Below are 288,358 nucleotides of genomic sequence, written 5' to 3' on the forward strand. Positions count from 1 at the left end.
AGGCAAACTAAGCCTGTCTGCCTGCAGATTGACTCCACTATACCACACTGCCTTTCAATTAATTATATTCTGTCCTCTTTTGTTGTATTTGCCTCTTGCCAGCACACCACGCCACCAGTCCCCTGAGGCATGGATTTTTCCCATATATTTCTTTGGGGGAAGGCAATGTACCCCACTGCAGTACTCTTGCCTGGAAAATCCCATGGATGGAGGAGCCTGGTAGGCTGCAATCCATGGGGTCACTAAGAGTCAGACACGACTGAGCAACTTCACTTTCACTTTTCACTTTCATGCATTGGAGAAGGAAATGGCAACCCACTCCAGCGTTGTTGCCTGAAGAATCCCAGGGACGGGGCAGCTTGGTGGGCTGCCATCTGTGGGGTCATCCCTTAAACCCCAACACATGCTAGAGACAGTCTGGGGAAGTTTTAGTGAATGCAGTGGATTTAACTCCAGTCTGATCCTACTAACTTTTGGTGTCTTGTATCAACTTATTTGATGCAAGAATTATCTGTGGACTCAGAAAGTGACTTCTAAGGCAGGATGGTTGGATTTGGTAGATAGCAACTCTCATGAGCTCTTTATCCCTCTAATCACAAGCATAAATAAAAGAGGGGCCTGGGTAAGGCCTTGAAAAGACCAAGTTGACTCATCAGATATATGTCTCTATCTGTCTTTTGAAACAGGCAGGCTTTTTTTTTTTTTTTTTAAGACTTCAATTTAATTGGAATTCCTTCTCCCATTGAGATAACATCTTCAATTGATTTAATCCTTTCTTATACATTCTTTGCATCCTGAGAGGTAGTAATGGTTTTCATTTTACATTCTGGTCTTAAAGCATGATAAACAGCTAGTGTCAGTTTTACTTCCCCCACCACTGGCTGCAGAAGTGCCGGTAGAAGGTCAGGGAGCTGGCCTCCAGTCATATGGAATTCTCTTCACCTTCACTCTCCAACGCTCTGTTCCATTTGTCCTTTGGTTTGATTCACCCTCTTGCTCTCAAAGATTGGCGACTGGATGACTATAGTTAAAATTTTTAAATCCTTTCACATTTTACAGATTGTATATATTATAGGCATTTCTGAATTAGCGAGCATCTCTTAAAATGCAATCCAAAAGACATTTCTACATGCTAGGTCTTTAAGTACAGCTCTGTTTTGTTTATTATAGCTGGAAGAGAAAGTTGGTTCTATACTTTTCCCTCCTAATTGTTATTGAAGACTACAAGTCTAGAAAAAACAGAAAGTTACAGAATTTAAATACAAAAATATCAAACATGGAATTCATAGAAAAAACAAATCATGTCCATAGATACCAATAAGTGACCCATGTAATAATTATCATGTCATGAATGTTTTGGGGGACTAAATCTCTGGATTGTAGATATACTTGGTCATAAAGTGTTAATGCCTGTGAATAGGCTTTTAAATTTGACTTCTATTGTATCTGTTATGGTTACACAACACCGACTACTTCTAAACTTTTCCCTTTTAAGGTTATTTCCAAAGGCAATGTTTCCACTGGGGTAATTGTAGGATGGATGAAAACTGACCTTTTCCAGTTCTCTGGCCACTGCTGAGTTTTCCAAATTTGCTGGCATATTGAGTGCAGCACTTTCATATCATCATCTTTTAGGATTTGAAATATCTCAACTGGAATTCCATCACCTCCACTAGCTTTGGGGTCAGTTTTCATTCCAATCCCTAAGAAAGGCAACGTCAAAGAATGTTCAAACTATCACATGATTGCACTCATCTCACATGCTAACAAAAATATGCTCAAAATTTCTCCAAGTGAGGCTTCAACAGTACATGAACTGAGAACTTCCAGATGTTCAAGCTGGATTTAGAAAAGGCAGAGGAACCAGAGATAAAAATTGCCAACATCTGCTGGATCATTGAAAAAGCAAGAGGGTTCCAAAAAAAAATCTACTTCTGCTTTATTGGCTATGCCAAAGCCTTTCATTATGTGGATCACAACAAACTATGGAAAATTCTTCAAGAGATGGAAATACCAGACCACCTTACTTGCCTCTTGAGAAATCTGTATATAGGTCAAGAAGCAACAGTTAGAACCAGATATGCAACCACAGACTGGTTCCAAGTGAGAAAGGAGAATGTCAAGGCTGTATATTGTCACTCTGCTTATTTATCTTATATGCAGAATACATCATGTGAAATGCCAGGCTGCTGAAGCACAAGCTGGAATCAAGATTTCCAGGAGAAATATCAATAATTTCAGATATGCAAATGACACCACCCCCATAGGAGAAAGTGAAGAGGAACAAAAGAACCTCTTGATGAAAGTGAAAGAATAGAGTGAAAAAGCTGACCTAAAGCTCAACATTCAAAAAACTAAGATCATGACATCCAGTCCCATCACTTCATGGCAAATAGATGGGGAAACAATGGAAACAGTGACAGACTTCATTTTCCTAGGCTCCAAAATCATTGCAGATGGTGACTGTAGCCATGAAATTAAAAGATGCTTGCTCCTTGAAAGAAAAGCTATACCAACCTAGACAGCATATTAAAAAGCAGAGACATTACTTTGCCTACAAAGTTCCATCTAGTCAAAGCTATGGTTTTTCCAGTAGTCATGTATGGTTGTAAGAGTTGGACCATAAACAAAGCTGGGCGCCAAAGAATTGATGCTTTTAAACTGTGGTGTTGGAAAAGACTCTTGAGAGTCCCTTGGACTGCAAGGAGATCAAATCAGTCAATCCTAAAGGAGATAACACTGAATATTCATTGAAAGGACTGATGCTGAAGCTGAAACTCCAATACTTTGGCCACCTGACGTGAAGAACTGACTCATTGGAAAAGACTGATGCTAGAAAAAAACTGAAGTCAGGAGGAGAAGGGCTTGACAGAAATGAGATGGTATAGCATTACCGACTAAATGGGCTTGAGTTTGAGCAAGCTGTGGGAGGTAGTGATGACAGGGAAACCTTGTGTGTTGCAGTCCATAGCGTTGCAAAGAGTCAGACATGACTGAGCAGCTGAACTGAATTGTAGGATATTTCTCACAGCTCAGTTCAGTCGCTCAGTCATGTCCGACTCTTTGCCACCCCATGAATTGCAGCACACCAGGCCTCCCTGTCCATCACCAACTCCCGGAGTTCACTCAAGTCAGTGATGCCATCCAGCCATCTCATTCTGTCGTCCCCTTCTCCTCCTGCCCCCAATCCCTCCCAGCATCAGAGTCTTTTCCAATGAGTCAACTCTTCACATGAGGTGGCCATAGTACTGGAGTTTCAGCTTTAGCATCATTCCTTCCAAAGAACACCCAGGACTGATCTCCTCTAGAATGGACTGGTTGGATCTCCTTGCAGCCCAAGGGACTCTCAAGAGTCTTCTCCAACACCACAGTTCAAAAGCATCAATTCTTCGGCCCTCAGCTTTCTTCACAGTCCGACTTCCACATCCATACAGCAGTCATTATTCTAGGATAAATTTTGATTTCTCTTCATATAAACTATTTCACTACTTCCATGTCTTATGTATCAAATTTTTAAATTAATTTGCCAGCAAAAAGCTAGACATGATACCAAAATGTATTATCATTTTATTAATTTGTTTTTATCAGAAAAGACAGGCAGGCACAGTAATAATATCCTATACTGGTTAAACTGACCTGCCTGAAAACAAACTACTGTAATCCAAATTCTTGCCTATAGTTATTTCTTTAATGAATCAACTTGCTAAATGCAATTTAATATACAACTCTATGTTTTATAGTTCTCTAATTTATAACATTTTAATATCCTCTTATACATAAAATATAAATTAGGTAGGCTAAAAATATACTGTTGATAAGCTAGTGTATATAAATAATTGTTCTGTTTATATGTATATAAAAGAGAACCAGCTTTTGACTCATAACACCCTTAGATACAATTTACAAGTTGTAGAATGTAACTTACTCATTTAGTCTCTCTGACCTCAGTTTAACTTTCTGCAAAAAGGGAATAGTAATAGCCACATCGGAAAAAATTATTATCTTGAGTGGCCAATAAGGTTAGATAACATTCTGAGAGGCAACCCATGACACTAATTAAGAGTGTAGGAACTGGGCCAGGCTACTTCCTTCACATCTTTGTTTCTCAGTTTCTTTATCTGGGTAGGGGGGAGAAGAGTAGTTATGAGGTGAGGTGGTAATATATGGAAAGTACTTAAAATAATGCTGGATTCCAGTAAGTTGACTCAAGAATCAGCATTACTACTACTGCTTCATGTGAAAATACTTAGTATGAAACTATGACTATGCAACACAGAAGTTCTGCTTTCCTCTTAAGTTGTCGTTAACACCTTGCTTTTCCATTTAATTATTATGGGTTTCCCTAGTGGCTCAGATGGTAAAGAATAAGCCTGCAATGCAGGAGACTCAAGTTCGATCCCTGGGTCAGGAAGATCCCCTGGAGAAGGGAATGGCTACCCACTCCTGTATACTTGCCTGGAGAATTCCATGGACAGAGGAGGCTGGTGGGCTACGGTCCACAGGGTCACAAAGAGTCAGACATGACTGAGACTAACACACATTATCACCTCACAGTGGCAGCTATAGAATATCTTTGTAGGAGCTGGGAGAAATGCAGTAGGAAGAAGAGGTGTGGGATTTTTCTTAAAGCAATGTTTGCCCAGTGGTTTCAATAAGATCAAGAAATATTTATTTCCCATAGAAAACTATTGGCAAAGGTTACACAGGGCTAACATCCCTCAGTACTGTGGGTCATGTAGGTATCTCCAAGTAGCAGAAGGAAACAATGTTGTAATAAATTCTCAATTACTCAACCCAGAATTTTCAGCACAACCAAATAAGAACATCTATAGGGTAATGTAATCCAATGCTCAGTGCAAGACAATAAAAAGCCTCTTGATGAAAGTGAAAGTGGAGAGTGAAAAGTTGGCCTAAAGCTCAACATTCAGAAAATGAAGATCATGGCATCCGGTCCCATCACTTCATGGGAAATAGATGGGGAAACAGTGGAAACAGTGTCAGACTTTATTTTTTTGGGCTCCAAAATCATTGCAGATGGTGACTGCAGCCATGAAATTAAAAGACACTTACTCCTTGGAAGAAAACTTATGACCAGCCTAGATAGCATATTCAAAAGCAGAGACATTACTTTGCCGACTAAGGTCCGTCTAGTCAAGGCTATGGCTTTTCCAGTGGTCATGTATGGATGTGAGAGTTGGACTGTGAAGAAGGCTGAGCGCCAAAGAATTGATGCTTTTGAACTGTGGTGTTGGAGAAGACTCTTCAGAGTCCCTTGGACTGTAAGGAGATCCAACCAGTCCATTCTAGATGAGATCAGTCCTGGGTGTTCTTTGGAAGGAATGATGCTAAAGCTGAAACTCCAGTACTATGGCCACCTCATGCGAAGAGTTGACTCATTGGAAAAGACTGATGCTGGGAGGGATTGGGGGCAGGAGGAGAAGGGGACGACAGAGGAGGGGATGGCTGGATGGCATCAGTGACTCAATGGACGTGAGTCTGAGTGAACTCCGGGAGTTGGTGATGGACAGGGAGGCCTGGCATGCTGCAATTCATGGAGTCACAAAGAGTCAGACATGACTGAGCGACTGAACTGAACTGAACTAAACTGAAAATGAATAAATTGGTTGGGGTTTGGTCCATTAAATTTATTCAGATATGTTCATTCTACCCAAGACATTCTATCTAGAAAGTATATAAAAATGGCAATGTCTTTATTATTGATGTTAAGTTTCAAGTTTTTCAATCTATACAAAAATTCTTATCTCAGTCTGAAGCATCCTGTTTTACCTTTATAAGAGGCTATTTAACCCTTTGAATAGAGTCCATATCACATCCAGTAATACTAATACATATACACATTCACACACACACAAACACATACCAAAATTCCATTGCCATTTCCCAGAAAGTGTAAACCTCTTTAGGAAACATTACTTTGTAATTATTTGCCTGTTTCCTCATTCAACAAAATTTTATAGCAAATCATAAAATCATACTAGGCACAAGGGAGGAAAAGCCATAAAGTCTGGCCTTATACTCCAGTGGGGAAAGCGACAAGTAAACAAATGTTAAGGACAAAATGGGATCAGTGAGGTTAGGTTAAAAAAAATTGGTACCTTGAATTTAAATTGGTATAAACTAATGATGTACTTAAATTGTTATAAAGCAACAATGTTTTTATTTACACACACACGTGTGCACACACATGTTTTATCCACTACAAAAACGTATACCAACCCAGTGGCAACCAGGATACCTAGTATTGCTCTTTTAATACCATTTGTTACAAAACAGAAAAAGAAACCCTTTAAGAAATTGCCAGCTCCAGATCTGGAACAGGAAATATACAGGATTATCCTGGCACAAGCAAGAAAGCTATCAAAGATTCTCAGGAATGCATTTAAACACGCTTTTTTGCCAAAGATAGAACAATTGAGCATCAATATATATCATATCTACAGTCCACTGAAAGTCATTCAATATGTTTAAATCCAGGCATTCTTGATAATATTTAAACAAAAACTGATCTTCTATGGTGCATGCTAGGCTATCAATTCATTATTTTAAAAACTGTTAAATAGAGGGAAAAAATAATTAAATTTTTCTTTCCTATGTGAGCTGTGACTAGTAGAAATTTATTTTTATATGTGTTAAGATAATAAATTAGGATGGTATCATCTGCATATCTGAGGTTATTGATATTTCTCCCAGCAATCTTGATTCCAGTTTATAATTCATCCACCCCAGCATTTCATGTGGCATCTGGTCCCATCATTTCACAGCAAATAGATAGGGAAACAATGGAAACAGTGACAGATTTTATTTTCTTGGGCTCCAAAATCACTAGAAATGGTAGCTGCAGCCATGAAATTGAAAGATGCTTGCTCCTTGGAGTAAAAGCTCTGACAAAACTAAATGTATTAAAATGCAGAGGCATTACTTTGCCAACAAAGGTCCATTTAGTCAAAGATCTGGTTTTTCCAGTGGTCATATATGGATGTAAGAGTTGGACCATAAAAAAGATTGAGCACTGAGGAACTGATGCTTTTGAACTGTGGTGCTGAAGAGGGCTCTTGAGTGTCCTTAGACAGCAGGGAGATCCAACCAGTCAATCTGAAAGGAAATCAACCCTGAATACTCATTGGAAGGACTGATACTGAAGCTGAAGCTCCAATACTTTGGCCACCTGATGTGAAGAAGCCAACTCATTGGAAAAGACCCTGATGCTGGCAAAGATTGAGGAGAGGGGGAAACAGGATGAGATTGTTGGATGGAATCATCAACTCAAAGGACATGAGTCTGAGCAAACTCCAGGAGATAGTGAAGGACAGGAAAGCCTGGAGTGTAACAGTCCATGTGGTCACAAAGAGTCAGACACAACTTAGCAACTGAACAACAACAACAAGATAGTAAATTAAGAAGAAATAATCAAGGTTAAGTCGGGGAAGGCGATGGCACCCCACTCCAGTACTCTTGCCTAGAAAATCCCATGGAAGGAGGAGCCTGGTGGGCTGCAGTCCACTGGGTCGCTAAGAGTCGGACACGACTGAGCGACTTCACTTTGACTTTTCAGTTTCATGCATTGGAGAAGGAAATGGCAACCCACTCCAGTGTTCTTGCCTGGAGAATCCCAGGGACGGGGGAGCCTGGTTGGTTGCCATCCACGGGGTCGCACAAAATTGGACATGACTGAAGCGACTTAGCAGCAATCAAGGTTAAGAAGAGAGTATGTAGACAAAACTGTAGCTGCCAAGAGTGGATAATTGTTAAAATTGGGAGGTACTGTGTAAGAATTACAGATTATACTATTCATTTCTTTTGTATGTGTTTAAATTTTGGTAATATGAAGTCAAGAGTAATAACATGTTCTGATTACTGTAGCTTTAAAGTAAATCTTCATGTAATGCAGTGTATGTCTTCCAAATGCATTTTTCTTTTTTCAGGATTGTATTGGCTATTCTTGCTTGGTTCCATACATACTTTAGAATCATCTAAGCTCTTTCTTCAGTGAAGGCAATGGCACCCCACTCCAGTACTCTTACCTGGAAAATCCCATGGACAGAGGAGCCTGGTAGGCTGCAGTCCATGGGGTCACTAAAAGTCAGACACGACTGAGCGACTTCACTTTCACTTTTCATTTTCATGCATTGGAGAAGAAAATGGCAACCCACTCCAGTATTCTTGCCTGGAGAATCCCAGGGATGGGGGAGCCTGGTGGGCTGTCGTCTATGGGGTCACACAGAGTCGGACACAACTGAAGCAACTTAGCAGCAGCAAGCTCTTTCTTAGAGCTTGGGGAAGATCCCCTGGAGGAGGTCATGGCAACCCACTCCAGTATTCTTACCTGGAGAAGCTTATGGACAGAGGAGCCTGATGGGCTGTAGTCCATGGGGTCACACAGAGTCAGACACAAGTGATGTGACTTAGCATATAGCACAAGCTCTTTCTTCAAGACAGGGATTTTTTTTCATTGCATTGAATCTATAGATCAGTTTGGGGAGATCTAACATTTTAGCACTGCTGAGTCTTCCTATTCATGAGCTTCTCTCCATATATTTGGTCTTCTGTGAGTTCTTTCTACAATGTCTTATATTTTGGGGTGCAGAGTCCTTGTACATCTTCTGTTATATTTATGCATACGTATTTTGTCTTTTGGGGGGCTCTAGAATCGCTGCAGATGGAGATTGCAGCCATGAAATTAAAAGACACTTACTCCTCAGAAGGAAAGTTATGACCAACCTAGATAGCATATTGAAAAGCAGAGACATTACTTTGCCAACAAAGGTCCGTCTAGTCAAGGCTAGGTTTTTTCCAGTAGTCATGTATAGATGTGAGAGCTGGACTATGAAGAAAGCTGAGTGCCGAGGAATTGATGCTTTTGAACTGTGGTGTTGAAGAAGACTCTTGAGAGTCCCTTGGACTGCAAGGAGATCCAACCAGTCCATCCCAAAGGAGATCAGTCCTGGGTGTTCACTGAAAGGACTGATGTTGAAGCTGAAACTCCAATACTCTGGTCACCTGATGTGAAGAGCTGACTCATTTGAAAAGACCCTGATGCTGGGAAAGATTGAGGGCAGGAGGAGAAGGGGACAACAGAGGATGAGATGGTTGGATGGCATCACTGACTCAATGGACATGGGTTTGGGTGAGCTCTGGGAGTCGGGGATGGACAGCGAGGCCTGGCGTGCTGTGGTTCATGGGGTTGCAAAGAGTCGGACACGACTGAGCGACTGACCTGAACTGAACTGATTTTGTCTTATTTTTGTTATTTTAAATACTTTGAACTATTTGCTACAAATATGTAAAACTACTACTGATATTTATATACTGGCCCTTGTATCTTGAAACTCTGACTTATCAACTTCACAACTATTGCTAGTAGTTGCTTTGTAAATTCCTTAGGATTTTACATGTAGATCCTCATATATGCACACTTTTACATAGTGTGCAATAAAAATAGTTTTGCTTTTGCTTTTTTAATTTTTATTTATTAACTGCTCTGGCAACTACAATATTAAATACAAAGTGGTAGAAGCAGGCATCCTTGCCTTTCTCCAATTTTAGGAGGAAAATATTTAGTCATGTAGCATTAAGGATAGTGTTAACTATAGATTTTACATAAATGCTGTTAGAAGACTGAAGGGATTCCCTTCTACAACTATTTTCTTAGGCCTTATTTTTTTTTTTTTCCAGGGAAAGAAAGGCAACATCTTTATCCGCTTTTGGTCTCAGGGTTATGTCAGCATCACAAAATGAAGTGAAAGTGTTCCCTCCTCTATTTCCTGAAATTATTACACTTTCTCTTTAACAGTTGCTTTAGCTCTTTTAAAAATAATTAATAAATTTCACAACAGAAATCATCTGAATCTGGAATTTTCTTTGTGGAAAAGACTTTTACTATGAACTTTATTTATTTAATATATTTCTTGCGTGTTTGCTTAATACATTTAGTTCTATTCTGATATTCTATTTCCTTGATATTCTATTTCATTTCCTTCCTTCTGATATTCTATATATATATATATATATTCTATATAGTTTTGGTATATTACATTTTTAGAGATTTTTCTATTTTATCTAAATTATTGATTTTATTGAAATAACATTATTCATATATTTTCTCACTATCTTTTTACTACCTGGAATATATGTAGTGAGCCCTTCTTTCAATCATGACGTACACTTCTCCCTCTTATTTTTAAACAGTTTTCTTAGGAGTCTATTAATCTATTAATTTTATTACTATTTTCAAAGCAGTCACATTGAGCTCTTCTTATTTCTTTATTGTTCATCTGTTTTATATTTCTCTGGTTTCTCCTTTTCTTTGTTATTCCCTTCTACTTACTTTGTATTTGATATTCTCTTCTTTATATAGTTTCTTAAGGTGGCAGCTTAGATAATTTATTTCAATCTTTTTTTATATTTTCTAATACAAAACTATAAATTTTGCTCTGAGCATTGCATCACATAAGTTTTGAGATGTTGCATTATTGCTGAGTTCAAATACTTTCTAAACTCAATTACAATTTCTTCTATAACCCATTGGCCATTTTAGAAATTCTGTTTAATGTCCAAATACATGGAGCATTTCTAAATATGTTACTGCTATTTACTTCTAGTTATTGACTCCATTATCTATAAAAATTCAATCTTTTAAAATAAGTTAAAATTAATTTTTTAGCCCAATATATGGTCTATCTGCAAATATCATGTTTACTTAAAAAATATGTGAAGTCTGTAGTTTCATATTTAGCATTCCACAAGTATCTGTTAGGTCAAGTTGGTTGCTAGTGTTATTCATATCTATACTCTGAATAATTTTTTTGGCCTAGTTTTTCTGTCCATTACTGAGAAGGATTGTCAGTTTGTCTAGTTCTCCTTTTGGTTCTATCAATTTTTGCTCTATGTATTTTAAGTATTTATTATTTGATACATATACATTTCTGATTGCTATATATTTCTGGTAAATTGCTGCCTTTCTCATTCTGAAATGTCTCTCCTTATCTCTGACAATGCTCATTCCTTAAATATCTCCTTAGCTCATATTGACATAGCCACATCACCTTCTTTGGACAATACTTACTCTTCACATGATATATTTTCTCTACATTTATTTTCAATTTCTAATGGCTTTATACTACGCCATGCCTCTTTAAATATAGTTAAATCATGTTTTTATCATCACAAAATCTCTCCATTTTCATTAGATTATTTAGTCCATTTCCACTAATATTGTTATGATACAGTTGAAGAAAATACACCATATTACTAATACTTGATCCTTGTGCAAGTAATAGATAAAAAGACATGGATGAATGAACAAAAAATTGAGCAGAGATTGAACAGATAAATGTCTTAAGGTAAAGTTGTGTGATTAAGCAAAAACAGGAAATTCAGGAGGAACAAAAAGCAAAATATATTAACAAACTTTGCAGAGTAATAGTCTCCAAATATGCCTATGTCCTAATCTCCAAAACCTGTAAATGTGTCTCCTTACTTGGCAAAAGGGACTTTGCAGAATGACTAAGGTTACAGGACTTTGAGCTGGGGAGATAATCCTGCATATTCAGGTGGGCCTATTCTAATCACATGAGTTCTTAAGCAGATAATCTCTCAGCTACAGAATGAGATATACTGATGGAAGAAGAGTCAAAGAGGCAGGATGCTGCTGGATTTAAAGGAGAAGAAAGCGGGCCATGAGTCCAGGAATGTGGGCTGCCTCTAGAATCTAGAAAAGGCAAGGAAAAGGATTCCCCCCTACAGACTCCAAAAAGGAACACCAGTCTGCCAACACTTCAATTTTTGCCCAACAAGATCTCTGGGATCTCTGACCCACAGAACTGTAGGAGAAAAGTTTGTTTTAAGCCATCAAGTTTGTGGTAATTTGTTATAGCAATAATGGAAACTAATACAACTAATTAACTGTACAGTATCTCTAAGTCTAAGCATTTTCTTGGAGATCTGCCATTTCTACTTCCATTATTCCTTCTGTATTTTTCTACAACTTTGTACCCTACCTGTTGGAGGAAGTCATAGATAGTACGTGACTGCCTGTAGACCCTCAAGCTGAACCGAAGCAATCAGAGGCTCCTTATTCCTCCCATCCTTCAAATGTTCATTCTGCCCACTGTTTCCAAAGCAGCAGCTGTTTTCAAGGATGCAGCCTTGAGAGAGCAATTTGTTATTGATATCATCTGGATGACTTATGTGCTGGAACCTTATTAAAGTCACCATATAAATTTTTAAGATTGTGGCAGGCAAGTGCAAAGATCTACTCATCTTGCAGCCACCCAAGTCAAGTTCCGTATGTATGTTCCCTAGTTGGTTAAACCTGTCACCTACGTATCCAGAGTATCCTGCCCCTTTCTTTGGTCTCTCCTGCCCCTCCATGTCTAGAGGCCAGGTGGTGGTGGTGGTTTAGTCACTAAGTCGTGCCCAGCTCTTGTGACCCCATGGACTGTAGCCCACCAGGCTCCTGTATCCATGGTATTTCCCAGGCAAAAATCCTTGGAGTGGGTTAGCATTTCCTCCTCTGTGGGATCCTCCTGACCCAGGGATCTAACCCGATTCTCCTGTATCACGAGCAAATTCTTTACCACCGAGCTACCAGGGAAGTGTACAGGGACCAGATTCAGATTTAATTTGGTGAACTCCCTAGTTTGTGAACCAACACTACCCTCTTTCATATAGATACTCTAGTTCTACAGTTTAAAAATATTGTCCTCTACTTTAATAATATCATCAATAAACATTTTAAAATATCCAAACAAGATGATGGTTTCATTGCTACAGACTAGACAAGCCAGGTGTGATTCCCACAGAGCCACTATAAAGTGACGAGAGAGAGAGTCATCTGATCCAGTGTAATTGGCCACCACGGATCTCATCTGTGCTACTGGGGATAGAACAGGTTTCAGTATCAGTGGATCTGATACTCGTAGAAGCATTATAGCAGCCTTCATATGTAGCCTCCTAACTGTGCTTTACTCACTTGGGTAAAATTATGCTGTTGTTCAGTCATTCATTTGTGTCTGACTTTTTGCGATCCCATGGATACAGGTGAAGCTAATAGTTTTCATTTAGCTCTCACCATTTCTCAAAGGTACATATATGTTTTAACTGACAAAAATATTCCACAAACAGAAATTGCCAGGCCAAAGTCAACTAATAATAATGAACCTATAAAACCATGTAGAACTCATGTTGCTTCTTTTTAAAGATGTAATTTATTGAAGTTGGTTTACAACGTTCTGTCGTGTTGTTTCTTTCATACTATTCTCTCTGTTGAGCAAACCGACACATAATGCCAAATTTCTCACGCTCACCAAGGGCGTTTTCAGGTCAGAGTGACCTACGCAGGAGCCACTGGCTCCCCATCCTCCACTTTCGTGTCTCTGTACTCTGAACAGTCAAGATGGACCACGACGGTACTTCTGAACATGCTGAAGGATGCCATGGTGGCATTCATCCTTCTGACCATCCAGGCCATGTCACGGCTACATGAATTTTTGTATCTTTTGAGCATTGCCCCCAAGTCCCCTCCCATTACTTGAAGTTGATTTCAGAGAATATTGTGCACAAAAGATAGATCATTAGCTTCAGCAGAAGACCCTGCTTCTCCAAAGCAGTGGCATTTCCAAATAACCTGACTTTGATGTTGCTAGTTTAACTCTTCTGCTCTTCCAGCAAGTTATTTTGCTATAAACTGTCCTGCAGCCAAAAAATAAAAAAAATCCTTTTTGTTGTTGTTGCTATTTGTAACACATATCAAGCCCATTTTTGTGATCTGTAAGATGGCCTAGTGACTAATTTTCACTGCTACACTGAACATCCTCTAAATTAACAATTAAACTGCACCCTTTTCCTAAGAGTTTGTCTAATAATAGATAAACTGTAGGCTCATAACGTTACCAATTATTAATCAGTAATACTCCAGCTTCCAGGACACCCTCAGACTCTACTTAGCAGTTTCAGTGCCAGTTTTCAGACTGCTCCCCAAGATGCAAAAACAGCAATTTGACACTAGTCAAAGATTTCTAAAAGTCATGTTAAAGAAGAGAACAAGTTCCCAGCTTTCCCAGGAAAGATGATATTCAGCATTTACTCGTTTTCTAAGATAAGCTTTGGTTTCAGATTAGAGGTCTTATGAGGCTTAGACAATGGATTCTAGAATTTGGTCTGGTACGATTCCTACAGTTTGCAGATTCTAATAAATTGGTCAGGGAAAGCCCCAGAAGCTAACATCAGGGTCACCTAAATGAAAATGGGATTTTTTTTTCTCACAGTCTGCATAGCCCAATTCCAGAAAGAAGAGGGAGGTTCAGACCTTATTAGTGTTTATATTGAATTAAAGAAAAAAGGATAGTAATAAACTAGATGTTACTTACTTGCCTGGATCTTATGCATTGCTATAATGTTCAACTTTTGTGACTTCAGTTGCTTTTTTGATACAATAAACAAAAATATATTATTCCATAAATGATAAAAGCATATAGAAAATCTATTGTACTAATGCAGAAAATTGTCACTCTTACCATTTATATAATGCTTTACTACCTAGGTCCTAATTTGAAAATATAAATAAATAAAAATAATGAGCAGTTCTGTTCAGTTCAGTTATTCAGTCATGTCCAGCTCTTTGAGACCACATGGACCACAGCACACCAGGCCTCCCTGTCCATCACTAACTCCTGGAGTTTACCCAAACTCATGTCCATTGAGATGGTGATGCCATCCAACCATCTCATCCTCTGTCATCCCCTTCTCTTCCTGCCCTCAATCTTTCCCAGCATCAGGGTCTTTTCCAGTGAGTCAGTTCTTAGCATCAGGTGGCCAAAGTATTGGAGTTTCAGCTTCAACATCAGTCCTTCTGATGAACACTTAGGACTGATCTCCTTTAGGATGGACTGGTTGGATCTCCTTGCGGTCCAAGGGACTCTCAAGAGTCTTCTCCAACATCACAGTTGAAAAGCTTCAATTCTTCGGCGCTCAGCTTTCTTTATGGTCCAACTCTCACATCCATACATGACTACTGGAAAAACCATAGCCTTGACTAGATGGACCTTTGTTGGCAAAGTAATGTCTCTGCTTTTTAATATGCTGTCTAGGTTGGACATAACTTTCCTGCCAAGGAGTAAGCATCTTTTAATTTCATGGCTGCAATCACCATCTGCAGTGATTTTGGAGCCCCCAAAAATAGTCTGACACCATTTCCACTGTTTCCCTATCTATTTGCCATAAAGTGATAGGACCAGGTGCCATGATCTTAGTTTTCCGAATGTTGAGCTTTAAGCCAACTTTTTCACTCTTTCACTTTCATCAAGAGCTCTTCTTCACTTTCTGCCATAAGGGTGGTGTCATCTGCATATCTGAGGTTATTGATATTTCTCCTGGCAATCTTGATTCCAGCTTGTGCTTCCAGACCAGAGTTTCTCATGATGTACTCTGCATATAAGTTAAATAAACAGAGTGACAATTTACAGCCTTGACATACTCCTTTCCTGATTTGGAACCAGTTTGTTGTTCCATGTCTAGTTCTGTTATTTCCTGATCTGCATACAGGTTTCTCAAGAGGCAGGTCAGATGGTCTGGTATTCCCATCTCTTTCACAATTTTCCACAGTTTATTGTGATCCACACAGTCAAAGGCTTTGGCATAGTCAACAAAGCAGAAATAGATGTTTTCTGGAACTCTCTTGCTTTTTTGATGATCCAGCGGATACTAGCAATTTGATTTCTGGTTCCTCTGCCTTTTCTAAAACCAGCTTGAACATCTGGATGTTCATGGTTCATGTAGCTGACTGTGGCTTGGATCATGAACTCCTTATTGCCAAATTCAGACTCAAATTGAAGAAAGTGGGAAAACCACTAGACCATTCAGGTATGACCTAAATCAAATCCCTTATGATTATACAGTGGAAGTGAGAAATAGATTTAAGGGACTAGATCTGATAGACAGAGTGCCTGATGAACTATGGATGGAGGTTCGTGAGATTGTACAGGAGACAAGGATCAAGACCATACCCAAGAAAAAGAAACGCAAAAAAGCAAAATGGCTGTCTGAGGAGGCTTTACAAATAGCTGAGAAAAGAAGTGAAAAGCAAAGGAGAAAAGGAAAGATATAAGCATCTAAATGCAGAGTTCCAAAGAATAGCAAGGAGAGATTAGAAAGCCTTCCTCAATGACCAGTGCAAAGAAATAGAGGAAAACAATAAAATGGGAAAGACTAGAGATCTCTTCAAGAAAATCAAAGATACTAAGGGAACATTTCATGCAAAGATGGGCACAATAAAGGACAGAAATGGTATGGACCTAACAGAAACAGAAGATATTAAGAAGAGGTGGCAAGAATACACAGAACTGTACAAAAAAGATCTTCACAACCCAGATAATCACAATGGTGTGATCACCCACCTAGAGCCAGGCATCCTGGAATGTGAAGTCAAGTGGGCCTTAGGAAGCATCACTACAAACAAAGCTAGTGGAAGTGATGGAATGAGCAGCAACATCAGCTATTTGTTACAAAGTGCATTCCTATCCCTTCATAATTGCTAACAAATGCAAATAAAAGGGCAGAGATTTTGATTCACCCACAGGGCAGCTGAAAAAGACCCTGTAGGTTTGTATCTCAAAGCCTTGGTTTGACAGTTCAATGAGCTTTCCTACCTGAGGTTTCCTAATAATAAAAATTCAGGTTTAAAATATATAAATTTCATAGAATGGCCTATACTATTTTGGAGGCATTTATGATTAAGATGCATTATATTTATATTGAATTTATAAAACTCTCTTCAAATGTTATTGTCCTTTTGCAATTGTTTAATCCAATATTGCCCTCTACAATAATAGGTGGCCAATTGCTAGCATAATAACATTTAATCATGTTTTGGGAAACAACTCTATGTTCTCATATAAGACCAACCCTGAATGTAAGATCATCCTTTATATTTCTAACGTGTGTGTGCGTGTACTCAGTCATGTCTGCCTCTTTGTGACCCCATGGACTGTAGCCCACCAGGCTCCTCTGTTCATGGGATTCTCCAGGCAAGAATGCTGGAGTGGGTTGCCATTCCCTTCACCAAGAGATCTTCCCAATCCAGGGATCAAACCAGGGTCTCTTGCACTCCAGGCAGATTCTTTACTGTATACCAAAATCATTTGGGACCAAGTTTTATACATATAGGGGCTTCCCTTGTGGCTCAGCTAGTAAAGAATCTGCCTGCAATGTGGGAGACCTGGGTTCAATCCCTGTGTTGGGAATATCCCCTAGAGAAGGGAAAGGTTACCCACTCCAGTATTCTGGCCTAAAGAATTTCATGCACAGTATAGTCCATGGGTAGCTAAGAGCTGGACACAACTGAGTACCTTTCATTTTATACCTGCTGCTGCTGCTGCTGCTAAGTCGCTTCAGTCGTGTCCGACTCTTCGCGACCCCATGGACAGCAGCCTACCAGGCTCCTCCATCCATGGGATTTTCCAGGCAAGAGTACTGGAGCGGGTTGCCATTGCCTTCTCCATTAGGGATGTAAATGAAATTGTCAAATGTTTACTTATTTCACTTATTAATTTAGATATACTTTCATATTTAAATTGCCTATATGAAATACACTAATGGGACAGTTACTTCATTCATGCATGCAAAATGTCACATACCTTACAGAATAAGTTTATTTAAAGTTTTCACACATGTCTTTAATTAACATCAGTTTATTGGTTAACAGCAGGGCTATGGCATGAGTCCTCTGAACCAGCTCTCTAGTGTACTCTCTCCATTTACTTCTGTCTGGGTCTGTGAGATACAGGCCTATTTCAATCCACATAAAATACTGATGCTTGCTGCTTTATCCAAAGCATCTATTCACACTGAAACTGATTATTTCCCCTGTGAGTGTATATTCTTGATTTTTATGCTAAATTGCTATGTATATCTAACAACATCCAACACTTGCATTTTTAATGTTTCATGAAATTATCACCAAATCTGTGTTAAATTTCTTTGTCCCCTTTTGGGACTACTGACTGAAGGACTTTCAGGCTAACATGTGCCTTCCACAAATAATCGCTTATGTCCAAAGCACAAGAACTAAGGAAACACCACAAAAGATGACAGACTTTGCAAGAACTTGATTATAAAGTCTCTCTCTTTCTCTCCTCCCCCTCTCTTTCCCTTCCTCCCTCTTGCCCTTCCTCCCTGTTTTCATGTGTATAAAACATCTCTTCCTTGTCTATGTGTATAGGGGTAGTAAGATCATCAGTTTTTCTAAACTGATTTACCGTTCTTTAGTATATTCAGCTTTCCTAAGGTCCTTATTGGTAGGGCAAAATGGCAAGCCAGAATTTTTATCAGGGACTAAACTGACTGCAAAATTCAGAGGAATAAAGAAAAAATACTGCATTCAGCTGTGGATTCAGCTTGTTAACAAGTGGAGAGGACTAATGAAAACCACAGATAATCCTCAAACCTCATTTCAGCCATTAGTTTCAATCTTGTCCCCGGCTCCTTCTTTGACCAAAATTGCTGACAAAGAGTAAAGAGGGGCTGACTAGAACTTCTCGTCCTGCACATTTCTGGTAGAGGTGCTAATGACAGCAGTATGACCACAGGCAGCTTACCCAAAGGAGAGAAGAGGCAGAAGAGGCAGGTAATCCTCCAGCTAAATGATAAACCACTGATAACACCAGCTTCATCTCTGCTTCTGTCATCTATCCAGAGGCAGCAACCCTATCTTTCTACTCATAAATACTAAATAATTAGAAAGACTTGGCATAAATGATGGGGTTTGGCTATTTTGTATTCAATTATGATCACTCGCCTTAAAAGGTTTTATTTAATTTGTCTTCTAGCAGAATGTATAGCAAGGTAGGTATCAATTGTTCACTTACATTACCAATTAAGAGTGCAATAGAATGATCTGCTAACCAAAGACATTTTGTTCCTGTTGAAATTGTCTGAGCTAGCATAGATTTAATATCCTACTGAGCTTGCTTTATGCTTAGTTGGAGGATATGCTGCATCCAAGCTGTGTTTATTATATATATATGGTGCCTGCATTATCAGGATTTATAGCAGACATCAAGAGATAAAAATTAAAGACTGTAACATATCCATTCATATTATAGTGCTTCAACAAAATTCAGCATAATTATGAAATTTATTAAGCAACTGAAAAGATACAGATGTACTGATAAAATTTGAGTTTTCTTCAAAATAAACCCAAGTTCCATACAATTCCATTCCTACCCCCTGTTAAAGTATTCTTAACCTGAAACTTAAATTTCCTTTAACAGAGTATTCCAGGCTTCAAAAACCCTAAAATATGCTGAAATGTTTTATTTCAATGACCAACAGCTTGCTGAGAATATGGATAATGCCAGGAGTATGTAAACCCCCAAAACAACATCACTCAGTGAGCTCATGGAAAATCAAAAGTGAAACTGATTAGAAACAGGCAAAGTATAAAAGAAACCAACCAATTTAGTTTCATTACTCAAGCTGAGTGAAATGCAAAACATAAACAATGTAAGGAGATGCATGGCCTTTGTATTTTAGCAATTCTCAGATTTTTAATGATTCTGGGTTTTGTGGTACCTTGGAAGAAATCTTTTAATGTAAGATTCCTCTTGACGAGGATGTCTATAACAATGGTACTGCTTAGAATAGTCCAATTAAAGTTTTCACATTTGGTAAGTTTGCATTATATAAAAGGCACACAATGGAAGATGGATCATTATCACTTTTCTTTCTTGAAACCAAAGTAGCGAATATCCATGGCACCAAAATTGCCCCTCTGACCCCTGAAAAAGCCCAAAACTTCTGAATATCAACCAAGTTAATTAAGTCCACATGGGGAGACAGGAACTCTGGGTACTTCTTACTTCTTAAAAGAAAATACATTGATTATAATCCACATATGTTAGCTTCTTTTATTTTTATGTTTGTCCAACTATTTTTAACTATGTAAGTATTTGTTTTTATTGTCACACCCTCCAGACTGTACATTGCATAAGCTGAAGGACTATGTCTGCTTTTAATTTTTTTCATTATTATATACCCAAATGCCTAGACCTCATGGTTAAAATATGGCAGAAAACTAAACTAGTATTAGCCTTGATTTATCTAAATAGTTGTTTCAGTCCCTCACATCTCCTGGCCAAATCAGCTTAGCAGTTAATTCATAATGATACACTTCATCTCCAACATCGTCATCATTTGCAAAATTCCCTTTAGAATCTAAAACCTCCTTCTCTCTATCATGCAGCCCAGGATTTCTGGAAAGGGAGACCCATGTAGGACAGGTCATATTAAAACGTCCATAATTTTGCATATAAGCCATGCACAAGATTCAGCTTTAAAAGGTGCAGGTTGCTTCTGAAGTAGCTGCCCTCCAAAGCAGTCCCCGGATATCACTTTACCACAGCCACCAGTTCTCTACAAATAACCTCCCCATTACCAAATAAAATGTTAATTGGGGGTAAATCAATTTCACCATCTCATTTCACACATGAGTAATTTAAGTCAGGAAGAAATCTGGAGGGCTTTCTTCACAACACTAAAGACCACCCATGACACCCATGACCCATGAATCTCAGACCACTCACTGTTCAACTCACAGAGGACGTTTCTGAAAAATCTTAATCATGTCTGTCCCTCCTGCCTACAGCGAGCCTCCAACTTAAGAAACTCATAAAATTTCATGGAACCACTGAAGATCCAGCAGTAATACATAAAAAAGAAAAAAAGTATTCTGATCAGTTAGTGAACAGAAAGTTCCACTTAACAGGGGGGTTTAATGGTATATGCTGTGTTCCAGACATTGCTTTAGCACATTGGGTCACAAAATACCTCTTCAGCCGTGACTTCTACTCCTTTCTATCTCCCAGAACCAACTGCCAGGCCAGAAACAGCACTAATTGGTGATAAATAGGATTGTAAGAAAAAACAAAGTTGAAATAGAATGTCTTTGGAAACTGCATCTGCTGCTGCTGCTAAGTCACTTCAGTCATGTCCGACTCTGTGCGACCCCATAGACGGCAGCCCACCAGGCTCCCACGTCCCTGGGATTCTCCAGGCAAGAATACTGGAGTGGGTTGCCATTTCCTTCTCCAATGCAAGAAAGTGAAAAGCGAAAGTGAAGTCACTCAGTCGTGTCCAACTCTTCTCGACCCCACGGACTGCAGCCTACCAGGCTCCTCCGTCCATGGGATTTTCCAGGCAAGAGTACTGGAGTGAGGTGCCATCGCCTTCTCTGGAAACTGCATCTAGTCTCTTCATTTTATGACTAAATTAACGTACTTTTATCAGATAGCTGTGAATAGTACAACAAATATTTAGTAATTATGGTTTCAAAATTGTCTTGCCTGTCATATTAAAAAAAGTTCAAGGCTTACCTACATAAAGATGTTCTCTGAAAAGGAAAAATTAGATGAAATAGATAAAAACCTTTTAAAACTTTATGTTGCTACCCTTTGAAAACCTCATATCTCCTCTTAAAAAGTATTTAATGATACTTAAAGCCAGAGGTTTTTGCTCTAACTTCTACTTTATAGGCTGCCTTTGTGTTAAATAGCATGCTTTAAGAGTGATGTAACAATTGGATTTTGACTCCACTTATGGGGTCAGTCTCAGACTAGAAACTGGTTTTCCTCTGGGGAGGGATGTTCCAACATGCCTCTTACTTTGTACAGACTTCATTGTAATCTACTTCAAGGAGCCACATTGTCTGGCAAAAGTTGAAGGAAATGTCTGTGTCTGACTTCATTATCACCCTACCTCCGGTAGGAGTGTTAAAAAAGTGGACTCCCCAAATTGGGGTTGTAGTTATACTTGAGTCACAGCCCACTGATAAAATATCATCAGTTTGCTTCCTCCTTCATTCTAACCTGGGAGGGTGTCATCTAAGAAGGTTCTGGGGGGCGGGGGGGAATAACATGTATGGAAGGAAAGTTGTCGCATAAAGTAGATTCCAGACCCTGCAGAGAAATACTGAACTGGATATCAAATGACATGGTGTGTGGCAGTGTGGATTAGCACTCTTTGAGGTCCCCCAGATCTCAATCAGTTGGGATAAAGGGTGTCAAGTTAGCACCCGTCAGACCAAAGCAGAGTAAGACAGAGACAGTAGTTTCTTAGGGGTAAAGGAAGAGACTGTGTACAAATTCTCAGGTATAATTTTAATGGCAAAAGAAGAGAGAGGGGAAAAAATATACCATGATATTTACCAGAATAATGATTTAAAATGCAAGCAACACATATTTGCCAGTGTGCACATGTTTCTCACATGTGGAGAAACAGCAATGTATCTGTTCAATAAAACATTCACAATATTAAATTATGGGGCTTCCCTGCTTTTAATTCAAAGAAATTATGTAAATCTGCTAGGGCTGCCATAATAAAAGGCACAGAATGGGTGGCTTAAACTACAGAAATTTATTTCTCGCAGTTCTGGAGGCTAAAAGCCCAAGATCAAGGCTTTGGCAGATTTGGTTCTCCTCAGGCCTCACTCCTTGGTTAGCAGATGGCTGCCTTCCCACTGTAGCCTTACATGGCCTTTTCTCTGTGTGCAAGCCCCTGGGGTCTCTCCATCTTCTCGTAAGAACACCAATTATAGTGCCTTAAAGCCCTACCCTAACTGCTTCATTTTAACTTAGTCACATCTTTAAAGTCTTTATCTTCAAATAGGATTACACATGGAGGTGGTGGATTTGAGATTTCAACACTGAATTCTGGGGGGGATAGGGGTGGGTGGGAAGGAGACACAGTTCAGTGCATAAGAGAAATGTTTAGTACAAAATATAAATTCCAGCTTTAAATTAAGATCCTCTTTTGTAGTTACCCAGGATACTAAATGGATTCATTTTAAACATTCATTCAGGAAATGTTTATTGAGCATCTACTATTCAAAAGGCATGCCATCCAGGTTCTACATTGGATATAAAATGAGTAACAGCAAACAATCCCTTGCTGTACAAATGTTTATAATTTATCTTAACTAGGGGACACCTATCCCAAACATGAGTAGTTCTGTGATCAGTCTAATAAGCCTGTGTCACATTCATCAAAGGCTTTCTCCAGGTCACAAATGCTGCTCAAATGTTAGGAAGAAAGAAGACTAAGTATTTTCCAACTGAGTATTTTGTAGTTTCCTTTATGGAAACTCTTCATGAACTATAAATGTAGTTTAATCTTTTAGGAAACTTCGCCCTATTTCATCATTTTGCCTAGAACTGAACACTCAATCATTCATTTAAGTATTCTTTTTGTTGAACATATATTGCATAAGTACTATGTTCGAGACACTGTACTTTTAAATGGCACCAATGACATAAATAACAAGTAAGTAAAATGCAAATACAGAGCAGTGTCACGGTACTAAAAACTGTACTCATCTGCTAAAAACTGCTAGACCCTACTAAAAACTGCTCTGCCTACTCATCCTTTTCTCCCCACAACCCCTGATGCTTTCCCCAGATCCCTTTCCTATCTCCATAGTTTTATCATTTTCCAAATGCCATATAATTGGAATCATATGGTTTCTAGCATTTATAGACCACTCTCTTTAACTTAGTCATTGTCAGTGTGTTGGTCACTCAATTGCATCCGACTCTTTGCAACCCCATGGACTGTAGCCCACCAGACTCCTCTGTCCATGGGATTCTCCAGGCAAGAATACTGGAGTGGGTTGCCATTTCATGGTCAACAGAAGAGTCCGAAATGCAGTACTTGGATGCAATCTCAAAAACGACAGAATGATCTCTGTTCGTTTCCAAGGTAAACCATTCAATATCACATAATCCAAGTCTATGTCCCAACCGGTAATGCTGAAAAGCTGAAGTTGAACAGTTCTATGAAGACCTACAAGACCTTTTAGAACTAACACCCAAAAAGATGTCCTTTTCATTACTGGGGACTGGAATGCAAAAGTAGGAAGTCAAGAAACACCTGGAGTAACAGGCAAATTTGGCCTTGGAATACGGAATGAAGCAGGGCAAAGACTAATAGAGTTTTGCCAAGAAAATGCACTGGTCATAGCAAACACCCTCTTCCAACAACACAAGAGAAGACTCTACACATGGACATCACCAGATGTTCAACACCAAAATCATATTGATTATATTCAATGCATCAAAAGATGGAGAAGCTCTATACAGTCAACAAAAACAAGACCAGGAGCTGACTGTGGCTCAGATCATGAAATCCTTATTGCCAAATTCAGACTGAAATTGGATAAAACAGGGAAAACCGCTAGACCATTCAGGTATGACCTAAATCAAATCCCTTATGATTATACAGTGGAAGTGAGAAATAGATTTAAGAGCCTAGATCTGATAGATAGAGTGCCTGATGAACTATGGAATGAGGTTCGTGACATTGTACAGGAGACAGGGATCAAGACCATCCCCATGGAAAAGAAATGCAAAAAAGCAAAATGGCTGTCTGGGGAGGCCTTACAAATAGCTGTGAAAAGAAGAGAAGGGAAAGCAAAGGAGAAAAGGAAAGATACAAGCATCTGAATGCAGAGTTTCAAAGAATAGCAAGAAGAGAAAAGAAAGCCTTCTTCAGCAATCAATGCAAAGAAATAGAGGAAAACAACAGAATGGGAAAGACTAGAGATCCCTTCAAGAAAATTAGAGATATCAAGGGAACATTTCATGCAAAGATGGGCTCGATAAAGGACAGAAATGGTATGGACCTAACAGAAGCAGAAGATATTAAGAAGAGGTGGCAAGAATACACCGAAGAACTGTACAAAAAGGATCTTCACGACCTGGATAATAATGATGGGTGATCACTCATCTAGAGCCAGACATCCTGGAACGTGAAGTCAAGTGGGCCTTAGAAAGCATCACTACGAACAAAGCTAGTGGAGGTGATGGAATTCCAGTAGAGCTATTTCAAATCCTGAAAGATGATGCTGTGAAAGTGCTGCACTCAATATGCCAGCAAATTTGGAAAACTCAGCAGTGGCCACAGGACTGGAAAAGGTCAGTTTGCATTCCAATCCCAAAGAAAGGCAATGCAAAAGAATGCTCAAACTACCGCACAATTGCACTCATCTGACACACTAGTAAAGTCATGCTCAAAATTCTCCAAGCCAGGCTTCAGCCATACGTGAACCGTGAACTTCCAGATGTTCGAGCTGGTTTTACAAAAGGCAGAGGAACCAGAGATCAAATTGCCAACATCCACTGGATCATGCAAAAAGCAAGAAGAGTTCCAGAAAAACATCTATTTCTGCTTTATTTACTATGCCAAAGCCTTTGACTGTGTGGATCACAATAAACTGTGGAAAATTCTGAAAGAGATGGGAATACCAGACCACCTGACCTGCCTCTTGAGAAACCTGTATGCAGGTCAGGATGCAACAGTTAGAACTGGACATGAAAAAAAAAAAAAAAAGAACTGGACATGGAACAACAGACTGGTTCCAAATAGGAATAGGAGTATGTCAAGGCTATATATTGTCACCCTGCTTATTTAACTTATATACAGAGTATATCATAAGAAACACTCGTCTGGATGAAGCCCCAGCTGGAATCAAGATTGCTGGGAGAAATATCAATAACCTCACATATGCAGATGACACCATCTTTATGGCAGAAAGCCAAGAAGAACTACAGAGCCTCTTGATGAAAGTAAAAGAAGAGAGTGAAAAAGTTGGCTTAAAGCTCAACATTCAGAAAACGAAGATCATGGCATCTGGTCCCATCACTTCACGGGAAATAGATGGGGAAACAGTGGAAACAGTGGCTGACTTTATTTTTGGGGGGCTCCAAAATGACTGCAGATGGTGATTGCAGCCATGAAATTAAAAGATGCTTACTCCTTAGAAGAAAAGTTATGACCAACCTAGACAGCATATTCAAAAGTAGAGACATTATTTTGCCAACAAACGTCTGTCTAGTCAAGGCTATGGTTTTTCCTGTGGTCATGTATGGATGTGAGAGTTGGACTGTGAAGAAAGCTGAGTGCCGAAGAATTGATGCTTTTGAACTGTGGTTTTGGAGAAGACTCTTGAGAGTCCCTTGGACTGCAAGGAGATCCAACCAGTCCGTTCTAAAGGAGATCAGCCCTGGGATTTCTTTGGAAGGAATGATGCTAAAGCTGAAACTCCAGTACTTTGGCCACCTCATGCAAAGAGTTGACTCACTAGAGAAGACTTTGATGCCGGGTGGGATTGGGGGCAGGAGAAGGGGACGACCGAGGATGAGATGGCTGGATGGCATCACTGACTCAATGGACGTGAGTTTGAGTGAACTCCAGGAGTTGGTGATGGACAGGGAGGCCTGGAGTGCTGCGATTCAGGGGGTCGCAAAGAGTCGGACACGACTGAGCAACTGAACTAACTAACTTAATAGTATGCCTTTAAGTTTCCTCCAGCCGTTCCATAGCTTAATAGATGATTTCATCACTGAATAATATTCCATTGTCTGGATGCACCACAGTGTCTTTATCTACTAAAGATAGTTTGTACTAGCTAACTACTAAAAACCATCTTGGTTGCTTCCAACTTTGGACAATTATTAATAAAGTTGCTATAAACATTTGTGTGCAGGTTTTTGTGAAGATGTAACCATTCAGCTCCCATCAGTGAATACCAAGGAGCCGAAGTGATGAATCATACAACAAAAGTATATTCAATTTTGTAATATATTCAGATTATCTTCTAAAGTGGCTTACCATTTTGTATTTCCACCAACAACATGGGAGTCCTGTGGTTCTACATCCTCACCAGTATCTAGTGTTATCAGTGTTTTGGATTTTGGCCATTCTAATAGGCCTACAAAAGTATCTTATTGCTGTTGTAATTTGTAATTCCCTAAAGACAATGTGTTGAACATCATTTTAATAGGCTTCTTCTCAATGTGCACATCTTCTTTGATGAAGCGTCTTTTCAGATATTTTTCCCTTTTTAAAATCAGGTTGTTCATGTCTTATTGCTGAGTTTTAGTGGTCTTTATATATTTGTAGATAACGGTCTTTATCAGCTGTTTTTTCAAATATTTTCCCCCAGTCTGTGGCTTATTCGTTTGACAGCATCTTTTTCAGCACAGAAATTTTTAATTTTTAATGAAGTCTAGTTTATCAATTATTTCTTTCATGAACTGTGTCTTTGGTGTGTGTGTGTATACGAAAATGAAAGTGCAAGTCACTCAATCGTGTCCAATTCTTTGTGACCCCATGGACTCTACAGTCCATGGAATTCTCCAGGCCAGAATACTGGAGAATCCTTTCCCTTCTTCATGGGATCTTCCCAACCCAGGGATCAAACCCAGGTCTCCCGCATTGCAGGCAGATTCTTTAACAAGGGAAGCCCAAGAATACTGGAGTGGGTAGCCTATTCCATCTCCAGTGGATCTTCTCAACCCAGGAATCAAACTGGTGTTGTATGCGGATTCTTTACCAACTGACCTATGATGGAAGCCCTGATAGCTCATATGAACTTGCACAATGCCCAATGTCGTAAAATTTTTCCCTCTGTTGTCTTCTAGGAGTTTTATAGTTTTGCATTTTACTCTTAGGTCTATAAACCATTTTGAGTTAATTTTCTGAAGGGTGTAAAATCTGTATTTAGATTCTTTTTTGCATGTGTACATATAGTTGTTCCGGAACCATTTGTTGAAAAGACTGTCTTTGCTCCACTGTATTGCCTTCACTCTTGTCAAAGATTAATTGACTATATTATGTGAGTCTATTTCTGGGTTTTCTATTCTGTTCCACTGATTTGTCTGTTTTTTCTTCATTACTACCGTATTCTCTTGATTACTGTAGGTTTATAGCAAGTATTGAAGTTGAGTAGTGTCAGTTTTCTGACTTTGTTCATCTTCAATATTTTTGGCTATTCTGGGTCTTTTGACTCTTAGTATAAACTTTAGAATCAGTTTGTCGATATCCACAAAATAACTTGCTAGGATTTTGATTGGAATTGCATTGAATCTACACATCGAGTTTGAAAGAACTGATTTTTGGACAATATTGAGTCTTTCTGTCCATGAACATGAAATGTCTATTTCTTAGTTCTTTGGTTGCTTTCATCAGAGTTTTATAGTTTCTCTCATATAGATCTTACACATGTTTTCTTAAATTTATTTTAATTCCATTACATCTAATATAAATGGTATTGGGTTTTTAATTTCCAGTGTCACTTGCTTCCCTGGTGGCTCAGATGGTAAAGAATCCGCCTGCAATGCCGGACATCTGGGTTCAAACCCTGGGTTGGGAAGAGAAGGGAATGGCAACCCACTCCAGTATTCTTCCCTGGAGAATTCCATGGACAGAGGAGCTTGGTGGGCTGCAGTCCATGGGGTCACAAAGAGTCTGACGCAACTGAGCGACTAAGCACAGCACAGCACATTGTTGGTATAAACAAACTTCAGAGATTTCCTGGAGTTTCCCCCCAGTCCTCCAGGACTGTCCTCTGGCTTCATATGGCCTCACATGCCTATGTTTTATGAAACAGAGGAGAATTTTTTTTTCTGCTCCAATCTTATCACTACCTGAAACTTTATGCTACACAAAAGACACAGTACAGAGAAAGTGTAAAAACTATTATAAACCTTTCTCAGTTTCTAATATATAAAATTTCTGTATTTTAGCAGGGGTTAGAAAGATTGACACAAGTGTGTTGCTGTCATTCATTCATTTCCAAAATATTGTCTCCCTTGAAAATAAATAAATCAATGTATATGAGATTTCAACACAATCTTTGTGGCATTTGTTAAGTCTCAGAAAGGACTCGCAAATAAAATGATAGCATAACCAACTTCTTTTGTTTTTGGTATAAGCTCTCATTCACTACAAAAATACAAATATTTTTAGAAACAGGAGGATACTAAGGCAAGGACAAGCCAGCTACAAACTGATCACAACATTTTTTTAAAATATCTTTAAAGTGATCAGTGAGACTTCTACTTACAAAAGGATGGAATAGAGATCATTTCCCCTATTTTTCCTGTTGCCTACAACTAAAATCTTTAGATGACATATTGAAGAAGAAGACAACAATGAAAACAGACTGGCATGGGAGGTAAGAATGTTCTAAAAAATAGAACATTAATTAATTACCTGAGTTGTTTTGCCTTATATGCCTCATTCTAGGAGCTAAAAAACTGGAAAGCTGAAAATGTCAACTGGTCCAAGCTAACAAACAAAAAATTTCTAACAAAGCCTGCTCTCTCCAGCAAGACCAGGAATGAGGCAATCTAGTAAGATAGAAAAGTTTGACAAATGTTTTACTCTTGGAAAACACTACTGGAAAAAACTATGACCTCACTCCTAACCACACTGAGTGGGCAATCTAGATTTCTATTCTGCCAGGCTACCATCACCTGCCAGGATGGTATCAGAGAAGATCATGCAGAGAGTCAGTTTTTATCTCCACTGAACAAATACATTGTTGTTGTTCAGTCACTAAGTCATGCCCACCTCTTTGTGATCCCATGGTCTGCAGCATGCCAGGCTTCCCTGTCCTTCACTATCTTCCGGAGTTTGCGCAAACTCATGTCCAGGGAGTTGACGATGCCATCCAACATCTCGTCCTCTGCCGCCCCCTTCTCCTCCATATGAGATCCTTCCAGTGGATACCATTTGGACACCCAGAACCTACAACCACTTCCATTCAGCAGTAAAGAAGTGCTTATTGCCACCCTTCTGAAGTAGAGTCAGAGGAAGTCTAATGAAGAATAAGAACTTTTACCACCAGTTTTAACAAGACCATTTCCCAGCGGTATCAGTGGAGGACTAGTGAGGAGCTAGAAACCTCACTCCTACCCAACAATAATGAGGAGCTCCTTCCCAACATGTGTGTCAGCAGAGGCTGAATGAGGAACATGGACTTCTATTCCCATTTGCCAGTAGTAGGGCAATACCTTCCATTTCCTATGTCATAGTGGTAATTGAAGAAGCCAGCTAAACCAGAAGGTATAAGTCAATTTCACAGTGCTATAACATAATATCCAAAATATCCAGGTTTTAAAAATGTTTAAAAATCAGTTACTAAGCACCAGAAAAAGATTACCTTGAATAAAAAAGATAATCAATAGTTGCAAGTATAGAGATAACAGAAATACTAAAATTATCTAACAAAGAAGTTTAAATCAGCCGTCATATAAATCCTTCAGTAAACAACCACAAACACATGTGAAACAACTGAAAAAAAGAGGAAGTCTCAGCAAAGAAATAGACACTTTCAGCAAAGAATATAAAATATAAATACGAGCCAGATGAAAAAGTTAAAACTAAAAAATACGAAAACTAAAATTAAAAAGTCAGTGGATGGGCTTACGAGAAGCACAGAAGGACAGAGGAAACAATCAGTAAACTTTAAGGTAGAATAGTAGATACTACCCAATCTGAACAATAGAGAGAAAATAGACTGAAAAAAGTTAACTGAGACTCAATGATCTGTGGGATTGTCATAAAAGATCTAACAGTTTTGTCATTAGAATATAAGAAAGAGCATAAAGAGAGCAGGCTGGAAAATATTTAAAGAAAGAATGGCTGAGAGCTTCCCAAATTTTGCAAGAGACATAAACCTACAGATTCACAAAGCTGAGCAAACTCCAAACAGGAGATAACCAAAGCAACACATGTCAAGACGCACTGTGGGTAAACATTTAAGAACTAAAAACAAAAAACTGTCTTGAGAGCATCAAGAGAAAAACAACATTTTACCTAAAGGACAAAACGATTTTAACAGTAGTAGATTTCTCATCGGAAGCTATGGAAGCTGTAAGGAATTGGCATGACATTTATGAAAAAAAAAAAAAAGAATTCTCAATCAATAATTCTATTTGGATTAAAAATTATCTTTTAGATAAAGTCTCAGTCCATAATTCCATTTGGATAAAAATTTATCTTTCAAGATTAAAGAGGAATAAAAACATTCTCAGATAACAGAAAACTATGAGAATTTGTCATCAGTACATTACCTTAAAAGAATGGCTAAAGAAAATTTTCTAAAGAGAAAGGACATGATAAAAGAGGGAATCATGAAACATCAAAAAAAAGAAGAAAGAACAATGGGAAGAGTAAATATAAAGATACATACAATGTCAATGTACTGTGCTTCTCCCGAGGCAAAGTCTAAATTATGCTTGATGATTGAAGTAAAAAATTATAATCATATCTGACATAGTTCTAAATGTATGTATTATATAAAATATATTAGTAATAAAAGAGAATAAAGAGCAAAAAGGGAAACAAGGTTCTACATGGTACTCAAATGGTAAAATGTTGACACAAGTAGACTATGATGAGTGATGTATATACAATATAATACCCAGAACAACCACTAAGAGCTATACAAAGAGATATTCTTAAAATTCTCCAGATCAATCAAAAAGAAATTCTAAAAAATGTTTACGTGACTCACAGAAAGGCAAGGAAAAAAAAAAGAAGTAACAAACTAAAGCCCCCCCCCCCCGCAAAAAAAAGAGTTTGACTTAAGATCTAACATATCAAAAATTAAATACATGTGAACCAAATGACAACCCACTCCAGTATTCTTGCCTGGAGAATCCCATGTACAGAGGATCCTGGTAGGCTACAGTCCATTGGGTCATAAAGAGTCAGACATGACTGACGTGACTTAGCAGCAGCAGCATGATAATTAAAAGACAGAGACTAGCATAATGTGTTATAAAAATTACTCAACTATCTACTGTGTACAAGAGATGCACTTCAACTACAATTTAGTTGAAGTTCAGGCTGAAAGTCTAGGGATGAAAAAAGATATGTCATACAAATATTAATCAAAAGAAAGCAAACGTGGCTATATTAATATCAGATAAAGTATACAAATATATTGCATAATAATGAGTCAATTCACCAAGAAGATATATCAATTCTAAAATATAGGCATCAGATAACAGTAACAAATATGTGAAGCACTTGCGCAGAACTGAAAGGAGAAAATAGACAAATCTATAGTTACACCTAGAAACTTCCTCACTCTTCTCTCAACAATTTATAGACTAACCTTCTGGTACACACACACAGATATACACAAGCAAAGCATGTACACACATACACACACACAGAGAGCCGGGCACAGGCATGCAAAACCTGGTGAAGTATAAAGTCAGGATAGGAGAAATGAGAGAAATCCTCCTTTAACTCTGAGTCTTATGATGAATGCAAGCAATGGCCTCCTACAGCAGAAAGAGCAGTAAGAGAGCTCAAATAGTTTCCTCATCTGATGTGTACATGTGTGGGACCTGCTAAAAAATGCAGGCAATGCAGGAAAACAAAGGATCATCCTCCAGGAACTCAAATCTAAAGCTCTGATAAAAGAAGTGTATTGAACTTGCCTTCAAATCATTTGAAGATTTCACTAAACTAAATCTAACTAAACAACATATGGCTGCAACTCTACTCAACTAAAAATATATACTGACAGTACTTCCATGACAGAAGGGGTAAACCTTCTCTTGGCACAAATATTTATTCAATCTTTACATTTATCTTATACAGATATATAGCATTCAATCAAAAACTGAGCCATGCAAAGAAACAAGAAAATGTGACCCATCATTAAGAAACGAAACAGTGAAAAGAATCAGACTTAGATACAGCCCAGAGGTTGGAATGACCAGAGAGAGACTTTAAATACAATAAATACGTTAAAATATTTATTAATGAAAGGCACAGATGAGCAAACAGAAAATTTTGCATAGTTTTCCACATACAAAAGATCCAAGTGGAAATTCTAGAACTAAAAAGAATATCAATAGAGGCTATCAGAATTATTTTCATTCATTCTTATCAACGGATAAGACACAGAGGAGGAAAAAATAAGTGAACTAAAAGACATGCCCACAGAAATGATTAAACTGCAAAATAAAGAGAAACAAAATTTTTAAAAGATATAGCATCTGAAATGTGTGGAACAATGTCAAATGAGCTGTGTGTGCATAATTGGAATTTCATATAAAGAAGACAGGAAAAATGGGGCAAAAACTTTGTGAAGAGATAATAAAATTGAGAATTTTGCATAACTGATAAACTATCACCCACAGCTCCAAGAAGTACGTGTCTTGTGTTTACCCAAAACAGGATGAATGCTAAAAAAAAAAAATGCACCTATACACATCATAGTCAAAGTGCTGAAAGCTAAATATAATCTCGAAAGCAGCCTGAAGGGGAAAAAAGTCGCACTTTATGCACCGGCGGACAACAATCAGAATGAAGTATGACTGTTCATCAGAAACAATGGAGAACAGGAGAAAATGGAATGACATTTTTAAGTTCAGAAAGAAAAAACTGTCAGCCTTGATTCTATATCCAGTGAAAATATCCTTTATGAAGGAAAAAAAAAAAAGAAATTTTCAGACAGACAGTTTGTAAGAATTCATCCCTAGCTGACCTGCACTACAAGAAATGTTAAAGGAAAAACTCACTCTGCATGAAGAAACAAAGAACACCTAGAAAGTCACATATATAGATAAATATAAAAGATTTTTAAACTTATTCTGGTATATATATACACATATATAATGTAAAATATTTTACATATAAAAATATATAATCTTATAAAAATTATATTAAATATTAATGTGTTTATATGATTATTTATATAATAATTTATATAATATAGTATATTTATATAATTAAATAATATATATTTAATAAATTAAAATTATACATTTTATAGTAAACATATTTTTAAATTCTATGTCTTTATGAGAAACAGGAGAGAGAAAACTTTTAAAAAGTGCATTATCTCCTTAAAGCCAAAATCATAGCAATGCATTATGGGGTTTATAGCCTATGTCAAAATAAAATATAATGATAACAAGAGCACAATGAGCAGACATGGCCAGTATTTGGAAGTATATAAGTTTAAGGTTCTTGCACTGATTATAAATAGATAGAATACTTTTTAATGTAGACTATGAAAAGTTAAAGATGAATATTTTGATCTCCACAATAATCACTAAAAAATAATGCCAAGAGACATAACCTAAAAGTAGAGAATATCTACTACTAACATCTAAATATTAAATATATTCATTTCACCCAAAAACAAGCAGGAAAGGAGAAATAGATTAACAAAATCAGATAAGACAAAAAGAGAGCAAACATCAAGAGAGTAAATCAAAACTCACAGATGTCAATAATTATGTTGAATATAAATGGACTAATTACTAAAATTAAAAGGCAAAGATTATCAGACTGAAAAACAAAAACAAAGCTTAACTACATGCTGTTTACCAGAATATACTTAAAAGATTAAGGCACAGACAGATTGAAAGTGAAAGGATGAAAAAATGTATAGTATACAAACACTAAGCCTAAAAAAGCTAACGTGGTACATTTTTGTCAGCCAAAGGAGACTTTGAGAAGAAAATCACTACCAGATAAAGAAGGAAATTTAATGATAGTAGAAACATCAATTCATCAAGATATCATAACAATCTTAAATATCTGGGAATCCAATAACTAAGCTCCCAAATACGTGAATCAAAAATGAGTAAATAAACAGATCCACTGTTGTAGATATAATACCCCTCTCTTGGCAATCAACAAAACAAGCAGAAAAATTAGAAAGCATATGGAAAATTTGAACAACGATATCCACAACTTGGCCTGATACGGTTTTATAGAACACTATAACCCACAACAGAGAAACACACATTCTTCCCAAGTGCAATGGACCGTTCACTAAAATAGTCCATAGCTGATCCAGTAAGCAAATCTTAGTGAATTGTAAAGGATCAAAATGATAGACATGTTCTGTGATCAGAACAGTATTTGATTAGAACTCAGTAACAATAAGATAGCTAGAAAATCTCCAAATATTTCAAAATTAAACAACAGACTTCTGAATAACCCATGGATCAAAGAAGAAATCTCAAGCAAAATTAGAAACCTACTCAGCCTAATTCATCTTTAGTTTTTCACAGGAATGAGATTATCAGATCATTTCAGAGAGGTTTTAATGAGTGGAACGAAAAGAAAAACTTAGCTGCACCTAAAGAAGAGGAAGATCACTGAACAGAGAATATTGTTACTTAATGGCTGTGGAACTTCTTAGAACCTCTTAGAGAATACATGTTCATTTGAAAATAGGGATAATAACACTTGAATGTCACATCTTTGTGAAGTTGAAATGCAGGGCTTGCAAAAGCACCTACCATGCCAAGGTTCATCCTTCAGATGCTCAACAAATGTGGTTGAATGAAAAAGTAGATTGGAGCAATCAAGCACAATATCCATATATCTGCCTGGAATTCGACCTAGCAAGAGAAAAGAAAGAAATCATATTTTAGTTACATGTGCAGATTTCGAGTCATACCTAACTAGCCCATAAGAGAATTCTTTAAAAATAATTTTTTTAAGATATCTCTTTGGGGGAACTAGGAGTTGAGGAAATAGTGTGTGTGTTCATATTCTTCCACTGTCTCTTAACTAAACCAATGCATTCCAGCTTCTTAAACAAACAGTATTTCCACTTCATTGCTATTTACAGCCATAGCCTAAAGCACAAAGATCAGACTCAGCATCTGATTAAACTAAGTTTTATAAAGAATGACAAAATAATTGGTAAAAACATTTCAGCTCCGGTATATAAAATAGAAAAAGCAAAGTAGCAAACGTTCAAAGCACAATGGTTTTGGGGGAACAACATTGTCTTTTCTCTTTGGCATTTCTCTGGCATTCCTATCTTGGCTAGGTGACAAAAACCTGTCCATCAGCTACAAGTCTGAGCCTATCAGGCTTACAAATCAGAGTTAATAAAAGTCAATCAGTGATGGTTTAACTTGCTTGCTACTGCCTGAAGTAGGATTCAGCCCCAGTGTCTGTCATCTACTTAGAAAACACTTTCTATGGCTGCCCATAAATTTTAAAAATTTACTTATCTATATTTCTATAGATAGGAAAAAGGGATTTCTATAAACATGTACCAAGCCAAAACAGGTATCCATGAACTCCCTACAGGTAAAGGCCCAGATATAAACATAATCCTCCACAGTAACAAATACATAGAAAGATGCAGTTTTCTTGAACCAAACCAAACAAGCAAAAAAACCCCATAGCCTCTTTACTTTAGAGTTTTATCCTGTGCAAACATGTTTTTCAGTATGAAAGGTATATGTCATAATTACCTTTACATATATGTTGGATTGTTACTTTTTCAATAAATTAAATATGTATTGATATAGTAGCTGGCTAAATCCTTATGACAACCCACCAAGATTATATTAGATCTAAAATTCACAAACTAGTAGAGCTGACATTTGCTCCTGTCAGGTCTGAGTCTTTGTCTACATCAACAACAGCAGAATTTTCTGCCTTTACTAAGCTATCTATTCTACGGCCAAAGACATGGATAGCCAGGTAACTCTCAGAGGGACCAAGTAAGAGAGAGCTGGGAGGAAACTTGAATCTAAAAGTGGCTGTTATGACAAATATTAATCAGAGACAAGTTCTCATCTAACCACAAATCCCATAGTTTTTGAGTCAAATTTAAAATTCAGAGGTCATGTCAAACAGAATCAAGCTACAATACAACATGTGCTCATTCATTCATTCAACAATTAGTTGCTGAATGACAGCTGTGTACCATTTATGTCTGTGCTTTTAACAGTATAATGTGAGTCACATATAAAATTTTAAATTTTCTAGTAACCACATTTCTAAAAGCAAAAAGAAAGGAGTAAACTTAATTCTGATAATACATTTTATTTAATTCAATATATCCATGATTTATCACGGATTTATCATGATTTATCATGTCATTTATATGAAACCCATATAAATATTTATTAAAGAGGTCGTTTACATCACAGTTCATACCAGCCACATTTCAGGTGCTCATAGTCACATGTGGCTACGCTACCATATTGAGCAGAGCAGTTCTAAACGCTTATGGGTATAGCAGTGAACAAAAAAAAAAAAAAAAAATACTTGCCTTTGTAGAGATTAATCCTTGTGGGGAGGATAGACAATAAACAAATAAATAGAAAATGTCAGGTTGTTAACATGGCCTAAAAGGCCATATGTGATCTGCCCCAGTCACCTCTCCAAACTCATCATCATCACCATCTCCCACTGCTCCCCTGCACGCACTGGACTGCAGGTCTAGTACCCACCTTCCTGTCTGTGAATAAGCCTGCAGGATATTTCCATTCACCTGGAACATTCTTTCCCAAGACATTTAAAAGATTTAAAGAACAAACTATTAATATATAATATTAAACATCTATTGAGTGCCTGCTTATTATATACATTACATACATTTTCTCAATAAACTGCCAACAAAATACACATTTTATACATAAGGAAACTGTACTTTACACTTATTGAGCATATATAGCTTGTTGTTATTCAGCCACTAAGTCATGTCCAACTCTTTGTGACCCTATGGACTGCAGCACACCATTTATAGGCAAAGTAATGTCTCTGCTTTTTATTTATTTTTATTAATATTATGTCTGTGCTAAATTACTTTAATATCATACCTTTATTTATCCTCACATCATGTTTTTTTAATTTATTTTAATTGGAGGCTAATTACTTTACAATATTGTAGTAGTTTTAGTATGCTGTCTAGGTTGGCCATAGCTTCTCTTTCAAGGAGCAAGCATCTTTTAATTTCATGGCTGCAGTCACCATCTGCAATGATTTTGGAGCCCCAAAAAATAAAGCCTGTCACTGTTTCCCCATCTATTTGCCATGAGGTGATGGGACCAGATGCCATGATCTTTGTTTTTTGAATGTTGAGTTTTATGCCAACTTTTTCACTCTGCTCTTTCACTTTCATCAAGAGGCTCTTTAGTTCCTCTTCGCTTTCTACCATAAGGATGGTGTTATCTCCATATCTGAGGTTACTGATATTTCTCCCTGAAGTCTTGATTCCAGCTTGTGCTTCATCCAATACATCATTCATACTCTGCATGTAAGTTAACTAACCAGGGTGACAATATACATCCTTGACATACTCCTTTCCCAATTTTGGAACCAGTCCGTTGTTCCATGTCCAGTTCTAACTGTTGCTCTTTGATCTGCATACAGATTTCTCAGAAGGCAGGTGAGGTGGTCTGGTATTCCCATCTCTTGAAGAATTTTCCAGTTTGTTGTGATCCACACAGTCAAAGGCTTTGGCGTAGTCAATAAAGCAGCAGAAGTAGATGTTTTTCTGGAATTCTCTTGTTTTTTCAATGATCCAGCGGATGTTGGCAATTTGATCTCTGGTTCCTCTGCTTTTTCTAAATCCAGCTTGAACAAAGGCATGTTCTCAACTCATGTACTATTGAAGCCTGGCTTAAAGAATTTCAAGCATTACTTTGCTAGCATGTGAAATGAGTGTGTGACAGTTTGAACATTCTTTGGCATTGCCTTTCTTTGGGATTGGAATGAAAACTGATCTTTTCCAGTCCTGTGGCCACTGCTGAGTTTTCCTAATTTTCTGGCATATCAAATGCAGCACTATAACAGCATCACCTTTCAGGATTTGAAAAAGCTCAGCTGGAATTCCATCACCTCCACTAGTTGTGTTTGTGTGATGCTTCCTAAGACCCGCTTGACTTCACACTCCAGGATGTCTGGCTCTAGCTGAGTGATCACACCTATGTGGTTATCTGGATCATTGAGATTTGTTTTTGTATAGTTCTTCTGTGCATTCTTACCACTTCCTCTTAATATCTTCTGCTTCTATTCAGCTAATATCATTTCTGTCCTTTATTGTACCCATCTTTGTGTGAAATATTCCCTAATGCTTCCTAAGGCACACTTGGCTTCATACTCTAGGATATTTGGTTCTAGGTGAGTGATCACACCATCATGTTTATCTGAATCATTAAGACCTTTTTTGTATAGTTCTTCTGTGTATTTTTGCCACCTTTTATTAATCTCTTCTGCTTCTGTTAGGTCTTTACCATCTCTTTCCTTTATCATGCCCATCCTTGCATGAAATGTTCCCTTGATATCTCCAATTTTCTAGAAGAGATCTCTAGTCCTTCCTCTGTTTCTTTGCATTGTTTACTAAAGGCCTTCTTATCTCTCCTTACTAGTCTCTGGAACTCTGCATTCAGTTGGATATATCATTCCCTTTCTCCCTTGCCTTTTGCTTCTCTTCTTTCCTCAGCTATTTGTAAACCCTCCTCAGACAACCATTTTTTGTTCTTGTATTTCTTTTTCTTTGGGATGGCTTTGATCACTCCCTCTTGAACAATGTTATGAACCTCCATCCATAACTTTTCAGAAATTCTGTCTACTAGATATAATCCTTTGAATCTATTAATCACCTCCACTATATAATCATAAGGGATTTGATTTAGGTCATACCTGAATGGCCTAGTGGTTTTCCCTACTTTCCTCTATTTAAGCCTCATGATCTGAGCCACGGTCAGCTCCAAGTCTTATTTTCACTGACTGTATAGAGTCTCTCCATCTTTGGCTGCAAAGAACACAACCCATTTAATTTCAGTATTGACATCTAGTGATGTCCACGTGTAAAATCATTTCTTGGGTTGTTGGAAAAATGGTGTTTGCTATGACCAGCATATTCTCTTAACAAAACTGTTAGTCTTTGCTTCATTTTTTACTCCAAGGCCAAACTTGCCTGCTATTTTGGGAATCTCTTGATTTCCTACTTTTTCATTCCAACCCCTTATGAGGAAAATGACATCTTTGAAGGGAAGGTTAATTCTAGAAGGTGTTGTAGGTCTTCATAAAACCAACTTCGGTTTCTTCTGCATCAGTGGTTGAGGCATAGACTTGGATGTGATCCATAATTATTTGTTTAACCAAGCTCTACTCATTTTTTTTTTCATTTTTAAACTTTCATGCTTAATGAATATTGCCTTAGGATTCTTTCTTAGTGGTAGAATTGCTGGGTCAAAAACTAGGGACACTTTCAGGCATTAGGGATAAACTATTAAATTACTTTCCAAAAAAGTTATACAAATTAAAGTTTAGCCAGCATAAGCAACAGCCTATTACTCATCTCTCTCCTATTTTTTAATTTTGTTTTTACTTTTTGTTTGGTTTTTAGTCGTTCAATATGAGAAAGATAGCTTCTCAATGATGTTAATTATTTGTGAGGATAAGTATTTTTCATGTTTGTGAAAATTTTATATCTCCCTATTTCTCCTCCTTGGGTCTACTATTATTTTTTCATTTACATGTTTATCTCTTTTCGCTGCCAATAAGTGCATGCTTGACTAGGGATATTAACTCTCTGCTTATTTTTTTATGATGCAAACGTCTGCTTTCCCCTTTGTCTTTTCATTCTGTTTTACTTCTTTTATTTTTTTTTTTTTCTTTACAACTGCTACATTTGTTGTCATGTCTTAAAAATTCTTCCCCCGAAATTTTGGAAATGCTTCTCCATTCTCCTCTTCTTAACTATCCTGGCTGAGCAGCCTAGGGGGGCCATTGTCTGGGATACTGTCTGCCCCAACATATCACTTCAGAATGGTTTATCTGCAGGTGCTCCCATTTGCCCCTTTCTTCAGCCTTCCCTTCTTAGCTACCCAGCGAGCTCATGGAACCTTTGTGCCAGGGCAGCCTCACGCCCATGTCCCTTTAGGATCTAGTTTTCACCATCTTAGGCTTCCCAGGTGGCTCAGTGGTAAAGAATCTGCCTGTCCCTGCAGGAGACACAGGAGATATGGGTTTGATCCCTGGGTTGGTAAGATCCCTTGGAGCAGGAAATGACAAAACCACTCCAGTATTCTTGCCTGGATAATTCCATGGACAGAGGAGTGGTGGACTGCAGTTCAAGAGGTTGCAAAGAGTTGGACACAACTGAGTGTGAGTTCCCTTCCATCATCTTTCAGCAAAGCATTGCTCTCATACATTCACCATACATTACTGCATTTTTTAGAACTATCTGACCGATTTTTAAGGAAGGGATAGAAATAGAGACAGGTCTTAAGTAGAGGGGAAAGAGCACTAAATTAGAATTCAGGTCCTTGAATGCTAATTCTTGTTCTGTTATTAATGACATACTTCTTACACTTCAGTTGTTTGGACCCATTATTTCTTATAAGACAAAAGTATTGACATAATGACCATCAGATGCATTGTATTCAAAGGCCAACATTTCTCACTGACCACTAAGATATGAGTCTTCCTTTTCATCTGGCTTTGTAAGAAACATATTCTAAAGTACTACTGACAATTATATTACCTGCATAATGAGAGTTCCAGGCATAAATAATTTTGAATGAGGCTCAATGATCTAACCTTCTGTTTCTTCAGGTCATACTGTATGATAATACAGGAAAAATCAGCTTCTCAAAAAATGTTACTCAGTGAAGAGAAATGATCAAGACTTGAAATTTCTTTACATGGTCATCAATTCAAACAGGAAATTACTTCTAATTCAGAAATATCACAAGTAATAGAGAGTTGACTTTTTACCTGAATTAGAAATAACAAATTTTACTGGGCTTGGAATCATCAGTAAAATATTAAGCTTCTCTTTCATATCCTACCCAATGAATAATGAACTGCTTCACTGGTCTTGAACTTGTTTTGGACATGAATTTATTGGACTATTTTCTGAGGGTAGACTTCCAGGCCAGAATTATACATTAGTAACTGAATACAGAAGTTGGCCTTCTTTGTCTAGTGTAGAAACTGCCACCTCTTCTAAAATACAGAACAGATTTTCCAGTTCGTTTTGCAGAAATGGCTTTCATGGGATTTGACAACACAAGAGTCATTCATTAATCTAATTGTCTTCTGCCATGAAATTATGCTTAATGTTAGTAATGTGGAGACAGAAATATTATAAAATATGAACTGCTAAAGTAGCTGGAATACCCTGGCAATTTCCAACCACTTGATGGATTAATGCCCAATTCTGGTAAATTTTAGATACTGATTGATGAAGTCATTTAAAAGCAAATGTAATTAGTTTTAAACTTTATTTACCATTAAATTCCATATATTTAAACACTAAATATAATAATAGGTAAGGATGAGAAATTCTTATCAGAAATGACTATCTTTAAAATAAGCACTCACTGAAATTACTGCAGTATTTCAGAATCCAATTCTAACTCATATGTTCCCCTGTACTGTTGTCTAACTGATATTATCTTGGTAGTATAAATTATAAAAGAAATCATCTACATACATCCACATGCATACATACATTTTCACCCACTTTTTTCCCCTTTTTTTAGAAACCACTATTGTCAGAGAAAATCTACAATCTTATTTTCTCAACATATATTTCCCCGGGAAATATATTTCTTCCTAATTTACTAAATAAGTTTGATAAAGCCCGGTATGTTGGCCTAGAACACATAAAATTTTTGAGCCGTTTAAATGTAATTTATATTAACCTATAAAATTTAAAATTCTATGTGTTTGAGGTGTCAAACATTTCTGACAAAGGTCTCAGACTGAAGAATAATACTTGTGATTTTTTTCCCTGATCTTTAGCTTTTTCAGAAGTGAGCCCACAAAATAACCTGATGTCAGTTACAGTGACACCTAGTCACACAGAGTCGGATACGACTGAAATGACTTAGCAGTATCAGCAGCAGTCTCAAAGAACCAGAAACTTTTGTTTTCATGGTGAAAAAACTGAGGATAAGGTATGTGCAATGTTCATTGCTCCTACAGATTCCCTAAGCAGATAAGTGTTCCATGCATTTCACAGGATGATTCCACCAACAGCACCATCTCTGACCTGTCCCTCCCCTTAACATTCCCTCTGGTCATAAATGAACCACAAGGTCAAAAAGTATTAGCTGAAAAGCTTTCTAGGATTCTTGTCATGTTCTTCCCTTCTCTAAAAGTTATACTTAAAACTTGATTTACTGGAAAAATAACACCTAGTTGTTACATGCTATGCAACTCAGAGTATCTGAAATCACTGTGTCTTTGGTTTATCTTTTAAATCCTGCCATCACCTCATCTTAAAGGAACACTGCAAAATAATACATCTTGGAAAGGTCTTTAAAAGCCAGCAAAGCCTTAACAGAACAAAACACGTCTGGTAGAGAGCTAAATGTTACCAAGAGTGAGCAAACACATGAGGGCAGTACTGAACATTGGTGTAGGGTTCCCCTTGGATGCATTTGGCTATCCTGGAAGGAGCAGGCTCACTCAGCAGAACCCCACCGTTTGTTCTTTTGTTGTCCTTACTGTCTCTTTGCCACCTGAGGAGCAACTAAACATGACAACAAAAACCACAATGTATTCTTAGAGCTCACATCCATTTAGTGCTGAGTTAATTAATTTACATCTGTTTTCTGATGATTTCTCACTATACCTCTATGAAGTCACAGATGAGAAAACTAGAGTTTAGTCTAAAGTTATGCTATTAGCAGGAAAAGGAACCAGAAGTCAAACCAAGATTATTTGGTTCCAGGGTCTCAATTAGGAAACGTGTGCTCAGTCGTGTCTGACTCTGCAGCCCCCTGGACTGTAGCCCACCAGGCTCCTCTGTCCATGGGATTTCCCAGGCAAGAACACTAGAGTGGGTTGCCATGTCCTCCTCCAGAGCATCTTCTCAGTACAAAGACTGAATCCATGTCTCCCACATTGGCAGGCAGGTTCTTTGCCACTGAGCCTCCTGGGAAGCCCATATAAGAGGTAAAAAAAAAAAAAAAAAAAATCAGAACTATTTCTCCTGTCCACAGGTGTTTACAAAGAAATTGGCAAAGATAACCTCTCACTGAGTACCTGTGCATCCTGCAGCTCCCGCATTGCAGCGGATTCTTTGCTACCAAGCCACTGGGGAAGCCCAGATTCCGAGTCTAAGAGTATAAGAAAAGAGTATACCTGTCATCATGCTCTATATTCTCTTCAGTGTCCAGTAAATGGTATTTTATTTTAATGAAGCAAGAAAGATAAAAATATATATATTGTTTTCTTGAAGTGCTTAGTTCATCTTTATGAAAATTTGAGATTGAAGGGATTGAGATTGTAGCCCTATGTTCATTGTAACCATTAGGTTAAAGTGTTGTTTTGAGTCTGAAGTATGTGAGAAATTATCATATATCTCCATTTCAGCTGACTATGAAGAGCTAGCCATGTTTTTCAAAAATATTGTGTGCCAGTCTTCAGCCCTCCATGTTATCTTGACTGTACCTATCTCTTAAGTCAGATATTAAAAGTAAAGATTAAAACAGAAGTAAGAAATAATATTGGGCAGTTCCTACCTTCATTGGACTTTTGTTGACTGTACATTTCTACATTACTTTCAATGTGGAGACTGAGTGCATAGAAGGCAGAGAACAGTGGCCTCAGTCTGATTTTTAAAAAGAAAATTATTTTTAGTCATTTTAGCACAGAAAGTTTGGAGAAGTCGAGATTCTGATATACTAGTACTGGAAAAATAAACTGGTAATTTGGCCTCTTGAGAAACCTATATGCAGGTCAGGAAGCAACAGTTAGAACTGGACTTGGAACAACAGACTGGTTCCAAATAGGAAAAGGAGTACGTCAAGGCTGTATATTGTCACCCTGCTTATTTAACTTCTATGCAGAGTACATTATGAGAAACGCTGGGCTGGAAAAAGCAAAAGCTGGAATCAAGATTGCCAGGAGAAATATCAATAACCTCAGATATGCAGATGACACCACCCTTATGGCAGAAAGTGAAGAGGAACCAAAAAGCCTCTTGATGAAAGTGAAAGTGGAGAGTGAAAAAGTTGGCTTAAACCTCAACATTCAGAAAACGAAGATCATGGCATCTGGTCCCATCACTTCATGGCAAATAGATGGGAAAACAGTGGAAATAGTGTCAGACTTTATTTTTGGGGGCTCCAAAATGACTGCAGATGGTGACTGCAGCCATGAAATTAAAAGGCACTTACTCCTTGGAAGGAAAGTTATGACCAACCTAGATAGCATATTAAAAAGCAGAGATATTACTTTGCCAACAAAGGTCTGTCTAGTCAAGGCTATGGTTTTCCCAGTGGTCATATATGGATGTGAGAGTTGGACTGTGAAGAAAGCTGAGCGCCGAAGAATCGATGCTTTTGAACTGTGGTGTTGGAGAAGACCCTTGAGAGTCCCTTGGACTGCAAGGAGATCCAACCAGTCTATTCTAAAGGAGATTGGTCCTAGGTGTTCATTGGAAGGAATGATGCTGAAGCTGAAACTCCAATACTTTGGCCACCTCATGTGAAGAGCTGACTCATTTGAAAAGACTCTGATGCTGGGAGGGATTGGGGGCAGGAGGAGAAGGGGACGACAGAGGATGAGATGGCTGGATGGCATCACTGATTCAATGGACGTGAGTCTGAGTGAACTCTGGGAGTTGGTGATGGACAGGGAGGCCTGGCGTGCTGCAATTCATGGGGTCACAAAAAGTCGGACACGACTGAGCGACTGAACTGAACTGAACTGCATAAAGTTGATGATGTGAGTACTCTTATTGTTGTTGTTCAGGCGCTCAGCCATGTTCAACTCTTTGTGACCCCATGGACTGCAGCACACCAGGCTTCCCTGTCCTTCAGAGCTTGTTCAAACTTATGTCCATTGAATTGGTGATGCCATCAGACCATCTCATCCTATGAGCCACTGAGTTGGTGACGGCATCCAAGGATCTCATCTTATGACCCATAATCTTGTCTTTTTGGTACAGGTCCTACAGAAAAATCTCATACTTGTGAACAAAAACATGTGTCTAAGAGTCAAATGCATTCATACTGTGAAATATTATGCCACAGTTCAAATGAGTAACAAATCTACATTTATCAACATTGGTAAATAAAATTATGTAGATAAAACAAGCAAGCTGCAAAAGGATGCATAAGAGATAAAATCATCTTCAAAAGGTTTAAAAACTTTTAAAGTAATATATGTGTTGGTTGTAGTAGCAAAAACAGGCAGCAAAAGTAAAGTTTGAAAAATAAAGTATTTACATCTATAAATTCATGATAGTCATCCCTTTGAGGCTAGAGAATGGAAAGGGATACACAGGCATCCTCAACCGCATTCATAAGATTTATTTCTTTAAAACACACATACACACACACACTACATCTGAAGTGCAATGTTAAGATTTGATAAAGTTGTATCGTGGGTCCATGGATTTTTATTATATTATTTTCTATACTTGTCTGCATGTTTGAAATATTTCATTTTAAAATATATATTTTTAAATCACCCAAGCACAAGAACATTTCTCAGAGGAATCACCAAAGCAAGGAAAAATGAAACATCCCTCTCAACTTCCTTCCCCTATAAGAAGCCATGAATTATGGAGCCAAGAATGCCTTGTATTTATGAGAGGGATCTTTCTAAAGGATACCTCACATTTATAAGTGAGTATCCATGTAAAGATCACTGCTTTTTCATTCTGAATTCCAGACAAGGATATCCCACCTTGGATTCAGTACAAGCTCATGATCCCCAAAGTATTAAGGCTAGCTCTGCTTAACATTTTATTTCTTAGCAGAACACTTCAGGAATTCAGAGAGAGGATCACCCAGCTAGATCAGGGCGTTGCCCTGCCCCTGGAGCATAGGGGAGATAAGATAACTGCAGAAATGAATGATGGAATGAACTGAGCCCTCAGTGTGCTATGGTGTTTATCACACTCGTAGGACCACAGCCATCAGAACATGTGTATGCATTTTTCCCTTAAAACATCTTTTGAGTGGTAGTTGTGTGAAACAATGATCTGTTGAATTTAATTCACAGATCAAAGAGGGAGGAAATTAACCAACACAGTAAATTGATTATTTCATGGGTGACATAACCAAGGCAATGATTTATCTTAATAAAGAGCAACTTCCCTCTAGTCCTTAACTGAATTCCAGCCAATGCAATAATACTCGGCTGTTAATGACTTTGATGTTGATGTGGAAAAGTGAATGACTGCATAATCACTGAAATGGGACCTCATCACAGTTGGAAACGTTTAAGCCAAATCATTTTGGACTGTGAAAAGAGCCCTGAGTGGTGGAGATTGGCTGGGTCCCAGCTCTTCAGTCTTAACTAAACAGGGCCTGAAAACTTTATCATGTTGCACTGCTCTGGGCTGGACCATAACTCTGACAGCTCACAGGGACTGGAGTTTAATGTATATGTCTGTGGCCTCACAGAGGAAGAAAGAATTCCAGGGCTTATAGCACCGATAATAAATACATGTCTATCAGCATTCAGCTGAAAGTGTAATTAGTTAAATCCGTCTTTGGGAGAGGGAATAGAAGAAAGGAAACAGAAGTCTGCTTAAAAAAAAAATTGAACCAAAAGCTTATTTTTATACCCCATGTTACTAAATATGGCTTAAGAGCTTGCAAGACAGCATTAGTCATAGATGGCAGCCGCCCCCTCCTCCCCCCTCCACTCCTCATTTCTAAATAATAAAACGAACTAAAATTAGAGCTGCTTTCAGGTTTGGTCACTTGATTATTATTATTTGAGTTACAGCTGAGAAGTCTATAAGGAGAGGAAGCACCCCTGGGAACCTAAGTGACTCCCCGATGCCCACATTTTTTACTTTCATATGAGGAAAAGGAAAACATCTTCCATCTCAGTCCAGTCACCATCAGCCAACCCAATAGATTTCCTCTTGTGCTAATCAGATCCTAGATAACATCAGCTTCCTAGAGTTAAATTATTACATCCATGTATTATAATGCCAGCTTCTAGCAAGCCCTCCAATACATCCTTTTTTTCTTCCCTTGTCTCCACCCACCCACCCTTCTCAGCACCTCCCATTGTCCCCAGATACTCCTAAGCAGAAGTTTCAGGGAATCATTCAAGAGAGCCAAGACCAGCCTCTGCAGCCAAAACTTGGTGACCCAGCTTTACAAGAAACACAGCTGCAGGTAGAACTGGAGAAGTGCCAGGCACTTGCCTGTTTAAATACTATAGAGCCCCCAGGATCAAGAAACTCGGGATGTCCCATTCTGATCATGCAAAAAAAAATCTTTTTTTAAATCTTTGTTTAGAGGCAAGGATTGTTAAACTGCTCATCCAGGCCTGCAGCTGGGGTTGACTCAGAGTGCAGAGCTGGAAAATACCCGGGTGGCAAGATTAGAAACTCATTCGTGTGGTTTGTGTGGCCTTGCCAGGAGCCTCCTCTTTTCCTCTCCTCTCTCTTTTAGTCTGAGCCTTGATCAGTTTATTACTTTAGAGGCACCCTTTTTCTGCTGGGAACTTGGTCTGGCCATGTCCCAGCAGCTTTTCTCCAGGGCATTAATGACCCTTGAAGTTTCTCCCCTGTTCATCCATTTACCTGAGAAATTTTCAATAGTCTGTACCTTTTTCTTTTTCTTTTTTAAATTTTAGCCCCCCCCCCAAACTGTTCTCCCTCATGCACACACAATTCTTTTGTTTCATCCCCTCTCCTCAAGTTCGATCTGAAGCCAAGTGCTTTTAATTTTTAGCTTCATTTTGCAAGCCTGAACTTTCAGGAATATACGTTATGAAAGCAGGGAAAGAAAAGACTTTCTTGTCATCAAAACCATAATAATTATGTGTCAAAGATAATTACTGCTTGGTGTGTAATACATCTAATACCAAATGACAGAAAAAGTAGTCTACCGGCAGACGAGGGTAACTGCCGGCTGGCTGAAATCTGATATAAAATTAACCACCAGGCTCAAGCTCTCTGCCCCCTGGAATTTTACCAGATAAAGGCCAACTCCACCCCAAAAAATGAGTTCATAGCAATGACTATTTGTACTTATTGTTGTCTTTTTAAAAGTGCATATATTTACATATGTAATAAATACTAGCCGATAAAGATATCAGACTACATTCAAGGGCCTGAGACACTATTTGAGGAGTAAAATTATTATTAAAATAGCTAAGGAGCACAAGCAAACTCTGGGCCATAAGAGTAAAAGCCTTCAGAGATATACTAGTAGTTCTGCTCCATAATACTGATTTAGAATCTGAATTTTATCTGGGAAACCAAAGCTTTAAAAGCAAAGCAATTAAGATGTTTAGAAAATGCACACCACCACCACCACTGGAACATAGAGGGGTGAAGAGAAGTCTGGAGATGTTACTCAAATAAAATGTGATCTTGTCTGAGAAATTTCCCTACATTGGAGTGATGCAGAGTAAGAGTTAACTATTAAGATCAGCAAACACAGGAATTCTGCTCAAATGTTCCTTCTGGACAACTCTGTAGCTGAGGATGAGGCCCAGCTTCTTTTGGCACCATGATCCCTCTGCCCCATTTCACCATGAACAAAATCAGCTGTGCTGGGCAGAGCTGGCTTGAGCCCAGCAAAGGCACATGTTAGCTGCCAGTAGGCAGGGCTACACGGTTTATGCATCATTTGGAGTGTATCTGAACCTAACCCACTTCATCAGCAGCAAAAACTGTCTCTGTGATAGCATGAGAGGCCAGAAAGTTAGATTAAGAACTGAGTGCTTGGAAACTCTTCCCTCATTAACTGAGACCAGTCATCAGCTTGCAGACCACCATCAGTCTGCTTACTCATGCTATCAATGGGCTTGGGTCCAGTTCGTAGACAGAGGCACAAGTGTGGAAGTTTTTAAAGAACTTCAGTGACTCTCTGAGGTCCCAAGGTGACTGGTGTCCACCTATCCTTTCTGTCAGAACTAGACCTGAATCCAGCATAACATCATCTCCTGATGTTAAATAAATATAAATAAATGTTGAATAAATATAAATAAATGTTAAACAAATACAAATGAATCCTCAGGGGCCTATCGAGTTCATACTCATCTCCATCAAAAATCCTGCAACTGCTTTATTGGAACAGATCATTTTGATTTAGTGCTAAACTGCTCCTGTACCATTTGGCCGTTCTGCATCAACTACACAGGAATCCCTCATTAACTTGGGGGTTACATTCTTGGAAAGTACTGAGGTTGGCAAAGCTACATTTGGCAAGACCAAGAATCAGGAAATAATTAAAAAGGTATTAAGGACACATACCTAATAACAATGCATAAAACTTCTAGAAGGCATCTGATTTCAAACCTAGAATAATTAGCATTAGACATCTTCTCCAGTTGGTAATCATTAATTTGTTTAGGAAATATTGCTTCATCATCATGACTGGCTGAGGCAGAACCCCTTGCAAATTTTTTGCAACTCAAACTGTACCAGCTCAAAAAACCACTTTTTTTTTTTTTTTTTTTTGACAAAGCAAGAGATTTTATTGGGAAGGGGCAACCAGGCGGAGAGCAGTAGGGTAAGGAAATCCAGGAGGACTGCTCTGCCACGTGGCTTGCACTCTTGGATTTTATGGTGATGGGATTAGTTTCCAGGTTGTCTTTGGTCAATTGTTCTGACTCAGGGTCCTTCCTGGTGGCGCACACACTGCTCAGCCAAGATGGATGCGCGAGAAGGATTCTGAGAGGTGATCAGACACGTGGTCTCTCCTTTTGACATTTCCCAAACTCTTCTGGTTGGTGGTGGCTTATTAGTTCCAAATTCCTTACCAGGACCTCCTGTCAGAAAGTAACTCATGCAAATAATTACTATGGTGCCTGGCCAGGGTGGGCAGTTTCAGTCAGTGTGTGCCCCGCACCGCCCACCCCCCAAAAAACGTGAAAAATTAAGATCATAAGCTAAATGTAAATCCTTAATTCCTTCTACTTTCTTCCCCATTAAGCCTTTCTCCTTGAGATGTTCTACAATCCCTAAATCTACCAGTTTCTTTTTTTTTTTAATTTTTTTTTTAAATTTTAAAATCTTTCATTCTTACATGCGTTCCCAAACATGAACCCCCCTCCCACCTCCCTCCCCATAACATCTCTCTGGGTCATCCCCATGCACCAGCCCCAAGCATGCTGCATCCTGCGTCAGACATAGACTGGCGATTCAATTCTTACATGATAGTGTACATGTTAGAATGTCATTCTCCCAAATTTGGGAGAAAAAACCACTTTTTAAAACTATTTCTTATGGATTAAAATTCAGTGCCCTTTGCACCTAGATCCTTCTTTTTGTTTTTTCTACCTCTGAGAATATTCATTGGAAGGACTGATGCTGAAGCTGAAACTCCAATACTTTGGCCACTTGATGCAAAGAACTGACTCATTTGAAAAGATCCTGATGCTGGGAAAGATTGAAGGCAGGAGGAGAAGGGGACAACAGAAGATGAGATGGTTGGATGGCATCACCAACTCAATGGACTTCAGTTTGAGTACACTCCTGGAGTTGGTGATGGACAGGGAAGCCTGGCGTGCTGCAGTCCATGGGGTTGCAAAGAATCGGACACAACTGGGCAACTGAACTGAACTGAACTGAACTGAACTTCTGAGAAAGTCTGAGATAATTGCCTATCCTTTTACTAATTATTAGCTTGTTTAAGTGTACATATTTCTCCTTGATTTGAGGGGCTAGAAAATGAAGAATTTCCCTCTACCCCATGTTATAGACCCTAGCATACAGAGGTGGTTAGACAGAGATGAACTAATTTGAGATATGCCTAAGGAAACATACTTTTTCTAAAATATATTTGCTATGCAAGAACAAAACTGTGCTGATCTCAACTCAAGAGCTAGTGAAGGATTACAAATTTACTTTCCCTTCTCACCTCTAAGATTTTGATATGGAAACTAAAGCTGTTTTCCAACCCGGCTGCTCACAGGAGAAATTAGGGAGAGTAAAAACTGAACTGCTGAGACATGAAAAGAATGACACAATGTGTTCTCAAGAAATAAGGTAAGCAGTCATATTGTGGCTTCCATGTTAATGTTTCATAATTTTTCACAAAATATTCAAAAGTGTATTTCTACTACAGTTTTCTCAATACAATACTGTCTTGAGCCCACATGGCTTTTCTGAAGACTGTTGTATAAAATGGAATAAAATTTTTTAACACCTGACCTAAAGATATTATTATTTCCAGCTAAAGAAAAAGTAAAATAGCATTTTAAATATATATGTATATATATAAACATATTCTTATTCAGTTCAGTTCAGTCGCTCAGTTGTGTCCGACTCTTTGCAACCCCATGAATCACAGCACGCCAGGCCTTCCTGTCTATCACCAACTCCCGGAGTTCACTCAGACTCACGTCCATCGAGTCAGTGATGCCATCCAGCCATCTCATCCTCTGTCATTCCCTTCTCCTCCTGCCCCCAACCCCTCCCAGCATCAGAGTCTTTTCCAATGAGTCAACTCTTTGCATGAGGTGGCCAAAGTACTGGAGTTTCAGCTTTAGCATCAGTCCTTCCAAAGAACACCCAGGGCTGATCTCCTTTAGAATTGACTGGTTGGATCTCCTTGTAGTCCAAAGGACTCTCAAGAGTCTTCTCCAACACCACAGTTCAAAAGCATCAATTCTTCGGTGCTCAGCTTTCTTCACAGTCCAACTCTCGCATCCATACATAACCATTGGAAAAACCATAGCCTTGGCATGAATATTAAAAATCATTCCCAATAGCAATCTTAATAATCCATAAGATAACAGAATTTGTGGTAAAGTTTAAGATAGAAGGTAATGGCAAATATAGACTCTATAACTCCAAAATACATACAAATAAAGACAAATAGTAAAGCAGTCAAATGCCATTCACAGAATAAGTTTTGACTTTCTTATCATATGGATTATTTAAAATGTTAAATAAAAAATAACCATCAAGATTCTGTATTGTGTTGCAAAAGAAAGCTTCTCTAAGCTACATCTCTGTGAGCCACTGAGGGTACATTTCTTTCTGGTACTCAAAATAATATTTAAAACTTATCTCAACCATACATTTATTTATAATCTAGTTTCCAATGCACCAAGTTATTAGATGTCAGTTCTCAATTTGCCAAGCATAAAGTATTATTTCTACTGGAAAGCCATGGTATACTTTAATGTTCCAGCATACTCCACCTACATTGAATTTTGATCCCGGACAGGCTTTAGTGATTCATCATTCCTGGCATCCACTTCCTTGAGACATCTGATTGGATTGAAATGATGTAAAGAGAAAGGCAAAATATACAAACCTGGGAAATTCACCCAAAAATACAACTGGGTTTTTCTTATCCTCGCTGATACTGAAGAAAAGTTTTGAAATGAAACATATTTATGTTTAGCCACACAAAAAATAAACAACCTTGGAAAATTCTTAAAGAAAAGCTACCAAACAAGGTACAAATAACAAATGGTTAAGACACTTGTTTTTACAAATCCAGCATCACAGCATACAGCAGATAGGCAGAGATTCTCAAGCATCACAGCATACAGCAGATAGGCAGATTCTCAAGACATGCTAGCCATGATATTGCAATAGCAATGGCTCCTAGAATAAAAGTGGGAAAATGACTACAGCTGGTGTGAATTGCTTTGTCCAGTGCAATGAATGCGTGAGAAATATTTCTGGGTGGCCTTGAAGTGTGACCTGGGCCATTCATTGCTTGTGTGACTTATTAATACTTTTCCTCTGTGATATAAACGTTAAAGTATCTGGTTTACCTGCATTTAACTATCTGATGAGTCACGGCAAACCCTAACAGCTTTCTGTATTTATTTTCTAGGAGTAAGGGCTGCAATGATTCCATCTAGTAGCTTTTGTTATTAGTTCTGCTACCCAGCTTGTGAAATATGCAAATTCCCTAAAGGTCAAAAGAAGCTTTACATGTTAACAAAATCCTCTGGATTTTGTGTAAGGAAGCTAGCACAGAGTATCTACTCACACGCTCCCTTCCTCTTTGTTTGGAAGTGCTTTTGTTTAGAGTGATGTTAAATATCATCTAACCAGACAGTGACAGGAGCATTGATCTGCTTAACCTTGCAGTGAACTGAACATGGTTCATCCATTCCCACAACCAAAACCTGGGCCAAATGGGCGAATGGCTCTGACAGGGAAAAGTGGGAGCTTCCCTGATTAATAGCTAAGATGCAGAGTATTTGCAAAAGAAATTAGAAGAATGCATTATCTGGAGACATTTCCTGCCACCAAATCAGCCCCACTTAGGCCGCTGACTGAGAAATCCCAGAAGGCGTTCTCTTCTGAATGTGGCCTGCGTCAATGGCACATTTCTGAATTGTCAGGCTGAAAGCCATCAATAGTCATAAAGAGAAGGATGTGTCTTCATTGGGGGTGTGTTGATGGATCTGATCCAGAACATGAGAGGTGATTCCTGGGTTAGTTGGATGTTGGACATATTTGGGTCTGGTGACGGTGCTTGTGATTTTAAATCAAAACCATTCTCTTGCTTCATTCAGTACATTACATAATGTGAGTAGGGCTGTCTATATGCATAATTATCACCACTCATGAGAAACAGGCCCAAAAGAATTCTCTGACCTTGTGCTGATAAATTGTGCTGAAGGAACAAGAGGCTCAGAACTGCCAGTCTCAGTTACGGAATCTGAAAAATTAAGTTAGACTGAAGGGAAGTCAAGCTTCTGCATGGCACATTTCTCAGTAGACGGATATGCTAATCTACTGAAGTCTGTTCCTCAGGACCTCAGTTCAAGCCCTACCTCTGCTTGCCGGTCAGCACATCATCCCCGGCACTAAACAACATGCTTGTAATTTCCAACCTGACTGGAATTAGCTCCCGAGAAGAGCAGGGAGGGGAGGGGTTGAGGGGGAAGGAAGTTAGAAAGAAATGGTTCAAAAAGTACTCTCTCTAAATCAGAAACATCTGGTAAAGTCATAAATGGTTTTAGGTAGACACAAGCGACAAGGGGGTCCACGCAGAAGTATAAAGGAAACCACCCCTTACTGAAAGTTACCAGGTAACCAAAACAAACGATATCAGCATATATTAGAGCAAACTTTTGAACCTGCTTGGTGGCTGACATTCTAGCATTTTGAATGTGGTTCCTATTACGAAGAACCACGTAATACTAAGGATCTCTGTGTGCCATTCTGAAAGCCTGAAATTCATGTCTTAAGTGCTTTATATTATTTGTTGCCCATTAATCTCATTGAAGACCCTTCTTATTATAATTCCTAAGGGGACTTTTCTAGAAGAAGCAAGAAGAAAAAAGGATGCTCCTCTCCCTCAGTTCTGATAAAACTGACACTCTGACTTACAGGATATTTCTAAAGACATGAAAAATATGGGGTGTGAAAAGGAGCTTCTATCTCTATGGTGTGTGTCAATGCGTACTTTAGAAAGATCCTAACATTGGACATTCTAGAAGGAAATTATAAACTACTCAGCCCTACTTGTCTTCTGTGTGAAGCCCTCCCAAACCTGCCTTGAGAAACCAAATTTAAAAATTTTAATTTTAATGAAAAAAAAAAGGCAGTGTGAGGTCTAAAAAAGTGTGGTCACCAGCAAAGAAATTCTTTAAGCATACTTTTAATAAATTCAGTCTCATCACACACACAAAAATAAAATTTAGAAAGTTTGGCTAACATAGAACCAACCATGTCTTAGGTGTTTTTCCTAAAAGAAGAACACACTCAAAGAATTAACCAGGTACCTCAAAAGCAATAGAAAGTTTAGGGGTAAAAGACAAGACTTTGTCACAATTTACACTACTGAAACAATGTGGAGTTACTAGGGAGCAGAGAATAGGAAGTACAGAAAACGCAAACCAACTTTCTTTTAATCCAACCCTGGAAGTCTGAATAAGGTGAGTATTGCTTTGCTATAAAATATCTGGAGGAAGGGGAGGGGGATAGGAAGGGAGTAATGGTGAAATAAAGAATTTCTTTAAAAGCAAACATCAAATTGCAACCACATCAATCATTCCCTGATTTAAAAAAAATAATTGAGTGCTTTTCTCCACAGTTGGAAATTTCATTACTTCTGTATGCTCTCCTCTTTGTTTATAAGCTGACTAAGAACTCCTGGAAGTTTTGCTTTCATTTGGGAAGAGGGGTCAGATTTTTGATGGCCCCAAATGTACCCCAGGGATTCTGCCCCAAGACTGAAGTTTAACTTTATTTTTCCTTCTCTTCTTGGCTTTTTCTTGTGGGGGAACAATAAATATATCTTTCAAATATACCATTATAAAACAGGCTCCCTGCCATGCTATAGTATCCAAAGAGTCACTCACATTATGGGGTCCTAATGAAATACAGATCTTTTCAACTCACATCTAAAATGTCATTTTGCACCAGACTATTTTATTGCATAGAATGCAGTGGTCAAGCAGGCAAATGAGTTATTACACTAAATTAAAAGACAGGAAAACATGAGAATGCTTTTTGCTTTGCGAAAAATTAGAAATTAATAATTGACTGTTTCCTTTGAAAATGCAAGTTTTCAGAAGGCATAGGGAAAGTCCAGAGATGAGTAAGAACAAAAATGATTAATGAAAATGGTACTAGTTTTTGTAAAAGAATAGATGAAAATTCTGGAATTAATTATCTCTGAAAAAATACAGTAAAGAAAGTACAATTTGGAAATAAAGTTCTTACAGAGTCTAGAGTGGAGGCAGAGAATGAAAAATAAGTAGGATAATAAATGATACAGATGAACACCAACTAAGTGTCTTTCTGGTACTATCAAAATATGTTCAGTAAAATTTGCAAGCTCCTAAAATCTTACTTTAAGATACAGGTGGACTATCAAGAGAACTAAAAGTAATTTTCCTTAACATCAAATGATCTGCTGGTATTACATTTTTGTAAGAGTATTTAAGGTTGATTTTTCCTGTTTAGTTGCTAAGTCATATCCAACTCTTTTCTTGTGACCCTATGGACTGTAGCCTGCCAGGTTCCTCTGTCCATGGGATTTCCTAGGCATGAATACTGGAGTGGGTTACCATTTTCTTCTCCAGGGGATTTTCCTGACCCAGGTATCAAACCCACATCTTCTGCACTGGTAGGCGGATTCTTCACCACTGAGCCACCTGGGAAGCCCATTTAAGGTTGAGGTTGGCATTTAAAGTACTATTCTAGTACCCCATTATAACAATTCATAAATACATTGAGATAAAGCAAATAGACACTTTTCAGTTAATGTAAAAGATATGTATGTCCTAAATCAAATTCTGCTGTCAAGGAAACTCTATGTAATTACATGCACTTTGAGTTGCATCTCACTAGATTATGTCGTTTGATAGCAGAGGTAACTTGAAAAGCAAAACAGTAACATCACCATTAAGGGATTTCTTGTTTACTTTTTCACTTTTGGGAATTTTACTGAAGATGCCGGTGTAGTGGAGGAGGAAAGGCAAATAACTTTAATTCCCTGCAAATAGCTTTAATTCTTCTCAGTGGTCTCACTCTGAACTCATGTCCTCAGTTTTATTCTCTAGAACTTTGCTGTCATTTGCTTCCTGGAGCTATTCTCCTTCCTGTCCTCCTCTGTGCAAAGCATGGAGCTCCTCTTCAGCACAGCTATCGATGTGTTTTTAGCTATGAAGTCAAGTCAAGTCACTCAGTCGTGTCCAACTCTTTGGGACCCCATGGATTGTAACCCACCAGGCTCCTCGGTCCATGGGATTTTCCAGGCATGAATACTGGAGTGGGTTGCCATTTCCTTCTCCAGGGGATCTTCCTGAACCAGGGATCGAACCCAAGTCTCCCACATTACAGGCAAATGCTTTACCGTCTGAGCTACCAGGGAAGCCCATTTTTAGCTATAGCTAAACTGTTGTTAAAGGTTTGCACAAAATGAAGAAGTACAGCATGGAGTAATAAGCCACAGTAGCAGGTTCTATCACTGGGCCTTAAACAACAGACCCTGAGACCTATACACCCATGGACCATCACATTAATCAAGAGAGCCAGCTGGGCAAGCACCAAAGGACATTTTCACAGAAATCAGAAGTGGAGGGCATCATGGGTCCAAGGAGCTCTATTCCTTGAGAATGAGTCAGGCTACCTCATATACTCAGATCCCATTTCGGGAAAGAGGAGAAGGAAGTGAAAGACTGCACATATACCCAAATGAGATTGAAATTACCAGATGAGACTAAATTCAGGCTTCTGCTCCACCACCCATTCCACTGTTTACCTAGCTGAGAGGAGAGGCAAAATGGGTCAGTGAATAAAAAATAAAGAATCTGTATCTCTCTCCCTCTCTCTCTCTCTCTATATATATATATACATATATCCAATTAATATAAATATTTTTTCATATTTTTACCATTAATTATATGTATAATTTTGTCCTCTTACTTCATTGTATTAACAATTTCTTTTTAAAAGCTTTCTTAAAACTGTGAAAATCCTTTGAGGTGAATGCTGCCCCCCCTCCTCCCAATAATGTTGAAGCAAGGCAGGTATTTGTTATTTCTCTTTCCTCTTCCTCTCTCTCTTCCTCTGTCCTTTCCTTTCTCCCTACCTTCTTTCTTTCCTTCCCTTTTTTCTCTGTCTCCCTCTTTATTTTTTTCTCGAGCTAATTGTTTTTCTTTTTACACAAGGCAGCATTTATCATTAAGGCAGCATATTGGTATTTTCCAGTATCTGCGGCACGGCTAGCAAATATTTTAAATTCTTTGCGCATCATGAAGCAGATTTCCCAATTCATTATTTAGCAGGTAAATACATTTTCTGTCTTTTTTAAAGGTATTTTATGAGTTGTTACTTTTAATATACAAGGCATTTCCAAGACAGAAACCAAGGAGTAACTAAGGAGGTTCTTAAAAAGTTAATACGTAAGATTTCTCTATTCTATAACATTAACATACAACCTGTTGACTTCTAAAGGAATAAAGGGATACAATGACCTATTCCTATAAATTCTGATGTCAGAGAACCAATGGGAAAGTCTAAAACGCACAAGTTGATTTTTGCTTGTATTTATAATTTTAAGAGACCACATTCGAACTTAAATACCATCAGAGTAATTCTGCCTGTCTTTGCCTTCTCTCTCCACGTTACTGCTCCTGCACTTTCAGTGCTGCAGAGGCCTCAATGTTTCTTTTGCACTCTGTTTCATTAGGAAAGAGCTCACCTGCTCTTACTGCCTCTGGCACAATAAAACTTTTGTTTGCAAAATATTGGCAGCTCAGCTAGACAAAGCTAGCATTATGTTCCTTAAATATCAATGCTTTTTGAAGGAAATTAGCTTCTGGTTTTGTGGTATTTTTTTTCACAACTAACCTTGTATTTACATCGCACATTTCCCTGAATGACATAAAGTGATTTACAGGTGTTAACTGATTCATGCTAAAAAAGGAGTTGATGGAAGATGCAATAGCTTAGTCCCAATGTTAGAAATAAAGAGACAGGGAGATCATCACTTGCAGGAAAGTGGGAAAATAAAAATCTGCCAATTGAATCACATTTTGGCCTCATTCACTCACTCACCAAGGAGAGGCACAGTGCGGAGAACGTATCAGGAATCAACGATGTCAGCTAAGCCAGCTTTACCAGATCTCGGTTTCCTATCTTTAGAAAACAGAGTGCCTGGTTATCGAGTTTGGAAGTCCATTAAACTCAAAAATGATCACTGCCTTTACTCAGCTTTGCATGGGCATGTACACACACACACATACACACACACACTTGTGTAATTTCATTAAGATGAAATTCTACCCTCAATTTTGTTTTAAAGAAAAAAGCCATTTGGTCACGTTAAGAATGGGTAAAAACACACTGTTCATTGATTCCTGGAGAGAAATATTTCAAGAAGTCAAATACCTAAACTTTGCACAGGCCGCAATTTCTTTCACATTTCTTTCTATTCCACTCCTGCTCCCCCCAGCACAGAAGCATTAGCAATATTTATTTCCTGCTAAGGTACTGATATAATAAACTAAATATTTCACAACTTTGGCAGTGAGTTGTGTTTCCATCGTTGAAATTCTGAACACTTATCATTTTAATATGTCCTCTCATATGCCCATTCTTTATCAGAAAATATGTGAAATTTGAGAATTTCAATGGCAGAATTTATTGTTTTTACTTTTTACTGCTTATGGCCCTTTATTTCGTTCCTATGAGTGTGTATGGTTATACAACCTACCCTATTTCCTCATCTCTTCTAGCCTTTCTCACTTGGTTCTACACAGAGTGAACTGACAACATGATACCCTGCTCTGATGGTCAACTTTGACCACTCTCCTTTCCACTTTGCAACAAAGCATTACCATTGAGAAAATTCTTGAGAGTCCCTTGGACTGCAAGGAGGTCAAGCCAGTCAATCCTAAAGGAAACTAACCCTGAATAATCACTGGGAGGACTGATGCTGAAGATGAAGCTCTAATAATCTGGCCACCTGATGTGAAGAGCCAACTCACTGGAAAATATCCTGACACTGGGAAAGACTGAAGGCAAAAGGAGAAAGGGACAGCAGAGGATGAGATGCTTAGACAGCATCACTGACTCAATGGACATGAATTTGAGCAAACTCCGGGAGATAGTGCAGGACAGAGGAGCCTGGTGAGCTGCAGTCCATGGGGTGGCAAAAAATCAGACAAAACTTAGCTACTGAACAACAGCTACCACTGAGAGATGAAAGATGCAAGTAATGACAGAACATTTTTAAAAGTTTTTCTCTTTATCATAAGACTGAGAAACCTGCTGGACTATTATCCTTCCTGGGGCCATATTAAAAATGATGAAAATGTGTTGCAGTTGGTACAGATGTCAAATTTTTCCAAAGGCACAGAATTAATTCTGTACTTCCCACACACTTGAACAGACTGTTTTTATTAGCATGAACTATTTTGTTGTATGCCCAAGAATGTCTGGGGTATCATTTACAATCAAGGAGAAAACTAATCAGAATGATAGATCACATGGAAGTTGCTTTTAACCACAATATGGTAACTGGGACCTGAAATATTGGAAAAGTTATTTTTTAATTGTTTTGTTTTGGCTTTGGTTTTAATCTTTTCCATCTCAACAGCCTTACATAATACCAAAATGAGATCACAATCTTGGTCAACTTGTGACTTAAGAAGAATACTGAGAGACTCTAAATATAGTGAAAAACAAATGACTGTCACTGATATCCAGGATAAAATATTTCAACCTTGTTTTTTAGAGGATGGGGTTATTTTACATATCCCAAATTAACCTCAACAGGAAAACTGCCTTATTTTGGGTAAATCAGGAAAACAGAATGAAATTTATGAATAGCAAGAATACGTAGTCATTCAAGACAATGGACTTTCTTTTTTGAGGAATTTTTAACATACATTTGAATCAATTAATGGGAAACAGAGGCAGAACAAAGCCTAGATTTGGGGATTCCTCTTTCCCAGGCAGATATATTCTTCCTGTTAGCAGGGTCAATGTGAAGAGAAAAAATAGCGGTGAGAAAATAATTCTTTTTTAAAGGATCATATGCATTATAATTTAATACTAAAAGATGATTTGTCAAGTAGAAGTCCTTTAGTAATTTTTCTTTCAAGAATGATATAACTTTGAAAAATGAAGATTATTAAATACGGGAAGTAACCTAACTCACAATGAATTCATTCTCATCATTATGGATAATGATAATCACTCACAAAACATATCCTTATGTCCTTTGCATATTCACTCATTAACCAAGCTGGCAAATCATCACTTTAACACATGAGTTATCCATGATCATCAGACACATGGCTCTGTAAGTTATCCAGCTATGGATCCATATTTTATCTAAAGAGTAGGACATTGGTTGAAATTTTTATATACTGATAATTTGGGGGGCAAAGCTTAAATCATCATTATAACTTCTAAGTACTTAATTCTAAATGACTCAGACAGAGTTTCTCATAATGTGTATTATGCTTAAAAAATAAAAAGTACTTCTGGTTATTTATAAAGTTCAAAATTCTGAAGTTTGTGAAATACAGTTCTTATAGCAATGATTCATCCTCTAAGAAATAATATAAATAGGGTTGTCTATTATTTTAAAAGTTAACATATTCTACTGGCAGGCATGTCTTCTTAAATAGCCTAAAGTTCTTTCCTATTATGTTAAACAACTATTATCCTCCAAATCTGAACTAGACAAACCAAGATACATTATTGAAAGTCTTGCCATGAGTCATTTGGCAATTATCTGGGAATAATTATCCTTGGAATCCTGACTCACAAATAATTTAGCCATTCAACCCACCTTTTTTATGCAAAAGCTTAGTGTGAAATGGGAACCAAGGAAATAAAATAAACGTCTGTCTCCAATATTCAGAACATCTGCATGAGTAAAAATTATTCAAAAAGATACCATGAATTTTTAAAATGAAATGCAGCATGTAAAAATTAAGCACCTGGTCTTTTCCTTTATATTTCATTAAAAAATTCTAAATAGACTATCACCAGCTGTACATTTTACTACATTTTATATTATGGCAGGCAGTCAAAGCAACACTGCATTCTTTCTCATCTAAATTCCACATAAAATTAATTTTAAAAAGGGGAAAAAGCAGAGACGCCTTTTATCAGATGCAACAAAGAGTTAAGGATGCCACACAAACTGAGAAGAGACCACAAAAATGATTCAAAAACAAATTTGATTCCAAATAGAAAGCTTGAGATAAGTGATTTTTTTTTAATTTCTTGTTAATTCAGACTTCCTAAAACAAATGGGAAGTTGGATAAGAAATTTTATTTCGCTTTGGAGAGAGGATGTACATAATTTATAAGTGAAAACTAAGGAAATGGAGAAAGTCATCTTACTGATTATTTTTTGTATGCAACCTGACGATTCATAAACCAACCAAGAATATATATACAAGTTATAAGTCAGGAAGTGACAAATATCAATCACGTTTCCATATTTTTTAAAAAAACAAAGACTAATTAGGGAAAACATGCCTAAGACAAGCAAAATTTTTCTTAAATGGGCAGATCAAACAATATCATGGAGGTTCCAGTTGGGATTTCTAATCACTTTATATAAACTGATTATTCAGAGGATTTGAAAAGCTTGCTTCCTTGATTTAAAAATATTCATTCTATTGAAAAGTAAGATAAGCAAGCAAGGCCCACACCTTTAACTTCATCTGTAAAATGAAAAGTAGCATTGAAATGGCACCTCAATAAATGTTATTCCCTTCCCCATTCCATCTCCATCTCACGTTAATGGAAAGTCACAGACCAGACAGAATATACACCAGATAGATAAGATCCTTTAGATAAGTGACATCATGTGCCTACTGTTTGGCTTTTGGAAAATGTTGATTGCCTCTAACCACAACATTGTCTGTCATATAAGAAGAAATGAAAATAAGATCTTATTGTATTTTCCTCTTTTGAAAAGCAGTCATTGAATTTTTAAGATAGAAGTGTCATGTTCTTGGATCATAAAGTTAACTTATTGTGTGAAAGCCATTGTTTCAATAAAGTTAACTTATTGTGGTAAAAGCCATTGTTTTAACCACAAAAAAAATTATATAAAATTTCTAATCAAAAGACTTCAACATGATTTCAACTCATGCTCATCTGAAACAAGTCAGACTCTTTCTACTAAACAACTCAACTATTGGTTAAAAGCTTTGAGACTTATGGTAAGTTAAAAGGTGGAGAAAAACTGTTTTTTTTTTTTAGAAATGCTATAGAAACACTAAACATTACTAAAGTGTACCATAAAATTCAAGTATATTGCATATGTTCATTTTAAGACCTATATGAAAGCTGTTCATGAAAATAAATCAAACGTTCTATGATATTTGCTTTTTAAACCAAAACCCAGGGTGGAGAGAGATGGGAAATGAGAGTATAGATTTACTTCTTTGATCCTTAGCTATGGCTGCTCTTATATTTGTAAAGGAAAGTAAAATTATGATTTTAATGTTGTAGAACTGATAACACACTTAAAAGAATATAACTCTACATTGTTTTCTATTGTCTATGAAATCCTAAGAAAACAATTCAACAGAATTATTAGTAGAAAAATTATAATAATAACTGGCAGTATTTTCATGGTTTCTTCTACTTACAAAGTAGAAAAAGGATGAAGCATGCAATGCCTTTATTTAATATCACACTACCTCACCTTAGCATATGGCTTCATAAGTACTGAAAAAATTGCAGATTTTGATTGGAATTTCACTTAAATTAGAATTTTCTCATGTGTTCGATCTTATTAAATTTACTAACATTTACTCTTCACTTCAGTAATTGATCTTTCATTTTCTTTTTGTGTTGTTCTTGTTATGACTCTTTTCCAACTTTTACTATAATAATAATCCTGAAAAAAAAATCCTAATATTTAGCTCTTTAAGAATAAACAGTTTTATGAAAAACAAATCTAACGTTCGTATTTTAATTTACACTGTAACTTCTCATTACCCTCCAAAGAAGGGTAAAAACATTTCCAGGGAAAAAAGCTATTTTAGTGACCTTTTGTCCCTCCCTAAGAGGAAGAAGTCTGACAGGTAGATATATGGAGAGTTTGTTATTGTAAATTCCAGATCTTGTGATTATCTCTGACTCAACTTCTGGGGTTTTATCTGGAATTCCTGTGAAGGGTCAACAAGTATATTACTGCCTGTCTTCACCTTCTTGTGACCCTAATTTTAAAACTACACCTTATAGGATTCAGAAAGTAGATTATAGTGCTGCATTTCGGCAGACAGACTTTGAAATGGGATGCGTTTAAAAGTATATAATTATCTCAAACAACTAGAAACGTACAACTTTTTAATAGATTTATGTATATCTACTTTTGTTTATTTTTAATTGTAGAGTTTAAGGAAAAAAAAAAATCTAGTAACTTTTTGACTCCAGCACTTTTTCAGAGCCAAATGTCCCATTGCACTATTTCTTCCTAGGGCAAAATTTTTTATACTAATTTTTAATTAAATGATTTCCAATACAGATAGATAGATATAGATGTATTTACATAGATATATCTTAATAGATAAACCATGGTATATATTCATATTAAAATTTTGGAAAACAGAAAAATGCAGATAAAGCAATAACTGACAATATAACTTATCTACATATACTAGAAAACTGAAATGAGCAATTTCTGTGTAAATTTCAAGTATAAATGTAAATTCAGTGGTCTCAAGCCTACAATTATTGCTCCAGAGACCTTCAGCACTAGTTAAGAAAAAGAGAACTATTACTATTATGGGATGGTAAAAATTGGTTTACTAAAAAGAACACATAAAATAAGTAACAAATGATGGAAACAGATGTACAAGAAGACAGGAAATTAAAGATGAATATATAGAAAGTTTCCTGCAAAGGAGATACTGCAGTGTAATGCTTAGAGAATACAGCTTTGATGTTGTGTAATGAGTATTAGACCACTTGCTAGACGTGTGATCTTAGGCAGGACATTTAACTTCTCTAAGCCCATTTTTTTCCATCAGTGAAAAAATATAAAACTACGCCTATCTTATAAGTCTGACATGAGGATTACAAATTATACTTTTGGCACAATACCTAGCATATAAGCCTTTGTTGTTATAGAAATATCTACTGTAAATTTAAGATAATTTGGATGGATGAATAAACCCATCCAAATATTTTAGATGATCCAAAACATTATTTCTAAAATGTAAGGTCCCAATTAATCTCACATGCAGTTATGGGATAAAATTAAATTCTTAGTGTTAGAAAAGGAAAAGAATTTCAATAAAGAATTAAGCTATGAATTTAGTTTATTGTCTGAAACAGAATAATACACGGAAATCATGAGCTATGGGTGCAACCGTCTTTTGTGTCATGCTTTATCCCATGACATTGTTAACAACTTACGACTAACAAAAAGTGGAGAACATTTGAATATTAAAAGCACAAAAAATATCCCTAAAAAAAATGATTATGTGAGATGAAGAAATCTAGTTAATTCATATTTTCAACAGCAATTTTTCAGTTTCTTTAAAAATTTCTGACACCATAAACATGTTTCCCTGCAGTCATTTAAGGATAAACAAGACTTAGAAGTAAAAATATATGGGATCATTTCCATTTATTATCACATATAAAATGTGAGTGGGAGCTTTTCCTTTTGATCAAGTTTAAATGGTAAATTTTGTCAATTTATGTCTAAATTCCCAATCATGATTCTTCTTCTTTCTTCACATATACTTTTCCAGTCATTTTGGTTCAAATGGCTGTTAATACCCTTGCAGTCCAAAAAAGGTCAGTCAATATCATCAAACTGGGTTTGTATTTAGAAATAATCACAGAGAGCTCATGGCAATGTGCATATCACACATGTGTACTTATCATCTGGCCACTTCTGCCTGGTGTGAAATTAAATATCATTGACCTATTTTTGTAATGTCTCTTACATTGTGCACCTAAGCTATTTATTATCTAAACATTATAATTTTATATGCTTACTTCATTTTTCAAATATTTATAGCCAAATCTTCTGTAAAGATCTTGATGAAGTAACTTCACCATTTACTAGACAAAATAACAGATAGTAAAAAGACTTTTTAAGATCTCTGATTCTCTGTGTAGCACTGATAATTTAGGGTATTGTCCTAGCAACAGAAAATAGAATCTTTACCATTTATTAATTAAGGTATATTTTCTATGACAGGTAGGGCCCAACTAAGCCCAGACAGAATCTGTGTTTTGCTTTTTCAGTTCCTGTTTGATTCATTAGTTCATTCATGAACCCCAATGTTCCAATAAGACATTGCATATAGGCTCCAAAATATAAAGTAGATCATGATTTACACATTTCTTTTATGTTGACCGAATTTTATTATCAAACATTTGTAAAGAAACACATATTTAACATACATGGCTAGTTTAGATATCTGCTGCCAAAGCAAGCATCATGGCTAGTTTACAGAGTAGTAATAAAACGTATACCTGTGTTTTCATTAATCAATTTATGTCACTGGAGCCTGGTATTTTCTAAAGCTTCTTATTTTTGTTATCTTTACTTGCAGTTTTCCCCATCAGAGATAGCCAATATATTTCATATTAGTCATTTTCTCTTTTCACTATGGATTTTGCCACATATATCTATATACTTCTACAATCTGTTCTTTTGGCCCAAATTTGAACTTAGCATAAATGAAATTATATGGAAGAAACTTCTATGACATGATTTGACACTCAACATTAAGTTTTGAGATATGTTCATGCCTATCATTGTGCATCATTTCATCTTAATGTGACTCCACTGTCGAAATATATCAAATTTCATTTATGTACTGCTGACAAGCGTGTTGAGGGTTATGTTCTAGTCTGAGCCTCTTACTACTATACAAGAGAAATGTTAGCTGATCTACTGCTGGGTCATAGGGCACATTTTGAAACTCACTTTGAAAAGGCAAATTGTTTTCTACAACACATGAATTTATAATTCTCACAGCAGTGTGTTAGATTTCTCATTGTTCCTCGTGTCTGAAAACATGTCATCTTATCATACTTTTAAATTTATATCTGGTAGCTATATCATTGGACCTTTAATATTTCCCCGAGAACTAATGAACTTAAGCATCTTTCCATACATTTATTAAAATTTGTGTTCCTCTTCTAAGAAATAGCTGTTCATAACTTTTCACATTTTTTTCATGGGATTGTTGGTGGTTTCTATTTCCTTTGATTCATGGGAATATATATGCTGTGTGTATATATATATATATGTATGTTAATCCATTTTTATTTTTTTAATCTTTTATAATGAGTTCTTAATTTTAATGTGAACAAAACTATCAACTTTTCAACATTATGCTTTTGAGGGGTTTTTTTTAGTATTAAATAGTATTCTCTACCCCAAGGACATAAAAATATTCTCTATGATTGATGCTAACGGTTTGAAGAGCTGTTTTTCAAAGTCTCTGTCCATTGTTGTGCAGAAGCTTTTAATTTTAATTAGATCTCATTTGTTTATTTTTGCTTTTATTTCCAGAATTCTGGGAGGTGGATCATAGAGGATCCTGCTGTGATTTATTTCTGAGAGTGTTTTGCCTATATTCTCCTCTAGGAGTTTTATAGTTTCTGATCTTACATTTAGATCTTTAATCCATTTTGAGTTAAGCAAGGTGAAAAGACAGCCTTCTGAATGGGAGAAAATAATAGCAAATGAAGCAACTGACAAACAACTAATCTCAAAAATATACAAGCAACTTATGCAGCTCAATTCCAGAAAAATAAACGACCCAATCAAAAAATGGGCCAAAGAACTAAATAGACATTTCTCCAAAGAAGACATACGGATGGCTAACAAACACATGAAAAGATGCTCAACATCACTCATTATTAGAGAAATGCAAATCAAAACCACAATGAGGTACCACTTCACACCAGTCAGAATGGCTGAGATCCAAAAATCTGCAAGCAATAAATGCTGGAGAGGGTGTGGAGAAAAGGGAACCCTCCTACACTGTTGGTGGGAATGCAAACTAGTACAGCCACTATGGAGAACAGGTGGAGATTCCTTAAAAAATTGCAAATAGAACTCCCTTATGACCCAGCAATCCCACTTCTGGGCATACACACCGAGGAAACCAGAATTGAAAGAGACACATGTACCCCAATGTTCATCGCAGCAGTTTATAATAGCCAGGACATGGAAACAACCTAGATGTCCACCAGCAGATGAATGGATAAGAAAGCTGTGGTACATATACACAATGGAGTATTACTCGGCCGTTAAAAAGAATTCATTTGAATCAGTTCTGATGAGATGGATGAAACTGGAGCCAATTATACAGAGTGAAGTAAGCCAGAAAGAAAAACACCAATACAGTATACTAACACATATATATGGAATTTAGGAAGATGGCAATGACGACCCTGTATGCAAGTCAGGAAAAAAGACACAGATGTGTATAACGGACTTTTGGACTCAGAGGGAGAGGGAGAGGGTGGGAAGATTTGGGAGAATGGGAATTCTAACATGTATACTATCATGTAAGAATTGAATCGCCAGTCCATGTCTGACGTAGGGTGCAGCATGCTTGGGGCTGGTGCATGGGGATGACCCAGAGAGATGTTGTGGGGAGGGAGGTGGGGGGGGGGTCATGTTTGGGAACGCATGTAAGAATTAAAGATTTTTTTAAAAAAATAAAAAATAAAAAAAATAAAAATAAAAAAAAAAAAAAAAAACAAAGTCTCTGTCCATCTAGAATTAACTTCTATGGATGCTATGAGCTTCCCTTATTTTAAATGAAGGTCCCTTAATTTAGTGAGCCATTTTTTCCCAATGCCAACTCTTGCCATAATAAATGTTAATATATACAAGAGTTGATTTCTGCGCACTGATTCATCAATCTAGTTTTTTTTCTCTACACAAATGCCAAACTGTCTTACTGCAGGTTCATTTTGTCTTAGTATGTCCTAGAGCTTAGGTTTAAAACACCAGATACATTGCTCAGAGACAGAAGGCAAAATGTTGGTACCCTCTTTATCTCTAGAGGTATTTGTAACTTATAATTTACTTCATCCTCTTTTCAATACACTTTGTTCTGTATTGAATGTGACTGATATATCTTTCTTTGTATCTTTTACTTTGAACCTTTCTTTATTTTCATATTTTACTTGTGTATCTTATTTAGAACATATATATAGCCAGATTTTCTTTGTATTTCCATCTTGAGAATAATTTATTTTATTGACAAATTCAGTCTATTTACATTTGTTGTGATGAAATGTAAATTTTACATAAAATACTTGGAATTATTTCTATCAACTTTTCTCTATGTTTCTTATTACTTTTTCCTCTACTAGTTTCATAACCCAGTCTTTAACTCCTATTCATTTAGTGGTTATCTTAGATATTTATGTTACTTAAAAGGTTCTAAGTTTAACAGTATTATTGACTTGAATAATGAAGTGAAGTCGCTCAGTCGTGTCCTATTCTTTACGACCCCATGGACTGTAGCCTAACAGACTCCTCCATCCATGGGATTTTCCAGGCAAGAATACTGGAGTGAGTTGCCATTTCCTTCTCCAGGAGATCTTCCCAACCCAGGGATTGAACCTGGGTCTCCTGTGTTGTAGGCAGACGCTTTACCATCTGAGCCACCAGGGGAAGTCCTGGTTATAAGTTTAATAGTATCACTGACTTGAATAATATCAGCACATAAATTGGAAGGGGACTGACTAGAATAAAGCAAGCGCACTACTTGAAGAGAAAGTTACATCTGGAAAATCAGAAATACTGGGTTGCTTGGGTTTTTGCACAGAATGCTACAAAAAAAAACTTTTTGGGCAACTCAGTATTTTATCACAGCTTCCCTGATAGCTCAGTTGGTAAAGAATCTGCCTGCAATGCAGGAGACCCTGGTTCGATTCCTAGGTTGGGAAGATCCCCTGGAAAAGAGATAGGCTACCCACTCCAGTATTCTTGGGCTTCCCTTATGGCTCAGCTGGTAAAGAATCTGCCTGCAGTGTGGGAGACCTAGGTTTGATCCCTGGGTTGGGAAGATCCCCTGGAGAAAGGAATGGATACCCACTCCAGTATTCTGGCCTGGAGAATTCCATGGACTATACAGTCCATGGGGTTGCAAAGAGTGGACACAACTGAGCAACTTTCACTTTCAATATTTTATACTTAATTTTTGCTTTTTTGTGGAGCCACATAGGTAATACAGCTTTTCAAGGATGGGAGAGAATTGTTATGGATTCTCACAGGAGACTTTCTCCATTCACCCAAAGCTAAAGTATCCTCATAATGTCCCTCTACAGAGCAGGTTTACATTGACATGACTTATTTTCCATTATTTGCTTTTCCTTGTTGTTAATGTAGCTTACCCACTGAACATCCACCTTTGCAAAAATATCAGATAATATCTCCCAATTTTTATAAACCCATCATTTTGTCTCCCACCTCTGAGAAGTGGGACACAGCAAGCCAATGTTTCTCAAATTACCTGAGATGAAGAACCAGGTTTTTTGGTTTTGTTCTTTAATTTCCAATCCTTCAAAAATCAATCATCTAGTAAAATACATTTAAAATATTGAAGCAATGTCAAATTATATAAGTTTTTAAACACAAAATCTCTTTCAAACATATTCTACACAATGAAATTTTCGAGTTCCTTGTGCCTCACAAGGCCAAAAATGGAAGTTCCACATTTCTTTCTCAATTCTTGAAGGATTAACTTATATGAAGAGAAAGTGGACGTGTTAGTCACCTAATTCATGTCCAACTCTTTGAGACTCCATGGCCTGGAGACTGTCAGCCAGGCTCCTCTGTCCATGGAATTCTCCAGGGAAGAATACTGGAGTCAGTAGCCATTCTTTTCTCCAGGGGATCTTTCTCACCCAGCGAACAAACCTGGGTCTCCTGCATTGCAGGCAGATTCTTTACCATCTAAGCTACCAGGCGATTATTTACATTCTGAAGTTAACCTTAGAAATTACCTCTTTTCTGAAAAATATTGTGCTGCTGACATCCAAACCTAAACTCATTTTTATATTATTTTCATAATAAAATAACTAGTAATTCTACATTTTAGTATTTATAAAGATTAATACTTTATTTATCAATACACATGATAGAGATGAAGCTTTTACCTTCAAGACAATACTTCCAATGTGATTATTATATCAAAGTACTATATATTTACACATACACATAGAATCAGGTTTATAAATTTATTTGTGGTGAAAAAGTATATTAACTACTTAAAGTGAGTCTTTAAAGTGAAGTCGCTCAGTTGTGACCGACTCTTTGTGATCCCATAGACTGTAGCCTACCAGGCTCCTCTATCCATGGGATTTTCCAGGCAATAGTACTGGAGTGGATTGCTATTTCCTTCTCCAGGGGATCTTCCCAACCCAGGGCTTGAACCCAGGTCTCCCGCATTGAAGACAGACGCTTTACCGTCTGAGCCACCAGGGAAGTCCTATTAACTACTTAACTATCCCTAAAATGTCTTAAATTTAAATTATACTATTTTACGTACTATTTGCTATCAATATTGTTTTCTACTTAATAATTAAATGGAAGGGGACAAATGTGACAAACACAAACTAAGATTTGAGTATTCTAACTTAGACACAGTCAATAACTGTTATATACAAAGTATGATCCCAGTACCACATATGAGAACTTACTATATCGGGCATGGTGTTACAAAAAGCAAATCCAGACAAAAAATAATTTCCTCCTGACTTTGTGCTTCACTGAAGAAATTAAAGAGTTATTATGTCATGACTGCTGATAAAAGGGCAAAAATTCAATAGAAAAATAAACCTTTGAAACGTGCTATCTGTCAGCTAATACTGAACCTGTATAATGAAAGGTTAAAGATTTTTAAGGTTATTGCTGATAATGGAGGAAAGTAAAACAAGCTGTATTTACAGCTTTTAAATATAAGATATGAAAATAAATCTGATTTGAAAGAGTGATTTGCGAACCCATTTCCATCTTATGAACCTTCTCAAAAACTTTTAGACATATTTGTGTTTGTTATGCATTTATGTTCTGGTTATTTTGAAATTATATAATTATTTCCCAACACAGGGAAGAAAACAAGAAACATTGAGACCTTATCCAAATGAACTCATCATGGCTAATGTGGGTGGAAGCAGTGTACATTTTTCCTGCTAAATTTTACATTTAACCTAATGTTCTCAAAGTCATTTGTAAAAATGACTGAAAAAAATTACTTGCTAATGTTCTCCTTCCATCATCCCTTCATGTGTCATCAACTACAATTTTTCATTTGACTAGATCAATAAATACATTTCTACCAAAATATGTGTTTGTTTTTATCATATTTCCATACCATTATAACAGAATTTTAATGCATTTTAGTAAATAAATAAATCAGAATGAAAATTCATCAGTACCTAAAAATGCAGATCTTTTTTAATCTACTAAATGATCATGATGTTATGAATATACAATTCTACAATATCTATTGAAATAAAATACATAGATGAACAATAATGCCATAAGCACCTGTACATTCATCCAACAAGACATGGAAAACAGCATTTTCAAGAAAGCTGATACTCTGTAAAAATCTTAGAATAATTAATAAAGATACCTCAGCTCATTTTGCTTAAATATTCTGATAATTGTAGATGTTCCATTCAAAAGCAGATGTTTGTCTATTCATTCAGACAGACTTCTAACAGAATATATCCAGTAAAATAGGCTTAGTATATCTATCAGTATTTTCTCACAAAATTTCATTTAACAATTGAATGTATAAATGCCATGCTATAACTCTCTATATAACTCTCTATATAACTCTCTATATATTTATGAAAGAAGGATTCCTCACTGATATTTTGCATTATGAAATATTCAAGAATTATATGGGCTAAAATAGTAACATTTCAAAGACTAGGTAATAACTAAAAATATTATATTAAGAATTATTAGGTACCATAGTTAAGAACCCCCTACTCAGTTATTTTATGCTAAAATTTTTGTGTGCATATTAATCCAGAATAGAACCTATAGAAAATATCTAATAATAGTTATTGTATTCATTATACACAAATGGATTAAAATTGTTCTGAAGGTTATCTCTGAGATTGAGCTGTACCTAAATTTTAAAAAAGAAACTTTTAGAAAATTGTGAGAGGCATTTAATACTAATAAAAATAGGTAAACTATTAAAGTTGACTTTATCACTTTAAAAAAAATTTGGAATATGCATTTAAATAAAGCAGTTATTTATTGGACGCTTTCTATGTGTTCAGCAATTTAAATTCTATAATTGTTTAAGCACATCTTACTTCACCTCCTCGGCAACCAAAATTGTATCTCCCCACTGGAAAAATATCCTGAGTAACATTCCTCAAAAGAGAATTATAGAATATAATGAAATATTATCTTTTCCAAATGTGAATTAAGTACTTTATATAGCTAACATGACATGAATTTTCTCTGTATAAAGCATTGCAATTTGTATTCATAATTGAAGCTCAATTTCAAGAAAATTTCCTCTCTTTAAAAAAGGAAATAATAATAAACACCTGTTGATGAGAAAAAATTGCCTAAAAATAATTAGGCGTGTTTTCATAGCAATTTTGGCTCAGCTCTAGGTAGTAAAATCTTTTTCATACCACTGAAATCTCTTATTTTCTTACTATCTTCCAGTGTCACCACATATTACAGGGTCCAAGTTGTACATCAGAAAAATTAAACTCAGGACATTTTTGCATTCTGCATCCAAGCATACACTAGCAAAGCAGCGATTTGACCTTTGAGAGAGGACAATTCCTGTGCACATATTTCATGCCTGTCTGCCTTCCATATACTTAGCAAGATGATGATTGCTCCCAGCTATGTTGATATACTTCTATCCACTCGACTGGCTGTGGATAGGAGGCAAAAGATCTATCTGTTAAGAGGTGATCTTCTTTGTATATGTCTCACCTAATCAGAGTAGGATATTGGTAAGCATAAGCAGGTCTGCTACTATATCTAGACCCACTATAACCTGCATTGCTTTCACTTGCCTTATACAAAAAAGGTCACTGCAAATTCCATTGTGAAATGGCCCAAGGAATGAGTTCCTTCGACAAGTTACCTGTGGCAATGGACAACAGGAAACCCCTTCTGAGAAATATATTGCGTGTCTTTATAGATATTTGAACTATAATGTTAGCTTACTTTTGCTCAAGAAAAGGAATATTTTCCACTACATACTAGATTAAACTATATAAAACTGCCAACATGCAAACATTTCAGTCCATAAAAATGCTGATTTCTTATGGTACAACGGAACACCTCCTAAAATGTAATATAGAATTTAGGCAAATTTTTCATCTCTATTTTTCTTTCAGATTTATATTATTGAAAACAGGAATTTCTCTCTGGAGGCCTACATCTCAGCCTGAATTGCCAGAAATGTTCAAAAATGATCAATGTGGCAGAACTTCTACAACATTTTCTGTCCATACTAGTGGTTTCCCAAGGTGCAATGCAAGATTCACTCAGGTAAGGAGAATTTTGTGGTACACCGATAAATATAAGCACTACTAGAAAATTCACAGCTAGCATCTTCAACTAGCATGCTTTAATGAGTAATCCTTCATAAAAGAGTTAAGCTTAAGTCTTAAAAAGTGAGTCATTGAAAAAAATTAAGTAAACAAATGTACATACACAGATGACAAAAATGTTCAACGCATTGGCCTCCACAACTATAACTTTCCATATGTTACCACATATTATAATCCTGATAGTCTCAAATTCCTCCAGAGATGACAGAAGAACTTATATTTGAACGTACCATATAAATTGGTCTCTGTTTTTGTTCATTAAAAATAGACTAATATAAGCAATTTTATATGGTTTGACCTTAATATAGCTCTTCCACCACACAGCATTCAATGACTAAAAAGTATTAAGTAAAAATTAAATTTGATAGAATGGCCTTATTTAACACAACAACTTTGAGTTTTTCCTATATTAATATGAATACAAAATAGATCAATAAGTTTAAGAAAACTTATCTGTAAACAAATGCCAACAAAAACATAAGGATAGAAGTCAACATGTTTAACTCCTTTGTAAATATTACAGTTGCATGGGTTCCTTTTTACAATGCTAATCCCTGATAGCAACACAAAAGTAAACACTTATCCCTCCTAAGAACTCATATCTTTGTTGGTCTACATCCAAACTGGATCCATATCAAGGATAAATTAATTTCTCCATTTTCTCTGAAGATGTGGAATCTAACAAATTAAAGGGAAAAAAAAACCACAAACCCAGAGAGCCTTTATGTCTTTCTCACTAGAAAATATAGAAGCAAACATTCAAAACCCAATAAACAATTTAAGAGGTCTAGATCAAGCATATTTACCCCCCAAATTTTCTTCTCTACACATTGCACACATAATAACATAATGATGTAAAATATTTACTATGATAAATTAACTTCAAAAATTAGCTTTGTAACAAATATCATATGATATCACTTGTATGTGGAGTCTTAAAAAAATGGTACAATTAGACTTATTTACAAATCAAAAAAAGAATCACAGATGTAGAAAACAAACTTATGGTCATCAAAGCAGGGAAGGGAGGGGAGGGATAAATTAGAAGATTGGGACTGACATACACACACTACTACAAGATAGATAACTAATAAGAACCTATTGCTTCCCTCCTAGCTCAGTTGGTAAAGAATCAGCCTGAGATGCAGGAGACCCCGGTCGGATTCCTGGGTGGGGAAGATCCACTGGAGAAGGGATAGGCTACCCACTCCCGTATTCTTGGGCTTCCTTTGTAGCTCAACTGGTAAAGAATCTGCCTGCAATGAGGGAGACCTGGGTTCGATCTCTGAGTTGGGAAGATCCCCTGCAGAAGGAAAGGCTATCCACTCCAGTATTCTGGCCTGGAGAATTCCATGGACTGCAGTCCACGGGGTTGCAAAGAGTTGGACACAACTGAGGAACTTTCACTTTTGCTGTATAGACAAAGAACTCTACTCAATACTCTATAATGACCTATATGGGAAAAGAATCTAAAAAAAGAGTGAATATATGTATATGAAGTGAAAGTTCCTCAGTTGTGTCTTACTCTTTGCAACCCCAGGTTCCTCCGTCCATGGAATTCTCCAGGCCAGAATACTGGAGTGGGTAGCTCTTCCCTTCTCCAGGGGCTCTTCCCAACCCAGGGATCAAACCCAGGTCTCCTGCATTGCAGGCAGATTCCTTACTGTCTTAGCCACCAGGAAGCCCAAAAATACTGGAGTGGGTAGCCTATCTCTTTTCCAGTGTATCTTCCCAACTCAGGAATTGAACCAGGGTCTCCTGCATTGCAGGCAGATTCTTTACCAGATGAGCTACCAGGGAACCCCAGAATATATGTATATGTGTAACTGATTCACTTTGCTGTACAGCAGAAACTAACACAACTTGTAGATTGCTTATATCCAGTAAAAATTAATTTAAAAAATTAGCTTTGCAAATGTCATCACAACCCAACATCCCAGCCTTTCCTAGCATATCTCTCATTAGTTCTCTGAGAAAATAGCAAGATTATGTATTAGTAATCTCTAATAAGCAATTAGAAATCTAAAATTCTCTGGACGTTACTTGTTTGTTACCAGAAATAAGAATGCAGGCCAGAAGGAATGTTGAAGGATTACCAGAGTCAGCAACAAGGTAATAGCTTTCAACACACTTTTCACTATTGTGTTAAATGTATTAACACAATAAACAAAATTGTGTTAAGTGTTGAGCTGTATATTGTCACCCTGCTTATTTAACCTATATGCAGAGTACATCATGCAAAATGCTGGGCTGGATGAAGCACAAGCTGGAATCAAGATTGCCATGAGAAATATCAATAACCTCAGATATGCAGATGACACCACCCTTATGGCAGAAAGCAAAGAACTAAAGAGTCTCTTGATGAAGGTGAAAGAGGAGAGTGAAAATGTTGGCTTTAGACTCAATATTTAGAAAACTAAGATCATGGCATCCAGTCCCAGCACTTCATGGCAAATAGATAGGGAAACAATGGAAACAGTGAGAGACTTTATTTTGGGGGCTCCAAAATCATTACAGATGGTGACTGCAGCCATGAAATTAAAAGAAAATATAATTTTCTTGGAAGAAAAGCTATGACCAATCTAGACAGCAAATTAAAAAGCTGCTGCTGCTACTGCTAAGTCACTTCAGTCATGTCCTACTTTGTGCGACCCCATAGACGGCAGCCCACCAGGCTCCCCTGTCCCTGGGATTCTCCAGGCAAGAACACTGGAGTGGGTTGCCATTTCCTTCTCCAATGCAGGAAAGTGAAAAGTGAAAGTGAAGTTGCTCAGTCGTGCCCAACCCTCAGTGACCCCATGGACTGCAGCCTTCCAGGCTCCTCCATCCATGGGATTTTCCAGGCAAGAGTACTGGAATGGGGTGCTATTGCCTTCTCTGATATTAAAAAGCAGAGACATTATTTTGCCAACAAAGGTCCATCTAGTCAAAGCTATGGTTTTTCCAGTAGTCATGTATGGATGTGAGAGTTGGACTATAAAGAAAGCTGAGTGTCGAAGAATTGATGCTTTTGTACTGTGATGTTGGAGAAGATTCTTGAGAGTCCCTTGGACTGCAAGGAGATCCAACCAGTCCATCCTAAATGAAATCAGTCCTGAATATTCATCGGAAGGACTGATACTAAAGCTGAAATTCCAATACTTTGGCCACCTGATGCAAAGAACTGACTCGCTGGAAAAGGCCCTGATGCTAGGAAAGATGGAGGTGGGAGGAGAAGGGGACAACAGAGGATGAGATGGTTCGATGGCATCACCGACATGATGGACATGAGTTTGAGCAAGCTTGGTGATGGACAGGGAAGCCTGGCGTCCTGCAATCCATGGGGTCGCAGAGTCGGAGACGACTGAGCAACTGAACCAAACTGAACACTATTGTATGGTTTCCCCCTTGCTTATATCATTAATCTATTATACTCTTCTAGCATAGAATTTCTAACTATGATAATAGAGACATAAAGAACATAGGAAAAAAGCACCCTTATTTAGAAATGCATGTAGGCCAACAATATAGTTATTGTTTAGTTGTTAAGTTGATTCTGACTCTTTTGCAACCCTATGGACTGTAGCCTGCCAGACTCCTTTGCCCATGGAATTTCCCAGGAAAGAATACTGGAGTGGATTGTCATTTCCTTCTCCAGGGGATCTTCCCGACCCAGGGATCGAACCCATTTCTCCTGAATTGTCAGGTAAATTCTTTACCACTGAGCCACCAGGGAAGCCCCAAGAATACAGAAACATGCTCTATAAACAGATGTAGATGTTATTGTGAAATACATATACAAAAATAGTATAGTTTAGAAAAGCATTACAAGGTTGAATTAAATTGCAAGCGAAGAATATCTGCATTTTTATGCCTTTGAGAATATTTCATTTCAAATCTAATGCCTGAATTTATTAGTAGGTGCTAGTGCAATAAAATCCAGAAAGCTTAATATAATTAGGTTTGCCAGGTAAAACACAGGATCCCAGTTAAATTTAAATTTCAGGTAAATAACAAATAATTTTTTAGTATAAGTAGGTCTCAAATATTGCACACTGCTGCTGCTACTAAATCATTTCAGTCGTGTCCAACTCTGTGCAACCCCATAGACGGCAGCCCATCAGGCTCCCCCGTCCCTGGGATTTTCCAGGCAAGAACACTAGAGTGGGTTGCCATTTCCTTCTCCAATGCATGAAAGTGAAAAGTGAAAGTGAAGTCACTCAGGGAGTACTTATATGAAAATAGTATTCATATTTTATCTAAACTTTAAATATAGCTGGGGACCTAGTAACTTTTATTTCCTAAAGCTGGCAATCTTAAAAATAATGCACGTGGAAAAGGAAACCAAGTCTTTTCACTGAACAATCTAAGGGATGAAGAAATATTCCTGGATTGGTGGAAGTGTCAGAGAGTGAGAAGTTTTGATTGTTCCCAAAGTTAAAGAAGATCTCCAACGTTTCCTCCAATAGGTCTCCCTTAGCTCTACCACGTCTAGAAGTTATTGGCTCTTTCATCTCTTCCCAGGCATTTTCTTTAGTAACGGTTATAGATTACATTGATTCTTCCTCAGATGTAAAATTCATCAAGTTTGCCCTCATCACTTAGATTTAAAATTATGTACAGGTTTACAGATTTACACGAAGTCAATGAAGACCAACATTAAAAAGTACTACCCCAAAAAAGTACTATAGCCCTACAAAGTAATTAATTATAATGTTAGAAGATAATACACTTTTGCTAATTACTCACAGCTTGGTGCCTGTTTTTTCATGGCAGCCAACAACTGAATGCTTTTAATCTCCATAATAACAATAATGGCATACATCATTAACCCTATTTTATTCTTTTTTTAATTTTTTATAATACCAATAATAAAGATCATTAACCTCTGTTCTGTTTAACATCTAATCACCCATTTTAGTTAAATAAATATCATAGAAAACATTAAATATCACTTTGCTATGCTACACTGGCTCTCAGGAGGGGAATTCTTCCTAAAGCATAATATTAACATCAGTGTACTCCACAAGTGTCAAACCATGAATGGTACAAGGAAATAGATAATAATTTATGGCTTTAATCAAATTAGTTCAAAACTATCTTTTTCAAAGTAGTTTTAAATCTTATTTGTATAATTGCATTGTGCTTATGAAGTTATTTTCTGAAGCTATTTATAGAATAGAGCCGCCCCATTATTGAGATAGTCAGGCAACAGCTCACGAGCATGCCAAGATAGTAAGACCTAACTAGTTTTGAAGGAAATTTCTGAGAATAACTGCTCTCTGAAGAATGGAAATCTGTATAGTATTGCTGGTCTTGGTAATAGTTACTCTAAGTCAAGATTCTTTTTAAGGGAAATATACCCACTTGCCATAGCATTTCTGAGTTTATGACTTAAATAACCATTTCACACAATCAGTGACATCAAGAGAACCAAAATGGTAAACCAGACTCCTATTTAAAATGTTTAGCAAAGCTTTGTCACAAACTTCAAATGAATAGTTTCATTTCTCTATACACGAGACCATATTAGCTTCATTATGAGAATAAGTACTTAACTCGGGCATTCCTACGTGACCCAGTTTACCTGCACTATCAGGCTTGGTTTAGGGGACAGGTGGAAGAAAGCTGGGCCATAATCACAGATAAAACATAATATATACAGTTTTAATAAAATTATCCCAATTATTTCCCCTTTTATAGTATTTAGAGAGAGAGAGCGATCTCTTAGCAGAGGCTTTTAGGGGAAACTAGTACTTAAACCTTGATAAATGGCAGTATTTGTAAAATACTATACCGCTATGCCTCCTCCTGATATCTGGGCACAAGATTATAGGTTAGCATATCTTCTTGAAAAACAAACAAAGATATTATGCCACACTGATTTAACAGGCAAAAAAAACGTGCTATCCTTTCCCAACATACATTTTAGCATCCTGTCTAATTTCCTATCATATGCACACCCTAAACAATTCAGATGGTTTACCCACCCTCCATTGTCTGACTCAGTGCTAGTTAATCCTCTTCCAAACACTGTGTTTGGCTTCTGGATGCCATAGGCACAGTACAGAAAACACAGGGCTCAGAAAACAGAAATTCAAAAATGCTTTGTACAAAAACATGGCCTACGGGAAGAAGCTAGAAGAATTAGGGTTAGTTCTTCCCCCAAAAAAATAAGCTAAAAGAAAACCTAGCAATTACTTGATTTATGCTCTTTTCCCTGAGTACATTTAAACCTTTGCTCTGCTTTCTGAAGGAAAAGGTACATGATTAGAGAAGAGATTGACTTCTCTTTGATTGATTTATTCTTTGACAAATTCCCAGAGCCCATTCTGCCATCAGAATCAGTGTCTTGGTTTCTTCTCCTCCAGATGTAGCAGAGAAGCGGCCTGATGAATAGGCTGCGCACTGGATAGGCCCGTGAGTGTGTCACAGGTTTAGGAATAGCAGGCTGTGGCAGACAAGGACACAGTTCTGCACCCTCGTTTTTGGACTTCGTGTACTGCTTCCTGCTAGTAACTAAATGGTGCTTATTCTTCCTGAACCTGACTTCCCACTGAAAATTATAGTCTGTATTATACTACTTCCATTCTTTCTGTCCTATATTTATTTAGGCATCCCTCTATTTTAAGGACTGGTAGAATGTGGTAGAATGCTTTGGGCAATCTTTGCGAAGGTACTCAATAAATGCAGGTATCTTAACAAGCCATGGACCTGGATCATACAAAACTGAGTGATGATGGTAAAAAGTGCTTTGGAACAGTATGGAGATTCCTTAAAAAACCAAAAATATAGCTATGAGATGACCCTGCAATCCCGCTCTTGGGCATATATCCAGAGAAAAATAGTTCAAAAGGATCCATGCACCCTAGTATTCACTGCGGCACTGTTTTCAATAGCCACGACACAGAAGCAGCCTAAATGTCCATTGATGGAGGAGTGGATAAAGAAGATGTGGTACAAGTATACAATATAATGTTATTCGGCCATTAAAAAGGATGAAATAATGCCACTTGCAGCAATATGGATGGACCTAGAGATAGTCATACTGAACGAAGCAAATCAGACAGAGAAAGAGAAATATTATGACATCCCTTATATGTAAAATCTAAAAAGAAATTATACAAACAAACTCTACAAAACAGAAACAGACTCATAGGCTTAGAGAAATTTACAGTTACTAGGAGGAAGGATGGGAGGAAAGAATAGTCAGGGATTTGGGGATCAACATGTACACACTCCTATATTCAAAATATATAACCAACAAGGTCCTACAGTATAGCACAGGAAACTCTGCTCACAGTTACATGGCAACCTAGATGGGAAGGGAGTTTGGAGCACAATGGATACATGCATATGGATGGCTGAGTGCCTTTGCTGTCTACCTGAAACTATCAGAACATTGTTAATCAGTTATATACTCCAATACAAAATAAAAGTTAAAAAAATAAATTAATGTCCTAAAAACTTTGGAAAAGAAAACACTTTGAATTTTCTGTACAATGATGTCAGAGAAAGTAAAAGCCTTCCTGCATTTTCCTATGCCTGATTTTGGCTAAAAATCTTGGTTCCCTAGCTCCCAGTGCAAAACAATTGATTTAAGACGCAAAATGAGCTATACTGTCATGGAAGATTTGTTGACATTTCACACTGTCTTCCAAATAATTTATAACTAGTACACAGTTCAAGGAAAAAAAATAATGATTAAAATTTAGATTCATCATAAATTAAAAAGTGATTCCTTTGGTTATAGCACATTAGAATATCAGAACACAGTAACTATTTGTATTTTAAAATATGAAGCGTCGGTGCAAAGCAATATCTTTACATAACTCTTGGATTTGATAGCACGGGCTTTGGTCTAAGAAGAAGTACATTGTAAGTAGAAAATATCACTACATGAATGTATATTTATATGATTAAATGTTGAAAACATTTATCACAATAAGTTTTTTGAATGGACAACCATAAATATATTCTTGCTATCTATTCAAAGAAAAGCATTGTTGCTATACTGTTACTATCATGGTGAGTTCTAACAGGATTGATCAGTAACAATAAAAATGAACAATTTTAAGATTTATATTACCCACTCTGCCCCAGCTACTATTTTGACATTTTTTAATTAAAATGTTTTCATCTCAAACAAAATGTTATGTACTGTAGTTAAAAATGTAGATAAAAATTCAACAGGTGATAACAGATGAATTCATCATAAATTTCTGGACCATTCTGAGTCTTCCATCATTAGTCAAGATTCACCCCATTAACCATGCCTTCAGACTTTTTCAGGAATCTGCTCCAATATGACTCTTCATGTTAAAGTACGACCTAAATCCCTCCTTGCTGCTGCTGCTGCTGCTGTCACTTCAGTCGTGTCCGACCCTGTGCGACCCCATAGACGGCAGCCCACCAGGCTCCCCCGTCCCTGGGATTCTCCAAGCAAGAACACTTAGAGAAGATAAATATTTTCCTTAATAAAAACTTTTTTAATTGCACAAATAGACTTCACTCTCCTATTCATTTTGGAAAAACCCATATGAAATTTCTGTTTGATAGGTTTAAAAAATGGTCAAATATTAGCAATTTCATATAGTTCAACCTAATGTTTCCCAACAGGCTCAGTGCTCTTCATAAAGGTTATTCGTAAAACAAATATGCTGAAGTCTAATTTTCCTGCATCTCTTCATTAGATTTAAAATAGAAAGTGCTACTGGTAGGCTATTTTCCAACTGTAGAAATGGTATATTCCATGCTGTAAAATTTTCTGAGACAATTCTTGATATCTACGCTCAACATTTCACTGAACATATTTTTCTGGAACCAGTTATAAAAATCTAAGGAGATCTGCAAAACTAAAAACAATACCACTATTGTAACTTATTTTTGCTTTTGGAAAGAATTATTTACTATGGAATATATAGGTAGTGGGACTTCCCTGGTGGCTCAGCAGTAAAGAATCACCTACAGTGCAGGAGATGCAGGAGATGTGGGTTCGATCCCTGGGAAGGGAAGATCCCCTGGAGAAGGAAATGAAAACTCACGCCAGTGTCTGCCTGGAGAATGCCATGGACAGAGGAGCCTGGCGGACTGCAGTCTATGGTATCAAGAAACAGTCAGACATGATTTAGCAGCTAAACAACAACAATATGGTATTTGCTTTGGAAAATATGCTTTTATGCTAACTGCCATGGGTATGTAATTATTTTTAAATGAATTAATGAATATTTTAACTTCTCAGTTTTAAGATCTAATGGAGTAAATATCAACAAATATAACACAAAAAAGTCAAAGTTCTGTAGAGTTCTCAATAATTTTTAAGAGTGTAAAATGTTTCTGGGACGAAAAAGTTTGAGAACCACTGGGTTAATTAAAAAGATAAATCAGAACAAGAGAAGAGAAACAACAGATAGAAAACATATTATAAACCAGACCATTCATTCAGTGCTAAGGGACCAGCTTCAAATAAGGGAGTATCTAACTGGCAGATAGCTGAGGACCTCATCTCATTTCTCACTTGGGTGGGGTTAGAAGGGGAGTCAGGACTGAGCACAGAGATTTTCACAGGCATATTTCTAAGCCTAATCCCATACAATTATTTTTTACTGTGCACAGGTGCTACAGAGAAACCTCTGGGCAAGAACAATCCTATCCATTAATATGGCAAAGCAACAGGTATTCTCTTGTGTGACTCATTGATTTTAGATATAATTTCAAGGGTCATCAGGTTCTTTTTCCTTATCATAGCAATCTTGAGAGGTTAAGAAAAACAGAGGTGTTTTACTCTCAGTTTACAGGTGGGGAAACAAAGACAGGTTTCAGGGTCTTACCCTAAGGCACATAGACTGTGTTGGAGCACGTTGTGGAATTTAACGCACCTGCTTCTAAGAGCAGTACTTTATCCTCCTAGCTCCCTGTCTTTAAGATCGTTTTTTAACACTAGAAACTTTTTAAAGTGAAATCCTACATGGGAATTGAATAAGAGAGCCCAAGAAAAAGAACTGTTGCAGTGCAGAGAGAGCTGGAGATCTAGATTCCCACCCATTTTGCTTCCCTTCAGCCAGTTCTCTCCCCTTGCTCTCCCCGTTCCTCACCCTCTCTCCCCTTGGGACACCAGTCTCCCATTATTCTGCCTTTTTTAGGCTTCTACTTAAATATGATAACTGTACTTCTTCAAATGCATGTATTCTTGTAAAGCAGATCTTGTTTTTTGTGTGTATGTGTTTAAATGACACAATGGTATGATGCTAGGCATCACACAAATCACGTTCACCTTTCTACTTTTGTCCTTTAATATTGTTCTACTCAGATTTTTATCTCTATGTCTAGCTTACTTTTGTGCGCATATGATTCTATCATATATATAAATATGTCATATTTTACTTGTCTATTCTTCTATTGATGAACCCAACATCCATCAGAGAAAACTGAAGGTATTTTTGACATATCACCTTGGGGTTAAGGGGGACAGTTTCTCTGGGATGGTCACTGAGTTGTTGGGTATACAGACCCAGTCTTACCAAATGCTACCAAACTGCCCTGCAGAATGGACCTCCCACCACAGATCACAATAGCTCCTCTACTTGCCACTTTCAGTACTATTTGCAATAGATAGGATGTGGAAGCAACTTAGATGTTCATCACCAGATGAGTGGATAAGTAAGTTGTGGTACATATACACAATGGAATACTCAGTTCAGTTCAGTCGCTCAGTGTCCAACTCTTTGTGACCCCATGAATCACAGCACGCCAGACCTCCCTGTCCATCACCATCTCCCAGAGTTCACCCAAACTCACGTCCATTGAGTCAGTGATGCCATCCAGCCATCTCATCCTCTGTCGTCCCCTTCTCCTCCTGCCCCCAATCCCTCCCAGCATCAGAGTCTTTTCCAATGAGTCAACTCTTCAAGTGAGGTGCCAAAGTACTGGAGTTTCAGCTTTAGCATCATTCCTTCCAAAAGAACACCCAGGGCTGATCTCCTTCAAAATGGACTGGTTGGATCTCCTTGCAGTCCAAGGGACTCTCGAGTGTCTTCTCCAATACCACAGGTCAAAAGCATCAATTCTTCGGTGCTCAACTTTCTTCACAGTCCAACTCTCACACCCATACATGACCATTGGAAAAACCACAGCCTTGACGAGATGGACCTTTGTTGTCAAAGTAATGTCTCTGCTTTTCAATATGGTATCTAGGTTGGTCATAACTTTCCTTCCAAGGAGTAAGCGTCTTTTAATTTCATGGCTGCAGTCACCATCTGCAGTGATTTTGGAGCCCACAAAAATAAAGTCTGCCACTGTTTCCACTGTTTCCCCATCTATTTGCTGTGAAGTGATGGGACCAGATGCCATGATCTTCGTTTTCTGAATGTTGAGCTTTAAGCCAACTTTTTCACTCTCCTCTTTCACTTTCATCAAGAGGCTTTTTAGTTCCTCCTCACTTCCCACCATAAGGGTGGTGTCATCTGCATATCTGAGGTTATTGATATTTCTCCTGGCAATCTTGATTCCAGCTTGTGCTTCTTCCAGCCCAGAGTTTCTCATGATGTGCTCTGCATAATAAGTTAAATAAGCAGGGTGACAATATACAGCCTTGACGTACTCCTTTTCCTATTTGGAACCAGTTTGTTGTTCTATGTCCAGTTCTAACCGTGGCTGCATATAGGTTTCTCAAGAGGCAGGTCAGGTGGTCTGGTATTCCCATCTCTTTCAGAATTTCCCACAGTTTATTGTGATCCACACAGTCTGCTGCTGCTGCTGCTAAGTCGCATCAGTCGTGTCCGACTCTGTGCGACCCCATAGACAGAAGTCCACCAGGCTCCTCCATCCATGGGATTTCCCAGGCAAGAGTATTGCAGTGGGGTGCCATTGCCTTCTCCGCCACACAGTCTACTCAGCTATAAAAAGGAATACATTTGAGTCAGTGCTAATGAGGTGGATGAACTTAGAGCCTATTATACAGAGTGAAGTAAGTCAGAAAGACAAATATCATATATTACTGCATATATATGGAATCTAGAAAGCTGGTCTCAACAATCCTACATGCAGGGCAGCAAAGGAGACACACATGTAAAGAACAGCCTTTTAGACTCAGTGGGAGAAGCAGAGGGTGCGATGATTTGAGAGAATAGGATTGAAACATATACTTTACCATATGTAAAATAGATGACCAGTGGGAGTTTGAAGTACGATGAAGGGTACCCAAAGCCAGTGCTCTGTGACAACCTGGAGGGATGAGGTGGGGAGGGAGGTGGTAGGAGGGTTCAGGATGGAGGGGACACATGTATGCCTATGGCCGATTCATACTGAAGCATGGCAAAACCATCACAATATTGTAAAGTAATTATTCTCCAATTAAAGTAAATAAACAAATTTTAAAAAACTTGCTGCTTTCCTTTTCTAATATCTCATGTGCTGTTGAGTGTTAGGTGTCATCTCATTATTGTTCTAATTAACATTTTTCTGATAACTATTGATATCAAGCATTTCTTCAAATGTATGTTAATTTTTTGAGTTTTCTTGCCTGTGAAATTGTGTATACCTTTTGTTCATTTTACTACAGATTTTGTCTTTTTCTTTCAGATTTCCTGTTTTCCATTCTAGGCATTAATTCCTTGGGGGTTTTAGTTGTTTCAAACATCTTTGCCTGATATGTGAACTTTGTTTATTGAATCCTTTATTCAGCAGGACTCCTTCATTTTGCTATTGTCACATTTCTCTCTCCCTATTATTTTTCAACTTTCTGCTTCTTATTTTCCAGTTTTATTTGAAAAATTACTTTTGTTGATCCCTAGGTCACAGAGATAGACCCCAACATTTTAGTCTTCGCTTTATGGCTTGACCTTCACATTTAAATCTTTAATTTATTTGGTGTCCACCTATGGGTATAGTATAAGGTAGGAATCCAGCTTTAGTTTTTTGCTTTTAATGAGCTAATTTTTGGAACACCTGCTGTCTGTCCTTTCCTTGTGGTGCCTTATTTATCATACATCATATATTTTAATCCAATCACTGCTTCCATGTTTCATTAGTAAATTTTATTCATTTACTGTTATATTCTGGAGAATGAAATGGCAACCCCACTTTACCATTCTTGCCTGGAAAATTCTATGGACAGAGGAGCCTGGGGAGCTACAGTCAAGGGGGTTGCAAGAGTCAGACATGACTTAGTGACTAAACAACAATTGTTACATTAGAATGTTCTCCCACATTTCAAGGTTTTAATCATTCTATATGTTTTAATTTTTATTTTTCTTTCCTCATTCTATTAGCAAGTACAAAATTTCTTCCAGCCTTAACATCAGACACGCACATACTATTCCTCTGTTCATATCTCATTGCTGGTTTCTGGTTTAGACGCTGAATCGTGTCTGACTCTTGCAACCCCATGGACTGTAGCCCACCAGGCTCCTCTGTCCATGGGATTCCCCAGGCAAGAATACTGGTATGGGTTCCCATTTCCTTCTCCATTATACATCATTGGTATTATGTTTACCTGACTCTAATAATTTTTTAAATGCGTCTATATCTTACCTCCCTCCTTAAAGTGGAAAGTGGAGTCATTCAACTGTGACCCCATGGACTGTAGCCTACCAAGCTCCTCCATCTGTGGGGTTCTCCAGGCAAGAATACTTGAGTGGGTTGCCATTTCCTTCAATTTTCAGTCTCCTCCTTCATCCCCAGTCTAAAATGGTATGTCTAGGTTATTACTTCTGCATTGTTTAGGTATTATCTGTGTGTGTTTCATTTGTCTTGCTTAAAAAAAAAAAAGATAAAACTAGTACTCAGCAAGATATTCACTGACACTCTTACTTTTCACTTATTGCTACCTCCTGTATTTATTTCTCATTATTATTAGGAGTACACACTCTCTAGTACATTCACAAAGATGTCTTTGAGCGATACATTTTCTAATTCCTGTATGCATGAAAATTGTATATCTTTACATTTAAATGAGAGTTTGTATACTTTCTAAAATCCAGTTTTCAAGTTATTTGACTTCAGTATTTTAAAATAAGGGCTTCTTTGCCTTTATATCCCTTTATTCATCTTTTTTTTCCTATTTGTTGCCACTGAAGGCCTAATGAACCCATAGAAACACAGGAGGAAATAAAGAATGGGGAAGGGATGGGGAGGGCTTCCCTGGTGGCTCATGAGAGCACGTGGGGTGAAAGGAATGCAGACTTCAGAGTTACAGAGACATGGATTTGATTTCAGCATGACAGAGCATTACCTGGAGAGAATAAAAAAATCCACAAACCAGGGCAGTGAACAGGGTCTATTAACTCAAGAGAAATAAATCCCCCAGTTTTTCAATATGTTATGATAATCCATGAACTTCCTCACTATATTCATGAGTAGTATTCAAGAATCCACTTGAATTTCAGGAGCTGATGGTCAGATCCAGGTGTTTCACATGACTTATACCTAGGGATTTTGTGGCAAGAAACTGAAAAAGTGTACATACAAAAATTGAGGACGGTTTCTCCGTAAGTTCATTATCTAGTTAATATGAATTTTGATGCTTTGCTGCACAGTACATAAATGTTGATACCAGATTTTCAGACTACCATATTTTTATCATTATAAGATGCTATGCATTTGATTCAATGTGGTCTGATACTATTACACTACTTCCTGATTTTTGTCTTGCATTCACCTCTTACATCTTTGCTTATCCTTTTCCTTTCAGCCTTTCTCAGTCACTTTGATACAGATATGTCTTTTATACATCTAATATATCAGGAAACATGAAATCCATGGATACAGTGATGAACACACTAAACCCACGCCTGCCTTCATTGACCAGAATGTTCCCCAAAAACAGCAGACAGGAAGGCAGGTACCTCACATCTAGAAACTAGCACAGTGCCTGGCACATAAGAAGACAGATATAAATATATATATTGATCAAATGAACTTATTTTAAAAAAACAAAATAATTACTAAGGAATTGAAATGTTTGTCTACACAAAAACCTGCACATGGATATTTATGGCAACTTTATTCATAACTGCCAAAACTTGGAAGCAACCAAGATATCCTTCAGAAGGTAAGTAGGCAAATAAACTGTGGCAGACTCAGACAATAGAATATTATTCAGCATTAAACAGAAATGCCTCTTAATAAATCTGTATGCATGTCAGGAAGCAACAGTTAAAACTGGACACGGAACAACAGACTGGTTTCAAACAGGAAAAGGAGTACGTCAAGGCTGTATATTGTGACTCTACTTATTTAACTTATATGCAGAGTACATCATGAGAAACGCTGGGCTGGAGGAAGCACAAGCTGGCATCAAGATTGATGGGAGAAATATCAATAACCTCAGATATGCAGATGACACCACCCTTATGGCAGAAAGTGAAGAAAAACTAAAGAGCCTCTTGATGAAAGTGAAAGAGGAGAATGAATAAGTTGGCTTAAAGCTCAACATGCAGAAAACTAAGATCATGGCATCCAGTCCCATCACTTCATAGCAAAGAGATGGGGAAACAGTGGAAACAGTGGCTGACCTTATTTTTTTGGGCTCCAAAATCACTGCAGATGCTGACTGCAGCCATGAAAGTAAAAGAAGCTTTCTCCTTGGAAGGAAAGTTATGACCAACCTAGAGAGCATATGAAAAACCAGAGACATTACTTTGCCAACAAAGGTCTGTCTAGTCAAGGCTATGGTTTTTCCAGTAGTCATGTATGGATGTGAGAGTTGGACTGTGAAGAAAGCTGAGCGCCGAAGAATTGATATTTTTGAACTGTGGTGTTGGAGAAGACTCTTTGAGAGTCCCTTGGACTGCAAGGGATCCAATCAGTCCATTCTAAAGGAGATCAGTCCTAGGTGTTCATTGGAAGGACTGATGTTGCAGCTGAAACTCCAGTATTTTGGCCACCTGATGCGAAGAGCTGACTCATTTGAAAAGACCCTGATGCTGGGAAAGATTGAGGGCAGGAGGAGAAGGGGATGACAGAAGATGAGATGGCTGGATGACATCACCGACTTAATGGACATGGGTTTGGGTGGACTCTGGGAGTTGGTGATGGACAAGGAGGCCTGGCGTGCTGCGGTTTATGGGGTCACAAAGAGTTGGACACGACTGAGCGACTGAACTGACTGAACTGAAACAGAAATGAGCTATCAAGCCATGCAAAAACATCAAGGAAACTTAAACGCACATTGTTAAGGGAAAAGTCAATCTGAAAAGCCTACAGAGTGCATAATTCCAACTATGTAACATCCTCGAAATTACAAAACCAAGGAGACAGTAAAAAGATTTGTGATTGCAGGGATGTGGGAGGATAAACAGGCACAGCACAGAGGACTTTCAGGGCAATGTGAATACCCTGTATATGACACTATACTGGTGGATACATCTCATATATACTTCCCCATCAAATTTAGGACACCAAGAGTCAACCACAAGATAAACTACAAACTTTGGAGGATAACGATGCATCACTGTACCACTGTGGTGCTGGATGTTCATGGTAGGTAGGTTATGAACGTGTGTGGACAGGGGTATATAAGCAATGTCTGCACCTTCTCCTCAGTTTTGTTCTGAACCCAAAACTGCTCTAAAAAATGTAAAGTCTTGATTTTAAAAGAGGATTATTTAATCAAAATCCTACTAAACTCTTTGAAGTAGAATTACACAGAGCTAAAGAAACATTTTAAAGAGAGACCTAATCTAGGGACCAGAAATCTCCCCTACGTGACCCTTTAGCTCAAGGATGCCACACAATAAAGCATTCTATAAGAAGGAACAGAATTTTTTCTGTTTTCATTTAGCTATATTTTCTAATTTTGTATAGAGAGTAACATTTACAAAGCAAGTACATACATAAAGTGGAACAAGTGCTATAAATAAAATTTCTATCTCCTATAAGGCCCTATGGTAAATAAAACAAGGTAAGGGCAGGCAATCAAGAAAGGCTCCCCCAAAGTACCATTTAATGGATTGTTTATATAAATATAAATGAATAAATAGAGCTTTATATGAATGAATGAATAAATTAGATCTTTTCATCATTCTTAAAATGAGATTTCCATTTTCAGAGTTACTATGAAAATTAAAGAATAGTTAAATTAAGCTGCTTTAAATCTCATTTCAAATGAGGCAATAAATAATCACATAAAAAACATGTAAAGCTCCTAGTACAATGCCTACTATACAGTAGGCATTGAAAAATTGTTGTTGTTGTTGCTGTTGTAAGTAGATGAGTAAAAATGCAGTTTCTTGTGTAGAATGCCATAATACATATGGGATTACAAGGTTCAACTGAGGATTAAGTTAAATCAGAAAATGTGCATAAAGCATATACTACTATTTGGAATTTCATAGGTATCAGAATTATCATGTTTCACAGATAAAAATACATAAATAATTGTTAGGTTTGTATATAGATGGGCTTCCCAGGGGGCGCTAGTGGTAAAGAACCCTCCTGCCAATGCAAAAGACCATAAGAAATGGAGGTTCAACCCCTGGGTCAGTAAGATGCCCTGAAGGAGGGCATGGCAACCCACTCCAGTATTCTTGCCTGGAGAATCCCACGGACAGAGGAGGCTGGCTGGCTACAGTCCATAGGGTCGCAAAGAGTCGGACGCAACTGAAGTGACTTAGCACAAGCACGACGACGTGCATATAGATAGTCACAGATAGTGGTAGCATAACAAAATTAAATGTGCTGGAGAAATAAGTCAACATGTACTTGGAACTGAAAGGCATCTAAGAAGAAATTGAATGAAGAAAGAAGACCTGTAGTGCTCACAGCAAGGACTCTCCAGGGGACAGGGATGCTGCCACTTGAACAGAGCCTCAGAGCTTCTTACCACCCAAAAATTGAAAACCAAGAGATCTCAAAATTCTGAAATGCAGCCCGACACTTAACAGAAATAAAGTAAAATTCAGTTACCTATCATTTTACTTCTGGAATGGGAGAGATCTTAAGTCCATGAAGAAGGGCAAAACTGCCTACTTTATACAACTGCAAATTTGGAACGGGTCTCCAATCACAGTTCATAGAAGGAGTTCTGGGTATCTTGTATTAGACATTTTACACTAGAAAAATAAGGCAACATATCCATACTTTTTTAGGTTAACCATTAATATCAAGACATAGAGTGTTTTTACACCTCGAAAATCATGACTTTGAAAGCTCACAGTTAAAGGTAAAGTATAAAAGACTCTGAAGAGGAGAGAAATGAAACAATAGTTAAGCTGCTGGCCTGAATGTCTTCTTATTATTTCTTATTAAGGTAAAGAGACTAGAGAAAACATAATGGATAATCTATAACGGAAGCCCCTTGACAGATTCACTGATGGGTGGGGAAAGGGTGAGCCTAGAAAAAAGGAAGAAATGGCCTGTCACAATAGAAGAGGTGGTGAGCATCTCAGCTAAATGTTCCTGTAATCATTTCTTATTGAGAAGTTAAATCAGATGGGTTTCCAGAAGTTAGCAATACCCTCAAATGCACAAACATCACAGAATTACAAATAAAAATATGTGTAGGAGTGTCTATTTTTATTGCAATATCTCTATGGGAGAATGCCAGAGATAAAGTGAAACTGGTTGGATACCATAAGCCTCTTGAAATGATCGCTTAGGGTTTGCTGCACACATACACTGTGGAAATAAAATGCTTCTTGGATTTTATTGGTTCAATCTATCCAGGATCATAAGTATGTAATCAGGTATGTTTCAGGATATTACATTTTAAAATAGCATTCTTATTTTATTTGCCTAATCTCTTACTGCCCTTCAAATCAGTTATTTGTGCACTTGACTTGCGCAATATATAATCCTGTGTTTTCTTGGATTCTATAATCAGTATAACAAAGGAAACAGTTTGGCACCATCAACTATATATTAACTGAATATTTTAAACTACCGTTCTTCTCACTACTATACAGATTATCTCACACAGTCCTGCCCTGGAGGTAGCATATATTCTAAAAGCAGGAGCATATCCAAATTTAAAATAAGTTCTATTAGAATAGACTGTTAAGGCAATTATCAAGATGATTCAGGATAAATTTTACTTTCACCCAAGTCTCAACATCATGCTCAGACATAAAGACATTCTTAACTTAAATCAGGTACAATATCGTCCCAATTTTCTGTTTTATCCAAACACCAGAAACAGGATAAAAAGTGAAACAGAAAAGTGAAAAAAAGTACATGCATACATTTGAGGATGTAAAAAGTATTGCTTGAATGTGATTACAGGATGCAGTTATAGAGAAAATTATCATAAATCTCCAATGCTTGCTTATGTTGCATTTTATGGTATTATTATTTCCATTTTCCCAGTACAAAGTTTCACATGTGGAACAATCATTTGAGGGGTGCCTTTATGCTAGGGCCTGAAACCTGGACATTTGATATAACAAAAAAAAAAAGATAAAATATAGTTTTCATCCTTGACAAATATATTAGTGACAAGTTACATGCAGCTCCTCACAACAGAGGTGTACCCAAAATGGGTGAGCAGCCAAGGATTATATGAAGTCATTAGGTTCTCAGGCTTCTTGGATCTTTCCCCTTTACTGTCTTTTATCCTCAAGGTCACAGTCTAGCTAATAGAGCTCTAGCAATAAGAAATGGGTGAAAAGGCCACCCAACTTTCCATTTAAGGAAGTTTCCTCTCTGTCTCATACAGTAACTGCAGTTTCCATCTCATTGGAGAAAACTTAGAAACATGGCCGTGATTTTCGTTTTCTGATGTTGAGCCTTAAGCCAACTTTTTCACTCTCCTCTTTCACTTTCATCAAGAGGCTCTTTAGTTCTTCTTCACTTTCTGCCATAAGGGTGGTGTCATCTGCATATCTGAGGTTATTGATATTTCTCCTGGCAATCTTGATTCCAGCTTGTGCTTCCTCCAGCCCAGCGTTTCTCATCATGTACTCTGCATATAAGTTAAATAAGCAGGGTGACAATATACAGCCTTGGTGTACTCCTTTCCCAATCTGGAACCAGCCCATTGTTCCATGCCCAGTTCTAACTGTTGTTTCTTGACCTGCAGGAGACAGATAAGGTGGTCCTGTATTCCCATCTCTTTAAGAATGTTTCGCAGTTTGTTGTGATCCACAAAATCAAAGGCTTTACCATGGTCAATGAAGCAGAAATAGTTGTACTTCTGGAATTCTCTTGCTTTCTCTATGATCCAACAGATGTTGTCAATTTGATCTCTGGTTCCTTGCCTTTTCTAAATTCAGCTTGAATATCTGCAACTTTTCAGCTCATGTACTGTTGAAGCCTAATTTGGAGAGTTTTGATCATTACTTTGCTAGCATGTGAAATGAGTGCAGTTTTTCAGTAGTTTAAACATTCTTTGGAGAACATGAGAGTACATCATGAGAAACGCTGGACTGGAAGAAACACAAGCTGGAATCAAGATTGCCGGGAGAAAAATCAATAACCTCAGATACGCAGATGACACCACCCTTATGGCAGAAAGTGAAGAGGAACTAAAAAGCCTCTTGATGAAAGTGAAAGAGGAGAGTGAAAAAGTTGGCTTAAAGCTCAACATTCAGAAAATGAAGACCATGGCATCTGGTCCCATCACTTCACAGCAAATAGATGGGGAAACAGTGGAAACAGTGTCAGACTTTATTTTTTTGGATTGCAAAATCACTGCAGATGGTGACTGCAGCCATGAAATTAAAAGACGCTTACTCTTTGGAAGGAAAGTTATGACCAACCTAGATAGCATATTAAAAAGCAGAGATATTACTTTGCCAGCTAAGGTCCGTCTAGTCAAGGCTATGGTTTTTCCTGTGGTCATGTATGGATGTGAGAGTTGGACTGTGAAGAAAGCTGAGCGCCAAAGAATTGATGCTTTTGAACTGCGGTGTTGGAGAAGACTCTTGAGAGTCCCTTGGACTGCAAGGAGGTCCAACCAGTCAATTCTGAAGGAGATCAACCCTGGGATTTCTTTGGAAGGAATGACGCTGAAGCTGAAACTCCAGTACTTTGGCCACCTCATACGAAGAGTTGACTCATTGGAAAAGACTTTGATGCTGGGAGGGATTGTGGGCAGGAGGAGAAGGGGACGACAGAACATGAGATGGCTGGATGGCATCACGGACTTGATGGACGTGAGTCTGAGTGAACTCCGGGAGTTGGTGATGGACAGGGAGGCGTGGCATGCTGCGATTCATGGGGTCGCAAAGAGTCAGACATGACTGAGCAACTGAACTGAACTGAACTGAAACATTCTTTGACTAGTGGAGGTGATGGAATTCCAGCTAGGCTGTTTCAAATCCTAAAAGATGATGCTGTTAAAGTGCTGCACTCAATATGCCAGCAAATTTGGAAAACTCATCAGTGGCCACAAGATTGGAAAATGTCAGTTTTCATTCCAACCCCAAAGAAAGAAAACATACTAAAATATGGTAATTGTTCATTAAATAAGATTTATTGCTAATAGACTGTGAATGGTTGTGCTTGTCTTTGCATGGAATGACAATCCCATTTACTAGGGATTTTGACCAACCCAAAGTCCTGGTATAATCTGATTTGTTTCTTAGAAAGAAAATATTGCCTGGTGTGGTGAGATTGAAATTGTTATCAGGAAGGTTAAGAGGACATTTCAATTGAGATGACATTCTGAAGTAAAGTCAAGGAGACTGGCTATATTTTAGATTCTTAATGATATTTCTGAGTTGCTTATTAGAATACTAGTAATTTCAACTACTACCAAGGTATGACGTATACATCACAGAAATTTTAAAAACATTCATCTTTTCCTTTAAAATTTTTACCAATTTATTAAGCAAAATGGTCTGTTTTATTATTTCTTTGACTTGAAATTTTTTTAAGAATGAACATTTTCCATAAAAATATTAGCACTGTATTTCCTAAGTATTTATCTGTTTATATCCTTTATATATCCTATATATTAAAAACAATGGCCTTCCTATAGTTTTTATGACCTCTGTATATATAAATGTTTTTAACCATTTGCATACCCTATTTGTTTCCAAGATTTAAGGCTACACTGGGGTAGGGTCAAAGGAGCACCTCTGCTGATATAATTGACAAACCAAAAAAGAGGCAGAAGAGTGGAGACATTTTGAGAGGGATGGTTTTTTTTTAAAAAGTCATACAAACCCTCCTTCCAAGAGCCAATGACATTTTTAGCAAATTCTACCAAGTCCCAAAATATTTTGAAGAGCATTTTCCTTTGGAGAGAATATGAACAATCACTGAGTCCTGCCTTGAAGTCAATGAGGAGTAAAATCAGAATTTGTTTAAGGGGTAAACCAACCATAGGTTACCCTTATTAAGGTTATTCTCATGCATTTCATAAAATTGATGTCATTATGAATTGAAATATTTTTCCATTATGATGACTTCTCAGAGGTTGTTTCTGGCATGCAGAAAGGCAGTTTTATATAATTTTAATGAATTCTGAGAAATCCTGAGTTTTCCAGTTGATTGTCTTGAGTGATAATGATGATTTTAGTGAATATAATTCTTGATTATATTAAGTCAATAAGAGGAATGTTGTTTAGATATATAAGGATCAAGGAAAAAATAGTACTTATTAAGAAATTCATAAATTATTATACCAGACATATAATTCCCTTATTCTCCTTGAAATATTAATGTCTTATGTCAACTTAGAGCTTAAATGAGGCTTTGGAGAGCCCTAAGTATTACTCTGGTCACATATCTTCATAACATTTACCCCTAAATTTTATTAAATCTAGCAAGTATATGAAATATATTCAGGTTATGTAAATTGAAAAAAACTCCCTGCAAACAAAAGTCCAGTACCAGATAACTTCAGTGGGGAATTCTATCAAACACACAAAGGAGAACATATACTGATCCTTCTCAAAGCATTCCAAATATTGAGAGAGCACTCTCAAGTTCATTCTATGAAGTCACCATTACCCTGCTACCAAAACCAGACAAAGACATTGCCAAAAAAGAGAATTACGGTCCAACATATTTGATAAATATAGAGGTTAAAAATCCTCAACAAAATATTAGTAACCAAATTCAGCAACACACAAACAAAGACATACACCTTGATGAAATAGGATACACCCCAGGATAATAAGGACGTTTCAATGAACATACACAAATCAATCAATGTGATACACCACATCAACAAAAGAAAAGATAAAAACCATGTGATCACCTCAATAGATGCATAAAAAGCATTTGGTAGAAATTCAACATCCATTCATGATAAACTTTAATACCAAAATAGGCATAGAGGAACATATCTCAGAATAATAAAAGGTGTTTATAACAAACCCATGTCAAAGTAACACTCAATGGTGAAAAGCTGAAAGCCTTTCTGCTAAAATCTGGAATAAGACAAGGATGCCCACCACTTTTGCCACCTTAATTCAACATGTATTGGAAGTCCTATCCACAGTAATCATACAAGAAAAAGAAATAAAAGGTATCCAAATTGGAAAGAAAGAGGTCAAACTGTCATTATATGCAGATGACATGATATTGTATATAGAAAACTCCATTAAGACTCCACACAAAAACTACTAGAACTGATAAATGAATTTAGCAAGGTATCAAGGTATGAGAAAACATACAGAAACTTGTTGTATTTTTTACACTAGTAGTGAAATATCAGAAAGGGAAAGTGAAAAAACAACCTTAACAAAATAACATCAAAAATGAAATACTTAGGAATAAAGTTGATCAAGGAAATGAAAGACTTACATACTGAGAACTATAAAACATTGGTAAAAGAAATTGAAGATAATTTTGAAGAATTGGAAAGATATCCCATGCGCTTGAATTGGAAGAATTAATACTGTTAAAATGGTCATACTACCCAAAGCAATCTACAGATTTAATGCAATCCCTATTAAATTACTCATAACAATTTTCACAAAACTAGAACAAATAATTCTAAAATTTATATGGAACCAGAAAAAATCCAGAATTGCCATAGTAATCCTGAGGATAAAGAACAAAGCAGGAAGCAAAACTTTTCAGGCTTCAGACAATATTACAAATCTACAGTAATCAAGACAACATAATATTGGCACAGAAACAGACATATGGGTCAACAGAACAGAATACAGAGCCCAGAAATAAATCCACACACCTACGCTCAATTAAACTTTGACAAAACAGGCAAGACTACAGTGGGGAAAAAGTTTTCAGAAAATGGTGTTGGGAAAGCTGGACAACTGCATGTAAATCAGTGAAGTTAGAACACATCCTCATAACATACACAAAAGTAAACTTAAAATAGCTTAAAGACAAATGTAAGACACGACACCATAAAACTCCTAGAAGAGAACATAGGCAAAACATTCTCTGACATTCATAGCAATGTTTTCTTAGGTCAATCTCCAAGGCAATATAAATAAAAGCAAAAATAAATAAATAGTATCTAACCAAACGTCTATGCTTTGCATATCAAATGAAACCATAAACAAAATGAAAAGAGAACCTATGCACTGGATGCAACCCAAAGGGCTTAATTGCCAATATATATCAAGAGCTCACACAACTCAGTAACAAACAAAAATCAAAAAATGGGCAGATTGGGTCAAAAGTACAATGAGGTATTAGCCCACACCAGTCAGAATTGCTATCTTCAAAAATACAAATGTACACATAATAAAGCTGGAGAGGATGGAGAGAAAAAGGAACTATTCTGCTCTGTTAGTGGCAATGTAAATTGGCGCAGTTGCTACAGAAGACAATTTGGAAGTTCCTTAAAAAACTGAAAATAGAGTTCTCATATGCTTCAGCAAGCCCACTCCTAGGAATATATCTGGAGAAAACAATAATTTGAAAATATATTAAAAAAATAAATTTAAAAAATAATAAAAAAAAGAAAGAAAATATACATGCACCCTAGTGTTCACTGCAGCACTATTTTTCAATAGCCAAGACACAGAAGCAACCTAAATATCCACTGACAGACGAATGGATAAAAAAGATGTGATAGATACATACAATGGAATATTATTCATTCATAAAAAAGAATGAAATAATGCCATTAGCAGCAAAATGGATGGAATTAGGGTTTATCATACTAAGTGAAGTAAGTCAGGGAAATACAAATATCATATGATATCACTTATATGAAGAATCGAAAAAATGATGATACAAATGACTTTATTTACAAAACAGAAATAGACTCACAGACATAGAAAGTTGTGGTTACCAAAGAGGAAATGGAGGAGGGATAAATTAAGAATTTCAGATTAGCAGATGCAAGTTACTATACATAAAATAGATAAACAACAAGGACCTACTATATAGCACAGGAAACTGTATTCAATATTTTGTAATAAACTGTAATAGAAAAGAACATGAACAAGAATATACCTATATATGGATATATAACTGAATCACTTTGCTGTACACCTGAAACTAACACATTGTAAATCAACAATAGTTCAATTTTTTTTTTTAAGAGTAAAATATAGTCAGATTGGGCTTCCCTGGTGGCTCAGAGGTTAAAGCGTCTGCCTCCAATGCGGGAGACCCGGGTTCGATCCTTGGGTCGGGAAGATCCCCTGGAGAAGGAACTGGCAACCCACTCCAGTATTCTTGCCTGGAGAATCCCATGGACGGAGAAGCCTAGTAGGTTACAGTCCACGGGGTCACAAAGAGTCGGACACAACTGAGCAACTTCACCTATAGCCAGATTAAAAAACCTGTTTGGTGAGATCAAGGTAAGATACCAAAAGCAGGAATTAAAGGAATAACTACTTTTCCCTACTAACAATATTTCTGGTACAAAATGTATAAGGGTTTCCCCCCCTCCTTATATTAAACAATTCTGACACTAACTGAATAGAGTTAGCACAGACTCCAAAAGTTAAGGGCTCAGATCACAAGATTTCCTGCACTTCATATTTCAAACACAAATCCCAGGTTATCACATGTACTTCTGACTGAAGCTGGTATTCTCCTGAGCTCTTCCTTGGGTTTGATAATTTGCTAGAATGGCTCATAGAACTCAGGAAAGCATTTGACTTATTTACTGTTACTCTTTTATTACAAAGAATATAATTTCGGAACAGCCAAATGGAAGAGAGGCATAAGGACAAGGTATGTGGAAGGGGATGGAGTTGCCATGCCTTCTCTGGGCACAGCATCTTCTGGCATCTCAATGTGTTCACAAACCCAGAATCTCTCTGAACCTCTTCAGTAAGGGTGTTTATGGCCTCTTCACTATATAGACATAATTAACAGAAAAACTCAATGCTAGTTATTAACCCAACCTCCAGCCCTTCTGCCTTCTCTGGAGGAGGGGGTGAAAGTTTCAGCCCTCTAACCATATGGTTGGCTCCCCATTACAACTAGCATCATCCTCAGGAGTATTCCAAAAGTCACATCATTAACATAAACACAGGTGTGGTTGAAAGGGGCTTGATATAAATAACAGAAGAGGCTCCTTTCAGTTTTAGGCTTCAAAGGCTGTTTCAGGAGCCAGGGACAAAAACTAAATGAAACGAGAGATGCTCCTATTGCTCTTATCACTTAGGAAATTACAAAGATTTTAGAAGCTCGGGCTGAGAGCCTGCGGAAAGACTAAAATATATATTTTTTATCATATTACAATATTACAGTAATGAAACACAAAGATAAGTTGAGCCTTAAGCAATAAGCATTGTTCTGACTCAACTGAATTTTCACCTTCAGAAACATAGGGAAATAAAAATTGAAAAATAGCAAAATTTAGCAGAAACATGATTTGGCCAAAAAGAACAAGAATATGTAGAGTCTGACACATTGTGATTAAAAATGCTTAAATTATTTGAAAGAACAGTCTGTATTCATTTTTTTTGTTGTTGGTTAAAATGACTTTTTTGGGTGTTAGTCCTAAAAGGTCTTGTAGGTCTTCATAGAACCGTTCAGCTTCTTCAGCGTTACTGGTTGGGGCATAGACTTGGATTACTGTGATATTGAATGGTTTGCCTTGGAGACGAACAGAGATCATTCTGTCGTTTTTGAGATCCAAGTACTGCATTTCAGACCCTTTGGTTGACCATGATGGCTACTCCATTTCTTCTGAGGGATTCCTGCCCACAGTAGTAGATATAATGGTCATCTGAGTTAAATTCACCCATTCCAGTCCATTTTAGTTCGCTGATTCCTAGAATGTCAACGTTCACTCTTGCCATCTCTTATTTCACCACTTCCAATTTGCCTTGATTCATGGACCTGACATTCCAGGTTCCTATGCTATATTGCTCTTTACAGCATTGGACCTTGCTTCTATCACCAGTCACATCCACAGCTGGGTATTGTTTTTGCTTTGGCTCCATCCCTTCATTCTTTCTAGAGTTATTTCTCCACTAATCTCCAGTAGCATATTGGGCACCTACTGACCTGGGGAGTTCCTCTTTCAGTATCCTATCATTTTGCCTCTTCATACTGTTCATAGGGTTCTCAAGGCAAGAATACTGAAGTGGCTTGCCATCCCTTCTCCAGTGGACCACATTCTGTCAGACCTCTCCATCACCATGACCTGCCAGTCTTGGGTGGCCCCATGGGCATGGCTTAGTTTCATTGAGTTAGACAAGGCTGTGGTCCTAGTGTGATTAGATTGACTAGTTTTCTGTGATTATGGTTTCAGTGTATCTGCCCTCTGATGCCCTCTTGCAACATCTACATTCTTACTTGGGTTTCTCTTACCTTGGACGTAGGGTATCTCTTCACAGCTGCTCCAGCAAAGTGCAGCCACTGCTCCTTACCTTGGACGAGGGGTATCCCCTCACCGCTGCCCCTCCTGACCTTGAACATGGAATGGCTCCCCTAGGCCCTCCTGTGCCCGCGCAGCCACCGCTCCTTGGACATGGGGTTGCTCCATGGACATGGGGTTGCTCCTCCCTGCCACCACCCCTGGCCTCAGGCGTGGGGTAGCTCCTCTCAGCTGCTCCTGCGCTGTCGCAGCCTGGCACTCTCGGCCAGCACCCCTGACCTCGGATGCGAGGTAGCTCCTCTCGGCTGTGGCCCCTGACCTCAGATGTAGGGTAGCTCTTCTCGGCCGTTCCTGCCCCGTCACAGCCTGGCATTCTCAGCCACTGCCCCTGACCTCGGATGTGGGGTACCTCCTCTTGGTCACCGCCCATCAGGCATGGGGTTCCTCCTGGCTTCTGCCCCTGACCTCAGGCGTGGGGTAGCTCCTCTGGGCCACGCTATGTGCACCGGTCACAGCAGCCCAGCGACTGCAAAAGTAGGAAGTCAAGAAACACCTGGAGTAACAGGCACATTTGGCCTTGGAATACGGAATGAAGCAGAGCAAAGACTAATAGAGTTTTGCCAAGAAAATGCACTGGTCATAGCAAGCATCCTCTTCCAACAACACAAGAGAAGACTCTACACATGGACATCACCAGATGGTCAACACTGAAATCAGACTGATTACATTCTTTGCAGTCAAAGATGGAGAAGCTCTATACAGTCAACAAAAACAAAACCAGGAGCTGACTGTGGCTCAGATCATGAACTCCTTATTACCAAATTCAGACTTAAATTGAAGAAAGTAAGGAAAACCATTAGGCTATTCAGGTATGACCTAAATCAAATCCCTTGTGATTATACAGTAGAAATGAGAAATAGATTTAAGGGACTAGATATGTTAGATAGAGTGCCTGATGAACTGTGGACGGAGGTTCGTGACATTGTACAGGAGACAGGGATTAAGACCATCTCCATGGAAAAGAAATACAAAAAAGCAAAATGGCTGTCAGGGGAGGCCTTACAAATAGCTGTTAAAAGAAGAGAAGTGAAAAGTAAAGGAGAAAAGGAAAGATGTAAGCATCTGAATGCAGAGTTCCAGAGAATACCAAGGAGAGATAAGAAAGCCTTCCTCAGTGATCAATGCAAAGAAATAGAAGAAAACAATAGAATGGGAAAGACTAGAGATCTCTTCAAGAAAATTAGAGATACCAAGGGAACATTTCATGCAAAGATGGGCTCGATAAAGGACAGAAATGGTATGGACCTAACAGAAGCAGAAGATATTAAGAAGAGGTGGCAAGAATATACAGAAGAACTGTACAAAAAAGATCTTCAAGACCAAGATTATCAAGATGGACAACGACTGAGCAACTGAACTGAACTAAAAATAACTTTTCTTAAATAAGGAAAAAAGAAAACTAAGGACTATGTGCAATTCTAAGCATATGTTTACATATTAAAAGAGATTATCTCTAGAAATTCACAGGTAATGGGCTTTGTTTCCATTTTGTTCATTTAAATTTTTCAAATTTTTGACAATAAATATCTAAAACCTTCTAGATGAGAAAAAAAATTAGATTGAAAGTGTTAAAAATCAAAATTCAACAGAGTAAATCTGTTAGGGGAAACACACTGACTGAAACTGCCCACCCTGGCCAGGCACCATAGTAACCATTTGTGTGAGTTATTTTACAACAAGAAGTCCTGGTAAGGAATACGGTACTCACAAGCCACCACCAACCAGAAAAATCTGGGAAAGGTTAAAGGAGACTTCATGTGTCCTACTACCTCCCAGAATCCTTCTCGCTGGCATCCTTCTTGGCTGAGCAATGCACGTGCCACTAGACAGGACCCTTCATCAGGTTAATTGGCCAAAGATAACCCAGAAACTAACTCTATCACCGTCAAGTCCGAGACTGTGAGCCATATGAAAAAGCAGTCCTCCTGGGTCTCCTAACCCTCACTCTCCACCTGGGCACCCCTTCACAATAACATCCCTTGCTTTGTCAGCACGTGTGCCGCCTCCAACAATTTGCTTCTGAGTGTTAGACAAGAGCCCCCTTTGGGGCCCTGGAAGGGGTTCCCCTTCCTGAAACAAATTTGAAGATCTTATTGGTTTTATTGGGCAGGCAATCTGAATTCGGCTGTATCTAGCCACTACAAGGGCTCTCTGAGGGTTGTACAAAATGGAAGGTCTTATAGGAAGAAGGCTGGGGAAGGGAGCTCTTAGCAAAACAAGACATGTTTAAGGAGGGAACAGAATGCAAGAGTTTTGTTACACAGATTGCCGCTTCTTCCTCTGGGGGATTGAGAGGACCAATGGGACAGATTACCTTTTTCATACTTCACCAGAAAACTGCAGACTGTTCAACTGAGATTACATTTATGGGAGAGGTTAAAACTGCAATTAGGTTAGGTGTTAAATCTAGGTTTGTTATCATGAGCTTTTAGCACAAGTGATGCTATTTCCCTTTTAACAAAGGAAAACCAACCATAATGTCCCATTTCAGTTTCTTATTATGAGTCTAAATTATAGAAAGAATTTTGGATAGACTCAAAGGTAAGTTAGGCCATATACGTCAAAATTTCTTTTCAGAAATGGCCCATGCATTTTGATGAAACATTAACATAATTAAAATTGCATATATATTTTAAAATGAGTCAAAAATCTTGAGATAATTGGGATTCCTCATGAGAGAATCTTCATATCCTTTATTGGCTTGGCTCAGACAAATTCTTCACCAGGGTTGCTTTTCTGGACAAGAAAAAATGGAGTTAAATGAGGAGAATAAAAGAAATCATGTGTGTGTGTGTGTGTGTGTGGTGTTCATGGTGTGGGGCATCTGTTGCTTCATTTCAAATTTGTTTATCTAAATCAAATTCCCTTTTGGGGTTTTCTTTAAATATTTATCTGATATTCTATCTCTGAGTTTTTACTTTTGTATACAGTTTAAATATTCAGAAAACTAAGATCATGGCATCTGATCCCATCACTTCATGGCAAATAGATGGAGAAACAATGGAAACAGTGAGAGACTTTATTTTGGGGGGCTCCAAAACCATTGCAGATGGTGACTGCAGCCATGAAAGTAAAAGGCACTTGCTCTTTGGAAGAAAAGCTAAGACCAAACTAGAGACCATATTAAAAAGCAGAGACATAACTTTGCCAACAAAGGTCTATCTAGTCAAGGCTATGGTTTTTCCAGTAGTCATATATGGATGTGAGAGTTGGACTATAAAGAAAGCTGAGTTCTGAAGAACTGATGCTCTTGAACTGTGGTGTTAGAGAAGACTCTTGAGAATCCCTTGAACAGCAAGAAGATCCAACCAGTCCATCCTAAAGGAAATCAGTCCTGAATATTCACTGGAAGGACTTATGTTGAAGCTGAAACTCCAATACTTTGGCCAACTCACGTGAAGAACTGACTCATCTGAAAAGACTCTGATGCTGGAAAAGATTGAAGGCAGGAGGAGAAGGGGATAACAGAGGATGAGATGGTTGGATGGCATCACTGACTCAAGGGCCATGTGCTTGATTAGGCTCTGGAAGTTGGTGATGGACAGGGAGGCCTGGTGTGCTGCAGTCTGTGGGGTTACAAAGAGTTGGACACTACTGAGCAACTGAACTGAATTGAACTTCATTTCCTAGCAGGAAAGTAGTACATGACTTTAAAGTAAACATAAAACTTTACTTATTGATATTCAGTTATCTAAGTATCTTTTAAAAATAACTTTTCCTTCTTTATCCAGCATTTCATGAACCTGAGATACAACTTCTGGGACATTCTCCTTATAATCTCTCTTTTTTAAAAAATATAGAACTTAAAATCATATGGGTTGATCAAACAAAAGAGGAATAATCAAAAGATTAATTCCATAGCTAATTTGTTTCTCTGTCCTCTTATTTTGGTTACATCCTGGATTCAAACATAGAAAGTCAATGCCTTCTGGCATCTATTTTAGAATATTGGTTTGTTTGTGCTGGGGATATTTGTATGTGCAATAGTGGTGTAAGTTATATTCATATACAGTTGCTTCATTTAACTGAAAGGGACTGAGCACTGAACTCAAGTCTTGAGGAAAGCAAGACTATAGTGTAATTTGAAAATAAACATTAGCCTTACAGGTGTTAAGTTAATTAAACAAGGAAGCTATTAGAGTGAGGTGGTTCTAAAACCTTAGCAGTCTACTTAAGCAAACCTAAACCTAAACCTAAATGCCTCAAGGTTAAGATATCAAAACCTAAGGACAACCAATCACAAACAGCCAACTCAGCCTTTTCAAATAAGGCAAATGCTTAAGTACAGCCAATCAAATAATTTCCATGTTTTGCTTCCACCTTTTCCACCCATGCTGCTGCTGCTAAGTCACTTCAGTCGTGTCCAACTCTGTGCGACCCCATAGACGGCAGCCCACCAGGCTCCCCCATCTCTGGGATTCTCCAGGCAAGAACACTGGAGTGGGTTGCCATTTCCTTCTCCAATTTTCCACCCATGGCATACTCCTAACCACTTCAGTTTGATGCTGGCCCTTGGAATTAATTTTGCTTATATAAATTCTTAGTATTTTTGAATATGCTTCAATTTATCATTTAACACAGGTGAAAGTCCAACTTCCAACTTTCATATTAGCTATAACCTGAATTAATATAGTATTTTTTGAAAGAATGAACACAATCAAATCTTTATTTTTATAACTGTATAAATGTTATTCAAATGTGTCCAATAGTTTAAAAAAAAACTATAAATAAGCAACTATATCTGTGCATTGATATGGAGAAAGATACCCCAGGTGTTTCATTGGGCTAATTAAAGGTCACTCACAGTAATACATTTTTAGTATAAAGTATAGCATGATATTAAGCCATTTTAGCTTTTGTATATCAATCCAAATTTAGTATGTGTTGCTGAAACAAGTTCAATATGGCACTTTTTTAAAAAGTAAACTTTGAAATACTTTAAAACAATGCTACATTATTTGAGTGACTCAGTGGTTAAAGCTCCCTTTCTCTAGAGTATATTTTGCATATTTCTTCTTTCTCCACATAAACATTCAATTATGGAAAACTTTGAATAACAAGATTGCTGGGGAGTCAGTTTTTGCCCCTTCGTCTCTGATAAGCACTGCATATCAGAAGTTGAGAGCTGGCATTTCTGAACCACAGATATGAAATGGCTGTATTGACAATTATTCAGTCTTTTGAGAGACAAAGACTTAGTGTCTTATCCTTAATGGGCAAAATTACTGTCCATATCTAGCTAATGGGAATTCATTTGTCCCAAATCCAAAAAGGTCTGTGAACTCACTCAGGACATAAAAACACATTATAATAGTTTTAAGGCAGTGGAATTCAGAGTTAGGATAAAGTAACGCTTCAAGTTTTTTCTACATCTTAGAATGCACACATCCTGGTTTAAGATTCAGACCTCTGGACACAATTATGGTTGACCAGTAGGCTTTTTAGCTGACAAATGACTAGTTGACTTGGAAATCAGTTCTTAAAACCTCCAGAGAGTAACACAGTCATATCCCTGAGCTTCCAGCTCCTGGATTTTTCACATAGTTTTTACAAAAAAACACCTCAGGTTTATCAAAGCTTTGTGTAATGAAATCTTTCAGAGCAGCCTGAGAAATATAACTTCCCCACCTGGATTCAGTTGTGGGTTAGAGCACATTTAATTTCAAGTCAATACATTCCCTGCACATCAACACTTAAGGGATTAAAGACAATTCTAGTTTTGTTGCCCTAAATGTATTGTTATTGTTATCAATTCATGCAGCCTTGAAATAAGTTTTCAATAAATCTAAGTTTAACTATTATTTTCTTGCCTATAAATAAAATATAATCATCTTAAAAATCAATGAAGGGAAAACCATCATATCTATTAACCTGGCTCAGAATCCCTCCAGGCCCTTGCTATGAAACACAGTGCCGTGGATCTTTCATTTTATTGAGCTATATCTCTTTGTATGGCAACCAGCAGGCAAAACAAAAAAAAAATCATATCTAAAAATCAAAGACTACATTTTTTTGTTCTGGAAACCACTGAGGAAGGAGCTGAATATTCTTTTTTGCCTGGAGTTAATTTTTTTCCACTTTAATTTGCAATCAGATGCAATAAAAGAAAAAATAAAATAAGGACATTGCCTCAAGTGCCTAGTGGCTTTATTACATCTCTACTGCCAGTCTCCACTTTTTATCACTTCCAAATCCTTTGTTTTTAAAGTCACCTGCACAACCCTGCAATGTTATAAACACCTTTAGTTGTCTTCACCAACTGTCATTTCATACCATCTGCTGTTACAGTCTCAAAAGCAGTAATGCATGGGGGTCAAGGCCACTTTCTCTCAGGAAACTAAAAAACAACAGAGCCAAGTCATTTAGTGGCTTTTTTTTTTCCCCCTGTCAGCTTTACTACACCCTGGAGTGGACATTTTCTTTGCCTTTCAGTTGTGAACGTTCCTCAAAAGACGTGAACTTCACAATAAGGTAACCATACAAAAACAAGGTTTTATAGACAACCTATTATCAACTAGCAGAAGGGGGTGATTAGTCATCTGCTCCACTTGAAATAGATCCAAAAACTTCAAGCCAGCACTGCAAAAAGAAATGCATTTATCTCAGAATTCTAGAACTGGATGTGAGAGGCATCTGAAGCAACCTTTTGAAAAGCTGTAAGTAATCTCAAAAGCTGAGCAGCAAGGCGTCAACCAGCTCCCCGACTACCCAAGATACAGTGCTCTCTCCTCCCCCATAGCACCTCAGTAGATAATCCACTCTTTTGGCCTATCTTTGGACTAAAGTCAGAAAGGATCACCTTTTGTTTCTGCTTTTGGTGGCTATTAAATATGATCTATTCAATTAAACTAATTCAACCACTTTGTTCAGTTAGGTTCTCTAAAGTCATAACTGTTTCTTAAAATGAGAGGAGTATTTATCAGCATGTTTTTCTCTCTTTAAGTCATTACAGATTCACATAAGACTTTTCAACTTTAAGAGACCTAGTTTACCCTCAAGACAGTTCACATGCAATTCCAAGCTTCCCCCACATAAATAAAATATAATTGCCTTAAAAATCAATATGAGAAAATAATCAGAACCATTAACCTATCTCAAAATCCCTTTAGCCACTTGGATGAACCACTCACTGCTGAGTCTTTTGTTTTACTGAGCTGTATAATTCTTTGTATGGCAAACAGCAAGGGAAAAAAATTCAAAGACTTGGGTGTTGTGTTCTGGAGGTCAGAGAGAAGTGGGAATGTGAAAATAGATTTTGACCTTTTTTTGATAATATTACAAAAATAGATTTTGGAGACCCAGGAAACAATGGTTTTGCGCTACTGGAAAGACATTAGCTTGTTCTGGATTCTGTCTCTGACAGTGCTTCATCATGAGCAATTTATAGACCTGGGCATCAGCTTTGAAAATTGTCAGACACATTTCTTTAAGGAAAAAAAAAGAAGGAAGAGAAAGAAAAGATTGATTTTAAAAGTGGAACTGTATGTCAAACGCAATGAAAAGACAAGATTGATTTAGGCTCAGACCTGTAATAGGAGAGCTGAAATGTAAATACTCATATAAACTTGGTCACTATCACTGCTTAATGGTTACCTGTTCTCTCCTTTCCCACTAAAATTTCTCTGTAACTTTCAATAATGAGGAAGAAATCAGAAACTGCACCTGGACTTTAAATACTTATCATGCCTGCAGAATCTCATAATATATTATATCTCGTTGATAGACTCTCAGAAAAAATCCTTCCTTATAGTCCACTGTCCCTTTGAAAAACATATTCCTCTTCAATTAATCCAATGATAATTTTCCAGCAGTGTATCCAACAAGCTATGTACATGTTAACAACATAAACAAAGGCATTATTCTAAAAACCACATGATAACAACTCTGCTAAAGAAGAGACAGGTGTAACTTAGTCATCAGTCATTATAAATCTTGAGTAAAAAGCCAGGTTTTAGTAGGATTTCAGAAAAATAACCTTGTATTTTTAATATTTGAGCAAAACAGAATTTAAATTATCAGTTTGCTCAATATCCCTAAAGTCCAACATAATAGTTAAACATTTAGAGAAAGAAAACTATATCTGACTTTCACAGGAATAATGAAATAAGAACAGAATATAAAATATAAATGCTATTTTCATAACTAAAAGCATAAAAATCAACTTTGTTTTAAAGTTCTAAATTGTATTCTATGCCAGAAAACTAAAAGTATTAAACGAAAGAGAGTAGAAAACACAGTATTCTCTACCAGCACCTAGCACATGACGAATTACTCAGCTCATTTGATTTACTGAGATGGTTGACTTTATTCCTTTGCTGTTGTTTGCTCACAAGGTCGTGTTTGACCTTGCGACCCCATGGACTGCAGCATACCAGGATTCCCTGTCGTGCACTATCTCCCGAAGTTTGCTCAAATTCATGTCCATTGAGTCAATGGTGCTGCCTAACCATTTCATCCTCTGCTGTCCTCTTCTCCTTTTGCCTTCAATCTTTCCCAAGATCAGGATCTTTTCCAATGAATCGGCTCTTTGCATCAGGTAGCCAAAGTATTGGAGCTTCAGCTTCAGCATCAGTCCTTCTGATGAATATTCAGGGTTGATTTTCTTTAGGATTGACTGGTTTGATCTCCTTACTGTCCAAGGGACTTTCAAGAGCCTTCTCTAGCACCACAATTTGAAAGCATCAATTCTATGGCACACAGCCTTTTTATGGTCTAACTCACATCCATTCATGACTCCTGGGAAAACCACAACTTTGATTATATAGACTTTTGTCAACAAAGTGATGTGTTTACTTTTTAAAATGCTGTCTAGGTTTATGATAACTTTCCTTCCAAAAAGCAAGCATCCTCTAACTTCATGGCTGCAGTCACCATCCACAGTGACTTAGGAGCCCAAGAAAAGAAAATCTGTCATCACTCCTACTTTTTTTATTATAGTCCCATCCCAAATAAAGATAATATATAATATACCTTCTATTAATATGTCAATGTTAAAAAAAAGTTTATTGCAAAAAAGGGTCACAAAAAGTCAGACACGACTTAGCAACTGAACAACAGTCTATAATTTTTAACTTCAAGCTATAATTGTGTTACCTCTTTCAGTGTTTCTCTTTTTGTGTAACTAATCTTCACTTTATATAATAAATTCTCACAATTTTTAATCAATTCAGTTCAGTTCAGTTGCTCAGTCGTGTCCGACTCCTTGTGACCCCATGAACCACAGCACGCCAAGCCTCCCTGTCCAACACCAACTCCCAGAGTTTACCCAATCTCATGTCCATTGAGACGGTGATGCCATCCAACCATTTCATCCTCTGTTGTCCCCTTCACCTCCTGCCGTCAATATTTCCCAGCATCAGGGTCTTTTCAAATGAGTCACTTCTTTGCATTAGGTGGCCAAAGTATTGGAGTTTCAGCTTCAACATCAGTCCTTCCAATGAACACCCAGGACTGATCTCCTTTAGGACGGACAGGTTGGATCTCCTTGCCATTCAAGGGACTCTCAAGAGTCTTCTCCAACACCACAGTTCAAAAGCATCCATTCTTCCATGCTCATCTTTCTTTACAGTCCAACTCTCACATCCATAGCCTTGACTAGATGGACCTTTCTTGGCAAAGTAATGTCTCTGCTTTTTAATATGCTATCTAGGTTGGTCATAAATTTCCTTCCAAGGAGTAAGCGTCTTTTAATTTCATGGCTGCAGTCACCATCTGCAGTGATTTTGGAGCCCAAAAAAATAAAGTCTGCCACTGTTTCCCCATCTATTTGGCATGAAGTGACCAGACGAGATGCCATGATCTTAGTTTTCTGAATGTTGAGCTTCAAGCCAGCTTTTTCACTCTCCACTTTGACTTTCATCAAGAGGCTCTGTAGTTCTTCTTGGCTTTCTGCCATAAAGGTGGTGTCATCTGCATATGTGAGGTTATTGATATTTCTCCCAGCAATCTTGATTCCAGCTGGGGCTTCATCCAGACGAGTGTTTCTCATGATATACTCTGCATATAAGTTAAATAAGCAGGGTGACAATATATAGCCTTGTCATACTCCTGTTCCTATTTGGAACCAGTCGGTTGTTCCATGTCCAGTTCTAACTATTGCTTCCTGACCTGCATACAGGTTTCTCAACAGGCAGGTCAAGTGGTCTGGTATTCCCATCTCTTTCAGAATTTTCCATAGTTTATTGTGATCCACACAGTCAATGGTTTTGGCATAGTCAATAAAGCAGAAATAGATGTTTTTCTGCAACTCTCTCGCTTTTTTGATGATCCAGCAGATGCTGGCAATTTGATCTCTGGTTCCTCGGCCTTTTCTAAATCCAGCCTGAACATCTGGAAGTTCACGGTTCACGTATTGCTGAAGCCTGGGTTGGAGAATTTTGAGCATTGCTTTACTAGCGTGTGAGATGAGTGCAATTGTGCAGTAGTTCAAGCATTCTTTGGCATTGCCTTTCTTTGGGGGTGGAATGAAAACTGACCTTTTCCAGTCCTGTGGCCACTGCTGAGTGTTCCAAATTTGTTGGCATATTTTGTGCAGCATTTTCATAGCATCATCTTTCAGGATTTGAAATAGCTCTACTGGAATTCTATCATTTCCACTAGCTTTGTTCATAGTGATGCTTCCTAAGGCCCACTTGACTTCACATTCCAGGATGTCTGGCTCTAGGTGAGTGATCACACCATTGTAATTATCTGGGTTGTGAAGATCCTTTCTGTACAGTTCTTCTGTATATTCTTGCCACCTCTTCTTAATATCTTCTGCTTCTGTTAGGTCCATACCATTTCTGTCCTTTATCGAGCCCATCTTTGCATGAAATGTTCCCTTGGTATCTCTAATTTTCTTGAAGAGATCTCTAGTCTTTCCCATTCTATTGTTTTCCTCTATTTCTTTGCACTGATCACTGAAGGTGGCTTTCTTATCTCTCCTTGCTATTCTTTGGAACTCTGCATTCAAATGAGTATATCTTTCGTTTTTTCCTTTGCTTTTCACTTCTTTTCTCAGCAATTTGTATGGCCTCCTCAGACAGCCATTTTGCCTTTTTTTTTTTTTTTTACTCACCTACTAAGGCTTAATTATTCCAGATTTCTTATCACTCTTTCTTCCCCTCTTTATCTTCTATTGTCTTCAGATAAATGATTGGAATCATTTGGCAAAAGGTTGCAATCCTTCCTCGAAGAGTTTCTTCAAATCATGCCTGAGTGGTATATTCTCAAATGCTTTAACTTTGTCTTGCCCTGCCAGATAAATTATCTTGGATAGGCTTCTTGGATAAGAAAATAATCTCTGGTTAGCAGTTCTTTTTTCTGTTTTCTTTAAAACAAAACAAAACAAAAATTGTGTTTTCTTTATAAAGAATGATAAGAGTGTTAATACTAGAATGATTCTCATTCTTTATCCTTTATACTTTATCCTTAAAAATTCACCATCCTGGTGAATTATTTGTAAATGTATAAATACTTATTTGTAAATTCATTTGTTTTCCTTAATTTTCTTTGGGACTGAATGAGCCTTTTCAACCTAAACATTCAAGTCCTTTTCAACTCAAGAAAATTTTCTTCAATTATCTGTTGAATTTTTTTGAATTAGTCATATTTGTATTGTAATTATGCTGCCTCATCTACAACCCCAAATCGTTCTGAGTTACAGCAAACCTGTGCCTAGGTCTGTAGTTTGGCTGTAGTCCGGCTGTAGTCCAGCTGGTCTTAACTAGACTCAGCTGGGGTGGGTAGTCCAGACCCTAACCTTGGGTAGGGTTCAGATTAACTCCACAGGTCTTTGCCCAGGACAGTATCATAAGAAACCATAGCTCTAGCGCATGCACTTCTCTTGGTGGAGAAAAGCAGACATTTCAGAGAGCTGGCAGAAATTTGGCTGACTTCTGCAGGTCTCAGCTCAGAAATTGGTACATTATCCATAGGGCCAAGATCAGAGTCAGTGGAGCAGGAAATATATTCTGCCATGAAGAGGTGAAGTAAGGAGTATTTTTGAACTACAGTGTAATCTTCCACCTATTGCTTTTTCATATATTCTATTCTCTGTTTCTAGGAGTCCTGCTTTTCACATGTTAGATTTCCTGAACATTGCCTGATCCCAACAGACATGTTTCTTTGTGGTTTTGCTGATTTGTAAGTTATTTCTCTCCCTGGATCACCTCAAACACTAATTCTATTCTCAGCAAACATTATGTTCTTTTTCAGTTCAACTATGAAATTTTTTTCATTTGGAAATCAGTTATAGACTGAATGTTTATGTTCCCCCAGATTCACATGCTAAAGCCAAAATTCCAATGTGATGTTACTAGCAAGAGAGGCCTTTGAGAGGTACTTAGGTTTAAATGAAGTTTATAGGGTGGAGGCCCCAGGATGGGATTAGCGCCCCTATCAGAAGAAACACCAGAGGTTTCTCTCTTTGGTACATGCTGTAGCATGTGAGGTACAGCAAGAGAAGAAAGCTGTCTGCAAGACAGGAAGAGGGCCCTGACCCAAAACTGAATCTGCCGACAGCTTGATCTTAGATTTCCTAGATTCCAGAACCATGAGAATAACAGTTTTCTGTTTAGGTCACCCAGTCTGTGGTATTTCATTTTAGGATCCAAGCTGATTTAGCGAGTTCTAAAAAAATCCCTTTATACTCTAAAGGTATCTCTTTGAAAGTCACTACCTTTCTGCTTGATTTCTCTTCCGTCTTTTCATGAGTTCTAATTTGACAGAACTCTTTCCATCCTAGTTGTGCTTCTTTCCTCAGTCTCCCCAAATCAGTTGGGCTCTTTCTTCCTCTCTACAGGATTGTTTTTTTCTCAGTGTTACTACAGGTCAGGCTGTTTGTCTCTCTCAGGGAGTGGCAGTCGGACTCGTGGTAGAAGGCTCAGAAGTTTCTGTTTTTATGACCTAGCAGCAGAGCAGTATAAATTGGGGGATTTTTTATTTCAGCTGATACTTGGCAGAGTCCCCACCTCTCCCAAGTCCCTTTGGCAGTCATCATTCAGTTGCAAGACCCGGAGGTGCTTTGGCACACTGCTGTTATCCTTCAGCGCTCCCAAGTTAGCAGATCTAGCAGCCCCTCCTGACCAAGTGCAGTGAGTCAATAGGTGTGCATCTTTCTGAGGAACCTTGAAACAGAGGCTCCTACCCTAGATCCTGAACAAAGGCAAGTCTTCACTCCCTACGCTGGTCCCTAAGTGTTTGCTCAATAATACCCCAAATCCTACTAACCAATCTGGTAGCCACTGACAACACGTGCCTATTAAGCACTTGAAATATGGCTGGACTGAGTTAAGTGTCAAACATAAGCAAGTTTTGAAAGGTTAGTACAAAAAATGGTAAAATATCTTATTAATATTTTTATATCAGTTACATGCTGAAACAATAACATTTCAGATCAGAGTTAAATTGTTAAAACTAATTTCTCTTTCTCCTTTTTACTTCTTTTTAATGTGGCTACTAGAAAATTTTAAATTACATGTATGACTTGTAACACGACTCACTTTATTTTTCAACGATAGTGCTGCCATGGAGAGAGGGCTTCCCAGGTAGCTCAGTATTAAAGAACCCACCAGCCAGTGCTGGAGATGCCAGAAATGCGGGTTCAATCCCTGAGTCAGGCAGATCCTCTGGAGTAGGAAATGGCAACCCACTCCAGTATTCTTGCCTAGAAAGCTGCATAGACAGAGGAGCCTGGCAGGCTACAGTCTATGGGGCTGCAAAGAGGATGACATGAATGAGCACACACACCATGGAGATGAAGGCTCTGTCTGCTCAGTCTCTTGTAAGAGCTTTAGAGCATAGATACTTTAATTTTCACACTCAGTAACTCAGAGTCACATGTGAATTTTGACATTACCCAACCTACTAACTTAGGTACCACCAACATAATGGAATAAGGAGGCAGTGATGTCAGACCAGTTTCTTCCCAATGGCTTCATCTTAAAAATAAGACTAAATCTCATTTTTGTCCATGAGCATTATTCTTAAAATTATTTAGGATATCTATTTTCTCAAATGGACATTTCATCTTCAGAAACAAAATAATGCCTAGAAAACTAATGTAAATTGAGAAATTTGGCTTTCAAAATATTTCTAATTAAGAGAAATGAATGAAAGATTTTCAACATTCAGACACATTTGAAGTGTTAATAAAGATTTCCTTAAATATTCAGAATGTCCAATCTTCATTTGCACAGACTTATGAAGGCATTTATTAGTAATGTATTTAAGATTTTTATAATGAAATCTATGTCCAGTGTTGGCTACAAATGTACTCCAAATACTTGGAATGTTTGACTAGTTCATGCTAGACCAGATAATTCCTAAATTTGAGAAGACTGAACAAGGTGCATCACATCATTATGGCCTTAAATCATCAATAAAGAAAAAGAAAACAACCAGAGCCAGTTGGCTTTAATTTTGTTTTCAAAATTGAGTTTTCCAAATTCATAGTAGCTCACAAATAAGAAAAGTAGAGGTTTGCACTAAGTATTCACTAAGTTTTGAGCAGTGAGTGTTTACACAGCTCAATCATCTATAAGCTTTTACTCACTGCATATCACCAGAAATCCATGACCACACGCACAGATTAACAATACCGACTATTTAAGGAGAAGACTCTACGCATGGATATCACCAGATGGTCAGCACCGAAATCAGATTGATTATATTCTCTGCAGCAAAAGATGGAGAAGCTCTATACAGTCAACAAAAACAAGACCAGGAGATGACTGTGGCTCAGACCATGAACTCCTTATTACCAAATTCAGACTAAAATTGAAGAAGGTAGGGAAAACCGCTAGACCATTCAGGTATGACCTAAATCAAATCCCTTATGATTATACAGTGGAAGTAAGAAATAGATTTAAGGGCCTAGATCTGAATAGTGCCTGATGAATTATGGAATGAGGTTCGTGAAATTGTACAGGAGACAGTGATTAAGACCATCCCCATGGAAAAGAAATGCCAAAAAGTAAATGGCTGTCTGGGGAAGCCTTACAAATAGCTGTGAAAAGAAGAGAAGTGAAGGCAAAGGAGAAAAGGAAAGATATAAGCATCTGAATGCAGAGTTCCAAAGAATAGCAAGGAGAGATAAGAAAGCCTTCTTCAGTGAACAATGCAAAGAAATAGAGGAAAACAACAGAATGGGAAAGACTAGAGATCTCTTCAAGAAAATTAGAGATACCAAGGGAACATTTCATGCAAAGATGGGCTCGATAAAGGACAGAAATGGTATGGACCTAACAGAAGCAGACGATATTAAGAAGAGCTGGCAAGAATATACAGAAGAACTGTACAGAAAGGATCTTCACAACCCAGATAATTACGATAGTGTGATCACTCATCTAGAGCCAGACATCTGGAATGTGAAGTCAAGTGGGCCTTAGGAAGCATCACTACGAACAAAGCTAGTGGAAATGATAGAATTCCAGTAGAGCTATTTCAAATCCTGAAAGATGATGCTGTGAAAGTGCTGCACTCAATATGCCAGCAAATGTGGAAAACTCAGCAGTGGCCACAGGACTGGAAAAAGTCAGTTTTCATTCCAATCCCAAAGAAAGGCAATGCCAAAGAATGCTCAAACTACCGAGCAATTGCACTCATCTCACACGCTAGTAAAGTAATGCTCAAAATTCTCCAAGCCAGGCTTCAGCAATACGTGAACCATGAACTTCCAGATGTTCAAGCTGGTTTTAGAAAAGGCAGAGGAACCAGAGATCAAATTGCCAGCATCTGCCGGATCATCGAAAAAGCAAGAGAGTTCCAGAAAAACGTCTATTTCTGCTTTGTTGACTATGCCAAAGCCTTTGACTGTGTGGATCACAATAAACTGTGGAAAATTCTGAAAGAGATGGGAATACAGACCACCTAACCTGCCTCTTGAGAAATCAGTATGCAGGTCAGGAAGCAACAGTTAGAACTGGACATGGAACAACAGACTGGTTCCAAATAGGAAAAGGAGTACGTCAAGGCTATATATTGTCACCCTGCTTATATAACTTATATGCAGAGTACATCATGAGAAATGCTGGGCTGGAAGAAACACAAGCTGGAATCAAGATTGCTGGGAGAAATATCAATAACCTCAGATATGCAGATGACACCACCCTTATGGCAGAAAGTGAAGAGGAACTAAAAGCCTCTTGATGAAAATGAAAGAGGAGAGTGAAAATGTTGGCTTAAAACTCAACATTCAGAAAACGAAGATCATGGCATCTGGTCCCTTCACTCCATGGGAAATAGATGGAGAAACAGTGGAAACAGTGTCAGACTTTATTTTGGGGGGCTCCAAAATCACTGCAGATGGTGATTGCAGCCATGAAATTAAAAGACGCTTACTCCTTGGAAGAAAAGTTATGACCAACCTAGATAGTATATTCAAAAGCAGAGACATTACTTTGCCAACTAAGGTCCGTCTAGTCAAGGCTATGGTTTTTCCAGTAGTCATGTATGGATGTGAGAGTTGGACTGTGAAGAAGGCTGAGCGCTGAAGAATTGATGCTTTTGAACTGTGGTGTTAGAGAAGACTCTTGAGAGTCCCTTGGACTGCAAGGAGATCCAACCAGTCCATTCTGAAGGAGATCAACCCTGGGATTTCTTTGGAAGGAATGATGCTAAAGCTGAAACTCCAATGCTTTGGCCACTTCATGTGAAGAGTTGACTCATTGGAAAAAACTTTGATGGAGGGAGGGATTGGTGGCAGGAGAAGAAGGGGACGACAGAGGATGAGATGGCTGGATGGCATCACTGACTCAATGGATGTGAGTCTGAGTGAACTCCAGGAGTTGGTGATGGACAGGGAGGTGTGGCGTGCTGCAATTCATGGGGTCGCAAAGAGTTGGACAAGACTGAGCGACTGAACTGAACTGAACTGAAGGAGAGGATCTTGGTCATCATATACCCCTATCTCAGCCTTTTTTTGCCAACAGTCAAACACTTGATGATATTTTCCAGCTATGGAGATATCTTTCCTTCTCATTCTGCAAAGTTCTTTCTCAGGTTTACTTCTCCTGAAAAGGACATTACTTCCTAAAACTTGATCCTTCTAACTTTCTCTCAAAAGTTTGCCATCCTTCTATCCCCGAAACCTACATTTTTTGTCTATATAAACATGTTGGGTAATGTCAAATTTTAAATGTGATTCTGAGTCACTGAATGTGAAAATTAAAATATCTTTGATTAATGTGACGCATTTTATAGATGAGAGCTGCAATTTTAGGCAGCTACATGTATTATTTTATATTACTGACAAGACTTTTCTTAGTCATGAACTAAAATTTTAAGTATTTCCTATTTAACAAAAATGTTTAATAAGAACTGTGAGAAAAATAAAAATTGTAAGCTACAGTCAACTCCACAAAGACTTACATGGGCAAATTTAAAATAATAACTTTGAACAAATCCTCACTTCTAAACAAATCGGTAAACACTCTTTTTACTCAGATGTTTAGCAGACTACAAAATCCTAAACTGTAAGTTTACCAGAGATTTGCTATTATTTCTAATCCATTTATTATTTGTTTTAGAAATTAATGAGAATTCACTTTAACTTACAACTCAGTAATAAAGACATAACTACTTTGCTCATAAGCTAATGAGGTTGTGATATCCAGGAGCATCTATTTGTCTTTGATCCCCAATTTCTATACTGACATATTAACTAGCCCTTCAGTAATTAAATCCAAGTTCTGGTATTGCTGACATATTATATTCCTATAGGGGGAAATGTGATGACGCTTTCAGCATTCGTCTCCTACAACTATGTGTGTGTGTGTGTGTGTGTGTGTGTTTAGTCCTTTAGTTATGTCCGACTCTTTGCAACCCTATGTAGTTTGCCAGGCTACTCTGTCCATGGGATTCTCCAGGCAAGAATACTGGACAGGATTGTCATGCTCTCCTCCAGGGGATCTTCCCGACCCAGGGATCAAACCCCCGTCTCTTATGTCTCTTGCATTGCCAGGCAGCTTCTTTACCACTAGTGCCACCTGGGAAGCCGCTCCTATGACTAGACATTCTATTTTACCGCATGCTCCAATTCTGGGTTCAAATCCCAGCTCTGCAATTTACCTCAGCGGTGTCACACTGGTCAAGTTACGTAATACCTCTCTGAGCTTCAGTTTTCTCATCTTCATAGCAGAGATAATCCCTGTTTAAATTGCTGTGAGGTTTAAATGAGTGTGCAAATCATGAAGAATCCCACCTGGCAACAAAATATATATACAACTGAAGTTAGCTGATGCAATGGCCTGTTATAGAGATCACTGGGTCTCAATGCTGGATGCACATTCAAAGCAGCAAGGGAAGTGTTTAAAAACAGAGATGCCTGGTCCCCTACCTAGACCAATGAAATTAGAGTTTTGGGTGTGAGGCCCAAGATTTTGTATTTGGTAGGACTCTAAAGCCAGAACATTCTTTAAAATAGTAAGAGTAAGAATAGTTATTTTCTGAGTGCTTATTATGTGTCAAGCTCTTCCTTAATCACTTAACTGACACACAGGAAGAGGGGTGATACACATAACCTAGTCGTGTCCGACTCTTTGCAACCCCATGAATCACAGCACGCCACGCCTCCCTGTCCATCACCAACTCCCGGAGTTCACTCAGACTCGCGTCCATCGAGTCAGTGATGCCATCCAGCCATCTCATCCTCTGTCGTCCCTTCTCCTCCTGCCCCCAATCCCTCCCACCATCAGAGTCTTTCCCAGTGAGTCAACTCTTCACATGAAGTGGCCAAAGCATTGGAGTTTCAGCTTTAGCATCATTCCTTCCAAAGAAATCCCAGGGTTGATCTCCTTCAGAATGGACTGGTTGGATCTCCTTGCAGTCCAAGGGACTCTCAAGAGTCTTCTCTAACACCACAGTTCAAAAGCATCAATTCTTTGGCGCTCAGTCTTCTTCACAGTCCAACTCTCACATCCATACATGACTACTGGAAAAACCATAGCTTTGACTAGACGGACCTTAGTCGGCAAAGTAATGTCTCTGCTTTTGAATATGCTATCTAGGTTGGTCATAACTTCTCTTCCAAGGAGTAAGTGCCTTTTAATTTCATGGCTGCAGTCACCATCTGCAGTGATTTTGGAGCCCCAAAAAATAAAGTCTGACACTGTTTCCACTGTTTCCCCATCTGTTTCCCATGAAGTGATGGGACCAGATGCCATGATCTTAGTTTTCTGAATGTTGAGCTTTAAGCCAACTTTTTCACTCTCCTCTTTCACTTTCATCAAGAGGCTTTTTAGTTCCTCTTCACTTTCTGCCATAAGGGTGGTGTCATCTACATATCTGAGGTTATTGATATTTCTCCCAGCAATCTTGATTCCAGCTTGTGTTTCTTCCAGCCCAGCGTTTCTCATGATGTACTCTACATAGAAGTTAAATAAGCAGGGTGACAATATACAGCCTTGACGTACTCCTTTTCCTATTTGGAACCAGTCTGTTGTTCCATGTCCAGTTCTAACCGTTGCTTCCTGGCCTTCATACAGATTTCTCAACAGGCAGGTCAGGTGGTCTGGTATTCCCACCTCTAAGTAGTCATAAATATGACCTTCTTCAGTGAATGGGCCCCATCAAGATTAAGCTGGTGATGTGCTCTTTTATAAGGAGTTCTGAGGACTTTGTTCCTTTAAAGCCAGGAGCCAGGAGCTCCAAAAGAAGAAAGTAAAACCCACAACCCACATGTGATATGTGGGCCTGGGAGTCCAGCCTCCTATGTGGAGCTTTCCTAGCTCTTATAGTTTGTGGATGAAAAGCTTAAATGTGGGCATGGAAAAGAGAGGAAGAGACTGTTCACCAAATGAAGAACTAGACTCCTCCTTGATTTTCTTTCCCAAACTGCCCACACAAGCCCCTTTTCCACGTTGGATGGATTTATAAACATAAATTATATACATTATATATTAATGGTACTATAAAGTAAAAAAGCCCAATGGTTTTATACTTTTATGAAATATAAAAGCCCAATCGTTACCCTGGCTATTAAGTCCTGCACAGACATTAGTGTGGATAGTTTAGGAAGAAATACTAATTTTAAAAGTAACTTATAAACACAACTAAAAATTAATTTCTTATAAAAATTAATATAAACTATGACATAGTAGAAAATATATTCTAATATTTATGATACATTATAAATGAAAAAAGCAAGATATAAAACAATATGAACATTATGATTATCCTGTTTCTACAAAAAATATTTTCTATTAACACTGTATACAGATGTAGTCATGTATATTCAAACCAAAATATTATCAGCCAGGTATACACATTACAACTATACCATTAATATCATTTTTAATACGAATTCAATAATAACACAAATTCTTTAAATCAAATATGATATTGAAATGATCTTTCCATGACATAGAAAGATTGAAATCAAGGCTATCATAATTTTTTCCAAACACTACAGGACCTAAATGTCCATGGTATCTTGAAAGCTTCTTTATTTGCATAAAAGCTTGCTGTGTCACATTTCTATATTTTATTGAACTTCTATTTAAAATATATATAATCCAGATGTTCCTTGATTTCAGAAAGCAGTTTTTTCTAAACCTGAACTTATTTCCATTACAAGAGATTCTTCTTTTTAATTAAAAAAAAAAAGAACAATGTTCTTTAAAAGCACGAATTCTCTGTGAATCTATGATTTTATTAAAAGGATTTATTTAACTCATCAGATGTTCCTTTAATATAAATTATATTAGGTGCCCACATTATTTGCTTCTAAAATATAACGACTAGGTTTATGTCCAATAATTTAGGAGAAGGTCATTTCCCAATGCCCAAAGAGTAGCAGCTGACCTGTACTGTTTCTAGTGGCCAAGGAAAAGGAATGCCATTCCAGGCAATGCCTCCTCCATCTCCCCTCAGAGCTCAAGAATTGTAATTTCTTATGAGAAGTTTTAAATATCAACTTTACCTGTGGATCCAGTTTCTAAATATCTCTTTCCTAATGAATACATGTACTTTTAACACGTTTAAACTTTTTAAGGAAATGTTATTATAAAATGGTGAATTAAAATAAATAGCATTTTTTCTTAATACTTGCAATGCATTTTAGAAAGCTCACTCCAGTAGACTTGATGTTACTAACAAGGACAACAGGGAGATAACTCAGAAGTCTATTGAAACAGCTAGTGCCAGACATGATAAAAACCTTAAATCCAGCAAGATTTGAGAAACTAGGGGGAGGAGCAGGGGATAGAGACCGTGACAAACACCCAACAGCCACTTCCTTACCTGCCTTCCTTCTTGGCAGAGCCCACCTCTAATTACAGAGGCTTAGAAGGCCAGATGGGCAAACAGCAGCAGTGCTGTGACCCAACCCTGACCAAGGGACCTGAGGGAGCGCTGATGATGGGTGGGTGGGGGGGTGTGTGTGTGTGGGTGGGTGTGAGGGTGTGTGTGTGTGTGTGTATGGAGAACAGGGAGGGATTCTTAAGGGAAGATTTTTCCACCCTGAGAAAGATATGGAGAATTTCAAGAAATAACTGTATCCCTTGGCCTCTGGATACGGTTATGTGAAGGGTGATGTTTATTGCTATCTGCAACCCAGCAAAGAAGACCAAGGACACTGCAGAAAAGCCGTGCTAGAGCTCAGAGCGCTCCAGACTATCTAGACTGCTAAACGAGAGCTGGAAATGGCTTCACTCCAGTATTTCACACACTCTCTGTTGTGTGAAATTCCAAAGTCCTTGATGTTTAAATAACACTTAGTCAGATTGCTGTTATTATAAACACAGAAGAGTATACAGATTAAACATGATATTCAGTAGGTGGGGTCTACAGTACTCAATCAATGACATTATAGATGATGAGGAAAAGAAAGAAGTTGTAGATTGGCTCCCAGGAAACCTAGGTTGAAGGGCTCAGGGTGACATGATCTGTGAAATTCAAAAATGGAAATACAGGGAAAGTAAAGATGGCAGAAGAGTGGGGAACAATAAATGAAATTTGGGACATGTTGGGACATGTTATTATTTGTGTTTATCTGGGACATTCAGATAAACAGTAGGTGGTGGGTTGCAGTGCCAGAGCTCAAACATTAAACAAATGGAAGATATAGAGTAGATAAGATTTGGTATTTGGTGGTCTCTAGGCTATTTAATCAACATCCACTGGATCATCAAAAGAGCAAGAGATTTCCAGAAAAACATCTACTTCTGCTTTATTGACTGTGCCCAAACTTTTGACTGTGTGGACCACAACAAACTCTGGAAAATTCTGAAAGAGATGGGAATACCAGACCACCTGACCTGCCTCTTGAGAAATCTGTATGCAGTTCAGGAATCAACAGTTATAACTGGACATGGAAGAACAGACTGGTTCCAAATAGGAAAAGGAGTACATCAAGGCTGTATATTGTCACCCTGCTTATTTAACTTCTATGCAGAGTACATCACGAAAAACTCTGGGCTGGAAGAAGCACAAGCTGGAATCAAGATTGCTGGGAGAAATATCAATAACCTCAGATAATGCAGATTGACACCACCCTTATGGCAGAAAGTGAAGAAGAACTAAAAAGCCTCTTGAGGAAAGTGAAAGAAGAGAGTGAAAAAGTTGGCTTAAAACTCAACATTCAGAAAACTAAGATAATGGCATCTGGTCCTATGGCAAATAGATGGGGAAACAGTGGGAACAGTGACAGACTTTATTTTGGGGGGCTTCAAAATCACTGTAGATGGTGACTGAAACCATGAAATTAAAAGACGTTTACTCCTTGGAAGACAAGCTATGACCAAACTAGATAGCATGTTAAAAAGCAGAGACATTACTTTGCCAACAAAGGTCTATCTAGTCAAGCTATGGTTTTTCCAGTAGTCATGTATGGATGTGAGAGATGGGCTATAAAGCAAGCTGAGCACCAAAGAATTAATGCTTTTGAACTGTGGTGTTGGAGAAGACTCTTGAGAGTCCCTTGAACAGCAAGGAGATCCAACGAGTCCATCCTAAAGGAGATCAGTCCTGGGTGTTCATTGCAAGGACTGATGTTGAAGCTGAAACTCCAATACTTTGGCCACCTGATGCTAAGAACTGACTCACTGGAAAAGACCCTGATGCTGGGAAATATTGAAGGCAGGAGGAGAAGGGGACGACAGAGGATGAGACGGTTGGATGGCATCACTGACTCAATGGACATGAGTTTGAGTAAACTTCACGAGCTGGCAATGCACAGGGAGGCCTGGCATGCTGCAGTCCATGGGGTCGCAAAGAGTCGGGCATGATTGAGTGACTGAACTGAACTGAACTGAACTGAGGCTATTTATCTAAATTTCTAGCATGGATTTCTCTTAATCCTGCCTCATATATCTAAATGTCTAAAGTAAGTCACTTTCTAGAAATTTCATAGCTATCTTAAACTCAAATGACCCATCTAAACACTAAATTTCCCCCCATCCCCTGCTCTCTTTCCATTCCTGTACATAATATATAAGAATATGAGAGGAATGCATATTCTCCAAAAAGGCCAGTGGGTCAAGGAAAGCAGTCTTTTAAAAGCAGACAGAGGAAGAAGTTCTCATGAAGAAACCAAGCAAAAACAAGAAGGACTGAAATCAACTCAGAAAAGTTTAGTAAAAGCAAAACAATAGAGTTTGTAGGGGAAATAGTCAATATCATAAAATGCCACCAACATAGTGAGTCAATGAAATACAGGCTTATAATGTCCTAAAAGGGTCAGCCACTTGTCCAAAACAGAGACATTCAGTCATCAACAGCCATTTAGATAAATTTCCAAGTGTCCTGTAAATGTGTTATCATATTTTCATAATTTAAAAAATAAAAATTAAAAAAGCCATTTAGACAAGGATTATTCATAGAAAACTACTTTGTAATATTAACACCACAAATATACTGTATAATTGCACATTTAGTGTTTTAGATGCTTTAACTGAAAAGGTTTGAGGTGATTTTCAAGTGAAAGTGTGAAATCAGAACTCAGAATCTCATTTCCAAAATATCCAAAAAACTTGCGAATTATAGCTTAAAGTTGGGTGGGATCAGCAGCAGCAACTAAAATTTAGAGGGGTTATAAAAATCACCAAATATATGAAAAAGAAAGGGCAGAACAAAAACAAAAATATTCCAGTGAGTTTGGTGCCACTCCTAACCCACATGCGCATCCTGGAGGTAACGCCAGAAAAACAAAGTGAGTCAACACAACTTCACTAACAGCCCCAAATTGTAGAAGAATATATATAGCAAAAGAACAAGAGGCAACTCAGAAAAGTCTCAGAATTGGAGACCCCTCCTAAGACTCTAAGATCACAACAGAAGTAATTACCAGGGTCTTTGTATATTTGGTCTCTATTTTCTACTTTCTAGGCAGGAATCAGAGCAGTACAACAAGACAGGAAAGTGACTGCAAAGAGCCAAAGCTATTTATCCTTAGTGGTTAGATAAGATTTGCTGCTGCTGCTGCCCAGCTCCAGTACTCTTGCCTGGAAAATCCCATGGGCGGAGGAGCCTGGTAGGCTGCAGACCATGGGGTTGCGAAGAGTCGGACATGACTGAGCGACTTCACTTTCACTTTTCACTTTCATGCATTGGAGAAGGAAATGGCAACCCACTCCAGTGTCCTTGCCTGGAGAATCCCAGGGACGGGGGAGCCTGGTGGGCTTCCATCTATGGGGTCGCACAGAGTTGGACACGACTGAAGTGACTTAGCAGCAGCTAAACTCAAAAGAGGAGATAAATAAGACCAGATCCTGTGAGAGGAGAGGAAGGTATGGAACCAGGTACAAGGTTGAGCAGAAATCTCGCCAACTATGAAGTTAAACATAGGACCCAAACTTGTAGGTATTCATGTATTTTCATAATGTTAGCAATCCAGGTAAACAGAGATAGCTATAATTCAGGATTAAATATAGGCTCAGAGCTCAATGCCTCATCAAAGGAACAATCTCAAACCCTATCAAATCTTATCTCCCATTCCTCACCCTGATAGAAAGAGATACACCTCCACTAAGTGGAGCAAATCCTGCTGCAGGTCATTTAACAGGAGAGGCCCAGCCTAGTTTCAGTTTGGACATACTCTAACCTGCAATCTGACCTTCAGCCTCAGCCTAGTTCTGATTCTGTGTGCATGAGTGCATGCTCTTTCTAATTCAGCATTAATTCTCTCATTTGTAAAATAAGAATCATTGGGGAGACATTAATTCCACCAACTTCTTCCATGAAATTGCTTAAGGATTAAATAAAATACTTTACATAAATATGTGAACTCTGCAAAGTCTACAGCATTGGTACAAAAATCTGTTGTCATTATTTTGTATTTGACAAATATGTTTACATCTTTTTTCTAGGCTATGTCCTATAAAGCCAAGTTCAGTGCTAAACTGCCCTCCCACACTGATTTCCCTTCACCTGCTGAAGGTCTGTCAAACTATTTTGAATGCACCCGTAGAATGGACATTCAAAGTGCATTGCTGTTTTCACTGATATCTTTTGGCTTTAGAAAGCTTCGTCTTGGGTAAGATTGTATTTTAAAATGGGTTTCTTAATGAAGTTTAACTGGACATTGTGGGCATTATCAGATTTTAACAAAAGTTAACTGCTGACTTTGCAATTGTTTCATTTCCTGTTAAATATATGGAATTTATAATTTGTCCAACTTACCTAGAAACAATATTGCCCTCAGTCATTGCGTAATTGGGTAGATATTTATTGTAACATCTCATACTCTCCCTGTAAACACCTGATATTAGTAGCTATTCATAACTGCAGCTTGGCATGTTCATGAAATTAAACACAGTAATTAATTTAGTTTCAGGCATAAAACAAGGAAATATGCAGGGCTACTAAGCAACATGCACATGCGAAAACTCAGAATTATTGCAATAACAAAAAATGTGTAGCCCGCAGTAATAAAGTGATTTTTAAATTAGTTTGTCAAAGAAATACATTTAATTTATCATTAATAGCCTTAAAGATACAATTTTTAATATTTTCCCCCTACATTATCAGGCTACTTTCCAAATATAGTGACTACAATTATTCTGTTCGTAAGATCCCAAACTAAACTACTACACATGAGATACATTATTTCTTATGTTTGAAAACCCCTTTATTCCACCAAGGTAAAACATCTGACAAGATAATATCACTCAAAACAACTTGTTATTGAGAGTAGATATCATGGGAGAAAAATCATGTATATAATCAAAGCTAAGGTGTTAGGAGTGAAAGGGGAAAAGCTTCTCTATTCTCAAAATGTCACCTAGTTTAGGCATCTGACCTGGTATTTTGGTTAATCCATCAACAACAAGACAATGTAATATGCTTCAAAATATAATACTATCTGGCATGCATAGAAAATGAAGCATTTTAGTCACCCTGCATGCAGTCATTGTATACACCACATCTGGATTTCCAATTTTCAGATGATGAGAATGTAATGAAAAAAATTATAACACTATAACCCCCACTTCCCTGGTGGCCTCCCTGGTGGCTCAGTGGTAAAGAATTTGCCTGTAACGCAAGAGACCTGGGTTCAATCTATGGGTCGGGAAGATCCCTCCAGGGAGGAAATAGAAACTTATTCTGGTGTTCTTGCCTGGAGAATCCCGTGGACAGGGGTACCTGGCAGGCTGTAGTTCATGGGGTTGAAAAGAATCAGATACAACTGAGCGCATATACACATATAACCCACACTGAAAGTGAAGCGAAAGTCGCTTAGTCGTGTCCGATTCTTTGCAATCCCATAGGCTGTAGCCCACCAGGTTCCTCTGTCCATGGAATTCTCCAAACAGGAATACTGGAGTGGGTAGCCGTTCCCTTCTCCAAGGAATCTTCCCAACCCAGGGATCGAACCCAGTTCTCCCACACTGCATGCGGATTTCTTACCCACACTGGATAGAAGATATTTTTTCACAATTCCAAACTTTACATAGAATCTTGCCATATCATATGATCATGAATTATACTGAAGCTACAGAAGAATCCCAGCTAAAGTATGCATATTGGTAAAAGGTTGGACAGCAGAGCACTGATATATTTCAAAACGAAAATGTGATTAAAATTATACATTAAGAAACAATTCCCCCATTGAAAAAAATGAACAAATTAAAGGCAAATAACTAACAAGATTTATTTATCAGCTATTGAAATGTTATTTGTTAGTAAAGCATTGATTTATGCCTCGCAAGCTTTGTACACTTAGTATAAACATTTTGTAATAAAAAGACAAAGAAAGAAGAGTGTAAAGGAAAAAAGGAAAGAAAAAAGATAGTGAGGGAGGGAGGAACAGAAGGAAAAAATCAGGCAAACCAGGGGTGAAGTACAGGGACCACATTTTGTAACATAATTTTTTTCTCATACCTTCAAAAAATCATTTTCCATCATGTTAAATAAGAGAGAAAAAAAATCTCACCACAACCTACAAGTTTTAATTCAGGAACATCAAAAGGGCTAGTCATTTTAAATGCCATATTCAGTAAAGGGGAGGAAACAGAGAATCTTGCTAAATACAGTTATTGAAAGGGAAATAAGAAAAAGCCACGTGAGGATTAAGGTGGCTATACCTTTAGAAATCTCCCACTGGTGGTTATCACTTTACTGTCTCTGTCTTTCTCAACTCCCCCACCTCATAGAAGGTTAACATTTTCCCCTTTATTTTGCCAAACCTGACCAATCGTTTTGTTTGTTCATTTAAAACTCAGGTATCCGTGAGGGCTGGTGACACTGTTTCCATGCTAAAGAACTGAAGAGTTACACTGCCCCACTGTCACTGGGAACAGTGGCTGAGAGCCAGTCTAAGTCACTAAGAGGACGTTGCTACTCAGCCTTCTGTCTTCACAGCTGTGTTTAGCTTTCTTATCTCATTTCTGCTGAACTGAAGCTGCCACATGGGCAGAACAGTCTTTCTTATATTTTCCTTTGACCCTATCAATAATGAAGGTTTTTCAGAACCCATAGCTCAAAAATTGTTTACCACCACCATTTCTAAACACACACACACAAACAAGCTTTTAAAATGAACAAAGAAACAAACAGATGCCAATGACACACAGTAGTTTTTCTAGCTCTGTAAAATTATCCTAAAGCTCGAAACCTTGAAATTTTCAGTTTGTTTCTAATGACAGCCAAAAGCCTATCTCTCTCTCTCTCTCTTTTTTTTCCTGAGTATGTTGTTGTGGCTATTGTTATTGTTTGCTTGGTTTAGTTTGATTTTTACCATTAAGCACTCTTCATTGAGAATTTAAAGCAAAATTCACCAATATTATTTCTTTTCTACTATTGTATTCTGCTCTATTAACCCGACTGGGTTATTTGGTTATGCCATAAGGATATTTTCTGTTTAAATCAAGTATGAAAATACCTGGAAATGTGGTAACGGACACATTACTAAACCAAAGCAGATTGGGATCTGCCAGTAGGAAGCCAGCCTGCTGAGCTGATGTTCCATTTGCAGAGCGCTACCAACAGATTTTACTCTCTGAAGTTTCCCAAGTTTCCAAAAGGAAGAGAACCAGAACTCCCACTATAACTGAAACTTCCAAATGTCTTCCTCACTTCATGTTTTATCAGTTTCACTCCCAGATTCGGAGATTCAACTGCCAATACTACATCCAACCACCTCAACAATAATCTAAAGATGACTACTGAAAATTTAAACTAGCTTTATCTTACAAAACTGTTCAAAAATCACCAAGAAAATCATTCTTGCTCTGGATTTACAGACAGACAGATAATGGTTTTCAATTAACAAATTTATAAGAGAAAGGAGACTAGATACTAATTCATAAGATACAGGAGCCACTGAAATGCTGAATTAGCCAAAATCATCTATTTCTTTTGCCTCACAAATTAAACTTGTCATTTAACTTATTTCTGTCTCCATCCCCCATATTATAAAGTGGTTGGGAAAGCTAGTGTTCTTCACCATGCTACTGGAGGCTATAAAAATCATTAGATAATAAGCATAATATCTTTACAAAATGTAACAGTAAATTAGTCAAGCTAAGTAACTTTCTATTTGTATTCATTTCTAAAGATAGGTTTTGACGAATTCTAATTGAAGATATCTCTTCCTCTAGTCTTTTCCTATAGTACCTAATATGCATTTTGTTGTTATGATCTTGCTAAGAGTTCCGAGTACATTTATCTCTTTAGATTCTCAATTACAAATCAGATTTACTGCATATTTTTATTTTGTCATATTCTATGTTTTGGCCATAGCTGTGAACTAGGTTGGGGAAAAAAAGGAAATTGAGAGAAGGAAAATAATGGGGATAAGTTTCATAGGATATTAAAGGATGAGTTTATTTCCTTACAGGGAATGTGTGTAAATAAATTGAAATGATCCATTTCACAGAATTAAAAGTAAAACTTGATTTACTGAAAAAGAATGAGAATATAGACAACACAGGGTATTATATAACATGTCTGTTGCTTGAGTATCTTATTACCTATATATTGTATTCATAAGATTGCATATATCATGGGATCATCAGAAGCAGTTCCTAAGTGAGGAAGTATCTTCTTTCTCTCATTTAAAAGGAGGGCATAAGCTGCAGGCACCCTGTAACATTGTCAGAATATTCTGTGTGGCCATTTCTTAGGCTCTCCCTTTCTAACTGACTAGAGCCAATGTTTGTAATGGAACAGAGCTATCTACCAAGTTCTTAACTAGAAAAGACACAACAACCTTTTCTGATGGGAAACCCTGATTCCAGTTTGTACACAGTCTTCCTTCTGTATATTGTCTGTTTGAATGGTGGTGTCTCCCCTTAACTGCAAGGAAACAAATAAGGTTCCTGCACAGGTTTAATTTGGCATCGAGCTCCCACTTGGTCCCCTGTGCTTGTTTATTGCCCATCTGCAGCTGTTACTTTCTTTGCTCTGCCTGCTGCTTCCTCCACAACCTGCTGGCTTTCACTGCTCTTGATTTTCCCCTTCAGTGTGTGTGCCCCATTTTCACTGATGAACATATCCTTACTCTGCTGAGTAACTAGAAAAAAATATTTTCTTCTTATATTTTTGAATAAGATGTTCCAAAAAGAGTCCCTGAGATTTCCTTTCAATCATTGCTTTTTAACGAGTAAAAGAAAAACCAAATAAAATGCCAATATGCCTCATGTTGCAAACTTGATGAGATTTTCTTAAGCAAAACAAAGGATGCCCTTTTAAAATTTTTATTTATATTTATTTATTTTTGGCTATGCTGGGTCTTCGTTGCTGCACACAGGCTGTCTTTACTTGCATAGAGTGGAGGCTACTCATTGTTGCAGTGTGCGGGCTTCTCATTGCAGTGGCTTCTCTTGTCACAGATTTCTAGTCCCACTGGCTCAGTAGTTGTGGTGTATGGGCTCTAGAATGCATGGGCTTCAGTAGTTTCAGCTCACACTTAACTTTTTCTCCTTTAGTTGTTCTTTTTTTGCTATGGCTCAGGACTCAACAAAATACTAAATGATAACTCATAATGGTCTCTCTGGAAAAGCAGCAATGAGTGTAGCAAACTGCACTCAGATTGTTCACATTTTACAAACTGAGGAGATTAAGAACAACGTCTTTAAAACACTTCATCAGGTCTCAGCATGGGGTAGCAGGCAAAGTCAAGTGGTACCACTCTTTCTTAATATTGAAATTCTCAAATGATCATGTGTTATTTTTCCACTCCAACAAAGGTTCTTCCCATCTTCTTTAAACTCCAATTTGATTATTCTTGAGTTTATTTCTGAAATCTCACGTCCTTATGTATTCGTGAATTCATTTATTCATTCCACAGTTACTTGATAGATATGTACTAGGTTCCTGGGGCCAGACTCAGAACTTCCAAGGAAAAAGGAGGATGGGGGGGCACTGAATCTAGACTTGGAAGACTAGAGTTCACTGAGAAGCAGATACCAGGCTGCCTGCCCGTCCTCACACCACTCTGTAGATCAGCCTGGCATGCATAATGAGATCAAATACAGGTTTATTAGCTTGGTATATCTAACCATGTACAGACACAGATTCCATCAATGACACAACAGGTAAGCATATACCCAGAGTACCTGGGTTCAAATCTCAGTTTTGCAGCTGTTAGCCATATGACCTCCATGACTCTCCATGACTCTCTTTGTCCATAAAATGAGATAATAACAGTAACTAGTAACTTCATAGTTGATATTGTTATTACTATAACACAGTTGTTATAGCAACCTCATAGTTGTTATCGTTTAGTCACTCAGTCATATCTGACTCTTAGTGACTCCACAGACTGTATCCCGCCAGACTCCTCAGTCCATGGGGATTTTCCAGGCAAGAATACTGGAGTGGGTTGCCATTTCCTCCTCCAGGGGACCTTCCCAACCCAGAGATCAAACCCACATCTCCTGCATTGTCGATGGATCCTTTACCGCTGAGCCACCAGGGAAGCCCTGATTGGGAAAGTAGCTGAGTCACAGTCACAGCGCAACATGAGAAGGGATCCCTGGACCCTGCTGAACACTCAGCTCCACAGCTAAACCAGAGTCACCTTCCTGTCTCTGAACTGTGATCCAGTCACCAAGCATCTGAGCACGCTCTCTGTCCCATACTGCTCAGGGCCCAGGCTATTGTTGATTTCCCTGAGCCATAACCAAGTGGCAAGATTCCTGTCTTTCTTATTTCATTTCCAGGTATATCTTAACATTAAGCCACCATAATGTATGGAAATTTATTGCAACTTAAATAGACTCCTCTAAATAATAAGGAGTTGCTGTGTATAGAGAAAATTCAAAAGAAAACTTTCAATCGTTCCTGGACATTGGAATCACCTGGACTGATTTTTTTTTAATGTATGGCCTGAGCCCTACCATCCAGATGCTAACTTAAAAGTCGAACCCAGGTCTCCTGCATTGCAGGCAGATTCTTTACCAGCTGAGCCACAGGGGAAGCCTCACATGTAGGGGAAAGCCAATAAAAATTGACTGAAAACAGGAAACTGACCCAAGCATCTTCACATCAAAGTCCAGCATTTTTTGTTTCATTTTGTTTTAATCACCTATACCACACTGCTTCCCAGCACTGAAATCTTAATTTTTCAGAAAACATATCCAATGACATACCATCAAATCTTCTGTAATATCCCTAACCATAGCACTAATAATGATTAATAATGATAGCCTCCATTTTTGAATACTCAATGTATGCCAGGCATTATAATAAGGGCTGCAGATATATTACAGCATAGCATCAGAGGTGCTGCTTTACCAGGGAGGAGACTGGTGTAGAGAGCTGAAAAAGCTTTCTCCAGCTTATCCAGCTAATATGTGGCAGAACCAGGCCATTGATTACAAAGTTTATGTGCTCAACCCTTATGCAATCCTCCTTCTCTACCTGGCCGTTATTTTGTTTTACTTGCTTTAAGGCTAATTATCAACATGCATGTCTCCTCTGCACTCTCAAAATCACTGGGTTTAGGAACCATCTCAGATTACAACCAACCATCACCACTACATAAACATCCATGGTACTTCAACCATTTGATAAATATCTGGAAAAATTGTAAATGTGAGTCTGCCAAGGATTAGACCAGAATCTTTGAGAACCAGATGCTTAGATTCAATCTAATTTCCTTTGATATTGATTTACCTTAATGTTCATGGTGACTCATCAATTCATCTAGAACAAAACACTTCAGGAAAATTTTTTGCTGGTCAAATTTTCTTTCACCCTGTCTACCATTGATGGTCAAATGAGGTAAGTTATGGGAATTCACCTAGGCAAATATGAAAGAGCTGACAAATGTGTGTAGCCCACTCAACATATCACATTCCAACAAGAGTCAAATACCTTGTTTGACCATAAAGAAGGCTAAGTACTAAAGAACTGTTGCTTTTGAACTGTGGTGCTCAAGAAGACTCCTGGGTGTCCCTTGGACAGCAAGATCAAATCAGTCAATCCTAAAGGAAATCAACCCTGAATATTCACTGGAAGGACTGATGCTGAAGCTGAAGCTCCAATACTTTGGCCACCAGATAAAAAGAGCTGACTCATTAGAAAAGACCCTGATGTTGGGAAAGATTGAGGGCAGTAGCAGAAGGGGATGGCAGAGGATGAGATGGTTGGATGGCATCACCAACTCAATGGAAATGAGTCTGAGCAAACTCCAGGAGATAGTAAAGTACAGGGAAGCCTGGTGTGCTACAGATCATGGGGTCACAAAGAGTCAGACACAACTTAGTGACTGAACAACAGCAACATCTGTTCCAAGACCCTCTTCTCCACGAAATGTAGGTACTCTCTTTCTTAATACTGTATATGTTTTCTGAATCTGTGAGGTCCCCTGACCACCTAATGCCTAATATAATCAGGGTAAATTTATATGAAAGGTGAATGAATCCAGAAATCTTAGTTTTCCAGACTACCACGCAGTGCATCATATTCTCATCCCTCAGGTCCACACTTCTGCCATGCTTCTGATAAAGTCACACCTGTTTCTGCATTCTTTGTTCTTCAGGTTTTCATCGCCATGTGACTCACTGACATTTTACCCATCTTATTTACGTTATTTTGACCTGGATCCCTTGATGATTTTCACCACTCCCAAACCTGTCTGCCTTACAGGTGGTTCTCATTGCAACCCATTTAAGAACATCAACAGGGGTTTAGCAACAGGGACTCTGTTCTCCTAAACAGCTTGTGACAGTCCATGCATAGATTTTTATCTCTTTACATAAAACCCCATCAGTGTTGCAAGCTCAGACACAGAACTTTAAAACCATATGTTTCTGATATTTGAGGTTTTTCCCCCTTAGGCTTTGTGAGTGGCAGGGTGATGTGACATCTTTCTTGTTCTTTCACTGACAAAGGGTTCATTCACACAAACTAAAGTCATTTGACAATGACTCTTCATGATGTCTTATCTTCAAGTATTGTTACCAATTCTGTCAAATTTGTTAAGGTTGAAATGCATGCTCACATAAGAGGAATACTCAGTGAATCACTTCTAGCCCAGAATGTTCCATTTTTATATATGTCCATTTTTTTAACTTTCAACTTTTTATTTTGGATTGGGGTATAGCCATTAACAATGTTGTGGTAGTTTCAGATGAACAGTGAAGGAACTCAGCCATACATACACATGTATCCATTCTCCCCCAGACTCCCTTCCCATCCAGGTTGGTACATGATAAATAATAAATTTCAGCTTCCACTGTTAGAAAGCATTTAAAATGTCTCCTCTCTGCACTGTTTTCACAGATGACAAAAATAAGAATGAATCCAAGGTTTTTTTTTAATCCAAGTCTGATTTTCTGGACTGCCTCACTCTAAATACTTTGTATGATGTTTACCATGATCATATCAGCTTCCATCATTAGCTTCTCTTGTAACTAATTATCTAAACCGTACTGTGCGCATGCTAAGTGCCAGGACCTCTCTGTTAAGCAGGTTCCACATAGAATCGCAAGGAGATGGATACTATTACTGAACTCATTTTACAGGAGAAGAAATTGAACCTACAGAGGTTAGTAAATTTTTCAGGGCACCCATCTAGTGACTGTGGAGCTGAGATCTGAACGAAGATGTGTCTGCCTCCAAGCCCAAGCTTTTAATCACATGAACTACTTACAAAGATGATGACTCAGTCTATCAGACGAGCATTCTGTCCCAGTCAGGATGCAGAGGTTTTTCTGAACCTCTGAAAGCTGCTTTTCTTTTGTGCACACTCCATGCAATAGCCACACCAACTACACTGGCCAGTGCCATGTCTGACCTTTCACTCCTCAGACCTTCCAGTGAAATTAGAAAGAATGTGAGATCAGGGATGTCCTCCTCTATGAAAACTGCGGCAAAAGGGACTTTCCAGAACCTGTTCTGTAGCCATCAGTTCAGTCTCTCTGCTGCCTTCCTTCAAATTATTGTAGCCAGTATCCTGTGGGCTATGCAGTAAAAACTGCCCAGGTTTTAGTACTCTTGAAAATAAATTTCCATGTCAATTTTTACCCCCTCCTTCCCCTACCCAACATAAAAATCCTGCCCAATTCCTAATTCTCTTGGCCAGAGGAACAGGGAATCGCATAACAATTTGCAATATATCTTTCCAAGTACCCTTTCAGGGGTCTCTGACATCATGTGGAGTGCCTATGTAAGAGCAAAGTCAAGTCTCTGGAACTGTTCTCTGCTTCACAGTGACAGGTAATTTAAGATTTTAAAAAACTTTTACCCTAGATAATACTTGAAAATCCAGCCTCATATAAAGTGTCGCTTTCTCCCCTTTAAATCTGTTCCAGGGTCTCTATTCCTTGTTTCCCAGCCCACATATGCTATCATATATAACGTCTGTGGAAACATATTGATTTAAAGACCGAGTCAGCAATGGAATTGGGCTCTTTGCAAGTTACCTTGGTTTAACTACTGAAAACCTATGTAATTGCCTCAGAGACTTGAGGCACTGGAACGTTAATTCACTTGTGCTCTCACGTGGAAGAACGTAACTGCCCACTCTCGGCTCCTGCCCCTCCTAAGTACCTTCAGGAAGCAATGACAGACCAAGCAAACTGCCTGTTTGTGGGCATGAGGGGCAACTCCGGTTAAATCTTAGCCACGGAATAACATTCTGGACATTACCGATCTGTAGGCCTGGTGCTTTGCCACAGCTGTCTTGGGAATCATACGTCCTAAGACAGTCATGAATTTTAAAAAGTACCCATTGACTTCTGACCTGTTGATTTTGAGAAGGTGAGTAAGCAAACAGTAGAGATGGTGACTCAAAGTTAAGCATATTTCAGAGAAAACCTGGGGGAGAGGTCAGAGCGCTGGAACTAGAAAGCAGAGCAATGGCTGGCTTCTCCAGAAGGAACTTTCAGTTTTCCAGTGGGACAAACAGACTTCCCAAATCTCCCATGAAACCACGTGAATTACATGCTTGATAGTTGTGTGCACATTTCCTTGAATTTTAAGGGCACTTTTCCATCAAAGTCCAAAGCATTTTCTTGTTTCAAGATACACTGAGGCACTAAAAGAATTATGTGTAAAATATCAGTAGAAATAATTTACTGGACTCTCCCCTTTCTCAATCAATTACACTTTGTATATACATGTGTAAATGTGTGCATAAGATGTTAACATTGTTCAAGGCCATGTGGTAATGAGCTTTTTAATGTTTTCATAGGTATGCATGTATGTTTCCTGTCTAGACAGTTAAGTGAGTTATCTCTGTCAGTTCATCAGCAAGAAACAATATAGAACATAATTTCCTTTTCCTATTATTTGCATTGAAAACTAAAAGTCATTGTATAGAAAGAAAAAAGAAATACCAGTCACTCCTGAACTTTTCACATTAAACTCCACTTTTTCTTTTCACAATTAAAACCCCATGAATTTATGAGAGTCCTCCAGAGAGACAGAACCAACAGGATGTACATATATAGAAAGGAGAATTGGCTTTACTATAACAAATTGGCTCAAGTGATTATGGAGGCTGAGAAGATCCAGGATCTGCATTGGAAAATTGAATAGCCAGAGTAACCAGTGGTATTATTTCAGTCTGAGTTCAAAGGCCTGAAAACCAGGAGTGGTGATAGTTTAAGAGTTGATGTTCCAGCTTGAGTCTGAAGTAAGGAAAAGACCAAAGTCCCATATCAGGCAGTGAGGCAGGAGGAGTTCTCTCTTACTTAAGGGAGGGTCAGACTTCTTGTTCAAGTCAGGCCTTCAGCTGATTAGATGAGGCCCATCCACATAGGGAGAGAATTCTGCTTTATTTAGTCTACACATTCAAAAATTAATCTCATCCAAAAACAACCTTATACATCCAGAATAATAATTGAAAATCTGGGCACCCCATGGCCCCATCAAGCTGACACTTAAAATTAACTGTCACATCTCATTCTATAACTTTTCAAGTTCTCTATTTGGATCAGACCTGATTTTATTCTATTTGAAATCTTTCAGAGGTTTACTAAGATAGTGGATGACATTTGCTAAGTTTAACATTTATGAAATATTTAGGATGTAAAAGTGCTTTGAGAGTTAATATACCATGAGGGAGGCAAAATACATTATATCAAGCCATTAATTTATCTTTCTCTATACTGTGTGTGATGGAATTTCAGTTGAGCTATTTCAAATCCTAAAATATGATGCTGTGAATGTGCTGCACTCAGTATGCCAGAAAATTTGGAAACCTCAGCAGTGGCCACAGGACTGGAAAAGGTATGTTTTCATTTCAATCACAAAGAAAGGCAATGCCAAAGAATGCTCAAACTACTGCCCAATTGCACTCATCTCACACACTAGCAAAGTAATGCCCCAAATTCTCCAAGCCAGGCTTCAACAGTATGTGAACCATTTTCAAGCCGGATTTAGAAAAGGCTAGAAATCAAATTGCCAACATCTGCTGGATCATTGAAAAAGCAACAGATTTCCAGACAAACATCTACTTTTGCTTTATTGATTATGCCAAAGCCTTGACTGTGTGGATTACAACAGATTGTAGAAAATTCTTAAAGATGGAAACACCAGACCACCTGACCTGCCTCGTGAGAATTCTGTATGCAGGTCAAGAAGGAACAGTTAGAACTGGATATGGAACAACAGACTGGTTCCAAATCGGGAAAGGAATATATCAAGGCTGTATATTGTCACCCTGCTTAGTTGACTTATATGCAGAGTACATCATGTGCAATGCAGGCTGGATGAAGCACAAGCTAGAATCAAGATTGCCAAGAGACATATCAATACCCTCAGATATGCAGATGACACCACCCTTCTATAAGGCAGAATGTGAAGAAGAACTAAAGAGCCTCTTGATGAAAGTGAAAGAGGAGAGTGAAAAAGGTGGTTTAACCTCAGCATTCATAAAACCAAAATCATGGCATCTGGTCCCATCACTTCGTGACAAATAGATGGGGAAACAATGGAAACAGTGAAAAACTTTATTTTGAGGGGCTCCAAAATCACTGCAGATGGTGACTGCAGCCAGGAAATTAAAAGATGCTTGCTCCTTGGAAGAAAAGTTATGACCAACCTAGACAGCATATTAAAAAGCAGAGACACTACTTTGCCAACAAGGGTCCGTCTAGTCAAAGCTATGGTTTTTCCAGTAGTCATGTATGGATGCAAGAGTTGGACTATAAAGAAAGCTGAGTGCTGAAGAATTGATGCTTTTGAACTGTGGTGTTGGAGAAGACTCTTGAGAGTCCCTTGGACAGCAAGAAGATCCAACTAGTCCATCAAAAAGGAAGTCAGTCCTGAATATTCATTGGATTGACTGATGTTGAAGCTGAAACTCCAATACTGTGGCCACTTGATGTGAAGAACTGACTCACTGGAAAAGACCCTGATGCTGGGCAAGATTGAAGGCAGGAGGAGAAGAAGATGAGATGGTTGGATGGCATCACTGACTCTACAGACATGAGTCTGAGTAAGCTCTGGGAGTTGGTGATGGACAGGGAAGCCTGGTGTGCTGCAGTCCTTGGGGTTACAAACAGTTGGAAACAACTGATCGACTGAACTGAACTGAACTGATAGTGTGTGTGTGTGTGTGTGTGTGTGTTAGTCACTCAGTCATGTCTGACTCTTTGTGACCCCATGGGCTGTAGACTGCCAGGCTCCTCTGTCCATGAAATTCTCTAGGCAAGAATACTGGAGTGGGTTGTCATTCCCTTCTCCCAGGGATCTTCCCAACCCAGGGATCAAACCCAGGTCTCCTGCATTGCAGGCAGATTCTTTATTGTCTGAGCCACCAGGGAAGCTTCTCTACAGTAGATACATATTAAACAAAATAGGAATGATCTTCCTGCTGAATATATCTTAATTAATGTTAACAAAGGAAGATTTCAATAAATTATGATATGTTATTCTGTGTAGTGTGGTCAGGTCAATAGGTCTGAGATTTTCTGCATCAGGAAGGTGGTTCCTTCCAACTTACCCACAAACACTTTGACCTCAGAAGTTTGCTGGTGGAAAACAAAGCTATACAGTCTCTAAACCTATCATGAAAGTCAAAGTGTTAGTTAGTTGCTCAGTCGTGTCCAACTCTTTGAGACCCCATGGACTGTAGCTTACCAAGTTCCTCTGTCCGTGCAATTCTCCTGGCAAGAATACTGGAGTGGTTGCCTTTCCCTTCTCCAGTGGATTTTCCCGACCCAGGGATTGAACCCCCATATCCTGTGTTTCCTGCATTGCAGGCAGATTCTTTACCTGCTAAGCCACCAGGGAAGCCCAAAACTATCATGGACCTTCTTAAACGAAATTCCAAAATAGCAAAATGAATATTCACAAGTTCCCTCACTTAGCAAGCAGACAAGCAAATGTTTCAGAGTTCCAGTTTTCCATAAATACAGAAATCTTGTAATTATCTCAAGAACCATAAGTTATTTATTTAGTTTCATGCCTTTATGAAGGAAGACTCACTGTTGATCATATTATGATGAGAGGGTGGGGTGATAAAGGTAGGCGGGGAGGAGAAAAGCATGCTTCTATTCTTAATGAATCTTGCCTTATGTTTCTTCAATTTTTTTTATCAGCAATTTTATGCTCTGCAGGTAGTAAACAAAAATGGTGACAGCCAAACATGCATTTTGCATCATAACAAACCCATTGGATCTGCAAACAGTTGTATAAGGTGTTCCTTTTCCATCGGGAAAAACAATAGCATTTATTAGCAGTATTTCACTCCACTCCCATGATTTGTGTATTCTTTACTCTCAAAGTGTCAGCTGTCAGATGAAACGATGGAGACTGACAGTTCAGAGTTTCAAAAGTTCAGCTCCTTTCAAATGCGCTAAATGAACAAGAACTGCCTAATTTGGGCTGAAGAAAAAGCAACAAAAATCCCCTGTAAGTATGCAAGGTTTTATTCTACTTTTGCATGCTTAGTATGCACAGAGAATGTTAAATACTTTTCAGCTGGATACACTGTTAATTCTATGAGTGAGAAAGATTTCATTAGGTGAGCTTCAGGCAAGAGTGAACTACAAATGGAATTCCCTTTTATTTTCTGAAATTCACAGTATATGACCCATGTCCAATGATAAATGGTCTATAAACTCTCTTGCTGTATTTAATTGCATAAACTTCCATTATATTCTACTATTAACATGGGAACACTTTGACATAAGATGTCAGAAGGGGGAGAAAATCGAGTGAAAGAAAAAAATAAAACTTTCACTCTTAACAAAACCAACATAGTCTTAGTATCCCTCAGAACCACATTCAACATGTAAGTTCCAAGCACACAATTTTAAATATTTTTTCAACCAATTAGTTACTTTTAATTTTGGTAGCACAAAAATCTATTAATTACTATTTAATTATCTGGAGCTCTTGCCTGCCTAATTAGTGCTTTCCGTATTGCATCTTCAACTAAACCGGGGACCCTATCAACTCATTTATCTGATACGTATTTGGTGCACTGGTGAGTTAATTAATGAAAAAAAAAAAACTCATTTAAATGGTTCATTCAAAAAAAAAAAAAAAGCTTATTAAACACTTTGAACATTAAATAAGCCAGCCGATTTTATTGGGTTTTCATTGCCCTAAAAAGCATTATATAAATGTAAAATCCCATGTGACATTTCTGGGTAAATATACATAGCAGAAGGAATCAGAAGCAGCAGTCATCAGCTGAGTAACAGTCTTTCAAGTACACCGCCTGAGGCAGCCAGCTTTAGAAATCTTTTACACAAAAATGGGGACAATGATTAAACATAAGGTTTTATTTGAAATTTTCTGGTATTGGGAACACTGAGCATGATTGTAAATGAAATTATGTTGTTATATTCCAGGTAATGTACTGTAAAATGGTTTATACTATAACTATGCTTAGAATACTGAAGAAAACAAAGACAGGGTAATTTCTCCATCCCTCCAACCTCATCTCCACTTGGCTGTTCCTTGCCACAGTCTGTGAGCTTGTCCTCTAGCATTCTAGCTCATACAATACCCCCAGAGGGCCTTCCTCTGGCACCCCAGTCTAGTTTAGAGGCCTCCCTGATGTTCTCAAAGTACCTGGGCATAAAACTTTGTCTTGCACTTATGTGAGGAAGCAGTGGAATACAGTGGTACAGAACGTGGTGTTGGCCTGAAAAAGATCTAGAGTCAGCCACCAACGAGGTTGTTAGGATCCAAATGAAACAATGGTAAAGCATCTGGTGCAGTGCCTGATATTATAAATGTATCATAATAATTAGATAGGTTTTTTTTTTATTATACTGTACTATACTTGTTTCTCCAGGTATTTCTCTTATTAGATCCTGAGCTCACTGTGTAAAGAGATACATGGTCCATCCTTGTATCTCCAAAGCCTGACACAGTGTCTGACAGACGGTAAGTAAGCACTGTAAAAAGTGTAAATCACTCACTCAGTTGTGTCTGATTCTTTGCTACCCCATAGACTATAGCCCACCAGACTCCTCTGTCTATGGAATTCTCCAGGCAAGAATACTGGGATAGGTAGCCATTCCCTTCTCCAAGGTATCTTCCCAACCCAGGAATTGAACCCGGGTCTTCTGCATTGCAGGCAGATTCTTTACCATCTAAGCAACCAGGGAAGCCTCAAGCATTGTATATGCTTGTGTGATAGATGAACGGAGCAACAAATCTGCAGTAAAGGAATATAAGGGGTCTCAGAGTAAAATAAGCAAACAGAAGTCAAATTGCCCCTCCTTCTTACAGAGGACGGTAAGAATTCTAACGCACAAATCCATACTTGCTAACTGTTTATAACATAGTTCATGGTTTTAAAAAGTCTTATCTGCCTACCTATTATTAACACCTACATAGTTTTCTCTGACTCTTCAATAAATTGTCAAATAGACACAGGTATCTGATTCCTCTTCTGCCTGTTTATTCTGTGAGTCTCAACAGTTAAAAATTGTCCAAGGAAATCAAGAGTTGTCATAACATGAAAATTATTAGCACTGAACTGACCATTTTTAAAATTAGTTGTGAGTTCATCTCCCATTGCATTTAGTATATCACCTATTTTAATCAATAGAATCAATATCTTGATCAGGTATAATCCTGCTGCAAAAATGATGTCTACAACTTCCTATGCAAATAGAATAAAAATTTTAAAGTTAAACTGAAAATCTTTACAAAATGCAGGATTTCATAAAGTCTATTAAAGTGATATTGGAGACAGTTCACATCACAGGCAAAGATGTAGATCTATCAAGATCAAACAAATGAAAAAAAATAAAATAAAGTAGATGTGATTAAAAAGTAAACAGCTTGAAAACCAAATGATTTAGGAAAATCCATTTGAAAATTAATAAAGCCATAGAATATTTTTGTAAAATTGATTCTTTTCATAAGAAAAGATTACTCAAAAATCTAAGATTTGGTTACTTCTTCATTTGTTGGAAGGATTACAAAATAGTTTCTATAAAACCTAACTTTTGTTCTTAAAATATCTTCATTACTTTTAATTTTACATATCTAGATAAACTCCCAACTAAGCCTTTCCTTTTCCATCATGGTCTATAAAATGTTCATCTCAATGTTAAGTAAATTCACAATAAGTTGTCTTTCCTGGTACCATCTAGATGCTGGTTTGAGAGACAGAATTGTTCTTTGATGTTGCAACCACCAGTACTCTTGCTTCTGCATCCCACCATCTTCTGATAACTTCCAGGGGAGCCTATGATGCGAATGTGGGGCATTCTCCAATTCAAGTTCATGGACAATGCACTTTTTAAAGGGAAAAGCAAGTAGAGCTCTGCAGAGAGATCCTAATGAGGCAACTCGTAATAAAAGTCCTCTTTCAGGGGGTAGTCCCCATTTTGGGGAACCTCTTCCTTCCAGAGAAATACAGTGATAGAAAGACCCTAACTCAACAGCACTAGGAAATGGGTATTTAACCCTCAGGGGCCTTCTAACCAAATCACATTCAGTGCCAGACACTGCAATGCTCCAAATCATCAGTGATGACCATGTGTTACTGGATATACCATGTACAATATCCCAGAATGGTTTTAATTCTCTCTCACCTTGCTTTGTTTTGCTTTTTCTTTCCTGGTACAACCATTGGTTGAGTAAGAAAAAGAGAGAATCTATAATACTTATCTAATTTCTGATGTTGAAATCATTAAAAGGAGAATACATAATACTAAACTATTTGTACTTTTTATATAATACTTCTAGAAAAATTTATAGTTCAATATTCTTTGAAACTATTCTATGCTCTGTGAATACCATTTTGCTCCAGGATATTTATGTGTTATTATTGATGATTACATATTATATATCCTGTGTTCTTCAAATATGACAAAGTAAGTATTTTTGTTTCCATTTTAGTGATATCTTTGAAGAGAAATTCAAATATATTCAAAGATAATTTTTTTTCTTGATCTCTCGCTCAAGCCAATTCAACTTTAATTCAGGTAAATTCCTGACAAATGTCAGAGTTCTATTTACCGATTATCACTTCTTCCCTTTGGGATCATAAGGTTTTAAGGGGAAAAAATCTAAAAGATTTATTGCTAATAAGATTCTACAAATGTTATCTTTGTTCAGAGAAAACGTAATATATGATCCTGGCTCTGTACAACATCTTTAATGTTCCTTTTTTGAATATGTATAACTCATTTAGGGAACAACGATAGACAGTAACTCATCATTCTTGCTACCTGCCTTAGAATATCTGTACTTTATCTGTTTGAAAATAATATAAACTTGTGACTTAATTGATGTCATAAGTTCGATTCATCACCACATTCATTGAAATAAAGAGGCTCTGAATAATGAACAAAATGCTTATTGTTTACCAGAAGAAAGGTCGTAACGTTATATTTACATCTATGTCATGTCTTATTATTAAATCTGTATAAACCATCTCCCTTCATTATTTCTGAATGGGAGACTGATGATAAGTGCTATTTTCAAGATTTTTTTTTATCCTTTTTATTTGTCTAGCTAATTCGTGTGCTGACACATTTCAAGGCTGAGTCTATATTTTGCTTGTTAAGTTATTAGGGATTTGTTGCTCCTGAAAACCAAGACTGAGTTCCTAAATTTAACACTGATGGGTCAACAGTTTCAGGGGAGAGAGGTCAGATGCCCAGTGGAGGAAGAAGAAATTTGTCTGAGTGATCCTGGTTTGCTTTGTATTAATTGACACTGGACTTGGAATTGGGAATGATTTGGTGTTTATGTTAAACAGCAGGGAGGCTTATGGCTTTTTACTTTTACTCCTGATACAACCAAAGGAATGGGTGAGTAATGAGAGGAGCAAAGATAATCATAATGATACTAGGCAATGAATCGTGTGTGCCTGGGTGATAGGGCAAATTTGATCAGACTGTGATGGTCAGCAAGCTAACACAAACTATAGACATGCAGATTAGTCGAATCTTTATTATACCTGCAAATAGCTAGTGGCTTGTTTTCCTTCTCTCACTTTATAATTTTGATGATTTTGACTCTAAGCCCTACCTTACATTCAAGGAAATTTCAATTAAATATATCAAATTATGAACAGGGAAAAGAAAATGTATCCAGTAACACTGAACAGTCACACAATTAAAGGACCAATTTTAACATTGGTTTTCTATTCCTAGAACACTCTAGAAATTGATTCCTTACCCAGTACAAGTCCATCCCATTTTCACCCCTTCTCTGTCCCTCCCCACCCATTTCAGTGAACTTAGCCCAAAATTTCTCATTTGCTGGGCTCTGTCCCTTGTTTAAATTAAAGAAAATACAGGATCAGTCCTCCTTTTGCTTGCTGTAAAGTCTCTTCAGAATCTAATTCAATGAGATTGCATTTGTTAAAAATGAATGCAGATTGTTCAATGGGGCAGATTTAAGAAATGCTGAAAAGAGTTCAGGGGCTCACAGGGTGGGGGATAGCTCTGTGGTGGGGTGGGGGTGAAGTTTTACACATCACCCCATGTTTGTTAAGGTCTAAAAGCACTGAAAAGGATTTGTTCTGTTTGTGTGAAGGGCCTCCGTGCTCTGCCTCTCTAAGATGTTATGCCAAGCTTTTCAGTAGTTTTACTTTCTCTTGATCTTGGGCCTGACATGACCAAAACCTAGAGCTCAAACTCTCCGGGACTGACCCGTATTGTCACTCCAATCTGTCATCTAAGAGTCTGCTACCCAAACAATTGGTTTCCTGCAATTAATATGTTGTTTATTTTAAAACATGAATTTGAAAATAGTTTCTGCGTATCTTATTATTTCAAAGAAGCATTTTGTTTACTAAATGTTTTTACTTATCAAATTAACTGTTACTAAAAGATCTGAGATCTCCCAGGAGAATGAAGATCTTTAATCACAAAATATAAACCAAACAAGGGCTTCCCAAGTGACTCAATGGTAAAGACCCGTCTTCCAATGCAGGAGATGCAGGAGGCATAGGTCTGATCCCTGGGCCAGAAAGATCCTCTGGAGAAGGGCATGGCAACCCACTCCAGTATTCTTGCTTAGAAAGTCCCATGAACAGAGGAGCCTGGCAGGCTACAGTCTGTGGGACACAAAGAGTTGGACACAACATCGCGAATAAGCACACACACAGATGAACCAAACAATCAATTATTAGAGTCACTGATAATATTGACAGCCCTAGAAAGAGTTCCAAATCATATGTTGCATAATCCAGTTATAAGTTGCCAGTCAGAAACCTGGCTTCTATTCCCTGACCCCACCACTGCTCTGTGTCCTATGATTGGAAATTCCATACAACTACATTCATTTCACTATTTACTATGATGTGTAGACCAAAGGGCTTAGACATATTTCATCAACCTAGGAAGAATACATCACTGAGAAAATATGTAGATACATGTATGTGTGTGCATGTGTATTTATATTAAACAGACTAGACATGATGGGCTATAATCAAAAATTAGTTTTCTCCTTTTCTACTACTATTTTAAGAAATTCTCTGTTAGATCTTTCTGCTTTCTTGGAAAATATCTCCGGCAGTCCCCTTGTGGCTTTTGTGGTCACTTTTAGGTATCCGAACAGTATTATTTTCAGGTGTGAAAATATCCAATCCAATTTAACTCAAAACTTGAACCATTTCAAAGCTTTCTCCTCTCCCTAGCCCATGCGAGACTTGCAACTTGAATACAAGAAGTGGGAAAATGAGGGTAGGAAGCAGTCTAAGGAGGGGAATAAGTGGAAAGGACAAAGATTTTCTTGATCGGTGCTTATATAATGTGGTCCTTTCTCTATACACCATTTCATGGACTGCTTTTGGGACTCTGGATATCCCCAGGCAGGGACGTAAGTACTGCCCCATCACTGTACAGGCAATACATGCTTGGGCTAACTGCTTCTGATTTTGCCTCAGGTTTTAATTTGATTCTAATTCCTATGACTCCTGCCCCTATGTCTTAGTCATTCGGGCTGCTGAAACAAAGTATCTTAGAATGCATGGCTTATAAATGACAGAACTTTATTTTTCACAGTCCTGGCAGCTAAGAAGTCCAAGACCAGGGTACCAGCACGGTTGGGTGAGGACCCTCTTCTGGATTGCAGACTTCTCATTTTAACCTTTCACAACGCAAGCAGCAAGGGAGTTCTCCTGACCTCTCTTATAAGGTGCTAATCTCATTCATGAGGGCTCTACTCTCAGGACCAATCAGCTCCCAAAGGCCCTCCTAATACTCTACATCAGGGATTATAATAGGATTTCAACATATGAACTTTGGAGGATGGGGAATACAAACATTCAGACCATAACACACTACACAGCAACACTCGTGTACAGGGGACTTTCTCAATGGCTCTAGCCATCAACAGAGACCCTGAGGAAAACTCAGTCTCAGTGCCCCTCAAACTCTCCAAGTAAAACCAGTCCTAACACAGATCTCTCTCCAAGATCTTTTCCAACTCAATGTCAGTTCTGGACCTGAAGTTTCAGAAGCTGGGGAATGATACAACAGATATCTCCAATGTCTGTGTATCATTGTTTTGAAGCTATTTCACATGGCTAGGGGAAACTGGGAACAACACAAACTTTTTAAACTACAAAATGACAACTGATTAAAAAAATAGGCAACAAATCTCAATAGACAGTTTTTCAAAGAAGATATACAAATGACTCATAAGCACATGAAAAAATATTCAACGTCACTAGCTATCTTGGAAATATATATCAAAACTGAAATGAGATATGACTTCATACTTACTAGGATGTTTATCATCAATAGAGCAGTTAATAACAAGTGTTGGCAAGAATATGGAAGAACTGGAATTCTCATATACTGCTAGTGGGAGTGTAAAATGGTTCAGCTATTTTGGAAAACAGTCTAAAAAGGTTAAATATAGAGTTATTAATACCATACTAATCAGTAATTCTGCTTTGAGGTATACAACCAAGAGAAAATAAAAATATATGTGCATGCAAAAATTTGTATTCAAATATTTATAGCAGCACTATTCATAATAACCGAAAGTAAAACCAACACAGAAGTCCATCAATTAATGAATAGATAAATAAAATAATATATCTATACACTGGAATATTATTAGACAATAAAAACAGGTACTGATATATGCTACAATGTGGATAAAACTTGAAAACATTATGCTAAGTGAAAGAAGGTAGTCAAAAATTACAACTTGTATGATTCCATTTGTATGATACATCCAAAATAGGCAAATCTATAGCGGCAGAAAGTAGATTAGTGGTTGCCTAGGGACTGAGCAGTAGGGAGTAGGTAATGGCTAAGGGGTGAGGAGTTTCTTTTGTGGATAAGGAAAATGTTTTAATATTGATTCTTGTAATGGTTTCTCAAATATTTGACTATATTAAAAGCCACTGGATTGTACACTTTACTCTGATGAATTATATTTATGTGAATTATATCTCAATCATAGAGCTATGTTAATAAACATATCCTCAGTCTCCCAGGAGTCTGTAGAATTCTGTTCTATAGACTAGAAAAGTTAGTCCTGGATGGTTGAGCCTTAAACCTTTCCTTAGAATGTGAAACATTTATCACTGATATCCTCAGCTTTCAGATTACAACCAAGACACTAAGATAGAAAGAAAATCTCATTTAACAATGTGTTAAATTAATAAAAATCTAAAACAATACTCAGCATTTCACTTTTCTTCATGCTCCAATTTCAGAATAATGATTAAACTTCCAAACTTTGCAGAATGGTACATGTATTTTATAGGCTGCAGTATCCTCTTAAGTGATTCAGTTTCCATAATTCTGTTGGTTATGTATTTCAACTGAATAATTAAATGCTAGTCTTACAATAAACTCAAGGCTTCCCTGGTGGCTCTGACAGTCAAGTATCTGCCTGTAGTGCAGGAGCCCCGGGTCTGGAAGTTCCCCTGGAGAAGGGATAGGCTACCCACTCCAGTATTCTTGGGCTTCCCTGATGGCTCAGATGGTAAAAGAATCTGCCTGCAATGCGGGAGACCTAGGTTCAGTCCCTGGGTTGGGAAGATCCCCTGGAGGAGGACATGGCAAGCCACTCCAGTACTCTTGCCTGGAGAAGTCCATGTTCAGAGGAGCCTGGCAGGCTATAACCCATGGGGTCGCAAAGAGTCGGACAAGACTGAGTGAACTAGGCACACAGCACAGCACGTAAGATAAGTGCCGTTAAATTATCATTTCACAAGTAAGGAAACTGAAGTTCCTAACAGTTAAAAATGTATGAAAAATAAAGCAGCTGATGCATGACTAAGCCAGGACTCAAATCTATAGTCCTTGTCCCTCATGCAAAGCCTCTGAGACTCTTTTTGGGGGGGCTGTCCAGTGATAAGAGAAATATTAACACAATTTATAAGTAAAATGCCTAATTGCTACTTCTAAAGAGTGAGACTGGAAACCCACAATAGTACGCAACATAAGTTTGAAAAAAAACTTGGCCTCTCGCCATAAGCAATTTATTTTTATATTTTAGAAGTTGGGAAATCAACGGTCATCGCACAGGCTCTATGTCTGTGTTCTCCCTTAGACACTGATGTCTCTTAAATTTTATTTTGAAAATGTATTCTTACAAAAACAGTGGAGAACGTGGCAGAGATTACCATTAGAATATAAGCCAAGACTGCAGATTCTGAGAAAGTGAATGAAACGATGTGAGAAATGTCAGTGGCCAGTGAAAAGTCACATCAACCCCAGAGTGTCTTGCCAACTCAGTACTACCTTCCATAAAGACAAATTCATATGCAAGGCAAAATCAATGCAGTTTTGAAAAATTTTTAAATGTTCCTTTATAAATATAACTATGGATGAGAAAGAAAAATCAGAATTGTTTTTTGACAAATCTCTTACCCGTCTGCCTATTCCTCATTTGTATGGTGCAGTGTTCTGGCTGCGGCTCCACGTCTGCTCCAGTTATAGGAATCTGTGTCTACTGCAAATCTTGTTCCTGCCTTCTCTTTGTATCCTCCTGGATTTCACTAGAGAAAACACAGCGAAATCATAATATCAAGGTATGCTTACACTCTACAGCTACAGAGTAAATGGAATTCATTTACATCGATTAAATTGGTCATCATTCATAAATATGAATTGACAATCCAGGACCAGTAGCCATTTGAGGAAAGACAATGACAAGAAAGGGAAGGATGAAAATAAACAACAAAACATGTGACCTTTGTACAAACTGGGAAATAAATTTTTTTTTTAATTCTAATTACTTTCTTCAAAGACACTAAATAAGTGAATATATCAATAAAACCAGGACAGGCCACAATGCACGTGCTGCATGCTAAGTCACTTCAGTCATGTCCAACTCTTTGCAACCCTACGGACTATAACCTGCCAGGCTCCTCTGTCCATGGAATTCTTCAGGCAAGAATACTGGAATGAGTTGCCATTTCCTCCTCCAGGGGATTTCCTGACCCAGGGATTGAACTCGTGTCCCTTGTGTCTCCTGCACTGGCAGATGGGTTCATTACCACTAGCGCCACCTGGGAAGCCCAAGAAAAGCAATTAAATTGTTCTCGACCGTAAAACTATATCAGAAATATGAATGACAAAACTAACTTTGTTCTATAAACTAAAGGAGAAAAAAATGATGCAATAACCAAACGGGTGATCAGGAATACAGAGTTGAGAGAATTTTCTAGAACTAAGAGGAAAACCAAAAAAAGTAAATATTAAAAGATACGACTTTCTGGCATCCACCTAGCAGGAAACTGAGAGGCAGAGAAGAGCAAAAGGGTAAAGGAAGTAGCTTTTTAGAAAGAGAGAAAATTCTATGAACCCAAGAGACTTAAAAAAAAAAAATTAGCATGAAAGTATGACAGTTCAAATTCTCTTTGAATACTGTAAAATAATGGAGCAATTCTTCTAATGGTCTGAGAAGAAATGAACCCATAATTTTATTCTCAAGTATAAAAGCAAAACAAACCAAAATATAACTGTAACTCTGGCAATGACTAGGAAAACTTACTGCCCAAGCCACTCCCATAAAAACTATAGACTGAGAAGGATATCCCAGGAAAATGAAAGAGAATGCAAACTGATGACGCAAGACAGAAAGAAACAGAAGCAACTGAGGATGAATGAGAGGAAGTGAAGAAAATTCCAAAGTGTTGTAAGAGATTCTGCTACCCATTCTTGAATTATGCTAAGAACATTTTCCTTCACAGGAGTTTGATGACTGGACACTCACTGCATTTCTTCTTCTATGCGTCTATTTATATCATTTGCTTTTACAATGAGTAATATTCGCATAATAATAATATTATAAAGGCTGTTTTATTCATCCTAAAATTTTAGTCTCAACTTATAAACAAAGCATGAAGTCATAGTAACTGTTAACCGTAAAATAGAAAGGGCTTCCCTGGTAGCTCAGATGGTAAAGAATCTGCCAGCAATGCAGGAGACCCAGGTGTGATCCCTGGGTCAGAAAGATCCCCTGAGAAAGGAATGGCAACTCATTCCAGTATTCTTGCCTGGAGAATTCCATGAACAGAGGCTAAGGCCTGTAGGGTCACAGAGAGTCGCACACAATTGAGCAACTAACACTTTCACTTTCATTTCATACAATAAAAGATAAACATTATAAACCTTACAAAGGTAAAAGTAACAATATAGCCAAAAATATCTACAAAATCTCATCTCCTTAGACAATGCTTGAAGTTAGTAAGTCACAAAATAAAGCTATAAATATAATATTACAGCACAAATTACCAGAAAGCAAGCATAGAGGTAAAATGTACTGATGAGTCATCAGGCATTTTTAAAGTTGATAAAGATAGAAAGAAATTGACAAAATACTTAACATTTATAATGGTAACTATCCAAATAACCAAAAATGGAACCAGTTCAAAGTTTTTGTTTTTGTTTTTTAACTTGCAATATGAAAAGAGATCTATCCTTTCCATTTTAAACCTAACTGGGTTGGATTTCAGTCAACAGTCTAGATACTATTTTAGCTTTTTTATAAAATTTAATATATTTTAGTGCATAAAAAGCATAACAGAAAAACACAATAAAATTAATAGTGACCTTTTTCTCAATGGGAGAAATTCTGGATAATTTTTCATATTACTTTTTCATATTTTACTAGTTTCCAAATGTCCTACATATTCTTCAGAAAGCAATCACTAATTTTAATTTTTAAGTCTTTGATAAAGTCATCTAACATGGTTTTAAAAATTCAAAATCAGTAATATTTTATATGTTTATATATGCACAAAGATTTATAGATTTATGTATCTTTTACTTGCACTTTGAAGGTCATGACAGCAAGAAATTGGGATAAATCATACAAGTTTCCCCAAGAATGTATCTGTTTACATATTTCTCAACTCTGCAGCAAGAAGAAGTGTCTCTGTCCACCATAAAGGTAATAGCACATGAATGTTCATTTGCTCAATCATATCCAGCTCTTTCCAACCCCATGGACTGCAGCTTGCCAGCCTCCTCTGTTCATCAAATTTTCCAGACAAGAATACTGGAGTAGGTTGCCATTTCCTCCTCCAGGAGATCTTCCTGACACAAGGATAAAACCTGCAGCTCCTGCAGCTCCTGCATTAGCAGGCAGATTCTTTACCACTAATAGCCAATAATAGCCCTGTTCACTCAGGTGTTTCATTAAATATCTCCTCTTAGTGGTCCCTACTTGACCTCCTGATGAGGTGAAAGAGGAGAGTGGAAAAGCTGGCTTAAAACTCAACACTCAAAAAACTAAGATCATGGCATCTGGTCCCATCACTTCAAGGCAAATAGATGGGGGAACAATACAAAGAGTGATAGAATTATTTTCTTGGGCTCCAAAATCACTGCAGATGGTGACTGCAGCCATGAAATTGAAAAACACTTGCTCCTTGGAAGAAAAGCTACAACAAACCTAGACAGTGTATTAAAAAGCAGAGACATTACTTTGCCAACAAAAGTCCATCTAGTCAAAGCTTTGGTTTTTCCAGTAGTCGTGTATGGATGTGAGAGTTGGACCATAAAGAACGCTGAGCGTCAAATTGACACCTTTGAACTATGGTGTTGGAGAAGACTCTTGAGAGTCCCTTGCACAGCAAAGAGATCAAACTAGTCAATCCTAAAGGAAATCAGTCCTGAATATTCATTAGAAGGACTGATGCTGAAGCTGCAACTCCGATACTTTGGCCACCTGATGCAAAGAGCTGATTCATTGGAAAAGACCCTGATGCTGGGAAAGATTAGAGGCAGGAGGAGAAGGGGATGACAGAGGACAAGATGGTTGGATGGCATCACCGACTCAATGGACATGAATTTGAGCAAGCTCTGGGAGATGGTGAAGGACAGGGAAGCCTGGTGTGCTGCAGCCCATGGGGTCACAGAGTCGGACATGACTGAGCAACTGAACAACAACAACCACTCTAGTGTTTCATTAAGTATCTGTCCTTATTAGTCCAAGTTCTTGTCCTCTACTTTATATACTTGGGAATCCAATTTCCCAGCTCACTCAGGAGTAACAGGATTCTAAGTAACCAATTTCTATTAGCCTAGCAACACTGGTCTAGATTATCCAAAGCAACAGTACTTCCAAAAATAGAACTGTCAAAGTTTCTGAAAGCAGAACCAAATACCTTTCATTGAGTAGGTCTATAAATATGCTCAAAGGGATAATAACAGTTGATATTTGTTGAGCACCCTGTGTACCTAATTGGATACATTCAATCATTCTCACCATTTCTTTTACTCCATCCTTAAGATTCCCTTTCTATCTATTACCTCTCCCCATTTTGTCAGTACTACCTCCTTGACAACATGTTAAAATTTAATTATCTCATTTATTTTACTTTAGTCCTCAATGCAATCAGTATCTCCTTGCTGGGTTCCAGAGAAGTTGTAGGGGTTGGGCAGGTGGATTAAGACTTAAGAAGATCCTTCAGCGCAGGTGCATACATGTGGTGCATGCTCATCATGCAAGTTTCTAACTCCAACTATTTCATCTTGATTCTTCCACTACAGAGAGAAGTAGTTTCAAATCTTGCCCTAAGAGTCTACATAGTCCCTCCACCTGGAGCTCAGAGTGGCCTACACTGTGGCTCTGGAAAAACAACCAGTGCATTTCCTGCCCTTGATATCAGAATGAACGTTTTGAAAGTATCAGTGCTGTCCATCTGTAAAGACATTCTTGTTACTGTTGTTGTCATGTCCAATAGACTATGATGGGAGAATCTGGTTCATTATTAAAAGCAAAAAAAAAAAAATCACATGTGTAACAACAGACAGATCTGACAGTTAAAAGCAATGCGTAGTAGCCATTTCTTTAGGGGGAATGACAGTAACTTCAGAAAACTTATACTGACCTACCTAATCAGGTTTTTCTGCCCTTAAATTCTGTGGAAAGACATTAAATATCATTAATTCTTTAAAGAAATACCTTGTGGGATTTATGAATGCTCATGAATATTTCATAAAGTGATTAAAATTGTTAATCCTGCTCCCAATTAAAGTAATTCTTAGACCACATATGTAAATAACAGGTAATTATAATGTTTTATTATGTGTCATTTATATAACTTCAGCCATTAAAATTGCATTCTGACATGATACATTTCTAAGGGATCTACGTCATTTTTTAAAAGCAACAATTCATTTTTTACTTTATTTAAGCCTCCATTAATTTTGAGGGGAAATTTTGAGGAAATGGAAGAGAAGAAAAATAAGTTCTAAAAGTATAAACAGTAGCCCCTCTATGAAGTCTTGTTGCCAAAATCCTAGGTTTTTCTCCTCCATTGGTCTGTTCAGGTGGGATTCAGTATATCAACTCTAATTGAGAAAACTATCATCTGAGGAATCAGACACAAAGGTAATTGTACTGTTTCCTTTTTTTATTTCATTCCTCTTTCTTCATTTTTTTCTTTATTTCAGCTTTCCATTACGTTTGGTTTCTACAGGGGAAGAAAAAGGAACTTAAATCTGGAGACAGTTTGGAGTGATGGAAAGTTCAGCGAGTCAAAAAGAGCTAATTCTAAAGAATCATGACTTCCTAGCTATATGGTCTTGGGCAAATCATTTTACCTCTTGGAATTTTAGTTCTTTTACCTGTAATATTTTGAATTTTGGTTCTTTTACCTGTAATATTTTGAAGATAATACCTTTCCTAATTACTTGGTAAAATTTTTTTGAGAGTTAGTTAAAACTCATTAAAGGCGTTTTATAAAATGTTCTGCTGTTAACCCCAACCAACCAAGTAAATACATAATTTGAGCAAGTTACTTCACCATTTTCATTTTTCTAGACCTCAGTCTCCTGATCTCAGAAAAAGGAATTGAAAACTCATTTATAACAAATTCATTTTCCTAGTGCTTGCTTCCAAGTTACTGACTTTTTCTTCAACTTTCAATTTATGGGTTGTTTTTCGCAAGTTCAGATGGAGTAGGATTTGGAGAGATAAAGGGGATGAGATGCTCCAAAGGAGGTATAAGGATCCTGGTGAATTCTGTAGTCCTTGGGTCTCATGACATCTGGCAGAGATTTGCATGGTTGGGCATCTCCCCAAACACATTCTGAGTTCATGCTCTTGATGCACATCAGGCTTACGTCCTGAATATCCATCACTTCCAAAGCAATGCTCTTGTCAGCGGCTCGACTTAGTCTGGAGTGGATTGTTTCCACCATAAGCAGCCAAGTGAAGTTCTGTTTTGCCTTTGCCTGTTGTGCTCTATGAGAACTAATTCCAGTCTTCGACATGGGGAGGCATATTTATGACATTTGGCTTCTTCATTCCAACAGATTTTTCCTTTCTGTGTTTATGAGAGGTAGCATTAAATATTAGCGCTCCGTCCTACTGGGTTCCCTTTGTTTAAAAGCATCTGTGTCTTTTGCACTTACTTTGGCCATTATTACAAGGAGTTAGAAGTACAGAGGCACAGCTCCAGAGTTGCTTGACTGCTTTTATGTCCTTTTATAAAAGGTTTCCAAATCAAGAGGATCATGTATGTGTTATTTCTGGGTCCATTAAATGCCTGAGTAATTAACATTAGCCATTTTGCCACTAACAAAGCATGGAAACCACGATGTTTTTGTGATGTATAGTCATTTCATTGTCAGCCTTACAGTGGCACAAGCCGATCTAATCACCTCAATGACAATACAATGAGACAGGCGCCAAGATTATATGGCCTGGCAACCAAATGACTCTTAACATTGTTTGGAAATGTACAGGCTCCATCTAACCAATAGTGTGTTATTTTAAAGTTTTTGAAGTTGTGCAGAGAAACTCTTAAAACACAGATTATAGTGGTAAGGGTCTGAAAAAGTGCCTAACCTGTACCCAGCGTTAACATAAACACAAAAGAAAGCTACATTTCAAACAGATTCATAACATAATCAGAAATCAGGATCTGACAGTGCATATTCTCCATTTGCCAATGCATTCCTTTCTAAAAAGCTGCAATTAATTACGAACTAGTTTTGATGCCGTTTTTGCTTTCCTTAAATATGGAGTGAATTCACCCCATAAACTAATGAACCAAAGTGGAGCCAAATAGAGACCAGCTGGCTGGATGGCTCAGTAATTTTATCCACATGATTGACTTTAGGATCCTTTCACTGAAGGAACTAGTCTTTATTCTTGCAATCAGCACCAATGACAATTTGGGAGGGGTGGAGAATTATTAAAATCTGAAGAAACAAGAGGTACGGTTTGTTTGATGTGGAAAAACACATTCTACTACACACTTCCCTGGTATTATAGGTGCCGAATTTTGAGTCTCTCAGGCTTCCAAAGAAACACACTGATTGGTTGCCACAGAGACATAATAAGCAACCAATGCCTAAATAATCATTTCAGATACTCCATTAACAGCATCTAACGGTGTGGCTTTTAACCATACAAATTGTTTTTTGACAGCTTGTTACCTTTTCAAATAGTTTCCTTTGGGCATTATACCACACTCAGATCTAATTTTAACTTTTGCTTAGTTTATAATTTATGAGTTTCTTTGGAGATGCATAATGTGTTTGAGGAGAAAGGATACATTCAAATAAAAGTTAAAAACAAAATCAATTGCTGTTTTAATCCATGAAACCTCTCCTCACCAGGAGATAACTATAATAGGATGAAACGAAAAGAGGAGAAAGAAGGACCTAGGTGATCTAGAATTCCCATGCTGCTGCTGCTGCTGCTGCTAAGTCATTTCAGTCGTGTCCAACTCTGTGCGACCCCAGAGATGGCAGCCCACCAGGCTCCCCCGTCCCTGGGATTCTCCAGGCAAGAACACTGGAGTGGGGTGCCATTTCCTTCTCCAATGCATGAAAGTGAAAAGTGAAAGTGAAGTTGCTCAGTTGTGTCCAACTCTGTGCGACCCCATAGACGGCAGCCCACCAGGCTCCCTCATCCTCGGGATTTTCCAGGCAAGAGTACTGGAGTGGGTTGCCATTGCCTTCTCCGAGAATTCCCATAGAACCTATTTTTAAAAAAAGCAAGTTTAATGCATTTGAACAGGATCATAGCTCTACATACTGCTGATGCATACAAAAGTGTGTCTTAAGAGCCATGAAATTCCACAACACAAAAATTAAAAGTTATAAAATGGCTTAATGGAGCTGTCAGTGAAGAGCTAAAATATATAACACTCCTTTAGCACAGAAAATCCCCAGGTTTACAATTTCCAGACACTGGAATGCATCCACTCAAGGAGGAGGAAGAATATCGTTCCAAACTCTGGTCAAAAACGGATTCCACCTAAAAATCATAGGTCACAAGTTGTTGGAGCTAAAGAGAAGTTTAGAAATCATCTGGTCAGGCTCAAAATGAAGCCTGGTGCCTTCATTCTTAAGACTTTTCCCTCTCCTTTCCCCAAAATCCAAACTATCAGAAAGTCCAGCCCAGTACCATGGGAACCATATTCCTCCCACTGCTGCACCCTTCAGCTTCTAAGCACCAACCCCTCTCACCTGGATTCTGCCAAAAACCCTGAGCTGAGGGTCAACAAACTGCAACTCACATTCTACTTGCCACTTCTTTCTGTATGTCCTACAACCTAAGAATAGTTTTCACATCTTTAAATAATTATAAAAAATAAAAAGACTGATAACATCTCATGACATGAAGTTATATAAAATTCATAATCTGGTGTCCATCAATAAAGTTTTAGTGGAACACTGTCATGCTCTTTCTTTTATGTAGAGCCCATGACTGCTTTATGGCACCCCACTCTAATACTCTTGCCTGACAAATCCCATGGACAAGGACCCTGGTAGGCTGCAGTCCATGGGGTCGCTAGGAGTCAGACATGACTGAGCGACTTCACTTTCACTTTTCACTTTCATGCATTGGAGAAGGAAATGGCAACCCACTCCAGTGTTCTTGCCTGGAGAATCCCAGGGATGGGGGAGCCTGGCGGGCTGCCATCTATGGGGTCACGCAGAGTCGGACACGACTGAAGAGACTTAGCAGCAGCATGACTGCTTTGACGTCACAATGGCAGTTATACAACGCTTTCACAGAGACTATGTGGCCCACAAAGTCTAAAATATTTATACTATCTGGCCAGTTTTTACTATCGAGCCCTTCATAGAAAATGTCTGCTGACCTCTGTGTACTCGGTTCCCTATACCTATGCTTTCTCTGCCACAGTCAGTTCTTCACACAGCAACCAGTGATCCTTTTAAAGCAAATCACGTCTTGTCACTTCCTGCTTAAAACTCTCCAATGCTGAGCTGTACAATAGTGCAGCCACTAGCCACATGCATCTATTAATCACCAGTGTCTAGGGTAACTGAAGAATGAATTTTTAATTTAAGTTCAATTATTCTAAATTTTAAAACTGGTGCTTGATTCAATTATTGGAAAGCATTTAAGTATGTTTGGAACAACTTGGATATGTGAATCTGCCATTTCAATTGTAAATTTTGTGAAATCTCAATGCAGATCAATTATCTGCAATGAAAATTTGGCATCCAAACTGAGATGCACTATAAATGTAACATACACACTGAATTTCAAAGACTTAATCCAAAAAGAGAGTGTAAAATATTTCTTTAATAATTTTAAGTGGCTAGATGTTTAAATGATAGTCTTTTTAATATATTCTGCTAAATAATACATTATTGAATCTAATTTATCTTTTTCTTTTTACTCAATGTGGTTACTAGACAATTTAAAATTACATGCGTCTTGCATTATATTTCTATTGGACAGACTTCAATGGGTTTATATGATAAGAATAAATTCAAACACCTTACAGTATCAACAAGGCCTTCCTTGGCCCCCGTGCATCTCTTTAATCCCATCTCTCTGCCACTCTCTCTTCACTCTTTACCAGTCCCTCAAAGACACTAACCTCACTTTGGCCTTCAAGTCTTTCTTTGCACCAACTCTGACTTCTCTCTGAACCCTGCTTCCCTATATCATAACTCATCCTCATCATTCAAACACAGCATACATGCCAGTCTCCATGGAGAGACCCCCCCTCAATCCACCCTCAGTCACGTTCTAACACTCCACTCAGTTTCGTTCTCTTCACAGCCACTATCAGTAGCTGGAATCTTCTTTTGCATCAATTTATGAGTTTTTTGACTGCCTCCATTCCTTGCATGCTTCCTATTTCAGCACCCCAAGAGAAGGAATCTTGTCAGTTTGGCTCATTGCTATAATCCCCAGCACTTAAAACCATGCCTGATGCTCAGCAGGTATTTCAATGACCAACCCTTCATTTTATAGATGATAAACTAAGATGCAGAGCCCCATAGAGACCTAATGAGAGCTCAGAGTGGAAAGTAGATCTCCTCCCTGCAGCTCAGTGTTTTACAAGGAGTGGCATAGCTTTGCATCTCTCCCGTCAGAACAAAAAGACCTTCTGCTTAGTTCTGTGACATTTTGCTGGGATGCCAACTTCAGAAGCAAAAGGTCAGCTAAACCAACTATTTCATTTACCCATGGGCACCTAAAAACTTCTCCATTGCTGTATCTCCACGTGAGTACCTTGTCAGATTGTTAGCAGCTTTTAAGTTTGCTTCTCTGATGATCTTTTTCCTCTGGGCGTGGAAATAATCACCAAAATTAAAGAAAGAAATCAAGGGCATTTAGCCTCTCTCTCACACCAAAGTAATAGTCACAAAGCAGAAAGAACTAGGTCATAAGGATGGAAAAGAGACCAATTAAATAGTTGGAAGTAGCAGTGTGACCACCACCAGTGAAGACGAGCAGAAAAATAAACACAAGGGGTCAGGGTGCTCTTCCCCTTTTATCTTTTACATTTTCTTCTTTCATTAATTAACATTCAAACTATACTCATATTCTGACAAATTAAGCAACAGCCCAAAGGGTGATATTTGAAGGCAACTTGGAAAAAAATTATACACTCTACCTCAGTTAAAGCCTAAAATGTCACTCTTTGTAACATCTTCTGTTTTAGATGCTTTAATCCTCATTTAATCTTCATTTTCATCATGTATCTCTGGGAAAGACATTGATACTTTAGGTGAAAAGTGTTTGGAAAAGGGAACTGGATATGGTATCTGCCAGGTAGTTTCAATTACAAGCAGACATACTATGTATTGTATTCAAGGGTGATAAATGTCCCAATAAAAATCTTTTATTTAAATTCTCATTTACTACCAGTTAAAGAAGTTGTGGCTTTCCCTCTTATTCCTTCATTTTTTCACTCACCACTGAGGAGTGAGTTTTCTTTGACCTTCATATGCATCTATCAGGTGTCTTCTAAGATGAATGAACCTTTGAATTGTACTATTGGGTGTGTTCAGCAACATGAGACGGGGCTTAGAGTTGTGGATGAACACAGGAAGATAGGGCTGTCTGTGAGCAAACCACTGTGGCTAAAGTGAAGGCTTTATCATATGTCAAAGAGGGTACACTTAATGGATGTGGTGAGTGGACTTTAAATGTCAGGTTGAGGTGTGGGAAACTTTATTCTGTCAGTAACATGAAACTACCAGAAATTTTACTATGTGAATAAAATATTATCATTCATTGCATAAAATGACATGCTTAGGAGAATATTAGTGATGAACATTTATTTTAGCACTATGTGCTAGACAATGTTTCAAGCATTTTACATGCTTATGCGTCATTTAACCCTTATAATGAACCTATAAAGTAAGTAGGACCTGTATTATTCCTATTTTACAAATGAGGAAAATAAGATACAGATAGTTTAAATAATTTGCCCATCATCACACAACAAGTATGTGGCAGAAAGTGTTAGACACTTGGTTGTATCTGACTCTTTGCAACCCCACCAGGCTCCTTTGTCCATGGAATTCTCCAAGCAAGAATACTGGAGTGGGTAGCCATTCCCTTCTCCAGGGGATGGATCTTCTTGACCCAAGGATAGAACCTGGGTCTCCTGCATGGCTGGCAGATTCTTTACCTCTGAGTCACTAGGGAAGCCCTGTAGGTGACAGACACAGGACTCAAATCCAGGCACTCTGCCTCTGGGACTCTTCACAAGGATGGCTGAGCAGTTTGGCAGAATGGCCTAAAGACTCTATCACAGGCAGAGCCGCTACTTGTTATCTGCCTGCATGCATGTTCAGTTGTGTCTGACACTTTTTGACCTCATGGACTGTAGCTTTCCTGCCCGCCAGGCTTCTCTGTCCATGGAATTTTCCAGGCAAGAATACTGGAGTGGTTGCCATTTCCTTCTCTGGGAGAGCTTCTTGACCTAGGGATCAAGCCTGTGTCTCTTGCATCTCCTGCATTGGCAGGCAGATTCTTTACAACCTGGGAAGCCCTGTAGCTTATATGAAGCCTTAATAAAGTCAGGAAAGATACTACTTCTAGATAAGCTCAGTAATAGTGTTGGTAAGTAGATGGTGCATTGTCTTTGTATGAGTTTTAAAAGGTGACCCTTCCTGTGGGCAAGCACAAGCCCATTTCCTAGTCTGTGGCTTGGTTTATGGAGCAAAATGGCTAGATTCAGTGCTCATTTGTCTCTATCATACAGACCTTTGAACATTTTGCTTTCAACTGAATAGCTAAAATATATTAAACCTTCATATCCCCAAACCATCAGTAAAGTTAACTCTCTACCACAGAGCCTTGTTTGACATGTGGACTTTTATGAATATTTGAGTGTGCATGCTTGAGCATGTCCACGTGAAGCTAAAATAAAAAATGGGTAAAGTTCCACATTTGGGTTGATGCAGGAACAAGATCAAAGGACAGCCACAAAGCCTTGGAGTTGAGAACATGAATCCCTGAAGAAACTTCTGAGGAATTCACAGAAAATCTTCTGCAAAGATGAAGATCATTAAAGGTCATCAGAAATTTTACCAGGATTCAAACTAATCTTTCTCAATCACATTACTAAAGATTTTGATTAGGGAGAGAGGAGTGATCTGGAAGACTTCCACAGAGTGACTTTAGATTGTGCTAGAATTTGCCTGCTAATATAGATGTATTTTGGTTCCTCCTGTCCATCTCTTGGTACCTCTGTCTACCAGGGCCTCCCTGGTGGCTCAGATGGTAAAGAATCTATCTGCAATGCAGGAGACCTGGGTTTGATCCCTGGGTTGGGAAGATCCCCTGGAGGAGGGCATGGCAACCCATTCTAGTATTTTTGCCTGAAGGATCCCATGGACAGAGGAGCCTGGAGGGCTACTCTGGAGGGCAACCTCTACTCCATGAGGTTGCAAAGAACTGTCACGACTGAGTGACAAAGCACAGCACATACATATAGACTACATAGAGAAATACATGTGATTTTCTAAAAAGTTTACCATGCTTTGGGGCCTATATTACCACTGCTTTTCTGCCTGTACCAGATTGCAGGCTTGTTCCCACTTGTGAGCGCAATCTAGCTTGCCTTTTGTCCCGATACTAGTGAAAATGCATGAAATTGACTACCTCCAAAGACCAAGGTTCAAGATCAAGTCAGCTACAGTGCCTATTACTTAGTTATTCCTCCACCTTCTCCACTTGACCAATCATCTTCTAGATCCATCGCCCAGTACTTCAGTACTCAGGTTCTCAAGACCTGTTCCTGTACCTCTGGAATCTCCTGCCAGATTCTCTGTACATGTAACCCCACCAGCCTTTATGACACAGCAGTAAATACTACTGGGTACTCCTCTTGCTCTTTCATACCTACTTCGAATTTCACTCATAAATCTGGTTGGGAAAATGATGATTTCATATAAATATACGTTGTGAAAGGATCAACATATTCAAGCTAATTAGCATCCATTACTTCACAGTTACCTTTTTCCCCCTTTTTATCCATCCCCCACCCCCCGCCACTCCTCTTGAAGTCTCTTCAGAAATCGAAGTTCAAGTTGGTTGTATTAGTGAAAGTCCAGACAAGAAAGCCACAATATTTTAAAGAACAGGTTCTTAACCTTGGAAGGTTCATGAATGGACTTCACGGATTCTATAAACTCTCTGAGAAAGGATATTATATACAAATGGAGGTCATGTATTTACATTTTTCCAAGAAATGTACCATAGTTGTTGTTTAGTCGCTAAGTCATGTCCAGCTCTCTGAGACTCCAAGGACTATAGCCCACCATGAACAGGATTCCTTGTCCTTGGGATTTCCTAGGCAAGAAAATTAGTGTGGGTTGACATTTCCTTCTCCAGGAGATCTTCTCAACTCAAGGGTCAAACTCATGTCTCCTGCACTGGCAGGCAGATTCTTTACTGCTAAGCCACTGGGAAGCTACAAGAAAGGTACCACAGATTTCATTAAAATTTCTAAGAAGTCAGTGAGCCATAAAATATCAAAGGAAGTTGTCTTATCCTTAATCATATTCCCTCTAGATAGCCAGTGCCCCAGCTGTATTTCTTTGCCTATTTAGAAAAGCTAAAATACTTGGCAAGTATTAATATATATATTTTTTTCTTTTTCTTAATTTGTAGTTTGCAATGTTTAAAAAAAATACTTTAAAATACTGACATATGCCAAGTCACCACTGTTGATGGTCTTGACACACTTTCCTAAATATAACTTTGAAAAACTTGAAAATTATTTCATTTTCTGTAAATCTACTTTTAAAAGTCTGATATTATTTATTTATAAAGCCACCATAAGAAAATTATTTAGATATATTTAGATGCACATAATGAACTAATGACTTGAAAATTCAGAAAATTTTAAATGACCATGCTTTTCTGCAACCTTACAGTTTTACATTAGATTCCTTTCATAAGCTTACAGTGAGATATCGTTATCATACAAGAACAGCAAGACAGGACTATCATCCTAACCTGGGCTAATCCTGGCAGCTTTTTACACTGCGCATTTAATATAATGAATCCAGATGATAACATGCTGCTTTTTTCCCACAAATCTTCCTTACCATGATGTCAGAATAATGCTGCAGTTCCTTCAAAAATAATTCATTCTGGTATAGATAATGTCAATGTATTAAGCACACATAGAGGCACTATTTATTTTATTAAATTGGAAAGACTATTGGTCATGCAAAACCAGTCAAATCTCAACTTTATCTGACTTTACCTTCCCACTGGGGTTACCCAAATCAGTCAATGAGAACAAGTATAAGTTTTTGACAGCAAAACTATTTTTCAACCAATACTGCAAGATTGACTCTTTTTCCACTAACATTGACTGGGTTAGGATATTAAATGACAAATCTTATAAAAAGTGTTTCTTTCTCTTTCCTTCTCTCTCCCTCCCTCATTATGTTTACACAGCTCACAACAAAAAGAGAGCTTGCTGGTCTTGTAAATGAGTTGCTTTTAATCTCCAATTAGCCACCTGTAAGTTTACAAAACGGAGTAAAATTGCTTAAAATTAAAGTACATTTTTTGATACTTCATTTAGTCCCTACCATTTGGTATAAGTGAAACGACCAAACACAGTTCCAAAAGCTATTAAGAAATTGAACATGCGGTTCCACCGATCTTATGAGCATGTAGCTAAGGGAAAACTCACATAAATCTCAAAGACATATTCATCAGCTTTGAAAGCCTCTTGCTAAGAATGTGCTGTTTATTGGAGGGGTGAAGATGAACTCTAGCACCCTTTCTTTTGGCTAAACCATAATCCACTCCGATCACACCTGAGAGAAATGAATCAACAAAGTCAGATCTGGAATCTAACACTTCACGTGTCTTTTCTATTGTTGCTGTAAGAAATAATCAAGAACAATGCATAAAGCAACACAGATTTATTATCTTACAGTTCTGTAGGTCAGAAGTTTAAAATGGGTCCAACAGGGCTAAAATTTGTGTCAACAGGACTCTGTTCCTCTTGTGGCTCTAAGAGAGAATTCATTTCCTTTAAAAGAGAGTCTGTTTCCTTGCCTTTTCCAGCTTCTAGAGGCTGCTCACATTTCTTGGCTTATGACCCTTCCCTCTATATCATCAAAGCCAGCAACAGTGGGTCAAGTTCCCACATTACATCACTCTGACCTCCTCTTCTTCCTCCTTCTTCCACTTTTAAGAATTGCTTTGATTACATTGGACCTACATGGATAATCTAGGATACTCTTCCTCTTTTAAGACCAGCTGATTAATAATTTTACTTTTGTTTGCAACCTGAATGTGCCTTCACAATGTAAGGTAACTCATTCACAGTTTGCAGAAATTAGGACACGGACATCACTAGCATCCGTTACTCTGCCTACTATAGCTCTCAAGGTTTAGACATGTATTCTGATGTTCCTATTTGCTCCTCAAAAGGAGATATAAATTTTTGATTTAAATCTCCTAAAAGAATTACATGCTATTTCACCTCAGAACCAATGCTCTGTACAAGGTGACCATAATTATTTCATTTTCAATCTGATTTTTAATTTCAGAGTGTTTTTGAAACAAAACTGTTTTGTGGAGCTTTGTGGAGCAAGAAGAGAAAGTGATCATTTAGAAGCAAAGTAGGGTATGCTTTCACAAAACCTAAAGCAGACTTGAAGAACATTTCCAAATGTACAAGGCCCCAAAGAGAAAGTTAATTTTTCGTAACTTTCCTTTGAAAGTGTGAAAGTATCAGTTGTTCAGAAAGTGTTCAATTTTTTGTGATCCTATGGACTATAGCCCACCAGGCTTCTCTGTTCATGGGATTCTCCAGGCAAGAATAATGAAGTGGGTTGCCATTTCTGAACAAATCCATTGCTGCTGTGAGTACAAGGGAAGTTATGATTATTGTGGGTTGTATCATATGAAAATGGCATAATATACATGGCAAGCACCTCCAGAAACAGATTGGAAATGTGTTTAGCATATACTTTCTTTCAAATATATATATGACCTTTATGAATAAAATTTCAAGTATAGTCACTATATATGGAAGTTTTCGTCTTAGCGGTAATCACTCAAAAATTAGATTTTTGCTCAAATAAGTAGGCTAAGTAAAATATGGCTGATTTCCCACTAAAACTTCTACCAGAGAAGAGGCTATACAAGCAACAAGTTCTATTCAGTAAAGGCCGATTGAAGAACATAATTTTGCCAATAAACTCTTTTCCCATTATACAATAATCACAGATGCACTCTGTTGGAAAAAAATTTGGCTTCTCAATGAAGTACAATAATACCTAAGCATGTAGTAAATCTTCTAAAATCACATACTTAAAGGAAAAAAAATGTTTCATTAAACATTAATATCAACACTCCAGCATCAACCACAACAATTTGCTACACTAAAAACAAGAAAATCAAATGCTGAAAGTGAAAAATATAGTTCTGAATCTTTGGCCACATTATCCATCTGCTTTGTTTCCATTAAAGAGGCAGGACTCCCTAACACTTACTAATTTCTACATTTTTCACAAACTTCAAATCATCTCAATGCTCTACTTTTATTTCTGTGGTAATAGGATATAATTTTTAAAACTTTTTCTAACCATTAAGTCTAAGAGCCACTTTCCAGATTCATTCACTGCCTAATAACTCTATAGTTAGTATAGGATGACTCCCTTCTTAATAGACCTAATTAAATATACATACTCAGGGATGCATGAACACACACGCAAATACACACACACACACACATATATGTACACAGTAACTCCCTTTAAGTCTATTCTTGTAGATAAAGAAAAGGACACATAATTTAGAATGTACCAAGACCAGAATTAGAAAAGGACAGATTTATGGTGGTGATCATTTTGTAATGCATAGAAACATCAAATCACTCAATTATACTTCAGAAACAAATAAACAAACCCAGAGAAAAAGATGAAATTTGTGGTTACCAGAGGTGGGGATAGGGGAGATGAAATTGGATGCAGACAGTCAAAAGGTATAAACTCCCACTTATAAGCACTAGGGATGTAACAGATGACATGATAAATATAATTAACACTGATGTATGTTATATGTGAAAACTGTTAAGAAAGTAAATCCCAAGAGTTCCAATCATGGGGAAGAAATGTTTTTCTTTTTCTTTTACTTTGAATCTATGTAAGATAGATGTTCACTAAACTTATTGTGACCACCATTTCATAACACATGTAAATCAAAATCACTATGCTGTACACTTTAAACTTATACAGTGTTGTATATCAATTATATCTGAATGAAACTGGAAGGGGAAATAAATAAAGTAAGAATAAAGTAAGAAAATAAAATGTTCAACAATACCTGAATTGTTACCTGAACTCCACCTCAGAGTTCTAAGTAACAGACAACATTGAGGTTCCTTTTTCATCTTTATTTTCTGACAAATACTTATCTCTCCAGAGAGCTCTGTAAGCTTCTATCAATATATATTTCTGGTAATGGTTTGACTTTATACATGTGTGATATTTCCAGAAAAAGTGAAATTTTATTTATTTTGTTGGAATATTAATTCATAGAAAACCAAAAATGCTACTACTGTAACTGTAGCCCAGAAGATTCTTCATGTGCAAAACAACTCAATAAAACAAGATCAACTCAAAGTTGGATGGATTGTGCACTTGTTAATTTTGTCATTCCCACAATCTATAGGCTTGTTTACTTCACTGAGATATTAGCTTAATAACCATGTCCTCAATAGGGACTTAGAACATATCCAAAGGGTGTGAGTTAAGAAAGTGCTGATTGCTCACTTGTGGCTGAAATTTGTATACAGATTAGAAAGCGCCTGGTCATCCAGACAACACAAAGGAAAGGCTGTCCTTGAAAAGTTCAAGTAACCTTACATTCATTTAATTCAGTGTTCTTCTTACAGTGAGTAATTCACTGTATTATATTATATTATATCAAACTATTATAAGTTTGATCAGAATTTATTAGGCAGCATCATTTCTTTTCCCAGGTTGTCCTCCAAATATGAAAATATTATTTGCAGTCATAGAACATAAATTAGTAAGTTATTTTACTGGTGGCTAAGATGAATTTTCTCTTAGACGAACACACTATGGACCCTTGGTAAATATTTTTTAAAATACTAGTAAATATTTTCAAAAATGCTAGTAATGGTATTTGTGCATGTTACCCTAGAACAACATGAGGCCAGTTGGATTGCACGGGAACTCATATCAAAAAATTTTTTAAGTTTAGAGAAAGAAAACTCTATAATGCAAAGGGACACAATTTTGTTGAGCCAAAGGAGAACATTATCTTTGGGTCACTTTGCTCGGGAATAGAGACAAGAATGGCTCCAACAGAGTAAAAGTTCCTTTCCTGACTCAGGGCCCTGCAGTGAGGTCATTTGTGAATGACCTGGAAAGACAGGAGCAGACTAGTGACAACACTTCTCACACACACACATACCGCAGAATGCCCAAAGTGGTGCTGTGATCGCCACACAAACCAAGTGTGACCAGATAGACACAAGCCTTGGAAACAAAGTACAGTCCATCCAAAGAAATGCTCTGATTCAAATGGCCTCACGGAAAGCACAAAATACAGTTCAACTTTAAATCAATGTTACATTATACACAACTTTTAGTTCAATCTCTACCCTTCCACCTTACCCAAGAACCTGATTTTAAATGACAATTTCAGCTTGGATTTTAATACTCCTTCCAGTGAACTCTTTCATAATGGAACTTAAATGATCAAAAGCAAACAGACCCACAGTCATTAGCCCACGTCCTTCTGGTGGCATTTTGGGCTGCAGGTATGTTTCTTTTTCAGAAATCAATGGAATAGACTCACAACATTCTGATTTTCTCTTTGTCTTAAAACAAACAAACAAAAAAAGCCTAATGTACATTTCTCACACATAAATTCAATGCTAATCTTAGACTATATAAATACTAGAAAACTACCCACATATCAACTAAACCAAATTCTTCACATCAAGAAAAGTGGTGGGGAAAAAAGTCTTAGAGCTGCCTTTAGTACTTTCTTGACTAATTTAATTGATAAGAAGTAATCCTAGAAATAACTAGCTAGAGAGTAAAAAAGTTTTATTGTAAAGGAAATACACTATTATTTTAAAAAATATATAGAAACTACAATCTTTAAGGTTTTTCCCAGAAATTGATTTTATCCTAAATATCTACACAATTGGTCTCTCCTTCTATTTTGTTAAAACTTATTCATTCTTTTGTAGTCCACAGGAAATTCTTATTTTTTTCTTTTCACACACTGACCCAAATATAATTCTTGACCTTCCCATCATTTCAAAAATGAAAAAAAAAATTCATATGCAAAACTATTTAATTGCAACTAAGAGAAGAATATGGAAAAAAACCCAACTTATATTCATAATAAAAAAGATATTATAAATCTAAAGCAAATTAATAATACCAAAATGTTTATCCTTTAGAACCAATGTGCTTTGTTACATTAAGAGCATGTCAAAATATGTGGTATGATTTTAAAGAAACTAAAATATCCTGATACATGGTGCACACATTTCTAAAACATATTTCTCAAGAGAATTCATGAATACTAAGGTTTTCTTTTCCTTACAGTACATTCTGACCCAAGTTTTTTCATAAAAGGCATCCTCCAAACTTTCAGATTGAAAAGCAAGACATTTGCTCTGTTTCAGTTCTCCTTTAACCACAGAAAATATAAAGCAGTGACTAAACAGTTACAGTGTCTATTCCCTCAAAAGAAAAAATGGGAGAAGAACTATGCTTTAGAGTAAAGCAAAAAAGAAAATCATAAGTAACTTTCAGAGATTTTCTGTGACCCTGGCCTCCATTTTACAAAGCGGCATCTTAACATTTCCTGGTGAATTTTCTCCTTTTACCTTCATAGGACATCGAAGTTCTAGGAACACAGCCTGAAACAGCATCACTATCCCTAGTCATAGACTTTCTTCAAAAGAGTGCTGAAAGCTCAGATTCTAACCTGACTCAGTGGTTCTCCAAACCTGCCTGCACCTCAGTACTATCTGGGAAGCTTTCGAAAAACGTAGATGCCCTGGACACACATCCTAGCAATCCTCACTCAATGTAACTACAGGGAGGCTGGGAAATCTGAATTTTTTCTAACACTTCCCAAATGCTTCTGATCAACCAGGTTTGGAAATCACCCATGGACAGAAGAATGTGGTGAGCTACAGTCCATAGGGTCACAAAGAGTCAGACACAACTGAAGTAACTTAACACTGGACAATACTAGTCAAGTGTCACTCTACTTACTGACAAACTAGCCACGTTCAGCTTGATACTAACAGACTATATCCTCATCTTCAGCCTCTCTTTAATAAGTATCAGTTGAAAAGATCCTAATATGCACTACCCATTTATAGTCATGACTTTATCAAAAAATGTTGTTAAAAAAAGAAGGGAAATTAGATGTTTTATGATATTCTCCAGATTTCAAGATAGTGTCTACCTTTCTCTTCCAAAGAGAATTTTGAACTGTAAAATTATCTTCGGCTACTTTATAAAAATTAGCAGTATGGATCTGATCTTAGTGACTCTCCACCATCAATCCTATAGGTCCTCAAAGATTTTGTTTGGGATCTGGAGCTTAACCCAAACTTGTTCTATTGCCTTGTCCAAAGATTTTGAAAATAAACATTTTGCATATCATTACCTAACATTTGGCCTAATGAATTCGAATGTGCCAATCTTGAGTCAAATCCAAAATTTTTAAGTAAACAAAGTGCTACTTAATTATCCAACAGTTAGGTATGTCCAGGCATCCAGCTGGTGTGGTAGAAAGGACTTGGTTTCTGGAATTAAGCTGATTAAGGAATGAATCTTGGCTTTCCTGCTCAGTATCTCCCATGTAACTCTAAGTAGGATTCAAAGATTTTTAAACTACAATTCTATCTGCAGAGTGGGAATGACGAGAGCAGCTTTATAGTGTTATTTTGAAGATTAAATGGGATAACATACAGAAACTGCTGTGTACTTAACAAGAGCTCAACAATTATGAAGACTCAGACTTTGGTATCAGGGAAACTTGAGCTTTCATTCCAGCTCTATCTCTTGCAGCATTAGGAAATTCCATAAATATTCTAAGTCTCAATTTCATCACCTATAACATGGACATAATAGTAGTACCTACTTGACTACAGCCATGAAATTAAAAGACACTTGCTTCTTGGAAGAAAAGCTATGACAAACCTAGACTGCGTATTAAAAAGAAACATCTCTTTGCCAACAAAGGTACGTATAGTCAAAACTATGGTTTTTCCAGTAGTCATGTACAGACACAAAAGTTGGACCATAAAGAAAGCTAAGCACCAAAGAACTGATGCTTTCGAATTGTGGTGCTAGAGGAGACTATTGAGAGTCCCATGGACTCCAAGGAGATCCAACCAGTCCATCCTAAAGGAAATCAGTCCTGAATATTCATTAGAAGGGCTGATGCTGAAGCTGAAGCTCCAATACTTTGGCCACCTGATGCAAAGAGCTGACTCACTGGAAAAGACTCTGATGCTGGGAAAGATTGAGGGCAGGAGGAGGAGAAGGAGGTGACAGAGAATGAAATGGTTAGATAGCATCATCAACTCAGTGGACATGAATTTGAGCAAACTCCGGGAGATAGAGGAGGATAGAGGAGCGTGGCATGCTGCAGTCCCTGTGGTCACAAAGAGTTGGACACAACTTTGCAACTGAACAACTTCTTCGAATTATTGCAATGAACAGTACATGTAGAGTATTTCATGTATTCTTCCATGTTGCTAGCACTTAGTAAGCATCATTAACTGACAGTTTTTTAATTCTATTTTCCTCCTCAACTTGCATTCTAAAGATTCAGGAAGAAATTTGGATTTGCAGAGATAGAGAGGATCTCAATTCTCCTTTCACAGATGAGGACATTGAGGCTAGAGAGACTAGGTGGCTTGCCTAAAGTCACGCAGCTAATCTGTGACAGGGCTGGATCTAGTCCCACATTATCCTTAGCAGATATAGCATGGTACATACTATATTGACCTCCCTTAACAGAGACAAATACTATTTGTAATGAACCTACATCACTCAGAAAACCACTAGTTAGTTTCCCTCGTGGCTAGAGAGTAAGTCTTGATAGTCAATTAAAATAAATGCAACCAGATCGCTGTCTGTTATAAAATATTATTATTCAAATGTAACAACATAACTCTCTGGATCTTCATTACTGAGTAAAAGCCAAAGAATGACTAAATTTTGTTAAGAATCCAAAAGAGGCATTTTTATACTTTTTTCCCTAAATGTACAAGAACACGGACTCTCTGGAGTGGTCTGCTCATTTTGGAGATGTTGGCTGCATATAAACAGAAAATAATAAACTCTCTTTGTCTACCAACAACTGGAAAACAAATCCCCAAGGAGCATAGTGAGCACTCTCAGTATGATCGATGACAGATGTACAGTCGGGAGCCACTTTCTATGCTCCGAGCAGAGGAAAGGTCCACAGAGATGTGAGCCAAAAAAAGCTGTGCATAAAACTTAAAAAAAGGGCAATGCATATCCTGTAGTCCCTTTAGACTTTTTCTTTCACTGACAGAGGATTGCAACCTAAGTGGTTTCTGGCCACAGCAGAAAGCAACAAAAGGCTGCATGGCTGATTTTTCTTAAATGAAAAAAAAAAAAAAAAAACCAGAAGGGTTTATGCTCTTTAAATTGCACGGTCCAGATGGTGTTTTCCATCCTTCATGCTCCTTTGGTTGCGGCTGTGTCTTGCCTATGTCTTTTGTGGCAGGACACACTCACCAGTCAGCAATTTCACCACTGCTTGGGTCCAAATGAGCTATGGAGAAAGAAATTAGGGTGAGTGGAGAGGCCACAGCTGGGAGAGATCAGCCACACTCAACAGGCCTCTCCCACATACATAAACAGAACAGACCCGGGAAGGAGGGCAGAGAAACAAAATATTGAGGTTTAGAGGGTAGTGCTTGAGGCCTGCAAAGTCGGTGTAACCACAAGACATGCACGTGTAGGTTCTAACCGAATTGCTGAAAATCCCTGAGCGTCTGTGAAAAGGTGGCTATTAAATGTCTTAGCTGAAACACTCAAGTGCTTTTTGATACCACAAAATATTTTTTCATGCACTTAAGCTGTTTCTTAATACCTAACTGAAAGGAGAGACTCATTTAGTAAGTTTATTCTCATGTAGGAAAGTGTCTCTAATAATGAACTGTGTTTGCTGGATTTTGAGTTCCTGGCATAGTTTTAAATCTCTATCTTCACTGCAGGTCTCAGCTGAAAATTTCTAGGATTTGAAATTCATGTGGACCACAATCCTACCCTATTTATTAGAAGAAACATTAAAGAATGTAACATGTCTTCCACAGCATACTGTATTAGCACCTAAAATGTAAGAGGAAACTAATGCCTTTAGCAATGGATTATGGCTTTTCAAGTACCACTTTCCTTGCATAATACTGCAATAAAAAAAGAAAACATCCAAATGAGATATCAGTATTTTTTCTACAGAGTGAAGAAAATATTTCTAACTCCATATTTGTGGTTTATGTTAAGCCACCTGCTATTGAAACACTAAGATTTCTTTTTTCTTTTGCACAAAAGCAAAGGGTCACCCTTCCATTTCTCTTTCTCTACGTCAAGGAGAATGCATGCCAACTCAGTCTCCTCCTACATGAACACAATCCTGTGAACAAGAAACCCTTCACCACAGTTTTATCAGCCCAGGATGTTTTTATGATGTGCAGTCTAATTGGGTCCTCTCCAGGAAAGAACACTAAATTTAAATTGTGGCCTCCATCAACAGCAAAAGCAAAGCAAAGTCAGCACTGGGCAGCATTTCCAGTGACTGTTTTAGAACAGGTAGTTCTTGAAAACACTGGGCAGTTTCTAAAACTCAATTAATTATGGGGCTTACTTTTTAACCTTTATCTTCAAAGCTATTAGAATGATTTTTTTAAAGTCCACTCATGTGCTTCTATTAATAGTTGGAATATGCTGATTTTCTGGAAGACAAAATGTTTTGAAAAATAAGGTTGCTCCTAACTGGTAAACAGCAAACCTATGTCTAGGGATTTATTCCAAATTAGAGATACAAAGATTTCTGCAACTTTTGACTGTAATGGTAACACATAAGAAACAGAGTCAGTGTTTAAAAGGAGGAAAAAAGAATCATGTCAATTATGGGATAAAATGGTTTCAAGAATGTTTACTAATATTGGAAAATATTGTGAGAGAGAGTTTAGTTTTTCAAATGATACAAGCTATAAACTTGATCATAATGTTTTAAGTATATATTTATATATGTGTGTGTTTATATGTACATGCTGATTTATATCTATATATACAAGTAGAATCTAAGAGTGAAAGAAAAAATATTATTTTTGTTCTCTACTTTAATATTGCCTGTTATTCGGAAATTTTCTACAATGAACACAGATTGATGTTAAAATTAGAAAAAAATAAATATAAAAAAGTATGTTAAAAATTTTAAAATTGGATATCCTGAAGAATTTAAAAAGCATGCATCTTGGAACTAAAAAAAAGAAAAAAGAAAAATCCCATCTGGCCTAGTTTTTTTTTATTAAAAGTTAATGTGTTTTTCAGATGAAGCCCAGAGACCTTAATTGATTTATCTAAGCAAATGGTTTGAAGATTCCACCTATTCTTTTAACCGAAAAAGAAAATACAATTCACTTATCATAAGAAACCTGAACATCCTACTTCAAAGGCCTCTACTCACACACCACAGCTTTCAAGCTTCTTCTGGTAACCAAGGACAAGTTCTAAGAATTGAGATAAATACTAAAACCCATAAAGTGATACCATTAGAGTCAGGTGTGTCCCAGGGATTTCCACGTCACATACAACGGAATGATCAGTTCAGCAGTGGTTCGCAGGAGCCTCATTGGGCAGAAAAAGGACACAGAGTATGCATGGCTGCTTATACCAAAGCAGTGCCATTTTCATTTGCTTACTATAGTGGGCTTCAGTTTAGATCCCTCCAGAAGAAAACTAGGATCTGGATGCAAGTATTTTATTTGAGAGATGAACCAGGAAGTACTGTGAGGGAGGAGAAAAAATGGGAGAAGAAGGAACACTTTCAAAGGTGTGCCCGTGTGGACGATATCTCTGTAAACAAATGGGGATCCACTTGGATGGGAACCCTCTGAGAGACTGTGGAATACAGCCTAAAGGGTGGACTATTTATCCACCAACTCTTGTACCATATTGATTGAGGGTCTGTCCTGGAATGTTAACTCACTAGTGTGTGCATGTGTGCACGCTCACTTGGTCTTGTCTGACTCTTTTGGATCCCATGGACTGTGACCCACCAGGCTCTTTGTCCATGGAATTTTCCAGGCAAGAATACTGGAGTGGGTTGCCATTTTCTTCTCCATAACTTACTGGTACTGGATCCCTAAGCAACTAAGCACTTCTGCAGACTGCCCTGGGTAGAGATGTTCAGGGAGCCTTCAAGGCATGGTGAGAACATAGGCTTAAAAGCAAGTTAGACCTGAGGGTAAGCCACGCCTCTGTCACCTACAAAACTTTGGGCCAGCTATTAGGTCAACCTGGCACTCAAGTTTTTCACAAACACTATAAAAATCTTAAAATATAATATCAAGTAATTTTCCATTGTGCCAGTTCACTAGTCAGGGCTTCTAAAAGCAGAAGTCTACTTGCCATTTGAATAAAGCACAAAATGTGAATTTTAAGCTCTGCTCTTTTACTTGCCATTTTGGTATTCCCACCCTGAACACCCACGTATCTTTGATGATCATTAACTTTTATGATGGGTTCCTATACCATTCAGGAATATTTTAGATCAACAATTTCTATGCTATAATAAAGTAAAAAATTCTAACTTTAATTTTATATCAGTAATAATAAATAGAACACTATTGAGTACTTAATACACACTAACCAGTATATATAGCAGACTTCACATGTATTATCTCAGTAAAGTTCAATAACTATACTTGTTAGGGACTATTACTAAGCCTATTTTACTGATGAGAAAAATTGAAACCTGGAGAAAGTAACTTGCCCATGATTGTGTAAATAAAATACAATACGACCTGTGCCCCAATCTAGATCTGAATGACTCCAGAACGAGCACTCAACAATTGCACCTTACTCCCTTCCACTTGTAGAAGGAAATGGCAACCCACTCCAATATCCTTGCCTGAAAAATCCCATGGACAGAGGAGCCTGGCTGACTACAGTCCTTGGGGTCGCAAAGAGTCAAACAATGACTTAGTGACTGAGCATGCCCTTCTCCTTTTATAGGCAATTGGACAGATTACATGATCTGCCAACTCTTTAATCACCAATAAGCTATGGCAGCACTCTAATAATCAACTTTGGTTTAGTAGAAATGATCAACAGCTTGCCATAACAGATCACTACTACACACCATTTCAAACTTACCACTTCCAGTCTCCTATAGTGGATCTTTGGAGCCAAAAAGATCAGGGTTTAAAATCTGGTCAAGCACTTCATATCTGTATGATGTTGGACAAATGCTTTACTTCCATGTGACTTAGTTCCCACCAATGTCCAACATGAAGAGCTGGCAGAATATAAAAAAGGGCCTTAATGAAGATGTATTTCAAGTGTCTGATATATAGTATGTGCTCACAAAATCATAGCTAGAAACTAGTCCTCAGTTGTCAGCAAAGCATTAAGTCCATGTCCATTAGCTAATTACAATGCTTTGTACTGCAGGCTGGTGTGGTAGGTGACCTATTGCTCAAAGTATATGAAAGTGGAACTATTATATTAAACTCCTCCATTGTTGTGAGTAGTTATAGCTAAAATGTTGTGCCAGATTTTTCACACTCAGTAAAATTGGTCCTACATCCTTGAACGAGTATCCATTTACAGATTTATGTGGAATATAGATACAGATGGAGAGAGAACCATTCTTCATATATAATGATATGCATATATGTTTGTGTATTTATATGTATGAATAAAATAATTAGCTCACTTCTGCTTTATATAGATTTTTTAAGAAAACATGCAATTTTACTACTCCTACAACTGAATAAACTTATCTTGGCGATTAATGATACGATGATAGTAGCACAGAGTTAAGAGAGAGAAAAGGGATAGAGGAAATAACATTATGAAATGAAACCTATTCTGAAAATCCTGTGATTGCCCATCATTGAAGTCATTTTGGAAAAATAGCCTGTGGGTAAAACTATAAACACCATATGTTTTTGAGTATTGAAATGTTGTCTAAGAAAATTACTGAAAAAAAAAAAACCTTCAATCCCAAGATTATTTTGAATTGGAAGATTTGGATATTTTAATAACCCCTTTCCTTTAACTAATCTTGCTGGTTCTGCACATAGTTATTTATACTAACTAAAATGAAGGATACAAAGAATTTATGTCTTTATTGAACTTTATAAATTTCATACTTATTGGGAAAGAAGGAGCGTATGGGGGGGAAAGCTATATTTTTTTGGCGTTTCTGTTATTAACTCACTCTGACCTTTCTGTGTCTGAGATTTCTCTTACAAACCCAGGTAAAATGGTGCTATTTGCCCTCTAAGTTCAATTTTTAAATAGTTATAAATTAAACTAGATATTGTAAAACAAAAACTATGATATATCCAAAGGTAGATCATATTTTTCATTTTTAGTTCCTCGGTGATTCTTAAAAAGATATGTAAAGAGCATCACAGATGAATGAAAGCTTCAGCATCATTGTGTGGCATTAGCACTGAGACACAGTGGAACCCTTAACAACATGGTGTCAAGGCTGTAGAAGGGAGTTGGCTATCACGATCCATACCAGAGTTTGATTAGAAGGATATAGTATTTGTAATAAAGCATGTTCTAATACTACATCAGAGGGAACAACCAGAAGAAATAATATAGAATCCAAAATGCATTTTCACACAGTGTTAGCATGTACATCACTCAGCCGTCACATGGTTTGGGGGTTGTATAAATTTTCATGCATCAGTTTGAGTTAAGTTTGTCAGTTATGGTGCTTTCAGCCATTGAACAACACTTATCAAACTATGTCATAATGAGGATATAAAAATGCGTAACAAAAAGTGGTTTACCACTAGTTAATACAGACTTACATGAACAATCATTTCCTGAGAATGACTATTAATCAGACAAATAGAACTCCCACAGATGGAACTGCTCTGTGATTTGGGCAAGTCCTTCAACCACTCTGATCCTTAGAAACTTCACACAGAGGGCATGGATTGGTTGCCAGCGCTCTTCTCACACGAATGCTTTTGAATTATTACTTAGTGCGTTTGCTTTCATAAATTAAATTCATTTTAAGAGTAGAATTATACTGAACTAGAAAGTTTTAAAATGATGCAACATCTTTTGGAAATTTCTTTTCCTAATTATTTGCATTCTTCCCCCATATTTGCCCACTTGCCTATTTATACAACCAGGCAATAATAAATCCTTTTTTCTCTTACCAGTTAATTTAGGAATGACATCTATTTTCACACTTTCCACTCCTTTAGAAAATAAACTCTGTGAGACAAAATCTATACTAATTTTTTTCACTGTATTTAGCAAAGTGCCTTACTCATAAGACACATTCATTAAATATTTTTTTAATAAATTAATGTTGCCTGATGGTATCAATTTAGTGTGCGCTCTGGTGTCTGCCGCTCCCAGCCATTACCACAGTTCCTAAGGTTGTGGATATGACATAATCTGAAATTCAGATTGGAGAAGTTCTCCACTCTTGTCTTTATTCCATTGCTCTAAGCCGTTTCAGAAATTATCTGCTCTTGCTTTCTTCCCTCTTGGCTTTGAGAATGGTTCACCCTCCTTGTTTTGTTCCATTTGGCTTTGGCAGCTATTCCCAGACTGTTTACCTTGTGTACTGACCTTGGAAACCCCTAAGATTTGCCTCTGCTAATTGTCTCCGCCTGCTTTGGCTCCAAATCCAAATCATTGCCCAAGAGCAGGCCTCTGAGACACCACCTGCCCCATCACATGGAAAGGAGATCATATTTGATTTCTTTGGACAACATCCATCTTATCAGGTTCATCCAAAACTCAGATTTGCTTGTAACGGATATTTGAAACCCAGTCTGCGATAAGGTTTAAAACTTTCTAGCCGTGAAGGTGAAGAGGACATTCATTTAGTTCCTATAACAAGTGCCTACATTGAAATAAAGCAGTAGAGGAACAGATGCACTTCTTGACAGGACATATGAAGCATGTGGAAAATAATGAAGAATTAAGAAAGATAAGATGTAACTAAATTATAGGATGTAGGGATTAAAAAAACTTTAGAATTTTAAATAAATAGTCACAAAAATCTTTATACAACATAAAATTTCCTTTATGTAATATTCTGATACATGATCATTTAGACTGTGCTTTACTATTTCTAGGAAAAAAGAGCTAAGTAAGCCAATATCTTAGGATTTTTATATTGAATGGAAATTTTAATTTCCACAATTTCTCCCAGTACAATCTTTTGAAACTACAAAAAAAAAATTCTTTACCATACAACTCTTTAAAATATTGTAAAATGAGTATGTCAGACCTCTCACTACCACCAAAACCTTTGTGTGTGTGCGTCCAATGTAATCGTAAGAACTTTCTATTAATACTTATTAGTACTGAGGCAAGTACTTTACATATATTATCTCATCATCATTTATGATGTTATTATTAATTTCACTGTGGGCTCACGTTTAACTTTCAGAGTATGATTTTTACCATATACTAATAATTTGGCCTTTAAGCTTGAATTTTAAAATGAAGATGAGGATATATACTTCATATAGTTGTTGTGAGGCTTAAGTGGATTCACATTTGTTGTAAGGATTAAGTCAGCTAAAGCACGAAAAGCACAGGATCTTCAACAAACTGTGATTGTCATTAGCCATCAGAATTAACTGCTTTCAAGCCAGGTATCCTCAATCTACTACTTCTGTAACCGATTTTAAAATTTTCATATAATTATAATAAATAATATATATCCAGCATAAAAATTGAGGCAAAAAGTAGAACTAAGAGACAGTGCATATTAGAAAGACAAAGACAGTATTTGCTGCATATTTGTTCAATTTTTAATTTGCACAGTATCTTAATTGCTTCTTTAGGTTAAGACATCCAACTGGCAATCTGGGTTTTTATTATTATTAAGATACATAAGCATCTTACCCAGAGAAGGCAATGGCACCCCACTCCAGTACTCTTGCCTGGAAAATCCCATGGGCGGAGGAGCCTGGTAGGCTGCAGTCCATGGGGTCTCGAAGAGTCGGACACGGCTGAACGACTTCCCTTTCACTTTTCACTTCCATGAATTGGAGTAGGAAATGGCAACCCACTCCAGTGTTCTTGCCTGGAGAACTCCAGGGACGGGGGAGCCTGTTGGGCTGCCGTCTATGGGGTCGCATAGAGTCGGACATGACTGAAGCGACTTAGCAGCAGCAAGCATCTTACCATGTTATTGGAAACTCTCTTTGTAAGTTTCATTTTAATGATGCATGGTATTTCATTAAGTGACTGTATCATGATTAGAGTACTTTTCTCTTTTGAATATTTACTTTTATAAATGACTGTATAACAAACATGTTTATTAATAAATATCAGTTTTCAATTTTTATTAGTACAGAGCTCAGTTTTTAAAAAAGAGATAATCTTGAGATGTATACTTCTAGTTGATATTATTAACCAAAATGCAAGACTACATACTTGCATATCTTACTTTGCATTGTGTGTGTGTGACTATTAAACTTGATTGTGTTGGTCTTATCCCATAGTGATTTGATGGGTCCAATGTTTTCATATATATCTCTCAATTCTGTATCTTCTATGAACACAATGTATCTAAGTCTTCATTCCAATTATTTAAATAAACTTTGAGGAAGAAGAATCTATGATAGACATTTTAAATTTTATTTATTTATTTAATTGCAGGATAATTACAATATTGTGATGGCTTGTCACTGGAAATACAATCTCCAGGCTGACATTGGTCCATTAATCAAAACTCTGAAAACATTGTTGAAATAGCTGAAAATTCTCTAACTATACCATCATTTAGTCCTCATGTCTCTGTATCATCAAGATGGCAAAATTCCTCCTGAAATATGTTATCACAAGGTAGATTCATTTTTTAGATGGATGTAAGCAACTATATGGAATTTGAAACTATATAAGGAAATTTTAGATGAAAATCATTTTAAAATAGCTATTTGTAGATAATACGAACTAATTGATCTGTCTCATTTCTACTGCCTAGATATTTATTCACACAATATTTAGAGAACACTTGTTAGGGACTTTGTCCTGTGTCTCATGTACATTTCTCAACAGAAAAAAAAAGTAGTAATAACTTTGCCTGAAAAAGTAGATTTATTGTTGTAAAAATAAAAGTGTAGAAAATTATTATTTGATCATTTGTTTTTGAACTATGAAAGCATGAGTGGTTGCATGGATGGATAGAGGAGTGGATAGAGAGGTGAATGAAAGATAATGTCCAAAATATTTACAGTATCATTAAGGTTTTTTTGATCAACAGTATTTTGGCCCGCATTCATTGAGTTTTACTTGCAAGTTGCCTGGCAAGTCTTATCAAAGTACATTTGTGCTAAAAGAGTCAGCACTCATCAGTTAGTCCTGAGTACTATCTAATGGCAGCATTGTCTTTTTCCAATGTTTAATAACATAAATGTTTCCAAGAATAGACTGTACTCCCTACAAATATAATTCTTGACATATTAAATAAAAATAATTTCAAGTCAAATTAGATTTTTAGATACCAGCTTATCACTAAAATATTGTTTATTCCCTTTCAAATCACTACCCCAAAAAAATGAATTTCAAAAGAATTACTCTTTTTCTTTGACAGATAAAATAAACCTGACAAAATTAAAGAGGACTTTCCACCCTACCCAGGAAGCCAGTTGTTCTGTTCCCATCATAACTTAAAGGGCAAGTTGATAATGCACAGACCGCTTGATGTCCTACAAATGAAAGAAGAGGATGTCCTCAAATTCCTTGCAGTAAGAACCCACTCGGAGAAGGTAATGGCACCCCACCGCAATACTCTTGCCTGGAAAATCCCATGGACTGCGGAGCCTGGTAGGCTGCAGTCCATGGGGTCTCTAAGAGTCGGACATGGCTGAGCGATTTCACTTTCAGTTTTTACTTTCCTGCATTGGAGAAGGAAATGGCAACCCACTCCAGTGTTTTTGCCTGGAGAACTCCAGGGACGGGGGAGCTTGGTTGGCTTCCATCTATGGGGTCGTACAGAGTCGGACATGACTGAAGCGACTTAGCAGCAGCAACAGGAACCCACTCAGATGGCACCAACCTTCATATCCAATAGCAACACTCATTTACAAAGGGAAAAATGATAGCGTTACCTCATTACTCTGAAGAGAAGCTGGAAGAAACTTCTGAAGGAGGTTCCTGCCATTGTCGCCTTTGAAAACTGCTGAGGTCAGCGCCACATCCTCCAGGAATGCTGACCCATAAGCTGGGCTGAAGTTTGCCACTGCCACTGGAACCACTCCTGTGGTGGGCATTCCAGGCCTAGAACCTTCCCTAACTGGATCCACGCAGCCTTCTGAGAGCCCGACTTCCAGTGGGTACTGATCCCTGGATGACCACCAGCCTCACAGATGCGCCTTGCATTAACCTGCGCAACCTCCGCACTGCGTGAACACTGCCACCACGCCGCAGTTCCACAGGTCTGATATGCCGGCTACAGGGTCGGGAAGTTCTGCGCATGTGCAACACGCGTGGGAGGCGGCTATACCTGTTCCCTATTGTTAGAGAGAGCCTGTAAAAGATGGAGAGAAGGAGCTGCTGAGAAGGGGGCTGTGAAAAATAAACAGCTTATTTAAAAGGGAAAAAAGGAAGGAAGAAAAGGAAGGAGGGGGGAAGGATGGAAGAGAAATGGGGAGGAAGGAAGGAAAAAGAAATTAAAGGGCATCTTCCTTACTTTTCCAGTGTTTGGAAACAGCCTTCTTATACAGCATGTTACAAGAACTATGCAGTTTTTCAGATTCCTATATCTAATTTTTATTTGTCCTCATTTTAATTTTGCTTTAACTTGTTATCTAAATGTTAAGGTCCCATAAATTGCCTCCAACAGTGTGTATCATGGAAAGTGTACTAAAGGGGGAAAAATTGGGGTCTTTGAGTAGTTAGAGGTACCACCTCATTTTTTAAAGAATATTGAAATGAAAAAGTAGTTGAAATCCACTAGACAACCACTTGAGGCTTTATGACTGCTGCTGCTGCTGCTGCTGCTGCTAAGTCGCTTCAATCGTGTCCGACTCTGTGCGACCCCATAGACGGAAGCCCACCAGGCTCCCCCCTCCCTGGAGTTCTCCAGGCAAGAACACTGGAGTGGGTTGCCATTTCCTTCTCCAATAAATGAAAGTGAAAAGTGAAAGGGAAGTCGCTCAGCCGTGTCCGACTCTTAGCGACCCTGTGGACTGCAGTCCACCAGGCTCCTCCACCAAGAGTACTGGAGTGGGGGTGCCATTGCCTTCTCCATATGGATGACTAGGAGACTGTACAGTTACGCAAAGCCAAGGCAGATTCTTCAGCTGTCATTTTCTTCAACAGTAACCATGTCCCTTGTTATCCATGACAGATTAAATGAGCATTTACCTATGAAGAAGAAGCTATACGAAAAACAGAAGAGAAGTTACAGTAAGAAAGTATATTCAGTACCTATCATGTGCCAGCATGTACATAATATGATTCAATGAAAGCAATATTTAAAATTCTAATCAAAGAAAATCCCCCTTAAATCAGAACTATGACAGCATCTAAAGTGAAAAATGCAAATTATTTTTGACTCTCCTTTTCTTCTTTGTAATCCTTCTCTAATTGCTTTTCTTTGCCTCTTCCTTTTGTTTAACAAATGTTTATTCTGCATTTATTTGTCCCTGGTATTTTTGCTGTGACCATGTGCTAATCTCTGGTAAGGGAAACTAGTGAAAATGAAATATTAGTAATTTAGAAAAGACTGTATTATTCAATAGATTGACAAAATTCATTAGCCATGCTGAAGGAAACCTCAGTGGGAACAAAGAATAGGAAATAGGTTTCTTAACAAAATTTTGATAGATACAGACACATCTGAATAGATAGATCTTACTGTAACTAATGGCACCCCACTCCAATACTCTTGCCTGGAAAATCCCATGGATGGAGGGGCCAGGTTGGCTGCAGTCCATGGGGTCGCTAGGAGGCGGACACAACTGAGCGACTTCACTTTCACTTTTCACTTTCATGCATTGGAAAAGGAAATGGCAACCCACTCCAGTGTTCTTGCCTGGAGAATCCCAGGGACGGGGGAGCCTGGTGGGCTGCTGTCTATGGGGTCGTGTGGAGTCAGTCACTACTGAAGCGACTTAGCAGCAGCAGCAACTGTAACTAAATTTAGAGGTACGTCAATTAAACTTAGGAAGAATAGCACTAAAATGACAACTGATGTTTTCATTTAACAGCATTCTTAAAATTTTTGTCTAATTTCAAAAAGATATAAAGCAGTAATAAGAGATTTACTGTTAGAAAATATAAGACAAAATTTTGATGATTTACAATTGATATGGTTATATACCTAGAGTCTTACAGTAAAAGAAACTCAACACAAAAGCTTAGAATTCATAAAATAACTCAGTAAAATGACCAAGTATAAGTTTTTTTTAGCTGTTCGTTTTGGAAACTTTTATACCTACAAAAAAAAGTTACCAGAATAATACAATAAATATCTCCATTTTTTAAATCAAATCCATCAATTTTAAAATTTTGGCCCAAATTTTTCTCTTTCATTTTGTCCTTACATCTATATATTGTATATTTTTTTCTGTTTTTTTGTTAAGGCATTTAGAAGAAAGTTATAGACATTGTAATACTTGATTCCTAAAACTTCAGCATGTATATAAAAATATATTTAAAAGTCTGTATCTTCTCATATGCAGGCAATGAGTTACTTTCCCTAATTCATATGTACATAATACACAAAGTCCAATCAGAAGTATATTGTGATTTTAAAAAAAACTTAGCAATATTTCTAATGTTGATAAAAAATAAAGATCAGGTAAAAATCAAAAATAGAGTTTTGGAAAGAAATAAGGAAAGAAGACTAATCTTACATTTAGGTTTCCTAGTGAACAAGAAACTGTAACTATTGACACTATAATAAAACATGAACCCCATTTTAACATCACAGCTTGTTTGACCTTGAACAAATGGTTAACTTCTCAGAGTCTGAGATTCCTCATCTGTAAAATAAGCTTGAAAACATCTGTCTTGCAGAGTTTTGTAAGGATTCCCAAGTAATCCACTTGGAAAATATAATGCAATACCCAGACAGTGAAGAAAAAATCAACATATATTTTAGCAGAATTGTTTAGCTCTTTGGAAATTATAATCTATAATCAATTTGGATCTAAAATAAATTTCAGCTCTATAAAAAAGATTAAATGTTATGAAAAATATTTGTATTACAAAAATTTTAAGTTAAAAATAAGAAAAGAAATGTGAACCTTAAAATATATATATAAATTAAAATTTATTAAATCTCTCAAGAAGAGGCTTGTTTATTTTTAAAGTGATATAATAAATTATAAAATTTATGAATAGAAAACATTCTAGAAGAACAATGATATAAAAAGCATATATTAACTTTATGATGAAAAATAAAATAACTACATTTTACTGAGGACAAGAATGTGCTTTAAAAGAAGCATTAAAAAACAAAATTAAATTACATTAAAATAAAATTAAAAAAAAAAAAAAAAACACCAAACACCTTCAGGAGCAAGAAGCAACATACTCAAGATTAACAAGAAATCAGAAAAGGCTTAAAAGGGAAAATACAAAGAATATCTAAGGTGATTCAAAGAATGAATAAGAGATGAATAGGTGCAAGGAGGAAGCCACTGCACAGAAGGGATTAAAAATGAAAGCCAGCATGGACCAGTGTGATAGATATATTTGCTACATTAAGAGTTTTTTACTTCCCCCCACCCCGCCCCACAGGCAGAAAAGAGCAATATTTTCATTATTGGGGGTATGAATGAGTGATTTGCTTGAAATTAAGGATATTAACCTGGTGAGAAGTATGATAAGTGTGAACAGCTGTGGACAGCACGGACTGGTAGGGACTATGCAGAGACCATTAGGAGACTATTTCACAGGTAATAAATGGTGAAGCCTGCTTTGTGAAAGAGTGAATCCAGCTACAAAATTATGTCAACTACTCTGCCACACGCTTGAAGATAAATTATACAAGTCCCTCTAGTTCTTTATGGGCTTCCCTGGTGGCTCAGTGGTAAAGAATCTGCCTGCCAAGGCTGGAGATGCAGATTCAATCCTTGGGTCAGGGAGATCCCCTGAAGAAGGAAAAATGGCAAACCACTCCAGCCTGGGAAATCCCATGGACAGAGGGGCCTAGTAGGCTACAGTCTATGGGGTCACAAAAGAATCAGACACAACTTAACAACTAAACAACAGTAAATTTTTTTTATAGTTTCTCTACCTTAACATTATTGAATATTTTCTTTTTATACTTGACTGAAGGTTGGCTTAAAGCTCAACATTCAGAAAACGAAGATCATGGCATCCAGTCCCATCACGTCATGGGAAATAGATAGGGAAACAGTGGAAACAGTGTCAGACTTTATTTTTGGGGGCTCCAAAATCACTACAGATGGTGACTGCAGCCATGAAATTAAAAGGACGCTTACTCCTTGGAAGAAAAGTTATGACCAACCTAGATAGCATATTCAAAAGCAGAGATATTACTTTGCCAACTAAGGTCCATCTAGTCAAGGCTATGGTTTTTCCAGTAGTCATGTATGGATGTGAGAGTTGGACTGTGAAGAAAGCTGAGTGCCGAAGAACTGATGCTTTTGAACTGTGGTGTTGGAGAAGACTCTTGAGAGTCCCTTGGACTGCAAGGAGATCCAACCAGTCCATTCTGAAGGAGATCAGCCCTGGGATTTCCTTGGAAGGAATGATGCTAAAGCTGAAACTCCAGTACTTTGGCCACCTGATGCGAAGAGTTGACTCATTGGAAAAGACTCTGATGCTGGGAGGGATTAGGGGCAGGAGGAGAAGGGGACGACCCAGGATGAGATGGCTGGATGGCATCATTGACTCGATGGACGTGAGTCTGAGTGAACTCCGGGAGTTGCTGATGGACAGGGATGTGCTGCAATTCATGGGGTCACAAAGAGTCAGACACGACTGAGAGACTGAACTGAACTGAACTGAGGAAGTCTAAGACAGAAACCAGCACATCTTTTGTTTCCTCTTTTCAATACTTGGTCAGAGGGATGTAAAAAGGGAAAGCAAAGAAGAAATTTAAGATAAGAAAGAGAAAACGTAGTGGAGAAAGAGAGAAGTGAGAAAGATGAGAGAGAACAAAAGGTGAGCAAGAAAGAAATATGGGGGAAAATACACAGGGCAACAAATATTTTTGTGGTTAATTAGAAAAGATGAAGAATTTTTCAGAAAGCCATAATTGAAATAGCACCTACTCGTATATGGTAAATCATCAGAAATTGTTCACTTATGGTTATTTCTATTATTTATGCTTAATTTGTATTAAGATTACTCCTGTTGTTTCTTTCTTTTGTTTTTATGAAATAGATCAATCACTAGATAGATTTCCCAAATACAGTCAATGCACCCATTGCTATTAGCAGACTCATTCTGGCTCAAATCTATGTCTGCCCCATGGCTACACTGCTCAAGTTTCCAAGTTGTCTTCAGTCTTGGTATAGCAGCAATCCATTTCCCTCTCCAGCCAAAATGTTTACTGTGCTATTTGAATTCTTTACTTTGAATAGCACAAATTAATAAACGTATTGAACAACCTAGTCTGTACCAAGAAGCTAACATTGCTATTATTTGCTAAAGGCAATATAATTTGATCTGGTACATTTCTATTTACTAAACTATATATCCTCATCCTGCCAAGGGAACAGTTTTGAAGAGGTGATATTTTATCTATCAGAATAACCAAGAAGAGAATATAGATCATCTCTTCAAATTTAAAAAAAAAGCTTTATTTCATAAGCTTGGTTGACCATAATAATTTACTAGTGTTGGCAAATGTGCAGAGCCTAATTAGTGAAAATAAAACTGACATTGTCCATCAAGAGGTTATTTTTTTATATGTAGCACACTGGAGGAGTGTTGTTTATTACAGCTTGGTAAATATTTTTAAGGACTTGTTTTGATGGAAGCTGTGTTTCTTCAAAGAGAGGTTTATGGGTATATGGTAGCAGCCAGGAAGATGCAAATCAGTGGCATTTATGAGCTGGGGTAAGACAGGCCTGTACATACAATGAAAATGGACAACTTTGGTCATTAAAATTGCCCATGGGTATCTAAGGGAGGTCACTATTTCTCTTACCACACTCCTTCCTAATGCATCTATAAGATTGTTGTATTTCTCATGGGCATTTTTGCTCTCATTCAGGAAGATATTTTATACAAAATCCTAAATTTACAGAAGATAAAATTTGGAAAATAATTATGCACAATTCAGAAGGACTTTTTAACATAAGTTTTTTAAAGAGGTAGCTTGCTTAGTGCATTTGAAATATTTTTAGGTATATAGAACTGTGTACTACATGCAGTCCATCAGAATCATGTCTGTTAAGTAAATTAGGGAGGTATATCTGTAGGTAGAAGTTAAAGAAGATAATCAGAATGTGTCCCACAAAAGTATGAAAATAAATGGCACTACTTTAAAACTTGTTCTTTTTTAATTTCAGGAAGTATCCTTGATGAATATACAAGAAAGGCAAGTGTAACTTTAAATTTATAAAGTTCAAAGAAAGGACCAATGTATTTTGTCTTGCATAATTGAAAGATTATTGGATTGTTGGCCAGATCGACTGGAGGTCAGCTTTCAAACACATCCTGAAAGGTGCTTCATTCTATGAGACTAATACAAGGTTTGGGTCATGGAGCACTTCAAAATATGTTTTAAATGTACTGTGTATATGTGTGTGTGTGTGTGTGTGTGTGTGGGTGTGTGGGTGTGTGGGTGCACGCACGCGCGCGTGAGGGTGCATGCATACACACACACATGCACGCTAGCACTTTAGTGCTAGAGAGACTGGAAACCTGAGCTGTCTCCAGGCTAGAATGCTGGGCTGGGTTGCCATTTCCTTCTCCAGAGGATCTTCCCAACCCAGGGATCCAACTGAGTCTCCTGTCCAAGCCACCAGGGAAGCCTGTACTAGTACTTCTCAAAATAAGCATCACCTGGGAGCTTAAGAATGCACATCATCAAACTCCACCCCAGATTCACTGAATCAGAAACGCTGGGGTGGGGTCCGGCAACCTGTGGTTTAGCAAGTCACAGGTGTTTCTAATGAAGTTTGACACCCACTGAAGTGAACTAATAGAGTTCTAATATATGCATGCATCTGGTAACTGCCTTATTCAGTTATTTTCAAATTCTCTTTCTTGGAATGCTGGGCATTTGTCTCAGGGCTCTGATGGGGAATTGTGGGGAAAGAAGGAATGTGAAGAGAAAATCTGTTTTGGAAATGTAGTTGGTGTCTACAGGACTTGCAGATGGAAATATGTAACAGCTGCAATTAAAAAGTTGTGAATTGGAGAGAGAACAGGAATACAGGGAGAACAAGAGAAAGAGAAGCAAGAGGAGAGGTAAAGAGAAGGGGTAAAGAGTAGAGAAAGGAGATTTTCAACTGGATATTTCTTAAATCTGCAAACTATTATGCAGAAATCAAAATGAATCATTATATTCTACAGCTGTTTACAATGCAACAATATGGCTAATCTTAATTTTATATTAGATTTTAAAAGCCACAAATGACTACATAAAGCATGATCCCTTTAAAGTTAAAATAATTAAAATATAGATATATTCTTTTTAGAAATATAGTTGAATGGGATAAAATGATACAAAAAGCAAAGCAAGAAAACAATAAACACAAGACTTGGGATGGTGATGATGTTAGGTAGGAAAAGACAGAGTGAGGATGCTGCAGAGGACCACACAGCCAGAGAGAAGTTGCCCTCAAGGTCTCAACTTTTGTGTTGCCTAATTCATTACCTAAATGAAGGAGGTTGGGAGAGAGAAAGGCAGGGAGGAGGGAGAAAGGGAGGAAAAAAAGAAAGAAGGGAGAGAGGAAGGAAGGGAAGAAGTCATGAATTGACTAACGGTGACCAAAGATTATGGATAATCCAGTTTTATGCACCTGTGTGTATGTGTGTGAGCACGCGCGTGCTCGGTCACTTGGTCATAACCTGTTCTTTGCTACCCCATGGACTGTAGCCCACCAGGCTCCTCTGCCCATGGAATTCTCCAGACAAGAACACTGGAGTGGGTTGTCATTTCCTCCTCCAGGGGATCTTGACCCAGGGATCAAAACTGCGTCTCCTCTGTCACCTGCATTGGCAAGTGGATTCTTTACCACTGCGCCACCTGGGAAACCCTTTTTGCAAACCCTTTGATGTCTACTAAAACATTAAAAGTAGTAGTGAAACCATGTAATATGCACTTGAAAATGATCAGAATCAATCTGAAAAATGAGTTCTTCATTATACTTAAGTTATTAAGGCAATAGGGTCTTTCCTTACAGGGGCTTTCCTCATACAGACTTTATCCATAAATTGTTTATATTTAACCACAAAAGGAACAATTAACAAATTTCAGCTCTAGACAAGATTGAAAAAAAGATAATGTGTCTTTAAAACATGCTATGCCACTTTTTAGTACCACCTTGTTCTTTATTGTCCTCTTCCTAGCTTTCCAGGGCCCTGAGCAATGGAGAACAGGGGTAGCTGGGTCACAAGACTCAGTAACCCTAAATACACTTCCTTGGTTCTAAACACTGCCATCAAACATGACAGTCTGTGTCCTTTTTCTACAGCATAATGATGGGTAGCAATTATTCCCATAAACTAATGAATTCCTGCTAACAAGCTAACTGGGCTTCCCTAGTGGCTCAGACAGTAAAGCATCTGCCTGCAATGCAGGAGACCCAGGTTCGATCCCTGGGTTGGGAAGATCCCCTGGAGAAGGAAATGGCAACCCACTTCCAGTACTCTTGCGTGGAGAATGCCATGGACAGAAGAACCTGTCAGGCTACAGTCCATGGGATCACAGAGTCAGACATGACTGAGTGACTTCACTTTCATGTTCACTTTCAACAAGCTAACTGCTGGATAACTCCCCTTAGAGTGATAGCTTAACCTAGTTGAAACGTACAGCTTCTTGAAAGATCCTTAAGTGTACATGAAATTTTTAAATTTAGGACTGGTGGCATTCCATAGAGGAAGATATTTCTGATCAGAGACTTTTCTTCAAAGTACATCACCTAAATAGCACTCTACCTTACCTACTGGTAAGATTGTTTATGTATGTAATTTTCCTTTATAAAGGTAAATTTTAAAGTATACATATAAGTCCTTGGTGGTGATGGAAGCAGAAATGATTGATGCTGGAAGGTTGAACCATGTTGCTACCAAGTTACTGACATTCTGCTAAATAATCACATGCCGGTAGAACCAAGAGCATTTCCTCATATTTACCTTTTTGTCCCACTAGACCTTAATTGAACAATTTACAAAGATTCCGTTTCTCAAGTCACATGGAATAGAAAAGGTCATACTAAATAAATATGTCTTATTCAAATGTCAAAATTTAGATAAAACATTATTCTTTTTACCAAATGAGATTAAATAACTAGATATTATTAGATATGTATTATATTACTATATATATGAGAGATAGGGACAGAGAAAAAGATACATGTACATATACACATATATACATTACCTGATGATACATTAAAAGATTTAATTATGCTTACTTCCAAAGGAATGCCATCTATAAAATAACACATTATATCTCCACTCAAATGTCTTTAGTCACTTAAACCATGAATATCCTTTTCTCCCTTACCCATGAGTAAGAATTCCTTCAGGATAAGTAACAATTTTCTCCCCAACTAATGTAAAGAAAAAACACTAAATGGATTTAGTTCAAGACTTTGCAAAAGGAATGCACCTTTACTATGATCAGATAGTCAAACTGTCAAGAACATTATGCATAACCTAATGTGTTTATTTATAATGGAAATTGTATAGTAAACAGAATCAAGATTTGAAGTGAGTTGCATTGCCTCCATCAGAGAGAAAAGAAAATGTGATCATTTATTCACAGGCACAGATTTGAGCCAGATATATCCATAAAAAGTTAATGGGAAGATTCAGAACCTCATAAAAAGCTATAGAAGAGCATCCTGCCTACATCAAATCACCATACATATCCGTCATGTGAGGTGTACATTATATGGTCTGAGAAGGATGAAATTACATATATAAAAGGCTACCAATATGTGAAATCACAGATATTCACTAGCTTGAATATCCACAATACTTAAGGTACCTTAATATCAGCATTTTGTGTGTGTGTGAAAACACTATCAAATGTCCTTTGTTACATTTAATAGAGGTTATTGTTAATGCTTTCTTGTTAGATGTAATTTGTAGGATACAGATGAAATTGTCCTGGGAGTTCAAGGAACTTAGGCTTTCTCTAACCTGCTTCTCAATACCCTTCCAGCTTCAACCCACTTCCAGAAAAATCTCTATTGTTTATCTACAGCTGTGTAAGAATTTATCCCCAAACTCAAGACTTCATGACTTAAAACAATAAACACTTATTATCTCAGTGATTCTGTGGTTAAGAAATCCAGGCTTGGCTTAGCTGAGTCCCATGGCTCAAGATTCTCACAGTGCTGCATCTCAAGGATGAACCAAGGGAAGGTCTCTCAAGCCCACTTACATGGCTGGCGGTAAGCCTCAAGATGTTGCTAGCTGTTGGCTACAAACATCAATTCCTGTCATGCACCCTCTCCATAGGGCCTTCACAGCATGGCATCTGGCTTCCCTCTAGGCGAGAGCTCAGAGAGAGAGAGAATGAGAGGAAGACCATGAGAGAACCAGTAACGTGAAAGTCACAGTCTTTGTGTAACCTAACTTCAGAAGAGACACCTCATCACTTTCACTGAATCCTATTCTTCAGAAGTGAGTCACGATGTCTAGCCCACACACAAGGCTTGTGGGGGCACAAATTCCACAAGGCGGGGATCTTAGAAGCCAATTTACAGGCTGCCTACCACAGCATCTTCTGTACTGAAGGAACATGTCACACATTTCTGATTGCCTGGGAACTGCCCGAAATTTCTGGAAGAATGGCATTTGAGCCCACTGTTTTCTCTATCAATACATCTAGACTATTAATTAAATTTGAGGCATTCAGTCTACAGGCATTCAGTCATATAAAAGTCAAAGTCTAGAGGGTAGGGGGAAATGTCTCTGAAGAAATGACTTTTAAAGCATTACTTGAAGATTAGTGTGGCTAGCTTTGTGTGTGTGAGGGTTCAGATGCAGGAAGAAAGAATTTAAGGTAGAAAAAGGCAGAGAAATAGAATGATGTTCAGAACTCCATTTATTTCTCTGCTACCACTTTTTCTTCCTTGTCTACATCTTTTGTTCCTTGATCTGTTTTTTTTTAATATATATATATTTTTTTAATTTTAAAATCTTTAATTCTTACATGTGTTCCCAAACATGAACCCCCCTCCCACCTCCCTCCCCATAACATCTCTCTGGGTCATCCCCATGCACCAGCCCCAAGCATGCTGTATCCTGCGTCAGACATAGACTGGCAATTCGATTCTTACATGATAGTATACATGTTTTGATCTGCTAACTGAGGCTGCTAATTTAGAACAAATGTATTCACTTCAGTATAGAAAACTGAAAATGTAATGAGTTTGGAGCCCCAGTGATTTGAAGAATGAGAGGAAGAAGCAAGGGGTGAGAAGGAAGAGAAAGAGAAAGGGGGAAAGAAGGAACACCATGATGGGAAGAAGTGACAACAGAGAGAAATAAAAGGATGAATTACTCCATATTTGCTCCTGAGAGATGCTCTACAGGTGGGTGAGGAAATCTTTTCAGGGAAAGGCATTAAAGATTTTCATGGTAAAAAGTTATCAATCAAATTTGAGTCCAATTCATGGTCAATAATATAAAACCAAACTATCCAATAAAAATCTATTAGAAATCACAATCAAAACTCCTGATTGAAATTAAAAACAAGAAAAACCAAAGTGAACATGAAGACTGGCCAGGATCAAGGACAAGGAAACAAAAAAAAAAGATAAGTGACAAAAGTAGAGGAAAAGTTGCATAGGACAATGAGTGCCCAGCGATTCCAGCTCCACCAAGGTCAGGGGATGCCCAAAGGTCTTATACGTACTTGTCTGCATCAGCTTTTTATATTTATGGTAGTGTCTCCATATGGTTCACAGGTATAATCCTTCCAACCCAGGCCATCTGTTTATTCATAGAGTTCCAAGATACAGAAAGAGATTTCTGAATGGAGGAGACCATACAGTTAAAAAAGGGAATGCATACATCTGAAAGTCTGACTTTTCATCCCCACTTACATAAAGGCCATCTTAATGCATGAAATCTATGGATATATTTGCTTTATTGCTGTATTCCATTTTCAAAGAAGGAACTATCCAATTTATATATATATAGAAAAGATCAAAAGGTTGAAAATGGTCTTACTACATTGTGAACTCATTATGGTTGCCCTTCAATTTGTTGTATAGTCACTATTTATAGGATCTGATATAGGATACATATATGTATAGGATCTCAGAAACAAGGCCAGTTGTCAAAAAACTCTACAAGTTTTGACAAGCATACAACAAATCTATCAAACTGAACTGTTTAGTAATCACAGTCTTGTTATAAGTTTTAAAACACATCTCAGGGTATTCTAACACACATCAATATTTTACCTTTCCTGCTCATAATTGCATTACTTCAGATAACCTTATAAATTGAACATTAATCCACATAAACATATACTGATGTTAGATTATGCCTATTGTGTGCTAGGAGTGTTGCATTCAGAGACTGCAAAGATAAACTGAAGATCATATCCTTAAGTCCAGACCATTTCCCGATAGTGAAAATAATCACCAAGTTATTGTTTCAGAGCCATTCTTCATATACCAACATCAACGAAGTTTTGCCCTTGGTTAAAGCAGTTGAAAATCTCCAATAACCCTGGCATGTATACTTCAGAACATTGTTTCTACTATATAGAAGTTCATGGATAGCCATTTAGATTATTTTCATTGCTGTTCCTTGCTCTATTAAAAGTTTCCTGGTTGGCATACTTTGCAAAAGTGTTCCACAACCCTATCTGTCTCCTAGTGTAACTCTGTAGACCTACTGACTACCTTCAGTCATATTATTTATTCTTTGGAAATTGCAACAGAAGCACCACCAATTTGGATTCCTAATCATGCCATCAAAAGGTGTTGGAGAACTTCTTAGGGTCATCTAACTTACATGGCAGCTACCATAGCCCCTGTCTACTGAAAATGTGAAATACTAGAGGTGTTGACATGGATGTACAGATCACACTTATTTCCTATGATTTTCTTCAATCTTTGTGAAGTAAAGGTCTATCAGCTAAGTCCTAAAGATTTTATCCATGCCATTTCTAAGCTCTGTAATAAACATCACATCAAAAAGGACTTTAAGCACTCTTGCAGTGAGATTTTTCTTGTTAAAAATTGACCAACTCCTGTTTCCCACATTTCAGTCTGTGGCTTCCCTGGTGACTCAATGGTAAAGAAATTGCCTGCAATACAGGAGACACAGGTTCAATCCCTGGCTCAGGAAGATCCCCTGGAGAAGGAAATGGCAGCCCACTCCAGTATGCTTGCCTGGGAAATCCACAGAGGAGCCTGGTGGGCTACAGTCCATGGGGTCATGAGTGTTGAAGACAACTTAATGACTAAACCACCACCACCACCACCTCTTCGATACTCCTAAGTTTTCCCACATTCTTGACTGTCCCATTGTGACCTTCATCTAGCCCTGAAGGCCTGACCCTCAGCACCAATGAATCAGCTATAGCCCTGGGTTTTCTCTGGTTCTTCTATATCAAGATGACTTGATTGAACACACTTCCTAAAAATTCCCGTCTCCTGCGGAGCTCTTCTTAGCCCAGCTGGTGGAGCCACAAAATACCTTTTCTTATGTGTATATCATGAGCCACTGTAATTATTTTGCTCCATAGGAACCAGAGTATGTTCTATGTAGCAGAAATTTTAAGTGATGTTAATATTTTACTTGCAATAAATTATTTTCAACCATTTCAAATTTTTTTAATGTTTATTTACAAGAAGAGCTTTTAATAAATCAAAAAACATTGTAAATCTCAAAGAGGAAAATCCAGATGCATTATTTTTCAAGGTATTGAATGTGAGAGCAGCTTCCCTTTTTTGGGCTGGTATTAAAGGAAAACTTGTTTTGGAAATGTTAATCATGTGGGACTTTATACTCCATAAGCACATTATGGGTTTGATGATGCTTATTTGACAATATTGGTCGCTAATGATCCAAAAGGTTACCATGATATTTTGACCAGCAGTGGGGAAGATAGAAATGCTGTGACGGTTGCTTCATCAACTTTCTTTGACCTGAAAAAGGAAACTTCTCAATCCTAAAAAGTCATAATTAAGTTGAAGAAGAGTTTCTGTGGTCGCCTGAGGAACATTTTCTAGTCCTTACTTGGATATCTTAGCAATCCTATTATCAAGTTATCTGATCTCTATAATGCCTTTATATAAAATATATGACTATGAACATATACACACTTCTGTGGTCTTAAGTAATTTCAGTGGATCTTATCCACAGTCCCACATGTCATAATTCACATTAGAAACAAAAAGAACAATGGCTAGTCTTTTACATATTACATTTAATCCCTTTGTAAACCTTGTTTTGATAAAGCTTTTTCTTCATTCTATGCCATTATGATGAATAAACAAAACACTCTAGCCATTTGAGAATATAAACTCTGGGTATGGATAGATATTTAATTTTAGTCAGAGTGAGGATTTTTTTACTTCAAGGACTACAATAATAAAGTAAAAAATTTCAAATCCATAAAATGTCATAGACCAGAGGAAAAGCAGTTCTTTTCTTTAGGATCTTCTCCTTCAGTGCACTTAACTTTATTTTTAAAGCATTCAGTGTTTGTTCTATCGAATATAGTACTTTCTGGAAAACAACCAACTCAGAAAGTAGTTCAAAGGTTAGTTACAGGATAAACTAATAGCTATGCTAAGCTATTACTTTGTAGAGCCAATAAAAAAAGAAACTATATTATTTCCACAATCTATATGGTCATCTCCAGCAACAACCAAATCAATAATAAAACATTTTTTATTTAAACTTCACCCTGCCTTCCCCTCTCTGCTTCTGAAATTTTATCCCAACAGGGAAATCTCCTTGGAATATACCATAAATATAAAAAAAGCAAGAGTGGACAATGTAATAAATGTTTTATTTTCGTTTGTTAATAGATGGTGAAGTTCAGCTCACTTGTGGTTTGACCTTATTCTAGTACATGAACAATTTTTCTTAAATACAGCTTTCATATAACACCATATAACACCAGCCATCTCAAACTTCTGCATTCACCCCAGGGAAATACACACGTACACGTGTATGCACACAAATAGCCATTGCAATATAACATTATTTCATAGATTTTTATATGCCACAATTCAAATCATACAGCCCCAAAATTACAATTACACGTATAAATGCTTGAAAAAATTCATTATCCCACATACGTAGCCTCTAGACTAAGGCTAATCAGATATAATTTTTTTGTTTCACTGCATATATTAATGTTAATAGTAACTGATAATAATCAGTGATAACTATTGAATTTTATTGCAATAATTTTCATCTGTGCTATATACCAAGATAGTACTCAGATATTCAGATTTGATATATTGGCCCAGGACCTATATAAGATGGCCCAGGACACTATTGTTTTTTAGTTTTAGTTGTTGCTGACGCAAATTTAAAGTTAACAACTCCTTATTAAATGCTTTCTGTGTGCTAAGTCTTGAGCTAAGTGATTTATATTCCTCAACTCCTTGAATCCTCATAACTCCACTGGGTAAATTTAATTATTTCCATTTCACAGATGAAGATACTGACACATAAAGGGGTTAAATAACTTGTTCAAGGTCTCCCAGAACTGGGGTTTAAACCTAAATTGCATATATGTATATGAAAGCAAATATGTGATTGTATTTTTTTATTATCTAATTCTTCAAATAAATAAAAATAAGGCTAAGACAAAACTAAAATAATTAAAATAGCACATGAACTCCCAAACAGTCTCCTTCTGCAGGGTCTACTAGAAACTATTCTGACCCTCCCCAACCCTACAGCAAACGTCATCAGTTCAATAAAAGAGCTACTTGAGTTACCCAGGTCCTGAGCTCTGCCTTCCCTGGGATCTTGCTTCTCAGTCTTTCCCCATCCCTGTCATGGTGCTTAGGGCATGAGGAGGCATCAACACATATCTATTAAATAAATAAACATCACCAGAAAGAGGGCTCTCTTGGTGGCTCAGACAGTAAAGAATCTGCCTGCAATGCAGGGCACCTAGTTCAATCCCTGGGGGGAATGGCTATCCACTCCAGTATTCTTGCCTGAGAATTCCATGGACAGAGGAGCCTGGCAGGCTACAGACCAAGGGATTGCAAAGTGTCCAACACAACCGATCAACTAACACTTCACTTTTCGCAAAAAAAGTCCCACCTTCCTGTCTGCTGATTCCTTCAGGGTACATCCTGGTGCCTAACTCTGCCTCCTTCCTCAACTTCAACTCTCAGAGCCTACCTACTAGACCCTTGGGCTCCCAGTGAGCACCTGTATTAGGCTTGATCCTTCACTCATAGGCTGTAAAACCCATTCTCTTATGCCTCCCTGGGAGCTCCAGATTGTTCTCTGAGCAGAACACCCCCCAAATTACCCCACCACACAAAAAGTAGGCAACAGAGGGAAGCCGAGGCCCAAGGCCCAGGGTACTCTGTGGCCTTTCGGACTTCAATGTGGGACTGCACTTCAGTGCTCCTGTCCCCAGGTATATTGTGCTGATACAATTCTTCCCTTAAGTTATTATGTCTCTCCTCACTGAGGGAACTCCAGAAATGGGATGGCAGAAAGCTGAAACCATTTATTTACATAGTGAGGACTAGGCTGGAGAAAATGATGTGATTTAAGAGGTCTCTTTTTCAGCCTGATTTAAATACAGTTACACAAACCACCTAAAACGGTTTCCTATCACATGTGAATTCAAGTTCACGGGGCACACTAAAGAATTAATCCTCTGTGACTTGCCTACCTTTCAATAGAAACACTAGCTTATCCTCAGAACTTGGAGAGGGACACACCTCAACGTAATTCTCACAGTTAATATATTAGAGTCTAACCAAACATTTAATTCAAGCAAGGTATTTATAAATCCTGGGTATTATTCTAGTGAAGAGAGATTTTGATAACGATGGACTATTAGTGTGGTCCCTCCACAAAGACTTTTGCTTCTTGAATACTATTATGATTGCATGGTAATCTTACCCAGCTAGTGTTTTCTTAATGTCCTGGGGAGCCTGATCATTGTAAATTACCTGTGACATCTCATTAATCCTCTTTTTCCTCACAAACGCATAATTAATGGTAACATTGACAATAATACACAAATTAGCTAAGTGACGCTTTATGGTGTTGGTTTTGATTAACGTCAGGAACCCAAAAATGACATTAATATAATGCAGATCCCAAAAGGCAGTCTGCACTTTGACCCCAGACATACATTTTGTTTGCACCATCACCAAGATTAATCCTCCTCTGGATGAAGACGAGACAAAACTCTGGCCACTGGCAGCGTATGCCGGGCTGTCGGAAAACAAACCGCCTCAATTGCATTTGTTTAAGAAGGAAATCTTAATGCATAGAAAACAACAGCGTAGTGTCATTTCCTATTGTCTAGTTAGGACAAAGATAAATGAACAACTGTCATGATTTAGATCAACTGCTTCTCTGCTAACTTCTATTATTTGCTTATTTATGGAGCACTGTTTAATTAAAAGTATACCTAGATGATATGAAGTACATGATAAAATGATTAAAATTCCTGCTGCTCTCACTATAGATGGTTTTTGAAAATCAAAACTGGTTTTTATATGCATTTCAACCTGCAAGACCTCTAAATGATACATTCTTACTAACCACAAGAAAGTAAAAAAAAAAAAAAAAAAACAATGCCTGAGAAAATGTTCTTTGTCTCTGACTTGAGTAACAAAGTGAAAGCACTGAAAGGAATTTGGATAAAGTAAACTTCTTTGCTGCAAAAATGAGGCACTTTTGTTGCAGGTGAGGAGGCTGATTTAGAAACACTTTTTTCAGATTGAAAGAGACAGACACTATACTTAGTCACAGTATTGTCTATTGCTGCATCATCAACTTCTAAATTCAGGGTTAATCATATGACTTTATTATGATCATGAACAGTTCCTTAATCACGATTTTCACAAATCCAAGTTGAGTACTGAATCTCTTTAACACTCTAAAGAGGTACAGTATGCTAGTTTTTAAAGATGCAACCTATTTTCTTCGTGACAATTATTTATAGCTGAAAATATTTAATGGTATAGTGTTTTCTGAAAATAATTATAATAGCTCTTTCTTGATTAGTTTGACATCTATCTATTTAGTCTGTTTTTCAAAATATTGTAAACCATAGCCCTGGCTAATGATTTTATTTCATTTCAATAATGGAATAGGGAGAAAAGCCATACTATCATGCCTTTTTCAATTTTTCACATAAATAACTGCCATCTGGAGAATGCCTTCATGACAAAAGTGTATAATGCGTAAAGTGATATTGTAAAATTTGAAATAAGTCCACCAAAATCAGGATGTAAAGATCACCAAAATTATTTTTAAAAATTGTATATGTATTTCATTTTTAAAATAAAGGAATTTTAATATCTTAAAAGGTGATTTTAGTTTCTATGGTTATACATTTTCAATTTTAATGCTCCTAATTCCCACCACCCCCCCCAAAAAAAGAAAGAAAGCAGACTGCCTTACAACTGCTTGTCATAGCAGTTTAATTTTGAAAAATGTTTTGTCTTTCCCTGCTTGCAATATATTTATCATATGACTCGGTTTATCTTTTTTGATTATTTAAAGTTATAAAATAATATTTCAGAAGAGCCTCAGATTTTTCTTATTCTGTTGTTTAAACATTATTTTAAAGTCTAAAGCATCTTGTTTTTAAATGGACATGTTAAGTATTAGTTGCACCAACTTTCACCAGCACACAAACCCAATGGAAAGCAAACTGGAATTTAAGGGACAATGGGGATTCCTATAGAAGTCATATTTTCAATCAACCTAACTAAACCATAAATCGAGATTACAATAATAAATTATGTTTTATTATTTTGTCAGGAATAAGTACAGAACTGAATTTTGAAAGAGATTTGGGCTTAATTCATGTGTTAAATAGATCGGGATAAAACAGGGCTAGAAAAAACTGGCCCTATAGTATATAGAAACTCAAATTAGGCACTCACCACCAAACTAATTAGTAATTGATTAATTTATTATAGAAATACAATTCCTTTACACTGCAAAGCCTAAGGCATGGGATGATTGAAAGCTTCAAATTAAAAAAAAAAAAATTGGTGACAATCTTTTAATCAGAGGCATTGTTTACAACATGGTTTTAAGGTAGCTGCAATAACATCTTTAACTAGTTAAAAACACTCATCAAGCTATAAAAATACTTTCATAGATGAGTTCTCTGAAGCAAAATGTTTGAAACCTCTCAAAGTGCCTTCATTTGTACTTTTTTCTGCAGTTACAATGAGTATTACTATTAGTACAAATGTATCATTTTCACTTTTCATTTTTATTTAAGTTCATAGAGAACAATCTGTCAAGCTCTAATTTTATAGAAATCTGTTTTTCAGGTTTAAATGTGGTACACTGCATTTAAATAAGCCCCAATAGTTGTGCCAAGTTACTTTTTTGTTGTTGTTTTAAGAAATTATTTCATGCAAAGAAAGAGGCTGCTGTGTGGGAAAGCATGTTTTCTTAAGTGTTTAATCAGACATTTCCAACCCACGAGACTTTGTAGATGTGATTTCACTTTGAAAACATATCTTATCAGGGTGGTTGGTGTAAAATTCTTGTCTGTTTTCTTACCTTTGAATTTGAGCTCTATTTATAAGGCTCAGCTGAATGATGTCTATAGCTAAGGAATTTCCTTACTAGGGAGTTTTACATGAACACGATTAATGAGAAAGCACCACGAGGCATGGAGCAGGGTGTCAATTTAGGTTTCCTGTACAGGCTAACCTTATCAAAACGTTCCCCTTTACACAGGAGAAAAAGACGTGACAAAGCGGTTAACTATGTATCTGATTTTATCTTTCTATTATTTTCCTCTTGATAGAATATCTTTTCAGAGTAAACAAAAGGAGATGGAGTCTTCATTCCTTATTTGTATATGCAAGTGAAATGGTGTTCCTTTCCCTGTGGAAGGCACTGGCCTTTCTCACGTGGAACAAACTGCTAGAGAAACTTGGTTTAGACGAAATGCAAATATTTAATACTCAAATCTATATTTTGAAATATAACATGGTATTTTCCATAAATCGATATGTGCTGACATATTTCATAACATTACATAAGGTTTTCCATGCATTTTTATTCATGGAAGAACCATTTGCAGAAAGTCACAACATTGTGCTATACATCTCCAGCAAGTTAATTTTCACTTTAATGCTGAATATACCATTTATGGAAAAATAATAGTTATTTAGGCAGAGCAGCACTTACCTGTTGCTGTGTGAAAATTCCTACCCTTGAAAATGTGCTTTTACCACAGTTATTATTAGTAGGCAATCCCAATGCCTAAAGATTTTTATAAACAGAACCTTAAATCTGCATTTTGGTTGAAGGCTTCCCTTTTTTAGACAACTGAAAATGAAGGAGCACAACAGAAAGTCAAGTCCAAAGAACATTCTTATACATGCTTCAACTTTGGGGTTTCCGTAACTGCCCTATGGAGACTGTCCTTTATTAAGACTCTTAATGAGTGTTCTGCTTGTATTTTTCTACCAAGAATGTCAAATAAGGTTTGAAAGCAAATGTAAACTGTAATGCAAGTGACACACACTAAAAATAGCCCTATAAATCTGTTCATTTTGTTTAGATAGTCTCCAGAGTTGTAAAAAGTAGGACTGCTCAGCTTTATTATTTGTTTTGGAAAAACTAATTCTGTAGAGAATAGGCCACTGATAATGCTATATTACATTAGAGAAGATTTAAGACTGTCTCTAGATTTAATTTTTTCCAAAAAGGATATGTTTCCCTACCCTTATTTTCCAAATATTCTACAAGATAACTAACTAAATGGAAGCTAAGGTGGCAAAGAAATTTGTTCATTTAGTCAACAGAACTAAAATTTTGAAAGAATCACATTTATCTAAAATGAAATTAATTAAAATTTCTAATGGAATTCTCATTCCTATTAGCCTGTTAAATACGATGTTTCCAGTGTTTCCAATGACAGAGTAACAATATTTATCATCCTAACATACCATGAGTTTTAAAAAATAACTCCAGGAGAACATTTTTAGAACATTTACAAGATGAATAGACAACTAAAAATAAAAAGGAAATCAGACATTTCTCTGTGAAAAATAGCTATTGTAATTTACAGTGTTTGATGGAAGATGTATTTTTAAGAAACTATATAATTAGAATTTGAGGTATTGGGTGGTGGTGGTGGTTTAGTTGCTAAGTTGCATCCAACACTTGAGACCCCGTTGGGTGGTGGGGTAACCCTGAAGAAGGGAACATGAGTTCTCTTATATATTAAGGAAGTTTTTTTAAATGCAGCTTATCTTTTCTCTTGAGAAAAAGTTTCAGAGTTTAAACTCTTCCTTTTCTCTTTCCACATGATAGTCAATAGGATTTCTTGGATTGGTTGGATGGCTTTGCACTTAAGCCAAGATTGATTGCAATCTAAGGCTTTGTTGTTGGATATCTTATCCCAATAGAGACATGTATAAACAGACAAAATGACTAAATTGGGCATCAATTTGACCTTTCAGAAGAGAGGTAGTTCAAAAACTACACCAACTTTTCTTTAAAGAAACAAGAATATTGTCATTTAACGGAGCCTTACATTTCAGTTCTTTTTCTTCCACACGGCCAAGCGGTACACTGAATTACTAAGAAACAGGAGTTTCCAGGGCTTTGGGTCTTCTGCCCCACTGCCAAGAATACTTCCCCCCACCACCCCAAGTTCAGAAAGAAAAAAGTGTTGCTATTCATGTGATAATTGTCAAAACCATAATAAGTGCCAAAGAAGGCAGTGCCAAGAAATCATTAGTTCAGTATACGTCTCGGATTTCTGTAATGTTCAGTTAATGGGCCAGATTTCACCAGTTGTTTTTTTTTTTCTTGTAAATTCTTCTTGGTTTGTTTTTAGCCATCTTTTAAAAGAATTGTGTAAGCCAGGCTTATAGTGATTCTGCATGAGTTAAAGTTAAATATTTAAAAACCTGAAATACTGTTTTAACAAATTTTTATGTTCCATTCTCATTATATATATTTTGGCATGCTAATTCAGAAGACCAAAATGCTGCACCGAAAAATTTACTGCCCCCTTATCACAGCTGAACAGTGTATCTCAAGCACATAAAGCACATAAACATAGAAGGAAGATAAAATAACCCAACCATCTTTAAATCTTCAAAATAATTCTGATTCCTGTAAAAATTTAACATCCAGAAAAATTTAAGAACATGTTTTAATCATCATGGTATATGTTGATGCAAAATATTTTCCATAAGTGATACACCCAATGCTTCAAATACACAGTTTTATTGTTATCTTTCTAAATAGTTCATCAAAAAATGTCACTGTGAAATTAACAAATATTAAAATGATAGTAACCAACCAGGACCTTAAAAGCAAAGGAAAAGGAATAGTACAATTTTTGTTTGTAAACCTATTGACATAAATAGTCTGACCTGTCACAAATTACCTTTCAGCTACCGTATGTTATGTATAGACCCGTCAAAACTGATAACATTTTGCTTTCATCAGTTTTGTGTTAAATTCTGAAAACCTGAAATGTTTATTGTGGTGAGGTAACCCAATGAATCTAGATAGCATGCATTCCCTGTCCATGTTTACTTTGGTAAGAATTCATAAATGGAAAACTGTTTGGACTAAACACCAGGGTTATTGCTTCTAAAAGCCAGCTCATGGATTGTTTAATAGTATTTTAAATGTCTGCTAATAAGAGTCACAAAAAAAGCTCAGAAGAGTAGAGAACTGGGTCCAGAGACGATCACACAGTAGTCAAGAAGATTAACATGCCACTAGGGGACAGCAGAAAGTCACAGAATGAGGTGGTGCCAGAGAGACCAGAACAAAAGGCTTTTCTTTGTCGAGAGTGAGCGAGAGAGAGACACTAAGATGCATTTCCAAACCAAAATCTTTTACAACTGAAGTGTTTGTAACTGTATTTTTTAAAAGCAGTGAAAAATATTTGCAAAAATCTATTTTTAGATTGCTAAGATCTGTGTACCAGAATGTTATAAAATATACATAACTATCATCTTGGCTAAATAAATTCAAATATGGACTATTCTGTTTTCTGCAGTTGAGAGTGAAGGAAAGTTTGAAACATCAGAGGGAAAAAAATGTGAGTTGCAAAACACATTAGACTGAAACTATCAATGACAAAATGCAGCTGTGAAATACTGAAAAATTTTTAAACAAAGCTAAACATACACAGAATCCATTCTGTTTTCAACGAGTGACTATCTGAAGAAATAAAAGTAACTAGAAAATTGATCAAACTAACCAAATATCCTATAAATCAAGGTGTTTATGCTCTCCCACAATATATTTGTAATCTTTAAGCACAATTTTGGCTATTGGTTTGAGTTGTAATCATAGTTCCAGGGGACTGGAAATTTTAACCTCTACAATTATTTTAAAAGCTAATGCACATCCTTTAACAATTCAACTCACTGAAATGGTAATTTATACTTCTATATTTATACACTTAAGCATCATTTTAAGTGCAATAGGCTCTGCAATTCCAGGTGACTTACCTGTAAAGCAAATAACAACCAAACTTAGACTCTAATATCTTAAATTCACAGATCACTTTCCTTTGTTTAATCTGCTTAAAACTTGGATCACTGAATGCTCAGTTAATATATCCTGTGATAAGGATGCTGATAAATTTTGCAATCATTTTTTTGGATTCTAGTATTGCTTCTTGAATTCTATCCTTTATTCTTATTTTGTGTGGTATATGTATACCATTTTTACCACACAATAACAATTTTCTCATATGTCATATGATCAAAAGGCTGAAAACAATTTGAGAAGTCTAGTTCATTTCCCTGTTATCTTTTGTTTTTTTTTTTCTTTAAAAATTGTTCATTAAATATGGCAAACGTTTGTTGGTCCTAGCTTTAATATTCAGATATGTCAAGCATGGAATTTTTAAATTACTAATAACTGGTATATATTGTAACATAAATATTTAAAACTTTTTTCCCACCACCAAAACAAAATTTTGAATAAAATTATACATTTTCTTCCAAATACATGCCATACCCATGAATTTTCATTGTCTTATCTTTAAAACAATGTTTTAAAGATGAATCTGTTTACCTGTTTAAGCTCCTCCTTCTTTCTGTAATGTACTTTCCCTTCTGGTCAAGTATCCTGACTCTTACACACTTCTAGAATTTAGTATTTCTTTTATCCCAGAGGGCCTTTATCCCTAGATCACAAGTATTCCTTCTTTAAGGGCTCCTTTTCCCCATGGGTTCCTATTTTATAGAGAACATTCTCTCTTTTTATTCTGCAATTTGAACTGACTCCAAAAAATAGTTATAATAATTCCCTCAACATATTCTAAATCCAGAGGAGCCTACCTCTGCACGCCACTCAAGGTAGAGAAGATCTTCCTAACATCTTGCCTAAATCCCATCTCCTGCATTTAAGACCCTGCTGTCTTGTACTATCCTCAGAGGAAACAGAGACCAGCTGTTCCCCTCTACCTGCAAAGGACTGTGTTCCTTCATGAACTTGAAGACTGCTATTAATTCCCTCCAAGTCTTTTCTTCTCCAGACTAAACACGGCCAGTTCCTTTACCCTTGTTTCATTGGGACTGTTTCCCAAGCCTTTCATTATTTTGCTGCTTCCTCTGGACCTTCTCCAAATTCTGCACATTCAGCTTAAGTGGTAGGACCCTAAAGGACACAGTGTGATAACAAGGAACTGATTAATATTGCATATAATGTAGATGTTCCCTAAATTCCCTGAATTGTGACTATCCATCAGTATCTTTGTATAAAAAACAAGGCTCTGTTTTTAACCTGTAATTGGTTTGACGTCCACTATGGCCTCCTGTACCTTTTTTCTTACTTATGATTGAATAGAACTCTCCTTTTTTATACTTGACGCTTATTTTTTTTTCTCTCCACTGACTAACCACTTTTTACCAATGACCTTCACTCTGCTTTTTTTCTACTTGCTTCTTAACTATCCTTTCTTACTTTGGTTGTTGTCTCTTGTTTAAACTCAGATCACAATATCTTGCATAGCTATCAGTTTCTCAACCGTTTATTTATAATGCAAAATTAATTGAAATAATTCTTTATGTATTTGTTCTCCTTAAGCTGACTTTTAATAAATAAGATCAGTGAGTTTCGTAGAAGGGAAAATATCTGGAAAAGATTAACATTACACTAAAAGCTAGATAAGTGTTCCTTTTAAAAAGTAAGACTTGGTTAATGCAACAAGTGTAAAAGGAAGAGAGAAGAGAGGGTGTTTGTGTGTATGAAAAAGCATAAGTTAACTTCTAGAACACTGGAAGCATTTGCCCTTTACTCCTTTCTTGCCTCAGAAAAGACACTGAGGTTTGTGATTTCCCTCACAACTGCACACTCTGTCATGTCTAACACTTTATCTGTCTACAAAGAAAGATAGAGAAGATAGATATGAATAAAATTATATCTAATCTCTCCCATCCCTAACACTTATGAATTACAATTATCTTTTAGGACGTTCATCTTGTAGAGTAGGTTATAACACTTATAAATTATATTCAGTTTTTAGTCTGGAGAGAAAAATCTGAGGAATAATTCTGCAATTTCTGAGTAGTTTCCATTGTGGACCACTGATGATTAAAAGGTTCAGTAATAACAATGAACAAATGAGAGAAAAACTGCAAAAAATTACTACGCAATTCTGTTATTGCCCAAATATTATGCTGTGAAAAGAAAGAAAAAATTACAAAATCATGTAGGTTTAATAGAAATATGACTTCATAAGATAATTTTCAATTCAGTCATCTAACATAAAAGAACAAAGTTACTTTTGCAAAACAATCATTTTTTTTATTTGTGCTACATCACAAACTTTTTTTAAAAAGAGATTACAAGAAATAGAAAATGACTTGCATTGTATTACCCATTCATCTCTAAACTAACCTTTACCCAAGAAAGGAGGAGAGGGAGGGAAAGAAATAAAATGAAAAAATATAACCTTCAAAATTTTATTCTCACCCAGATGTTAGTCTATAAAAAGAAGGTTCCCCAACATAGACAGTCCAGGACTCTATTGTTTCCAGCACCTGCTTTAAAGTTGCTGAAATTGCAAAGAAAAGTTAACTCTATTTAACATATGTCTAGTGCATACAGGCCCTTTTATTGTTTCTTAAACCCTTGAATTACCTTTGTGGAGATAATACTATCTTCAAATAAGTAGACAAAAGTAAAGTTCCCCCTCCGTTTATATAATTTCAATTGAAAAATTATTTATTTTTACTTAAAAGTAAAATTAGCAAAACGTTTGGGACAGTACGATAGCTGTCATCTGACACACTGTGAATATAACCAGACTGTTGACTTACAGAAGAGTCTTATCTGAAGGTCAGAAATGCAATCAAAAACCAACTAAATACAAAGGGAAACCAGTGAAAGGAGAATTAATCCATCTCCAATTATACCATTTATGGTTTGTTGTTTGAGGGCTTATACAACTATTATTTATCTGAAATAATTAGAGCTTTAGAAAAAAAAATCTTAATGTAAAAATCTCCGTAACGAACTCTACAGAATATTTAAAGTCAAAAGAAATATATGAGCACATGCAGATTTGCAGCCAGGAATGTGGCACAGAGCTTTCTAATACGTTTGTCTAGGTGTGGCATGTGCAGAGGAGAGGCACATGGAGCCTGTGACTCATCTGTTGTCCCCTGAATGGGCAGACACCTTCACTGGTAAACATCAGGAAATCTTTGCTCTTTCTGTTTCCTTTCCTTCTGCCGAGGATTTTCTCTTCCTAGAAAGGGAACATTATCTCTTTCTCGCTCAACCTCTGTAGTCTACCGTTTTTCTCCCCGTTTAGGATTGGCAACTCACTTTTGCTGTGTAACAGTTACATTCATTGTGTTAAATTCTATTTGTATCTTACCTGGGTGACGTCCCATCTTTATTTCCCCCTTCCTAAATAATTTCTGTCTTCCTTTCTGTCTCTTTCTCCTTAGAGTCTCGCAACATTTTCTCTTATTCTGTAACCTCAAGGTGCAGCTGAATTCACTGCTCTCTTCCTGTCACTCTGGACGCTCATCAGGAGCAGATCTCTTTTCTGACCTCTCTTCTCATATAGTTGTACATGCATTTGGGAAGGACGACTTATGCCTTAGGCCAGCGTTAGGCAAGGGGGTCATAATACCCAAGGAAACGCAAAATGTCTCAGGAAGAGTAGATTTTTCAAAATATTTTAATGGAGAGCACTGGCAGATGCAAAACTTTAAAAGTAATATCCATAAAATATGATCCCTCTGTGTTTCAAACACACTGTCTTTATATCCTGCAGGTGTTCTTCAAGACCAAGTTGAAGCGCATTCATTTAAAAGATCTCTCGCTATTTTATTTTACTTTTCATTTCCCTAAAGGTTTTAAGTGATTTCTTCAGCACAGTTTACTAAAAGGAAGATAGATGCATTTGTCTACTGAATCTGAATACTTTGGTTTGGCTCCAACAAAATGTATTTTAACAAGTCTATTCTTAGTAGAGACACAGTTTAAGTAACCTACTGTGCATTTCATTTGTAAATAATTTATTATTGAATATAAATGTCCACACATTCCAACGTGTCCAAATCAACAGGAGGCAGGGTCTGGTATAAGGGTTCACTATTAGCCAACTACATTTTTGTCCAGATTGTATGCAAGGCATAGTTAATATTTAATTTAGTTTATAACACTGAAAGGTTCTGGCATATACCTCATTGTCATGATATACAAAGCAGAATACACTGTGTCTTCCTCTTGGTGAAAGGAAAAATGTTTAAACTTCCCACCGATGAAGCAGTCTGAGAAACTGGTTAACTTTTAGTGTCTTTTTTTTAATCCCACCTTTAAAAGAAACAATGAGCATTTATATGTATATTCAGCAATGATTCCAACCCACCCACTCCCCCAAAAAGCTCTGATGCGTTTTCCATCTTTGGATCACACTCTAGGAGACTAGAGAACAATCGGTGGGTTTCACATAGCACCTGATTGATATTTCCAGGGAGTGAAAGCCTCCACTGGCAGATTAGGCTGATATTGCATATTCAAACACATACAACGATATATTTGTCATTGCTATTGACCTTTATCTCTCCAGTTTCCTGACAACCTTCTACAGTTATTGACATTACAAATACCAGCAACAACGTGCAGGGCAAAGTATAACCTTTCATTTACCTTCATGTCCCTCAAATGACTCGTGTAGGTAGTTTCAACAAAAGCGGCAAACAATGACACTGTTGATTTTTTTTCCTCTTAACTTGCTAAAATGTTTTCCATTTTCCTCTTGTTCTCAGAAAATCATGCCAATAACTCTCTACAAAGGAAACGATTTCAAATGAATACAGGTAATTAGAAGTGTCAAGAAATCAGCAAAGTAGGGTGTCTGCCATCATTTCTTGGAGAGAATGCCAGATTCCCTTTCAAAAAGGTCTTTGTCATTTTTTAATGGAAGGTAATTAATGTAGACTACAGTAAAATGTACAGGATCCCAGTCGTTGTCTTTCTTGCCATAGAAATGGGACCATAAAGATGTTTTGATATCTAGAAACAATCTTCTGAGGTTATTTTAAAATGACTTTTAATTACAAAAGTAGTCCTTTTAATCTTTTCATTTTAAAAGAAAAAGGATTTAGAAAGGGGATATTTATTAGGAGACAAAAGACAGAATGTTTCACAAGGAAAAACTGTATGGAAAGTGAAACAACAGGATTTTATAAAGCTGACAAGATTCAATAAATTAGTCTATATCTCAAATGTTGCCAACAGTAAGAGAAATAATGCATAATGTCCTAATAAAGATAGTTATACTTTTAACGCTATGACACCTTGGACACAATCAGATCTTTTTTCCTCAAAAACTACACCAAACTATTTAGCTTTTTTAAAGCCAAAACTCCATGAGACCCGTGACTCATAGGTATTTATTAAACATGAGAATTTTTAGGACTATTCCTATTCTTTTATGAATGAGGGTGAAATTTAAGCCAATTTTGAAATTATCTGAAGGCCATAATTTCCCACTGTAAGCTATTCAAATGGAATAATCCTTCTAAGCTAAGTTTTTACATGTACATACATATGAAATTATTCTCATTTTATCTCTTGGTTCTCCAGAAACACTAATGTTTCTTCACTTAATGTTTCATTATCTTGGGATAGCAAAAAAGTCTTAATCATAATAAATATAAAACATTGAAATCTGAAATTAAAGTTATAAGGTTATTTCAATATTGATGACTTTAACATTGAAACATTAATTAATTGGGAATTATGATAAAAGTACATATAAGTACTCAATAGGTATGACCATCATTATCTATTATTGAGAATAAGATGGACTGAAGAAAAAATATAACCAAAGCCTTATAATAAATCTTTGTCAGTGCAACAAGTAGAATAACATCTTATTTTTCATAAACCTCTATCCTGAGATTATTCTCATTCATGGAATTCATACCACTCATCAAACGAACAAAAGAAAAACACTCAACTGTAACTGATGTGCTAATCATATGCTATTCCATTCACCAATAATATGCTTCTGGAAATCAGGATTTAGTGTATTTTTGTTTATAAGCCAGTCAAATCAAATTTTCAGAGTGAATGAATCTGGCCATTTTAGAGAAGAGACCACACTTCATACAAACATAATCTTTAAAGTCTGGCATTAAACTAATGTATAAAGGGCAGTGCAAAATGTCACAGAATCATTGATAGTAGATATTACTCCAAAGGTGGGAGAAGTAGCTAAGTCGTAATGAAGACAGAGGCTAGGAAAAGTGGCTTGTTTGATATACTCAGATTGATCAAGGCCGAGGCAAGTTTTATAAATAATGGACCCACAATTTAACCACCACATAGAGGAAATAATCAGAGACTATTTTAGTTACTAAAGATAAAGTGCAGTTCAAAAACTGAAGTGAATTCACAGTATTATGAAAGAAACACAGTCAAAAATCCAGAACACAGAAAGATGGACACAGAAGGGGGGAAAGGTTGCTTCTAAGCAGGACATTGGCATCAATGAAGAGAAATCTGGGCTTCCTCAAGTACCTGGATTTAGCCGATGGTTCTTTCTTGCTTATTTGACTCTGGTTCTTTCAGCCCCAGGAGGGTGGGTGGTCAGGAAAGTAAGCCATCAATGGCAGGATCGTTTCAAGCTGTATTGCTTCATCCTCCAAACCATATAATCTCAGCTCAGAGCCCTGATTCAATGTTTTCTTAAAGCATGTATCATAAAACCCTTCTCAGAATCAAAGGAGGTTGGAAGAGTCGTTTGAAATACCATATTTCAAGCGTAATGTTGTATGACTGGTCTCTATTTCTCTCCTTCCCCTCTTCCTTACTTGTAAATAAGAAATTGCATCAGGATGTGTCACATTATTACCCTCCAAACAAACAATGAAGATGAGTCATTTCTTCTGTTATTAATGACATGGTTTATTGTGTATGGCCTTAAAAAGCAGATCACTGCCAAAAATAAAAACAAAATATTAACCATCTTCAAGTCAAAGATTACTGGTTTCATCATTCCCTGTTGTTCAAATGTATAATTGTAGGTGGGGCTAGTATTTAGCCACTGGGTAACCCAAGACGGGTGGGTCATGGTGGAGCGGTCTGACAGAACGTGGACCACTGGAGAAGAGAATGGCAAACCATTTCAGTATTCTTGCCTTGAGAACCCCATGAACAGTATGAAAAGGCAAAATGATAGGATACTGAAAGAGGAACTCCCCAGGTCAGTAGGTGCCCAATATGCTACTGGAGATCAGTGGAGAAATAACTCTAGAAAGAATGAAGGGATGGAGCCAAAGAAAATACAATACCCAGCTGTGGATGTGACTGATGATAGAAGCAAAGTCCAATGCTGTAAAGAGCAGTATTGCATAGGAACCTGGAATGTCAGGTCCATGAATCAAGGCAAATTGGAAGTGGTCAAACAAGAGATGGCAAGAGTGAACGTCGACATTCTAGGAATCAGAGAACTAAAATGGACTGGAATGGGTGAATTTAACTCAGATGACCGTTATATCTACTACTGCAGGCAGGAATCCCTCAGAAGAAATGGAGTAGCCATCATGGTCAACAAAAGAGTCCAAGATGCAGTACTTAGATGCACTCTCAAAAACAACAGAATGATCTCTGTTCGTTTCCAAGGCAAACCATTCAATATCACCGTAATCCAAGTCTATGCCCCAACCAGTAACGCTGAAGAAGCTGAAGTTGAATGGTTCTATGAAGACCTACAAGACCTTTTAGAACTAACACCCAAAAAAGACGTCCTTTTCACTATAGGGGACTGGAATGCAAAAGTAGGAAGTCAAGAAACACCTGGAGTAACAGTCAAATTTGACCTTGGAATGCAGAATGAAGCAGGGCAAAGACTAATAGAGTTTTGCCAAGAAAATGCACTGGTCATAGCAAACACCCTCTTCCAACAACACAAGAGAAGACTCTACACATTGACATCACCAGATGGTTAACACTGAAATCAGATTGATTATATTCTTTGCAGCCAAAGATGGAGAAGCTCTATACAGTCAACAAAAACAAGACCAGGAGCTGACTGTGGCTCAGATCATGAACTCCTTATTACCAAATTCAGACTTAAATTGAATAAAGTAGGGAAAACTGCTAGACCATTCAGGTATGACCTAAATCAAATCCCTTATGATTATACAGCGGAAGTGAGAAATAGATTTAAGGGCCTAGATCTGATAGATAGAGTGCCTGATGAACTATGGAATGAGGTTCGTGACATTGTACAGGAGACAGGGATCAAGACCATCCCCATGGAAAAGAAACGCAAAAAAGCAAAATGGCTGTCTGGGGAGGCCTTACAAATAGCTGTGAAAAGAAGAGAGGTGAAAAGCAAAGGAGAAAAGGAAAGATATGAGCATCTGAATGCAGAGTTCCAAGGTATAGCAAGAAGAGATAAGAAAGCTTTCTTCAGCGATCAATGCAAAGAAATAGAGGAAAACAACAGAATGGGAAAGACTAGAGATCTCTTCAAGAAAATTAGAGATACCAAGGGAACATTTCATGCAAAGATGGGCTCAATAAAGGACAGAAATGGTATGGACCTAACAGAAGCAGAAGATGTTAAGAGGGGCAAGAATACCCAGAAGAACTGTACAGAAAAGACAGTACATGACCCAGATAATCATGATGGTGTGATCACTCATCTAGAGCCAGACTTCCTGAAATGTGAAGTCAAGTGGGCCTTTGGAAGCATCACTACGAACAAAGCTAGTGGGGGTGATGGAATTCCAGTAGAGCTCTTTCAAATCCTGAAAGATGATGCTATGAAAATGCTGCACTCAATATGCCAGCAAATTTGGAAAACTCAGCAGTGGCCACAGGACTGGAAAAGGTCAGTTTTCATTCCAATCCCAAAGAAAGGCAATGCCAAAGAATGCTCAAACTACCGCACAATTGCACTCATCTCACATGCCAGTAAAGTAATGCTCAAAATTCTCCAAGCCAGGCTTCAGCAATACGTGAACCATGAACTTCCAGATGTTCAAGCTGGATTTAGAAAAGGCAGAGGAACCAGAGATCAAATTGCCAACATCCACTGGATCATCGAAAAAGCAAGAGAGTTCCAGAAAAACATCTATTTCTGCTTTATTGACTATGTCAAACCTTTCACTGTGTGGATCACAACAAACTGTGGAAAATTCTGAGAGAGATGGGACTACCAGACCACCTGACCAGCCTCTTGAGAAATCTGTATGCAGGTCAGGAAGCAACAGTTAGAACTGGACATGGAACAACAGACTGGTTCCAAATAGGAAAAGGACTACATCGAGGCTGTATATTGTCACCCTGCTTATTTAACTTATATGCAGAGTACATAATGAGAAATGCTGGGCTGGAAGAAACACAAGCTAGAATCAAGACTGCTGGGAGAAATATCAATAACCTCAGATATGCAGATGACACCACCCTTATGGCAGAAAGTGAAGAGGAACTAAAAAGCCTCTTGATGAAAGTGAAAGAGGAGAGTGAAAAAGTTGGCTTAAAGCTCAACATTCAGAAAATGAAAATCATGGCATCTCGTCTCATCACTTCATGGGAAATAGAAGTGGAAACAGTGTCAGACTTTATTTTTGGGGGCTCCCAAATCACTGCAGATGGTGATTGCAGCCATGAAATTAAAAGACGCTTACTCCTTGGAAGAAAAGTTATGACCAATCTAGATAGCATATTGAAAAGCAGAGACATTACTTTGCTGACTAAGGTCCGTCTAGTCAAGGCTATGGTTTATCCAGTGGTCATGTATGGATGTGAGTGTTGGACTGTGAAGAAGGCTGAGCGCTGAAGAATTGATGCTTTTGAACTGTGGTGTTGGAGAAGACTCTTGAGAGTCCCTTGGACTGCAAGGAGATCCAACCAGTCCTTTCTGAAGGAGATCAGCCCTGGGATTTCTTTGGAGGGATTGATGCTAAAGCGGAAACTCCAATACTTTGGCCACCTCATTCGAAGAGTTGACTCACTGGAAAAGACTCTGATGCTGGGAGGGATTGGAGGCAGAAGGGAGAAGGGGATGAGATGGCTGGATGGCATCACTGACTCGATGGACGTGAGTCTGAGTGAACTCCAGGAGTTGGTGATAGACAGGGAGACCTGGCATGCTGCGATTCATAGGGTCGCAAAGAGTCAGACACGACTGAACAACTGAACCAAACTGAACTGAATAGAAGAGATCATGTTGGTTGCTTAAGTAATGAAATATTATTATCCATAGTCACAAACCAATAACTACTTTTATCCCCCAAAGACTGACCATGCTCTTAGCAGCCTGGTTTCTCATCCCCAGAATACCTACCCCAAGCTAATTCAAGTAATGCCTTTATAGCAACAGGTTCTCCAGCATCCTCAGCAAATTAACTGATATCTTATTGGTTCGTGCTATTACCATATCAATTATTAAATATTTTTGTAATAACTCCTGATGCCAGCTTCTCTTTCACCCAGTGGATTAATTTGTTAAGCCTCTTGAGCATGTATTTTGCAGATGGTAAACTTATTCTATAAAAACCACATTTATATTTTCATAGCTAAGTCAGTTGATTGATAAAATCTATGCTTACATTTTCTACTCAAATTATATCTTCCACACTATTTTTATGTGTCTATGTAACTAGGTAGAATCAAAGATATTTTAAAGATTAGTTTTAGCACCGGAGAAGGCAATGGCACCCCACTCCAGTACTCTTGCCTGGAAAATCCCAAGGGTGGAGGAGCCTGGTGGACTGTGGTCCATGGGGTCGCTAAGAGTCGGACACTACTGAGCAACTTCACTGTCACTTTTCACTTTCATGCATTGGAGAAGGAAATGGCAAGCCACTCGTGTTCTTGCCTGGAGAATCTCAGGGATGGGGGAGCCTGGTGGGCTGACATCTATGAGGTCACACAGACTCGGACACGACTGAAGTGACTTAGCAGCAGCAGCAGCAGCAGCTTTAGCAGAGCTCAGAAGCACCTCTGCAGCCCTTCTATGCATAGAAGACACTGTTTGAATGAGAAGTTTTATCAGGCTCATTAATTTTCATAATAGAATATCAGCTTTACCACCTGCAAGTCTGATGCCTAAAATATACAGCTTTCACTTCAATAATCAGTTACTTAAATATTATTGTGGTTTTATTATGGACTAGGCAATTGACAGCCTCTAATATCCATGGTTAATGTGCACGGAACTCAACTTTTAAATGAGTTCCATCCAACTTCTGCCAAAGCATGGTCAAGACAACCTATATTAGGCAAAGTTTAAAAAATACATTCACTATATATTTCTCTCTGATTCTCTAAAATCTATTACAGAATCTACTTTAAAAAATAGAAGCCAATGGACCTGGGCTGTATTAATTTGGCACTCTGTATAAACACTTTTTATTAAATTAGCAAGTGTTATTGGAATTCAATATGAAAGATAGTACAATGAAAAAATTTTGTTCATCTTTCCTAAATAAATTAGCCAGCATATTACCCATTTCACTCACAAATTTATATCTCTAATCCAGACCAGTCTGAATCTACTTTTCTAACAACCTCTGATGTTTCCACTGCCTCAAAGGCACCTGAAATTCAATATTTAGAATTCTCAACTGATCATTTCTCCCCCAAATCTGGTTTCCTTTCAGGGAGTCCCTGTCTCAACACCTTCATCCATCCAAAAGGGGCAATTTTGAAACCCTATGAGTAATCTTTGACCCCTCACTCTCCACCAGCCACATACTTAATCTGTTACCAAAGCCAATTAATTTAACCCCCTAAATACGTCTCAAACCTCTCTCTTCTCACCATCTCCACACTATCATCTTTTACCACAATGGCCCTTGAAATTGCCTGCAGCTTCCACCCTGAATATTCTCTGCTCTCTGCACTGCAGAGTGATGTTTTCCAAATACAAATCTGATTGTCCTCTTTCTCTGCTTAAAAATCTTCAAAGATCCCTGAGTTTTTTCGGGCCTTCATAGGCTGCTTCAGTGACCCAGTGTGTGTAGATCTCCATTACCTGCTCATGCAGAATTCTGCCTTCCCTTATGACAAAAATACAAGCCACATTGCCTGAAATAGAATTCCTCCGTGCTTCTTTCTGCTACAGAGCCTTTGACCACACTGTTCCCTTTCTCCATAATCCCTGCCTCTTGAAGTTTAACGTTCATAAGAATTACCTGTGTGCCTTGTTAAAACAGAAGCGGACTCTTCATTCAGTAGGTACAAGCTGGAGCCTAAGATTATGCATCAATAAGAAGTTCCTAGCTGGTGCTGGTGCTGTTGGCCTATGGGCAGAACTCTGAAAACAAGGACTTAAATAGCTTCTGCTTATCCTTAAGATTTCAGCTTGATTTATACATAGTATCAACAGTGTTTTATATGTCAACCCCAGTCTCTCAATTCATCCCATCCCGCTGCCATCCTCCTTGGTATCTATATGTTTATTCTCTACATCTGTGTCTCCATTTCTGCATTGCAAATAAGATTATCTATACCAATTTTTTCAGATTTCACATATATGCATTAAGATATGATATTTGTTTTTCTCTTTCTGACTTACTTCACTCCATACGACAGTCTCTAGGTCCATCCATGTCTCTACAAATGACCCAATTTCTAAAACAGATATCTAATGAAAACCTACTCAATAGCACAGGAAACTCGACTCAGTGCTCTGTGGTGACCACCTAAATGGGAAGGAAATCCAAAAAAGAAGAGATATCTGTATATGTATAACTGATTCACTTTGCTGTACAACAGAAACCAATACAACATTGTAAAGCAAATATATCCCTATAAAATTTTTTTAAAAATAAAAGATTTCAGCTCTGTCATCCCTTCTTTAGAAAAGTCTTCCTAACCCCAGGTCTAGTTCACATGATTTTGTTATGTGCTGGCATAGAACTGTGCTCCTTTACACACAGAAATGATCCCACTTTGTAATTACTTTGTGATCACAAACTAATGTGAGCATTCACTGATTTTTCTCCACTACTGTACTGGGAGCACCACTGAGTCCCCAGTGACTAGCGTGATACAAAGGCCATATAAGACATTCAATAGATAGTTGTTGAATGAGTAACTAAAAGAGGAAGGAAAGAGCTTTGTCATAAACTATTGGAATTTAGTTGATCAAAATAAAGTTTGTCAGTTTGTTCCTACTGAAGAATATGTAAATATTCCTTTTTATTCCATGACAGCCAGGTGTCTCATCACATTTTCCTTTTTTGCCTTGCCTGTGGGGATCATTCCTAAATTTACTGTTAGGCTACAGGAATCAGTTGAGCACAAGTTTGTTTGTTTGTTTTAATTATAGAAATTTCACCTCCATTTTTCTATGTTTATGACCCCTTGTTTCATCCTAATTTTTAACTGGCTTGTGTGTTAATGTTTGATGGTAAACTGCATGACATCTGTGCTGCATCAAATCCTTGTTTGAGACAGTGAAGTAAAACTACTTTAAAAGTTGTATGATATACTTGATGTATGAGTAGTTACAGGCTATAGATCTAGAACTTGGAGATAAGAGGGAGGTAAGTTGGGAGACTGGCACTGACGTATACATACTACTACATGTAAATAGATAACTAATAAGGACCTACTGTACAGTGCAGGGAACTCTACTCAATGCTCTGTAAGTGGCCTATATGGGAAAACAATCTAAAAAAGAGTGGATATATGTTTATGTATAACTGATTCGCTTTGCTGTTTACGTAGAACTAACACAACACTGTAAATCAATTATACTCCTATAAAATTTTTTTTAAAAACCTGGACTCTGGAGTCCAATAGTCGGTATCTGAATCCTGACTTCCTGATTTAGAACAGTGTGGCTTGGATAAGTTACCTATATTTCATTATTTATTAGTTAATATTTATATCACTGTTAAGAAGCACAGTCAGTAGATGAAAAATGTTCTCAAATTGAATTGCCACTAATTTTAGATTGTGAAATGAGAGTACTCCATCAGCTAAAATTTCGAAAACTCACAGTAGGCATGAAATTGGGGCAGGCATCAGTGAGAATCTATAAAGGCAGTTATGATCCTGAGGAAAGATTTGAGGGCTCTATAAAGACAAAACAATATTGTTTCATATTCAAGTAATATTAGATACAATGTGATTAATTGATTTGAACAAAGTCATAAAGCCAGCCCAGTGGTAAAAGTATACAAATGTCAAAATAGACCCCAGAACTAATTCTTGTTCCGTAGTTTTGATTCTTCAGTGATAGTATGATATCAGCATTAAATACCTAGATATCAAGAAGAGTATTTTAAATGTTGAAAGTAAACTTTATAGCATAATAAATAAAGCTGGGCAAATCATATTGAATATACTTGTCCACAAACTGAAGATGCAGTAAAAGGCTAGTATGATATACTGCAACTGAATAGAAATGTTGCCCTCAGGGAAGCTTCTATTAAAAAATTCAGTGTGTGCTATATTCCCTATGTGTAAAAAGTACTTAAGCTTAACTGCAACTTAAAAGTTAATTGATAATCAATATAAAATGTAACATCAAGGGCAAAATTCAGCTTCTAAATGAATATATAGAGAGGTCTTATTATCTTCAAATAGAGGCCAGGTGAGTGCTGCTGGGAATAAAAATGACTTTGGATTTGAGAACAGCATTTTATAAAGGCCCCACATGAGATTGTAAGAGGTTCCATCTTAAACAGCCCATCATAGATCCAAGAGGAGAAGTTTAAAAGGATGAAAGACAGAAGGAAGGTGAGAAAATATCTTTCCAGACTGCTAACAAATGTTAATTTAGCAGCAATGCAGTCAGGTTTTTTGTGCACGTTTTTATTTCAGTGGTACCAGAGGAAAAGAAGCAAGTTCTTTACAGTAAAATCTCAAAGTAGTCAAAAAGTCTCTTGGGGTATTGAGGAGTTTTGTCTCACCTTTTATTTTCCAGTTTTACATCTGTAATTGCATGAGTACCCAAATAGAATGCAAAAGAGACTTTTGGGGAAACAGAAAATACTGATTTTAGTCTGAGAAAATATCAAACCCCAAAGTTGAAATTAAAATCCAGAGTAATTTATGCTCCTAAGTAAAGAGGTAATAAATCCCCCTATGGAATGAAATCAACTGGGTTTCACTTACCTCTCATAAATGCAGGACAACTCAATAGTATTTAACTGAATTCAAATGTTTCTTGTCATTGTCTTTCATTCCCCAGTTGAACCTCTTCAGCAAACAATTCACAGATTAAACAGGACTTCTGTTTTTTAAGATTCCCAGGTTGTATAGTATGGACCTGCTCTTTCAAAGTTTAATTCCATTCAAATCAGTAAAAGAGACAAATTCTCTTATATGTGATAAAACCTTTAAAACCATGAATATTGCCTTTACAAACATGCACATCACTGCAAGCAAGAAGAATTCCACATAAAATGAAAATTTTCCTTGGAAAGAGGGAAAAAAATATGGCTAATTTCTGTTTTTAAAAAAAATGACATTCCACCTTCCAAAAAAAGTGCATAGTTGTGGAAAAATAAAATATATTTTAAGGGTTGACGTGTAAGAAAACCCTCTGTTATGAAGACATCCAAATATCTTTTGAACTATTTACACCATATGTGTCCCAATAAGGCTCTTTTCTGATTAAATAATGACAAGTAAGTGGAACCAAAGATGCCTTCAAAGAAACTGACTCTTTACACAGCTTTTTGTAATTTTGCAAGTGTGAAATTTAGCTATCATTATACAAATGTTCTAAAGCACAATTTTCTTGGTCTGTGAAATATGTCTAGGAACATGATGCTGTACCTCTAGTGGGCACTCAAAAAATATGAATAAACAAATTAATAGCAGATGAATGCTTAGGAAAGCAATCCTTATAAAATACTCATATCTCTTTAAAAATTCTGAGCACAAATTTAATTACTTGAAAGCAGTAATTATAAACTTAAGGTGGACAACCACTTCCTAAAGAAAATTTGTGAGAGCTAACAGAGTACAAAATTCACGGGGTCTCAAAGAGTTGGACACGACTGAGCGACTGAACTGAACTGAATGGCCAAAAACATGTGGAACACACAAAGAAGGGAAAACTGTACAGTCATTAAAATTCTGAATAGCTGGTAGTGACTTGGGAAAATATTTATAATAAAATGTTAAGTGAAAAGAGCAGGAAAAGCTCCATGTGCATTAAAACACACATGTTTTCATACTCAGAGAAAACAAGGCTGCTATTTAAATTGCAAAAAATTAATAGTGGATATCTCTAGGTAACAGGATTATAAATATTTAGTTTTAATTTTTGAAGAAAATGCCTTATCACTGAGTATATACAACTTTTAAATTCAGAACAAAAAGATGCCTTTTGAATGGCAGATAAGGGTGCTGTAATGTTCTAATGTTCTAATACCTTTCAAGATCTAAAAGTCCTTCTGAGAAAATGTGACTGGATAAGCAGTGTGTTACAAAATCCATGGGCTCTTCATGGATTCAGCTCTACCACCCATACCAGAAAGCCCAAGAATAGTAAGAGTCCACAACTTGATGAGACTGTGATGCCTTGAGTTCCCCAGACAAAAAGGGATAAGGATACAAAAGACAAGCTTCACTACTATTGACATGAAACTAAGGGAGACAAGTTCATAACTCCAGGGACGTGTTAGACACCATAAACTTTAGGCATTTACTCCATAAAGATATTCAAAACCAGTCATCTGGATGCTTCATTCTAATATATAAGAACATGACAGTCTAACCCCTGGTATCATAGATTTTCAGGAATTGATAGAAGCTAAAAGGGCCATCTGGTATGGCAGTTGATCGGATGCTTGCCATCCAAGGGTCAGCATTACTGTCAAACAAATGCCAAGTCTAGACAATCTTCTAGAAAATTTGCTACCTTCTACGGCAAAGTTGACAGCTATAATGTATTTTCTCTCTCAGGATTCTTAGGGTAGCAACTACCTTAGCTTGATTAAAAAAGGAATACATTAGCCAGGACTCTGGCTTATCATGGTGGGGATGGAGTGCGAGTGGGGAGGCAGACAGGATTCAACCCAGCTTAGTGAAAAAGCAAACACAAAGAAGACATAAAGCTGGCTTAGGTGCAACTGGATCCAAGATCATAAAAGATAAAGTCAAGATTCGAGTTCACAGTATTACTTGGCTCTTTCTTCCTCTTTCTGTTTTGGCTTCATCCTCAGACAATTCAGCTTTGCACCTGTGGTGATAAGATGGCCTTAGCAGGTCCTAAGCCTCAATTCTCTCCTCTTTGCAATCCTCTGAAAATACACACACAAACACACACATACTCATGTACTCAGCGTTTTTCCCCTAAAGTTTTAAACAATGAAAAATCTAGGCCTGACCATTGTTGCTTAAACTGAACTTTGTAAAAACATCCATTTCTGCTTTATTGACTATGCCAAAGCCTTTGTCTGTGTGGATCACAATAAACTGTGGAAAATTCTGAAAGAGATGGGAATACCAGACCACCTGACCTGCCTCTTGAGAAACCTATATGTAGGTCAGGAAGCAACAGTTAGAACTGGACATGGAACAATAGACTGGTTCCAAATAGGAAAAGGAGTACATCAAGGCTGTATATTGTCACCCTGTTTATTTAACTTCTATGCAGGGTACATCATGAGAAATGCTGGGCTAAAAGAAGCACAAGCTGGAATCAAGATTGTTGGGAGAAATATCAATAACCTCAGATATGCAGATGACACCACCCTTATGGCAGAAAGTGAAGAGGAACTAAAAAGCCTCTTGATGAAAGTGAAAGAGGAGAGTGAAAAAGTTAGCTTAAAGCTCAACTTTCAGAAAACTAAGATCATGGCATCTGGTCCAATCACTTCATGGGAAATAGATGTGGAAACTGTGTCAGACTTTATTTTTTTGGGCTCCCAAATCACTACAGATGGTGATTGCAGCCATGAAATTAAAAGATGCTTACTCCTTGGAAGGAATGTTATGACCAACCTAGATAGTATATTGAAAAGCAGAGACATTACTTTGCCAACAAAGGTCCGTCTAGTCAAGGCTATGGTTTTTCCAGTGGTCATGCATGGATGTGAGAGTTGGACTGAGAAGAAAGCTGAATGCCGAAGAATTGATGCTTTTGAACTGTGGTGTTGGAGAAGACTCTTGAGAGTCCTTTGGAAGTGCAAGGAGATCCAACCAGTCCATCCTAAAGATCAGTCCTGGGTATTCATTGGAATGACTGATGCTAAAGCTGAAACTCCAATACTTTGACTACCTCATGTGAAGCATTGACTCATTAGAAAAGACCCTGATGCTAGGAGGGATTGGGGGCAGGAGGAGAAGGGGAAAACAGAGGATGAGATGGCTGGATGGCATCACCAACTCAATGGACATGAGTTTGAATAGACTCCGGGAGTTGGTGATGGACAGGGAGACCTGGCGTGCTGTGATTCATGGGGTCGCAAAGGGTCGGACATGACTGCGCGACTAAACTGAACTGAATTGGCTTAAACCAGTCCTGTGGTCGATGGTATGAAGCCCATTGACTAATTTCTTTAGACCCATGCACCCACTCAGAAATGAGCACAGATCCAATTCCAGGCAAACCACATGAAATGAGAAACAAGAAGATGGGGTGACCCTAAATGAATGTCAAGGGGAAAGAAGGCAGAAGAGACAACAATTGATAGATCCATCAATAGATAGATAAATAAACAGCTCAATCAATCTACAGGTAGACAGTCATTCATCTACTACAAGGTAATTTCTTGGAATTTCTGCTCTCCAATACCTTGATAGGAAGAGAGGAAAAAGAAAAATATAGAGCACAAATTGTACCAATGAAAACACAGGAAAGAATTGTTGCTCTGCATTAGCATCATAGGACTTTACAGGTTTTAAAATAAAGCAACAGAAAAATGAGCATAATGGTGAACCATTTCACAAATATGATGGTGATATTAGCAAACAATAAAACAGAATCAAAGATAAATTTGATGATGACCCATGCCATCTGCTGCCTGGTATGGTCTAACATAAAACTGAAAATTCTCTCACCAAACACCACATGCCTCAGCCTTTCAACAAAAGCAGCATCCAGTTATTCAAGGTGTTGGGTACAAAATGACTAGTCATAAATTTATTTGCTCAAGTGACTATCTCTGATAAACCTACACAGCTTGTGGCAGGACTAAATGTGTTAGCAGCAGTTATATGAATTTAGGAAGTGCACCATAGGGCGAAAGATGATGGCAGTTGTGTTCTGTGATGACTGTCTCAGACAGAATTTCTGTTGGAAGATGTTTTAGAAAACTGTGAAACAATACCTGATGGGAAAACCTTGGTGAGACAGAAAAAATTTAAGAGACAAAGCTGAAGAAAGACATTAAGGTACATTCATATTCATATGTCAACAGAATGGAAGCTTTGACATTTCCTGTTTAAACCCTTAAGTCTCATTTAAAAAAAAATTGCTAAGATATCGAAAAATATATAAAAGAAAGATGCTTCCAGGGAAGAAAATAAGTAGAAGAGGTAAATCTTTTTAAGAGAAAATCATCCATTTTACTTGTAGGATTGAAACAACTATGACAAGCAAAGATGATCCTGGGCAAAGCTCTTTCATTCTTTCAATAAGTATCAAGCAACTATTATATGCCAGTCATATGATTCCATCCTTCCTGGACTTAAAATACATGAGCCAAATAGATATGGTGTTGGTCATCAAAGAATGTACCCCGTCAAGAGACTGTATCTAGACTAGAGCATCTTTACAAAGACTTCTATGGAAAAGTATTCTTTAAACAGGGGTACTAAGAGAGAGTAGGAGATATTTTAGCCAAGTCAGAAACAAAGAAAATTCTATATTCAAGAACATTCTAAAAGGTAGGTAGAAGAATAGAATGTCTAAAACATAGAAAAGACAGTGGGTGTTGTGTGTAACAAGAAAGGAAACAAGTGCTACAAGAATAGGCTAGAAGAAGGGGTTGTCACCAGATCACACAGGGTCTTATCAACTCTGTTAAGGACGTTAGTCTTTATCTCAAGAGCATTAAAAAGCCATGGAACAGCTTTGAGCAGAGTGGAGTCTGGAGAAGGTGTGTCCTTCAAAAAGGCCACCCTGGCTATCATGTGAAAAAATAATTATTTTTACATGTAAAATTTGAGAAAGGAAACTGGCAGAGTTCATACCTGTGCTATCAGAAGAGGTTGACACTAGAGAGGAAGAGATGTGAGGGACCTGAGAAATATTAGGAGGTCACATTAACAGAACTCAGGAATGGATTGGATGAGAAAGCAAGGGAAATTGAGGTGTGAAGGGCAAACTCTTGTTTCTTGAGTCCACTGATTTGAGGTTCACTGAAATGGGAAGCACTGTACAAGTAGCAGCTCCAGGAGGAGGCTAGGATCTGAATTATCTTGAATGTCTTGTGTCTGTAGTGCTTTTGATACATCCGCTTAAGAAAGCAAAGTAGGCAGGTTGATATACAGCTATTGAACCCAGTAGAGAGGCCTGAGCTGGAACTATAAACATGGAAGACATTCGATTATATAGCAAAGCATTTGGTGCCATGGGAGTGGATAAGATCACCAGGGAAGAATATAGAAAAGAGAAGGGCAATTTTAGAGCCAGCACGGGGGAACTTCAAAATCTAATAGCCAGTGAGAAGAGCATATGCCTGAAAAAAATCCAGGATAGAATGTCCTATTAGTGTTAAGAGGAAAGTTAGGATTGTGGGTTATGGAGGTCCTGTGAAAAAGAAAGTTGTAAGAGGGAAGGCTGCTGAACATGAAGTAACCTTCCTTTACCGACAAGCTTCTGCAAATTCAGAAGAACCAACCCTTCAAAATGCGTCCCTACCCAAGCAACAGAAAATTATTTCTTCACGGCACTAACATTTTCTTAAATTAACAGTAGTGCCTTAGTCTTATGTTGAAACGGAGTAAGACCTTATGGTCCTTGCCCTCCATGTCCTCTGCCTCCCTTCTGTCTGTGGAAAAACTTTAGCCAAAGAATAAAATTTAACCAGAGAAGTGAGAAACATACAGAAACAAAGGAAAACAGTCAAAGGAGAACAAATAATAACAATGTCATTAAGCACAGTCAAGGACTTTTTGTTCCTTCTCAAGGGCTATAGATGATATTCTGAAGCACATCCTGTGAGTCTTATAGAGACTGAAACCCCCACCAGGTGGAAGAAGTGAACTATATGAAGACCAGACCGTAGTCATGACAGAAACTGCCAAAGTTCCGAGAACTGCCATCAAGCAAATAGGAACAAACTGACCTTGGAACTGAAAGCTAACTGTTCTTAAAATAATCAAGATGGTGCTGGTCAGACCACCGATGACCAGTTTCAAGATGACTGTCAGAGCAGACTGTGCTGTTTCTGCATGTAGCCCCCTCCCTCAGCCTGTAAAAGTTCTTGCCCATTGATTATCAGTTGACAGTAGTGTGTCTTTGGATAGGTGTCTGCCCTCTGCCCCGGTTGCCGGCATCCCAAATAAAACAAATTTTCCCTTCCACCAACCTGGCCTCATTTTTGACTTTTGAGCGGTGAAGCATTTTCGCTAACAATACTAAAGTGAAGTCGCTCAGTCGTGTCCAACTCTTTGCAACCCCGTGAAATGTAGCCTACCAGTTTCCTCCGTCCATGGGATTTTCCAGGCAAGAGTACTGGAGTGGGTTGCCATTTCCTTCTCCAGGGGATCTCCCCAACCCAGGGATTGAACCTAGGTCTCCTGCATTGCAGGCAGACACTTTGCCGTCTGAGCCACCAGGGAAGTTAACAATACTAAGGGCAGGCCTACATTGTGTAAAAGTTTAGGTTGACCTGCAAATAGGAACTCCTGGTCCCTTACTGAGCAATGGCTGCAACAGAATTGTCAGGGGCCCTTTTACTGCCTCTCCCCTACAGGTGGGAGAGAGTGGGAGAAGAAACATCCTTAACGTCAGAAAAATTGAGGCAAGAAAAAAATGCCTCCCCCCAACCAGCACTATTTTCTAGAACTCAGGACAGAAACATTATAAGAAAGGATCATTAAACTGGATTATAGGTGAAAAAGGTTTTATCTGGATCAGCTGGAACTGAAACCACCATTTAAATCCTTTCTTCCCTGAAAAATAAATGTGTTCTAAATTTGCCTTTACTTGGGGCAAATTCTCTCATAAGCTTCTGATCCTTTTTCCATTTAGTATTAATATCTCTGAGCCCAGGTCAGCCCATGTGCTCCAAAGAATATAAAACAATGAAGAGAGAAAGCAATATTTGTTTATGTTTGTGATGCAAGGACCCCCTGTTCATGGTTTGAGAAGATGCTGGAGTAAAGAAAGTACAGTAGTCGTTTCTCACAGAGTCTTAGGATGGACATTCAAATGCCATCTAAGCTTAAGGCCATGGAGAAAATGTGGCCTTGATTTCAGACAGGTCTTAAGTGTTTCTAAGTTAGTGAAAATGCAGTTCTCTTCCTCTTGGATCAGAAACTTTAACAGACCTGGGCACTTGAACAACTAAAAGATTTGTGTTTTAAGGATGGACTTAACCAAAGAGGGCTTCCCTCATGGCTCAGCTGGTAAAAAATCTGTCTACAATGCAGGAGACCTGGGTTCGAAGATCCCCTGGAGAAGGGAAAGGCTACGCACTCCAGTATTCTGGTCTAGAGAATTCCGTGACCCCGTCTTGTTTGTTTGATCTGATCTTTGCTCCTACTTCTCTGTGCAAATCTTCTGCCAGGAATTCAACTCGATGGGACCCTATTTCTGGTCAGTAGCACTGGGCAGCCACCATGCCCACCACCACCCCCACTGCCACCCAACTTTTCTTTGTTCCACCTGAAGCAGAACTATCCTAGGATGCAGCTTTGATGACACCTGCCTGGTACTCCCCATTCAAACTCAAACTTCTCTGTAAATTCTTCAGAATGTTACATTCCAAAATTATAGACTTTGAAGGCAGCTTAAAGATGATTTACTAAATATTAATCCTTATTCTCCAAAGTGTAAGATACTATCCTAAAATTCACTTAACTTCCACAATATCCTTAAGAGTGAGGTAGTTCTATAAGCCCCATTTTAAAGATTAAATTGAATTTATTTATTTTTGGCTATACTGGGTCTTACTTGCTGTGCGCAGGCTTCTCACTGTGGCGGCTTTTCTTGTTGCAGCCTTGGGCTCTGGGGTGCATGGGCTTCAGTCGTTGCAGCTCGCAGGCTCTAGAGGGTGAGCTCAGTCACTGTGGTGCACAGGCTTAGTTGCTCCGTGGCATGCGGCATCTTCCCAGACCAGGGATCAAACCCATGTCCCCTTCATTGGCAGATGGATTCTTAACCACTTGACCACCAGGGAAGTCTTATAAGCTCCGTTTTATGAAGGAGGACATGAGACCCACGACAGGTTAATTATTTTGCTGTGGAGGTGCCTGGATTTCACTCTAATGACCTGTCTCCTATTTCATATTGCCCACTTGGGCCTATGGCTAGGTTATTCACACTGGCCTAGGTTATTCCACTGGACTTAATCACTCACCCAGGGAGCCCTACAATATCTGCCAGCCTCAGTCTGCCTCTCTGGGCAACAGCCTTGGTGTTGAATGAATAAGTGTCACTATTCATTCAACAATCCACATCCCATAGCGGTTACAAGCTCTGCTGCTTCCTAGCTCCAGCAGCATGTGCAGGCCCTGACTATGACAGCCCATTTTGTGATCTGTAAAATGGAACTTCTTATACCTACTTCCTCAGGTTTCTTTGAGGCATACATGAATGAGCATACCTAAAATGATTTGTGCATAATAACTGCTCAATAAAAGAGAGTTGTTATTTGTGAGCATGTCCTGTGTGCCAGTCTTTATTATCCCTCATGCTCTGGCTACGCCAAGAACAGACTTGGCACAGAGCTCATGTATGAATTGGGAACTAACTTTATACAGTTTTCTGTACTGTAACACACACACACACACACACACACACACGTATATATACACCCCACAGATTATGGAATATAGCTTTATTGTGCTTTAGAAATCTCATGTCATTAAAAGAACGCTATTGCAAATAATTTCTTAAAGTTTTATATTTTGCAGTTACTACCGCAAGGAGATCCAACCAGTCCATCCTAAAGATCAGTCCTGAGTGTTCATTGGAAGGACTGATGCTGAAGCTGAAACTCCAATACTTTGGCCACCTCATGTGAAGAGTTGACTCATTGGAAAAGACCCTGATGCTGGGAGGGATTGGGGGCAGGAGGAGAAGGGGACGACAGAGAATGAGATGGCTGGATGGCATCACTGACTCGATGGACATGAGTTTGAATGAACTCTGGGAGTTGGTGATGGACAGGGAGGCCTGGTGTGCTGTGATTCACGGGGTCTCAAGGAGTTGGATACGACTGAGCAACTGAACTGAACTGAATAGTTAATGAGGTTAACATGTGTATCCAACACTTGTACAGAAAACACCAGTAATAAAAGGTAGATTTCAGAGGAATTATTTTCTAGATTTCTTCTAAAAAGGTGATTTCTCTTACAAAACCACTTATTTATAATTCATGAACTCTTAGAGGCTTATCTCTTTTAGTCAGTATCTTAACAGAAGCTTTATAGTACTTATATGTCAATAGATTTAATAGTGTCTATATTTTTAAGTTTCCATAAGAATCTTAACATAGATACAACTCAGATTTTTAAAATAACTTTTTCCTTCCAAGTGTCTATATTCTATGTGTAAGCCTTTAGGGGTTTAATTTCAGAAGCATCTCAGATGTTGTAAAGATATAATCCATGAGTAACATCTAAGTCAATAATAGATACAATGCTGTAAAAATTATAAGTTAAATATTGCGATACATGCAGAAAAATACTGAATAGTCCAAGGGAAGTCAGATTCTGCAAACTTGCAGTATCACTCATGATTCTATTGACAACTTGACATAGCAATTAGTGGCATTCCTGACATATAGGTGTTTCCAATCATGCTTGGACTACATACCAAAGTAATACCAGGCAAAGACATTCAGTAAATTACTTTCATTTACTTGGCACAACTGAGTAGAAATTCTACTGAGCACTCTGGACAAATTTCTTCTGCCACACGCGTATTTTTGATGTGGGCAAGAAGGTACATAGAAATGGTGGTAATCACTCAGGCAACAGATCCATTGAATCACGTAATAATCAGTTATGATGCCCAGCTAAGGAGAACTAGTTTACATCCTTTTTAGAATAATTCTTCTCCCAGAGTTGGAAAGACAGCCTTTTGATCTCCTGAACCAAACGGTTCTCAAATGACTATAACATCAGTAGAAAGTAGAGTTGACTACATACAAAACTCATTCTTCCCCATTATCCCAATGTCTAACCAACCTAGAGCAATAAGCACAGCTTCAACATTAACTTGCTTTGTGTTTCTTCTCACTCTCAGTGGTTTGGATATTTTAACTTCATAATATCTGGTATCATTTTCACTATAGCTGTACAGCCATGCTACTTTTTGCATTAACTGATCATTTCTAGACACTACATTAAATATGACTCATTTTAATGCTATATCGATAGGGCTGACCTCATAATAGACGCTGCTGTCCTAGGTCTTTAAATGTTGAACAGGGTGTGCAGGTCAATGGCATATTAATAGGAGTCAGCTATGCTCATGAATTGTTAATTATTTTTGTTGTTTTAAATGTTTCTGAAATAAGAACATAGAGTGGGATATTTTCATACACTCAGACACATATTCCATAATGCCTAGAAAGATTTGAGAGAGAGATCAAATTTCTATGATTCAGGAAGTTTTGTTCAAATCTATATATTCACCAAAGGAAGAGAAGTCTTTTTTGGTGAGGGTAAAATTCACTGAATTTTCTGGTTTTAATTGAACTTCAGAAGGATGAGATATATAATTTATGAAAAAATGGAAGAAATTGCTATCAAAATAAAACAGATGTGTATGGAAGGAAAAAAATCTGTATAAAGTTTAACTTAAGATGTATTGTTAAATGCAGTTCTTTGGTCAATGAATATTCTTTTCTTACTTTGAGCTGATGCATCTCTTTATTTGCACATAAGGTTTCCCCTCAAATATCTAAATATAGCTTGTGTGTGATCACTGCATTTGCAAAGACAAAATAGTTTTATATGCTGCCCTCAAAAATTTTTGGCTGCTTTATAGGTAAGTTGGATAGCAACTCTCCTCAATCAGAAGAAAAAGGATACAACGGCCTGGGCCAAGTGCTCATAAATGTCAGATACACTTGTGCAAGTTGAGATTAGCATGTCTTTCAGGTCACGAGGGCATGGTCATTTCAGCTCAAAACTCCCCAAATTCACTTACCTTTTATTTGTCATCTGTTATGACATTTGAAGCTCAATTTGTATGCTCTCTTTAGAATGTCTTATCTAATTGTTTCTATAATTCAGAATTGTATTCTGTATCTTACGATGAAAAAAGAAAGCATTTACATTTGCTATCCATGTTTCCAAGCACTGATTTTCAAATGATATTTTCATAAGTGGAGTTTGAAGGTTTTCTGTAATGCAATTCCAAAGAGCCTCTTCCAAAGGAGTGGGTTCCTGAAGCAATGAATCAAGATACATTAGATATGGGAGAAGTAAAAAAAAAAAAAGCCAAACTTCTTCCACTGATATCTCACTATCCAGCCACAATACATCTCCTTTTTTTCAATCTTGACAGGGATTCATAGATGTCTTTTTAACAACTGTAAAACAGAAATACTCAATATGAAAACAAAGGAACATGTATATTGCCAGTAATATTCAGGGTATCTACAACTCTTTCCATTAACATTGTTGTTTTTATCCATTTCCACATTCAAACTTCTTTCTGCGTATAAATCAGGAGACTAAAGGGGAATAAATGCATACGTATCATAGTGATCTAACACCCATCCCAAGCAAGCCTCATCCTGTGTCACTGCCTAAGTCATGCAAATTACAACAGAGCTGCCAGTTGACTAAGATTAATGACACTGCGCCAGCTTCTTTGTTTCTCTCTGCGGCCGTTTAGTGTGAAATACTATCCAAAAACATTATCTATCCTCGATTAATCCCACAAATTTGTTCACACGATGCACATTGTTTAGGGCAATTTACAACAGGAACATACTGAGCACAATTGCATTTAATTACTTGGGTTCTAATTACATTCATTAAAGGCTAATAAAATAAATGAAACAGCTTTAAAAGCTTCTGCAAAACACATGGGTCTTGTCTCCCTCGTGAAACATACAGTAGATGTTTGATGGGAAACACAGATTTGACCATATATGTGTGGTTATAGACATATATATGCATATTCCATACATTAAATAAGGTAGATTTGAAAATCATAAGCAATAAAACACCAAATGTTCTAAGAATATAGTTACTTAATGAGTGGTTGAGAAATTTTAGGAACCTAGAACTACTTTTCATGTGGCAAATAAAGAGAAAAGCAAATCAGTTTTCAAAATCCATTTTGAATCTTAATTGTTTCCACCTGCAAGGCCCAGATGCCCAACTCACTCTTTCCCATGTCCGCATCATAAAGGCTGCTAAGCAAGAGAACAGGGAGACACTTCACTCAAGCTGAGTTTGGAAGAACGCTTCCACCAGGCTGAATCCCCAGACTCAGTCAGGGCTTTTGGATTATTTCCCTCAAACACTCAAGGTAGCTTATTTAAAGATCATACAACCTATTATATGAAATTTGCACTTTAAGGAATGCCAAGCACTCTGAATAATTTATTCTGTGAGAGCTAAAAAAAAAAGAATTTGTAAATATCTGGTTTTCCTATTATTTGCATACCTATTTAATGCAGTGTGTTTGGATCATTTGAGAAAGAGAACATATAAAACATCATTGTTAACAACTATGCCTGTGAAAAACTAATATTGGAAATTCAAAATAAGGACTTTCATTTTAAGCTTTTCTGTCACTCTGCTGGATCTCTGAATAATATGATCCAGTTCAGTTCAGTTCAGTTACTCATAATCTCCAACTCTTTGCAACCCCATAGACTACAGCATGCCAGGCCTCCTTGTCCATCACCAACTCCCAGAGCTTACTCAAACTGATGTCCATAGAGTCAGTGATGCTATCCCACCATCTCATCCTCTGTCATCTCCTTTTCCTCCTGCCTTCAATCTTTCCCAGCATCAAGGTCTTTTCAAATGAGTCAGTTCTTCGCATCTGAAGGTGGCCAAAGTATTGGAGTTTCAGCCTCAGCATCAGTCCTTTCAGTGAATATTCAGGACTGATTTCCTTTAGGATGGACTGGTTGGATCTCCTTGCAGTCCAAAGTACTCTCAAAAGTCTTCTCCAACACCACAGTTCAAAAGGATCAACTCTTCAGCGCTCAGCTTTCTTTATAGTCCAACTCTCACATGCATATGTGACTACTGGGAAAACCAAAGCTTTGACTAGATGGATCTTTGTTGGCAAAGTAATGTCTCTGCTTTTCAGTATGCTGTCCAAGTTGGTCATAGCTTTTCTTCCAAGAAGCAAGCATCTTTTAATTTCATGGCTGCAGTCACCATCTGCAATGATTTTGGGGCCCCCAAAAAATAGTCTCTCACTGTTTCCATTGTTTCCCCATCTATTTGCCAGAAAGTGATGAGACCGGATGCCATGGTCTTAGTTTTCTGAATGTTGAGTTTTAAGCCAACTTTTTCAGTCTCCTCTTTCATTTTCATCAAGAGGCTCTTTAGTTCTACTTCGTTTTCTGCCTTAAGTGTGGTGTCATCTGCATATCTGAGGTTATTGATATTTCTCCCGGCAATCTTGATTCCAGCTTGAGTTCATCCAGCCTGACATTTCGCATAATGTACTTTGCATATAAGTTAACTAAGCAGGGTGACAATATACAACCTTGACATACTCCTTTCCCAATTTGGAACCAGTCTGTTGTTCCATGTTCAGTTCTAAGTGTTGCGTCCTGACCTGCATACAGATTTCTCAGGAGGAGGCAGGTCAGGTGGTCTGGTATGCCTCTCTTTAAGAATTTTCCACAGTTTGTTGTGATCCACACAGTCAAAGGCTTTGGCATCATCAATAAAGCAGAAGTAGATGTTTTTCTGGAAATTTCTCACTTTTTCAATGGATCCAACGGATGTTGGCAATTTGATCTCTGGTTCCTCTGCCTTTTCTAAATCCAGCTTGAACATCTGGAAGTTCATGGTTCACTTACTGTTGAAGCCTGGCTTGGAGAATTTTGAGTATTACTTTGCTAGTGTGTGAGACGAATGCAATTGTGAGGTAGTTTGAGCATTCTTTGGCATTGCCTTTCTTTGGAAAACTGACCTATTCCAGTCCTATGGCCACTGTTGAGTTTTCCAAATTTGCTGGGATAATCTGGTTACCCAAAGATAAAAGTCTACCCAACTAATTGTCCAATAGGCCTTTGAAATCTATGCTTTACTTTATTAAGTCCATGGTGATTTGATCTGCTGAAGGCATACTGAGCCTTGCAAAGCCTGCTTTAGTGCACAGCACTGGCAAAAGGAGTGGCAGCATGTAAATCTAAATACATGTGATAGGCATGTCTCATCACAAACAGCATTTTTTCTAGAGTGGATTTTGTACTTTACCAGAAACAAATCAAGAGCTTGGGAATGATTTTGATAGGCACTTGGATTCAGGATTTCAACTGGATTCAGACTTTGCCAGAGAATATTTTTTAAATATTTCATAACTGCATTGATAATTAGTGTATTATTATCTTTACTCTCTAGCTGCTCTTTGACCCACCAACTCCACTTCTAAGTATATGAGTCTAAGGGTGAGAAATACTCTCACACTTGCACAGAAAAGGAATCAGGAAGATGGTTATTATAGCATTGTCTTTAACAGTGAAAGAAATGGAAACATCCTAAATGCTCAATAAAGAAGCGGTTAATGAGCCAAAGGAATCCATAGTCTTATGAAGCAATATGCAGAGAACACCATCCTTATGGCAGAAAGTGATGAAGAACTAAAGAGCCTCTTGGTGAAAGTGAAAGAGGAGAGTGAAAAAGTTGGCTTAAAGCTCAACATTCAGAAAACTAAGATCATGGCAGCCGATCTCATCACTTCATGGCAAATATATGGGGAAACAGTGGAAACAGTGGCTGACTTTATTTTGGGGGGCTCCAAAATCACTGCAGATGGTGACTGCAGCCATGAAATTAAAAGATGCTTACTTGTTGGAAGGAAAGTTATGACCAACCTAGCTAGACAGCATATTAAAAAGCAGAGATACTACTTTGCCAACAAAAGTACATCTAGTCAAGGCTATGGTTTTCCAGTGGTCATGTATGGATGTGATAGTTGGACTATAAGGAAAGCTGAGCGCTGAAGAATTGATGCTTTTGAACTGTGGTGTTGGAGAAGACTCTTGAGAGTACTTTGGACTGCAAGGAGATCCAACCAGTCTATCCTAGAGGAGATCAGTCCTGGGTGTTCTTTGGAAAGACTGATGTTGAAGCTGAAACTCCAATACTTTGGCCACCTGATGCAAAGAGCTGACTCATTGGAAAAGACCCTGATGCTGGGAAAGATTGAGGGCAGGAGGAAAAGGGGACGACAGATGAGATGGTTGGATGGCATCACTGACTCAATGGACATGGGTTTGGATAAACTCTGGGAGTTGGTGATGGACAGGGAGACCTGATGTGCTGCGGTTCATGGGGTCGCTGAGAGTCAGACATGACCGAGCAACTGAACTGAACTGAAATGATGAATCAATTAAAAAGAAAAAAAGGTAAATTCATATGTGTTATATGGAATGTTCTCAAAAAGCAAGTTGTAGGTAATGTGTACTGTAGGAGTGTATGTTAAAATACTATTTAGGGGTGTGTGTGTGTGTGTGTGTGTGTGTGTGTGTGTGTATGGGAAAAGATCTAGAAGAATCTAAGAACTGACAGTGATGAAGACCTCTCAGAAGAGTAGAAAAGGTTTTAGGATGAGAATCTCAGGGCAGGAAGGAGGACTCCCACTTGTTACCTGGCATGAACCGAATTTTTATAAAAAGGTGTTCATGTCTTATAAAAAACTTTTTGAAAGTAATATAGGTGCAAGATAAATATTTAGAACAATGATGTGTTATTAAACACCTCCATCCCCAACACACACACACACTAATTTCCCAAATATCTCCATCTGATAGCTCTTCAGAACATGATCTGGAAGTTTTCCCAGGAAGCTTTTTTTTAAAAAACATGGGATTTTACAATCTAGAAGTTTTTTCTCATCACACTCATCCTCTACTCCTACCTTACTAGTTTCATTTCCTCCTGTTAAGTATCAGTGCCAGAAATTTGGAGAAGTCTTGTTCTCATAACAGAGCTGCAGGAAGCACTTGGTGTCCTCACAGAACCCCTCAATAAGAACACTAGCTGACTTCAGTATCACCTACTCTACAGAATCCTCTTAGTTTAGAGTTATGTCCCACATGCTTGAAGATTCTCTGTCTGAAATGTACCAGTGCAGGCTTTGGTGCAAAGCAAGCACAACTGTTTGCTTTAGGTAAGTTTATTTAAAAATGATGCTTTGCTATCATTTGGTCATTATCACTAATACTTTAACAGGATTTTAGCACAAAGAGTTAACTCATTGGAAAAGACTTTGATGCTGGGAGGGATTGGGGGCAGGAGAAGAAGGGGACGATAGAGGATGAGATGGCTGGATGGCATCACTGACTCGATGGACGCGAGTCTGAGTGAACTCCGCGAGTTGGTGACGGACAGGGAGGCCTGACGTGCTGCGATTCATGGGGTCGCAAAGAGTCGGACACGACTGAGTGACTGAACTGAACTGAACTGATAAAACTCAAAATCATAATAGTACGGAAAAGGGCTTGACATCAAAAAAGAAAAAGAAATGAGCAAACTGAGAAGCAAAGCAAGACTGCAAAGCCTTGGATATGTATTTTCTGATGCAAGCCTATTTTTCCCCTCACCTTGTCTCAAACATCATGTAATCCCCAGAGTTGCAAAATTCTTCAACACTTGAAGGTAGAGACCCACTATTTTGTCACATTATCTCTGACAATGCTACAAAGTGTGGTTGAAATCTTTGGACCTTATGTTCAAAGCTCTTCAGCTACAGAATTTTGTGTCTTGCTCCCTGATGTCATATACCATATACCCCAAACAGACTTGGCAATATCTTTTTAATAGCCTCTCCTATTAGAATCTCTTTGCCACTCTCCGCTACTCTCCATGTATTAGGATCTCTGAAGGTCTGTCTTAAATGTAATTTCCTCTGGTGATTTTCGTCTGGTATCCTTTGAGGTGCCTTTTCTATATTTTTGCCGTCACTGTACCTCCATTTCAGCTTATTTGTGCCTCTGTGACATTCGCCACATGTGTTCTTATAAAACAGATTTCCATATATGTCTCATCACCCCCTAATACAACATAAACTCTGTAAAGATTGGTACCAATCTGCCATGAAACCAAGTAGACTGCTTATCATACACCAAGAAGGAATTAAAAAAAAAATTAACCTGATGAAAATAGTGCTTGAATCATTTGACTAACTGCTCAACTCCTTATATTAATATGTAGTTGTCACTAGGCAGAGCATCTTCAATGAGCAATAGAGTACATGCCTATAGTAAGTGCTCAATAAATACTTGTTGAATGCATATGAATAAGTAATTCAACAGGGGGAAAAAAAAACAAGCATAGGAACAAATAAGTGATTTTTTTCTCCTTCTCTCTTTCTCCCATTTGTCTACCCTAGGATTGGAAATGTTTATTATAGTATCTCATGAATAATGTCACTATCCCTCCTTGGTATTTCATCAAAAACAGCAGTCTTCATTACCATAATCTAAAACTATAACAACAGCATTATATAGCATCAGTATTTCAACATCTAGTTTTCATTAAGATTTTTAGGACTGACTCTTACAGTTTAAGGGTTTCCCAGGTAAAGAACCCGCCTGCCAATGCAGGAGACAATAAGAGACTTGAGTTTGATCCCTGGGTCGGGAAGATTCCCTGGAGGAGGGCATGACAACCCACTCCAGTATTCTTGCCTGGATAATCCCCATGGACAGAGGAGTCTGGCAAACTATAGTCCATAGAGTCGCAGAGAGTCTGACATGACTGAAGCAACTTAACTCGCACACAGCTTACAGTTTAAATGTGTTCCATTTTATAATAAAAGCTGTAGAATAACCGCAAATATGTTTAGTGAGTCCTGGATTAATAATTCAATATCTTTAGCATTCTGCCTTTATACACACTTGCAGATATTTTAAGATACGGTATTTTTAGTGAACAATGTGAACATCCTGAGAAGATTGAAGGCAGAAGGGACAACAGAGGATGAAATGGTTGGATGGTATCACCGACTCCATGGACATGAGTTTGAGCAATCTCCGGGAGCTGGTGATGGACAAAGAAGCCTGGAGTGCTGTAGTCCGTGGGATCACAAAAAGTTGGACACGACTGAGTGATGACTTGATCTTTAGAATTCTGTCTTTATATATACCTGCAAAGATTTCAAGATAGGGTATTTTTAGTGAACGACATGAATGTCTTGAGAGGTGATAGGCAGAAGATACGCCTTAAGGAAACAGGAGACTCAGTGATTCTTTAGTGAGTAGGAAACTCCCCTGCATTTGACATTTCTAGGCAAGAGACCGCAGCTTCTTCTGGATGGCCGAGAGGTAGCATTCACTGTGTACACTCAGATGCCTTCTTTCATATGACTTCAAGAGCTTCCCCTTCCCTGATAAGGAGGCTCAATGGGTAGAAAAAGACCCACACAAGTCATATTAGTACATTGTAGTAGGATTCAGTGGTTCCTTTCCTTTTTTTCTTTTTTAACTCACCTCTGAGAAACTAAGAGGAGCTGCTCCATGTAAGCACCAGAGAAATATATGACTACAAACTGAAAGCTCATGACCTCAATCCTCAGCCGCCCCTTGCCCCTCATTACTGCAGCAGTTGGTGTAGGGAAGGATTAAAGACGGCTAGAAATCATTGGGTGAGCATACAAGGGCTCAGAAATTTGACCTTCGTTACTCAAAGCACACAGTCTCTACTAAAAGCTGGTATACGAGGAGAATTAAAAACAGAACCAGGAAAGGTCAGGTGGAGTGCAGATGCACTAACAAAGATGAGGTTGAAATGGCCAAAAAAAAAAAAAAAAAAAATCTGCAAAATATTCACCTTTTTGTCTTTTAATCAGTAAGTTGACAACACAAGTAGAGGTCAGTTTGGTTTTTGCCACTAACCAAAACTGCAAAATAGCCTCCATGCCAAAAGCAAGATTTTAAAACTTACAATTGCCAGAACAAGAGAGGACTTCAGAATGCTCTCAACATAGGAGACTTTCCTAGGGTACTTTCTAATGAAGTGGAATCAGATTAGACCACCCCCTATATATCTGATAACTTTTGTTATCTGTATCTATGAATTTCCCCAGTTTAATGGGAAATACAAGAAAAGACTACGAAGGCATGGACTAATAAAATATTTTTACAACTGTGAAGTTTGCAGCAAGGCTTTCTCTTTTCTGGGAAGACAGAGTGAGGGGCAGGAGGCTAGCTAGCAACGTAAAGCATACAACCATGGCATTAGTGCAAAGGAGGTGTGAACTCAAAAGCATTTTAGAAAACATACACTAAGAAGTGAATGATTGCCATCTGTCAGCAACAGTGGGACCACATTATTCATTGTTCTGGAAGTCTTGTGCTCTGCGGGTGTTGGGAACAGGCCTCTCCTTCAGAGATCTCTGTTGTAGATGAGGAAACTGAGGCATTTAAGTAAACTAAGCATAAATGTGTGTGTGTATGCTCAGTCAGCTCCAACTCTTTGCAACCATGTAGACTGTAGCCTCCCAGGCTCTTATATCCACTGGATTTTCCCAGTAAGAATACAGAAGTGGGTCATCATTTCCTCCTCCAGGGCATCTTCCAGACCCAGGGATCAAGCCTGTGTCTCCTGCGTTGCAGGCAGATTCTTTACAGACACCAAGGAAGCCCTAAGCTTAAATGACTTGCCCCAAAGAGGTAAGCAGCTTGAGATCAGCAAATGTTTGTAGAATTCTGAAATAACCAGTAGCCAATTCTGCAATAACTGCAATAACCAATTCTTTTCTTTCTTAACAATTATGAAGATATTTTATATTTCTATAATGATTTGCATTTTCCAAAGCAGTTTCATAAATTTTCAATGAAGCTAATAAGAGAGTTAAACACCATAATAAAAAGATGGCAATACGTATCTGGGTCCTAACCTCTATTTTTCCTTTTCCTATTTAAATCAATGTGACTCCTCTGGAACAGTGTTATCCAATAGAAATATAATCAGATATATAATTTTAAATACTCTAGTGTCTTTAGTCAAAAAATGGAAAAGGGGGTGAAATTTATTTTAATATCTTTTATTTAGCTCAATATATTAAATGTTTAAAATGTAACTAAAATAAAAATTATTGTGATATTTTATACTATTTTATACTCTTTTTTATATTAAATCTTTGAAGTCTAGTGTGTGATATATACTGACAGCACATCTCAATTAAGACTAGCCACCTTTCACCTGCCCAATAGTCACATGAAGCTAGTGGCAACTGTTTTTAATAGCGTACCTCTGAGGTTCATGCTTTCCCCTAATTTGGATGTTATGCTGCCCTAGTTTCTCTGTTAACTACCGCAGACTTCAAGAATATCAAAAATTGGTTGTTTGAGTTACTGTCATATTTACCAAGGCATCTAATAATCCACTTGGGAGATATCAACATAGTCTCTCAGGTCCTAAGAAAAAATATATGTGTGTATATTTATGGTTATACTAGTGTATATGTGTGTGATACATATCATTACCAACAAGATTTGAGTGTACTTATTCCACATAAAGTATTATCCCAAGAGCGAGATCAGCATCAAATCATTATTTCTGCCAAAATATTTATTAAGCCCCTAAAATGCATAAGACAGCCATGTTTCTTTCACTAGAAAACTTGGGGTTAATTCTAAACTTTCAACAGCTCTAAGGGTGGTGGGTTCAGCATTTAACAAGGCCAAGGGAACCCTGACTTCAAATCTTGCCTCTTTTTAAGCACTATGATTTTGTTCAAGTCATTTCCCTACCATGATCTCTAGTTCGCTCATTGGTAAAATGAGGACCATTGACCTTTAAGCTCCTTTCCAGTTCTGACAGGCTGCTGCTGCTGCTAAGTCACTTCAGTCGTGTCAGACTCTGTGTGACCCCATAGAGGGCTTAATAATAAAAGTTTATTTCCTCTTAGCTTCAAGGAACACATTCCCTACCCTTCAGCAGTTGTCTATATGATGTGATTTATGGAGTACTAGCAGGATTCCCAGATTTAGGGGGAAAAAATACAGAATATTCACTTAAATTTCAGTAGAATTTTAATTTCAGATAAACAATGAATTATAAAATGCAAGCATGTCCCATGTAATATTTGGTATGTATATACATTTTCAGTATTTATACTGAAAAATGATGTAGTGTTCATTTTCAATTCCAATTAATGGGCATCCTGTGTTTTATCTGGCAAACCTAGATACTAAGAAAATCTCATAGCTCTCACCTCTCAGCTGGAGTTTGAAATTCTCATGCTGCAGCACAGTGGCATGAGATAGCACAAACTTTTATCAGATCCCATGTGTTTGAACCCTGGTTTAGCACATTTTCACTGTATGTTGCCAAGTGTAAGTTTCTGAGCCTCAGTTTCCTCATCAGTCTTAAAACTGATATATAAGGTCACTACTTATCTTTGTTATAAAGTTGACTAAACTAATGGCGAGAGAAGTTGGACTACTGATTACTGTACATTCATATTTTAATCACTGATGCTTCCCATATGAGAGCGTTTCCCTGGTAGCTCAGTTGGTAAAGAATCCACCATCAAAAGCGGGAGATCTGGGTTCAGTCCCTGGGTTGGGAAGATCCCCTGAAGAAGGGAAAGGCTACCCACTCCAGTATTCTGGCCTAGAGAATTCCATGGACTATATAGTTCATAGGGTCACAAAGAGTTGGACACAACTGAGCGACTTTCACTTTCATTATCCCTATGAGAGGGTAATTATTAAATGAAACAATGCATGTGCTAGGTACATATTATACATACAACAAATGGCAAATATTAGGAGTGATTTTGAAATGATAGAAGTTGTGGATAGGGTAGATGAAAAGGGTACATTTGAGTTAGAGAACTCTTTTGGCAAGGACAGTCATGTGTGAGATATTATCACAGAGTCTTGAGTAGCTGAGGGAGGGGTAATGAGCAGAAGGCAAGTAGGAAACGGGTGTAGAACTGAGATGAGAGGGTATAGAAATCTTTACCTCTTCACACGTTATCTAGTTCTGTAAGCATGCTCCTAAGTGTGCTCATACCATAGGTCCAGAGTCCCTGCCCTTCGCTATTTCCAAAACCCAGTTTCATAATTCTCATAGTACTAGGCAAACCCAGCTGAATCAAGATTAACCTTCCTTAGAGGAAAAAGAGCAGATACCATACCCAAGACAAACTCCTTTACCCATTCCTCCCACATTTCTACAGAGTACATAAAAATACAATTGCAGTATACGAGGATAGCCTTGCTGGGAGAAGAGAAGCCTCCCGCAGAAGCCTAGAGGTATGAACAGAGGTGGGAAAGGGCCAGTCTTTGCCTTTATAGAATCATAGACTAAACTGTAGGCATCACCTTTGGGGTTCGATTAGTGCCAGTAGTGGAGCACGTTGGATGTCTCTCCAACATTTGCTACCCTTTCCCTTTCTCCCTCCATATCTGTCTCTGCTTCTTTCCTCAGTACACTGAGTCCCATCTCCTGCATAATGTCTTCCTGGTTCACTCAACACCAGAGTCATCTCTCTTTTATCTGAACTCCTCTGATAATGCTTGTTGGTTTTATTCTGATAGCATTTGTATTGCTATAGCGTGTGAGTGTGTGTATGTGTGAGTGTGTGTGTGCATGTGTGCACATGAAAATATCAATGTCTATCCAATTAGAATGTAAGCATTTTATGGACAGAAGTACAGTCTTAGAATTCTCTGTCTCCTGGCACTGAATGAGACAGTATCTTTTCGATGCTCAATAAACACTATTTTGGAGGGAATAATAATATAACCCACGTGTGTGCTGTGCTAAGTCACTTCAGTCGTGTCCGACTCTTTGCGACCCCATGGACTATAGCCTGCCAGGCTCCTCTGTCCATGGTACTCTCCAGGCAAGAATACTGGAGTGGGTCGTCACTTCCTTCTCCAATAGATATCCTTTTAATAATTCGTGATTTTGTCTGATTAAGTCTAATTCAACCTATTGAAACCAGTGAAAATTGTCAAATCTGTGTGGCCTGGTCTATGAAGCAAATCAGGACTTCAGAGGTTGGTGAGCAAAAGGGAAGAAGCAGGTTGATACTGAAGCTGGGAAGCTGGGAAGCTGACCCAGCAGTAGCTCTGGCAGCTGAGAGAAAGACCCAACAGCACAAATCAGCATTTGTGTTCCCAGGAGACCATCTGACCAAAGGGGACAGCACTGGAGTGCCCAGACCTTTGTGATCTGCAAAGTGTGTGGCAAACCCACATTTTTGAGTCTCAGTCTTTTTGAGGATCAGGATGCCATCTGGGAGCTTGAGGAGCCAGACAAGGTCTAACTGCTGGAAAGGGGGGCTGGCAAAAGGTAGGCAAGGTGTCTCAGTCTGTATTTCTGAATGCAGAGCAGAAAACGAACATCTTCAGGGTCTTAGGACACAATTGAAAACACAAGAAAAGGTTTATTTGTACTCCCTGCAAATCCACAGAAAGATGAAGGGAAGCCTGTATCTTAGGGGATACATGAGTACCAGAACTAATCTTAGAACAGCATGTCTTAGAGAGTTTATAGAAGCAAGACTAATTCTAGATCCCATTCCCTGGTAAGGCAAAATCTCCTAATGTCTTCCGCATTCTCAAGAGTTGAGCCCAGGGATTGAGGGAGACTGAGCTAAGAGATGAATGGCCTCAGCCCTTACATATATCTATAGGCCTAACAGGACTGGCGGAGGTAAAGGCTGATAATTTATCTACTGAGAAGTGGTTGGACAGTTTTATATCGTATGTACCTGAATCTTCTCAGTAATGGCTAACTTCTCTTGGAAAAAAATCAAGCTAATCATTGTTCAATATTAAGAAACACATACATAGGGAAAAAAGAAACACACCTCTCCAACTTGAAGTTTGAAAAACAGGCCTAGTAAGAGTCCAGAATAGATGTTCTTCCTGAGTTTATATGAGAGAATACTACTATTTCTTCAAGATATGATGCTGTAATACAGTTTGCTTTAGAAATATGGCAAGGGTCTTAAGTAGAGCACACAGTACCTGCCGCACCACTCCTTGGCACTGTTCAGTCATTCACTCTGGGCTCTCGAGTATGCAGGAGGAGGGGGGGCGGAAATAGGGACATGCTGGTTAAAAGGTACAAAGATTCAGTTAACAAGATGAGTAAGCTCTGGAGATTTAATGTATAGCATGGTGATTATAGTCAACAATATTTTATTGTATACTTAGAATTTCTTACAGGTAGACCTTAAGACTTCTCACCACACACAACATACTTTCTGTGTATAAATTACACCCTTCATATTCAGTCGCTAAGTTGTGTCCGACTCTTTATGACCCCATGGAGTGCAGCACACCAGGCTTCCCCGTCCTCCACTATCTCCCAGAGGTCACTCAAGCTCATGTCCATTGAGTTGTAAGGCTATCTAACTACCTCATCCCAGCTGTATTATATCCTACTACAGCTCAGAAAAAAAGTACGTGTAGGTGAAATGATAATGATATGGAAGATGACCAGGGAGAAAGCCCCAAAAGCCCCTACATACAAAACTAGGGAAGAGTAATGAGAGTTAATACTGGAACCTGAGAAAGAAAGGTCAGACCAAGGAAGTTAAGAGCCAGAAGGGGATGTCATGGAAATACAAGAAAGAGGGAGTTTCCAAAAGGCTGCTGTAGTCAGTGGTGGCAAATGTCAAGAAACCTAGACGTTTCCTACTTGGCCCTAACACCCCCTTTCTAGGCAGATCCACACAGCATTCTAACTTTGGCTTCCCCAGTGTTAACAAGGCTGGAAAAGTATTAAACAGAGTTTGAATTTGAAATCCACAGATCAGTGCAGGGCCTTTCATTCCACACGTGTTACAGAGCATAAGACCAAGAGGCAAATGCAGAAAGGACAGAGCTGCAACCTTCCAGACTGAGAGCTCAGCAAAGGTTTGTTTTAACAGAACATAGAGTACAGGGGTCAGTGAAAACAATGGAAAGATAAGTAAAAACCAAGAGATTCTTGGGTATCATTTGAAGGCGTTTTTAAAGAGCCTAAGATCCTTTCGATTTGCTCAGGCTGGCAAATAATACCTATTCCATTGCCAAAGTTCTACTTTAGGGTTCCTAAGAATTCTCCAAACATATGGTAACATAGCCTTTAGAGTTTAAGAATTTAAATTGTTTTTCACCTGAATGTGGGGGAAAAATATTTTAGATTCAAAAATACATTTTTTCTCTAAATAGTCATTTTAAATATTAAGACTCATAATATTGTCTTTTGAAAGGATTATAATCTTCAATAGTCTTTCATTATTGTTTTAATATATTATTGCAAGAGTATCTTAAACCTGTAACAAACAAACTGAAAATTTTGAGGAGGTGAAAATTTTCTTTAAAAATACAGAACAAAAGACAAATAGCCCTAAATATTTTACTATTTATTCAAGGTATCACCGACTTCATCTGTCCATGCATGCTACATGTAAGCATAGGACTTTTCTAATGGTTTGAATTCCATTAATCTAAAATAAAGCCCTATACCTGTGATATATTACTAATGCTAATAGATAAGATCACCCAATTATAAACTTCAGTTTACTCTTATTAATGTAGCAAATGAAGTCATGGAAGTGAGTGAGATCTCATTTTGGATAAGGTTCCATTTCTTGTTAAATGTTGTTATTTCACAGTTGGGCATATATCATCATTGATATAACAATAACAGATGTCTTATTTGTGGATTCCTCTCCTGTCTGCCTCACAGCAATGATTTTACTACTTGTGAAGGATTACAAAAAATTACTGGAGGATTTACAAGAGGTCTCTGCAGTATTTAGAAGCCAAGTATAATATTGTTTTTCCAAACCAATCAACCAATACAACTTAATCCTGACTCAAAAGAGCTGTGTTTTTCTTCTCTTAGTCTGTGTGATTATGGCTTTGGTACCCGTTTTGTCTATAAAAGTTGGATTTGTCACAGTAGCAGATGTTAGGTAGGGATATGAACATCCCATCTTCCTATTCTCTTGGAAACATCAAAAATCATCTTTTGCAGGAGATTCTAGCACCAAGTTTTGTAAAAATCCACCTGCAATGCAAGGAGTTGCAGGAGATGCACATTTGCTTCCCAGGTTGGGAGATCCCCTGGAGGAGGGAATGGCAACCGACGCACCAGTGTTCTTACCTGGAGAATCCCATGGACAGAAGAGCCTGGGGGCTCCAGTCCATAAGGTCACAAAGAGTCGGACACGACTGAAGCAACTGAGCATGCATACATATCTACTGAGCCAGTTCCTTTTTAGATGGGGGGGGGTACTTTTTTGAGAGGGGAGGCAGTCTTCATGGATTTGAAACTTGCTTGTTTTCAGGTTTAGTTGAGGTTGATGTCAGGATTTCTCACAAATTGTCCAGTAACATAGGCAACAGAAATTCTGGAATTTTCAGGACATTCGAATCTCTCCCTCTGTTAATTGTCTATTGGAAAGAAAAGTAGGAAAATGAGCTTTTAAATGCCATGAGCGTGGGCATAGTCCCCAGGGCTGTGTCCACAAGTACCATCAGCAGCATAGTATTACAGCCTCTTCTGTAGGTGATAGGAGTGTGAGTCCAAGTGTGTAATCAAGGTGCTGTGAAAGAGTGTGTGTGTGCTTTCTTAATGCTGCAGGAATTACTCATAAGGCCTCATTTAACCCTCCCGATGACACTGAGACTATTGACTACCCTTGTTTTCGTAAAGGATGAATAGAGACAGGGTGATTTTTTTCTATCTCACAAATTGATCAGTTGGAGCCTGGAGTAGGTCTGATTTTACACTATGTTGTTTGTAACAGCATATTCAAGCCCAATCAGGGAAACACATTTTAGATCTTCTATGCAGATGCAATTGAATGCCAGAAAATGGTAATATGGTGATGGAAGAGCTGAGGAGCCGGTCAAGGAACAGGGAAGCAACCCAGAAATTAGCAGCAGTGGTAAGCCTCTACCATCTCTTTGGGACAAAGTGAAGAGTCATTGTCTCCAGAGCTCAGAAGCCAGGCCTGTCTAGTGTGAGCTGCCTTCCCACTAGAGGTGGGAAGAGAGGCCACAGTGTGTGGGGCGATCCCCCAGGCGTGAGAACCACAGAAGGAGGGTAGCCGCCATCAGAGAGAATCTGAAGCGAAAACCAGAACGCGAAACATCTGGCTTCTCCCCTACTGCCTGCCAGCCTTTCGCCTGTGCCTGCCATTGGCCAAAAGTACCCAGAAGTCACTTGCAAATGAGAAATGTGCATCCCCCAACACAAGGCAGAGAAGGTCAGGGCAGAGAGTGAATCTGAGAGCAAAGAAGTGACTGGCCAAAAGCAGCAACTGCTACCCAAACGAGATTTGTGTCAAAAGCTGAAAAAACATCACATTCTTTCTGTATTACATACAGTCCCTACGTTCAGAGAATTAGCTCCAACATTTCACTAAAAAGACAAGCTATAGTGAGAGGATCAATTCCTAGGTAGGTTGATAAGAAGTCCAAGGTCCCCGAGGAGGACAAAGCAGTCTGGAGCCCCCGAGAAAGAGAAAGAAAGGGGTCTGGGGCTCTCAAGGAGAAAGAGACATTTTCTACATTGCTTTGTTTTAGTCAATAAAACAATGTATCTTGCTTGAGGACATGTTTGCCCTTAACAAGGTTTTCTGACTAACAAGTATGGTGTGGGAGTGGGTCTGGTAAGACCTATTGTTAATCCTAACCTTGTTAATTTCAGATGTATGTTGTAGGAGTGGGTCTGGTAAAAATATATAAGGCCTTGATAAGACTAGTGAGTGGGGACACTCTGTCCCCCTTCTGATGTCTTTGTCAGAAGTTTTCTCTGCCCCTTTTTATACTTTAATAAAACTCTGCTTCACAAAAGCTCTTGAGTGATCAAGCCTGGTCTCTGGTCCCGAAGCTAAATCTTCTTCAGAGATCATGATTCCGACATCATTCACCATAAGCCGTCATATAGGCATTAGATAATTAAGCAATGCAACTACATGAAGACTGTCTGCTTTGCTGGAACACCTGCCCCTGCCTGTAATGTGATTTAGCTCATATGTAATTCATAAATAAGGGAACATAATTGATAAGCGGGGAAACATCACTGAACTGTGGCAGTCCTGTTGTTTCAATATGCACGTTTTGGTAGAGAAGAGGAACCAAAATACAGCAAGAGGAGAATGATAGCTTTCTGCAGGAAAAAGAAAGTTCCCCAGCAAGACTGTTGCACTGGTTGTAGCAACCCTTTTAAGGCTGCAGTATCTGCATATAAAACATTTTAAATCTGGGTTTGCACTCTAGGCTCCCTCCCCAAAGCGATGCTTTGCCAGCCTAAGGAGACAAGGCTTGAGGCAGGCTGCATTGCCCCAGTGCTATCCTTAACTACCCCATTGGCTCAGATTTCACTTCCATCAACATTATCTCAGCAACTCCTCCTTCATGAACCAAAGTGTTACAGCATCTCTACAATATTATAACCGTTAGTCATTGATATCTGCTCTATGTCCAGCCACACTGAGGAAGACTGTCAGAGAGATCCAGTGTAGGTCAGATACCAAATATTATTTTTGTGAGTGCTCTTATTACATGAGATTTTGAATGGTATGCCCAATGAGATCTTTTTATTGTTTGTGTTTGCTGTGTTTCTGCAGAAGATCAAATTTCTCAGGAAAGCATAATGTCACGTGATAGTAGAAGCACTTAAGTAAAAGTATCATTTGGTTTGGTTACAAAGCCTTGTAGTGTGGGGAAAAGATCAATATGGATCATTCATTCATTGTTGCAACATTTTAAAAAATATCCTTGTATTTCCAGTTTTTGAAGGAATCTCCATACTGTTCTCCAACTGGAGCCTATTATATAGAGTGAAGTAAGTCAGAAAGAAAAACACCAATACACTATACTAACACATATGTAGGGAATTTAGAAAGATGGTATCTAGAGCAGAGTAGGAATAATTTTGCCCATGTCAGGAAAGACTTCGAGAGGAGGTGATATTAGCATGGTCTTAAATGCTAAGATTCGCCGAGTGGTGAAGGAGAAAACAAGACAGAAGGAAAACATGCAAAGGCAGACATTAATATAATTAATTAATGTTAGGGACCAAACGACGTCTCTAGGACCTGAGTCATGTTTACCAGAAAGAGACAGGATATGCGCTCATCCTGCCTGGCCAATCATGTAATGCCAGCTACTCCTGTAACTGAGACAAACAACTGCCTGTATATAAGCCGCCATACTTCTTTGTTCGCGGCTCTTGTCAGATTCCCTTGTGTGGGATGAGACTTGGGCCCTAGCACGCTAGGAATAAACAAACTCCCTTCTTGCATTTGCAATACTGTGGTGGCCTTGCTCTCTCGGTCGGTTCGGAGATACAGGCTCGGAGCATAACAATTAATATAAGAGTTTGATGCAGATGTGTAGGGATGGAGCCAGAGAGGAGAGTCAACCCAAAAAACAGCAAGAACTGTAACTGGAGCAGCTGATGCCCAGTTGCCAAAGCCTTGCAGGCCCAGCTTAGGAGTTTAGTTTATCCTATGAACACCCAGACTCCAGCTGAGGTCTTTAAGGAGAGAAGTAACCTGATGAGAATTGTTTTCAGAAAGATCATCCTGATGTCTATGTGAAGAATGGACTCGAGGGGAGGAAGATAGATGCCAGGGAGATCAGATAGGAGGCTATATTAATACTCCAAACAAAAATGATGAGGCTCTAAACCAGTGGCCGTGAGGATGATAAAAAGGGATTTTAGCCAGAAGACGCTTCTGAGGGAGAGCTGACAGGTCTGATGATCAATTGGACATGGAAAATAAGGGACATAAGTCAAAGATGACTTCAGGAGTTCTAACTGAGGCAAAAGGGTATACTGAATGCCATTAGCTGAAGTAAAAGATTTCATAAGGAAATGCAGGTTTGAGGGTGAAGATAATGGGTTCAGTACTTCTGTTTTCAAACTGCCTCGATTATTTCAGGAGTGGACTTAATTTCTATGAGATAACTCTATCATTGGGGAAAATTTGCAGCTGAAAGATATTTAACCACTTGATTTGTGTATTATAGTCAGATCAGATGTCACCTAAATTCCTGATCTATTAAATGGCTTTTATTCACCTATGTTTGTAAAGAGCGCAAGTGAAAATCTACATTCTCAACATTTTAAAATACTATTAAAAGCATTAATGGAGTTTCCATCCAAAAAGCATCTGTACACCCTAGCAAGCATACAATATGTAGACTGGGGAAGAAATAGTCAAATTCAGTGCAGGGATGTGGCATGTTATAACCGAGGACAGATGCAGTCTCAAGGAAATTCTTGCAGTGTACATAAAGAAGGCAGTGCACAGCCTTGAATTAATAGGAATATATATTCTAATTAATTGACAGCAAGAGCTGCTGATAGAATGAAAGACTAGATCTCTAGGTCCCTAAGCAAGCACCCAGACAGAGCCAAATAAATTGCTGAGACTCTGTCTTTATATAATATATGATGCAGTCTTGCAATAATCCTTCTATGTTTTCCCACCCTCCATTTATTATTTTGGATTTGGGGATCTTTTTTACACTCAAATTTAGCACGCATAAAGAAAATCTGGAGATGAAAATTAGCCATTGAGCAACAAAAAAAATCCAGAAACAATACTTTGATTCAGATAAAATGGCCACTACATTGTATATTTAAGAAGTGTGTAATTTTTGTGAAAATAAAAATTATACCAGTGACACTTCTTCACTGTGGTGCTTTTTCTGGCAGAAGTGATATGATACTGGGTCATCAGTATTTTCTCATCATGTCCTTATGACCAAAACCACATTGCCATATAGGGGATTAGAAATGCAATTTTCTTTATACTAAGCTAACACACCACCTTGCCTTTTAGTAGTGTATACTAGAAAACAAAACTACTTTGACCACGTCAGACTCATCTACATATATGTCAAACCCCTAAGAGATGTTAAAGCCAAGTCAAAAAAGCAAAGGGAAGAGTTTTAGGAGCACTGGTTCAATTTTTGACTTTCATTTATAGCATTGCTTTATGAAATAAAGGCTTCCTTCAGGTTTTCTGTTAAAGATGCTACTAAAAATGTTGTTTGTGTGTTTGTATTATAGTGATCTTTGCAACACAGAAATGTTTTAATTCAGACTATTCATATAAACTCTTAATTTTAATATGCAATTGATTAGCTGGTATTGCACATAAAGAGAGAATAACTGTAAATTGCCCATGTAGTCTATAAATATTCCCCTTCAGAGTGCCAAAATCACAAGCCATAATACCACAATAGTGATGGAAATTGGAATAAACTTCTGTAAATTAAAATCTATTCCATAATGATGTCTCTACCAAACCAATATTATCATTACCATTTATTGAGCAATCACTTGGTTCCAGGCTCCAAGCTTAGGAGAAGAACATAAAAGATAAATAAGACTCAATCTGTTTTCTGAAATTAGTAGTTTAGAGGAGAAGTTTAAAATATTAATAGCTATCTATCACAAAAATGATAAGTGCTCATATGTAGAGGACAAAGGCACGCATGTGTGTGTGCATAAATTCAATGAGAAAACAATAGGGGACACAATTTTAATGGGAGAAAAATGTCAAATGGGCAATATGGCACTGTGTTTAACAATTCTAGCTCCTAAATCCTGGGTTTGACTCCAGGCTCTGCCGCTCACTAGCTTCTGATAACTTAGCAAGTTACCTTGTCTCACTCCGCCTGGACTTCATCTCCTGGATATTAAATAAGAACAACATGAAAACACCCAGTACAGTGCTTGGCCCAGCTGAAGTGCTCAATAAACAGTAACTATTATTACAGGGACAGGCTTAACATAAATAGGAGTTTAATAGACAACTTCTCTGGGCCCTGGGCACTGCGCACTTTGCACTTTCCTCCAGGAATCAGCAAAGAGTAACCACAGAGCCTCATCTCTGGTTGAGGTCTAAAAGGAAAAGGATAGGGCAGACCATGCCAGAGAAGAACATGTATGTACCAACAAGGACCTACTTGTATAGCCTAGGGAGCTATACTCAATATTTTGTAATAACCGATAAGGGAAGAGAATCTGAAGAGTATATATATATATATTTATAAAGCATATAACTGAATTGCTGTGCTATACATCCAAAACTAACATGATATTGTAAATCAACTGTACTTCAATTAAACAAATATATTTTAAAAAGAAAACCCGAGTATTTAAATAAAATTATGCAGAGAGAGACCAAAAATCCCAGAATCGAAGGTATGAAACTGGGTCTGAAGCTGAGGCAATCTTCAGGTAAAAAGCAGGCAACCTAATCCCCCAGCAGGAAGAAGGATGTGCCATTGGGAGTAGCTGAAAACCTGCAGTCAGTGTGGATATCTTTCTCAAGAGACATAGGAAGGCCCACGCAGAGTTGGCATGCCCTGAAAGAGGGTCAGGAATAAGGAGGACAATGCACTCGGGGACATCTGTAATCAGGATGAAGTGGTATTAGCAGAACATGTCATTACCTTTCTCACAACTTACATATGTTTGAATTCAGTTTAAGAATTGTCCCTAAGTCTCTCAAGGTCATAATCCTCTCAGTCTTGTCATGGGAATTGGGAACTTGGAATCTTTGCAGTCCAGAAGACTCTAAACCACTTACAAGTCTGCCTGCGATTTTTTATCTCACTACACAACAAAAGAGACCAGATTCCTTAGGATCCATGACAGAGATTCCCTGCTGGGATGCAATGAATTTATCCATTAACTTTATCCTGTTGCAAGTTTTCTAAAATTGCATAAAGGATCATTGTTTGGTATAGAATACCAGGCAAAACAGAAAAGCTGTGAGACTTCTGGATCCGAGGAAGACATACCTGGGGAGCAGTCTACGTACTCCCTTAATGCTTTGCAAAATTTTTGTATTGTAGTGCACATAGTAATGAATTCTGAATGTGAGTCAAACAGTAGGAGGGCACTGTTGACAGCTGGAGCTGTTGGAAAGCTGCTCACTTATGAAAAATGCTGCAAGGAAAATTGTGAATTTCCTGCCTGGCATTCAATGCGATTCAGCAATGCTTTTCTTTAAAAATGTAAAGTAGCAAGAAGAGGGTAAATGAAGTGCATTTTTATTTGTTTATGACTTGACTTGAGAATTTCTGCCTTGTAAAAAGGCTAAAAGGCCTAAAGGCAAAGGAATCTCTTGTCTCAAAGGGGAAATGCTGTGGAAGAAAATAAAGGTTGGGTTAGGCATTCAACAAGATTCAGAGTCACTCTCAGGGGAGATGTCCTTCATTTGGGGAGACTCTTAAACTCATTCAGGCCACCAGGGTACCAGTTAGCACATGGCAGTTGTAATTCACTAAATGGAACCCTGGTGGCCTAAAAGAATCAATGCTACCAAAGAGACAAACTTACCTACAGGGAGCAAATTAGGTGCTAGCAAAATGTCTGATTATTTTGCCGTTTATATTTATAGAGTCAGTGAGTCAACAAGTATTTATTGACCCCCTAGAGGTTGCACTGCTCTCTAATAAACGTGTGGGTACCTATTAGTGGTTAGACACAGTCTCCTGCCCTCAAGGAGATTTACAATCCAATGGAGGTGATAACTATCCTTTAAAAATGGATACTTATTAATAAGAACCACAAAAGGGAAGTTAGGAAGTTTGGGTTGGGTTTTCTTTTCTTTTTTCGACACAGTGGAAAATGGGATAATAATAAATCAGGACAAACCCAGATCTTGGAGTTTGTAAAGGTTTTTGGTGGTGGTGGTGGCTTGAATTGGGTTATTTGGGGGGTTTGTCTTTGTTTGCATTTTTTTGTTTTGTTTTGTTTTTAAAAGCAGACATATGACATGACAATAGGAAGAGGGGATTTTTTAAAAAAACATTCAGAAAAGCCTCAGTTAAGAATTTTTGAGGATAAACAGGAGAGGAAATAGTATTAGAGCAAAATGAATGCTACCTTGGTTGGCCAGCTAAAAGATACAAGGTGGCCTAAGTTACATAAGAGAGAGAACAGACTTTGTGAGTAAGACTAGCTAATAGGGAAGTTTTCAAGGAAAAAAGTTAATACCTGATAAGTATGAATGGCCATATTGGAGGTCATTATTAACAGAAATACAAGATCTAAGGAATGAACAATACTTTTCAGCCATGTGCAACAAGATTCCAAGTCAGGGGAGTCTGGGAACTAAGAAGTCAACAATAAAAAACCAATCACCTTGTAACCTGGTCTAAATAGAAGTTGCTTGGAATGGGGTTGGAGGGAAGGGGTTGAGAAGAGAACACAGTAGGAACACGGTTGCTTTAAGTGGAATCTTTCAAAGGAGAAAATGTAGCTGGTAAGTTCAGCGTAAGTCATATCAAGTCTGATAATGACCAAAGAAAATCTAGTGAGCATTATATTGAGGACCAAAAACAAAAAGAAAGAAAGAAAGAAAGAAATTTGCTTAGCAAAAGAGTAAATATGGGGATTTAATCTAACTGTGAGAGTTGGATGAAATCCTCAAGGGAATTTCCCACATGAAGAACATTATAGTGAGGAGAATAAATGCTAGTTGTATTTGAGATGTTCTTCCAAAGATCTTCTGTGAAAAGAAATGATATAATTATGCTTGTTTCATATTTACTAAGCCTGAGAAGTTTTGTCCTGTTTGGAGTGGCAGGGATGAAAAGTTTGAACCATGGTTAATAGAAAACCGAGGGACACTTACCAAATGATGACCCCACCCCTGAAACCCTTCTGGTACCAAATCTGCTTCCTTGCTGAGCAGAGCCCCTTATCATCTTCAGTGCCTGTCTATCTATTATGCAGTACCACACTGGAGCCCACGGCTCTGCAGAAATCACACAGGTGGAGTCATGGTTCTACTATGTAGAACCCAGAGTTAGTCTTTAAAATCTCTTTGACATCTATTTCCTCGAATGTAAAACAATTTAATAATAGATCCTATCTCAGAGGGCTATTGTGAATATTAAACAAGGTAATACAAATCAGATGTCTGGTATAAAGCATGTGCTAACCAAATGCTAGCTTTACTCTCATATGCATTTTTAATCTTAAATATACATACACATGTATATTGAATATATCAATTTATAACTTAATTTTTTCTACTTTCATAAATATCCTTTCCTAAACCCACATCTCTTTTCAGACTGTATAATAAATTTAATATTTTCAATAATACACACCATATTCTGATCATTCTTTTACGATTATATTCAAAATTACTAATATATTTTTTAAACTAAATAACTTTTCACTCATTTCAATTTAACATACAGTTTTAATTTCAAAGGATATAGAATTTGAAGTCAGAAAATATAAGTCACAAGCTTTAGTCAAACAATGTATAAGTTGCTTAACCTCAATGGATCTAAAGCTTTTTGTTTTATAAGTAAAAATAATAACACAAATGTATATACATAATCAGCATTTGTTATTTAGTTGCTAAGTCATGTCTGACTCTTTATGACCACATGGACTGTACCTGCCAGGCTCCTCTGTTCATGGGATTTTCCAGGCAAGAAGACTGGAGTAGGTTGCCACTTCCTTCTCCAAGGCATCTTCCCGACCCAGGGATCAAACCTGTTTCTCCTGCATTGGCAAGTGGATTTTTTACCATTGTGCCACCTGCACTGAGGGCTTATTATTGATACAATTTAGATAATGGGTATGAAACTCCAAAGAGCTGCAGCAATTTAAAAATTCTTGCTATTGACTACTCTTAGTGGTTTCATGCTCATCACTGATTTGAGGATGAACACTGTGAGTAGACACCATTGCGTCTAGTATAAAGCATTCATTTTCTATGTGTTTAACCAGAGGAGATGGTTGGCAGACACAGAAAAGAGACAGCCACTGACCAACAGAGCTGAAGTGGATCCCAAAGAATGATTCTTTAGAGTAGGGATCTGGAAAGAATGACTCAGAAATGGTACTGACTGCTTCCCATGTGTTATTTTTGATATAAAAATGGAGTTTGAAGTTCTTGACCCAAAGAATTTTGTAATTTCTTGGTTCAGACTTCCCACCTCCTCCATAATTCTAAAGTAGTAGTTGCCACTTCATGCGTGTCTTTTCACAACCCTTAATTCTGGCATACTTAACACAGATTTCAAGCTATGTGCTTGACATATAATCTTCCAGAGTGTGGGATGTCTGAGTTAGTATATCATATTACCCAGAACTCTAGATGCTCAAACTAGCCTCCTGGTTATTAGTGACACAATGGAGTTCTGGAATCAAATATATAAGAATATAAGCTGAAATCAAAGAAGCAAGGTTTAAGCAGTAACTGAGGCTCTGGGAGTGACAACTTCTCCCCAAAACTACTCCTTTATCTCAAAAGCCTTCAGTTCTGGTCCAGTATTTCTGTGCCCTGAGTCTTCTGGTTTACCATCTAATCCCATCTTACCCAGCTCCAGCTTGAGTCTCTTTCTCTTTGTTGTGTGCTTCGTTGTGTAAGAAAGAAGGGGATATAAAGAGCAAGTGACAACAACGTCAAGGATAATAATAGAAAAGAGCATAAAGCCAAATTGGCTTGTTCTTACCTTGAAAGAACAATTTAAATAAATATCTAACTGTCTGAAAACACAGTATTCATCGAACATAATAACATATTTGAAATTGGCTTTCTTTACTTCTTTATGCATAAACCATACCTCAGCTCTCTCTCCTCCCTATCTCTAAATGTCAATATTCTCTGCCCTAAACCCAGCTCATGTTCCCAAGTTGGTGCTATCCTTTTTCTCCACCTTTACTCCCCATGTAGTCTATTTTTTTTTTTTTTTTTTTACAACTAATGATGCTCTCTCTCCTTTTCTGAGTGAGTCAATACTTTCCCTCTTTTTCCAGTTCTCTACTTGGCCCTCGGTACCACAATAATCACAGATAAGTAGGGGAAAGGAGAGGAAAAAGTGAACATTCAGATTTAATAGGTTTGCCTGTCACAAAAATTAACATTGAAAACTGTCTTGAGTTTTAAAAACTGTCTGAACTTGCTAACACATAAGTAATGAGCAAAAACATTTGAAATCCTCCTAAATATTTTGTACACCTGGCTATGCCCCCCAGGAAATTCCTAGCAGTGACTGCTGCCCTGTTTTTCCCCCGAGTATGGAAGACAATAGTGAAGAGTTCCCATTGGTCCTCTCCATGAATTCAGTTTCAAAGCTGTTAGCACAACACTAGTATTTCAACATTCCTTCGGCTTTACCATCTTTATGTTCATTTTAAATTAAGAAGTCTGAAGCAGATCTTATCAAATCCATGATATTGTTAAGAGCACTTCAAGGTCCTTTTAAAAACAAGAATTACTTACATCAACTTACTTTATTGCTTCATTTTCTGACTCTAAAGGACACAAAGTATACTAAAGCAATTTAACGTGGCCATAACCTACAATTTTAACTTACCCTGAGGGGCCATTTCACCTCTTGTTTTACTTTTCCAGACCAAATCAATAGAAGGAGGAATCAAGTCAAGACACATGTCATAACTGTATTATAGGTCAATGAGATTTAAACAAATTGGGTTCTACTCATAAATAATTGAATCACAGTTTGTACCAAGGTACAGGGTGAAATGCTGTTCACCTGAAACATCTTTTAAGTTTATTCTACCTATTGTTGGCACCTGAGGGAACTATAACTACATATAAGCATGGGTCTATAAGTCAACCATCAACAAAGACTTTCTCTCAAGAATGTAAGGGATAATAATTTGGTAGGAAGTGTACACAATCCACCTTGTTCATCAGAAAAAAGATTAAAATAGACCCTTGGTATTTGGAGACTTCACATCAGAGGGTTCGACTAATTGTAAACAAAGCCAAAAAAATCTGCACCACCTTGCAATTTGTGACTTTGCTGAGACATGGTTTAAATTTCAAGTGCAACAAAGTTGGTATATGGAAATAGGTCTTTAGAAGAGGTGCTCAACAACTGTTCGGTATCTGTGTATACCCTTAGCTTCTGGTCCTCTACTTATTATCACAAGTCACTGTCATTAAGGCTTTAAATAGGTCATTAACTTCTTCGGTTATAAATCACAGCATTTGGAGAATTGTGGGGTTATGGCTGTGTTGGCACACTTGAAGACCTATACAGGGATCCAGTTCTGGAATGGGATATAAGAGGAAGTTAGTCATGGAACTCCTGGGAGAGTTTCCTTGTCTCATAAGAGACAGGCATAAGTAAATAGCTCAGTGGTACTGCCCTCCCCTCTCTTCCTACCTTGAATAATAATCATATGCCTGGATCTGTGACCATCATCTTGCAGCTGAGCTGTGACAGTTGAAAAAATATAAGTTTCAGTTCAGTTCAGTCGTTCAGTCGTGTCCGACTCTTTGCGACCCCATGAATCACAGTACGCCAGGCCTCCCTGTCCATCACCAACTCCCAGAGTTCACTCAGACTCTCGTCCATCGAGTCACTGAGGCCATCCAGCCATCTCATCCTCGGTCGTCCCCTTCTTCTCCTGCCCTCAATCCCTCCCAGCATCAGAGTCTTTTCCAATGAGTCAACTCTTCGCATGAGGTGGCCAAAGTACTGGAGTTTCAGCTTTAGCATCATTCGCTCCAAAGAAATCCCAGGGTTGATATCCTTCAGAATAGACTGGTTGGATCTCCTTGCAGTCCAAGGGACTCTCAAGAGTCTTCTCCAACACCACAGTTCAAAAGCATCAATTCTTCGGCACTCAGCCTTCTTCACAGTCCAACTCTCACATCCATACATGACCACTGGAAAACTATAGCCTTGACTAGACGGACCTTAGTTGGCAAAGTGATGTCCCTGCTTTTGAATATGCTGTCTAGGTTGGTCATTACTTTTCTTCCAAGGAGTAAGCGTCTTTTAATTTCATGGCTGCAATCACCATCTGCAGTGATTTTGTAGCCCAAAAAAATAAAGTCTGACACTGTTTCCCCTGTTTCCCCATCTATTTCCCATGAAGTGATGGGACCGGATGCCATGATCTTCGTTTTCTGAATGTTGAGCTTTAAGCCAACTTTTTCACTCTCCTCTTTTACTTTCATCAAGAGGCTTTTTAGCTCCTCTTCACTACATCAAATATGGCAGAGAGAAAATAGAGTTGGGCCCTTTATGAAATTGCTAAACTGCTACATTCCCATACCATATACATCTAGACTCCTTGTTTTGCAAGATAATTAAATTTCTATACAGTTAAAAGCTAAAAATACTCCTGACTGATACAGTGGTATCATCCTTCTTCTCAAGGAATTTATTATTGATTCAGGGAAATGATACAAGAACTCAGATAACTTTAGTAGCTAATAGAAATGAATGTGAGCTATGTGAACGATGAAAACAAAGTGCTATTTACAGTCAAGAGGGACATTGTTGAGCTGTGGTAGACAGAATGGGAAAACATAGTAGACAGGTAAAGAAGTAGAGTCAGTTGGGACGGAAAAGGGAGCTCTCAGAGGGATCTGGTCCTGCCGTGTGTGTGAGCTGTGTGATCTAGAACACGCGGCTTAAACTCCTTAGGTGATTCACTAAATCTCTGGGTAAAGAATCTAGGGCAAAGGAAACAGCCATGAATTAGTAACTATTCTTTCTGGAGAAATAGCATGGCATAGCATTCCATAGCCTATCTTAACCAGTGAAATTAGACCCTTGATCCTAATCTGCCCTAACCTACCAAAAGACCCTGATGCTGGGAAAGACTGATGGCAAGAGGAAAAGCCAGAGTGACAGAGGATGACATGATTGGATGACATCACTGACTCAGTGGACGTGAGTCTAAGCAAACTTCAGGAGGCAGTGAAGGACAGGGAAGCCTGAGGTGCTGCAGTTCATGGGGTCGCAAAGAGTCAGACATGACTTAGCGAATGAACAACCACCACCCACCAATCCAATCCAACTGAAATAAGATTCATAATGTCAGTCAATGAAAACAGGCAATGCCTACTTAGTGCCATAAACAAGGAAGTCTACTCCTCTCCTACATGATGTTGCATGTCCCAAATGATACCAATTTAGATCTATTGCATGGAAGAGCTGTAGTAGCGTGTAGTGTATGTGTATAACAGGTTTCAGTTCAGTTCGGTTGCTCAGTTGTGTCCGACTCTTTGCAACCCTATGGACTGCAGCACGCCAGGCTTCCCTGTCCATCACCAGCTCCCGGAGTTCACCCAAACTCCTCTCCATTGAGTTGGTGATGCCATCCAACCATCTCATCCTCTGTCATCCCCTTCTCCTCCCACCTTTAATATTTCCCAGCATCAGGGTCTTTTCCAGTGAGTCAGCTCTTTGCTGACATGTTTAGCATTTGTAAATAATTTTACAGGTTTCTGGCTAATATTCTGCTCTAGAGAGTGGCAAGATATATGTGTGTGTTCAGTCTTGTCCAACTCTTTGTGACCCCATGACCTGTAGCCCACCAGGCTCCTCTGTTTGCAGAATTCTCCAGGCAAGAATACTAGAGTGAGTAGCCTTTCCCTTCCCAAGGGTATCTTCCTGACCCAGAGATCAAACCCAGTTCTTCTGCATTGGCAGGCAGATTCTTTACCACTGAACCACTGGGGAAGCCCTAAGAAGCTTTACTTCATTTAAATCACATTTAAAGAGTATGTGTTATTATCCACATTTCATGGGTGAGAGAGCTGAAGTTCCTATAAATTAAAATCTTAAAATGAGACTTCAAGTTGAATAGAAAGATGAAATTCATACTAATTTTATCTGATTTTAGAACTTCCCTCATACCATTAGCTGGGAAAAGGCAATGGCATCCCACTCTAGTTTTCTTGCCTGGAAAATCCCACTGACAGAGGAACCTGGGGGGCTACATTCCATGGGGTCACAAAGAGTCAGACTGAGCATGCACATATGTCTTGCCACTCTCTAGAGTAGGATATGAGTGAGAATCCTGGAAAATTATTTACAAATGTCACACACACACATATTTTGTTTTATTTGAAGGATATATGGGGGAAAAGCTACTATAGCTATTTCTTCATAACATGCGATAGATCCAAAGTAATATTATTCGTGACATGTAACCTTACTTAGGAGAGGATGAATTTCTTTTAAAGGTAAGTACATTAGAGACATGGGGAAATGAGACCATCAAGGATTTTTCTCCCCCTTTGTGTGAGCAAACTAATTGCTGTTTAAATTATCTAAATATAATGTCTTCCTGAGTTGAAAATTTCCACCTGGAGGAAGTGTTCATGACCATCTTGTAAATCTCTACTTTTAAAAATTAATTCATGCATATTAAATCAGTAGGAATTCTGCATTCACAGGGGGAAGAAGGTCAGATTTGCAACTGGGTCTTTCAAAGGTTTGGGCAGCAATGTGTGTTCTCAAGTGAAGGCTGAGAAATGTTTCTCCAAAATCTGAATCCTAAATCAAATAAAGTTGACAAAATATACTAACACTCCTCAGAAAGATAAAATACAACAGTTCTGAGAAAAGCAGTCACTGTTTCATAATGGTTTATCAGAATGTCATTAGGTTTTTTGGTAAGTTTTGACTAAGCCTAATCATATTCTGACTAATATTTTTGCCTAATGATGAAAATAAATGTGCAAAGAGAAAGCAATGGACTCCTGTGCTTAAGTCTGTAGGTTTGGAGTCATACTCCCTGGTTCTAATTTCACTTAGCCAAGTGTTTGATACTGGGTGACAATATATCTTCACTCAGCCTGTTTCTTCTGTTACATTTTCCAGTGGTAACATACAGAGAGCACTTAGCCTAGCACCTAGCAGACAAAATACGTTACATGTGTTACCTGTATTATTAAACAGTTACATTGCATCATAGAATAATCTAGTGATATTTTGGTAGGCCATTCAGTAGCAATTTAAAAAAATAATAAGAGTTAATGGACTTAATTCAGTATGTAGCCATGTTCTACTTACCAGTTGAAATACTTTCCATAATCTAATTTATAATCCTCATAATTATCTATGAGGTAGATACTATTATTATCCCAATTTACAGTTGGAGCCAGATACTGTTGTACATGGTTTTAAGTGAATGTACCTAAGCACCAATCACTCCTTAATGGTAGAGCCAGGATCTAAATGAACAGACAATTGAAACTGGATCCAGTGCTTATGTTCTTCACCACTCTATTATGTTACCTCTCCATGATGTAGTTTCAGTTCAGTATAGTTCAGTTGCTCAGTCGTGTCCGACTCTTTGCAACCCCATGAATCGCAGCACGCCAGGCCTCCCTGTCCATCACCAGCTCCCGGAGTTCACTCAGACTCAACGTCCATCGAGTCCATGATGCCATCCAGCCATCTCATCCTCTGTCATCCCCTTCTCCTCCTGCTCCCAGTCCCTCCCAGTATCAGAGTCTTTTCCAATGAGTCAATTCTTCGCATGAGGTGGCCAAAGTACTGGAGTTTCAGCTTCAGCATCATTCCCTCCAAAGAAATCCCAGGGCTGATCTTCAGAATGGACTGGTTGGATCTCCTTGCAGTCCAAGGGACTCTCAAGAGTCTTCTCCAACACCACAGTTCAAAAGCATCAATTCTTCAGCACTCTGCCTTCTTCATAGTCCAACTCTCACATCCATACATGACCACTGGAAAAACTATAGCCTTGACTAGACGGACCTTAGTCGGCAAAGTAATGTCTCTGCTTTTGAATATGCTGTCTAGGTTGGTCATTACTTTTCTTCCAACGAGTAAGCGTCTTTTAATTTCATGGCTGCAGTCACCATCTGCAGTGATTTTGTAGCCCAAAAAAAATAAAGTCTGACACTGTTTCCCCTGTTTCCCCGTCTATTTCCCATGAAGTGATGGGACCAGATGCCATGATCTTAGTTTTCTGAATGTTGAGCTTTAAGCCAACTTTTTCACTCTCCTCTTTCACTTTCATCAAGAGGCTTTTTAGTTCTTCTTCACTTTCTGCCATAAGGGTGGTGTCATCTGCATATCTGAGGTGATTGATATTTCTCCCAGCAGTCTTGATTCCAGCTTGTGCCTCTTCCAGCCCAGCGTTTCTCATGATGTACTCTGCATAGAAGTTAAATAAGCAGGGTGACAATATACAGCCTTGACGCACTCCTTTTCCTATTTGGAACCAGTCTGTTGTTCTATGTCCTGTTCTAACTGTTGCTTCCTGATCTGCATACAGATTTCTCAAGAGGCAGGTCAAGTGGTCTGGTGTTTCCATCTCTTCCAGAATTTTCCACAGTTTGTTGTGATCCACACATTCAAAGGCTTTGGCATAGTCAATAAAGCAGAAATAGATGTTTTTATGGAACTCTCTTGCTTTTTCGATGATCCAGCAGATGCTGGCAATTTGATCTCTGGTTCCTCTGCCTTTTCTAAAACCAGCTTGAACATCTGGAAGTTCACAGTTCACGTATTGTTGAAGCCTGGCTGGAGAATTTTGAGCATTACTTTACTAGCGTGTGAGATGAGTGCAATTGTGCGGTAGTTTGAGCATTCTTTGGCATTGCCTTTCTTAGGGATTTGAGTGAAAACTGACCTTTTCCAGTCCTGTGGCCACTTCTGAGTTTTCCACGTTTATTGGCATACTGAGTGCAGCACTTTCACAGCATCATCTTTCAGGATTTGAAACAGCTCAACTGGAATTCCATCACCTCCACTAGCTTTGTTCGTAGTGATGCTAAGACCCACTTGACTTCTCATTCCAGGATATCTGGCTCTAGATGAGTGATCACACCATCGTGATTATCTGGGTAGTGAAGATCTTTTTTGTACAGTTCTGTGTATTCTTGCCACCTCTTCTTAATATCTTCTGCTTCTGTTAGGACCTCAAAAGATCGTTTATGCCCATACAAAAAAAAGAGACAAAATAAAATAATAGTTCCCTCAAATCCTCTTTGGGAGCAGCTAATAAATAAATTGCACTTACATCATACACACACACACACACACACACATACACAGAGACCATGTTCAAATTCCAGACTTTTCTCTGACAATGTAGAAAATGATTTTATAAAATCTCACTGCCATGAAAAGAGACTGATTCAGTTGGCTCCATATGAAAATTGACTCACTGTCACAGAGTGTATGTGCTACCGAGACTGAAGACAACTGGACGTGCACAGCGGTGCAAGCAGGAAGGGGTGCTCTGGGGAGAAGCCTCCCAGCTTCAGGACAAGGTTTCTGAGCACAGAACCTTCAGGGTGTGCCCCTGGCCTACTCTGATTTTTGAGTTTAGAATGAGATTATAACCATTCACCCAAATTGATAAGGCTGAGAAAGACTTCATCCTAATCAAATTAAAAGTTCATAATCAAGAAATTAAACACAACCAGAATTTTCACATCAGTTTGATAATTCATTTCATTCTTGGGAGGCCAGACGTGGGAAGTCAAATTAAACCTGAAGTCTACTTGCTGAGTAAAAATCAGAATATTCCCAACTGCAGCAGTTTTAAACTCTGCAGAAATTGGATCTTTTGAGGCCATCTCAGCTGCATCAAGGAGAGGCAACATACGAGTGGTGAACAGTGTAGACACTGGATCTGGTTTAAATTGTGTATTCATTCAGATTCTGACCCTACCTCTTCCCTCGAGCTTTTTATTTTTTACGTTCCCCATTGTAGCCAGACTAAACCTTCTATTTCATAGAGAAAACAAAACCAGCTGTTAGAACATCCCTCAACTGCTCCAACTTTAACCAAAGATGTCAAATCTTCAACTTTTCAAAAAAAAAAAAAAAAAGTATTGCCTCCTATACAGGCACAGTGGTAAAGGATTCACCTGCCAATGTAGGAGAAGCAGGAGACGGGTTTGATCCCCGGACTGGAAAGATCCCCTGAAGTAGGAAATGGCACCCCACTCCAGTATTCCTGCCTGAGAAATCCCATGGACAGCAGAGCCTGGTGGGCTACAGTCCATGGGGTCACAGAGGGTCCACACAACTGAGCAACTAAGCATGCGCATATGCACAAGATAGTGAGGATACAGAGAAGATGTGTACACCCTGTCCTGGAGGAGCAGTTTATACGGGAAGACCAAAAATGTAGACAGGCAATTGCAAAATAATGATGACAGTCATATGCTAGTGATGTGTGCAGGATGCTACAGGGAAAAATAGAGGCTCATCTAATTGTTACATGGTCCATTAAACATTTGAGGGAAAGGTGGTTCCTGCCTTAAGAAGCGTATCCTCTCATCTTTCCTCCTCCTTATTCTCTGTCTCCCCTCCTTCCTATATCTTTCATCTCACTTTCCCCACTGATTCTTTCTCTTTAGCTTCTAGACAAGCACATTTCCCTCTAGTCTTGAAACATTTTCTATACTATTTCTCTAGGACAGCTCTGCCTTACCTTGATTCTCTTCTCTCCCTCCAAACTGCTGAATCAATAGTCTGTCTATGTTTATATCTTTGTTGTTTAGTCACTAAGTCATGTCTGAACCTTTGTGATCCAGTGGACTATAGTTTGCAAGGCTCCTCTGTCCATGGCATTTCCCAGGCAAGAATACTGGAGCGAGTTGCCATTTCCTTCTCCAGGGGATCTTTCTGACCCAGGGATTGACCCCACATCTCCTGCACTGGCTGGCAGATTTTTTTTTTTTTCAACCACTGAGCAACTAAGGAAGCCCACATTTACATCTACTCTTTCTCAACCCCCATTCCTACCTCAGTGCGCTGCAGTTATGCCTCTAATCCATTATACCAAAACTACTCTTGAAAAGAGTCACCAACATAGAAAAATAGAAAAAGAGTCAGCTTTTTTTTAAAAAGTGAGACATTATATATACATAAAGAGTACAGACTTGAGTGTACAGTTTCATAAGTATTGACAAACATATAAACCCCAATCAAGTCATGGACCTCTTTCATCACCGTGCAAATTTCCCTCTGATTAAAAAGGGAAATAGACATTTCTATTAAATAGAAAGAGAGTCACCAATGACATCCTAAGCGTCAACATCAAGAGTCTACTTCAGTTCTCATTCTCCTAGATTTTCCTGCAATATCTGAAGTCACTGACTCCTTCTTGAAACTCTTCTTCCTTGACTCTGGTTCTGCTTGCTATTCTGGAGTGAATTTCTCTGCAAACGTATTGAGTAAGGAATTTAAATTCATCTTCTGTTTCTTGTATGGGCTCTTCTTGTTCTATCTGCTTTCTTTGAATGATTTTATCTCCAAGGACTTCAGGTACCATCTGTATGTGCCAATTAGGTAGTGGCCCAGCTGGAAACAGATGGTACTCTCAAATGCTGTGAATGAGGAGATTTCAATAAATACTGTTTACCGGGGTGTGGGCGGACTTAAGGGAAACCAGTAAAGAATGGTAAGTGCCCTAGGCCTTATTGCCCTGGACCTGAAGCGATGAGCAAGGGCAGCCTTTGATGAAATCTAGTGCGGTGCTGCCTGGTTTGTTATCATTCGGTCACTCAGTCATGTCCAGCTCTTTGCAACCCCATGGAATGCAGCACAACAGCCTCTACACTATCTCCCAGAGTTTGCTCATTCCCAGTATTCCCACTTTCAAACCTAAAGACTTGCAAGGCACTAGCCTGTGCCTTTAGCATCATGAACTTGTTTACTCAACAAATATGTCTTAAACACTAACTATGTGACTGTCAAGAGACTAAATGCTAGGCAAGAAATAGAAAAAGAAATTATAGACTCATTTTGGCCACTAGACTGCAGTGGGAATGATAGGTGGTTAAAAAAAGTAAAAGTGACAGTTACTAGGAAATAGAGAAAAGTTAGGTATTGGTACAGGTTTGGGTATGAGAAAGGCATCAGAATGGGGATACTGTTAAAACTGAAACTTGGAAAATGAGTAGATATTATCAGAAGGGTTATAGGCTTGTTCCCTTGTATACCAGTATAAAAGATCAAGGCAGGCTTGGTGCAGAGCAGGCAGGCAAAGGGTAAAACCAATGGTCTTCAAGAATTGGGTATTTAAAATATGTTTTTTCACCATGTGAAAATTAGAGGTCATTTTTTTTTTAATCAGAGGGAAATTTGCACAGTAATGAAAGAGGTCTATGACTTGATTGGACTATATTTGTCAATTCTTATGAAATTGTGCACTCAAATTTGTACTTTATAATGCATGCAATATATAAAATGCTTCACTTTTTTAAAAAAGGGGGTAACCTTGCAGACGAAAAGACTTGTCCCTGTCCCGTGTCAGTTTTATGATATTGAGCAGGCTATCTATCTTCTCTGATTTTTCTCATTTGAAGTGATAATACCTCCCACCTAGGGCTGAAAAGGACTCTTTCTGATGCTTAGCATGTTGTAGGTAACTAATAAATGAGATTTTAAGTTGGTACAAAAGTAAGTACAGTTTTGCATTGTTAAACTTTGCTGTTTGATGTTGGAGTACATTCTTAAATAAATGTGTGGTTGTTAAACATCATTTTAATGTGCATTTCTCACTTTATGGTTGTTTTGTTTGTTTGTTTTTTGTTTTTTTTGCTAATGACTTATTGTGTGTGCATGCATCCCTTCAGTGGTGTCTAACTTTTGCAACCCTATGTTCTGTAGCCAGGTTCCTCTGTCCATGGGATTCTCCAGGCAAGAATACTGGAGTGGGTTTCTATTTCCTCCTCCAGGTGGATCTTCCCGACCCAGGGATTGAACCCATGTCTCCTGCAGCTCCTTCATTGCAGGCAGATTCTTTACCACTGAGCATAGGGGAAGCCTAATGAGTTATTATGTGTGGTTTATTTTATGTTTATTTTAGACTAGGGAAATTATGTTAGACTAAAAGCAAATTTCAGCTTTCAGATTTTCTTATTTGAGTTCAAAATGGGTCATAAAGCAGCAGAGACAACTCGCAACAGCCACAGTACATTTAGCCCAGGAACTGCTACCGAATGTGTAGTGCAGTGGTGGTTCAAGAAGTTTTGCAAAGGTGATGAGAGCCTTGAAGATGAGGAGCACACTGCCTGGTCATCAAAAGCTGACAGTGACAATTGAGAGGATTATCAAATCTGATCCTCTTACAACTACACAAAGAGTTGCTGAAGCACTCAGCATCAACCATTCTACGGTCATTGGGCATTTGAAGCAAATTGGAAAGATGGAAAACTCCATAAATGGGTGCCTCACGAGCTGCCAAAAAAATTTGAAAAAATCATCACTTTGAAGTGTCTTCTCATTCTATGAAACAGCAAACCATTTCTCGATCAGATTGCGACATGCATTGAAAAGTGGATTGCATACAACAACCAACAATGACCAGCTCAGTGGCTGGACCAAGAAGAAGCTCCATAGAACTTTCCAAAACCAAACTTGCACCAAAGAAATGTTCATGGTCACTGTTTGGGGGTCAGCTGCCCATCTGATCCACCATAGTTTTCTGAATCCTGGTGAAACTATTACATCTGAGAAGCATGCTCAGCAAGTTTAGATGCGCTGTAAACTGCAACACTTGCAGCCAGCGTTGGTCAACAGAAAGGGCCCAATTATTCTCCACAACAACCCCTGACTGCATGTCACACAACCAATGTTTCAAAAGTTGAATGAACTGGGTTACAAGGTTTTGCCTCATTTGCCATATTCACCTGCTCTCTCGCCAACTGACTACCACTTCTTCAAGCATCTCAACAACCCTTTGCAGTGAAAATGCTTCCACAACCAGCAGGAGGCAGAAAATGCTTTCCCAGAGTTTGTCAAATCCTGAAGGACGGATTTTCATGCTGTAGAAATAAGCAAACTTATTTCTTATTGGCAAAATGTGTTAACTGTAATGGCTCCTATTTTGATTAAGAAATGTTTGAGCCTAGATATAATGATTTAAAATTCATAGTCCAAAACTGCAATTACTTTTTCACCAACCTAATAGCAACTCAAGAAATGGGAAGAAGACATGAAACCTGCGAAGTAGGCAAGAGCATCTCAAAGAGACTTATGTTTACAGTTTTAGAAAAATCACTTTGTTTTCAGTGTGAAAGACTGGAGTCAAGACAGCCTAGGGCAGGGATTTCATTAGAGCACTAATAGAATAAAGAAAGAAAAAGCCTTAAAAATGGCAGTGACGTAGATCTCAGGGTGACAGGTGGGACATAGTGTTAGCTGAGCTGTGAAGAAATGGATATGGGGTAGTACCATTTTCCAAGAAAGGAAGCACATATAAAGGGGCATAAAAATGAGCTTAATTGTTAAAAAGTTGTGGATGAGATGTCTTCATGTTTCCAAGATGGGCATCTGCAGTACACAAGAGGATACATGGCTCTGGGCACTCAGGTTCAGACAAGAGATGTTATTAGACATTGGATGAGACTGAAATAAGCATTACTCTCCAAGAAACAACCAACATGGGATTGATTAGTCATTTGTTGAAATGAAGAACTCCAAGGCAGTCCTGATGAACATAAGCCTAGGAAATTATAGAAATAGTTAAACTCCAATTCAGGGCTTCTGGGTATAAATTTAACTTTCTTTGGGGGAAACAAATATGAATTTTGATTGCACCTGAGGAAGTTCACATCTGGGTACTTTGCCTTCTGTCTTTAGAAAAGAAGAAAATCTGCATGGTCCCTGTAAAAGGAGAGTCCATAAAAAATAGAATCCTGTCTATTATTATTATGGATATCACTGAGATAGATATCTGATCACATTAAATATTAAGATCATCTAACTAATTCTTCCACCTGAGTCCTTTTGACTTCAAAGTCTAGTCTATAATACTAGGTTAGACTGACTTCTTGGGAGATCATTTTTAATGTATTGCTGATGGAGGCTTGGGAAACACTCAAATGCAATATGGTGACTAGGTGCAACCTCTAGTTCTATGTGGATGCTTCTGAAGGTAGAGGCTATGTTAGGCTATGTTCTCTGAGAAGCAGATGTCAAGATAAGATTTGACATGAAGAGATTTACTGGGGTAATCATCTGTGAAGGAAATAGTGGAAAGGGAGAGAGAGGAGGCTGGAAGAGCTATCTGACCCCTGAGAAGGAGAAACGGAAGGAAGAAGGAAAGATTGGTATATGTTTTCGGGGATTGTTTGGTGGAATTTCCTGTTTCTATTATATAGTTGTGTTCTTTACAGTGTTTATGAACTCAGAGAGTGTGGATTACAACTACACAGTGAGTGGGGTAATTATATATTAATTATATATTTCTTATGGATATAAAAGTAAATCATTAGGTTCTTGGATGAGACAGAAAGCATCTATGGTCCATGTTGTGAGCTGGCACATGAAGACATTTTGAAAGTTATACCCCAGTTATCCTGTGGGTCTGATTAGGGAATACAATTCCATCTTTGAAGTCCCAAGAAAATCAGCATGTCAATCAAATGTCTACAAATCATATATGATTGACAGGAGCTTGCTGCATGATTGAAGGACACTGTGTTTTCGTTCATTTTACACTGTGACATAGGAGAAAAAATAAATTTTTTTATTTGAAAATAATCTCAAATTTACCAAAACATTACAAAATAAAAAGAGGACAAAAACTGACCACATACCTTTTTTCTATATTCCCCTACTGTTGACATTTTACTCTATTTGATTTATCATTTACTCTCTCATTGTTCTTGATTTAATTTTTTTCTGGATCATTTAATGTAACATACTTAAAATATAGTCTCCCATTTGAGTTCCAGTTTTGTGAGTTCATCCAATAATGTCCTTAACTGTACTTTTCCCTCCAGTACAGGATTTAGTTTATGGTCAGGTATTATATTTTGTTGCTATGTCTCTTTAGGGACTGAACAAAGCCTCCTTTAAACTAGAATACGAAATACTCTTTTGATAAACTAAATCTAATCTGTTGAGGAATAGAAACTTTGATGGTGAGGATTTAGTCAATCCTGTATGTTGTTTATGTACAAGGCCTAGAACAGTGCCTGGCACACGGTAGCACTCAGTAAATTATCTAATGAATGAATGAATGATTTTTTGTCCCATAGTTTTCTAAGAGGAACTAATATAAACGAGTTACATTGGTCGTTGTATTTTAAAAGCATTCATATTATGTTTTTTAAAGTTTTAATCTTTACAAATAGCTCATGTTGTTTTGTAAAACTAGGGGTGTGTGTGTGTGTGTGTGTGTGTGTGTGTGTGTGTGTGTGTTTGCATGCGCACGTGTGGAGAGCTTAACTGTTCCTCAAGAAACCACCTCTGTTACTTACTGCCCAAACCATTACCTTAAAGCCTTTCTCATCCCTGCACCAATTTAAACCTTTTAGTGTTGTTGGAAAGTGAAATGGAAACCCAGACTCTCCTGGCATGAGGACTGACATCTAGCATGTCTGTCCTCTGGGCAATGCAAAGCATTTATACCCTGCGCTGAGGCCTGTAATGAATCTGCATATTCAGATACAACTAGTAACCATCTTAAAAAAATGCATGCTAGCTCCTGTGTCTGTGTGTCGACTGACAGAATGTCTGTGTGGTAGGAGGCTCACAGACACGATTGCAATCAGAGGTCTGTGAATGGAATGCCCAGGAAAGGTGTCCATCAGTCACAGAAATCTCTGCCTTGTTTCAGAAGGTCCATGACATCATTCCCACATTGCCTGAATCTTAACCCATTGCTGGAACCAGAGGATGGCCCAGCCTCGTGCTGGCTATGCTAAGGACCTTGTTCAAGGACTGGTCTTGTGAGAGTTTACCTCCTAACTCCAGCAACCTACTGCTCCACTCTTAGTCTAAACCAGGGTCAAAACTGTCAAGTATTGATAAGAGTATTTTTGGCTGATGGCATAACATAAAGTGAACAGAGTGGGACTCAAACCGTAAACACAGTTTGCTTTTATCTATGAAAAGAACAAACTTGGTAGAAAAATGACTGGAAGGAATAATGCCAACATGGTTACAATGGTGGCTTCCAAGAGATGGGACTATGGATTTGTAGGATCTGATCTTGCGTCATTGGCTACAAGGAGCATATGTTCTCTCATGATCATGAGAAAAAAATTAAGTATAAGAATAACGATGTATTTTTATAGCCTCACATCTAAAAGTTAAATCAAACAGAACTGGCTGACACTGCAAGCCATTTTCTGTCTCAGTTTCTCCATATGCCAAGTGGGTATAATAATGCTAGTTATAGATTCTGAGATGGTGATTCATTGGATAACTATGTAATATGGTTTCATCTTCTCAAAATAAAGGAAGCTATTTTTATGAGAATAATCTCTATACTTATCTCGGAAGGAACTCCTTCCTTTAACTCTCCTTCTATCAATCATGGAAAGAAAGAAGGTTATAAATCCGGACTGGCATCATGCCTGCTCTTTTCAAAGTCTAACCCAGTGGGATGGCAAAGAGAGTAATTTTTTAAATGAAGAGACTTAGAGCTAATCTCCATCTGACATGCGCTTCCAACTTGAGCTTACATTGAAAGAAGTGCTTATTAAGGACAGGCCTGATTCCTTGTCTCTCATTGCTTTTTCTCTCGAGTAGAAGCCTTCTACTCTAGTTCCTATCAATTCCTGCATTTGTAAACGTGTGAAAACCCTCAGAACATGATGTATCCTTACAGAATGGTCTGTGGGACAAGAAGAGTGATTGACAACTGCAGAAATCACATCTGAGGTTTAGTCCTGCAGGAAAAGGGAATACAAATTGCCTGCAAATTATCCAGAAGTCCCAGATGAGCCTGAGGAGAAAATTTAAGAGGCTTTCTTTCTTCAGCAAACATGTTCCTGTGTCTCCTTTTGCTATAACACACAGACACCCAAGAGAAATTGTCCCTGAAAATACTACTTTTGTTTCTAATCCTTGTCAAATGTGGTAACGAGAAACGTGTAAATGCCAATTAATAGTCTTTATCACGTGCCAATAGTGTTCCATGTGTAATTCTGAATTGAAGAGGTATATGAGCTCTGATTGATGGGTTTATAATATAAAGAACAAATTAGGTTTTATGCTATAAAAACACATGGTGTTAACTTTATAGGATATGTATGAAGTAGCCTGTAAGAATTTACACTGCTAATTTAATGAATATACATCACTTAGAAGACTTAAATATAGTAGAATAAAGGCAAAAATAATGATGACTGTACTTAGAAGTCTAAAGAAACAGGTTATACTGCTCTTCTAGCTAAGAATACATGAAAGTATGATGTCCTAGGCTTTACACATACCTGACTTACACTCTGGACTTCTAAAGGTACTGGCACAGTTCTAAGCACAATGCGATCAGCAAACCAGTACTGATCCTCAAACCTTTTCTTACATGTCTTGATATGACAACCACAGAAACTGAACTTTTTGTATTGATCTGACAGTAATTACATGTCTGTTGAATCTCATAGTAACAAATTTGGGACTTCCATTTATATTTTTGTCTCTTTAAATTTTATGTTTAAAGTAATTCAGTTTTTTTACCTTATTTTACAGAAGTATTTGTCTATAAAAAATTTGGAGAAAACTGGGCCCTCAACACAGATACTGTGAGAAACACTATTCTGGAATGTCATAAAACATTTGATGAGTTACATAGAAACCACCTCTGTAAGCCTAAGGCTTCTCACCTATAAAATGGATTTAATGATAGCACTTACCTCTTGAGGCTGGATTTGAGAATAAAGTGAAAATAGGTATATGTAAGGTGCTTAGTGTGATGCCTAGCCTTGGTAAGTAACCCCCACAACACTGGCTCTTAGCATTATTGAGTAAGACAGACCTGGGAAGTGCCCTTCTAAGTTGCGTGCACATGGGACACAGTCTTAGTTTTGTAATAGGTCATTGGGGAATAACTCCTTCAACATGGAACCTGTCTCTGGAATCTGGCCACTCCATCTGATAGGCTAGTAGTTCATTCATCATTGACTTGCAGTATATGATTTTGGCCTTAGGACTATTTGGTGTAACTGGTCCATCATCATGGCGTGATATGTCTTTCTCTATGTTTCCTTTTGTTTTCCTCAATTCCTTAAATTGAGTGATTGCTCCAACCCTCAATAACTGCATTATTCTGATCTTTATTGTTTAATAAATATCCATATTATTTGGGGACTATGATAAATTGGGGCTTCCCTGGTGATTCAGACGGTAAAGAATCTGCCTGCAATGTGGGAGACTGGGGTTCAATCCCTGCCTGTGTCAGGAAGATCACCTGAAGAAGAGAATGGCTACCCCCTCCAGTATTCTTGTCTACAGAATTCCATGGACAGAGGGGCCTGGAGGGCTACAGAATACGGGGTCACAAAGAGTCAGACACAACTGAGCAGCTCACACACACACACACACACACACACACAAGATAAAATGACTTGCTGCTGCTGCTGCTGCTAAGTCGCATCAGTCGTGTCCAACTCTGTGTGACCCCAGAGACGGCAGCCCACCAGGCTCCTCTGTCCCAGGGATTCTCCAGGCAAGAATACTGGAGTGGGTTGCCATTTCCTTCTCCAATGAATGAAAGTGAAAAGTGAAAGTGAAGTCGCTCAGTCGTGTCTGACTCTTAGCGACCCCATGGACTGTAGCCTACCAGGCTCCTCCATCCATGGGATTCTCCAGGCAAGAATACTGGAGTGGGTTGATGACAAGTATAAAGATGGAAACTTTTGTTTCAAAAGATGCATCACTTTAAATGGTACTTCATACGGCAAAGACAAAAATATATGCTGTCTCTTCTAGTCAAAGAGGCCAGACAATGTTTTTTCAGTTCAGTTCAGTTCAGTCGCTCAGTCGTGTCCGACTCTTTGCGACCCCATGAATTGCAGCACGCCAGGCCTCCCTGTCTATCACCAACTCCCAGAGTTCACTCAAACTCATGTCCATCGAGTCAGTGATGCCATCCAGCCATCTCATCCTCTGTTGTCCCCTTCTCCTCCTGCCCCCAATCTCTCCCAGCATCAGAGTCTTTTCCAATGAGTCATCTCTTCGCATGAGGTGGCCAAAGTACTGGAGTTTCAGCTTTAGCATCATTCCTTCCAAAGAAATCCCAGGGCTGATCTCCTTCAGAATGGACTGGTTGGATATCCTTGCAGTCCAAGGGACTCTCAAGAGTCTTCTCCAACACCACAGTTCAAAAGCATCAATTCTTCGACACTCAGCCTTCTTCACAGTCCAACTCTCACATCCATACATGACCACTGGAAAAACCATAGCCTTGACTAGACGGACCTTAGTCGGCAAAGTGATGTCTCTGCTTTTGAATATGCTATCTAGGTTGGTCATAACTTTTCTTCCAAGGAGCAAACATCTTTTAATTTCATGGCTGCAGTCACCATCTGCAGTGATTTTGGAGCCCCAAAAAATAAAGTCTGACACTGTTTCCTCTGTTTCCCCATCTATTTCCCATGAAGTGAGGGACCAGATGCCATGATCTTAGTTTTCTGAATGTTGAGCTTTAAGCCAACTTTTTCACTCTCCTCTTTCACTTTCATCAAGAGGCTTTTTAGTTCCTTTTCACTTTCTGCCATAAGGGTGGTGTCATCTGCATATCTGAGGTTATTGATATTTCTCCCAGCAGTCTTGATTCCAGCTTGTGTTTCTTCCAGCCCAGCGTTTCTCATGATGTACTCTGCATATGAGTTAAATAAGCAGGGTGACAATATACAGCCTGGACGTATTCCTTTTCCTATTTGGAACCAGTCTGTTGTTCCATGTCCAGTTCTAACTGTTGCTTCCTGACCTGCATATAGATTTCTCAAGAGGAAGGCCAGGTTTTAAGTGTGTCTGAATGTCAATATTGACAATATTGACATGTCACTGCCTCTTCAGCAGGCATTCAGTTCAGTTCAGTTCAGTTCAGTCGCTCAGTCGTGTCCTACTCTTTGCGACCCCATGAATCGCAGCATGCCAGGCCTCCCTGTCCATCACCAACTCTTGGAGTTCACTCAGACTCGTGTCCATTGAGTTGGTGATGCCATCCAGCCATCTCATCCTCTGTCATCCCCTTCTTCTCCTGCCCCCAATCCCTCCCAGCATCAGAGTCTTTTCCAAGGAGTCAACTCTTCGCATGAGGTGGCCAAAGTACTGGAGTTTCAGCTTTAGCATCATTCCTTCCAAAGAAATCCCAGGGCTGATCTCCTTTAGGCAAGTCCTTTACTCTCTTTGACCCTCAGTTTCCTAAACTATAAATCAGGGGCTAATGGGACAATGTTTGAGCAGACTAGGTGTTTAAATAATAAGTGCCTTCTTTATTTAGTTAGTAAACTTCAATAATTTTTCTTTAATCCGTGAGATGATGTTAACAAGATTCCATGAATAGAATCAGTTTTTAAAATATAATAAATATAATATATCAGTATTTACTTTTAAAAACATGCATTAGATTTGGCAGATTCAACAACAGACTGTTTAAAAACGTGTCTCTTTCCAAGGTGAAGCTTCTTCAATTCATTTGCTCTCTGCCTAGAACGCCTTGCTCCAGCCAGAATAACTTTCCCATGCGCGTGACTTGGCTCATTCTTATTTTTAGTCCATTGTGTTTTGCACTCTTCTTGAAATGACCTTCTGTCACCTCCCTGGCAAACCCCACACTCCTTCAAAATTCTTCGTTATTCACATGGTTCTGAATTGGCAGAAGGAAATCTGGTCAAGCTATTGACTCAGTTCCATCTTCCAGAGAGCTGTATTAGTCCTCATTTTGACATATCTTCTTGTTATGATTTCCTACACTTTAAAAAAAATATTTTTGGATTCTTTCTCCCTATCAGAGCTATAAAGTTCCATTTCTCAGGGTTACACGGAGGACATTCAAGATCAGAGAGGCTGTCACTTGCTCAAGGTCACACAATTTATGGCTGATTTTAAACAGGTAGCCAGTTCTTTGGGTTTTTCATTTGGTTTTGTTTTCATTTCATGACCCTACTTTACTTAGTAGAAAATGGTTGGTATTAGCGACAGACTGATTGAGAAACAGTGGGGCAACTCCAGGCGTGGAGACGACTCTAGAAGGAGTAAGAGCCGATGGGGGGCACAGAATGGATTTCAAGAGATGGGGCAAAAGAGGGAGAAAATGTGTCTCAAAGAAATAATTGGCTTACTCCAACTAGCTCACATTCAAAGAAAATAAGAAACAGCTACATGGCAACCATCACATTTCTGCTTTGCTTCTATTTTGTGCTTAATAAACAACACTACTGTCATTGCCAATGAAAACAGTAACATCACTGTGCTTTTCCCCTGGCGCTAACTCTAAACAATCTACTGGATTGGGGTCAAAATTCTAAACTGCCAGCATGTTAAAAATAAAAACAGAAAAACAAACCTGGCCTTTTCCTTTAGGGTTGTGAGGGTGCATGCAGGACAAGAGCCAGAGAGAAGAGTTACTATAAAAAATAATCCAGTGCAAACATCCTTGAACTGATGTTTTCTATAAAAATCTGTTGGCTGTGAATTGAAGAGTGAAGTGGGGAAGGAGAAAGGAATGGGGGATCAAGTGGTGTCTGCTTATCGTCAGCTAGCTTTCATGTAAGAGTCATGGCAGGGTCAGCAACAAACTAGCCAGGTGGCAACTCCAGGCCATGCTGCCATAAATAAATAGTTATGTACTAATGTCACACAACCAGAGCTAGATGCAAAGCATATGGGAAGGAAACATTCTGATGTAAATATTCAAAAGAATCCATGGTTGCTGAATTCAGGATCCACTGTTGATATGAGACTTTGAGACGCCTGGCAAAATAAAATGATGAAGCTTTTCTAAAACTTGGACTAAAAGATTTTTTGAAATATTCATTGTCTCCTTTCAAAAAAAAAACCCAAAACCCTTAACCTTTGGCCTAAGAGAGTGTGGCTCTTTTTTTCTTTCTTTCTTTGGTGTAGTAATTAAGCATTACTCAGAGTTAGCATGAGCACAGATCCTGGAACTAAATTTCAGGAGTTTAAATTACCCCTGCTGCTTGCTCATTCTCATGACCTCTGGGAGGTTACTTATCCTTTTCACGCCTCAGTTTATTCACCCTGCACAAAAGGGAGGAGGAGGAGGAGAGGAGGAAGATGGCAATAGTATCTGCCTCCGAGGAAATTATAGGAATCAAATGAGTCAAAGTGTGGGGAGCAAACACCACCTGGTAAATGCGCTGACCTATGACCATCAAGTAGTCTTATACAATGAGTAGACTCATTGGAAAAGACCCTGATGCTGGGAAAGATTGAAGGCAGGAGAAGGGGACGACAGAGGACAAGATGGTTGGATGGCATCACTGACTCAATGGACATGAGTTTGAGCAGGCTTGGGGAGATGGTGAAGGACAGGGAAGCCTGGCATGCTGCAGTCCACTGGGTCACAAAGAGTTAGACAGGACTTCCCTAGTGGCTCAGATGGTAAAAGCATCTGGCTACAATGCGGGAGACCTGGGTTCGATCCCTGGGTCAGGAAGATACCCTGGAGAAGGAAACGGCAACCCACTCCAGTACTCTTGCCTGGAAAATTGCATGGACAGAGGAGCCTGGTTGGCTGCAGTCCATGGGGTCGCAAAGAGTCGGACACGACTGAGCAACTTCACTTCAAACTGCAGAACAACTGTTTTATACAGACTATTTATCTTCCATAGACTATCTGCTGGAAGCTAAGGAATCCATTCATTGTACTATCTTATTTAATCTTAAAAATAATCCCATGAATTAAAAATCAGTTTTACAGACAAAGGAATTGAGGCTTGGTCAGTGTAAAGAATTTATCTAAAGAGGCATATCTAAGCTAAACTTCTAACCCAGGTCTTATTACAGATTTAAAAATGAACAACAACAACAACAAAATAACCATTTACACATTCTATATTTAAACACTTTGTCATATAAAATGTTAAAATTTGAAAACAAACATAACACATGGCCTTCTAGGAACCAAGTAGATTTATTTATTTTCAATGGATTAAAGGAGGGGCTAATGTCCTAATCAATGGCCTCGGGCAAGCTGAGATCCACCCATAACACAGACACAAAACAGATAAATTCTTCCATTGACTTATTTCTCCAAATATTTACTGAACGCTTACTATTTTTTGAGAACCGGGAATTCACAAATGAATAAGAAATGATTTCAGTTCTTGAGCACCTAATTGTGAGGAGTGAATGTCATATTCTTTATTGCAGTCATTCTTTACTCTTTGATGATGTGGGTTTTGTTTTCTAGCCTCTTTCCCAGCAGGGCCAAAATTGTGTTCCTCGCGAGCTGCACAAGTTTTTTTACTTCCCTCAACACAAGCCAAGATGTTAAGTCTATGACGATCTCAGTGGGTTTGCGGTTTTACAGCTCCTCCTCTCAGGCTTCCAGGGCGCAAAAGTCCTTCGCTGAGAGAAGGCGTGTTTCTTTGCAGGCCTGTCTCGGATTGGAGCTGCGGTTAAACGTGTGTGTTTGGAAGCGTTGGATGCGTGTTCAAATCGCGCGCCCTGGCAGACGTTTTTCCGGACTCATGTGAGCCCTGCTGCCTGATCGATGCGCCAGGACTCCCTGGCTTCTGGCAACAGGGAAGGCATTAAAGCCAAGAGCCTCCCGCGTTAATCCCAGGTGGGCCATGCCCAGGAACCTCCCCTTGGAGACTTAGGCCCCACCTCTGCCTGCGGCCGTTACTTCCTGGTTGGCTTGCCCTTAACTGACATGGCGGCTAGCTGCCTTCGGCTGGGCCTACTGCGGCTGCTCAGAAAGCCAAGAAAGGGCAGTCTGTCTACAGCCCGCCTCCCGCCGCGGAGGTGCCTGGTGAAGTCTAGGCTTGTGCACCCAGGGGTGCAGGGGCTTAGGGGGCCAGGAAGTCGGGGACACAGCGCTGTGCTGCTGTGTGCGCACCCTCGTTTGTCAACAGCAAGCCTGCTCGAGACAAGGGTGTTCTCTTTACTTTCCCTTGTCATCTCCCTGTCCCTGGCCCAGCATGATACTGACCAAAGCCCAGTACGACGAGATAGCCCAGTGCCTAGTGTCTGTGCCGCCTACCAGGCAGAGCCTGAGGAAGCTGAAGCAGAGGTTCCCCAGGTAAGTGCCCATCTCGCCCCCACAGAGCCCTTTTGCCTGCAGCAGCTGTGCCTGGCAGCCCAGCCGGTGCTTAGGAACCACGTGTCACACATAACTGGGGAGGAACACGAGTGTCAGTTGTTAGGAGATCAGGGATTCAAAAAGATTTCTTCTTTGACCAGCCTTATAGGAGAGTCTTAATGGATGAATCCCAGGCAGCCTTCCAAGGCCATGCAATTAAGTTCAAATCAACAAATGTTGGTTGAAAACTTGGGTTTTGCTAGTTGATGGGTGCACATAAGTAGGTGCTGCATAAATTTGTTATTGTTGTTTAGTTGCTAAGTCGTGTCCTACTCTTTGCAACCCCATGGACTGTGTAGCCTGCCAGGCTCCTCTGTCCATGGAATTCTCCAGGCAAGAGTACTTGCGTGGGTTATTTCCTTCTCCAGTGGATCTTCCCCTCCTAGGGATCAAACTGCATCTCCTGCATTGGCAGGCAGATTCTTTACCCTTGATCCACCAGGGAGGCCTCCTTGCATTAATGTCTAGTGGCTAATTGGCAGATTCTAGGAATGAATGACAGGTGGCAGGGCTCTCTCAAAGTGGAAATACAAATTGTAGATTCAAAAGATGAAAATGGAGGACACTTTTAATTGGCCTCTTGAAACAAAGGAGAGTACAAGCCTAAAGGGGACTCTTCTGGTTGACTGTGGCTCTCTGCTGCAACAAAGTGACCTCAAGTGTTCCAAGCCAGTCAGAGACTGGTACCCTACGGATTCTACTGTTGCATCAAGCAACCATATGGATGCACAGATGGGGGACGGCAGAGGACGAGAGAGGAGATAACAGAGGACAAGATGGTTGAATGGCATCACCAATTCAATGGACATGAGTTTGAGCAAGTTCCAGGAGATGGTGAAGAACAGGGAAGCCTGGTGTGCTGCAGTCCGTGGGGTTGCAAAGAGTCGGACATGACTGAGCGACTGAACAGTAACAACAACATTGGATACACATTCCAGGTGTATTTCATACTTCCCTTCTCCCTGCACATGTCTTTTTTCCAAAGATTTTTAGGCTTATCCAACTTTCTAAGAAAGGACTTTAGCAACTATATGCTATAGATTTCCTCATTTTAAAGATGTATAAACTGAGGCCCTGACATTACAGAAAGAACCAATCCAGGACCAGAAGGGTACTTGTCCCATGTTTAAAGTATAGAATGTTTGTTTACCTTTATTCTGTTTTAAAGCCAAATCCAGATTTATTCCATTTTACTCTGTGGCACTGAACACCATGAGCTTCCTTGTCTTTGACATCATCAAGAAGTGTTTTCTAGCAGAGAGATTATTGGATAATTGGTGTTAGTAATGTACAAATTTAAGGTCTTTTATGACTCAGTTTTTTCCTTGAAAGACTCAGTTTTCCTAACCTGTAATATGAAGGGATCTCGTTTGAGTATTATCCAGATTTAATTTATCCTGTTATAGTCTTTAGGATTTTTATCAGATTTGCTAACAAGTAACAAAATTGACTGAGTTGGAATGGGTGAAGGCTGGTCAGGGAATAGATTTTTCTGGGCAATTTCAAGATACATCATGCACTTAGATAATTCTGCTCTCATTATGTACTTATATTAGCACTGTATTTTTGCTTCTCTCTTTTCCTCTCTTCTCTTTCTCTCTGCTTCATTCTTTTCCTTTTTGTTCCATAGCAAATACCTTCTCTCCATTAGAGGTAACCTCTTCTTACTTTTATTAAGGTTTTATGTCTTTTTTTTTTTAAATTGGAATGTACTTGCTTTACAGTGTTGTGTTTTTGCTGTATAAAAACATGAATCAGCTATATGTGTGTATGTATAGCCTCTCTCCCACCCCTCCCCCATCCTACCCCCCTGTTCCTCAGTGAGCTCTGGGTTGGGCTCCCTGCGTTATACAGCAGCTTCCCACTAGCTATCTATCTTACACAGGATAGTGTCTATGTCGGCGCTACTGTCTCGATTCACCCCACCCTCTTATTCCCCTCCCTGTGACTACAAGTCTGTTCTCTATGTCTGCGTCTCTCTTCCTGCCCTGCAAATAGGTTCATCAGTACCATTTTTCTAGATTCTACATGTGTGCATTAATGAAGTACACTTACGAAAGACTCCCATTCCTTTGGGGCACCATGTATCTTGCCTATTCTCATATGCCTTTTTTGAGATATGGCATCCGATATATATCTCCAAATATTTTTGCTTCTTTCAAATACCATTTAGGGTGTAACTAACTCTTCTTTTACTGGAAAGTTTATTGAGAGAGCTGTACTACCAATCTGCAGAAGGAATTGAAGAGCAGCATGGGTAGGAAGTCCGTACAGTGTGTAATTTGAGAGTTGGCCTCAGTTTGCATTATAGCACTGTTTTACTTTAAATGTTGGATGCAAAGGACTTGAACAACCTTTAGGTTTGACAGTTCATTTTACCTGAGGATTAGTCAAGTAAGGATCTCAGAGATAATTTCTGGTGGTTCAAAGAAGTTAAGTGGCTTGTCAAAAAGCCTGGAGATATTGGATGGCTCAAAAGTGTCTAGAATACAGGTTTCATGACTTTCAGTTCAGAGTTGTATGCTAAGCCACCTTAATTATTTTTGATATTAATAACAGCAGCAATAATTTTTTTGTGTGATGTTCACCTAAGTTGAATTCTGAAAATAAAGTACTGAAATGCTTTTTAAAATTGCTGAAAATTTTTACTTTGCTGATTTTAAAAGCAGTACATGCTCAGTAAAGACAATTTTAAAATATTCATAATCTTTCAGCTCTGAAAACTTCTGTTAATGTATTTTAAAAATATTTCTAGTCTTTTTTTTTCTGTGCAATACTTTCTCTGCTAATATAGTTTATAGGTCCTGTTTTTTCTCATTTAACATATTGTAAGCATTTCTTATCTTTAAAAAGTCCTTATAATTTATTTCAAATAACTAATAATATCCACATTCTAGAGGTACTTGCTGGACATCAAGAGTTTTGTTTTTCTAATTTTCTGATATTATTTCTGTATTTATATCATGCCAAGTCTGCTTGTTTTCCTATTAATACTTTAGAATCTCAGGAATTGAGAAAGACCATATCATCAGTTTTCAAACTTTTGGTCTCTTCAAACTCTAGAAAAGTACTGAGGACCCCAGAAAACTTTTTTGTTTACATGGGATTTATCTGTTGATATTTACCAAAATGTAAATTAAACCTAAGAAATTTTAAAAATTGCTTATTTATTTTAAAGATTAATAACCATAATTTCAAAAAGCTAGTGAGAAAAATGGCCTTGTTTTACACTTTTGCAAATCTCTTTACTACCTGTCTTAACAGAAACAAGATCTGTCTGCTTCGGCATTCAACTTGTGATATGCTATCTTGATTAAAGAATATGAAGAAATTCTGGCCTTAGACAAAAATGTAGTTGGAAAAGTATTTTTGTTACTACGTAGTACCCAACAAGTGGTATTTTTCTTAGACGTTAATTGCAATGTGGAAAGTGAAACCATATATAGAACTTTTTGGCCGGTCTTGAACTTTGAGTGGATCTTTCACCCATGCATAGTTCTTATCATCACGCGTTGTTCATTTGCAAAATATTGGTTGTGAGTTATGCAAATCTTCTAAATGTTGTCACCTTTCATTACACAGCATCTAAAACAATCACATTTGTTTATATCCCCACTGATTTCATCAGAAAAGTCTGTAGGATTTGAAGCTGTAACACGGTGATGGATGCAGAGTTTTCCAATATTTGATTTTCCCCTTGAAAGCTCAATTTTTTCGTTGACAACAGATACTATTGGTTGTTTTTCTTGAAGTGACAGGCTCATGTTGTTTATTTTTGAGAAAATGTCTGCCAGATACCCAAATGTGAATAATCATAGTTTGTTCATCATTCATCCAAGAAGAAATGGTGTTCCATGGAAAGGGCACCCAGAGTTCAGCTCTGAAACAGTCATACAAATGCTTTCCCTTCAGATAGTCATCATGGTTCGACATGCAGTAGATGTGCTTTGGGTTTACCTCTTATTTTGTTATACAGAATGTTAAGAGAATGTGTATCTAGAGTTGAGATTTAATAAAATTAATAGGTGAATCTTAGGATATTCTTATTTGAAACTGGCTTTCTTTCTTCCTGCAAGCATGAGACCCCTAGGCCAGTTGTGTGCAGCCTTGGTTTGTGCTCAGGAGCTGGCAGTTTGGGCCACCATTCTTTTTGCACCATCAGTTCTAATGTCACACAGAAGAAAAAGCAAGTCAAGTCTTACTGTTTCTGTAAAAATAGTTTTGACCTTGTAGACCTTTGAGAGAGTCTCAGGGACTCTAGGGGTCCATCAGCCTCACTTTAACAGCCGTTAGCAGTTGACATGACTGAGCGACTTCACTTTCACATTTCACTTCCATGCATTGGAGAAGGAAATGGCAACCCACTCCAGTGTTCTTGCCTGGAGAATCTCAGGGCTGGGGGAGCCTGGTGGGCCGCCATCTATGGGGTTGCACAGAGTCAGACACAACTGAAGTGACTTAGCAGCAGCAGCAGCAGCAGCAGCAGTTTCAAACTAATGTAGGTTAGGAAGCAACAGTTAGAACTGGACATGGAACAACAGACTGGTTCCAAATAGGAAAAGGAGTAAGTCAAGGCTATATATTGTCACCCTGCTTATTTAACTTATATGCAGAGTATATCATGAGAAATGCTGGGCTGGAAGAAGCACAAGCTGGAATCAAGATTGCTGGGAGAAATATCAGTAAGCTCAGATATGTAGATGACACCACCCTTATGGCAGAAAGTAAAGAGGAACTAAAAAGCCTCTTGATGAAAGTGAAAGAGGAGAGTGAAAAAGTTGGCTTAAAGCTCAACATTCAGAAAACTAAGATCATGGCATCTGGTCCCCATCACTTCATGGCAAATAGATGGGGAAACAGTGTCAGACTTTATTTTTTTGGGCTCCGAAATCACTGCAGATGGTGACTGCAGCCATGAAATTAAAAGATGCTTACTCTTTGGGAGGAAAGTTATGACTAACCTAGACAGCATATTGAAAAGCAGAGACATTACTTTGCCAACAAAGGTCCGTCCAGTCAAGGCTATGGTTTTTCCAGTGGTCATGTATGGATGTGAGAGTTGGACTGTGAAGAAGGCTGAGCCCCGAAGAATTGATGCGTTTGAACTGTGGTGTTGGAGAAGACTCTTGAGAGTCCCTTGGGCTGCAAGGAGGTCCAACCAGTCCATCCTAAAGGAGATCAGTCCTGGGTGTTCTTTGGAAGGACTGATGTTGAAGCTGAAACTCCAATACTTTGGCCACCTCATGCGAAGAGTTGACTCATTGGAAAAGACCCTGATGCTGGGAGGGATTGGGGGAAGGAGGAGAAGGGGACAACAGAGGATGAGATGGCAGATGGCATCACCGACTCAACGGACATGAGTTTGAGTAGACTCCGGGAGTTGATGATGGACAGGGAGCCCTGGCATGCTGTGATTCATGGGGTCGC

The 288,358-nt window shown here is 38.0% G+C and overlaps 1 protein-coding gene and 1 long non-coding RNA gene across 11 annotated transcripts in view; one reads left to right on the plus strand and one right to left on the minus strand.

The window, feature by feature from the left end:
• Positions 1-35,130: 35,130 nt before the first annotated feature.
• LOC121819957 (uncharacterized) lies at positions 35,131-214,672 on the minus strand. The gene is made up of 6 exons (XR_006060339.2): positions 214,403-214,672; positions 212,525-212,663; positions 196,071-196,186; positions 184,153-184,571; positions 151,421-151,548; positions 35,131-35,234 (listed from the first exon to the last, which is right to left on the minus strand). It is a non-coding gene; the product is annotated as an uncharacterized LOC121819957 (long non-coding RNA).
• Positions 214,673-282,562: 67,890 nt separating this feature from the next.
• Positions 282,563-288,358, plus strand: part of CDIN1 (CDAN1 interacting nuclease 1) — a 234,008-nt gene continuing 228,212 nt past the window's right edge. For all 10 annotated transcript variants that reach the window (XR_009601350.1, XM_004010430.6, XM_012181160.5 and 7 more), the window contains exon 1: positions 282,563-282,871. Coding sequence is in view for 9 of the 10 variants with exons in the window: in XM_004010430.6 (XP_004010479.2) it covers positions 282,771-282,871 (101 nt within the window). In the remaining variant the exon portion in view is untranslated. The remainder of the gene's footprint in view (positions 282,872-288,358) is intronic.

This window comes from Ovis aries, chromosome 7 (assembly GCF_016772045.2).
Source record: "Ovis aries strain OAR_USU_Benz2616 breed Rambouillet chromosome 7, ARS-UI_Ramb_v3.0, whole genome shotgun sequence".
Classification (NCBI taxonomy): domain Eukaryota; kingdom Metazoa; phylum Chordata; class Mammalia; order Artiodactyla; family Bovidae; genus Ovis; species Ovis aries.